The sequence below is a fragment of the Taudactylus pleione genome, unplaced genomic scaffold (assembly GCF_031769625.1).
Source record: "Taudactylus pleione unplaced genomic scaffold, aTauple2 ptg000198l, whole genome shotgun sequence".
NCBI classification, from domain to species: domain Eukaryota; kingdom Metazoa; phylum Chordata; class Amphibia; order Anura; family Myobatrachidae; genus Taudactylus; species Taudactylus pleione.
Genome location: NW_028284600.1, coordinates 7956101 through 8244458, shown reverse-complemented (window position 1 = coordinate 8244458; position 288358 = coordinate 7956101). Strand labels below are relative to the sequence as shown.

The window sequence follows — 288358 nt, the reverse complement described above, 5'->3', positions numbered from 1 at the left end:
GGACCTCTACTGGGGTGGGGGCACAATGGGGGGGTGGCTACTACTGGGGGCACCATTATTAGGAGGACCTCTACTGGGGGGGGCTATTACTGGGGGCACCATTATTGGGAGGACCTCTACTGGGGGGGGCTATTACTGGGGGCACCATTATTAGGAGGAACTCTACTGGGGGGGGGCTATTACTGGGGGCACCATTATTAGGAGGACCTCTACTGGGGGGGGCTATTACTGGGAGCACCATTATTGGGAGGACCTCTACTGGGGGGGGGCTATTACTGGGGGCACCATTATTGGGAGGACCTCTACTGGGGGGGGGCTATTACAGGGGGCACTTAATCGGGAGGGGGAACCTCAACTGGGGACCACTACTTGGGGGGGAACTACTACTGGGGGCATTATAAAAGGGGCCTACTACTAGAGGCACTGCACTGGGGAGACCACAACTGGGGGCAATAACGGGAAGGACCACTACAGGGACCACTGGATAGGGGGGGGTCACTACTGGGAGCCTGCATCAGGGGGACCACTACTGGGGGCACTGCATGGGAGGGGGGGGACTACTGCTGGGGGCACTATATAAGGGGTTTACTGCTAGGGGCACTGCGGGGACCACTACAGGGGGCACTAGATAGGGGGGATCACTACTGGGTGCCTGCATAAGGGGGACCACTACTGGGAAACCTGCATGGGGGGGACTACTGCTGGGGGCACTATATAAAGGGCACTGCATAGGGGGGGGCACTACTACTGGGGGCACTATATAAAGGGCACTGCATAAGGGTATACCACTACTGGGTGCACTGCATTGTGGGGACTGCTACTGGGGGCACTGCATAAGGGGGAACACTATATAGGGCACTGCATTTGGGGGGACCACTACTGGGGGTACTGAGTACGGGGAACTAATTGGGGGCTGTATAAGGGGGACCACTACTGGGGATACTGTATAAGGGGCACTACTGTGGGCCTGCATAAGAGGGACCACAACTGCATACTGGGGGTACTGTATAAGGGGCACTACTGGGGTTAAGGTGCATATGGATAGGAATGTTCAGCGTGAAAACAAAGGGGTGTGTCATGTTGACACGCCCCATTTTTAAGTGACCACGCCCATATCGGGATGTTGGGGGGGGCTCCCTTTTCAAATTTGCCCTGGGCTCCAAATACCCTAGTTACGCCACTGAGTACAGCACAGGGCGCACGGCACATCTGAGCATGGGGGATCTTGCAAATTACTGACTTCTTCTTATGCAGGATATTTCTGAACAACAGATCGGAAACTTCAGAACTTTTATTAGCCGCCACCGGCTCGCTGGCCCGTAATGCCCCAAAAATATGAAAGAAAATGCTAACTGGAAAGGCGCAGCCTCAAAATCGCTCCACGGCACGGAGGGTTAAATAGACATAAGATCCAGTAACATGCTCAAATCAATGGGCCTGCGGGCGTCCATGGGAGACGAGCTCTCCCTGGCCCAACTCTTTAGAGCCTTAGGGGTCTATTTACTAAGCAGTGTTAGGAGACAGAGTGAAAAGTGATAAAAAAGTGATAAGGTGCCAGCCAATCAGCTCCCAACTGTCATTTTTCAAACACTGCCTGTGAGATGACAGTTGGGAGCTTATTGGCTGGCATCTTATCACTTATCACTTTTCACTCTCTCCTAACACTGCTTAGTAAATAGACCCCTTAGAGAGCACAATTGACCTGGTGGGATCATGAACCCGACAAAAGGAATAAAATGCAATACCCGCCAGCGCAGCCTTACATGGCTGCCTTAGATCTACCCCTTGGATAGTTATCCCATACAAAAGCTAACAAGCAATTCTTCAGTGACTTACCCTCATCCCCATATTTAGCCCGGTATGACTCCCAGCCCTGCCATGCAGCTGTATAAGCCTGCAAAGTAGATGGTGCCAAAGATTTATGCGCCAGCTCCGCTATGCCTGCCCAATAATCTGCCAGACATAAGAAGGACACGTTAGGCCGGTGGGGGCAGCCCCAGGCACCAAAGTGCGAAATCTATTAAGGTTGAAACGCAACAAGGCATCTGCTACCTCATTTTCAACCCCTGGCAAATGCTCTGCGCAAAAATGTATATTAAATTGCAAACACCTAAGAACTAAATGCCTCAAAAGCCGCAAAGCCTTGGTGGAAGAGGAACGCTGATTGTTAACACTTTGACAAACTGGTGGACCAAAGCTCCAAAGCCACAATTACTGGAAATAACTCCAGTAACAGCAAGTTGGCCGTGAAACCCCGTGCAAACCAGGACAGTGGCCAAAGAGTAGCGCACCACTCATCCCGAAAAAATGCCCCAAAACATGAAGAGCCGGCCACATCAGTAAATAATTGTAATGTATAATTAGAGACCGCACTTGACAACTGTATCAGCTGCCGATTAAGATTTACCAAAAATTAAAATCACACACGGAGATCATCCTTTATTTCTTGAGAGAGGCGGACAGTATGATGTGGCTTAGCAACACTAGCAGTCGCTTTCTCCAGCTTGCGGCAAAACACTCACCCCATTGGAATGATCCGACATGCAAAGTTAAATGAGCCTAAAAGGGACTGGAAATGACACAATCTGAGCCTGTTAAGCCTCAAACTTTCTTCAATTTGCCCAATAGCCACTGAACCTAATCTGCCTGGTATCGACTTCGATACCCAAATATGACAAAAAGTGGTACCCTCTGTTTTATCCCACGTGACCGGAACCCCCAAAACATGGAACAATGAGCGAGCTGAAAACAAAATTTCCTGGTATATGTTACTATCACCTGGGCCTATGAAGAGGAAATCGTCTAAAAAATAATGGCAACTCCGGCATGGCCTGTGCCCACCACAATACACCGGTGAAGAAAACAGCTGAATTTATCAAAATAGGCACATGAGACAGAACAGCCCATTGGCAAACATTTATCAATGTAAAATTTATTGTCCAGCATAAAACCCATGTAACACTTAGAATCAGGGTGCAATGGCAGGCGATGAAAAAGCTGATTCAATGTCCAATTTCGCCATTAACGCCCCGGGACCAAAGCTTCAGATTAAACTAAGTGCATCATCAAACAGCTGATAATGCACTCAGCAAAGCTCTACAGGAATTGCTTCATTGACAGAGGCCCAACGCGGATGAGACAAATGCTGGATTAAACGGAACCTTCCCAAAACTCTCTTGGGCACCACCCCGTGAAGGGAAATGCACAAGCCAGGAAGAGGCTCCAAATCAAAACCACCGATCATACGTCCTAGTTTTACCTCCGTCTCCACCTTCTGTCTCACCACCTGTGGCAACTCTTTCGCTGACTTGAGATTCCTGTGTGCAACCACTTGGAACGAACTGAAAATGGGCAAACTAAAACCTGAATTATAACCCTCTAACAAAAACATGGTGTCATCCCACTTGGGGTACCGCGCCAGCCACTTTGCGAACTCCGTTACAACAATAGGCATTGGCGCCCTACTTAGTTACCCCAAGGTTATCTCTTCAATCTGACTGGGCACCACCTCCTCTGACCTTGCAGTCCTTGGCTGGATGCCCTGCCCCACAAGTGCAACATGAGTGTCGGAAATGACAACTTGCACCCCTAATGCACTTTGAATCATTGACGGCAAAGCACTTACCTCAGCAGCATAACCAAGGCGGCCCTTCGCCACCGTAGTGGGTTTCCTAAATTGACTCTCCAGGGGAGTTTTACTATGCTGAGTAACCTCCAACCACACCTAAACATCCTTAAAACCCAAAGGCATTATCGAATTCCCATCCTGCTTACGACTAAATATTTTGTCATAATCTCTCCACACTTACCCCCAAGAGATCATGAACATTCCCTGAATCAAATAAATGTATTTGCACATTCAAGTGCTCACCAGGCCTGTTTTCCAAATAACAAGCTGAAAAATATAAAATGCCAATGCTGGTAACTACAGAACATACTTGCCTACCCTCCCGATTTGGTCGGGAGCCTCCCGAAAATCGGGTGCTGCTCCTGGCCTCCCGGGAAGGCAAGCAAGTCTCCCGGCAACTGCCGACCCCTCCTGCCCCCAACCGTATTTACCTGAGAATCCCCGGCAGCAGGACGGCCTGTGATGCGATTCAAGCCGAATCGTGTAATTTTGGCCCCGCCCCCTGCTTCACAATGCTGGGATTACCGGCATTGTGTAGCGGGGGCGGGGCCAAAATGACGCGATCGCGTGGCCACGCCCCCAGCTCCGTCCACAAGCGCCAGCCACGCCCCCGATTTTGCCGATCTGGCTGCCCCCTCCCAGAAAGGGCAGCCAGATTGTCGGCATCTCTGCTACAGAGGGCATTCTTCCCCACACCGCCTTTTTTTTGGCCTTCTCAAAACCCTGCCTCATATCCTCAGTGAGAGTAAACATATCAACATAGTTCCCCTTCTTAATTTTTTCCCTAGTCCTTTTCTCCAGTCCCCTAGTTACAGCCGCATTGGTGCAATGCATCATATTCTGCATACTTTGCTACTGCAACAGGTGCCCCTGGCTTGCCCAAACCCTTACTCTACGCTGTTTTCTTAACAATGTGTTGTGCAATTAATTTCTCCAGTTTCCGCGGGCGTCTGGAGGAACCCGAAGACTCGCTGCTAGCAGGGGAATCAGATGAAGAACTGTCATTTGAACCTTGCGTAACTGTATGCTCACCGGATAGGCCTGAAAGCTCTGAATCGCCAGCTGAAATTCTTCAGTCCTCCAAGTCTCTTGCGTCGGACCACATCCTCTGGAACCATAGGTATAGAAGAACTGCTAGGCAGAACCTCAGCGGTGGAAACAGACACATTTACTTCCATAGGAGACACTGACTCGACAACAGGGAAGGGGGCAGGGGGAGGAGTCAAAGGGATGGGTGCTGCCTGAGGAGTCGAGGCCGCAGGCGACAATGGAGAAGTAGTGCTGAATGGAGTGGCAGAAATGGCTAGCTGGGGAGGAACATTCTGCTGCAGCACACTTGGCGAAGGGTAAGCAGGTACCCAAGCACTGGGTGGCTTGTAAGCAGCCTGACATGGGTAATAAAGGCTGGGCGGCTGCCACGAGTAAGAAAACGTCGGCTGACTATAGGGAAGTTGAATAATCGCCAGGGCAGAGGGGGTATAGGAAGGATAAGACACTACCATTGAGGAAGAAACAAGACTCTGGGCAAAAACATGCATGACACTTATTGACCATGTGGTCTGCGTGGTATGAGGGGAGGAAACCACTGAAGGTAAATGAGAACTGACAGAGGGAGATATCGGATATTGATGAAATGGCTGCCACGCAGTATTGACGGCAGGCACAGCAGGGAAAGAAGGGACATTAATGGGAACACTAGAAAAAGCATAACCAGTCAAAGCCCTGTGCAAATGCAATAATGTGGGCTGATTTGGAAAACTATTAGCTTCCGCCAATGTACTTTCTGTATTAATAACCTGCAAATAGGCTGCAGATGCAGCAGGTGGTGCCCCAGGGGCATGCAAAATAGACCCTGACACTGTAGCTGTAAAGCTCCCCCCTGCTCCCTCTAACATGGCGGCCGCAGTCACAACGGCTGGCGCGGGCCCTAGTAGCTCCGCAGAGAGGCCAGGGGTCCCTGTGTTGGTGGCCGCTTTATTAAGGGGCCTCTACGCGGCCAGCAATTCCCTGTCACCGACTCCATCAGTTCCCCTGCTAGCCCCGGCGTGACTTGCATGAGCTCCGGGGCTGCGCTGCACGCCGGGGCAGGGAGCAGTGATGGTGGAAAGAGCATTGCAGCAAAGCGCCCCGGGACTGGTGGAATGTAAATCAGTTCCGTCCATTATTAACTTACTACAGATCGCAAGCGATATCGCTAGGTTTGATGTGCAACACATCAAACCTAGAGACCGTCGCTAGTGACCGCTGGAGCGCGCAATCACCTGTACAAACTGAGCGAAGTAGGCCATTTGTCTCTGGAACGCGCAATCACTGTACACACTGTGCCTGATTCAGACCCGCTCGCAAGCCGGTCGATGGTGGCCCAGTGTGCACGCGCGAGCCCCGGAGCGAGCGCAACAAGCGCTCGCTCCGGGACTCACTACAAAAGGGGCGGCTGTCGATGTTGATCGACAGCTCGCCCCATTTTGTAGGCCTGGTGGGGGGTGGCTGAGCAAACGGAGGCGTTCCTGTTTGTGGGTGGCCCTACTGACACTAGTGATGTCAGTAGGTGGACTTCCTGCTCTAATAGTGCAGGAAGTCAACTGGAGCTTGCGGCAATGAGACCCTCAGGGCCGGATTAAGTTCTGTGGGGGCCCCTATTAAATGTGACAAACTGGGGGTATGCGAAATGGGGACCTTATGCAGAGCCCCCAGAAGTGTCAGTGCCCACAGTGGTAGTGCCCCGTATGCAGTGTACCCAGTAGTAGTGCCCCTTATGCAGTGCCCCCTATGCAATACTCCCATTAGCAGTGCCCCCTGTAGTAATGCCCTCTGTATAAATGCCCCCAGTAGGGTCCTGTAGTTGTGCCCCAAATAGTAATGCCCCCCAGTAGTAATTGGGCATGTGCCCAATAGTAATGCCCTAGTAGTAATGTCCCCTGTATAAATCCCCCCCGTAGAAATACCCATGCAGTTGTGCCCCCAATAGTAATGCCCCCAGTAGTCATTCCCCCTTTAGTAGAGCCCTCTGTAGAAATGCCCCCAGTAGTAATGCCCCTCTATTAGTGCCCCCAATACTAATGCTCCCTCTCTAGTAGAGCCCCCAATAGAAAAGCCCCCTGATTAATGCCCCCAGCAGTAATGCTTCCCCCCCAAGTAATGTTCCCAGTAGTAATTCCCCCCCTAGTAATGCCCCAGTAGTAATGCTCCCCCTGAATAATGCCCCAAGTAGTAATGCCTCCCCCCTCCCTGAGTAATGCCCCAGTAGTAATGCTCCCCCCTGAATAATGCCCCCCGCCAGTTATGCCCCCAGTAGTAATGCCTCCCCCCTCCCCGAGTAATGCCCCAGTAGTAATGCTCCCCCTGAATAATGCCCCCAGTAGTAATGCCTCCCCCCTCCCCAAGTAATGCCCCAGTAGTAATGCTCCCCCCTGAATAATGCCCCCCGCCAGTAATGCCCCCAGTAGTAATGCCTCCCCCCTCCCCGAGTAATGCCCCAGTAGTAATGCTCCCCCTGAATAATGCCTCCAGTAGTAATGCCTCCCCTCTTCCCGAGTAATGCCCCAGTAGTAATGCTCACCCCTGAATAATGCCCCCCACCAGTAATGCCCCCAGTAGTAATGCCTCCCCACTCCCCGAGTAATGCCCCAGGTGTAATGTGTAATGCTCCCCCCGAGTAATGTCCCCTTTAGTAATGCCCCCCTGCCCAGTAGGCCGCTTGCACTAAAAAAAATAAAAAATAAATAAAGCTCATACTTACCTTAACCTTAGCCCCGCGTCCGCTGCAGTCCACTCGGCTGCTCCTCCACACTATGGCAGAGACGTCATGACGTCTCTGCCATAGTGCTCTGCGTGAGCCGGAAGCTGGAGCTCATGTGAGCTCAGGCCTCCGACTCCGGCTGCCGCTGCCTGGTAATAGGAACCTCCCTGCGGCGCCGGGGTTAGGTTGGCCGGAGGAGGCGGAACTGGTTCAGCCTCCTCCGGTCCACTTTAACCCCGATGGGTGTGGGGCCCTTAACGTGTGGGGGCCCATGGACGATCGCCCCTGTCGCCCCCCCCGTTAATCCGGCCCTGGAGACCCTACAGCAAGGGTCTCGTCGCAAGCCCGATGGTCGCGATGGTCTTGACCATCGCGACCATCATCATGGCAACTCGCATAAGCTGTGGGTGATAACCCACAGCTATGCGAGCAGCCAAGAGGCCGCAACATAAAAAAAAAACACGCCCTGATTCAGACTGAGCGCACGCTTTTTGCGAGCGTCTCTGAATCAGGCCCACTGAGCGAAGTAGGCAATTTATCATTGAGAAACAGCAATTTGGCCTGACATCGCTCCAGGTTGTCTCCAGCTTATCAGTCCCTGAAATACAGTAGTCGAGAACTACAAACATGAATACTTGATAGTAGTTGAAGAGGCAGATGCCTGCTGCTCCCGCAATGAAGGATTACCTGCACAGACATAGCTCCTGGTACTGCAGGAATTAGGCTCTGCTCGGATATTATGATTTTTACAGCCTAATGACATCTTCAGAACCTAATCACAATGATCAAAAAAATTGGCCAGCAGGGTGAATACACTCTCCAATCTAAGCACTATCGCACGCTAGCTCCTGGTTGCTAGGCAGGTACTGATATTCACGGTCATCTGAGGACAATATCATTCAGCAGTGGGCCTCTGTTAGCTTGGACTGGTACCCACAATGACAGAGGGGTCCCACACTGTGCTTTCCCTATTATGGGAATACTGCTCCTGTCTGGTCTAGCCTAACAGCTTTGCATGGAGTCCCCTCACTGCTTGTTCTCTTATGTTAGTGAGGAGTACACCAGGCTGGCCAGGGGATGATTGGGGAATGTGCAGGGAAACACACTTCTGCCCCCTAATTATGCAGCATGTACTGTGGTGCATATGCTGAAACACCTTTTTAAGTGCATTACAGGTGGATTAGTGTGCATTGCTGGGTCCTCAAAACTTCTGGGATCGGTACAATAAAATGTGTCTAATGCCGCGTATCCACTAGACGATATAATGAATGCTAACGATATCGTTATCATTCATTATATCGTGCAGTGGATATGCTGTCAACGACCAGCAATACATGTTCCCGCTGGTTGTTTACGATGTCGCTCATCGCCCAAAACTCAATGTCCACTGCACAATATAATGAACGTAGTTATCGTTCAATCGATTACTATATCGTCTAGTGGATACGCAGCATTAAAAGGAAATAAATCAGATGACATGCTGCTATTTGTCCCTGAAGCCTTAAACTCACCCACAGTTATACTAGATTCTACAGTACTATTAGTCATTTTGGCACTTTTTCAGGATATAGAATCAATAGTCATAACTCACACATAGGTCCTTCCCTTAGCTCGGCCAGATACTGTGCTTAGAGCCTGATTCAGACCCACTTGCGAGCGCTGTGCGCTTGCAAGCGGGTCGATGGTGGGCCAGTGCGCATGCGCACAACGCAGCCAGCTCCGTCGTGCGCATGCGCGAGACCCTGATAGCGACGGGCAAACCGTCGCTCCGGGTCCCGTACCAAAGGTGGCGTGCTGTCAATGTTGAGTGACAGCACGCCCCCTTTGGTGGGCGGGCCGGAGGAGTGGCTGCCCAGACGGAGGCATTCCCATGGGAACGCCTACCATCTGGGGCCGGTCCCACTGATATCACAAGTGATGTCAGTGGGAGTGCTTTCGGCTCTGTTAGAGCCGAAAGCACTCTAGGGCTTGCGGCAACGAGACCCTACCACAAGGGTCTCGTCGCAAGCCCGATGGTCACGATGGTCTTGACCATCACGACCATCTTCCTGGCCGCTCGCTATAGCTGTGGGTGGTCACCCACAGCTATAAGAGCAGCCGGAGGCCGCTCTAATAAAACAGAGGGTCGGCCCTGATTCAGAACGAGCGATCTGTCAGAGCGTCCAGCTCTGAATCAGGCCCTTAGTTCCATCTAAGGGGTATATTTACTAAAGTGCGGGTTTTTAGAAGTGGAGATGTTGCCCATAGCAACCAATCAGATTCTAGCTGTTATCTTGTAGAAGGTGCTAGATACTTGTTAAGTAGAATGTGATTAGTTGCTATGGGCAACATCTCCACTTCTAAAAACCCGCACTTTAGTAAATATACCACTATGGGCCGTATTCAATTTGAGGCGAAAAGCCAGAATTGGCGAAAAAGTTTCGCTGATGACGTCATTTCGCCAGGCGGAAAGTATTGCCGTATTCAATTTGAAAGACTTTCCACCTAGGCGGAAAGTCAATGCAATGTAGTAGGCGGAAAAGTTTTGACTATGAATGGGAGGTGGAAAAAAGTGCAGAATTGGGGTTTTGGGGTGCAACGTTGTGGGAACCCCCATGCAGCCTTCAGACAGTGCCCCAAAGGTAAACTGCGTCAAACAATAAAAAAAAATACTTCAGAACACCCAAAAAAAATCACTTTCAATTTGGAAGCGAAAAAAAAAATGTTGGGGGAAAAAGTTAAAAACTAGAGAACTAGTCTCCAGGGGGGTCCCCAAGTATGCCCCAGGTGTTTTCTCCATTGCAGGTGCATGCGGCTGGTGGATTTTTCACGATTTTTAAAACTTAACTTTACCAACTTTTAAATATGCTGGTCCCCATTTTCAAGTACCCCAAATTTGCTGGGATAAGTTATTTTCTGCCAAAAAACTCCTGAATACTATTCTTCACCACTTATACAAAAACGCTATTTAGCAGCTATTGAGCCCGTTTAAAAACACCAAATATCTTCAGCAAGCCAAACTGGGGGTAACCATAGCTAACCCCCATGTCAGAGCATCTTTTGGGGGGTGTCAGGTTGATTTCCCCAAATCTGACAGGACTTTCCGCTTGTTTAAGTATCGCCGGGTCCCATTTTCGCGTACTTTCAAATTGAATACGGGGATAAAGTACGTGCGCGATACTTTTCCGCCTGCAAAACAGGCGAAGTAGGCGAAAAGTCCGGGAGGCGGAAAAGTATCGCGGGTCCGCTCAAATTGAATGACCCCCTAAGTGTCTCCCACCTTTCGGATAGCCACCAGGGTACTGAAATATTTAAATACCTTCCATACTGGGAAATGTATACTCCAGTAACTACTCCCCTATAATAACCAAAATAATGGCACTACTTCACAACTGGCAAAATGTACCACTCTCTTTAATAGGCTGCATCGCAGTGTTGAACAGGCTTATTACCCCAAAGTTGGCATACTGTATGCTGATGTTACCCATCGCTATTAGCAAAAAAGAAGCTTCAAGCTGTATGTCAGGTTTTACATATTTTATTTGGCAAGGAACAAAACCCTGTAAAGCATCGATCTTGGCTGATCTGAAGTGCCGCTTTGTTTTGGTACCTCTTCGACTGGATTCTAGGGTTGGAGAATTTTACTGACAAACATTTGGAGGAAGCGTAATTCTTCTTTATCCGCCAGCTGCCCTGCTGTATACACCTAAGACGGAATGGGTATGAAATACAGTCGGCCGCATGGCCGGCCGTTCGATTCCCGTCAGCGGCAGCCCGACAAGAGCAGAGTTAGAAGCAGCGGAAGGCCGACAGCACTGGAAATCCCGATCGTGGATAGGTAAGTATGTACTAACCTAACCCCCCTAACCCTAACCCTCCTTAGGGGTGCCTAACCCTAACTTCCCCCCCCAAGTGCCTAACCCTAATCCCCCCTCTAAGTGCCTAACCCTAACCACCCCCTTCCCCGCTGCCTAAACCTAAGTCCCCCGGGAGGGTGCCTAACGCTATGTCCCCCCCGGGAGCCCTAAACCTAACCCTCCCCCCCCCGCGGCTGTCCGCTCGCGGCGCCCGGCATCACTACGATCGGGATGCCGGGCGCCGGTCTCCCGGTGTCGGGGAAATGCGGGCGTCTACATCTAGACGCCCGGCATTTCACCTTGACGGGATATGACAGTCGGGAAGCCGGCTGCCGGTATTTAGGCAGTCGGCTTCCCGATTGCTTCCCCCTAAGAGATGTCTCTCTTCCCTTGTGCCATTTTAAAAAACATTATTCTTATTATTTCCTATGAGGCTCTGGACATATGTAACAGGCACATTTAATACCTCCCACACCGTTCTTAAACATATTCCATTATGGGGCAATACTATGTTCCCACCTTCTCAGGCTGACGTTACTTACATTACTTGGAAAGGCAAGGGCATAGCTTTGATTAAAAATGTTTTTGATCCTGGGGACTCCCTTAGCAGTTCTCAATATCCTAAGGACACATATAATTTACCACACACATAATTTTTCATGCATTTACAAGTAAGTCATTTTGTGCAAAGCGTTCTGCCTCGAGTTTCGAGGTCTTCTGTGGGAGGGCCTACCATTATGGACTCTGAATTATCATTATCTTGTACTGTTAGGTTCCTCTATAAGGATTTAATGCGACCTGCTGGGGATTTGATATGGCCACCACTGTGGTCATCATGGTCCCGTGACTTCCCAGGACTCTGCAGTTATTTTAGGCTCCTTACCCAGTTTTATTTTGACAGGAGAACGGCCCTCCCGTATATCAAAAGAAGGGTGTTATGTTCTTACAAGAAATGTTACCCTAACCTCCCCCCGGTGGTGCATAATCCTAACCTCCCCCCAGTGGTGCCGAAACCTAAAACCTAACCCCCCCTCCCCCCAGCCTAACCATCCCTGTTGGGGGTGCCTAACCCTAAGTCCCCCCGGGGGTGCCTTAACCTAACCCCCCCCCCCGCTACCCCATGGCTAACAGCTAGAAAGCCCTGCTTACCATCGTTCGGGATGCCGGCCAACAGGATTTTGGTGTGGGGCTAAAGATAGGCGTCAGGATTTCAACGCCTATTTTTAGTCCTGGGTCGGGTTTACATTGTCGGCATTCCGTCCGGTGCTAATCTGACTACATCCCTTCTGCAGGGTCCATATTTCTTGAAACCCTATTGTTAAGCAATTTATTTGGAGCTCTTTATTTATTTTAACTAGTAACTTTATTCCTGCAACCTTTATTTATTTTTCACTATCACTATCTTGAGGGTTACACTGCCCAAGGTCGGACTGGCTCCCAGGTGTACGTGGGAAATCCCCGGTGGGCCCCACTGCCTAAGGGCCCCACTCACTCCTCTAGGGGTCAGTAACTTGGTGGAGCAGGATTATGGATGAAATTAGGTGCTTGGTTTGTTTCTATGGAAACTAAACCAAGATTAGCCCGACTGCCAATCAGTGGGTGGTCCTAACACACCCCTGTCCCTGTGAAGGAGTCCTGTTCTTTGTCCTCTCTAATGGTTGTCCAAGTCCCTCTGTGGTGGCTGGCCACACCCCTTCTGGTGACTAGCAACACTCCGAAGTTTGGGTTTCTACCACTGCATTGCCTGGTGGGGACTTCATACCCCTGTCTGACACTGACATAGGGATGGCCATCGGTGGTTTAACCATCGGTGGTCACCATCAATTATACCATTGGTGGTTGACATCAATGGTATGAAATTATCGCCTGTGAACCTTCCGATGGTCATCTCTGCTTTAATTGTTGTTGGACAGCGGGCCAATCAGACAGTGGTGGCGGGGCTTTGTTGGTCATGTTGGGGGACAGAGCTAGGGCCTGATTCAGACCCACTCGCAAGCGGCTGTCCGCTCGCAAGTGGGTCGATGATGTGCACTGCGCATGCGCACGACGGCGGGAGCTCCGTCGTGCGCATGCGCCAGACGCGACGAGCGAAGGACTTTCCTTCGCTCGTTGTGTCTGATCAAAGGGGGCGTGCTGTCGATGTTGATTGACAGCACGCCCCCTTTGGTGCCGGCGGCGTGCCTCCCTGACGGGGGCGTTCCCAAGGGAACGCCTACCGTCAGAAGCCGGCCCACTGACATCACTAGTGATGTTAGTGGGAGTGATTTTGGCTCTGATAGAGCCAAAATCACTCCGGGCCTTGCGGTTGAAAAACTCAACCGCAGGCTCCGGCTCGCAGTGGTCAAGACCATTGCGGCCATCAAACTGCACGCTCGTATAGGCTGTGGGTGGTGACCCACAGCTATACGAGCATCTAGGAGGACGCTCCATAATTATGGAGGACGGCCCTCATTCAGAGCGTGCGCTCTGCTCAGAGCGTACGGCTCTGAATGAGGGCCCTAGGCTCCATGTCCAAGCACATAAGAAAAAAACATTGTGTAACTCCATCCATTGGGTTTCAGCCACCGATGGCGAAACCATCGGTTGTTAACCATTGATGGTTGATGGCCATCCCTACTCTAAGACTGCACGTCAGGTTATATCTTTCCTCCCATTTTTCCCATTAGCTTATATGCCCTACCCATCTCCCTTTTTCTCTTTCATTTCTTTCTTGTTTGTATTCAGTCCTCTTTTTTTCTTTCTACATTCTTCTCTATGTTAAGCAAATATTTTTTTACTTCTCTTTTGACAAATCATTATTGGAGGCTAGGAGTGGTTTCTAGCAAATATTATGTACTTACTATTGTACTTTCTTGCTCTGTATTACCATGATTAATGTTGTTCTGCTGGCTTTAAAACGCTGTTAATGTTTACTTTGCTGTTTATTTTTCTTTCAATAAAAAGTTAAATTAAAAATGTGAAACAAATAATATGTAATAATGTAGAATTTAAATAGATCTTGTGCAAGACAAATTTAAATCGTTATGAAATACATTAACTTATCATGTTTTCTGTTTGATGTTATTTTTTCAGTTTTGAGCTTTAATGTAACACCGTTGTTTTAGTGTTATTTAGGTTGTCATGGTGATGGTGATGTCACTTTACTCCAATAGGAATGGAATCTCCTGTACAGATCTCACTTCCGCACACGTGTGCTGTAGTGGGCGCCGGAAGGGAAGAGAAACTGGCTGACAGTAATCACTAATGGGTGTTCTTATATAAGGTAAGACAAGTTTTCTATTTTGTATGATTAGGTATGATTAAACTGAAATTGTTGAACAGATTTGAGAGGTCGGTGTGACCCTTTATTGCTAAGCCGTGAGTACCGCCATCAGTGGTGATTATATATATATATATATATTAGGGATGTGCAGGCTCGGTTCTACTCGGTTCCGTTCGGTTCTTTTTACCGGATCTTATTGGGTTTCAGCTGTCACAAGTTTTGGATAGCCAATAAGATTCGGTAAAAAGAACCGAACGGAACCGAGTAGAACCGAGCCTGCACATCCCTAATATATATATATATGTATATGTATATATATATATATATTAGAGAGGGAAATAGGAGTGAATCTGAAGTCTGACAGTACTTCAAATATGATAAGTAAAGAACAAGCATCCTTGGATGTAGCCGTACAGTCTGATTACTTGGGAATTATACTGGAGTCTGAAGTTGCCTTCTTCCTATGCTGCCATATACAGTATTTCACCATCATTACCAAAGGCATTGAGATATCACATTTTAACAGAAAGGAGCCAACATCACAGAACAACTTTATATTTGTCTACTTTGCCTTGTTTAATTTCTGTTGTCTTCAAGGGTTCTGAACCTTATCAGATATACCGGGGATTACAGGTAGTTCAATCCTGGAGGAATAGAAAAGACCACTTTGCACGTCAAATGGAGAGGCCAGTACCCAATCAAAGCCACCTTGGCTCCTCCAGCATGGGACAGGTTAATCCTCAGAAATGGTGTTCTAGACTTCAAGGGGCACAGAACTACCCTTTATAATCTCTATAAAAGGGAAAGCAGTGTTTGCTGAAATCAGAGGAACATTTTGTCAGAAACCAGAGGCTAATCCTCTTCCATTTGCTGGTTTGAGTGGAGTGACTCTGAAAGTAAACAGTCACGCAGATTAAACGGGGAAACTTAATTGGGCGTAACCAACACCAACGACAGCATCCTAGTCTAAGCCTCTCAAATAGGCTCCTTCTCATGTCCTAAGCCTTCACCGTAAGGACCATTCACTGTTTTATCACATTTCAAGCTCTGATTGAGGATTCCAATATCAGTCTCAGCCATCAGGACGCTGCTCAGCCACCAAAAATCACCCCACAAGAGTATACACTATTTGCTTCTTCCCAGTTTAAAGGACGTGGTATAAGGAATAAAACAGGAATAACCTTGGCTGCTGATTGACTTCCCAGCCTTAGGGAGATTATTTTCATTTATTGGAAAACCAAATTATTGTTTTTTAATATAGTATACAGTAGGGGTGAGCGGGTTCGGATTTCTGAAATCCGAACCCCCCCGAGCCCCCCCGATCCGAGTCCGATCCGAGTCAGGCTCGACTTTTCCCGCCTGACTCGGATCTGAAATCGAGGCAAAACATCATCATCCCGCCTTCCGAGTCTCGCGGGTTTTGGATCCTATATAAGGTACCCGCGTCGGCGCCATTTTCTCACTCGGCTGTGGACAGTGAAGAGGGAGGGTGGGAGTTAGGGCTGTGTAGTGTAGTGTAGTGTAGTGTAGTGTAGTGCTGCTGTTGTCCACTACTTCAAAGTCCATAGGGGCTGGCTGTGTTGTGCTGTGCTGCTGTTGTTAATAGGGGCTGTGTCCACTACTTCAAAGTCCATAGGGGCTGGCTGGACTGTGTTGTGCAGTCAGTTCTCCATAGGGGCTGTGTCCACTCCAAAGTCCTGTGCAGTGTCCCAGTCCTAAAGGAGTGCTGTAGTGTTGTCCAGGGGGTGCTCTGTCCATCAGGGGTGCTCCCCCCAAGTGCTAAAAAAATAATATATTTTCTGTGTTTGTGAATTGTGTGCGCAGTAGCCGCACGTGCATCAACAAAGTAGTGCCAAGCGTGCGCCTGTGTCATAAGTAAAGGGCCGGCTGGCTTGACCGTTAAAGGGTGCTGTAACCCCCGAAAGTACACTCCAGTCCAAACCAAAAAAAAATTATTTTCTGTGTTTGTGAATTGTGTGCGCAGTAGCCGCACGTGCATCAACAAAGTAGTGCCAAGCGTGCGCCTGTGTCATAAGTAAAGGGCCGGCTGGCTTGACCGTTAAGGGTGCTGTAACCCCCGAAAGTACACTCCAGTCCAAACCAAAAAAAAAATTATTTTCTGTGTTTGTGAATTGTGTGCGCAGTAGCCGCACGTGCATCAACAAAGTAGTGCCAAGCGTGCGCCTGTGTCATAAGTAAAGGGCCGGCTGGCTTGACCGTTAAGGGTGCTGTAACCCCCGAAAGTACACTCCAGTCCAAACCAAAAAAAAAATTATTTTCTGTGTGTGAATTGTGTGCGCAGTAGCCGCACGTGCATCAACAAAGTAGTGGCAAGCGTGCACCTGTGTCATAAGTAAAGGGCCGGCTGGCTTGACCGTTAAGGGTGCTGTAACCCCCAAAAGTACACTCCAGTCCAAAAAAAAAAAAAATTATTTTCTGTGTTTGTGAATTGTGTGCGCAATAGCCGCACGTGCATCAACAAAGTAGTGCCAAGCGTGCGCCTGTGTCATAAGTAAAGGGCCGGCTGGCTTGACCGTTAAAGGGTGCTGTAACCCCCAAAGTACACTCCAGTCCAAACCAAAAAAAAAATTATTTTCTGTGTTTGTGAATTGTGTGCGCAGTAGCCGCACGTGCATCAACAAAGTAGTGCCAAGCGTGCGCCTGTGTCATAAGTAAAGGGCCGGCTGGCTTGACCGTTAAAGGGTGCTGTAACCCCCGAAAGTACACTCCAGTCCAAACCAAAAAAAAATTATTTTCTGTGTTTGTGAATTGTGTGCGCAGTAGCCGCACGTGCATCAACAAAGTAGTGCCAAGCGTGCACCTGTGTCATAAGTAAAGGGCCGGCTGGCTTGACCGTTAAGGGTGCTGTAACCCCCGAAAGTACACTCCAGTCCAAACCAAAAAAATAATTATTTTCTGTGTTTGTGAATTGTGTGCGCAGTAGCCGCACGTGCATCAACAAAGTAGTGCCAAGCGTGCGCCTGTGTCATAAGTAAAGGGCCGGCTGGCTTGACCGTTAAAGGGTGCTGTAACCCCCAAAGTACACTCCAGTCCAAACCAAAAAAAAAATTATTTTCTGTGTTTGTGAATTGTGTGCGCAGTAGCCGCACGTGCATCAACAAAGTAGTGCCAAGCGTGCGCCTGTGTCATAAGTAAAGGGCCGGCTGGCTTGACCATTAAAGGGTGCTGTAACCCCCGAAAGTACACTCCAGTCCAAACCAAAAAAAAATTATTTTCTGTGTTTGTGAATTGTGTGCGCAGTAGCCGCACGTGCATCAACAAAGTAGTGCCAAGCGTGCGCCTGTGTCATAAGTAAAGGGCCGGCTGGCTTGACCGTTAAAGGGTGCTGTAACCCCCGAAAGTACACTCCAGTCCAAACCAAAAAAAAATTATTTTCTGTGTTTGTGAATTGTGTGCGCAGTAGCCGCACGTGCATCAACAAAGTAGTGCCAGGCGTGCGCCTGTGTCATAAGTAAAGGGCCGGCTGGCTTGACCGTTAAAGGGTGCTGTAACCCCCGAAAGTACACTCCAGTCCAAACCAAAAAAAAATTATTTTCTGTGTTTGTGAATTGTGTGCGCAGTAGCCGCACGTGCATCAACAAAGTAGTGCCAAGCGTGCGCCTGTGTCATAAGTAAAGGGCCGGCTGGCTTGACCGTTAAGGGTGCTGTAACCCCCGAAAATACACTCCAGTCCAAACCAAAAAAAAAATTATTTTCTGTGTTTGTGAATTGTGTGCGCAGTAGCCGCACGTGCATCAACAAAGTAGTGCCAAGCGTGCGCCTGTGTCATAAGTAAAGGGCCGGCTGGCTTGACCGTTAAAGGGTGCTGTAACCCCCGAAAGTACACTCCAGTCCAAACCAAAAAAAAAATTATTTTCTGTGTTTGTGAATTGTGTGCGCAGTAGCCGCACGTGCATCAACAAAGTAGTGCCAAGCGTGCACCTGTGTCATAAGTAAAGGGCCGGCTGGCTTGACCGTTAAGGGTGCTGTAACCCCCGAAAGTACACTCCAGTCCAAACCAAAAAAAAAATTATTTTCTGTGTTTGTGAATTGTGTGCGCAGTAGCCGCACGTGCATCAACAAAGTAGTGCCAAGCGTGCGCCTGTGTCATAAGTAAAGGGCCGGCTGGCTTGACCGTTAAAGGGTGCTGTAACCCCCAAAGTACACTCCAGTCCAAACCAAAAAAAAAATTATTTTCTGTGTTTGTGAATTGTGTGCGCAGTAGCCGCACGTGCATCAACAAAGTAGTGCCAAGCGTGCGCCTGTGTCATAAGTAAAGGGCCGGCTGGCTTGACCGTTAAAGGGTGCTGTAACCCCCGAAAGTACACTCCAGTCCAAACCAAAAAAAATTATTTTCTGTGTTTGTGAATTGTGTGCGCAGTAGCCGCACGTGCATCAACAAAGTAGTGCCAAGCGTGCACCTGTGTCATAAGTAAAGGGCCGCTGGCTTGACCGTTAAAGGGTGCTGTAACCCCCGAAAGTACACTCCAGTCCAAACCAAAAAAAAATTATTTTCTGTGTTTGTGAATTGTGTGCGCAGTAGCCGCACGTGCATCAACAAAGTAGTGCCAAGCGTGCGCCTGTGTCATAAGTAAAGGGCCGGCTGGCTTGACCGTTAAAGGGTGCTGTAACCCCCGAAAGTACACTCCAGTCCAAACCAAAAAAAAATTATTTTCTGTGTTTGTGAATTGTGTGCGCAGTAGCCGCACGTGCATCAACAAAGTAGTGCCAAGCGTGCGCCTGTGTCATAAGTAAAGGGCCGGCTGGCTTGACCGTTAAAGGGTGCTGTAACCGACAAAGTACACTCCAGTCCAAACCAAAAAAAAAATTATTTTCTGTGTTTAGCCGCACGTATATATCAAATCGATATAACATAAATGGAGGACCAAACTTTCTCCGATAAAACTAAAATAGAGAAAGATCAAGAACCACTTCCTCCTAGTGCTGAAGCTGCTGCCACTAGTCATGACATAGACGATAACATGCCATCAACGTCGTCTGCCAAGACCGATGCCCAATGTCATAGTAGAGGGCACATACAATCCCAAATGGCAAAGTTCAGGAAAATGACCTTGAAAAAGACATTTAAATCAGCTGAAGAGAAACGTAAACTTGCCAATATGCCATTTACGACACGGAGTGGCAAGGAACGGCTAAGGTCGATCCCTAGTATGTTCATGACTAGTGGTTCAGCTTCACATGACGATGGAAGCCCTCCTCCCACTAAAAAAATCAAAAGAGTTAAGCTGGCAAAAGCACAGCGAAGAACTGTGCTTTCTAAGAAGATATCACAAATCCCCAAGGAGAGTCCAAGTGTGGTGGTGGTTGCGATGCCTGACCTTCCCAGCACTGGACGGGAAGAGGTGGCTCTTTCCACCATTTGCACGCCCCCTGCAAGTGCTGAAAGGAGCACCCACAGTCCACTTGCTGATATGCAAATTGAAGATGTCACTGTTGAAGTACAACAGGATGAGGATACTGGTGTAGCTGGCGCTGAGGAGGAAGTTGGCGAGGAGGATTCTGATGGTGATGTGGTTTGTTTAAATCAGGCTCCGGGGGAGACAGTTGTTGTCCGTGGGATGAAAAAGCCCATCACGGTCATGCCTGGGCAGAAGACCAAACATTCCACCTCTTTGGTCTGGCAATATTTCTATCCAAATCCGGACAACAACTGTCTTGCCATATGTACCATATGTAAAGGTGAAATAAGTAGGGGTAGGGACGTCAACCACCTAGGAACATCCTCCCTTATACGGCACCTGCAGCGCGTTCATAAAAAGTTACTGTCAAGTTCAGAAACTTTGGCTAAGACCGTAAGCAGTCCAGGGACACCTAAATCCCGTTGTCCTGTTGTATCCAAGCGCCTGCAAACCACACCGTCAACTCCCTCCTCGTCAATTTCCTCCTTAGTCAGGATCGGAAGTAGTCCTGCAGGCCATGTCACTGGCATGACTGACTCTCCTATCCGGGATTCCTCTGGAGGATCCTGCATTGCTACGCCTACTGCTGCCGCTGCTGCTGTTGCTGCTGCTGGGAGTCGTTCATCATCCCAGAGAGGAAGTAGGAACACCACTACTTTTACTAAACAATTGACCCTCCAACAGTCCTTAGCGAGGAGGATGAAGTACGACAGCAGTCATCCTGAAGCAAAACGTATAACTGAGGCCTTGACTGCTATGTTGGTGTTAGACGTGCGTCCGGTATCCGCCATTAGTGCAGTGGGATTTAGACAATTGATGGAGGTAGTGTGTCCCCGGTTCCAAATCCCGTCTAGATTCCACTTCACTAGGCAGGCGATACCGAGACTGTACAGAAACGTCAGAAAAAGTGTCCTCAGTGTCCTGAAAAATGCCGTTGTACACAATGTCCACTTAACCACGGACATGTGGACAAGTGGAACAGGGCAGACTAAGGACTATATGACTGTGACAGCCCACTGGGTAGATGTATCACCTTACGCAGCAACAGCAGCAGCGTCACCAGTAGCAGCATCTCAGAAATGCCAGCTCGTTACAAGGCAGGCTACGCTGTGTATCACCGGTTTCAGTAAGAGGCACACCGCCGACAACCTCTTAGAGAAACTGAGGGAAATCATCGCCCAGTGGCTTACCCCACTTAGACTCTCCTGGGGATTTGTGATATCTGACAACGCCACCAATATTGTGCGGGCATTACATCTGGGCAAATTCCAGCACGTCCCATGTTTTGCTCACACAATAAACTTGGTGGTGCAGAATTTTCTGAAAAGCGACAGGGGCGTGCAGGAGACGCTTTGGGTGGCCCGAAAAATTTCTGGCCACTTTCGCCATTCAGCGACTGCGTGCCGAAGACTGGAGCGCCAGCAAACACTCTTGAACCTGCCCCGCCATCACCTGAAGCAAGAGGTTGTGACGCGGTGGAACTCAACCCTCTATATGCTTCAGAGGATGGAGGAGCAGCAAAAGGCCATACAAGCCTATACATCCACCTATGACATAGGCAAAGGAGGGGGTATGCACCTGACTCAAGCGCAGTGGAGAATGATTTCTGTGTTGTGCAAGGTTCTCCAGCCCTTCGAACTTGCCACACGTGAAGTCAGTTCAGACACTGCCAGCTTGAGTCAGGTCATTCCCCTCATCAGGCTTTTGCAGAAGCAGCTGGAGAAAGTGAAGGAGGAGCTAAGACGGAGCGATTCCGCTCGGCATGTGGGACTTGTGGATGAAGCCCTTCATTCGCTTTGCCAGGATTCCAGGGTGGTCAATCTGTTGAAATCAGACCACTACGTTTTGGCCACCGTGCTCGATCCTAGGTTTAAAGCCTATGTGGTGTCTCTCTTTCCGGCCGACACAAGCCTGCAGAGGTGCAAAGACCTGCTGGTGAACACACTGTCAGCTGAAGCGGAACGTGACACGTCAACGGCTCCTTCTTAATTTTCTCCTGCAACTGGGGCTGCCAGGAAAAAACTTAGGTATCCTAAGCAACCCGCTGGCGGTGATGCAGGGCAGGCAGGACCAAGTTTGGACATCTGGTCCGGACTGAAGGACCTGGCAACAATTTCTGACATGTCTACTGTCACTGCATATGATACTGTCACCATTGACAGAATGGTGGAGGATTACATCGGTGACAGCATCCAAGTAGGCATGGCAGACAGTCCATACCTGTACTGGCAGGAAAAAGAGGCAATTTGGAGGCCCCTGTACAAACTGGCTCTATTTTACCTGAGTTGCCCCCCCTCCAGTGTGTACTCCGAAAGAGTGTTTAGTGCAGCCGGGAACCTTGTCAGCGAAAGGCGTAGGAGGTTGCTTCCACAGAATGTGGAGAAGATGATGTTCATCAAAATGAATTATCAGCTCTTCCAGGGAGACCAGCCTCCAGAAGGTACAGAGGGACCTGTGGTGGTGGATTCAAGTGGGGACGAGTTAATACTTTGTGAGGATGAGGATGTACACACTGAAGAGGGTGAGGAATCGGTGGATGAGGAGGATGAGGATGACATCTTGCCTCCATAGAGCCAGTTTGTGCAGGGACACATTAATTGCCAGCTTGTTTTGTGGGGGCCCAAACGAACCAATCATTTCAGCCACAGTTGTGTGGCAGACCCTGGCGCTGAAATGATTGGTTTGTTAAAGTGTGCATGTCCTGTTTATACAACATAAGGGTGGGTGGGAGGGCCCAAGGACAATTCCATCTTGCACCTCTTTTTTTTCTTTGCATTATGTACAGTTTGGGGCCTAGTTTTTCAAACTGCCATCCTGTCTGCCACTGCAGTTTCACGCCTAGATGGGTCACGTGTTTGTGCCGCCCACTCGTGTCGCTTAGCATAGTCATCCAGCTACCTCGGTGCAACGTTTTGGACATAAAAACACTATTGTGAGGTGTGAGGTGTTCAGAATAGACTGGAAATGAGTGGAAATTAAGGTTATTGAGGTTAATAATAGCATAGGAGCAGAAAAACCTACAAATTCTGTGATTTTAGCTGTTTTTATGCTTTTTTAAAAAAAAATACAGATCCAAAACACAAAACCCAGAACCCAAAACACGGAAGGGTGGTTTTGGCAAAACCAATCCAGATCCAAAACACGAAGAAAGATCCAGATCCAAAACCAAAACACAAAACACGAAAAGTGGCCGGTGCACACCCCTAGTATACAGTAGTCATACTTCTAATCAATTCTGCAAAAGTAAGATGTCAGTAAAGGCGTCTCTATCTGCTATGGAACACTTTTATTGTCTATATATAGAATATAGCAGCAAATAGCAACAAAACATACTATATAGAGAGAGAGAGAGAGAGAGAGAGAGAGGTGCATAAATATTGGGACATTGTCAGAATTTTCATATTTTGGCCTCTATTCACCACCACAATGGCTTTGAAATGAAACAAACAAGATGTGCTTTAACTGCAGACTTTCAGATTTAATTTGAGGGTAATTACATTCAAATCAGGTGAACGGTGTAGGAATTACAACGGTTTCTATATGTGTCTCCCACTTTTTAAGGGGCCAAAAGTAATGGGACTATCAACTCAAAAGCTATTTCATGGACAGGCGTGGGCTATTCCCTCATTATTTCATTATCAATTAAGCAGGTAAAAGGTCTGGAGTTGATTCTAGGTGTGACATTTGCATTTGGAATCAGTTGCTGTCGACTCTCAATATGAGATCCAAAGAGCTGTCACTATCAGTGAAGCAAGCCATCATGAGAAATCAAAACAAACCCATCAGAGAGATAGCAAAAACATTAGGTGTGGCCAAATCAACTGTTTGGAACATTCTTAAAAAGAAAGAACACACCGGAGAGCTCAGCAACACCAAAAGACTCGGAAGACCACGGAAAACAACTGTGGTGGATGACAGAAGAATTATTTCCCTGGTGAAGAAAAACCCCTTCACAACAGTTGGCCAACTCTCAATTCTATCAAGTCAGGGTAAGAGCTGATATGTCTGTGAACGACACACCCACCGATGCACTTGCGATCAGCGGCGCAACAAATCGAAGATGTGCCCTGTAACCGCCCGACCTAATGACATCACACGCATGACATCATTACATAGTGTAGAGTGGGTGGGGCTGGCAGCATTGGGGAAGTGCAGCTCTGGACAGAGAGTCCTGAGGACGCTCTATTCGGCTGCACAGACTGCAGGGTGCCTGTCTGGAGCATCTAAAGGATGCTCCGGTGGAGCTACAGTAGTGAGGCATTCCAGGCACCCTGCTAGCCAAAATTAAGGGTCATGGGGTGGCGATAGTGCTGCAGAACCAGTTGCACACTCCTAGTTACAGCCCTGCTTGCAATATATTATTCGTTGATCAAATAAATGATATATCAAAAAATGTGTACCCAGCTTAAATCAGACAAGTGATGACGCTGCCCATAGCAACTAATCAGATTTTGTCTAGCATTTTCAAGATTGCAACGGTAAATGATAGACAGGATCTGATTGGTTGCTATGGGCAACACAACTGCTTGTCTGCTTTAGAAGCTTTCGGAAAACTACCCCTTAGCCTTTGTTTAATACTCAAGCTACCTTATCAACAATGGTGTAACGTGGGGAGGTCAAGCAGGGCACATGCCCTGGGCACCGTCGAACCCGGCCACAGTCCAGGGCACGTGTGCTTTGCGGCACTACACATTAAAACAAACACACCACTGGCGGCAGTGGTGTGTTTGTTTTAGCACTGAAGCCAATAAAAGTCAGACAGACTCTTATTGGCTGCTGCACCCAGGACTTGTGAGCTCAGACGCACTGGGTGAAGGGAGAGACATCATGACGTCTCTCCCACAGTGCCGAGCGGGATGGGAGCAGCGGACAGCGGTGGCAGGAGCAGGGATTCCGGAAAATAAATTATGTGTTGTGTGTGTGTGTCTGTGTGTGTCTTACTGTATGTGTAATAGACACTACTGCTGGGGGCACTGTATTGCATACCTCCCAACATGACCCTCTCCAGGAGGGACACAATGCTCTGGTCCTGGACTTCCCTGGTAAGAGGTGGGACTGCAACTCAGTTCAAAATTCAAATAGGGGAGCCACACCAACTGTCATTTCACACGCTGCCAAACATCACTGGCTGGGACTCATTGGCAGTTGGTGTGACTCCCTTATTTGAATTTTGGACTGTACTGCATCCTAACCTCTGGAGCCGCCACCAATCATAAATTACCAGGGAAGTCCAGGACCAGAGCATTGTGTCCCTCCTGGAGATGGTCATGTTGGGAGGTATGATATTGGGCACTATTGGGTTCACTATATGAGGCACTAATGGGGGCAGTATATATCAGGCACTACTGGGGGTACTATATTGGGGGCACTATATATTGGGTACTACTGGGGGCACTGCATAAGGGGCACTACTGGGGGCACTGTATAAGGGGCACTATATATTGGGCACTACTGGGGACACTGCATAAGGGGCACTACTGAGGGCACTGTATAAGAGGCACTATATATTGGGCACTACTGGGGGCATTGCATAAGGGGTACTACTGGGGACACTGTATAAGGGGCACTATATATTGGGCACTACTGGGGGCACTGCATAAGGGGTACTACTGGGAGCCACTGCATAAGGGGCACTACAGGGAGCACTGTATAAGGGGCACTATATAATGGGCACTGTATAAGGGACACTACTGGGGGCACTGTATAATGGGGAACTACTGGGGAACTATATAAGGAGCACTACTGGGGGCACTATATATTGGGCACTACTGGGGGTACTGCATAAGGGTCACTACTGGGGGCAATGTATAAGGCACACTGTATTTTGGGCACTACTGGGGGCACTGTATATTGGGCACTACTGGGGGCAATATATATGGGTACTACTGGGGGCACTGCATAAGGGGCACTATATATTGGGCATTGCATAAGGGGCATTAATGGGGCATTGCATAAGTAGCACAACAGGGAACATTGCATAAGGGGCACTACTATTGGGGGCATTGCTTAAGGGGCACTGCTACTGGGGACATTGCATAAGAGGCAATACTACAATGGGCTCCATTTCTCATCTTGCCCTGGGCTCCGAATACCCTAATTACGCCACTGCATATCAAATTAAGCGAAACAGACATTGGGCCTGATTCAGCAAGGATCGATTGTTGTGTACTGTGCATGCATATACATCTCAGTGCGCGAGCGCAAACCGGCCACTGCGATCGCAGTGACTAAACAGACCCATTGCAGAGTGACTGACAGGAAGTGCCGTTTGTGGGTGTGACAGGGGGTGGTCAGCGAAATGCAGGCGTGCCAGTGCGCTTGAACGCCGTTGCAGGGGCATGCATAAATTAGCCACTGCAAAGCCCTACGCAGCCTGAGTATACATAGGGCAAAATTTACTAAGCGGTGGTTTGACGGCGGTTTCGATTCTATTCTAAACCCCGACGGTTTGGTGGCGGTTTCTATTCTATTCTAAACCACGGGGGTTTGGTGGCGGTTTTGCAGTGGTTTCTAAATGACAGCCCTGTTCTATACTATTCTAAAATGTGTTCCCTAAACCTACCCCCCCCCCCCCCTCGCTGCTAACAGCTCCCGACACCCGGCTTACCTACATTCGGTATGCTGGGCGTCGGGATTTCATCGTGGGGCTAATGCTAGGTATCGATAATTAAACTTACAGGGAAATCAGGGAAAAGCTGGTAGACCTGAGCACAGGTGGGTTGGAACTGATCTGAACTGTATATCAATTTATATGTAATAATGCTATAGTTTTCCACAACTGCAGAGGAAATTACTATTATGAATAAACAATAGTCACTCATGTGGAGGTGCTCCCCTGAGAGTACATGTGTTAATGTTAAGAAGACAAGAGAAGAAAAGGAACTCTCATCTTTGCTGGGGGCACTCTTTGACAAAATATTAAAATATAACTTTTAAGGATGGACTGGTTGGAGGCGTCTCTGGAGAGGGAGACAATGGAAAGTTTCATTACTACTCTACCCTTGAACACTAGACAATTGATCCATAAGTGTTTCTTTTCCACTTCGTGGTTTGAATTAAGAATGGTGGACGCTGACCCACCAATACTGCTATAGGAGGGGGCAATACTTCCACGTGACGTAGGAGCTTATGTATTGGTACAACTAGAAGGTAACAACAGCTAGCAATGGAGCGCTGTCAGGAATGTTTTCTCAAATAACAATGGAGCAGCTGGAAAAAAAGGGATGGTTAAATCCTCCACAAAATAGAAAAACAATGCAATATACCAGCGCTCAAAATAAGGTAAATGCAATCAACATGTATAATAAGCATAAATTTTAATCATACAGACAAATAAATAGTAAATATTAAAATATGCATATATATGCGCAGTTCTTGGTGGTATCTGAATACACAGTAAATCACAAAAAAATGTCACAATATGATCCACCATGTACTGTTGAAATCGCAGTTCATAGACAAATCTGGAGCAATTGTCCCATGTAATTTCCAAGTACAAAATATCTGCTATGGTGAATAGGGATGTGCACTCCCATTATAGCTATATTTACCAGTTCCAGTGTCCAAATAGAATGCAGGGTCTTAATTAGCAAAGCTTGCAGAGCGGTCGCATGGATAGTAGTCCCTTGGGCACGGTTTGGTCCAATTAGCAGTTTTGTGCAGTAAAAAGTGTCACCAATAAATGGAGTGGCTACTAATAGTTGGTGGTGGTCATATAAAAGCCAGTCCCTGACCGGTTTCGCTGTGTGGAGTCACAGCATTATCAAACTAATTTTGTATAGCAACCAACATAACTATTACATGATACTTTGATACATTAGACCAACCTTTCTGCATCTTTTTCAACACAGGTTGAGTCTCCCATATCTAAATATTACGAAATACGGAATATTACGAAATACGGAATATTTTTAGCATGACTGAGAAAGTGAAACCTTTGCTTTCTGATGGTTCAATGTACACAAACTTTGCTTAAAGCACAAATTATTAAAAATATAGTATAAAATAACCTTCAGGCTGTGTGTATAGGGTGTATATGAAACATAAATTCATTTCATGTATGTACACAAACTTTTTTTGATGCACAAAATTACAAAAAATTTAGTATAAAATGACCTGCAGGCTGTGTGTATAAGGTGTATATAACACATAAAAGCATTCTGTGTTTAGATTTGGGTCCCATTCCCAAGATATTTCATTATTTTATGCAAATATTCCAAAATACGGAATATTCCTATATCCAAAATATCCCTGGTCCCAAACATTTTCGATATGGGAGACTCAACCTGTACCATCTATTGATCCGCTCTTATTAGTATATCGTTTTTGTGGCTATAGGCTGGCATTGTTTGGCAGACATACCAATTACCTGTACTACTAAACCTATGCCACAGTATGTTCAGCGGAACCATTTATTTGTATTGACTTATTGCCGGTATTGATGGGCGGCAATACATATTGTACCGTTGGTGGACGCTATCACTATACTTTGAAAAACTGTATATAAATGTATATGTAGTTATATGTTGGAGATAAGAAGTAGTGAGTGCTAAAGAGACTACATATTGGAAGACTATACTAGGTAACTCTATTTAAGCAATTACAAGGTACTATATATTTCCTTCTACAGATTATATACAGAGAGTTGCCTATTTACTTGAACATGACTGCTGCCTATTCTACTGACTATTAACACTTAGTAATATCATACTATTTATTATTCATATTTTCACTGTATCATCGTTTGATACTTTTTTATGTGTTGTACGTTGTTTGTTTGTTGTTAAGATCATTTTAACTAGGGGTGAGCGGGTTCGGATTTCAGAAATCCGAACCCCCCCCAGCCCCCCCGATCCGAGGCTGATCTCCGAGTCAGGCTCGACTTTTCCCGCCTGACTCGGATCTGAAATCGAGGCAAAACTTCATCATCCCGCCTTCCGGGTCTCGCGGGTTTTGGATCCTATATAAGGTACCCGCGTTGGCGGCGCCATTTTCTCACTCGGCTGTGGACAGTGAAGAGGGAGGGTGGGAGTTAGGGCTGGCTGGGCTGTGTAGTGTAGTGTAGTGCAGAGTGGTGTTGTGCTGTGCTGTGCTGCGCTGCGCTGCTGTTGTCCATAGGGGCTGTGTCCACTACTTCAAAGTCCATAGGGGCTGGCTGTGTTGTGCTGTGCTGCTGTTGTTAATAGGGGCTGTGTCCACTACTTCAAAGTCCATAGGGGCTGGCTGGATTGTGTTGTGCAGTCAGTTGTCCATAGGGGCTGTGTCCACTCCAAAGTCCTGTGCAGTCTCCCAGTCCTAAAGGGGTGCTGTAGTGTTGTCCAGGGGGTGCTCTGTCCGCCAGGGGTGCTCCCCCAAGTGCTAAAAAAATAAATATTTTTTCTGTATTTGTTAATTGTGTGCGCAGTAGCTGCACGTGCATCAACAAAGTAGTGCCAAGCGTGCGCCTGTGTCATAAGTAAAGGGCCGGCTGGCTTGACCGTTAAAGGGTGCTGTAACCCCCAAAGTACACTCCAGTCCAAACCAAATAAAAAAATATTTTCTGTGTTTGTGAATTGTGTGCGCAGTAGCCGCACGTGCATCAACAAAGTAGTGCCAAGCGTGCGCCTGTGTCATAAGTAAAGGGCCAGCTGGCTTGACCGTTAAAGGGTGCTGTAACCCCCAAAGTACACTCCAGTCCAAACCAAATAAAAAAATATTTTCTGTGTTTGTGAATTGTGTGCGCAGTAGCCGCACGTGCATCAACAAAGTAGTGCCAAGCGTGCGCCTGTGTCATAAGTAAAGGGGCGGCTGGCTTGACCGTTAAAGGGTGCTGTAACCCCCAAAGTACACTCCAAACCAAATAAAAAAATATTTTCTGTGTTTGTGAATTGTGTGCGCAGTAGCCGCACGTGCATCAACAAAGTAGTGCCAAGCGTGCGCCTGTGTCATAAGTAAAGGGGCGGCTGGCTTGACCGTTAAAGGGTGCTGTAACCCCCAAAGTACACTCCAAACCAAATAAAAAAATATTTTCTGTGTTTGTGAATTGTGTGCGCAGTAGCCGCACGTGCATCAACAAAGTAGTGCCAAGCGTGCGGCCGTGTCATAAGTAAAGGGCCGGCTGGCTTGACCGTTAAAGGGTGCTGTAACCCCCAAAGTACACTCCAAACAAAATAAAAAAATATTTTCTATGTTTGTGAATTGTGTGCGCAGTAGCCGCACGTGCATCAACAAAGTAGTGCCAAGCGTGCGCCTGTGTCCCATAAATAAAGGACCAGCTGGATTGACCGCTAAAGGGTGCTGTAACCCCCAAAGGGCACTCCAAACAAAATAAAAATATATATTTTTTTGTGTTTGTGAATTGTGTGCGCAGTAGCCGCACGTGCATCAACAAAGTAGTGGCAAGCGTGCGCCTGTGTCCCATAAATAAAGGGCCGGCTGGATTGACCGCTAAAGGGTGCTGTAACCCCCAAAGGGCACTCCAAACAAAATGTAAAAAAATTTCTGTGTTTGTGAATTGTGTGCACTGTGGCTGCACGTGCATCAACAAAGGAGCAGCGCCAAGCGTGCGCCTGTGTCCCATAAGTAAAGGGCCGGCTGGCTTGTCCGTTAAAGGGTGCTGTAACCCCCAAAGTACACTCCAAACAAAATAAAAAAATATTTTCTGTGTTTGTGAATTGTGTGCACTTTGGCTGCACGTGCATCAACAAAGGAGCAGCGCCAAGCGTGCGCCTGTGTCCCATAAGTAAAGAGCCGGCTGGCTCATTTCTTAAAGGGTGGTGTAACCCACAAAGTGCACTACTCTCCAGCAAAAATCAAAAAATATTTTCTGTGTTTGTGTGTGCCTTAGCCGCACGTATATATCAAATCAATATAACATAAATGGAGGACCAAACTTTCTCCGATAAAAATAAAATAGGGAAAGATCAAGAACCACTTCCTCCTAGTGCTGAAGCTGCTGCCACTAGTCATGACATAGACGATAACATGCCATAAACGTCGTCTGCCAAGGCCGATGCCCAATGTCATAGTAGAGGGCACATACAATCCCAAATGACAAAGTTCAGGAAAATGACCTTAAAAAAAACATTTAAATCATCTGAAGAGAAACGTAAACTTGCCAATATGCCATTTATGACACGGAGTGGCAAGGAACGGCTAAGGTCTTTCCCTATGTTCATGACTAGTGGTTCAGCTTCACATGACGATGGAAGCCCTCCTCCCGCTAAAAAAATCAAACAAGTTAAGCTGGCAAAAGCACAGCGAAGAACTGTGAGTTCTAAGAAGATATCACAAATCCCCAAGGAGAGTGTGGTGGCGGTTGCGATGCCTGACCTTCCCAGCACTGGATGGGAAGAGGTGGCTCTTTCCACCATTTGCACGCCCCCTGCAAGTGCTGAAAGGAGCACCCACAGTCCACTTGCTGATATGCAAATTGAAGATGTCACTGTTGAAGTACAACAGGATGAGGATACTGGTGTAGCTGGCGCTGAGGAGGAAGTTGGCGAGGAGGATTCTGATGGTGATGTGGTTTGTTTAAATCAGGCTCCGGGGGAGACAGTTGTTGTCCGTGGGATGAAAAAGCCCATCACGGTCATGCCTGGGCAGAAGACCAAACATTCCACCTCTTTGGTCTGGCAATATTTCTATCCAAATCCGGACAACAACTGTCTTGCCATATGTACCATATGTAAAGGTGAAATAAGTAGGGGTAGGGACGTTAACCACCTAGGAACATCCTCCCTTATACGGCACCTGCAGCTCGTTCAGAAAAAGTTATTGTCAAGTTCAGAAACTTTGGCTAAGACCGTAAGCAGTCCAGGGACACCTAAATCCCTTTTTCCTGTTTTAACCAAGAAATCGGTGGATGAGGAGGATGAGGACGACATCTTGCCTCCGTAGAGCCAGTTTGTGCAGGGACACATTAATTGCCAGCTTGTTTTGTGGGGGCCCAAACGAACCAATCATTTCAGCCACAGTCATGTGGCAGACCCTGGCGCTGAAATGATTGTTTTGTTAAAGTGTGCATGTCCTATTTATACAACCATAAGGGTGGGTGGGAGGGCCCAAGGACAATTCCATCTTGCACCTCTTTTTTTTCTTTGCAGTATGTACTGTTTGGGGCCTAGTTTTTCAAATTGCCATCCTGTCTGCCACTGCAGTGTCACTCCTAGATGGGCCACGTGTTTGTGCCGCCCACTCGTGTCGCTTAGCACAGTCATCCAGCTATCTCGGTGCAACCTTTTGGCCATAAAAACAATATTGTGAGGTGTTAGGTGTTCAGAATAGACTGGAAATGAGTGGAAATGAAGGTTATTGAGGTTAATAATTGAATAGGAGCATAAAAACCCACAAATTCTGTGATTTTAGCTGTTTTTATGCTTTTTTAAAAAAAAATACAGATCCAAAACACAAAACCCAGAACCCAAAACACGGAAGGGTGGTTTTGGCAAAACCAATCCAGATCCAAAACACGAAGAAAGATCCAGATCCAAAACCAAAACACAAAACACGAAAAGTGGCCGGTGCACACCCCTAATTTTAACATACATAATAAAAGTTATATTTAATATTTTGTCAAAGAGTGCCCCCAGCAAAGATGAGAGTTCCTTTTCTTCTTTTGTCTTCTTAACGTTTATTTTGATAATTAGACGCCTATCTTTAGTCCCATGCCGGGATTTCAGTGTTGGGAAGTTTACGGTCGGCATTTCGACCGTCAGTCTCCTGGCTACATCCCTCCTGTGATATAGAAAAATAAAGAATTGTGTTTAAAATTAAAAAAAAAGAGTCCCGCTGTTTGTTTCTTGTGTATTATTTATTTATTTTTTATTTCTTTATATATTCCTTATTGTATGTAAACCATTATTGTGTGTATATTGTTTGACACAAAAAGTGATATTATTTCCACATTTATTATTTTAGTACTTTCAATAGTACCTACCTGAGCGTAACTACCATAGGTGCAACGGAGGCAGCTGCTTTGGGGCCCAGAGCTGAGAGGGACCCATCTTCCTTGTCAAAGTTGCATGTGTTATATAAATTTTTCGCCATTGGGTGGTACATAGGGACCCTTACACACTCTTGCTATGGGGCCTACGCCCCTGAGTACCTATAGTAACTCTCCAGCATACATGTAGGGAGGAAGGAATATTATTATTTTGTAGTTACTTGTTTTGTCATTACCACAATCAATACAGTCTAATACATAAGTAAAGCAGCAGTGAAAATATGCTAATGTTAGCAAAGATCACCCGAGCATAAAGACGCCCACTTCTGTCTTCTTACCTGCGTGCAACGATGCATATCTGCGTAAATATTGGTAACATCGAAGCACATCAGCAGCCATCTTACCCTGCCGCAGCTTTGGGAGTTCTTCTGACACGCAGAGCTGTGTATGCACTCACAGTGGCTAATTTATGCACGCCCATGTAACGGGGTACAAACAGACAGGCACACCTGCATTTTTCTGACCACTCCCCGTTACCACCCCCAAACGCTGACAACCTGTCAGTCACTTATATGCATGCGTGATGACAAATAATCGCTCGATTTGCGTGAAAATTGCATTAGCGACCATCTCTGAATCAGGCCCTAAGGGCCGTATTCAATAAGCTGCAAAAAGTACCATTTGGAGAAAAGTTTTCGCGGATTTGGATTTTTCACGTGTTTTCAAAGCATCTCAGTATTCAATTCCAGGAGTTTTCGCCTATGCGGAGAAAAAGCAGGCAAAAAGTATTCTCTATGTATAGGCAGGCGAATTGGAAGTGCAAATGTTGGGATTTGGTCCAGAACCCTTAGTCATTAGGGGGCCCCCCTAATGACTAATCAGTCCAAAAAATGTAAAAAAAAAATTGAAAAGACCCCAAAAACATAATATAATTTTTTTGGTCGAAAATAAAAAAAGTGTTGGACAATGGGTAAAAAACGGTGGGCCTGGTACTTTGGGGGGCTATATGGATGGCACAGGTCTTTTTGGGATTGCACAAGGCTGAAGGAGGTGTATTTTAATTATTTTTTTTTTAATCTTCACTTTAGAGGCATCAAAATACGCTAGTACCCATTTTCATGTACCCCAAATTTTACCTCGGTACTTATTTTTCCCAAAAGAAATTGCTTTCTAGCATTTTTCAGCACTTATGCATATAAGCATATAACCGCCAATTCTGACACTAAACACTGTCATTGGGGCTATTATTACGCCTCTACTGTATATTGATTTCTAATGCTAGTGCAACTTTTTCTGGGATACAGACTGAATCTTAGGGACTTTTTGCCAGTTTCGCACACACCAAAATTCAAGTTGACACAGACTAAAATAAACCATGATTGCCAAGCAAGTCACCAGGCATGCCATGTATTAGTTAATAGTTATCATGTGTATGTTAAGCCTTGTGGCCAGGGGAGTAGCGAGGGTGGTTCCGGTGGAGCATGAGCTCCGGGCTCCAAAATGGACAGAGGGCGCCATCCAGGTTCATGGGGCACTGCACAGTATGATGGCCGCCTGTTAGTTTAATCTCAGTTTGTTTGCTCTATATCCTAAATAAGTTACGGTTCTGAGATCCGTTTCTACATTTTATGCTCCCTCAAGATGCCCAGATTACCTCCCCTCCGGCCCTCTCTCCTATGTGATCATCACCACCCCTCTCTGATAGATATTTGCCCCTCCCCTCTCCTCTTTGATCCCCTCCCTCCTTCTCTCCTCATTCATTCATAGTGCTTCAATGGATTTAAAAGTGACACATCTGAGGTAAAGTCCTAAACTTCAATTATTAGGTATGAGATTAAACAAAGTCACTGCTTTGCTATTTAAAGTAATAAGGTGCTCCCAATCATGACCACACAGTGTTGCTTGAAAGGTCTTTTAAAAAATATTAGGAGACCTGAAATAATATAAATGGTGGTTAGTTAGAGATGTGCGGGTTCGGTTTTACTCGGTTCTTATCGCCAAATTATCATAAGTTCGGATTAATTCGTTTTTCTCTTATTGGCTATACAAAACACGTGACAGCCGGATAGCCAAGATGATGCCGTTTTTAAGATCCGAACATATCCGAGTAAATCCGAGTAAAACCGAACCGCACATCTCTAATGGTGGTAGACAGACCATGGTTAGTAGTACTCACATTAATATAGGTGCATTGTATATTTGTGATGTAGGAGCATAGCTGGCAAGATAGGTTTTCCCACTCCAGTGATAGCTGCTTGGGGCAGTAATTGCAGTAATAAGCTGTGCACCCTGTGGAATCTCACTCTAGAACATGTATTCTGTCAATTTAAGTTAAATGATCAGAATATATAATACAATCTCCTCTATTGACTAATAACAATGATTCAAAGGAGATAAAAGTCAGATCCTTGGTGCTATACATAAATAAAGCAGTGCCTAAGGAGCTATCCCTTAATGTCAGATAGCGCATCACCGAAGCGTTCTATATAGACTGTAAGCTTGCGATCAGGACCTTCCTACCTATATATCTGTATGTTATTACCCAGTTTTGTTCTGTTTATGTTTCCAATTGTAAAGCGCAACGGAATATGCTGCGCTATATAAGAAACTGTTAATAATAAAATAAAATAGATACAAATAAATTCCCCCAATGAGACCCCTATGCCCCAGCATGATATGGCCACTGTTTGCTGTTTTTCTCTTCACTTCAATATTCCCTCTGCTTGTGGCATAAGTATGCATGTGAAGGCCGGGATGAATAGAGCGTAGGTTCAAGAGCAGAGAGGTTTAAGGGTTGCAAGAGAGAGCTGAAAGAAAGAAGGGAAGGAGAGAGGTCCCAGGAGCTGAGAGAGAGCGGAATAAGAGAGGTTCTAAGAGATAGGTGGAGAGAAAAGTTCAATTGTATCACAGTGTATTTGTCAACTTTGAAGAATAAAAACTTCAAAAAAAGAGTGTAATGCTGAGAGTGTGGGTTCACACTATGAGACACCGACAGGGGCGGATTGGGAGTTTAAAGTGGCCCTTCAAGAAAATGTACAAAGTGGGTGTGGCCTTGTGGCAGGGGTGTGGCCTAATGTGAAAAGTTATGCTCGCAAGCCACTCCCCCCATTTTCATCATGCTGTGGGCGTGCCCACCGCTCCAAGAGCTGATAGCCATGCCCACAGTCTCTCTCTATTGAATAAGCACAGCAAACATGTGACTGAAAAGGAGTATATTCTTACCTATATGATTTATCTGCAACGAGGGAACCTCTGAAGAAATCGATCCTTTATGGAGAGGTAGTGTCTTCAGTACTCTTCATGCAGGAGATCACATGGTCTGGAAGCCACCTGTTTGTGTTGTAATAAAGCCAATGTCATTATCGTTCAAGATAGGTTCAACCAGATAGTAACAGATGTTTTGGGGCAGGACAAATGGGAGTTTCCCATATCAAGCAATTTTATATTAATAAAATATATTTGCTCATTTGCATCAGTAATATGGTTTCATTAGAATTGTTGTCTTACTGAAGACTATTGTCCCCCAGTCTTTTCTTCTAACAGTACCAGTGGTCTTATCGTCCTCTATGTGTGTCTCCAGCACCATCGCCTTGGGTGTCCCCAATGCCATCATCCTGCGTCTTCTCAATGCCATCATCCTGCGTCTCCCTAGCGCCAGATCCTGCATCTCCCCAGTGCCATCCTCCTGCCCTAGCACATAATAGCCCACCTCCTCCACACACAGATCATATTCCCTTAGCACATAATAGCCCACCTCACCCACACACAGATCATATTCCCTTAGCAAATAATAGCCCACCTCCCCCACACACGGATCAAATTCCCTTAGCACAAAATAGCCACCTCCCCACAGACATCATCTCCCCCTAGCACAGAATAGCCCCCCTCAGACAGATCATTTCTCCTTAGCACAGTATAACCCCCCCAGACAGATCATCATCTCCCCTTAGCACAGAATTACCCCTCCCCACAGACAGATCATCATCACGCCTAGTACAGCAGATCCCCCCTCCCCCTCAGACAGATCCTCTCCCCTTTGCAAAATATAGCTCTCTCCCCCACAGACAATTCATCTCCCCTTATTACAGAATAACCCCCCTCTCAGATCATCATTAACCCCCCCACACACACACATCCCCTCCTGATACAAATCTCTTCATGATTCCATCTCCCTATTAGCCACTTTAAAAGAATACAATTTCACCTGTCTCCTGCATGCTGCAGGTGCCGATGGAAGCCTCCCAGGCAGCCAGCCCAGCCCCGTCTGTCTCCATTGCACTGCTGCTCCCCTGGGGTTCTCATGATTTTAAAGTAAACCCAGGTCTGCCTGATTCTCCCAGGCAGCCAGCCCCGATTGTCTCCTCTCCACTCTGCCCCCTTCCCAGTTAAACCTTAACATTGCAATTCACAGCCTGGGGAGGGGACAGAGTGGAGAGGAGACAATCAGGCTGGCTGCTTGGGCAGCCCTGTAACTTACCCCACTTGCCGCTGCTGACCGGGGACCCGCGCATATGAGCATTCTTCCTCCAAGGTGCTGGTGCGGGGGTCGGTGTGGCATCTGACGTAGCTGTTCTTAGAAAGTCTCTTCTCGCGATAGAGGTGGGCCGCAGCAGCCGACTGCTGAAGGTGTGACAGGCCGGGCTGCCTGTCATGCTAAAAAAATGAAGCATGATAGCCGGGTGACGCGATTCGGGGGCGGGGCCAAGGTTGAGAAGCGGCCCCACAGACCAATCGGCCCACCGGGATTTTCCCCTCTAAAGGTAATGGCCAATCCGTCCCTGGACACCAATGTAAGAACTAGAGTGGAGCACTCAGGTGTCCTAGTCAAAAGAGCCACCTGGTGCTGCTATTCCACGTTAAGCCCAAGGAGGAACCATTGCCACCTAGAGGCTCAGAAGAGTAGTCACAGATACAGATAGAAGCCCCACTTTAGGAATGTCTGTGGAAAAGATTGTCTCAGGAGCCACCCACCATCATGATGTTTTCCCCATCAATACTCTATGGGAGGAACAAGAGAAGAGTATTCTGTAGCTCAGGGGTGGGGAACCTTTTTTCTGCAGAGGGCCATTTTGATATATATATAACATTATTCGCAGGCCTGGTGCAGACCACGCCCCCTCTCCATATGATGACACAAGGGACGGGGCAACAATCACTGGTGATTACATCAAAACCCAGTGTATCCTGAGGATGCTCCGGGGAGCTGGAAGGGCAGCGGTGTGACCATCTGAAGCATCCTAAGGACACCCCAGGCAGCACTGCTGTATAGATTCTGGCTGCAGGGTGCCATAAGATCTCCATTGGCTTATTGCTAATTAAATACCTTAACCAACCTTAAGTAACTCATCTAATAAAGAAAGAGACGGACACCATAACAGCTTGGATAAAAGGTCACAGCTTTTATTTCTGAATTAATTAATTAATTAATTCACCTAACCATGGTGGCCAGGAGACGCTGCATACTCAGTTTCAGCTTTCAAACTGACTTAAACGGGGAACGACTAAAATGTTCCCCCTAAAGACGCACTTACGCCATGAAGGTCTCGCTTCCCTCCTGGGCCAGTCTACTCCGAGCACTTCCGTACAAAAGCGCTCGGGTCCCCTCGTACGAGAAGGACAGACTCGTCATGTTACATCGAGGTCCAGCGCCCTCACAACGCTCTCTTGCATCACAATAAAGCCACTGAGATGCAGCGTTCTCCCACTATGCGGCGCCTTCCCTGAATAAGGAAAAAATTAAACACAACAAAATACAAACAGCAAAGTTTTGGGTGGGAGGGTGGGCTCCAGAGATCACCAAAGAGGCAGATCAAATGCCAATCACCTCTTTTATACTGATAGCCACAGGCACACCCACAATTCCAGGCATTGGTCAGCTAACAAACCACCTGACCCCTAACCATTTAATCTGCCTAGTAACAAGGCTGTCAAGACAGCCAATCAGCAAAAACCCCAGGATTCTTATTTCACTCATGTCTAGGCAACCTTTGCTTTCTATAAGATCTCCATTGGCTTATTGCTAATTAAATACCTTAACCAACCTTAATTAACTAAGCACTTAACTTATCTAATAAAGAAAGAGACGGACACCATAACAGCTTGGATAAAAGGTCACAGCTTTTATTTCTGAATTAATTAATTAATTCACCTAACCATGGTGGCCAGGAGACGCTGCATACTCCAGCTTTCAAACTGACTTAAACGGGGAACGACTAAAACGTTCCCCCTAAAGACGCACTTACGCCATGAAGGTCTCGCCTCCCTCCTGGGCCAGTCTACTCCGCGCGCTTCCGTAAAAAAGCGCTCGGGTCCCCTTGTACGAGAAGGATAGACTCGTCATGTTACATCGAGGTCCAGCGCCCTCACAACGCTCTCTTGTGTCACAATAAAGCCACTGAGATGCAGCGTTCTCCCGCCAAAGCCAGTCCCAATGGAGACTGGCCCGCCAGCAAAGGAAAAAACCACTAATCCAAAAAGGCAAGCAACTCCTTAATAAACAACCCTAAACCCAAATTATTAAAATGAACCCCGTCTGGGCGAAAAAATCTAGGTAAATCCGAACCCCAAAAGCTATGCCTGACTACCAAGCCACCAAATGACAGGACATGCTTATTCAAAGCTCTGTTGACCTTACGTCTAGCCCTATCCAAAGCCTTGTGATCCCGCTCACCACGCCAAACTATGTCAGACCATACAATGCGCACATTCGGCCACAACAAGCGAACTGCATCAACCAAGTCTCTCAGCTGAAAAGACAACTCCAAACCTTTCAATTTGCACAGCTCATTTCCCACCAACATGCAGGACCAACCAATCAGGTATAGCATCATTAACCAAATTACCATGGGGGTAGGATAAATGTTGAATAAGCCGAAACTTCCCGGGCGCCTTCTTAGGGACCACCCCCAAAGGCGAGATGCAAAGATTCGGCAAGGGAGGAGAAGGAAAAGGACCCTCCATCCTGCCCAGCAAAATCTCAGAATCCACCTTAGCTCGCAACACCTGAGGGAAATCCCGAGCGGAACGTAAATTGGGGGGTGCATTAATGTGCAGAGGGCCGGAAATGGGTAAACCGAAGCCAAATTTAAAACCATCCCACAGAAAGGCAGCAGCCTCTCTATCAGGATAACGAGCTAACCACTTAGTTCCGGCAAACAAATGGGTGACGTAGCTTTAACTAGGTGTCTTGGAGTTATCGGCCCTATCAGGCCCCGCGGCTCCGGAGCCACGACGGCAATCCCTGGCCGGATGCTCCCCGTTGCAAATGCGACAGGAGTGACGAAAACGACAAGAGGCGCCACGAGAACACCTCGAGTCATTGAAAGCGAAACACTTCCCTCTCGTCACCCCCGACGCACCAGTCCTAATAGAAGCAACCTTGTGGGGGGGGGGGGCCACTGCGTCCGAAGGAGGCCGACGCTGCTGCGAAACTTCGAGCCAAACCTCGACATCTTTCACACCAAAAGGGACTATGCGACTACCCTCATGCTTATGCCTGAACTGGCAATCATAATCCTTCCATGATGTACCCCGTGACCGAGCGAACATATCATGCACCAAGTAAATGTACCTGATAACATTCTGATGTTCCTCCGGTCGCGTTTCTAAATAACACGCTGCAAAATAAGCATGCCTTTTAGCCAGGAATTGTAACCGCAGTAGCTATCCTCACCAATCCCTCCTGGCTTCTTAGCCTGAGTTAGGCCCTTCTTCATCTCGTCCATGAGGGTGAAGAAATCAACAAACTTACCCCTACGGATTCGCTCTCTAACGCTTTTGCGCAACCCCCGGAGAACCGCAGTATTCGCGCAATGTACAGAATCCGCTCCAGGCGGTGGCTCAACATGGACGGAGGCCTCACCAGTCTTATTCTTGCCCGGAGTCTTCTTTGCCAAACGCCATGCCACTAATCTAGCAATCTTGCGCGGGAGCCCCGGGGAACCAGACGAATGAGAGGATGATGCAGAAAAAGAAGAAGACGAGGATGTGTCATACTCACCAGCACCTGGATGCGGCACCGAACTTCCCGAAATTTCACGTGGAGGGTCCACCGAAACTGCCTCTGTGTCCACCTCTACACGCACAGGAACAGGAACTGCGACCGCCCCCACGATATCCTGAATGATCAACGTCGCCGACAGATCTGAAACCGGAACAGCAGCGTGAGGTACCGAAACAGGAACTGGTGGAACAGAGAGCGGGGGGGGGGGAGGGGTGGTGGGGGTGAAAGGGGGGACAACGGAAGAAGTGGGGGGCTGGGAGGAAACAGGGGGGAGAACGGGGGGGTATGAAAAGGGGGGACAGCGGTGGAGGAAGAAGGTATAGAAGGAGCAGAAAAAGAGGGGGCAGTACCAGCAAAGGTGGAAATGGGGGGCATGGGCACCAGAGGTAGGTGAGACAAGTTGCTGGAAACAGGGTGTTGAATGACCAGAGCAGGGGGAGGGAAGGAGTGCAAGGGAGAAGGGGCTATAAATGGGGGGGTTGCCAAAAAGGATAGCCAGGGGGGAAAGAAGGTGAAACATACGGGGGATAAACGGAAAAATGGGGGGCAGAGGAAACAGAAGAGACGACGGGCGGAGCAGGGCCAGCGCTCCAAGAAGGATGAGCCTAGGAAGAAAAGGAAGCAGAGGAGGGGAGACGGGAGCCAACTAAGGAACTGGGCGGATATGAACCTGACAACCAGGGAATTGGCTGAGAAAGAGGGATACTGAAAACAGGGGGGGGGGCAATAACATTAGGCAGGGCACGCAGCCTGCCGCCCTGTGTGGAGGCAAAGCTGGCAGGGGCCTGAACATATGGGCTGGATCCCACCATTTAAGTGGGACCCAAAATGGCCGCTGAAGCTAAAATGGCCGCCGGACCCGCCGTATAAACGGGCCCGGGGGGTCATGGGGATGATGGAATTGGAGAAATCCCCTGCCCGCTGTAACCAGCGGGGGAAGCGAGCGCCAAAGGGGCGGGGCTTGATGGAGCCGCATACGCGGCATGGAATGGAGGTAAGAGCCTAGCGGGGGAGGCAGGCGCCGGAGGAGCGGGAACAAGCGGAGCAGCGGCATGGAAGGGTGAGAGACCAGCGTGGGAGGCAGGTGCCACAGCTGCTGCATGATATGGGGGGTAGCTCACTGCGGGAGAGGGAGACGCCGGAGGAGGGAGGACCGAAGGAGCAGCAGCCGCGGCCCGATCCAGAAGAGGTAACCCAGCGGGGGGGGGGGCCAGCTCAGAAAGAGCTGGGGACGCTGGAGCTGTAGGCGCGACCAGCGGGAGGGGGGGGCTGCTGGCAGGGGAAGCGGGCGCGCTACTGCCCGCTGAACTGAGACCGCCAGGGGAACCAGGAGGCCAGGCAAGGATGCGCTGGGAGGGGGTAACGGGGAGGCCAGATTGGGGGGAGTGTGGGCGCGCAGGAGAGCTGGCAGGGGCAGGCCTGTTTGGGAAGGGGGGCAGACCTCTTGGGACGGGGCATGATGAGCAGGGTTGGTATAAAGGAAGTAAACTGGAATGGATGAATACTAATGACAAGGGATAGAACCAAGAAACACAGGGTGTGACACTTAGCTGTACTCCAGAAATCACCAAAGAGGCAGATCAAATGCCAAACACCCACAATTCCAGGCATTGGTCAGCTAACAAACCACCTGACCCCTAACCATTTAATCTGCCTAGTAACAAGGCTGTCAAGACAGCCAATCAGCAAAAACCCCAGGATTCTTATTTCACTCATGTCTAGGCAACCTTCGTTTTCTATTCTGGGCACCCTGCTAGCCAGATGAGGCTAGCAGAAAAAGCTCAGAGGGCCAGACATAATGACTCCGAAGGCCTTATATGGCCCCCGGGCATGAGGTTCCCCGTCCCTGCTGTAGCTGGATGTTTTACAATCATTTCTATTTAGAAAAGGAAACTAATTTTCCTGTAAATAAATGCCTAATAATCTTTGCATGACAATAAATGACCTGTCACCCATTATATCAACATTAGGGTTTGTGCATTCACCTGCTTTAAGTGTCTCACTTGCTTAATACATGTGGCACCTATGTTTGTGGAGACTGTTGTTTGCCTTCTCTGACCCATGTTACTCTGAGCTGGGAGACAGTGGGCTACAGGTGGTGGTCTTCAACATATAGGTGTCTCATACTTGCCAACTCTCCCTCATTGTCAGGGAGACTCCCTGAAATAGTAGCAATCTCCCTGTCTCCCTGAAGAGTATAGCAATCTCCCTCATTTCATCCTTACCCCCATTATGAAGCTGTTATATTAAAAAACAGAGATATATACATTCAAATGGGATCATTAGTGTCATTTCCTTGCATTGGTTATTATAAGGCACAATGATCCATATGAATTTCTGCAAAGTATTAGTGTGTTTTCATCAACAAACAGATCTTACTAACTGCTTTTGGGCTGGTTTACATTTGGATGTAAGTCAGGTTTAGGACACGCCTCTCAGATTTATCAGTACACGCCCACTGTAACACGCGCTCATAGGTGCTGCTCTCACACTCTCCCTGAAATGGTTTTTTAAAAGTAGGCAAGTATGAGGTGTCTTAGATATACTACCACAGCATATCCATGCAAACAAGGGCTATGTGTATAGTACACATCATGGCAGAGTTCTTTATGGAGTATGGAGTGTGGGCCTGATTCACTACGATTAGCTATTGTGATTGCGGCTGCGATTATGCACATAGGTCTGCTGCGAAATATGCTAATGAATGCAATCGCAAAGCCGACGCAGAGCCGGCATAGAGACGCCCACTACCGCTATCTCACATCCATAATACCTTGCAGTCCTGCGTATACATTAGGAACATCGGGTAACATCGGCCCCTCACACAGAATTACAGCAGGTCTGACCTTACTCAGAAATTGCTAACCTCGTCGCACGCAGTCAGTACACAAGCTGCGTATGCCATCACAGTGGCTAATTTATGCATGCCCCTGCAGCGGCGTTCAAACGGTCAGGCACGCCTACGTTTCTCCTACCACTTCCCCGTCACCACCCCCAAACGCTGATCTCCCATCACTCACTCTACGATGGCTTTCTTTCTGCTTGGGTGATCACAGTGCTAACATGCGCAACGCACACTGCAATGCATACGCATGTGCAGCAAGCACCATCGACCGATCTGCGTACGCGGTTCCAATAGCGATCCGTGATGAATCAGGCCCTCTATCATCAGTAGCCCAACTGCATAATCCCATATTCTCAATGTGAATTTTCCTGGAGGTTATAATTAATATTTATTGGCCTATTTATCATTAAATACTTGCGGGATATTCCCCCGAAAACATCCATTTATGTGGGGTACCTACAAATATTAAGTATCCCCCAGATGGAGAGATTGCTGCAGATATCTGCCGAGGTCCCTCCAGCAAATGCAGACGCCATTAGTTTCTGTGGGGGCTGCTGTACTGCTGGATTTACCAAGTTCGACCCTATAGTAGCCTATGGGTTCTAATTCGCCTATAGGCTACCCCTTTAATGCCCCCCAGTGATGTATGTGCCGTCCGATAACCGCACATGCTATTTGGCTGATAGGGCCCCAAACTAGGAAGCAATGTGACAGTGTTACGCTATGACACAGCTTCCAGCTCTTTGTTAGGATGGGCTCTTAATAAATATGCCCCTTAGAATTATTTGGTAAATGTGGCTTGTTAGCACTCCATGTATCTGTCCTCAAATGTTTTCAAAATAGAACACTTAAGGGTTGGTTACATTAGGATTAACATGTGACAGATGATATTACTGTAGTCTATCTTCACGTCACCCACACAGCTTTGTTTCAGCAGGAAGAAGCAGAGCAACACAAAGACTTTAATATTATGACATCTTTGCTACAACTGCTCAAAATAGATCATTTATTGCTCACGGGGAGCATAGATCTCTCTTCTGGAATCTCCAATAGCAGCACAGTAAAGAAAAGTAGGATGATAATTCTACTTCTACAGTCAGGTTTTACAGTGTCGTACTGTCCCCCACTGGACATTAGCTGTATCAACTCATCACTATTCATTTACTATGTGCCAGCATTAACTATGATTTTTAATAGCAACTTATTCCAATTTAACATAAATATTTTGTGATAATCAGCTCCCTAGTGATACTGGCTGACAGCGGTAAAAGTACTCAGCTCCCTAGTGATACTGGCTGACAGCGGTAAAAGTAATCAGCTCCCTAGTGATACTGGCTGACAGCGGTAAAAGTACTCAGCTCCCTAGTGATACTGGCTGACAGCGGTAAAAGTACTCAGCTCCCTAGTGATACTGGCTGACAGCGGTAAAAGTACTCAGCTCCCTAGTGATACTGGCTGACAGCGGTAAGAGTACTCAGCTCCCTAGTGATACTGGCTGACAGCGGTAAAAGTACTCAGCTCCCTAGTGATACTGGCTGACAGTTGTAAGAGTACTCAGCTCCTTAGTGACACTGGCTGACAGCGGTAAAAGTACTCAGCTCCCTAGTGACACTGGCTGACAGCGGTAAGAGCGCTCAGCTCTCTAGTGACACTGACTGACAGCGGTAAGAGTACTCAGCTCCCTAGTGATACTGGCTGACAGCGGTAAAAGTACTCAGCTCCCTAGTGACACTGGCTGACAGCGGTAAGAGTGATCAGCTCCCTAGTTATACTGGCTGACAGCTGTAAGAGCATACATGCCTACCCTCCCGGTTTTCGCGGGAGGCTCCCGATTTTTTGGGTAACCCCCTGCACCCCCGGAAGGGTAGGCATTTCAACCGCATTCTGCCCACTTCCTAGTGAAGTGGGCAGAATTAGGAGAATACCCGCGGCAATCGCGGGTCTCCGTGAAGGAGGCGGGGCTTAAGCTGTGATTCTGCATGAATCACAGCATTTGGCCCGCCCCCTATGTAAATTGTGTCCAATCGCGGCAATTTTGCAGCGAGAGGGCGGGGCTTAATGACGCGCATCATCAAGCCCCGCCCCCGTCGGCCCCCTGCTGCTTCTCTTACCCGGGCTTCTCCCGGGAAGAGAATATTAAAGGTAGGCAACCCTATGTAAGAGCGCTCAGCTCCCTAGTGACACTGGCTGACAGTGGTAAGAGTATTCAGCTCCCTAGTGACACTGGCTGACAGCGGTAAGAGTGATCAGCTCCCTAGTGACACTGGCTGACAGTGGTAAGAGTACTCAGCTCCCTAGTGACACTGGCTGACAGCGGTAAGAGTACTCAGCTCCCTAGTGACACTGGCTGACAGTGGTAAGAGTACTCAGCTCCCTAGTGACACTGGCTGACAGCGGTAAGAGTGATCAGCTCCCTAGTGACACTGGCTGACAGTGGTAAGAGTACTCAGCTCCCTAGTGACACTGGCTGACAGCGGTAAGAGTACTCAGCTCCCTAGTGACACTGGCTGACAGCGGTGAGAGTACTCAGCTCCTTAGTGACACTGGCTGACAGCGGCAAGAGTGATCAGCTCCCTAGTGATACTGGCTGACAGCGGTAAAAGTACTCAGCTCCCTAGTGATACTGGCTGACAGCGGTAAAAGTACTCAGCTCCCTAGTGACACTGGCTGACAGCGGTAAAAGTACTCAGCTCCCTAGTGACACTGGCTGACAGCGGTAAGAGTGATCAGCTCCCTAGTGATACTGGCTGACAGCGGTAAGAGTGATCAGCTCCCTAGTAATACTGGCTGACAGCGGAAAAAGTACTCAGCTCCCTAGTGATACTGGCTGACAGCGGTAAAAGTACTCAGCTCCCTAGTGACACTGGCTGACAGCGGTAAGAGTACTCAGCTCCCTAGTGACACTGGCTGACAGCGGTAAGAGTGATCAGCTCCCTAGTGATACTGGCTGACAGCGGTAAGAGTGATCAGCTCTCTAGTGACACTGGCTGACAGCGGTAAGAGTGATCAGCTCCCTAGTGACACTGGCTGACAGCGGTAAGAGTGATCAGCTCCCTAGTGATACTGGCTGACAGCGGTAAGAGAGATCAGCTCCCTAGTGATACTGGCTGACAGCTGTAAAAGTACTCAGCTCCCTAGTGATACTGGCTGACAGCGGTAAAAGTACTCAGCTCCCTAGTGACACTGGCTGACAGCGGTAAGAGTATTCAGCTCCCTAGTGACACTGGCTGACAGCGGTAAGAGTGATCAGCTCCCTAGTGATACTGGCTGACAGCGGTAAGAGTGATCAGCTCCCTAGTGATACTGGCTGACAGCGGTAAAAGTTCTCAGCTCCCTAGTGATACTGGCTGACAGCGGTAAGAGTACTCAGCTCCCTAGTGACACTGGCTGACAGCGGTTAGAGTGATCAGCTCACTAGTGATACTGGCTGACAGCAGTAAAAGTACTCAGCTCCCTAGTGATACTGGCTGACAGCGGTAAAAGTACTCAGCTCCCTAGTGATACTGGCTGACAGCGGTAAGAGTACTCAGCTCCCTAGTGATACTGGCTGACAGTGGTAAGAGATCTCAGCTCCCTAGTGACACTGGCTGACAGCGGTAAAAGTACTCAGCTCCCTAGTGATTCTGGCTGACAGCGGTAAGAGCGCTCAGCTCCCTAGTGATACTGGCTGACAGTGGTAAGAGTGCTCAGCTCCCTAGTGACACTGGCTGGCAGCGGTAAGAGTACTCATCTCCCTAGTGATACTGGCTGACAGCGGTAAGAGTGATCAGCTCCCTCGTGATACTGGCTGACAGCGGTAAGAGTACTCAGCTCCCTACTGACACTGGCTGACAGCAGTAAGAGTACTCAGCTCCCTAGTGATACTAGCTGACAGCGGTAAAAGTACTCAGCTCCCTAGTGACACTGGCTGACAGCGGTAAGAGTGATCAGCTCCCTAGTTATACTGGCTGACAGCTGTAAGAGCATACATGCCTACCCTCCCGGTTTTCGCGGGAGGCTCCCGATTTTTCGGGTAATCCCCCGCACCCCCAGAAGGGTAGGCATTTCTCCCGCATTCTGCCCACTTCCTAGTGAAGTGGGCAGAATTAGGAGAATACCCGCGGCAATCGCGGGTCTCCGTGAAGGAGGCGGGGCTTAAGCTGTGATTCTGCATGAATCACAGCATTTGGCCCCGCCCCCTATGTAAATTGTGTCCAATCGTGGCAATTTTACAGCGAGGGGGCGGGGCTTAATGAGGCGCATCGTCAAGCCCCGCCCCCGTCGGCCCCCTGCTGCTTCTCTTACCCAGGCTTCTCCAGGGAAGAGAATATTAAAGTTAGGCAACCCTATGTAAGAGCGCTCAGCTCCCTAGTGACACTGGCTGACAGTGGTAAAAGTATTCAGCTCCCTAGTGACACTGGCTGACAGCGGTAAGAGTGATCAGCTCCCTAGTGACACTGGCTGACAGTGGTAAGAGTACTCAGCTCCCTAGTGACACTGGCTGACAGCGGTAAGAGTACTCAGCTCCCTAGTGACACTGGCTGACAGCGGTAAGAGTACTCAGCTCCCTAGTGACACTGGCTGACAGCGGCAAGAGTGATCAGCTCCCTAGTGACACTGGCTGACAGCGGTAAAAGTACTCAACTCCCTAGTGATACTGGCTGACAGTGGTAAAAGTACTCAGCTCCCTAGTGACACTGGCAGACAGCGGTAAAAGTACTCAGCTCCCTAGTGACACTGGCTGACAGCGGTAAGAGTGATCAGCTCCCTAGTGATACTGGCTGACAGCGGTAAGAGTGATCAGCTCCCTAGTGATACTGGCTGACAGCAGAAAAAGTACTCAGCTCCCTAGTAATACTGGCTGACAGCGGTAAAAGTACTCAGCTCCCTAGTAACACTGGCTGACAGCGGTAAGAGAACTCAGCTCCCTAGTGAAACTGGCTGACAGCGGTAAGAGTGATCAGCTCCCTAGTGATACTGGCTGACAGCGGTAAGAGTGATCAGCTCCCTAGTGACACTGGCTGACAGCGGTAAGAGTGATCAGCTCCCTTGTGACACTGGCTGACAGCGGTAAGAGTGATCAGCTCCCTAGTGATTCTGGCTGACAGCGGTAAGAGTGATCAGCTCCCTAGTGATATGGGCTGACGGCGGTAAAAGTACTCAACTCCCTAGTGATACTGGCTGACAGCGGTAAAAGTACTCAGCTGCCTAGTGACACTGGCTGACAGCGGTAAGAGTGCTCAGCTCCCTAGTGTCACTGGCTGACAGCGGTAAGAGTGATCATCTCCCTAGTGATACTGGCTGACAGCGGTAAGAGTGATCAGCTCCATAGTGATACTGGCTGACAGCGGTAAAAGTACTCAGCTCCCTAGTGATACTGGCTGACAGCGGCAAGAGTACTCAGCTCCCTAGGATACTGGCTGACAGCGGTAAGAGTACTCAGCTCCATAGTGACACTGGCTGACAGCAGTAAAAGTACTCAGCTCCCTAGTGATACTGGCTGACAGCGGTAAGAGTACTCAGCTCCCTAGTGACACTGGCTGGCAGCGGTAAGAGTACTCATCTCCCTAGTGATACTGGCTGACAGCGGTAAGAGTAATCAGCTCCCTCGTGATACTGGCTGACAGAGTTAAGAGTACTCAGCTCACTAGTGAGACTGGCTGACAGTTGTAAGATTACTCAGCTCCCTCATAATACTGGCTGACATCGGTAAGAGTACTCAGCTCCCTAGTGACGATATTAAAATTTAACCTCTATATACCCCTGCCTGTACCTTCTAATATCCTACCTATAAACCTCTAAGGATGACGCCAATTTGCATACGCAGTCATACAGTAAATAGAAGACTCCAGACTTGGAACGTGTGGTTCCGAAGCACAAAGTATTATTCAAGTAAAATGTACAATCAGTTACACGCTATTGATCCATACACAATTAGACGCAAAGGAATTATACAGACCCCAAGTACAGTATACATACGCATGCGCTCTGGACCAGATCCCGGCATTCAGAAAGAAAACCTCCGTCTATCAGCATTCAGCAAGAAGACTAAAGACCCAGTGTTTGAGCACACATGTTTATACCCCCCCAGAATAGACAGGACAATAGAGAAGTTTCTTGCTTATGCCATTGGTTCCCATGGGGGAACCATCTGTTGCAGAGTGTTTAACAGGCTGATTCAAATAGACTCAACCCAGCCTCCAACAACTGGGGGTCTCTTCTCACCCGCCCCCTAACAGTCATCCTAACAGTTGTTCATAAAATATACATTTTGTTGTTTGAAGTCTCTGCGATCCATAACTCGAGAATGCATGATGCGATCTCCCCACCGATATCACCGGAATACTGTGGAAAGAGTACGCATCAGTACGAAACCAAACACGGCTTGTTTAGCATGTATAAAACCTTAGTTACCAAATATCTTTATTTCACAGCGTTTATATTAACCGAACAAACTTAAATCTTATTTCTTAAAGCTAATGGAACCTTGTAAGTGAATATGTAATGTTTGAGTGTACGGGGTTTGATATGAAGACGCTAGTTAACTGGGGACAGATACGTGCGCATTTAGCTACTAAACGGTATTTTCATTCGGGGTCTTAAGCATAATGTGTGTATGTGAAATGGTGAAAGATGCAATCGCATGATGCTAATAATTGTGCATTCGCTACTGGGCGCCATGTTAGCAGCTCAATTGTGCGTAATGTGCGGTGTTTATGCATGAGATTCCATCTATGATGGACTTCATATTTATATATATATATATATATATATATATATACATATACATACATGCACACACATATCATTCCTCACTCACAGTTTCAGACTGCATTGCAAATGTGACCTCCAGCTGTGAAGCTAGGCCATTCTGTCTGGGTGTGAAACTAAAACCTGTTTAGGATTCAGACAAATACAATTGTGTAGATCAATGGCTGGATTATATTACAATTGCCAAAAGGGATTCCCGATTTGTATGTAAAACACTCACAGTTTCGGGTGCATTGTATATTCTATTTTGATTATCAAAAACATTGCCATCTTTTCTTAGCTCGTGAGTTGTAACTTAAAGTGATGCTGGTGGCAAAACGGCGTCTTGCAGATTCTTGTTTCTAAAATGGAGTCTAGCTGCCATTCGCAAGATGGCATCGCGCACGCTTCAATTTTAAACTGCTCTTGTCTCAGCCAATTATCCAGCTTTGACACTAGTGATACTGGCTGACAGCGATAAGAGTACTCGGCTCCTTGACAATACTGGCGGACAGAGGTAAGAGTAACCAGCTCCCTAGTGATACTGACTGACAGCAGTAAGAGTACTCAGCTCCCTGACAATACTGGCTAACAGTGGTAAGAGTAATCAGCTTCCTAGTGACACTGGCTGACAGCAGTAAGAGTACTCAGCTCCCTAGTGATACTGGCTGCCAGCGGTAAGAGTACTCAGCTCCCTAGTGACACTGGCTGACAGTGGAAAGATTACTCAGCTCCATAGTGATACTGGCTGACAGCACCAAGAGTACTCAGCTCCCTAGTGACACTGGATAAAAGTGGAAAGAGTACTCAGCTCCTAGTGACACTGGCTGACAGTGGTAAGAGTACTCAGGTCCCTAGTGATACTGTCTGACTGCGGCAAGAGCACTAGTGACACTGGCTGACTGCGGTAAGAGTTCTCAGCTCCCTAGTGATACTGGCTGACAGCGGTAAGAGTACTCAGCTCCCCAGTGATACTGGCTGACAGTTGTAAGAGTATTTAGCTCCCTAGTGATACTGGCTGACAGCGGTAAGAGTACTCAGCTCACTAGTGACACTGGCTGACAGCGGTAAGAGTACTCAGCTCTGTAGTGATACTGGCTGACAGCGGTAACAGTACTCAGCTCCCGAGAAATACTGGCTGACAGCAGTAAGAGTACTCAGGTCCCTAGTGATACTGGCTGACATCGGTAAGAGTGCTCAGCTCCCTAGTGATACTGGCTGACAGCGATAAGAGTGCTCAGCTCCGTAGTGATACTGGCTGACAGTAGTAAGAGTACTCAGCTCCCTAATGATACTGGCTGACAGCAATAAGAGTACTCAGCTTCCTAGTTATACTGGCTGACAGTGGTAAGAGTACTCAGCTCCCTAGTGATACTGGCTGACAGCGGTAAGAGTACTCTGCTCCCCAGAAATACTGGCTGGCAGAGATAAGAGTACTCGGCTCCCTAGAAATACTGACTGACCGTGGTAAGCGTACTCAGCTCACTAGAAATACTGGCTGACAGCGGTAAGAGTACTCAGCTCACTAGTGACACTGGTTGACAGTTGTAAGAGTACTCAGCTCACTAGTGACACTGTCTGACAGCGGTAAAAGTACTCAGCTCCCTGGCAATACTGGCTGACAGCAATAAGAGTACTCAGCTCCCTAGAAATACTGGCTGACAGCGGTAAGAGTACTCAGCTCCCTAGAAATACTGGCTGACAGCAGTAACAGTACTCAGCTCCCTAGAAATACTGGCTGACAGCGGTAAGAGTACTCATCTCCCTAGTGATACTGGCTGACAGCGGTAAGAGTGATCAGCTCCCTCGTGATACTGGCTGACAGCGGTAAGAGTACTCAGCTCCCTAGTGATACTGGCTGGCAGCGGTAAGAGCGCTCAGCTCTCTAGTGATACTGACTGACAGCGGTAAGAGTACTCAGCTCCCTAGTGATACTGTCTGACAGCGGTAAAAGTACTCAGCTCCCTAGTGACACTGGCTGACAGCGGTAAGAGTGATCAGCTCCCTAGTTATACTGGCTGACAGCTGTAAGAGCATACATGCCTACCCTCCCCGTTTTCGCGGGAGGCTCCCGATTTTTCGGGTAACCCCCCGCACCCCCAGAAGGGTAGGCATTTCTCCCGCATTCTGCCCAATTCCTAGTGAAGTGGGCAGAATTAGGAGAATACCTGCGGCAATCGCGGGTCTCCATGAAAGAGGCGGGGCTTAAGCTGTGATTCTGCATGAATCACAGCATTTGGCCCCGCCCCCTATGTAAATTGTGTCCAATCACGGCAATTTTACAGCGAGGGGGCGGGGCTTAATGAGGCGCATCATCAAGCCGCGCCCCCATCGGCCCCCTGCTGCTTCTCTTACCCGGGCATCTCCAGGGAAGAGAATATTAAAGGTAGGCAACCCTATGTAAGAGCGCTCAGCTCCCTAGTGACACTGGCTGACAGTGGTAAGAGTATTCAGCTCCCTAGTGACACTGGCTGACAGCGGTAAGAGTGATCAGCTCCCTAGTGACACTGGCTGACAGTGGTAAGACTGCTCAGCTCCCTAGTGACACTGGCTGACAGCGGTAAGAGTACTCAGCTCCCTAGTGACACTGGCTGACAGCGGTAAGAGTACTCAGCTCCCTAGTGACACTGGCTGACAGCGGCAAGAGTGATCAGCTCCCTAGTGATACTGGCTGACAGCGGTAAAAGTACTCAGCTCCCTAGTGATACTGGCTGACAGCGGTAAAAGTACTCAGCTCCCTAGTGACACTGGCTGACAGCGGTAAAAGTACTCAGCTCCCTAGTGATACTGGCTGACAGCGGGAAAAGTACTCAGCTCCCTAGTGACACTGGCAGACAGCGGTAAAAGTACTCAGCTCACTAGTGACACTGGTTGACAGTTGTAAGAGTACTCAGCTCACTAGTGACACTGTCTGACAGCGGTAAAAGTACTCAGCTCCCTGGCAATACTGGCTGACAGCAATAAGAGTACTCAGCTCCCTAGAAATACTGGCTGACAGCGGTAAGAGTACTCAGCTCCCTAGAAATACTGGCTGACAGCAGTAACAGTACTCAGCTCCCTAGAAATACTGGCTGACAGCGGTAAGAGTACTCATCTCCCTAGTGATACTGGCTGACAGCGGTAAGAGTGATCAGCTCCCTCGTGATACTGGCTGACAGCGGTAAGAGTACTCAGCTCCCTAGTGATACTGGCTGGCAGCGGTAAGAGCGCTCAGCTCTCTAGTGATACTGACTGACAGCGGTAAGAGTACTCAGCTCCCTAGTGATACTGTCTGACAGCGGTAAAAGTACTCAGCTCCCTAGTGACACTGGCTGACAGCGGTAAGAGTGATCAGCTCCCTAGTTATACTGGCTGACAGCTGTAAGAGCATACATGCCTACCCTCCCCGTTTTCGCGGGAGGCTCCCGATTTTTCGGGTAACCCCCCGCACCCCCAGAAGGGTAGGCATTTCTCCCGCATTCTGCCCAATTCCTAGTGAAGTGGGCAGAATTAGGAGAATACCTGCGGCAATCGCGGGTCTCCATGAAAGAGGCGGGGCTTAAGCTGTGATTCTGCATGAATCACAGCATTTGGCCCCGCCCCCTATGTAAATTGTGTCCAATCACGGCAATTTTACAGCGAGGGGGCGGGGCTTAATGAGGCGCATCATCAAGCCGCGCCCCCATCGGCCCCCTGCTGCTTCTCTTACCCGGGCATCTCCAGGGAAGAGAATATTAAAGGTAGGCAACCCTATGTAAGAGCGCTCAGCTCCCTAGTGACACTGGCTGACAGTGGTAAGAGTATTCAGCTCCCTAGTGACACTGGCTGACAGCGGTAAGAGTGATCAGCTCCCTAGTGACACTGGCTGACAGTGGTAAGACTGCTCAGCTCCCTAGTGACACTGGCTGACAGCGGTAAGAGTACTCAGCTCCCTAGTGACACTGGCTGACAGCGGTAAGAGTACTCAGCTCCCTAGTGACACTGGCTGACAGCGGCAAGAGTGATCAGCTCCCTAGTGATACTGGCTGACAGCGGTAAAAGTACTCAGCTCCCTAGTGATACTGGCTGACAGCGGTAAAAGTACTCAGCTCCCTAGTGACACTGGCTGACAGCGGTAAAAGTACTCAGCTCCCTAGTGATACTGGCTGACAGCGGGAAAAGTACTCAGCTCCCTAGTGACACTGGCAGACAGCGGTAAAAGTACTCAGCTCCCTAGTGACACTGGCTGACAGCGGTAAGAGTGATCAGCTCCCTAGTGATACTGGCTGACAGCGGTAAGAGTGATCAGCTCCCTAGTGATACTGGCTGACAGCGGAAAAAGTACTCAGCTCCCTAGTAATACTGGCTGACAGCGGTAAAAGTACTCAGCTCCCTAGTGACACTGGCTGACAGCGGTAAGAGTACTCAGCTCCCTAGTGACACTGGCTGACAGCGGTAAGAGTACTCAGCTCCCCAGTGATACTGGCTGACAGTTGTAAGAGTACTCAGCTCCCTAGTGATACTGGCTGACAGCGGTAAGAGTGATCAGCTCCCTAGTGACACTGGCTGACAGAGGTAAGAGTACTCAGCTCCGTAGTGATACTGGCTGACAGCGGTAACAGTACACAGCTCCCGAGAAATACTGGCTGACAGCAGAAAGAGTACTCAGGTCCCTAGTGATACTGGCTGACATCGGTAAGAGTGCTCAGCTCCCTAGTGATACTGGCTGACAGCGATAAGAGTGCTCAGCTCCGTAGTGATACTGGCTGACAGTAGTAAGAGTACTCAGCTCCCTAATGATACTGGCTGACAGCAATAAGAGTACTCAGCTCCCTAGTTATACTGGCTGACAGTGTTAAGAGTACTCAGCTCCCTAGTGATACTGGCTGACAGCGGTAAGAGTACTCTGCTCCCCAGAAATACTGGCTGGCAGCGGTAAGCATACTCAGCTCACTAGAAATACTGGCTGACAGCGGTAAGAGTACTCAGCTCACTAGTGACACTGGTTGACAGTTGTAAGAGTACTCAGCTCACTAGTGACACTGTCTGACAACGGTAAAAGTACTCAGCTCCCTGGCAATACTGGCTGACAGCAATAAGAGTGCTCAGCTCCCTAGAAATACTGGCTGACAGCGGTAAGAGTACTCAGCTCCCTAGAAATACTGGCTGACAGCAGTAACAGTACTCAGCTCCCTAGAAATCCTGGCTGACAGCGGTAAGAGTACTCAGCTCCCTAGAAATACTGGCTGACAGCAGTAAGAATACTCAGCTCCCTAGAAATACTGGCTGACAGCAAGAATAGTACTCAGCTCACTAGAAATACTGTCTGACAGCGGTAAGAGTACTCAGCTAACTAGTGACACTGGCTGACAGTGGTAAGAGAACTCAGCTCACTAGTGATACTGTCTGACAGCGGTAAGAGTACTCAGCTCCGGAGAAATACTGGCTGACAGTGGTAAGAGTACTCAGCTCCCTAGTGATACTGGCTGACATCGGTAAGAGTGCTCAGCTCCCTAGTGATACTGGCTGACAGCGATAAGAGTGCTCAGCTCCGTAGTGATACTGGCTGACAGTAGTAAGAGTACTCAGCTCCCTAATGATACTGGCTGACAGTAGTAAGAGTACTCAGATCCCTAGTTATACTGGCTGACAGTGGTAAGAGTACTCAGCTCCCTTGTTATACTGGCTGACAGCGGTAAAAGTACTCAGCTCCCTAGTGATACTGGCTGACAGCGGTAAGAGCGCTCAGCTCCCTAGTGATACTGGCTAACAGCGGCAAGAGCACTCAGCTCCCTAGTGATACTGGCTGACAGCGGCAAGAGCACTCAGCTCCCTAGGATACTGGCTGACAGCGGTAAGAGTACTCAGCTCCATAGTGACACTGGCTGACAGTGGTAAGAGTGCTCAGCTCCCTAGTGACACTGGCTGACAGCAGTAAGAGTACTCAGCTCCCTAGTGACACTGGCTGGCAGCGGTAAGAGTACTCATCTCCCTAGTGATACTGGCTGACAGCGGTAAGAGTAATCAGCTCCCTCGTGATACTGGCTGACAGAGGTAAGAGTACTCAGCTCACTAGTGAGACTGGCTGACAGTGGTAAGATTACTCAGCTCCCTCGTAATACTGGCTGACATCGGTAAGAGTTCTCAGCTCCCTAGTGACGATATTAAAATTGAACCTGTATATACCCCTGCCTGTACCTTCTAATATCCTACCTATAAACCTCTAAGGATGACGCCAATTTGCATACGCAGTCATACAGTAAATAGAAGACTCCAGACTTGGAACGTGTGGTTCCGAAGCACAAAGTATTATTCAAGTAAAACGTACAATCAGTTACACGCTATTGATCCATACACAATTAGACGCAAAGGAATTATACAGACCCCAAGTACAGTATACATACGCATGCGCTCTGGACCAGATCCCGGCATTCAGAAAGAAAACCTCCGTCTATCAGCATTCAGCAAGAAGACTAAAGACCCAGTGTTTGAGCACACATGTTTATACCCCCCCAGAATAGACAGGACAATAGAGAAGTTTCTTGCTTATGCCATTGGTTCCCATGGGGGAACCATCTGTTGCAGAGTGTTTAACAGGCTGATTCAAATAGACTCAACCCAGCCTCCAACAACTGGGGGTCTCTTCTCACCCGCCCCCTAACAGTCATCCTAACAGTTGTTCATAAAATATACATTTTGTTGTTTGAAGTCTCTGCGATCCATAACTCGAGAATGCATGATGCGATCTCCCCACCGATATCACCGGAATACTGTGGAAAGAGTACGCATCAGTACGAAACCAAACACGGCTTGTTTAGCATGTATAAAACCTTAGTTACCAAATATCTTTATTTCACAGCATTTATATTAACCGAACAAACTTAAATCTTATTTCTTAAAGCTAATGGAACCTTGTAAGTGAATATGTAATGTGTGAGTGTACGGGGTTTGATATGAAGACGCTAGTTAACTGGGGACAGATACGTGCGCATTTAGCTACTAAACGGTATTTTCATTCGGGGTCTTAAGCATAATGTGTGTATGTGAAATGGTGAAAGATGCAATCGCATGATGCTAATAATTGTGCATTCGCTACTGGGCGCCATGTTAGCAGCTCAATTGTGCGTAATGTGCGGTGTTTATGCATGAGATTCCATCTATGATGGACTTCATATTTATATATATATATATATATATATACATATACATACATACACACACATATCATTCCTCACTCACAGTTTCAGACTGCAATGCAAATGTGACCTCCAGCTGTGAAGCTAGGCCATTCTGTCTGGGTGTGAAACTAAAACCTGTTTAGGATTCAGACAAATACAATTGTGTAGATCAATGGCTGGATTATATTACAATTGCCAAAAGGGATTCCCGATTTGTATGTAAAACACTCAGAGTTTCTGGTGCATTGTATATTCTATTTAGATTATCAAAAACATTGCCATCTTTTCTTAGCTCGTGAGTTGTAACTTAAAGTGACACTGGTGGCAAAATGGCGTCTTGCAGATTCTTGTTTCTAAAATGGAGTCTAGCTGCCATTCGCAAGATGGCATCGCGCACGCTTCAATTTTAAACTGCTCTTGTCTCAGCCAATTATCCAGCTTTGACACTAGTGATACTGGCTGACAGCGATAAGAGTACTCGGCTCCTTGACAATACTGGCTGACAGAGGTAAGAGTAACCAGCTCCCTAGTGATACTGACTGACAGCAGTAAGAGTACTCAGCTCCCTGACAATACTGGCTGACAGTGGTAAGATTAATCAGCTCCCTAGTGACACTGGCTGACAGCAGTAAGAGTACTCAGCTCCCTAGTGATACTGGCTGCCAGCGGTAAGAGTACTCAGCTCCCTAGTGACACTGGCTGACAGTGGAAAGATTACTCAGCTCCATAGTGATACTGGCTGACAGCAGCAAGAGTACTCAGCTCCCTAGTGACACTGGCTAAAAGTGGAAAGAGTATTCAGCTCCAAGTGACACTGGCTGACAGTGGTAAGAGTACTCGGCTCCCTAGTGATATTGTCTGACTGCGGCAAGAGCACTAGTGACACTGGCTGACTGCGGTAAGAGTTCTCAGCTCCCTAGTGATACTGGCTGACATCGGTAAGAGTGCTCAGCTCCCTAGTGATACTGGCTGACAGCGATAAGAGTGCTCAGCTCCGTAGTGATACTGGCTGACAGTAGTAAGAGTACTCAGCTCCCTAATGATACTGGCTGACAGCAATAAGAGTACTCAGCTCCCTAGTTATACTGGCTGACAGTGGTAAGAGTACTCAGCTCCCTAGTGATACTGGCTGACAGCGGTAAGAGTACTCTGCTCCCCAGAAATACTGGCTGTCAGAGATAAGAGTACTCGGCTCCCTAGAAATACTGACTGACAGCGGTAAGCATACTCAGCTCACTAGAAATACTGACTGACAGCGGTAAGAGTACTCAGCTCACTAGTGACACTGGTTGACAGTTGTAAGAGTACTCAGCTCACTAGTGACACTGTCTGACAGCGGTAAAAGTACTCAGCTCCCTGGCAATACTGGCTGACAGCAATAAGAGTGCTCAGCTCCCTAGAAATACTGGCTGACAGCGGTAAGAGTACTCAGCTCCCTAGAAATACTGGCTGACAGCAGTAACAGAACTCAGCTCCCTAGAAATACTGGCTGACAGCGGTAAGAGTACTCAGCTCCCTAGTGACACTGGCTGACAGTGGAAAGATTACTCAGCTCCATAGTGATACTGGCTGACAGCAGCAAGAGTACTCAGCTCCCTAGAAATACTGGCTGACAGCAGTAAGAATACTCAGCTCCCTAGAAATACTGGCTGACAGCAAGAATAGTACTCAGCTCACTAGAAATACTGTCTGACAGCGGTAAGAGTACTCAGCTAACTAGTGACACTGGCTGACAGTGGTAAGAGAACTCAGCTCACTAGTGACACTGGCTGACAGTGGTAAAAGTACTCAGCTCCCTGGCAATACTGGCTGACAGCAATAAGATTACTCAGCTCACTAGTGATACTGTCTGACAGCGGTAAGAGTACTCAGCTCCGGAGAAATACTGGCTGACAGCGGTAAGAGTACTCAGCTCCCTAGTGATCCTGGCTGACATTGGTAAGAGTGCTCAGCTCCCTAGTGATACTGGCTGACAGCGATAAGAGTGCTCAGCTCCGTAGTGATACTGGCTGACAGTAGTAAGAGTACTCAGCTCCCTAATGATACTGGCTGACAGTAGTAAGAGTACTCAGCTCCCTAGTTATACTGGCTGACAGTGGTAAGAGTACTCAGCTCCCTTGTTATACTGGCTGACAGCGGTAAAAGTACTCAGCTCCCTAGTGATACTGGCTGACAGCGGTAAGAGCGCTCAGCTCCCTAGTGATACTGGCTGACAGCGGCAAGAGCAATCAGCTCCCTAGTGATACTGGCTGACAGCAGTAAGAGCACTCAGCTCACTAGGATACAGGCTGACAGCGGTAAGAGTACTCAGCTCCATAGTGACACTGGCTGACAGTGGTAAGAGTGCTCAGCTCACTAGTGATACTGGCTGACAGTGGCAAGAGCACTCAGCTCCCTAGGATACTGGCTGACAGCGGTAAGAGTACTCAGCTCCATAGTGACACTGGCTGACAGTGGTAAGAGGGCTCAGCTCCCTAGTGATACTGGCTGACAGTGGTAGAAGTGCTCAGCTCCCTAGTGATACTGGCTGACAGCGGTAAGAGTACTCAGCTCCCTAGTGATACTAACTGACAGCAGTAAGAGTACTCTGCTCCCTAGTGATACTGGTTGACAGCGGTAAGAGTACTCAGCTCCCTAGTGACACTGCCTGATAGTGGCAAAAGTACTCAGCTCCCTAGTGATACTGGCTGACTGTGGTAAGAGTACTCAGCTCACTAGTGATACTGGCTGACAGTGGTAAGAGTACTCAGCTCCCCAGAAATACTGGCTGAAAGTTATGAGTACTCGGCTCCCTAGAAATACTGGCTAACAGCGGTAAGAGTACTCAGCTCACTAGTGACACTGCCTGATAGTGGTAAGAGTACTCAGCTCACTAATGATAATGGCTGACAGCGGTAATAGTACTTAGCTCCCTAGTGATACTGGCTGACAGCGGAAAGAGTACTCAGCTCCCTAGAAATACTAGCTGACAGCGGTAAGAGTACTCGGCTCCCTAGAAATTCTGGCTGACAGCAACAAGAGTACTCAGCTCCCTAGAAATACTGGCTGACAGCGGTAAGAGTACTCAGCTCCCTAGAAATACCGGCTGACAGCAGTATGAATTCTCAGCTCCCTAGAAATACTGGCTGACAGCAATAAGAGTACTCAGCTCACTAGAAATACTGGCTGACAGCGGTAAGAGTACTCAGCTCACTAGTGACACTGGCTGACAGTTGTAAGAGTACTCAGCTCACTAGTGACACTGTCTGACAGCGGTAAAAGTACTCAGATCCCTGGCAATACTGGCTGACAGCAATAAGAGTACTCAGCTCCCTAGAAATACTGGCTGACAGCGGTAAGAATACTCAGCTCCCTAGAAATACTGGCTGACATTAGTAAGAGTACTCAGCTCCCTAGAAATACTGGCTGACAGCGGTAAGAGTAGTCAGCTCCCTAGAAATACTGGCTGACAGCAGTAAGAATACTCAGCACCCTAGAAATACTGGCTGACAGCAAGAATAGTACTCAGCTCACTAGAAATACTGTCTGACAGCGGTAAGAGTACTCAGCTCACTAGTGACACTGGCTGACAGTGGTAAGAGTACTCAGCTCCCTAGTGATACTGGCTGACAGCGGTAAGAGTACTCTGCTCACCAGAAATACTGGCTGGCAGAGATAAGAGTACTCGGCTCCCTAGAAATACTGACTGACAGCGGTAAGCATACTCAGCTCACTAGAAATACTGGCTGACAGCGGTAAGAGTACTCAGCTCACTAGTGACACTGGTTGACAGTTGTAAGAGTACTCAGCTCACTAGTGACACTGTCTGACAGCGGTAAAAGTACTCAGCTCCCTGGCAATACTGGCTGACAGCAATAAGAGTGCTCAGCTCCCTAGAAATACTGGCTGACAGCGGTAAGAGTACTCAGCTCCCTAGAAATACTGGCTGACAGCAGTAACAGTACTCAGCTGCCTAGAAATACTGGCTGACAGCGGTAAGAGAACTCAGCTCCCTAGAAATACTGGCTGACAGCAGTAAGAATACTCAGCTCCCTAGAAATACTGGCTGACAGTGGTAAAAGTACTCAGCTCCCTGGCAATACTGGCTGACAGCAATAAGATTACTCAGCTCACTAGTGATACTGTCTGACAGCGGTAAGAGTACTCAGCTCCGGAGAAATACTGGCTGACAGCGGTAAGAGTACTCAGCTCCCTAGTGATACTGGCTGACATTGGTAAGAGTGCTCAGCTCCCTAGGGATACTGGCTGACAGCGATAAGAGTGCTCAGCTCCGTAGTGATACTGGCTGACAGTAGTAAGAGTACTCAGCTCCCTAATGATACTGGCTGACAGTAGTAAGAGTACTCAGCTCCCTAGTTATACTGGCTGACAGTGGTAAGAGTACTCAGCTCCCTTGTTATACTGGCTGACAGCGGTAAAAGTACTCAGCTCCCTAGTGATACTGGCTGACAGCGGTAAGAGCGCTCAGCTCCCTAGTGATACTGGCTGACAGCGGCAAGAGCAATCAGCTCCGTAGTGATACTGGCTGACAGCAGTAAGAGCACTCAGCTCACTAGGATACAGGCTGACAGCGGTAAGAGTACTCAGCTCCATAGTGACACTGGCTGACAGTGGTAAGAGTGCTCAGCTCACTAGTGATACTGGCTGACAGTGGCAAGAGCACTCAGCTCCCTAGGATACTGGCTGACAGCGGTAAGAGTACTCAGCTCCATAGTGACACTGGCTGACAGTGGTAAGAGGGCTCAGCTCCCTAGTGATACTGGCTGACAGTGGTAGAAGTGCTCAGCTCCCTAGTGATACTGGCTGACAGCGGTAAGAGTCCTCAGCTCCCTAGTGATACTAACTGACAGCAGTAAGAGTACTCTGCTCCCTAGTGATACTGGTTGACAGCGGTAAGAGTACTCAGCTCCCTAGTGACACTGCCTGATAGTGGTAAAAGTACTCAGCTCCCTAGTGATACTGGCTGACTGTGGTAAGAGTACTCAGCTCACTAGTGATACTGGCTGACAGCGGTAAGAGTACTCAGCTCCCCAGAAATACTGGCTGAAAGTGATAAGAGTACTCGGCTCCCTAGAAATACTGGCTAACAGCGGTAAGAGTACTCAGCTCACTAGTGACACTGCCTGATAATGGTAAGAGTACTCAGCTCACTAATGATAATGGCTGACAGCGGTAAAAGTACTTAGCTCCCTAGTGATACTGGCTGACAGCGGAAAGAGTACTCAGCTCCCTAGAAATACTAGCTGACAGCGGTAAGAGTACTCGGCTCCATAGAAATTCTGGCTGACAGCAACAAGAGTACTCAGCTCCCTAGAAATACTGGCTGACAGCGGTAAGAGTACTCAGCTCCCTAGAAATACCGGCTGACAGCAGTATGAATTCTCACCTCCCTAGAAATACTGGCTGACAGCAATAAGAGTACTCAGCTCACTAGAAATACTGGCTGACAGTGGTAAGAGTACTCAGCTCACTAGTGACACTGGCTGACAGTTGTAAGAGTACTCAGCTCACTAGTGACACTGTCTGACAGCGGTAAAAGTACTCAGATCCCTGGCAATACTGGCTGACAGCAATAAGAGTACTCAGCTCCGTAGTGATACTGGCTGACAGTAGTAAGAGTACTCAGCTCCCTAATGATACTGGCTGACAGTAGTAAGAGTACTCAGATCCCTAGTTATACTGGCTGACAGTGGTAAGAGTACTCAGCTCCCTTGTTATACTGGCTGACAGCGGTAAAAGTACTCAGCTCCCTAGTGATACTGGCTGACAGCGGTAAGAGCGCTCAGCTCCCTAGTGATACTGGCTAACAGCGGCAAGAGCACTCAGCTCCCTAGTGATACTGGCTGACAGCGGCAAGAGCACTCAGCTCCCTAGGATACTGGCTGACAGCGGTAAGAGTACTCAGCTCCATAGTGACACTGGCTGACAGTGGTAAGAGTGCTCAGCTCCCTAGTGACACTGGCTGACAGCAGTAAGAGTACTCAGCTCCCTAGTGACACTGGCTGGCAGCGGTAAGAGTACTCATCTCCCTAGTGATACTGGCTGACAGCGGTAAGAGTAATCAGCTCCCTCGTGATACTGGCTGACAGAGGTAAGAGTACTCAGCTCACTAGTGAGACTGGCTGACAGTGGTAAGATTACTCAGCTCCCTCGTAATACTGGCTGACATCGGTAAGAGTTCTCAGCTCCCTAGTGACGATATTAAAATTGAACCTGTATATACCCCTGCCTGTACCTTCTAATATCCTACCTATAAACCTCTAAGGATGACGCCAATTTGCATACGCAGTCATACAGTAAATAGAAGACTCCAGACTTGGAACGTGTGGTTCCGAAGCACAAAGTATTATTCAAGTAAAACGTACAATCAGTTACACGCTATTGATCCATACACAATTAGACGCAAAGGAATTATACAGACCCCAAGTACAGTATACATACGCATGCGCTCTGGACCAGATCCCGGCATTCAGAAAGAAAACCTCCGTCTATCAGCATTCAGCAAGAAGACTAAAGACCCAGTGTTTGAGCACACATGTTTATACCCCCCCAGAATAGACAGGACAATAGAGAAGTTTCTTGCTTATGCCATTGGTTCCCATGGGGGAACCATCTGTTGCAGAGTGTTTAACAGGCTGATTCAAATAGACTCAACCCAGCCTCCAACAACTGGGGGTCTCTTCTCACCCGCCCCCTAACAGTCATCCTAACAGTTGTTCATAAAATATACATTTTGTTGTTTGAAGTCTCTGCGATCCATAACTCGAGAATGCATGATGCGATCTCCCCACCGATATCACCGGAATACTGTGGAAAGAGTACGCATCAGTACGAAACCAAACACGGCTTGTTTAGCATGTATAAAACCTTAGTTACCAAATATCTTTATTTCACAGCATTTATATTAACCGAACAAACTTAAATCTTATTTCTTAAAGCTAATGGAACCTTGTAAGTGAATATGTAATGTGTGAGTGTACGGGGTTTGATATGAAGACGCTAGTTAACTGGGGACAGATACGTGCGCATTTAGCTACTAAACGGTATTTTCATTCGGGGTCTTAAGCATAATGTGTGTATGTGAAATGGTGAAAGATGCAATCGCATGATGCTAATAATTGTGCATTCGCTACTGGGCGCCATGTTAGCAGCTCAATTGTGCGTAATGTGCGGTGTTTATGCATGAGATTCCATCTATGATGGACTTCATATTTATATATATATATATATATATATACATATACATACATACACACACATATCATTCCTCACTCACAGTTTCAGACTGCAATGCAAATGTGACCTCCAGCTGTGAAGCTAGGCCATTCTGTCTGGGTGTGAAACTAAAACCTGTTTAGGATTCAGACAAATACAATTGTGTAGATCAATGGCTGGATTATATTACAATTGCCAAAAGGGATTCCCGATTTGTATGTAAAACACTCAGAGTTTCTGGTGCATTGTATATTCTATTTAGATTATCAAAAACATTGCCATCTTTTCTTAGCTCGTGAGTTGTAACTTAAAGTGACACTGGTGGCAAAATGGCGTCTTGCAGATTCTTGTTTCTAAAATGGAGTCTAGCTGCCATTCGCAAGATGGCATCGCGCACGCTTCAATTTTAAACTGCTCTTGTCTCAGCCAATTATCCAGCTTTGACACTAGTGATACTGGCTGACAGCGATAAGAGTACTCGGCTCCTTGACAATACTGGCTGACAGAGGTAAGAGTAACCAGCTCCCTAGTGATACTGACTGACAGCAGTAAGAGTACTCAGCTCCCTGACAATACTGGCTGACAGTGGTAAGATTAATCAGCTCCCTAGTGACACTGGCTGACAGCAGTAAGAGTACTCAGCTCCCTAGTGATACTGGCTGCCAGCGGTAAGAGTACTCAGCTCCCTAGTGACACTGGCTGACAGTGGAAAGATTACTCAGCTCCATAGTGATACTGGCTGACAGCAGCAAGAGTACTCAGCTCCCTAGTGACACTGGCTAAAAGTGGAAAGAGTATTCAGCTCCAAGTGACACTGGCTGACAGTGGTAAGAGTACTCGGCTCCCTAGTGATATTGTCTGACTGCGGCAAGAGCACTAGTGACACTGGCTGACTGCGGTAAGAGTTCTCAGCTCCCTAGTGATACTGGCTGACATCGGTAAGAGTGCTCAGCTCCCTAGTGATACTGGCTGACAGCGATAAGAGTGCTCAGCTCCGTAGTGATACTGGCTGACAGTAGTAAGAGTACTCAGCTCCCTAATGATACTGGCTGACAGCAATAAGAGTACTCAGCTCCCTAGTTATACTGGCTGACAGTGGTAAGAGTACTCAGCTCCCTAGTGATACTGGCTGACAGCGGTAAGAGTACTCTGCTCCCCAGAAATACTGGCTGTCAGAGATAAGAGTACTCGGCTCCCTAGAAATACTGACTGACAGCGGTAAGCATACTCAGCTCACTAGAAATACTGACTGACAGCGGTAAGAGTACTCAGCTCACTAGTGACACTGGTTGACAGTTGTAAGAGTACTCAGCTCACTAGTGACACTGTCTGACAGCGGTAAAAGTACTCAGCTCCCTGGCAATACTGGCTGACAGCAATAAGAGTGCTCAGCTCCCTAGAAATACTGGCTGACAGCGGTAAGAGTACTCAGCTCCCTAGAAATACTGGCTGACAGCAGTAACAGAACTCAGCTCCCTAGAAATACTGGCTGACAGCGGTAAGAGTACTCAGCTCCCTAGTGACACTGGCTGACAGTGGAAAGATTACTCAGCTCCATAGTGATACTGGCTGACAGCAGCAAGAGTACTCAGCTCCCTAGAAATACTGGCTGACAGCAGTAAGAATACTCAGCTCCCTAGAAATACTGGCTGACAGCAAGAATAGTACTCAGCTCACTAGAAATACTGTCTGACAGCGGTAAGAGTACTCAGCTAACTAGTGACACTGGCTGACAGTGGTAAGAGAACTCAGCTCACTAGTGACACTGGCTGACAGTGGTAAAAGTACTCAGCTCCCTGGCAATACTGGCTGACAGCAATAAGATTACTCAGCTCACTAGTGATACTGTCTGACAGCGGTAAGAGTACTCAGCTCCGGAGAAATACTGGCTGACAGCGGTAAGAGTACTCAGCTCCCTAGTGATCCTGGCTGACATTGGTAAGAGTGCTCAGCTCCCTAGTGATACTGGCTGACAGCGATAAGAGTGCTCAGCTCCGTAGTGATACTGGCTGACAGTAGTAAGAGTACTCAGCTCCCTAATGATACTGGCTGACAGTAGTAAGAGTACTCAGCTCCCTAGTTATACTGGCTGACAGTGGTAAGAGTACTCAGCTCCCTTGTTATACTGGCTGACAGCGGTAAAAGTACTCAGCTCCCTAGTGATACTGGCTGACAGCGGTAAGAGCGCTCAGCTCCCTAGTGATACTGGCTGACAGCGGCAAGAGCAATCAGCTCCCTAGTGATACTGGCTGACAGCAGTAAGAGCACTCAGCTCACTAGGATACAGGCTGACAGCGGTAAGAGTACTCAGCTCCATAGTGACACTGGCTGACAGTGGTAAGAGTGCTCAGCTCACTAGTGATACTGGCTGACAGTGGCAAGAGCACTCAGCTCCCTAGGATACTGGCTGACAGCGGTAAGAGTACTCAGCTCCATAGTGACACTGGCTGACAGTGGTAAGAGGGCTCAGCTCCCTAGTGATACTGGCTGACAGTGGTAGAAGTGCTCAGCTCCCTAGTGATACTGGCTGACAGCGGTAAGAGTACTCAGCTCCCTAGTGATACTAACTGACAGCAGTAAGAGTACTCTGCTCCCTAGTGATACTGGTTGACAGCGGTAAGAGTACTCAGCTCCCTAGTGACACTGCCTGATAGTGGCAAAAGTACTCAGCTCCCTAGTGATACTGGCTGACTGTGGTAAGAGTACTCAGCTCACTAGTGATACTGGCTGACAGTGGTAAGAGTACTCAGCTCCCCAGAAATACTGGCTGAAAGTTATGAGTACTCGGCTCCCTAGAAATACTGGCTAACAGCGGTAAGAGTACTCAGCTCACTAGTGACACTGCCTGATAGTGGTAAGAGTACTCAGCTCACTAATGATAATGGCTGACAGCGGTAATAGTACTTAGCTCCCTAGTGATACTGGCTGACAGCGGAAAGAGTACTCAGCTCCCTAGAAATACTAGCTGACAGCGGTAAGAGTACTCGGCTCCCTAGAAATTCTGGCTGACAGCAACAAGAGTACTCAGCTCCCTAGAAATACTGGCTGACAGCGGTAAGAGTACTCAGCTCCCTAGAAATACCGGCTGACAGCAGTATGAATTCTCAGCTCCCTAGAAATACTGGCTGACAGCAATAAGAGTACTCAGCTCACTAGAAATACTGGCTGACAGCGGTAAGAGTACTCAGCTCACTAGTGACACTGGCTGACAGTTGTAAGAGTACTCAGCTCACTAGTGACACTGTCTGACAGCGGTAAAAGTACTCAGATCCCTGGCAATACTGGCTGACAGCAATAAGAGTACTCAGCTCCCTAGAAATACTGGCTGACAGCGGTAAGAATACTCAGCTCCCTAGAAATACTGGCTGACATTAGTAAGAGTACTCAGCTCCCTAGAAATACTGGCTGACAGCGGTAAGAGTAGTCAGCTCCCTAGAAATACTGGCTGACAGCAGTAAGAATACTCAGCACCCTAGAAATACTGGCTGACAGCAAGAATAGTACTCAGCTCACTAGAAATACTGTCTGACAGCGGTAAGAGTACTCAGCTCACTAGTGACACTGGCTGACAGTGGTAAGAGTACTCAGCTCCCTAGTGATACTGGCTGACAGCGGTAAGAGTACTCTGCTCACCAGAAATACTGGCTGGCAGAGATAAGAGTACTCGGCTCCCTAGAAATACTGACTGACAGCGGTAAGCATACTCAGCTCACTAGAAATACTGGCTGACAGCGGTAAGAGTACTCAGCTCACTAGTGACACTGGTTGACAGTTGTAAGAGTACTCAGCTCACTAGTGACACTGTCTGACAGCGGTAAAAGTACTCAGCTCCCTGGCAATACTGGCTGACAGCAATAAGAGTGCTCAGCTCCCTAGAAATACTGGCTGACAGCGGTAAGAGTACTCAGCTCCCTAGAAATACTGGCTGACAGCAGTAACAGTACTCAGCTCCCTAGAAATACTGGCTGACAGCGGTAAGAGAACTCAGCTCCCTAGAAATACTGGCTGACAGCAGTAAGAATACTCAGCTCCCTAGAAATACTGGCTGACAGTGGTAAAAGTACTCAGCTCCCTGGCAATACTGGCTGACAGCAATAAGATTACTCAGCTCACTAGTGATACTGTCTGACAGCGGTAAGAGTACTCAGCTCCGGAGAAATACTGGCTGACAGCGGTAAGAGTACTCAGCTCCCTAGTGATACTGGCTGACATTGGTAAGAGTGCTCAGCTCCCTAGGGATACTGGCTGACAGCGATAAGAGTGCTCAGCTCCGTAGTGATACTGGCTGACAGTAGTAAGAGTACTCAGCTCCCTAATGATACTGGCTGACAGTAGTAAGAGTACTCAGCTCCCTAGTTATACTGGCTGACAGTGGTAAGAGTACTCAGCTCCCTTGTTATACTGGCTGACAGCGGTAAAAGTACTCAGCTCCCTAGTGATACTGGCTGACAGCGGTAAGAGCGCTCAGCTCCCTAGTGATACTGGCTGACAGCGGCAAGAGCAATCAGCTCCGTAGTGATACTGGCTGACAGCAGTAAGAGCACTCAGCTCACTAGGATACAGGCTGACAGCGGTAAGAGTACTCAGCTCCATAGTGACACTGGCTGACAGTGGTAAGAGTGCTCAGCTCACTAGTGATACTGGCTGACAGTGGCAAGAGCACTCAGCTCCCTAGGATACTGGCTGACAGCGGTAAGAGTACTCAGCTCCATAGTGACACTGGCTGACAGTGGTAAGAGGGCTCAGCTCCCTAGTGATACTGGCTGACAGTGGTAGAAGTGCTCAGCTCCCTAGTGATACTGGCTGACAGCGGTAAGAGTCCTCAGCTCCCTAGTGATACTAACTGACAGCAGTAAGAGTACTCTGCTCCCTAGTGATACTGGTTGACAGCGGTAAGAGTACTCAGCTCCCTAGTGACACTGCCTGATAGTGGTAAAAGTACTCAGCTCCCTAGTGATACTGGCTGACTGTGGTAAGAGTACTCAGCTCACTAGTGATACTGGCTGACAGCGGTAAGAGTACTCAGCTCCCCAGAAATACTGGCTGAAAGTGATAAGAGTACTCGGCTCCCTAGAAATACTGGCTAACAGCGGTAAGAGTACTCAGCTCACTAGTGACACTGCCTGATAATGGTAAGAGTACTCAGCTCACTAATGATAATGGCTGACAGCGGTAAAAGTACTTAGCTCCCTAGTGATACTGGCTGACAGCGGAAAGAGTACTCAGCTCCCTAGAAATACTAGCTGACAGCGGTAAGAGTACTCGGCTCCATAGAAATTCTGGCTGACAGCAACAAGAGTACTCAGCTCCCTAGAAATACTGGCTGACAGCGGTAAGAGTACTCAGCTCCCTAGAAATACCGGCTGACAGCAGTATGAATTCTCACCTCCCTAGAAATACTGGCTGACAGCAATAAGAGTACTCAGCTCACTAGAAATACTGGCTGACAGTGGTAAGAGTACTCAGCTCACTAGTGACACTGGCTGACAGTTGTAAGAGTACTCAGCTCACTAGTGACACTGTCTGACAGCGGTAAAAGTACTCAGATCCCTGGCAATACTGGCTGACAGCAATAAGAGTACTCAGCTCCCTAGAAATACTGGCTGACAGCGGTAAGAATACTCAGCTCCCTAGAAATACTGGCTGACATTAGTAAGAGTACTCAGCTCCCTAGAAATACTGGCTGACAGCGGTAAGAGTACTCAGCTCCCTAGAAATACTGGCTGACAGCAGTAAGAATACTCAGCACCCTAGAAATACTGGCTGACAGCAAGAATAGTACTCAGCACCCTAGAAATACTGGCTGACAGCAAGAATAGTACTCAGCTCACTAGAAATACTGTCTGACAGCGGTAAGAGTACTCAGCTCACTAGTGACACTGGCTGACAGTGGTAAGAGTACTCAGCTCCCTAGTGATACTGGCTGACAGCGGTAAGAGTACTCTGCTCACCAGAAATACTGGCTGGCAGAGATAAGAGTACTCGGCTCCCTAGAAATACTGACTGACAGCGGTAAGCATACTCAGCTCACTAGAAATACTGGCTGACAGCGGTAAGAGTACTCAGCTCACTAGTGACACTGGTTGACAGTTGTAAGAGTACTCAGCTCACTAGTGACACTGTCTGACAGCGGTAAAAGTACTCAGCTCCCTGGCAATACTGGCTGACAGCAATAAGAGTGCTCAGCTCCCTAGAAATACTGGCTGACAGCGGTAAGAGTACTCAGCTCCCTAGAAATACTGGCTGACAGCAGTAACAGTACTCAGCTCCCTAGAAATACTGGCTGACAGCGGTAAGAGAACTCAGCTCCCTAGAAATACTGGCTGACAGCAGTAAGAATACTCAGCTCCCTAGAAATACTGGCTGACAGTGGTAAAAGTACTCAGCTCCCTGGCAATACTGGCTGACAGCAATAAGATTACTCAGCTCACTAGTGATACTGTCTGACAGCGGTAAGAGTACTCAGCTCCGGAGAAATACTGGCTGACAGCGGTAAGAGTACTCAGCTCCCTAGTGATACTGGCTGACATTGGTAAGAGTGCTCAGCTCCCTAGGGATACTGGCTGACAGCGATAAGAGTGCTCAGCTCCGTAGTGATACTGGCTGACAGTAGTAAGAGTACTCAGCTCCCTAATGATACTGGCTGACAGTAGTAAGAGTACTCAGCTCCCTAGTTATACTGGCTGACAGTGGTAAGAGTACTCAGCTCCCTTGTTATACTGGCTGACAGCGGTAAAAGTACTCAGCTCCCTAGTGATACTGGCTGACAGCGGTAAGAGCGCTCAGCTCCCTAGTGATACTGGCTGACAGCGGCAAGAGCAATCAGCTCCGTAGTGATACTGGCTGACAGCAGTAAGAGCACTCAGCTCACTAGGATACAGGCTGACAGCGGTAAGAGTACTCAGCTCCATAGTGACACTGGCTGACAGTGGTAAGAGTGCTCAGCTCACTAGTGATACTGGCTGACAGTGGCAAGAGCACTCAGCTCCCTAGGATACTGGCTGACAGCGGTAAGAGTACTCAGCTCCATAGTGACACTGGCTGACAGTGGTAAGAGGGCTCAGCTCCCTAGTGATACTGGCTGACAGTGGTAGAAGTGCTCAGCTCCCTAGTGATACTGGCTGACAGCGGTAAGAGTCCTCAGCTCCCTAGTGATACTAACTGACAGCAGTAAGAGTACTCTGCTCCCTAGTGATACTGGTTGACAGCGGTAAGAGTACTCAGCTCCCTAGTGACACTGCCTGATAGTGGTAAAAGTACTCAGCTCCCTAGTGATACTGGCTGACTGTGGTAAGAGTACTCAGCTCACTAGTGATACTGGCTGACAGCGGTAAGAGTACTCAGCTCCCCAGAAATACTGGCTGAAAGTGATAAGAGTACTCGGCTCCCTAGAAATACTGGCTAACAGCGGTAAGAGTACTCAGCTCACTAGTGACACTGCCTGATAATGGTAAGAGTACTCAGCTCACTAATGATAATGGCTGACAGCGGTAAAAGTACTTAGCTCCCTAGTGATACTGGCTGACAGCGGAAAGAGTACTCAGCTCCCTAGAAATACTAGCTGACAGCGGTAAGAGTACTCGGCTCCATAGAAATTCTGGCTGACAGCAACAAGAGTACTCAGCTCCCTAGAAATACTGGCTGACAGCGGTAAGAGTACTCAGCTCCCTAGAAATACCGGCTGACAGCAGTATGAATTCTCACCTCCCTAGAAATACTGGCTGACAGCAATAAGAGTACTCAGCTCACTAGAAATACTGGCTGACAGCGGTAAGAGTACTCAGCTCACTAGTGACACTGGCTGACAGTTGTAAGAGTACTCAGCTCACTAGTGACACTGTCTGACAGCGGTAAAAGTACTCAGATCCCTGGCAATACTGGCTGACAGCAATAAGAGTACTCAGCTCCCTAGAAATACTGGCTGACAGCGGTAAGAATACTCAGCTCCCTAGAAATACTGGCTGACATTAGTAAGAGTACTCAGCTCCCTAGAAATACTGGCTGACAGCGGTAAGAGTACTCAGCTCCCTAGAAATACTGGCTGACAGCAGTAAGAATACTCAGCACCCTAGAAATACTGGCTGACAGCAAGAATAGTACTCAGCTCACTAGAAATACTGTCTGACAGCGGTAAGAGTACTCAGCTCACTAGTGACACTGGCTGACAGTGGTAAGAGTACTCAGCTCACTAGTGACACTGGCTGACAGCGGTAAAAGTACTCAGCTCCCTGGCAATACTGGCTGACAGCAATAAGAGTACTCAGCTCACTAGTGATACTGTCTGACAGCGGTAAGAGTACTCAGCTCCCGAGAAATACTGGCTGACAGCAGTAAGAGTACTCAGCTCCTTAGTGATACTGGCTGACATCGGTAAGAGTGCTCAGCTCCGTAGTGATACTGGCGGACAGTAGTAAGAGTACTCAGCTCCCTAATGATACTGGCTGACAGTAGTAAGAGTACTCAGCTCCCTAGTTATACTGGCTGACAGTTGTAAGAGTACTCAGCTCCCTAGTTATACTGGCTGACAGCGGTAAAAGTACTCAGCTCCCTAGTGATACTGTCTGACAGCGGTAAGAGCGCTCATCTCCCTAGTGATACTGGCTGACAGCGGCAAGAGCACTCAGCTCCCAAGGATACTGGCTGACAGCGGTAAGAGTACTCAGCTCCATAGTGACACTGGTTGACAGTGGTAAGAGTGCTCAGCTCCCTAGTGATACTGGCTGACAGTGGTAAGAGTACTCTGCTCCCTAGTGATACTGGTTGACAATGGTAAGAGTACTCAGCTTCCTAGTGACACTGGCTGATAGCGGTAAAAGTACTCAGCTCCCTAGTGATACTGGCTGACTGTGCTAAGAGTACTCAGCTCACTAGCGATACTGGCTGACAGCGGTAAGAGTACTCAGCTCCCCAGAAATACTGGCTGACAGTGATAAGAGTACTCGGCTCCCTAGAAATACTGGCTAACAGCGGTAAGAGTACTCAGCTCACTAGTGATACTGGCTGACAGCAATAAGAATACTCAGCTCACTAATGATAATGGCTGACAGCGGTAAAAGTACGCAGCTCCCTAGTGATACTGGCTGACTACGGTAAGAGTACTCAGCTCCCTAGAAATACTGGCTGACAGCGGTAAGAGTACTCGGCTCCCTAGAAATACTGGCTGACAGCAATAAGAGTACTCAGCTCCCTAGAAATTCTGGCTGACAGCGGTAAGAGTACTCAGCTCCCTAGAAATACTGGCTGACAGCAGTATGAATTCTCAGCTCCCTAGAAATACTGGCTGACAGCAATAAGAGTGCTCAGCTCACTAGAAATACTGGCTGACTGCGGTAAGAGTACTCAGCTCACTAGAGACACTGGCTGACAGTTGTAAGAGTACTCAGCTCACTAGTGACACTGTCTGACAGCGGTAAAAGTACTCAGCTCCCTAGCAAAACTGGCTGACAGCAATAAGAGTACTCAGCTCCCTAGAAATACTGGCTGACAGCAGTAACAATACTCAGCTCCCTAGAAATACTGGCTGACAGCAGTAAGAGTACTCAGCTCCCTAGAAATACTGGCTGACAGCGGTAAGAGTACTCAGCTCCCTAGAAATACAGGCTGACAGCAGTAAGAATACTCAGCTCCCTAGAAATACTGGCTGACAGCAAGAATAGTACTCAGCTCACTAGAAAAACTGTCTGACAGCGGTAAGAGTACTCAGCTAACTAGTGACACTGGCTGACAGTGGTAAGAGTACTCAGCTCACTAGTGACACTGGCTGATAGCGGTAAAAGTACTCAGCTCCCTGGCAATACTGGCTGACAGCAATAAGAGTACTCAGCTCACTAGTGATACTGTCTGACAGCGGTAAGAGTACTCAGCTCCAGAGAAATACTGGCTGACAGCGGTAAGAGTACTCAGCTCCCTAGTGATACTGGCTGACATTGGTAAGAGTGCTCAGCTCCCTAGTGATACTGGCTGACAGCGATAAGAGTGCTCAGCTCCGTAGTGATACTGGCTGACAGTAGTAAGAGTACTCAGCTCCCTAATGATACTGGCTGACAGTAGTAAGAGTACTCAGCTCCCTAGTTATACTGGCTGACAGTGGTAAGAGTACTCAGCTCCCTTGTTATACTGGCTGACAGCGGTAAAAGTACTCAGCTCCCTAGTGATACTGGCTGACAGTGGTAAGAGTGCTCAGCTCCCTAGTGATACTGGCTGACAGCGGTAAGAGTACTCAGCTCCCTAGTGACACTAACTGACAGCAGTAAGAGTACTCTGCTCCCTAGTGATACTGGTTGACAGTGGTAAGAGTACTCATCTTCCTAGTGACACTGGCTGATAGCGGTAAAAGTACTCAGCTCCCTAGTGATACTGGCTGACTGTGCTAAGAGTACTCAGCTCACTAGCGATACTGGCTGACAGCGGTAAGAGTACTCAGCTCCCCAGAAATACTGGCTGACAGTAATAAGAGTACTCGGCTCCCTAGAAATACTGGCTAACAGCGGTAAGAGTACTCAGCTCACTAGTGATACTGGCTGACAGCAATAAGAATACTCAGCTCACTAATGATAATGGCTGACAGCGGTAAAAGTACTCAGCTCCCTAGTGATACTGGCTGACTACGCTAAGAGTACTCAGCTCCCTAGAAATACTGGCTGACAGCGGTAAGAGTACTCGGCTCCCTAGAAATACTGGCTGACAGCAATAAGAGTACTCAGCTCCCTAGAAATTCTGTCTGACAGCGGTAAGAGTACTCAGCTCCCTGGCAATACTGGCTGACAGCAATAAGAGTACTCAGCTCACTAGTGATACTGTCTGACAGCGGTAAGAGTACTCAGCTCCCGAGAAATACTGGCTGACAGCAGTAAGAGTACTCAGCTCCTTAGTGATACTGGCTGACATCGGTAAGAGTGCTCAGCTCCGTAGTGATACTGGCGGACAGTAGTAAGAGTACTCAGCTCCCTAATGATACTGGCTGACAGTAGTAAGAGTACTCAGCTCCCTAGTTATACTGGCTGACAGTTGTAAGAGTACTCAGCTCCCTAGTTATACTGGCTGACAGCGGTAAAAGTACTCAGCTCCCTAGTGATACTGTCTGACAGCGGTAAGAGCGCTCAGCTCCCTAGAGATACTGGCTGACAGCGGCAAGAGCACTCAGCTCCCAAGGATACTGGCTGACATCGGTAAGAGTGCTCAGCTCCGTAGTGATACTGGCGGACAGTAGTAAGAGTACTCAGCTCCCTAATGATACTGGCTGACAGTAGTAAGAGTACTCAGCTCCCTAGTTATACTGGCTGACAGTAGTAAGAGTACTCAGCTCCCTAGTTATACTGGCTGACAGTTGTAAGAGTACTCAGCTCCCTAGTTATACTGGCTGACAGCGGTAAAAGTACTCAGCTCCCTAGTGATACTGTCTGACAGCGGTAAGAGCGCTCATCTCCCTAGTGATACTGGCTGACAGCGGCAAGAGCACTCAGCTCCCAAGGATACTGGCTGACAGCGGTAAGAGTACTCAGCTCCATAGTGACACTGGTTGACAGTGGTAAGAGTGCTCAGCTCCCTAGTGATACTGGCTGACAGTGGTAAGAGTACTCTGCTCCCTAGTGATACTGGTTGACAATGGTAAGAGTACTCAGCTTCCTAGTGACACTGGCTGATAGCGGTAAAAGTACTCAGCTCCCTAGTGATACTGGCTGACTGTGCTAAGAGTACTCAGCTCACTAGCGATACTGGCTGACAGCGGTAAGAGTACTCAGCTCCCCAGAAATACTGGCTGACAGTGATAAGAGTACTCGGCTCCCTAGAAATACTGGCTAACAGCGGTAAGAGTACTCAGCTCACTAGTGATACTGGCTGACAGCAATAAGAATACTCAGCTCACTAATGATAATGGCTGACAGCGGTAAAAGTACGCAGCTCCCTAGTGATACTGGCTGACTACGGTAAGAGTACTCAGCTCCCTAGAAATACTGGCTGACAGCGGTAAGAGTACTCGGCTCCCTAGATATACTGGCTGACAGCAATAAGAGTACTCAGCTCCCTAGAAATTCTGGCTGACAGCGGTAAGAGTACTCAGCTCCCTAGAAATACTGGCTGACAGCAGTATGAATTCTCAGCTCCCTAGAAATACTGGCTGACAGCAATAAGAGTGCTCAGCTCACTAGAAATACTGGCTGACTGCGGTAAGAGTACTCAGCTCACTAGAGACACTGGCTGACAGTTGTAAGAGTACTCAGCTCACTAGTGACACTGTCTGACAGCGGTAAAAGTACTCAGCTCCCTAGCAAAACTGGCTGACAGCAATAAGAGTACTCAGCTCCCTAGAAATACTGGCTGACAGCAGTAACAATACTCAGCTCCCTAGAAATACTGGCTGACAGCAGTAAGAGTACTCAGCTCCCTAGAAATACTGGCTGACAGCGGTAAGAGTACTCAGCTCCCTAGAAATACAGGCTGACAGCAGTAAGAATACTCAGCTCCCTAGAAATACTGGCTGACAGCAAGAATAGTACTCAGCTCACTAGAAAAACTGTCTGACAGCGGTAAGAGTACTCAGCTAACTAGTGACACTGGCTGACAGTGGTAAGAGTACTCAGCTCACTAGTGACACTGGCTGATAGCGGTAAAAGTACTCAGCTCCCTGGCAATACTGGCTGACAGCAATAAGAGTACTCAGCTCACTAGTGATACTGTCTGACAGCGGTAAGAGTACTCAGCTCCGGAGAAATACTGGCTGACAGCGGTAAGAGTACTCAGCTCCCTAGTGATACTGGCTGACATTGGTAAGAGTGCTCAGCTCCCTAGTGATACTGGCTGACAGCGATAAGAGTGCTCAGCTCCGTAGTGATACTGGCTGACAGTAGTAAGAGTACTCAGCTCCCTAATGATACTGGCTGACAGTAGTAAGAGTACTCAGCTCCCTAGTTATACTGGCTGACAGTGGTAAGAGTACTCAGCTCCCTTGTTATACTGGCTGACAGCGGTAAAAGTACTCAGCTCCCTAGTGATACTGGCTGACAGTGGTAAGAGTGCTCAGCTCCCTAGTGATACTGGCTGACAGCGGTAAGAGTACTCAGCTCCCTAGTGACACTAACTGACAGCAGTAAGAGTACTCTGCTCCCTAGTGATACTGGTTGACAGTGGTAAGAGTACTCATCTTCCTAGTGACACTGGCTGATAGCGGTAAAAGTACTCAGCTCCCTAGTGATACTGGCTGACTGTGCTAAGAGTACTCAGCTCACTAGCGATACTGGCTGACAGCGGTAAGAGTACTCAGCTCCCCAGAAATACTGGCTGACAGTAATAAGAGTACTCGGCTCCCTAGAAATACTGGCTAACAGCGGTAAGAGTACTCAGCTCACTAGTGATACTGGCTGACAGCAATAAGAATACTCAGCTCACTAATGATAATGGCTGACAGCGGTAAAAGTACTCAGCTCCCTAGTGATACTGGCTGACTACGCTAAGAGTACTCAGCTCCCTAGAAATACTGGCTGACAGCGGTAAGAGTACTCGGCTCCCTAGAAATACTGGCTGACAGCAATAAGAGTACTCAGCTCCCTAGAAATTCTGTCTGACAGCGGTAAGAGTACTCAGCTTCCTAGAAATACTGGCTGACAGCAGTATGAATACTCAGCTCCCTAGAAATACTGGCTGACAGCAATAAGAGTGCTCAGCTCACTAGAAATACTGGCTGACTGCGGTAAGAGTACTCAGCTCACTAGAGACACTGGCTGACAGTTGTAAGAGTACTCAGCTCACTAGTGACACTGTCTGACAGCGGTAAAAGTACTCAGCTCCCTAGCAATACTGGCTGACAGCAATAAGAGTACTCAGCTCCCTAGAAATACTGGCTGACAGCGGTAACAATACTCAGCTCCCTAGAAATACTGGCTGACAGCAGTAAGAGTACTCAGCTCCCTAGAAATACTGGCTGACAGCGGTAAGAGTACTCAGCTCCCTAGAAATACTGTCTGACAGCGGTAAGAGTACTCAGCTAACTAGTGACACTGGCTGACAGTGGTAAGAGTACTCAACTCACTAGTGACACTGGCTGATAGCGGTAAAAGTACTCAGCTCCCTGGCAATACTGGCTGACAGCAATAAGAGTACTCAGCTCACTAGTGATACTGTCTGACAGCGGTAAGAGTACTCAGCTCCGGAGAAATACTGGCTGACAGCGGTAAGAGTACTCAGCTGCCTAGTGATACTGGCTGACATCGGTAAGAGTACTCAGCTCCCTAGTGATACTGGATGACAGCGATAAGAGTGCTCAGCTCCGTAGTGATACTGGCTGACAGTAGTAAGAGTACTCAGCTCCCTAATGATACTGGCTGACAGTAGTAAGAGTACTCAGCTCCCTAGTTTACCTGGCTGACAGTGGTAAGAGTACTCAGCTCCCTTGTTATACTGGCTGACAGCGGTAAAAGTACTCAGCTCCCTAGTGATACTGGCTGACAGCGGTAAGAGTGCTCAGCTCCCTAGTGATACTGGCTGACAGCGGCAAGAGCAATCAGCTCCCTAGTGATACTGGCTGACAGCGGTAAGAGCACTCAGCTCACTAGGATACTGGCTGACAGCGGTAAGAGTACTCAGCTCCATAGTGACACTGGCTGACAGTGTTAAGAGTGCTCAGCTCACTAGTGATACTGGCTGACAGTGGCAAGAGCACTCAGCTCCCTAGGATACTGGCTGACAGCGGTAAGAGTACTCAGCTCCATAGTGACACTGGCTGACAGTGGTAAGAGGGCTCAGCTCCCTAGTGATACTGGCTGACAGTGGTAGAAGTGCTCAGCTCCCTAGTGATACTGGCTGACAGCGGTAAGAGTACTCAGCTCCCTAGTGATACTAACTGACAGCAGTAAGAGTACTCTGCTCCCTAGTGATACTGGTTGACAGCGGTAAGAGTACTCAGCTCCCTAGTGACACTGCCTGATAGTGGTAAAAGTACTCAGCTCCCTAGTGATACTGGCTGACTGTGGTAAGAGTACTCAGCTCACTAGTGATACTGGCTGACAGCGGTAAGAGTACTCAGCTCCCCAGAAATACTGGCTGAAAGTGATAAGAGTACTCGGCTCCCTAGAAATACTGGCTAACAGCGGTAAGAGTACTCAGCTCACTAGGGACACTGCCTGATAGTGGTAAGAGTACTCAGCTCACTAATGATAATGGCTGACAACGGTAAAAGTACTTAGCTCCCTAGTGATACTGGCTGACAGCGGAAAGAGTACTCAGCTCCCTAGAAATACTAGCTGACAGCGGTAAGAGTACTCGGCTCCCTAGAAATACTGGCTGACAGCAACAAGAGTACTCAGCTCCCTAGAAATACTGGCTGACAGCGGTAAGAGTACTCAGCTCCCTAGAAATACTGGCTGACAGCAGTATGAATTCTCAGCTCCCTAGAAATACTGGCTGACAGCAATAAGAGTACTCAGCTCACTAGAAATACTGGCTGACAGCGGTAAGAGTACTCAGCTCACTAGTGACACTGGCTGACAGTTGTAAGAGTACTCAGCTCACTAGTGACACTGTCTGACAGCGGTAAAAGTACTCAGATCCCTGGCAATACTGGCTGACAGCAAGAAGAGCACTCAGCTCCCTAGAAATACTGGCTGACAGCTGTAACAATACTCAGCTCCCTAGAAATACTGGCTGACAGCAGTAAGAGTACTCAGCTCCCTAGAAATACTGGCTGACAGCGGTAAGAGTACTCAGCTCCCTAGAAATACAGGCTGACAGCAGTAAGAATACTCAGCTCCCTAGAAATACTGGCTGACAGCAAGAATAGTACTCAGCTCACTAGAAATACTGTCTGACAGCGGTAAGAGTACTCAGCTCACTAGTGACACTGGCTGACAGTGGTAAGAGTACTCAGCTCACTAGTGACACTGGCTGACAGCGGTAAAAGTACTCAGCTCCCTGGCAATACTGGCTGACAGCAATAAGAGTACTCAGCTCACTAGTGATACTGGCTGACAGCGGTAAGAATACTCAGCTCCCTAGAAATGCTGGCTGACAGCAAGAATAGTACTCAGCTCACTAGAAATACTGTCTGACAGCGGTAAGAGTACTCAGCTCACTAGTGACACTGGCTGACAGTGGTAAGAGAACTCAGCTCACTAGTGACACTGGCTGACAGTGGTAAAAGTACTCAGCTCCCTGGCAATACTGGCTGACAGCAATAAGAGTACTCAGCTCACTAGTGATACTGGCTGACAGCGGTAAGAGTACTCAGCTCCCGAGAAATACTGGCTGACAGCAGTAAGAGTACTCAGCTCTCTAGTGATACTGGCTGACAGCGGTAAGAGTGCTCAGCTCCGTAGTGATACTGGCTGACAGTAGTAAGAGTACTCAGCTCCCTAATGATACTGGCTGACAGTAGTAAGAGTACTCAGCTCCCTAGTTATACTGGCTGACAGTTGTAAGAGTACTCAGCTCCCTAGTTATACTGGCTGACAGCGGTAAAAGTACTCAGCTCCCTAGTGATACTGTCTGACAGTGGTAAGAGCGCTCAGCTCCCTAGTGATATTGGCTGACAGCGGCAAGAGCACTCAGCTCCCTAGTGATACTGGCTGACAGCGGCAAGAGCACTCAGCTCCCTAGGATACTGGCTGACAGCGGTAAGAGTACTCAGCTCCATAGTGACACTGGTTGACAGTGGTAAGAGTGCTCAGCTCCCTAGTGATACTGGCTGACAGTGGTAAGAGTGCTCAGCTCCCTAGTGATACTGGCTAACAGCGGTAAGAGTACTCAGCTCCCTATTGACACTAACTGACAGCAGAAAGAGTACTCTGCTCCCTAGTGATACTGGTTGACAGTGGTAAGAGTACTCAGCTTCCTAGTGACACTGGCTGATAGCGGTAAAAGTACTCAGCTCCCTAGTGATACTGGCTGACTGTGCTAAGAGTACTCAGCTCACTAGCGATACTGGCTGACAGCGGTAAGAGTACTCAGCTCCCCAGAAATACTGGCTGACAGTGATAAGAGTACTCGGCTCCCTAGAAATACTGGCTAACAGCGGTAAGAGTACTCAGCTCACTAGTGTTACTGGCTGACAGCAATAAGAATACTCAGCTCACTAATGATAATGGCTGACAGCGGTAAAAGTACTCAGCTCCCTAGTGATACTGGCTGACTACGGTAAGAGTACTCAGCTCCCTAGAAATACTGGCTGACAGTGGTAAGAGTACTCGGCTCCCTAGAAATACTGGCTGACAGCAATAAGAGTACTCAGCTCCCTAGAAATTCTGGCTGACAGCGGTAAGAGTACTCAGCTCCCTAGAAATACTGGCTGACAGCAGTATGAATTCTCAGCTCCCTAGAAATACTGGCTGACAGCAATAAGAGTGCTCAGCTCACTAGAAATACTGGCTGACTGCGGTAAGAGTACTCAGCTCACTAGAGACACTGGCTGACAGTTGTAAGAGTACTCAGCTCACTAGTGACACTGTCTGACAGCGGTAAAAGTACTCAGCTCCCTAGCAATACTGGCTGACAGCAATAAGAGTACTCAGCTCCCTAGAAATACTGGCTGACAGCGGTAACAATACTCAGCTCCCTAGAAATACTGGCTGACAGCAGTAAGAGTACTCAGCTCCCTAGAAATACTGGCTGACAGCGGTAAGAGTACTCAGCTCCCTAGAAATACAGGCTGACAGCAGTAAGAATACTCAGCTCCCTAGAAATACTGGCTGACAGCAAGAATAGTACTCAGCTCACTAGAAATACTGTCTGACAGCGGTAAGAGTACTCAGCTAACTAGTGACACTGGCTGACAGTGGTAAGAGTACTCAGCTCACTAGTGACACTGGCTGACAGTGGTAAAAGTACTCAGCTCCCTGGCAATACTGGCTGACAGCATTAAGAGTACTCAGCTCACTAGTGATACTGGCTGACAGCGGTAAGAGTACTCAGCTCCCTAGTGATACTGGCTGACAGCGGTAAGAGAACTCTGCTCCCCAGAAATACTGGCTGGCAGTGATAAGAGTACTCGGCTCCCTAGAAATACTGACTGACAGCGATAAGCATACTCAGCTCACTAGTGATACTGGCTGACAGCGGTAAGAATACTCAGCTCACTAATGATAATGGCTGACAGCGGTAAAAGTACTCAGCTTCCTCGTGATACTGGCTGACAACGGTAAGAGTACTCGGCTCCCTAGTGATACTGGCTGACAGTGGTAAGAGCACTCATCTCCCTAGTGATACTGGCTGACAGCGGTAAGAGTGCTCAGCTCCCTATTGATACTGGCTGACAGCGGTAAAAGTACTCAGCTCCTTAGTGATACTGGCTGACAGCGGTAAGAGTGCTCAGCTCTCTATTGATACAGGCTGACAGCAGTAAGAGTGCTCAGCTCCCTATTGATACTGGCTGACAGTGGTAAGAGTACTCAGCTCACTAGTGATACTGGCTGACAGCGGTAAGAGTACTCAGCTCCCTAGTGATACTGGCTGACAGCGGTAAGAGAACTCTGCTCCCCAGAAATACTGGCTGGCAGTGATAAGAGTACTCGGCTCCCTAGAAATACTGACTGACAGCGATAAGCATACTCAGCTCACTAGTGATACTGGCTGACAGCGGTAAGAATACTCAGCTCACTAATGATAATGGCTGACAGCGGTAAAAGTACTCAGCTTCCTCGTGATACTGGCTGACAACGGTAAGAGTACTCGGCTCCCTAGTGATACTGGCTGACAGTGGTAAGAGCACTCATCTCCCTAGTGATACTGGCTGACAGCGGTAAGAGTGCTCAGCTCCCTATTGATACTGGCTGACAGCGGTAAAAGTACTCAGCTCCTTAGTGATACTGGCTGACAGCGGTAAGAGTGCTCAGCTCTCTATTGATACAGGCTGACAGCAGTAAGAGTGCTCAGCTCCCTATTGATACTGGCTGACAGTGGTAAGAGTACTCAGTGATACTGGCTGACAGCGGTAAGAGTACTCAGCTCCCTAGTGATACTGGCTGACAGCGGTAAAAGTACTCAGCTCCTTAGTGATACTGGCTGACAGCGGTAAGAGTGCTCAGCTCCCTATTGATACTGGCTGACAGCGGTAAGAGTACTCAGCTCCCTAGTGATACTGGCTGACAGCGGTAAGAGCACTCAGCTCCCTAGTGACACTGGCTGACAGTGGTAAGAGCGCTCAGCTCCTTAGTGATACTGGCTGACAGCGGTAAGAGTGCTCAGCTCCCTAGTGATACTGACTGACAGTGGTAAGAGCGCTCAGCTCCCTAGTGATACTGGCTGACAGTGGTAAGAGTACTCAGCTCCCTAGTGACACTGGCTGACAGTGGTAAGAGCGCTCAGCTCCCTAGTGATACTGGCTGACAGCGGTAAGAGTGCTCAGCTCCCTAGTGACACTGGCTGACAGTGGTAAGAGCGCTCAGCTCCCTAGTGATACTGGTTGACAGTGGTAAAGAGTGCTCAGCTCCTCAGTGATACTGGCTGGCAGTGGTAAGAGTACTCAGCTCACTAGTGATACTGGCTGACATTGGTAAGAGTACTCAGCTCACTAGTGATACTGGCTGACACCGGTAAGAGTGATCAGCTCACTAGTGATACTGGCTGACAGTAGTAAAGAGTGCTCAGCTCCCTAGTGATACTGGCTGACAGTGGCAAAGAGTGCTCAGCTCCCTAGTGATACTGGCTGACAGCGGTAAGAGCACTCAGCTCCCTAGTGATACTGGCTGACAGTGGTAAGAATACTTAGCTCTCCAGAAATACTGGCTGACAGTGATAAGAGCACTCGGCTCCCGAGAAATACTGGCTGACAGCGGTAAGAGTACTCAGCTCCCCAGAAATACTGGCTGAGAGTGATAAGAGTACTCGGCTCCCCAGAAATACTGGCTGACAGCGGTAAGAGTACTCAGCTCACTAGTGATACTGGCTGACAGCAGTAAGAATACTCAGCTCACTAATGATAATGGCTGACAGCAGTAAAAGTACTCAGCTCCCTAGTGATACTGGCTGACTATGGTAAGAGTACTCAGCTCCCTAGAAATACTGGCTGACAGCGGTAAGAGTACTCGGCTCCCTAGAAATACTGGCTGACAGCAATAAGAGTACTCAGCTCCCTAGAAATACTGGCTGACAGCAGTAAGAGTACTCAGCTTCCTAGAAATACTGGCTGACAGTGGTAAGAGTACTCAGCTCCCTAGAAATACTGGCTGACAGCAGTAAGAATACTCAGCTCCCTAGAAATACTGGCTGACAGCAAGAATAGTACTCAGCTCACTAGAAATACTGTCTGACAGCGGTAAGAGTACTCAGCTACCTGGCAATACTGGCTGACAGCAATAAGAGTACTCAGCTCACTAGTGATACTGGCTGACAGCGGTAAGAGTACTCAGCTCCCTAGTGATACTGGCTGACAGCGGTAAGAGTACTCTGCTCCCCAGAAATACTGTCTGGCAGTGATAAGAGTACTCGGCTCCGTAGAAATACTGGCTGACAGCGGTAAGAGTACTCAGCTCACTAGTGATACTGGCTGACAGCAATAAGAATACTCAGCTCACTAATGATAATGGCTGACAGCGGTAAAAGTACTCAGCTCCCTAGTGATACTGGCTGACAACGGTAAGAGTACTCAGCTCCCTAGAAATACTGGCTGACAGCGGAAAGAGTACTCAGCTCCCTAGAAATATTGGCTGACAGCAATAAGAGTACTCGGCTCCCTAGAAACACTGGCTGACAGCGGTAAGAGTACTCAGTTCCCTAGAAATACTGGCTGACAGCAATAAGAATACTCAGCTCCCTAGAAATACTGGCTGACAGCAATAAGAGTACTCAGCTCACTAGAAATACTGGCTGACAGCGGTAAGAGTACTCAGCTCACTAGTGATACTGGCTGACAGCGGTAAGAGTACTCAGCTCACTAGTGACACTGGCTGACAGTGGTAAGAGTACTCAGCTCACTAGTGACACTGGCTGACAGCTGTAAAAGTACTCAGCTCCCTGGCAATACTGGCTGACAGCAATAAGAGTACTCAGGTCACTAGTGATCCTGGCTGACAGCGGTAAGAGTACTCAGGTCCCTGGCAATACTGGCTTTGCCAGCCAGTACTGGAAGCCATTGCAGATGTATGAGCCAGCTTTGCTGATTCACATTGGAAGCCCAGACTTAAGCTTCTTGTTCCCCATGAACCAAAAATAGAAATACTATAAAAAAAATAAAAAAAAACCCCAAATGTTTAAATAGCAAACAAAATACTTTAATATATATATTTGTCACCATCTTTATTGGTCTGCGTCACTGAATGACTTTCTGCCATTTCATCTAGAATGGCATCTCGCCACCTCAAACTTAATATGTCCAAAACAGAATGAATTATATTTCCACCGGCCAATAGTAGTTACCAACCTCATATCTCTATCACTGTTGACAACTCAACAATCCATCCCACCCCACAAGCCTGCTACCTAGGGGTCATCCTTGACTCGGAACTGTCCTTTGTTCCCCACATTCAATCTGTCTCAGAATCATGTTACATACATCTAAAAAACATCCAAAATACGACACAAGACACTGCAAAACTCTAATCCATGCACTTATTATTTCCCGCTTTGACTATTGCAAAAGTTTCCTTATTGGTCTTCCCAAAATAACAGACTTTTGCTGCTACAATCCATTTTGAATGCAGCTGCGGGGCTGATCTTTCTCGCCAAACGTTCATTGTCTGCTGATCCGCTCTGTCAGTCCCTCCATTGGTTACCGGTTTTCTACTGTATTCAATATAAAATACTTTTACATACACATAAAGCTATTAACCAAACCACACCAACATACATCTCTTCACTTATCTCAGAGTATCTCCCAACCCGACATCTCCGCTCTGCACAAGATCTGCGTACCTCATCCACACGTGTTACTTGCTCCCATTCACGGTTACAGGAATTTTTTCAGGATGCACCCACTCTTTTTTTTTTGCTATCACTTTAGGCATATTTATTGTATTTATTACACTTAATTTATAGCGCTTTCTGGTACCACTCATAATTTAAGACAATTTATTTTGTTTAAGAAAGCTGCTTTGGTTACAAATTAGAAGCGCTTGACCACATTCTACACTCTGTGGAATGCCCTCCCACGCACCATAAGACTTTCCGCTAGTCTACAAACATTCAAGTGTTCCCTGAAAACTCACCTCTACAGACAAGCTTATCAGATTCCAGAACCACCCACATAACTGTCATAGCTTCCCTATCTAACTCCTTTCTTATACATATCATCACATATTATCTTTCTTCACTTTCACATCCCCCTAACCCTAGGCCAACTTTCCTGTGTGACTGGATCATACAGCTCACCAAGAACCTCTGCAATCTGGACGGACTAATTTGCAATATGTATCACCTATCCTTGTGTATCAACACCTATTTCCCTTTAGATTGTAAGCTTGCGAGCAGGGCCCTCTTACCTTTATGTCTGTCTGTTACTACCCAGTTTTGTGCTATTCATTTTGTTTCCAATTATAAAGCGCAAAGGAATATGCTGCGCTGTATAAGAAACTGTTATTATTAATAATAATAATAATAATAATATATAAAAAAAATAGCTTAGAGGGTGAAATTGATAAGTGGAATATGGTGCTACATGTACTTGCCCTAATCCTGCTTAAATAAGCCTAGGAAAGCATTCATCAGAGAGACATTGTGATATCTGTCACTAGTGATACTTACCAAAGGCTATAACTGGTTGTGGGGCTCCAGTAGAACAAATAAATAAGCAGTGCCCTATTCTTCACATAAATGTTACCTTCAGATTCATAAATGCAAGCTGTCCCCATAATTAATAAATTCATTTTTATTCCCTACACACACACACACACACACACACACTATTATCATCTTCTTCCTAAATCTGCTGCAATCCAATGGAAATCTTGTAATCCATAAATTAAAGGAAAAACCCTATGTGATGAGCGGACCGCCTCCAATGAACGTGCAACCCAACCAGGCAGCCAATCAGGAGCAGTGTCTTACACCACTCAGTCAATTACAGATAACCTATCAAAGAAGAGGATTTTAGGTAAGTGGCAGCTGAAGATGGTGTTGACTAACCTTTTCGAAGCATATTAAATTGGCGAAGACTCGGTTTGCAGCGTTAGTTTGCCTAATGCAGAGGATAGTTATGATATGTCATGCGCTATGCATTTATTACATGGCAGGGTTACTTAAAATTGCCTTAACCGTGCAAAAGCTAGAGATGAGCGGTTTGGTTTTTGAGAATACCAAACACACCCGAACTTAGGGGTCCCGAGTCGAACTGAGTCCCAGTTCATAATCACTTTGGGGTTCCGAGCAGAACTGAGTCCTGACTCGGGTCTCATCGCATTTTGGAACTTGGATATAAATACCGGATATCGTGTTGCGGATTGCATTTAAGTCCCTCCCTTGATGTTAATAATACTATAGGAACAAAAACAGGTCCAAGTTACATGATTTTAGCTTTTTTTATAATTTGTTAAAGAAAAACAAAACTGAACCTGAACCACAACACTTGAGAATGGTTTTGGCAAAAATAAAACATGAGGTCTGCGCAAATCTCTAGCAGAAACAGCATAAAGCAATATTCTAGCTGCATTGCTGTACTGTGCCAGAAGGGGGGGCTCTTTGATTAGATGTCTATTTTACATCCCATGCTGAAAACCAATTCGATTTATGGGTCATGGAAAATTCAGAGTTTGACCTGACTTTCTCAAGTTCCTTTACCTGCTGTAACTTTTAAAGAGTGAATATGTTTAGAATGTGTTTACAGTATTTTACATGTTCACTGACATTTTCATCCCCGGTCCGGTGAGGCTGCACTGCTTGTAGGGTGATAAGAAAGTAACGCAAACTACTGACAGCCTACAGCTGCCACTAAGCCCATCTCATGTGATGGGTAAGTGAGTGGACAGCTTTGCTAGAAAGGGGAACGTGTTTGCTTGTCTATGTTCTGCAACACATACTTATGCAAATCTCCCCTCTTTCTGATTTGTAACTAGGTTAACTACATGTAAATTTAATGCATGAATATGTATGAAGCACAGTCTAAAATAATTTCATTTTTTTTAGCTGTCAAGGCCCAATGATCCATATAAGTGAGGACAGCTTTCGGGATGAATTATTGAACAATTAAAAACAATTGAAACTTTCAATTTATAGTATATATTTTACATTCATTTCTATGTATAACAAAGTATATTGTTAGTATAGTATCATATAGTATATTTCAGTGTGTATGTTCTTAAATGTAAATAATAATAATATCAGTATCAACAATGCTATATAGGGTCATCTTTAGGCTAGAGCAGTGGTTCCCAAACTTTCTTTGGCGCATTAGCGCATCAACATTTTTCTAACGGCACCCCCTAGGCCTAGGCCAAAAGTTTCTTATTGGGAAATTCTGCAAAAGTGATAAAATGAAGTAAATTGTGAGTATATGTCATCCTTAGATTCAGTTATATGGTGGTGGACAGGGTTGCGTTTCTGTTCGTCCACATATTTTATAATTAGCAGCCACCAGCACGGGTTTTGCCTATAACATGGTCTTGTACCACCAACCTATGGCATCCCTGGAAGTGCCCTGTGCAGTGGCGGAACTGCCGGAGACAATAGAGTCAGTTGCCGCCGAGCTCCAGGCCTGAAGGGGGCACCTCCTCCATTGTCCCCCGTTCCGTATCTTCCTGTTGCTGTAATAGAGGAGCCACCAAGCTGATTGCCGATCAGCAGCATTAGCGGCACTCCTCCACGCAACCTGGACCCTCTGATCCGGTCGCGGAAATCACATAACATGCGGGTTATGTGAGGAGGGGGCGTGGCCAAATTACGCGATTTGTCCCATTTAGTCCCACCCCTTCCCTACGGACCCGATAACTTCATGTAAAATCTCCCCATCCTGCCCACTTCACTAGGAAGTGGGCGGGATGCGGGAGATATGCCTACTCTTCCGGGATCGCGGGGGGTTACCCAAAAAACCGGGAGCCTCCCACGATTCCCGGGAGAGTAGGCATGTATGGGTCAGACCTGTGTGTGAGGGGTCAATGTTACTCGATGTTCCCGATGTATATGCAGGATTGCACGGTATTACGGATACTATACTAGCTTTGCAGTCATTAGCATATGTTCGCAGAATACTTGCGTCATACTTGCCTACTTTTCAAAGCTAGTTTCAGGGAGATTAGTCCATCGTAGTGTGTGCCGCACTGCTGACGGGTGTGCCATGCTCCGCCCAAAGGAGTGACTAGCTTCATTAAGGTGTGCACCACTGGAGGGGCATGTCCAGCACCGCCTATAGGAGTCTAGTAACACCCATGTAGATATATGTGGCTATCATACCTGGAGGGTACAATTATAATGCAATTACTAACTAGTGGTGGATGGGGAGGTTTTATGCATGTCTATGCTGCTGAAGAGGCGGCCACCACTACACACAACTCCGCTGTGGCCAGCAGACAGTATCCAATGTCGCACGTCATGACGTCCTCTCATCCAGCACTTATCCCATCTGGACTTGCACATTCGCAGACTGGAAACCCTATGGGACAGTGTGGAATCCGGGGTTTTGTTAAACATTTTGTGGTAGCAGATGCAGAAGGGTAGGGGCGGTACCCCCGATTCTGGGAGCACCACCTGTACTAGTGTGCCCTTGAATATGTGTAAATACATATGTTAAAATTTTATAATTACTTTAATGTATAATTACTTTATTATAATTATAGTAAAGTGGTTGTTATGGTACCTTCTTTATATTATAGTCCCCATGCTGTGTCCCCTTCTTGTGTGCATTCAACCCCCCCACCCCTTCCCCCTTCTCCCAAAACTTCTATTGATTTTCCCCAGCCAGCCTGTTTTATGGTATGGGGATCATGGCGGGGACTCTCTCACCGGACTTAAGATGGGGAGCCCTGCCTGCCCGTTAGTGTGGCTGGAGGACAGACCATAAAAGGAGAGGGACAGTGACACAGGAATAAACCTGGCACGCGCCTCGGGCTGAGGAGAAACTGACTGCACTGCAGACTGGGAGTCCTGAGGAAACGTTTGGAGAGGAAAGACTTGCATTGAGGTACTGACCATGGCTGCCATCAGCGCAGTGTTTTCAGAGGCAGCAGCAGAGCAGCGTGAGCCTGAGGGATGGGGACCTCCGGAGTTTGTGATGTGACAGTGGCCGGTGAAGGAGGAGCCGGGGCGGACCAGGAGAAACAGCACCAGCCATTTCTTCAATACTTGTAAGCATTGACTGCAGGCAGTCCGGGGGCGGATCAAAGCGGACCGGAAGGGCCAGTCTGCACTGCCTAACCCTCGGTGCCAGTGGGAGGTCCGGAGGCAGGAGAGGAGGCAGATCAGACTTTTCCTCTGAGGAGGCGGGGTGGCTAGTATTCAGATGTTAGATGTCACGCGTCATGACGTCTCATCCAGTTCCTGTCCCATGCACAGTCTGGATTCCCTACGAGTTAGTATGGAATCCGGGGTTTTGTTAAACATTCCGGGGTAGCGGGAGACTCTGCAGTGAAGCGGGAGTCTCAAGCAAGATGCGGGAGGGTAGGCAACTATGACTTGCGTGCGTAATCGCAGCTGTGATCGCAATAGAGATCCATAGTGAATCAGGCCTATCTATATAACAGAGCATACGTTATACACATTAGGCATCATATTATTAGGGTTCTTCCCCCTTTTTCCCCTCTAGTGTTCCTGATTATAATTTTGTGAGGTGTTGTGATTAATTTAATTGATAGTGAAACTATTAAAATTCATGTTTTAACTTAAGCTTACATATTGTTTAGAGTGTGTCCCTGCAAGAGAGTACTTTCCTTTCTTTCCTCCTTGACAAATGCATATTTATTTGCCCCTAGGTGCACATCACACAGAAGACCTATAGGGGTATATTTACTAAAGTGAGAGTATTTGGAAATGGAGATGTTGCCCATAGCAACTAATCATATTCTAGCTTTTATCTTCTAGAAGGTGCTAGATAGATGATAAGTAGAATCTGATTGGTTTGTATAGGCAACAACTCCACTTCTATACACCTGCACTTTAGTAAATATACCCCATGGAGTCTAAGTGGTATATTTACTAAGATTCGAGCCTGGGAGAGTTAGCATAACTGCAGAGTTTGGCCATTTTTTTCAACTCAGAAATTTACTAATGTCAAACTTGGGAGAGAAATCTCCTTTGCTACAGGAAAAGTCGGGAGAGTTAGCAAACTCTCTTCAATTCACCATTGGTCAAACTCAAGTAACTTTTCACTAGTAAAGATAGGATTTGAGAATTTACCAATAATCGAGTCTCTAAACACTAAAGAGAATGGACAATTCTCGTGTCCAAATTCGGGAAATCAATTCACCTGCCCGTGAGCTGCGGGTTCAGCAGAGACATACACAGATCAGTGTGATCTTTGTATGTTTATTGCCGTAAATAGTTAAAAAAAGTGATAATTTAAAAAAAAAATTATGTAAGGTGCCCTCCAAAGCATAACTAGCTCCTGAGCCAGTCCTGGTTCTACAAATATAAAACTTGTATGGTTCCCCTGTATTTTATGAACCAGCACTGGTTTTAAAAATAGGGGAAAAAATAGCATGGGGTTACCTCTATTTTTAAAACCAGCACCTAGCCAGGGTGTAATGCCACAGCCAGGGGACCCTTTCACCGGGTCTCCCCAGCCAAAGTATTAACACCCCAAGCTAGTCAGTGCCCCCCCCCCAATAAAGGGGCCCTCCCTTTCCCGTGCATCCCAGGCTTAGGCTAAAGCTCGGGGCTCTTCCCTTCACCCCTGGCTGGTGGGTGCAGGGGTAATAGTGTGAAACAATAGATATGTACTATTGTTTTTTTACAGTGGAACTTCAGGTGTCAGCGGGAGGCCGGTACTCGTACCCCCACTGTAAAAAGAATAGTAAAATAATCACACTACTCACATACTGTTGAAAGTAAGATTTTAATACATACAAAACACACAGACATATTTACCTTCTTCCAGATGTTCAGTCCCCTTCTCTAGTAGAAATTCCCCCAGTTTTCCTGAAAAAAAAAATTCCAGTATTCACCTACCTACTGGCATAGCCAGGGCCGTAGAGAGCCTGGCCGGGCCCGGGTAAAGGAGGGAGCGTGGCCCAATTGCAGGAGGCGTGGTAACGCCCCCTTAAAAAAAAGAAAGAAAAAAATACCACTTTTGCAGCACCGCATAGCACTGTAAGCCCCCCAGCCCAGATCTAAGCGGGGGGGGCGTGTTCAGTGTGATCGCTCCCCCCCACGGCCATAGGAGACTGCTCTGGCTGCTGCAGCAGCTGCGAGCAGTCTCACACAGCAGCCCAGCACAATCTGTGTACTGAGCTGCTGTAAGGGAGGGGGGAGGCGATGCCAGACCTCTAGTAAGCCCGGGCCTGGGAAAACTGTACCAACTCCCCACCCCCTCTTGGCGCCCATGGGCACGGCTCTGTCTTCTTCTCCAGTAGACTCCCTGGGACTTTGCAAAAAAAAATAACGAGTTGCGCGGACCCCTCGGCAATGTAGAGGTATATGTGATAACGCATATATCTCTACCCCCGTAAATGACAGAGGGACGCCAGAGGGGCTTCTGGGTCATTGGAGAAAAGTTGCTGGTTGTTCAGTGTGTATGAACAGCCATCATCTGCAGATATATCTGTCAGGTGTGTACCCAGCTATAGAGGTAAGAGGGACCTGCTCGCAGGCTTCCATCTATCTACTGTATACACTGAAATGGAGTGAAAATCAGATACGCTCACCTTTCAAGTAAGAGTTGTCCTTTAATAAGAGATTACTGTGTGGGAGACTCGCTTTATCGGCGATGGTCACGTGCTGAAAACTAGATGGTAAAGGCTGGCCCAGGGGCATATGGGAAATCTGTATATGGGATTTAGGAGAAATTCTGTGCAGTCACAAATGACCATGGGCCTCATTCACAGATAGACGTTTTCATACGCAACACAGCTCTGACAATACGCTAATGTTTGCAAAGATCGCCTGAGCATAAAGACGCCAACTGCTGCCTTCTTATCTGCGTGCGTCGATGCAAACCTGCGTAAACATCGGTAGTATTGACGCACATCGATGGCCATCTTGACCTTGCGACCGGTCTGACCAGCCGCAGACTCAGGACCTCTCCTCTCACATAGAGGGCTCTCATGCTGCGTATGCACTCGCGGTGGCTTTTTGTTCTTTATGCACGGCCAGAGTTTTGGACCTAGCTCCATCAAATTTGGCATGGTGGTGTAGTTTGATCAGGATTAGGTTTTTACCTAGGTTTGAACTTCGTCAGAGCCACACACTGTCACACAGTCGCTAAAAATGGGGACACGCTTAAATTATACAAGTTCCAGGGCTAGCTCCAGTGGAAATAGACAGTCTGCCAAAAACCTGTGAAAACGCTAAAGTACAAAAGTATCCTTTCATGCAAGTTCATATTAAACCCAGAGCCTCTGTGTTTGCAGGCAAGGGTATACAGTAACAAGTTCTTAAAAGGGCCCTCCCAGAGGTAAAAAAAAATAAACCACATGCATTTGCCCCCCACAGAGCCCATTTATGTTATGCCACACAGACCCCATTCAAATTATGCCACACAGAGCCCATTCAGGTTATGCCACACAGTAGTACCCCTTGTACACATTATGCCACACAGTAGTAGTGCCCCTTATACATTACGCCACACAGTAATGCCCCTTACACTACAGTAATGCCCCTTACACATTATACCACATAGTAATGTCCTTTACAGATTATGCCACATAGTAGTAGTGCCAAATATAAAACATTATTCCACACAATAGTAATGCTCCTTACACATTATACCCCCCCCCCAGTAACTCACCACACCATGTCCCTCCAGCAGCCTCTCGCCTCCCTCTGTATGCCATCAGCTGCCAACCGGTCTGGATTTGGGGCTGAGTCGCTAGCTAATTACAGCTGGCACACCGGCAGGCAGAGGCAGACATGGACAGACAGCGTCAGCGCAATTTGTATCTGGTGCCGAAACGCGAGCCAATTGGAGCAACCTCAACACTGCTGACACCCGGGCCCTCCTCGACGGCCCTGACTAGATCGGCCGACCTTGTGTGCGTGACTGGGTGCAGGGGGAATGGCAGGCCACAGAGGCAGCTCGGGCGCCATAGCAGCCGCACACCTTGCACCCATGAAAGTTACGCCACTATTTGCAAGTGGTTAGCAAAGAGTAGGTTCCTCTTCAGGATCAATGGAATGGGGTTATAGGCTACGACAATGCAAACAAATAAAGGCTGCAGGTGTACTTCAGGGTCCAGTCTTCAACCCGGGCAACACCGGTATCCCATCTAGTATATAATATAAGTAATTACATCACTACTCGACCCGACTGTGGGCCTGATTCAGAGCCGGACGCTATTTGCGCTCGCTCGCTCAGAAAAAGGGTCCGGATATTTAAATAGAGCGCTCGCTCTTTGCGGTCTGTTGACGCCTCTATGTCTGAACGAGCGAACGAAACATGCGCTCGCTATTTTTTATAAAACGCCCCCTGGCCGCTCGCATCCTACATCATCTCCGCTATTTATTAGATTAATCGAGTACATCGAAAGGCGCCTGAACTGCTCGCAGTGCTTGTGGTAGCATTTTCCTACCGCAATCATGTGAGTAGTTCAGGCTAAAAGACAACCAAGTGACGTGGTCGATGACGCTGCTTTGTTAATTATGCACACCCTTAAAACGCCCGTTTTGACCGTTTGGCACGCCTGCGTTCGGATCTCCACTTCCCGTTTTCAAGCACCTTCCCCTGTTACCACCCACAAACGCCTCATTCTGTTACTCAAATTAGCAGACATTCGCTATTTTGCGAGCACACAATTTCTGACCGCAATGACTGGTTCGCGCATGCGTATTACAACCCATATGGATGCGCAGTTGTGCGAACATCGCTCGGAGCGAACGAGCGGCTCTGAATCAGGCCCTGTGTAAGAAACTCACATACCACAAGCAGTCTGACTGGTGTCTAGTCTCTTTTAAATGATAAATAATCTTGTTTGAGCACAAGTGTGAAGTGTGAAATTGCTAATGATGGGGGGTTAACAGCCCCTGCACTGGAGGAAAGAGGTAATCAGACTTGTGACTGACTTCTCATTGTAGGAGCTAGAAAGAGTTTTGTCTTATCTTAAACATTCCTTCACCTCTGAGACTTGCTGCTGCTGCTGTTATCAGTGATTTGATAATCACTGTTTGTACATGGCTGAGACTTGTCCATAGCCTCCAGCCCTGGAATTCCTCCTGTTAGGAAATATCACTACTTTCCATGCATATTGGGGTTCGCAGAGAAGACATAGCCATTCCTGCATTGCTAAATACTTTTACTAAAAGTATGTCGGTAGATGGAGTGCGCTCCTGCGCTGTCTCCATGATGCTCCTTTAGTGAAGCAACAGTCCTTTACCAAGGTGACCACTGACAGTGCTACTGTGCGGCGCCCTCTTGTCACTGTGATTGAGTGTCACAGTACTACACAAATGCGTAGTACAGTACATAGCTCCAGGGAAGACTCTGATATATCCTGCATATATTACTATTATACAGTCCCCTGTATGCTACGCTCCATCTACGCTGTCTGCTAGTGATACTGTGAGTACGACTTTACAAAACTGTTCTGCAATACACCCAAAATCCTAAACACCAACACAAGAAGAAGAAAGTATCTGTGTGGGTGCACGTCCAAAATCCTGGTTAAGTATCACTGCCTGGTTTGCCTCAGTATTGATTCTGCTGGTGTTTACTATTGCTCACCTTGTGTGAATGGCTGCACATTACCTCCCACTAGATGATTTCTGATGGCAACCTATGGAGATGGGAGCATATTCAGCCTACCATAACTGGCCAGTATACATGCAAATGAAGGTGCCACCAGTCTGCTTTGAAATAACTTTCTTAACTGATTTAAAAGTATATGAAGATTGAACTTGTGACCCATATAATTCATACAGTTATGTAATCTCAGAGCTAGTTTTAACCAGAGATGTGCGGTTCGGTTTCCGTTAAAACCAAACACACCCTAACTTAGGGGTCCCGAGCTTAACTGAGCCAGGGCTCGGGTCTTCCCACCATCTTCAGATCCCAAAATTAGTCAAAACGTCATCTTGCCAGCATCGGATCTTGCGTGTTTTGGATTGCAAATTAAAGTCCCTCCCTCGTGATCGGGAGCCATTTCACACAGTAGATCGAAGAGAGAGGGTGTGTGACAGAGTTGTATCACTGTGAGGCACTAAAAAATGATTAGGAGCACTGTGTTAAAGGGACACTGTATGTGTAGACGCAATGTGGACTGCGAAAAATGTATATTATAAAACTTGTGGGTTGAAAAATATAACGTCATTATGGTGCCACCATTACTAGGGGCGCTGTGAGGCACTGTTTTGTATTCAGGCACTGCTATTAAAAATTAAAATGATAAAACTTGTGTATTAAAAAAATAACGTCCTTAGAGTGCCACCATTACTAGAAAAACTGTGTTCAGACACTTTTATAAAAAATTTAAATGATAAAACTTGTGTTAAAAAATATAACGTCATTAGGGTGCCACCCACTAGGAGTGCTGTGAGACAATATGTATCAGTCGAGAGCAACCCAGTACTAGTGCTACAGCTGCTGCCAGCAGTCAAGGTAGTACTTCAATATCTACTACAGGTGGTCCAGGGGAAATAAAGTTTAAGAAAGGGCACCTAAAATCTAAACAATATTTCACAATGTTATACAAAACATCAATAAGAAAGAAACGATACAAACATTTACTTACACACACATTCACTTATCTTCTTCCATTGAATGATGCAGACATAGACTCTTTGGTCTTTGGGATGGATCAGTGCAATCTGCATCTGATCGGCTGGTCCCCAGAAAGGGATCAGCCTATCAACAAAGTAACTACCAAGTAAAGACACTCTTTTAAAGTTTTATTGGAGTACAATTATGAGTGTGCTGACCTATGGTATTACTTTGTTTGGCAACTGTACAGCGGTATCCTTGAACATCTGGTTAGGACTCCAGGAAAAAATTATTGGGATGCAGTTGCCTAGAATCCAGGAGCTCAATGGGAAAAGGGTTTAAAAAAGAACTCCGTATTTTACTTGACCCTAGCCATCCTTATCTTGGTTTATTTATTAAATTACCATCAAACAAAAGGTTTAGAACATTGATGACACGCTCAAACCGATTGGATGACACTGTCTTCTCCACTGCTGTTTGTATACTGAATTGTAAATGCTGCACAGATCTAAGGATGTTTATAAGGAGAACAGAAAAACAATGGTTGCTGTGACCACATGCATCTAGATGGTCAAATACTCGCGTAGATGGACTGATACTCGCATTTGCATAACGTCGTAATTCTGGCTGCACACTTGCGGTTGCTTTGCGTCAGGCCCATTATGTGCTTTTATATTTTATATACAGTATATACTGTGTATATGCATTTTCATTAAATGTCTTGGATTTTACCTGACGGTATTATCAAGATATTCATTATTATTTTCCTAGATGTTGTCATCTTTAGTGGAGATTCCACGGTATTGATCTTTTGGAAGAAGAAGCAGGCTTTGCTTATTTGAGAGGTTATTACTTCATCTGTGTGTAGTAAGTGCATTTAGACATATATCCCCCCGTGTACTGTGTTCTCCTATCCGGAAACTGAAGAATCTATTATACACATACTGTATCTTCCTGATTTATCTTAACTAAGTTGGATGTTTTATAATCTGTTAGAATTTATTACACTATATTATTTTTAGTTTTTTATTATTATTTGTTTGTTTTTGTATATATGTTTATTGAAAGGTTCACACAAAATATTACTACAGTAAGTTCTAAGTACGAAACAGTCATAGGATGCAAGAAAATACTAATCTTCATTTTTACCATATATTAGGTAGTAAGAAAGAGATTCTATAAAAACATGGTCACATGTAAATCTGAACTGCAAATAGGTAAATACAGATAATATCATCTTCACCATAACGTAAATGCAATACAAGAGAGAAAATCGTTCCATCTCGACAGGGGCGCCATTACTAATTACCCGGGCTGCCGGAGGGGCCCAGCGGGGGGCCTGGGTCTGGCGTTGCACCCCCTCCCTCTTAAATCACAGCAGCCCAGCACATGCAGCTGTGTGCTGCGCTGCAGTGGAAGACACCTATTCCTGTGTGGGGGGGAGTGATCACACTGTGCCGGGCTGAGGGGCTCACAGCGTCCCCCTCCTCAGCATGCAGCGACACAAAAATCTTTTAAAAAAGTCCTAAGGGGGTGTGGCCATGCCTCCCGCTATTAGGTCAAGCCCTTTTCACCTGGGCCCGCCCAGCCTCTCTGCGCCCCTGCATCTCAGTAACTCATAGCGCCCAGCCTCTCTGCGCCCCTGCATCTCAATAACTCATAGCGCCCAGCCTCTCTGCGCCCCTGCATCTCAATAACTCATAGCGGCCAGCCTCTCTGCGCCACTGCATCTCAATAACTCATAGCGCCCAGCCTCTCTGCGCCCCTGCATCTCAATAACTCATAGCGGCCAGCCTCTCTGTGCCCCTGCATCTCAATAACTCATAGCTTCCAGCCTCTCTGCGCCCCTGCATCTCAATAACTCATAGCGCCCAGCCTCTCTGTGCCCCTGCATCTCAATAACTCATAGCGGCCAGCCTCTCTGCGCCCCTGCATCTCAATAACTCATAGCGGCCAGCCTCTCTGTGCCCCTGCATCTCAATAACTCATAGCGGCCAGCCTCTCTACGCCCCTGCATCTCAATAACTCATAGCGGCCAGCCTCTCTGCGCCCCTGCATCTCAATAACTCATAGCGGCCAGCCTCTCTGCGACCCTGCATCTCAATAACTCATAGCGCCCAGCCTCTCTGCGCCCCTGCATCTCAATAACTCATAGCGGCCAGCCTCTCTGCGCCCCTGCATCTCAATAACTCATAGCGGAGACTGAAAAGGAGGAGACTCTTTAGCCAAAGTTACTAATTTATACTAGGGGTGTGCACCGGACACTTTTCGTGTTTTGTGTTTTGGTTTTGGATCTGGATCTTTCTTCGTGTTTTGGATCTGGATTGGTTTTGCCAAAACCACCCTTCCGTGTTTTGGGTTCTGGGTTTTGTGTTTTGGATCTGGATTTTTTCTTAAAAAATAAAAAAAAAACGCTAAAATCACATAAATGGGCCTTTTTTTGTTCCTACGCTATTAATAACCCCAATAACATTAATTTCCACTCATTTCCACTCTATTCTGAACACCTCACACCTCACAATATTGTTTTTAGGCCAAAAGGTTGTACCGAGGAAGCTGGATGACTATGCTAAGCGACACAAGGGGGCGGCACAAACACGTGGCCCATCTAGGAGTGGCACTGCAGTGGCAGACAGGAAGCCAATCAGCGTTATGGTGCCCATTTGCATGTAGCACGAACCCGGGAGATCCGTGCTACATGCATCTGTGTGATTGGCACAGAGCAATGACAGGTCCGTGAGACCCGTCTGTGCTGCTGTGGTAAAAAAAAAAAAAAAAAACCTGTGTAAAAAAAGAAAAAAATGGCGTGCACCCCCCCAAAAAAGAGCAACCAGCCCCGGGCATTAGTAACCCAGTGCTGGGTGTGCTTAAATACAGGGGACAAACGACGTAGGGGTCCCCTGTACTTAAGCACAACCAGCACCGGGCTAGTCAGAACCAGCGCTGGTTGCCAAAATACGGGGGACAAACGACGTAGGGGTCCCCTGTATTCTGCGCAACCAGCTCTGGGCTCTGATCCGGTCCTGGTTCTGGAAATATAGGGGACAAAAAATGAGTAGGGTTCCCCTGTATGTTCCAGAACCAGCACTGGACTTTTTCTAGCGGGGGGCTGATGCCACAGCCAGGGGAGCCCTTTCACCGGGCCCCCCAGCCGCAGCATCAACCCTGACCGCTAGTCAGCCCAGGCCGGGGATCCCTGGAGAGCTGGGGACCCCCCCAATAAAGGGGTCACCCTCTCCAGGGCACCCCAGGCCCAGGCTGATAGCCCGGGGCTATCCCCGCCACCCCTGGTGGCGGTGGGTGGCGGGTTGATTGTGTGGTGTGGTGTAAATAAAGAATATCAAACATTGTCTTTACAAGTAGAACTGCAAGTCCCAGCTAGCCTGCCCCGCATGCTGGTACTTGGAGAACCACAAGTACCAGCATGCAGGGCATTAAGGGCCCACTAGTACCTGTAGTTCACCTGTAAAAAAAATGTTTAAAAAAACACAGGACACACACACCGTGACAGTATAAGTTTATTAAACATACATACACACACACACACACACATGTACACATACTCACCTATGTAACCTGTAGCATCGGTCCACTTGTCCGGTAAAGTATCCCTAGGGGACCTGTGAAAAAAAACATACTCACCATCTCCTATGCGAGGTTCTGTCCTCTTCGTTCCAAAGTAGGCATCCCCGGACTTGGCAAAAAAAAAAAACGAAAACGCGATCCACGAACTTAGTACCGTTCTATAGAACGGTACTTCCCGAATGAGAGCTTAGCGGCGGGGTATCACCATGGAAACCCCGCTGCTAAGCGTTCATTGGCTGAGAGAGGTCATCTCCCGTCTCTCAGCCAATGAACGGCTCCCTCCATTGTAGTCAATGGTGGGAACCGCAGGGTAAACTTTAATAACCTTGCGGCTCCCAGCATTGACTACAATGGAGGGAGCCGTTCATTGGCTGAGAGAGACGGGAGATGGCCTCTCTCAGCCAATGAACGCTTAGCAGCGGGGTTTCCATGGTGATACCCCGCCGCTAAGCTCTCATTCGGGAAGTACCGTTCTATAGAACGGTACTAAGTTCGTGGATCGCGTTTTCGTTTTTTTTTTTTTGGCCAAGTCCGGGGATGCCTACTTTGGAACGAAGAGGACAGAACCTCGCATAGGAGATGGTGAGTATGTTTTTTTTCACAGGTCCCCTATGGATACTTTACCGGACAAGTGGACCGATGCTACAGGGTTACATAGGTGAGTATGTGTACATGTGTGTGTGTGTGTGTGTGTGTATGTATGTTTAATAAACTTATACTGTCACGGTGTGTGTGTCCTGTGTTTTTTTTAAACATTTTTTTACAGGTGAACTACAGGTACTAGTGGGCCCTTAATGCCCTGCATGCTGGTACTTGTGGTTCTCCAAGTACCAGCATGCGGGGCAGGCTTGCTGGGACTTGCAGTTCTACTTGTAAAGACAATGTTTGATATTCTTTATTTACACCACACCACACAATCAACCCGCCACCCACCGCCACCAGGGGTGGCGGGGATAGCCCCGGGCTATCAGCATGGGCCTGGGGAGCCCTGGAGAGGGTGACCCCTTTATTGGGGGGGTCCCCAGCTCTCCAGGGATCCCCGGCCTGGGCTGACTAGCGGTCAGGGCTGATGCTGCGGCTGGGGGGCCCGGTGAAAGGGCTCCCCTGGCTGTGGCATCAGCCCCCCGCTAGAAAAAGTCCAGTGCTGGTTCTGGAACATACAGGGGAACCCTACTCATTTTTTTCCCCTGTATTTCCAGAACCAGGACCGGATCAGAGCCCAGAGCTGGTTGCGCAGAATACGGGGGACCCCTACGTCGTTTGTCCCCCGTATTTTGGCAACCAGCTCTGGTTCTGACTAGCCCGGTGCTGGTTGTGTTTAAGTACAGGGGACCCCTATGTCGTTTGTCCCCTGTATTTAAGCACACCCAGCACTGGGTCACTAATGCCCGGGGCTGGTTGCTCTTTTTTTGGGGGGGGGGGCACGCCATTTTTTTCTCTTTTTACACAGGTTTTTTTTTTTTTTTTTACCACAGCAGCACAGACGGGTCTCACGGACCCGTTAGTGCTCTGTGTCAATGACACAGATGCAAGTAGCACGGATCTCCTGGTCCGTGCGTGCATCTGTGTCATTGAAATACACAGCAGCACAGACGGGTCTCACTGACCCATCTGTGCTCTGTGTCACTGTCAATCACACAGATGCATGTAGCACGGATCTCACGAGTCCGTGCTACATGCAAATGAGCACCATAATGCTGATTGGCTGAGAGCCGTGACAGACGGCTCTGTCAGCCAATCAGCACTTTGCCCATTAAAGGCAAAGGCATTTTTTTTAAAATGGCCGCTCGAGGCAAAACCTCGAGATCCGACAGCAGATCTCGAGGTTTTGCCTCGGGAGAGGGATCCGGGGCAGACAGGGAGATCCGAGCTTGGGCTCGGATCGCCCCGGATCCCCGAAGTTCGGGTGGGTTCGGTTCTCAGGGAACCGAACCCGCTCATCCCTAATTTATACCAGGATATTAGTTTAACCGCCTGCCTGGTGAACTCTCTAACATGGGATGGTAATGTGACAAAGTAGGGTAGCCAGATACTGAAGAACTTTTCAACTCTGGTTTCTACATCTAATGAGCAGTCAAAACTATTGATACAAAAGTGCCAATCATGGGAAAATTAAAGAAATGGGAAACAATTCCTTAGTGATCCATTGAGACAGTGTTGTCTTTTTAAAAACTGCAGCAACGTGTGCTAAAAGAGAGGCGTTGCCTACTGAGCAACCGTGTGAGGTCGATGATGAACCGAGGTCTCACAGTGCCCAGGCCATAGTAATATAAACGAAATGCCTGAGGGGTCTATTTACTAAGCCTTGGATGGAGATAAAGAGAATGGAGATAAAGCACCAGCCAGTCAGCTCCTAACTGTCATTTTTCAAACACAGACTGTGACATGGCAGTTAGGAGCTGATTGGTTGGGACTTTATATCTGTACACTTTATTTCCATGCAAGGCTTAATACTTAGGGCCATAATTCCCTAACAGTGTATCTCTGTACCGCTGCCCAGAATTCCTGTACCCCGGGGCATGACCACATGCAATGTAGTAAATCCGCATCAGGCTGCAAACGTATAAAGCAGTTGGAGTCTGATGAGGCCCCTATCAGACATCTCAGTTTTGGGGTGAAGTAAGATCTGTGTAATAATTTAAAATGTATCTCTGCCTCGGACGAGGAGACCATTGGCGGTTTATCCTTACACATGAACCTACGATGGTCTGTATGTCTACCTCAGGGAAGTTATCCTTCCAGTTAGCCATTCCAATAACTAACTTATTTATATCTAAACTGCGTCTGGTGTGCATATAAATGAAAGAAGTAGTGTAAGGACCCAATAGTATATGTGATAAAGCCACATCTAGTGGGCAGATCACATCTGCAGGCGATAAACAAGATAGCTTGCTAAAAAATAAGCAGGAACCTAAGATATATTATTTGTAAGTTGAGACTTTCATTTATAATATAAGTAAATTGCACTTTAAATATCTTTTAAAGAGCATATAGAATACTTTAATGAACCGGCCAGGCAGCAGCATTCCATGTCACGCGTTTCGGTGGATTATATCGCCTACTTGCTCAGACACAGGAACACTAGGTTTTGCTATATAATATAACACATTTTGGAGAAAGTACATGAAAGCAAGATCCTTTTTTTTTTATTGTGGAAAGAAAATGTATCACAGTATAATATTTAGTAATGAAAGTGACAATAGAATGATCATTTAAAGTAACTGAAGCCTGATGTACAGTGGAAAAATATAACACTGGCGATATTTAAAACTCCTTCTTTTGAAAATGAAATAGAAGATCTCAGGGGAACACACTCATACCTGCAAATACTCCTAAGCAGCTAAATATAGCAATATTAGCTGCCAATGCTAACAGCTTTAGCTTCAAAGACACCTGCTTTTAAGATGATGCAGGAACCTCATTCCAATGAAAAATGTATTTTAATTGGATATTGCAGCTCATCAGGGCTGTGAGGCCAGTTAGGGAACAGAACGAGTATGCATCATTGCCATTGTATTCCTGGAATATTTTGGACTCAGGTAAGAATAATGTGTGTGTACATTAGGGGTGTGCACCGGCCACTTTTCGTGTTTTGTGTTTTGGTTTTGGATCTGGATCTTTCTTCGTGTTTTGGATCTGGATTGGTTTTGCTAAAACCACCCTTCCGTGTTTTGGGTTCTGGATTTTGTGTTTTGGATCTTTTTGTTGAAAAAAAGCATAAAAACAGCTAAAATCACAGATGTGTGGGTTTTTCTGCTCCTATGCTATTATTAACCTCAATAACCTTAATTTCCACTCATTTCCAGTCTATTCTGAACACCTCACACCTCACAATAGTGTTTTTATGTCCAAAAGGTTGCACCGAGGTAGCTGGATGACTATGCTAAGCGACACTAGTGGGCAGCACAAACACGTGGCCCATCTAGGAGTGACACTGCAGTGGCAGAGAGGATGGCAGTTTGAAAAACTAGGCCCCAAACTGTACATAATGCCAAGAAAAATAAGAGGTGCAAGATGGAATTGTCCTTGGGCCCTCCCACCCACTCTTATGTTGTATAAACAGAACATGCACACTTTAACAAAACAATCATTTCAGCGCCAGGGTCTGCCACACTACTGTGGCTGAAATGATTGGTTCGTTTGGGCCCCCACAAAACAAGCTGGCAATTAAACTGTCCCTGCACAAACTGGCTCTACGGAGGCAAGATGTCATCCTCATCCTCCTCATCCACCGATTCCTCACCCTCTTCAGTGTTGTGTACATCCTCATCCTCACAGAGTATTAATTCGTCCCCGCTGGAATCCACCACCACAGGTCCCTCTGTACGTTCTGGAGACTGGTCTCCATGGAAGAGTTGATAATTCATTTTTATGAACATCTTCTCCACATTTTGTGGAAGCAACCTCCTACGCCTTTCGCTGACAAGGTTCCCGGCTGCACTAAACACTCTTTCGGAGTACATACTGGAGGGTGGGCAACTCAGGTAAAATAGAGCCAGTTTGTACAGGGGCCTCCAAATTGCCTCTTTTTCCTGCCAGTACAGGTACGGACTGTCTGACATGCCTACTTGGATGCTGTCACTGATGTAATTCTCCACCATTCTGTCAATAGTGACAGTATCATATGCAGTGACAGTAGACATGTCAGAAATTGTTGCCAGGTCCTTCAGTCTGGACCAGATGTCCAAACTTGGTCCTGCCTGCCCTGCATCACCGCCAGCGGGTTGCTTAGGATACCTAAGTTTTTTCCTGGCAGCCCCAGTTGCGGGAGAAAATGAAGAAGGAGCTGTTGACATGTCACGTTCTGCTTCAGCTACAGTGTTTTCACCAGCAGGTCTTTGCACCTCTGCAGGCTTGTGTCGGCTGGAAAGAGAGACACCACATAGGCTTTAAACCTAGGATCGAGCATGGTGGCTAAAATGTAGTGGTCTGATTTCAACAGATTGACCACCCTGAAATCCTGGCAAAGCGAATGAAGGGCTTCATCCACAAGTCCCACATGCCAAGCGGAGTCGCTCCATCTTAGCTCCTCCTTCACTTTCTCCAGCTGATTCTGCAAAAGCCTGATGAGGGGAATGACCTGACTCAAGCTGGCAGTGTCTGAACTGACTTCACTTGTGGCAAGTTCGAAGAGCTGGAGAACCTTGCACAACACGGAAATCATTCTCCACTGCGCTTGAGTCAGGTGCATACCCCCTCCTTTGCCTATGTCATAGGTGGATGTACAGGCTTGAATGGCCTTTTGCTGCTCCTCCATCCTCTGAAGCATATAGAGGGTTGAATTCCAACACGTCACAACCTCTTGCTTCAGGTGATGGCGGGGCAGGTTCAAGAGTGTTTGCTGGCACTCCTGTCTTCGGCACGCAGTCGCTGAATGGCGAAAGTGGCCAGAAATTTTTGGGCCACCCAAAGCATCTCCTGCATGCCCCTGTCGCTTTTCAGAAAATTCTGCACCACCAAGTTTATTGTGTGAGCAAAACATGGGATGTGCTGGAATTTGCCCAGATGTAATGCCCGCACAATATTGGTGGCGTTGTCAGATATCACAAATCCCCAGGAGAGTCTAAGTGGGGTAAGCCACTGGGCGATGATTTCCCTCAGTTTCTCTAAGAGGTTGTCGGCGGTGTGTCTCTTACTGAAACCGGTGATACACAGCGTAGCTTGCCTTGGAAAGAGCTGGCGTTTCTGAGATGCTGCTACTGGTGACTCTGCTGTTGTTGCTGCGTAAGGTGATATATCTACCCAGTGGGCTGTCACAGTCATATAGTCCTTAGTCTGCCCTGTTCCACTTGTCCACATGTCTGTGGTTAAGTGGACATTGGGTACAACCGCATTTTTCAGGACACTGAGGACACTTTTTCTGACGTTTCTGTACAGTAGGGGTGTGCACCGGCCACTTTTCGTGTTTTGTGTTTTGGTTTTGGATCTGGATCTTTCTTCATGTTTTGGATCTGGATTGGTTTTGCCAAAACCACCCTTCCGTGTTTTGGGTTCTGGGTTTTGTGTTTTGGATCTGTATTTTTTTGAAAAAAAGCATAAAAACAGCTAAAATCACAGAATTTGTAGGTTTTTCTGCTCCTATGCTATTATTAACCTCAATAACCTTAATTTCCACTCATTTCCAGTCTATTCTGAACACCTCACACCTCACAATAGTGTTTTTATGTCCAAAAGGCTGCACCGAGGTAGCTGGATGACTATGCTAAGCGACACGAGTGGGCGGCACAAACACGTGACCCATCTAGGCGTGATACTGCAGTGGCAGACAGGATGGCAGTTTGAAAAACTAGGCCCCAAACTGTACATAATGCAAAGAAAAAAAAGAGGTGCAAGATGGAATTGTCCTTGGGCCCTCCCACCCACCCTTATGTTGTATAAACATGACATGCACACTTTAACAAACCAATCATTTCAGCGCCAGGGTCTGCCACACAACTGTGGCTGAAATGATTGGTTCGTTTGGGCCCCCACAAAACAAGCTGGCAATTAATGTGTCCCTGCACAAACTGGCTCTACGGAGGCAAGATGTCATCCTCATCCTCCTCATCCACCGATTCCTCACCCTCTTCAGTGTGTACATCCTCATCCTCCCAAAGTATTAATTCGTCCCCACTTGAATCCACCACCACAGGTCCCTCTGTACGTTCTGGAGGCTGGTCTCCCTGGAAGAGCTGATAATACATTTTGATGAACATCATCTTCTCCACATTCTGTGGAAGCAACCTCCTACGCCTTTCGCTGACAAGGTTCCCGGCTGCACTAAACACCCTTTCGGAGTACACACTGGAGGGGGGGCAACTCAGGTAAAATAGAGCCAGTTTGTACAGGGGCCTCCAAATTGCCTCTTTTTCCTGCCAGTACAGGTATGGACTGTCTGACATGCCTACTTGGATGCTGTCACCGATGTAATCCTCCACCATTCTGTCAATGGTGACAGTATCATATGCAGTGACAGTAGACATGTCAGAAATTGTTGCCAGGTCCTTCAGTCCGGACCAGATGTCCAAACTTGGTCCTGCCTGCCCTGCATCACCGCCAGCGGGTTGCTTAGGATACCTAAGTTTTTTCCTGGCAGCCCCAGTTGCGGGAGAAAATGAAGAAGGAGCTGTTGACGTGTCACGTTCCGCTTCAGCTGACAGTGTGTTCACCAGCAGGTCTTTGCACCTCTGCAGGCTTGTGTCGGCCGGAAAGAGAGACACCACATAGGCTTTAAACCTAGGATCGAGCACGGTGGCCAAAATGTAGTGGTCTGATTTCAACAGATTGACCACCCTGGAATCCTGGCAAAGCGAATGAAGGGCTTCATCCACAAGTCCCACATGCCGAGCGGAATCGCTCCGTCTTAGCTCCTCCTTCACTTTCTCCAGCTGCTTCTGCAAAAGCCTGATGAGGGGAATGACCTGACTAAAGCTGGCAGTGTCTGAACTGACTTCACGTGTGGCAAGTTTGAAGGGCTGGAGAACCTTGCACAACACGGAAATCATTCTCCACTGCGCTTGAGTCAGGTGCATACCCCCTCCTTTGCCTACGTCATAGGTGGATGTATAGGCTTGAATGGCCTTTTGCTGCTCCTCCATCCTCTGAAGCATATAGAGGGTTGAATTCCAACGCGTCACAACCTCTTGCTTCAGGTGATGTCGGGGCAGGTTCAAGAGTGTTTGCTGGCACTCCTGTCTTCGGCACGCAGTCGCTGAATGGCGAAAGTGGCCAGAAATTTTTGGGCCACCCAAAGCATCTCCTGCATGCCCCTGTCGCTTTTCAGAAAATTCTGCACCACCAAGTTTATTGTGTGAGCAAAACATGGGATGTGCTGGAATTTGCCCAGATGTAATGCCCGCACAATATTGGTGGCGTTGTCAGATATCACAAATCCCCAGGAGAGTCTAAGTGGGGTAAGCCACTGGGCGATGATTTCCCTCAGTTTCTCTAAGAGGTTGTCGGCGGTGTGTCTCTTACTGAAACCGGTGATACACAGCGTAGCTTGCCTTGGAACGAGCTGGCGTTTCTGAGATGCTGCTACTGGTGACTCTGCTGTTGTTGCTGCGTAAGGTGATATATCTACCCAGTGGGCTGTCACAGTCATATAGTCCTTAGTCTGCCCTGTTCCACTTGTCCACATGTCCGTGGTTAAGTGGACATTGGGTACAACGGCATTTTTCAGGACACTGAGGACACTTTTTCTGACGTTTCTGTACAGTCTCGGTATCGCCTGCCTAGTGAAGTGGAATCTAGATGGGATTTGGAACCGGGGACACACTACCTCCAGCAATTGTCTAAATCCCACTGCACTAATGGCGGATACCGGACGCACGTCTAACACCAACATAGCAGTCAAGGCCTCAGTTATACGTTTTGCTTCAGGATGACTGCTGTCGTACTTCATCCTCCTCGCTAAGGACTGTTGGAGGGTCAATTGTTTAGTAAAAGTAGTGGTGTTCCTACTTCCTCTCTGGGATGATGAACGACTCCCAGCAGCAGCAACAGCAGCAGCGGCAGCAGGAGGCGTAGCAATGCAGGATCCTCCGGAGGAATCCGGGATAGGAGAGTCAGTCATGCCAGTGACATGGCCTGCAGGAATACTTCCTATCCTGACTAAGGAGGAAATTGACGAGGAGGGAGTTGACGGTGTGGTTTGCAGGCGCTTGGATACAACAGGACAAAGGGATTTAGGTGTCCCTGGACTGCTTACGGTCTTAGCCAAAGTTTCTGAACTTGACAGTAACTTTTTATGAACGCGCTGCAGGTGACGTATAAGGGAGGATGTTCCTAGGTGGCTAACGTCCCTACCCCTACTTATTTCACCTTTACTTATGGTACATATGGCAAGACAGTTGTTGTCCGGATTTGGATAGAAATATTGCCAGACCAAAGAGGTGGAATGTTTGGTCTTCTGCCCAGGCATGACCGTGATTGGCTTTTTCATCCCACGGACAACAACTGTCTCCCCCGGAGCCTGATTTAAACAAACCACATCACCATCAGAATCCTCCTCGCCAACTTCCTCCTCAGCGCCAGCTACACCAGTATCCTCATCCTGTTGTACTTCAACAGTGACATCTTCAATTTGCATATCAGCAAGTGGACTGTGGGTGCTCCTTTCAGCACTTGCAGGGGGCGTGCAAATGGTGGAAAGAGCCACAGCTCTAACGACCGCTCCGGTGATGATTGCGACGAGACCCTAGGGTAGGGTCTCCCTTGTCGTAAGCCCCGGAGAGCTTCTGGCTCTGTCAGAGCCGGAAGCTCTCCACTGACATCACTAGTGATGTCAGTGGGGCCGCCCCCAAATGGTAGGCGTTCCCATGGGAACGCCTCCGTTTGGGCTACCACCCCCCCGGCCCGCCTTCCAAACGGGGCGAGCTGTCAATCAACATCGACAGCTCGCCCCCTTTGGATTGAGACCCGCTACGACCATGCTCTGTTGGGGGCCATCGACCCGGTCCGAGCGCATCGGCGCTAACGACCGGGTCTGAATGACCCCCTTGGACTCTCCTTGGGGAATTGTGATATCTTCTTAGAATGCACAGTTCTTCGCTGTGCTTTTGCCAGCTTAACTCATTTGATTTTTTTAGCGGGAGGAGGGCTTCCATCGTCATTTGAGCTGAACCACTAGTCATGAACATAGGGAAAGACCTTAGCCATTCCTTGCCACTCCGTGTCGTAAATGGCATATTGGCAAGTTTACGTTTCTCCTCAGATGATTTAAATGTTTTTTTTAAGGTCATTTTCCTGAACTTTGTCATTTGGGATTGTATGTGCCCTCTACTATGACATTGGGCATCGGCCTTGGCAGACGACGTTGATGGCATGTTATTGTCTATGTCATGACTAGTGGCAGCAGCTTCAGCACTAGGAGAAAGTGGTTCTAGATCTTTCCCTATTTTATTTTTATGAGAGAAAGTTTGGTCCTCCATTTATGTTATATTGATATATACGTGCGGCTAAGGCTCACACAAACACAGAAAATATTTTTTTATTTTTGTTGGAGACTAGTGCACTTTGTGGGTTACACCACCCTTTAAGAAATGAGCCAGCCGGCTCTTTACTTATGGGACACAGGCGCACGCTTGGCGCTGCTCCTTTGCTGATGCACGTGCAGCTATAGTGCACACAAATCACAAAGACAGAAAAAAAGAAGAATTTTTTATTTTTTGTGGAGTGCACTTTGAGGGTTACACCACCCTTTAACAGACAGACGCACGCTTGGCGCTGCTGCTTTGAGGATGCACGTACAGTGCACACAATTCACAAACACAGAAAATTATTTTTTATTTTGTTTGGAGTGCACTTTGGGGGTTACACCACCCTTTAACAGACGAGCCAGCTGGCCCTTCACTTATGACACAGGCGCATGGTTGATGCTACTTTGTTGATGCATGTGCGGCTACTGCGCACACAATTCACAAACACAAAATAAAAAAAATTTTTGGAGTGCACTTTGGGGAAGCACCCCTGATGCACAGATCACCCCCTGGACAACACTACAGCACCCCTCTAGGACTACAGCCTTTATGGGACACTACACAACACAGTCCAGCTAGCCCCTACAGACTTTGGAGTGGACACAGCCCCTATGGACAACTGACTGCACAACACAGCCCAGCCAGCCCCTATGACAGCAGCACAACACAGCCCAGCTAGCCCCTATGAACAACAGCAGCACAACACAGCCCAGCCAGCCCCTATGACAGCAGCACAACACAGCCCAGCTAGCCCCTATGAACAACAGCAGCACAACACAGCCCAGCCTGCCCTAGCTCCCACCCTCCCTCTTCACTGTCCTCAGCCGGAGTGAGAAATGGTGCCAACGCGGGGACCTTTTATAGAATCCAAAACCCTCAAGATCGGGAAGGCGGGATGATGACGTTTTGCCTCGATTTCAGTTCCGAGTCAGGTGGGAAAAGTCGAGCCTGACTCGGATACGACTCGAATCAGGGGGCACTTATCCATTGTGGCAGTGCCATTAGCTATTTCACCCAGTGGTATAACTAGAGGAGGTCGAGCAGGGCTTGTGCCCTGGGCGCCATCAGACCGGTGACATGGGGGGCTCTCCCATAGTGCACATGGGGAGAGCCGGAAGCTGGAGTTCAAAAGAGAACTCCAGCCTTCGGCTAACGCGGCGCGGCAGGGAAGGAGCCGGGCACCCACTGGTAATAACATCTCAGCGGGCATCCGGCTTAGAATCTCCCTGCGGCACAGCCGGGCATGCATATGAATCATTCTTTACTGTAGAATGATTCATATGCCTGCCCGGCTGTCCGTCCATTACCCCCAGGAATTTAATTTAAACCCCATGTGGGGTAATTTACCCCTGTTCCCTGACCACTAACCTAGGAGTTCTGTGACCAAATAAAACATGTCATAACTTACAGTACTGGTTGCATTACTACTGAAGTGATGACCTCAGAACACTTTGTTTCTATAGTTCTACATATTAGTAATACCATATATATTGTTCCCCAACAAACGTCCCGCACCTCTACATGCTCTGTGAAATGCTTATTATCATTAATGCAATATATGACATTTATTTTTATTTTTTTTAATAAACTGTGTCTGATTTTTTATTCAGTTTATTTTCCTCTATTTCCTTTATTTTACCTTCATTGTTGACAACTAAAAAATGTAATTGTCCTATTGTATTGCCTCAAAGTGCCCTGCGAGAAGACTCATGGAATAGTCATTCTATCTGCTGTGTATGACGGTCGACCTGTCCTGATAAACACATACAAATAAGGAAATCTGTGCTCTCATCACCGGGATGATATCATGACATTATACTGCTATATTTACGAAAATAATAAAATTCCAGTGAAGCGTGCAAGACTTTACATTACAGAAGCATTTAGTCACTGCACTGCTGGCCAGAGAATACGTTGGATAATTGGGCCGCTGGGAAAAGATGATAGCATTCTGGTAGGGCCACATGGAGGAAATGATTGGTCTCCCCATTAGTGTGTGTGAGTAGGATGTCCTCACCTCCTGGAGAGAGCGGGGGCCCTGGCACAGTTTCTGAGGAGAGAGCTTTGCTTCTGTTCTTTCCCTGGACGGATTCTGGTTGGTTTCAGCTCTGCTCTCAGCCATCATTATTCTCTCTTCACTGGGTAATTGGGAGATTTCAGGAACTTGGAAACGGCATAGTTCTGACAGGTCTGTAGAAAGCACAGACAGAGCAGAAACTGCTGTAATTAGCTATTGTGCACCCACGCACCCCAACCCCTCCCACTGCGAATCCTTCAGGATACACAACGTCTCAGCCGGAGTGACACCCCCTCCCTCAGCAGTCACTTAGAATCCCTTCCTATAATGCATGACCGCAGGCTTCGCTTTATACGTAAAAGTTAATAGAACATTAAACAAACTGATCAGCCGTCACGGAAATTACAGATGTTATTTAATCACAGCTAAAATGTACCTGAGGGGCAGGCGGATATACCTGAGCAACTCCTTCCCAAGACGCACACAAGGGACTTTCACACAGTGTAATATTTATACATGAATAACAAATATTTAATGCTTCCAGATGATTGGGCTACAGCAAAATTTGCAAGATACCGGGCAGTGAGTGATTTAGGGATCTATTTACTAAGCAGTGTTAGGAGACAGAGTGAAAAGTGATAAGGTGCCAGCCAATCAGCTCCCAACTGTCATCTCACAGGCTGTGTTTGAAAAATGACAGTTGGGAGCTGATTGGGTGGCACCTTATTACAGACTTATCACTTTTCACTCTGTCTCATAACACTGCTGAGTAACTAGACCCCTTAGGCTTTTATTTTAGGTGTTTTGTCTTGGTGATTTAGCAGAGCCCTAAATCTCTGTATTAATACAAACTGAGGGCCTGATTCAGAGCCGGATGCTCTTTCAGAGCGCACGCTCTGAATCAGTGCCCGCCTATTGTATTTTTAGAGCAGCCTCCTGGCCGCTCGCATAGCTGTGGGTGTCCACCCACAGCTAGTGCAAGCGGCCAGGATGATGGTCGCGATGGTCAAGACCATCGCGACCACTGAACTTGCGACGAGACCCTTGTGGTAGGGTCTCGTTGCCGCAAGTCCCAGTGGACTTCTTGCTCTTACAGAGCAAGAAGTCCACCCACTGACATCACTTGTGATGTCAGTGGGGCCGCCCTAGACGGTAGGTGTTCCCATGGGAACGCCTCCGTCTGGGAAGCCACGTCCCCGGCCTGCCCACCAAAGGGGGAGTGCTGTCACTCAACATCGACAGTACGTCCCATTTGTAGCGAGACTCGGAGCGACAGCTTGCCGGATCTCGCGCATGCACACGACGGAGCCACCTCCGTCGTGCGCATGCGCACTGGGCCAACATCGACCCGCTTGCGAGCGCTAAGCGCTTTTGAGCGGGTCTGAATCAGGCCCTAAGAGCCTGATTCAGACCCGGTCGCTCTGACAGAGCGCTCGCTCTGAATCAGGGCCGGGTTTGGTTTTTTTTAGAACGGCCTCCTGGCCGCTCGCATAGCTGTGGGTGACCACACACAGCTACAGCGAGCGGCCATGATGATGGTCTTGACCATCGCGACCGTCGCGCTTGCGACGAGACCCTTGTGGTAGGCTCTCGTGGCCGCAAGCCCCAGAGAGATTTCAGCTCTAACAGAGCCGGAATCTCTCCACTGACATCACTCGTGATGTCAGTGGGGCCGCCCCCAAACGACAGGCGTTCTTATGGAAACGCCTCCGTTTGGACAGCCACCCCCCCGGCCCGCCCACCAAAGGGGGCGAGCTGTCACTCAACATTGACAGCTCGCCCCCTTTGTTGCGAGACCCGGAGCGACGTATTGCCCGTCGCTAGCCCGGTCTCGCGCATGCGCATGACTGAGCCGGCTCCGTCGTGCGCATGCGCTGTGGGCCACCATCGACCCGGTTGCGAGCGCTCAGCGCTTGCGACCGGGTCTGAATCAGGTCCTAAGAACCCAGATCTCTGGCGGCATTTTTTAAATGTAAAATTCAGATCTCTGGGAGTGATCCAATTAAATGACTCACCTCTCATGTGGTCTCTCCCTGTCTCTCGTCATGTTGTACAGGCCATGCAATAGCATCCTACACTCTGATTGGTGGATATTTCCTTTCACCAATCATAAGGAATGGGTCTGATGCAGACTTCGTCTTTATGCCAATGCCGCAGGGGTGGGTATGGGATGCCGCCGCTCTGGATCCTAGCAGTCAGAATCCTGACACCGGGATACAGTCAGGGTTAAGATACTGACAGGTGTCGGTAATTATCTTAACCGTTCCCCTACCACTAAACCTAACCATCCCTCCCTGCACCCTAAACCTAACCTCCATCCCTAGTGCCTAAACCTAACCCTCCCCCTTAATGCCTAACCCTATCCTTCCCCCCTAGTGCCTAACCCTAATCCTCCGCCAAGTGTCTAACCCCTAACCATTACCCTAACCCCACTATTTACCTCTTGGATGCTGGCATCGGGATTCTGATTGGTGTTAGGATGCCGGCGTTGGGATTCCGAGTGCCAAAATCCTGCGAGCCTGGATATAAACTACATCCCCAATGCCGCAGCCTACTCTGATCATACTGAGATGTCCACATGCAGAGATGCTACTCTGTCTCGGTGCTAGCTCCAACATGCAATTTCTCAGTCTGAACGTGGCATCCAATGTCAGTGCTACTGTGTCTTTAGATGCAGACTCTGGGCCTGATTCAGAGCCGCTCGTAAGCGGCCGCTCGTTCGCTCCGAGCGATGTTCGCACATCTGCGCATGCGTGAGGGTCGTAATGCGCATGCGCCAACCAGTCATTGCGGTCGGAAATCGAGCGCTCGCAAAATAGCGAGTGCCTGCTAATTTGAGTGACAGGATGAGGCGTTTGTGGGTGGTAACAGAGGAAGGTGCTTGAAAACGGGGAGTGGTGATCCGAACGCAGGCGTGCCAAACGGTCAAAACGGGCGTTTTAAGGGTGTGCATAATTAACAAAGCAGCGTCATCGACCACGTCACTTGGTTGTTTCTTAGCCGGAACTGTTCGCATGATTGCGGTAGGAAAATGTTACCACAAGCACTGCGAGCAGTTCAGACGCCTTTTGATGTACTCGATTAATCAAATAAATAGCGGAGATGACGTAGGATGCGAGCAGCCAGGGGGCGTCTTTACAAAATAGCGAGCGCATGTTTCGTTAGCTCGCTCAGACATAGAGGTGTCAACAGACCGCAAAGAGCGAGCGCTCAATTTAAATAGCCGGCCCCTTTTTTCTGAACGAGCGAGCGCAAATAGCGTCCGGCTCTAAATCAGGCCCTCTGTCAGCGACACACACTCATCTGGCTAGCCACTCATCTGTTACCTCCCTGAAAATGCCCACTGATAGCCACAGCTCTTGCATCCATATTTGTTAGGCGTTTCCCTGCGGTAACCATCGTAATACATGCACTGTGCCACTTGGACACATGCGTAGTATTTCCAACATCGGCCATCTGAGTGCAAATCGGCATTATGTGGAGTTAGCATGCAGCTCTGAGTCAGGCCCAAACTGTGGACACTTCCCTCTGCATTGACAAGTTAATGGCAAGCACCTCCCGCAAATCAGTCTGTTGCTGGGTTTGATACGGTCATGACCAGTAACTTTGTGGCCATACAGTGTATTATGGATGGTCATTGGTGGGTTAACCATTGATGGTGCCATCAGTTATTAACATTGAAGGCATGAAAGCATCATAGGTGAATCATTGATGGTTTTGCACCCATCGATATCCATCCCTGCTGGAGAGTACGGCAGGTTCTGGGGGTCGAGCTTAGCGCCATAATATGGGGGCGGGGCTTATCGAAAAATCATTGCTGACAGGCAGCCATCGATAGTGGAGGACCATTGGTTCTCTGCTATCAATGGCAAAACTATCGACCATTGGTGGCAAACCTTTGATGGTTGTTAACCATCGATGGTTGATAGCCATCCCTACACTTTATAACTCCACCTGAGAAGCAAGCAGCAGATGCTTCCTAGCCACTCCGCTTGTGTTTAAAAAAAATTCCAGGCACATCTATGTAGTGTGTGGCTGCAGACAGCTGGCTAGCCCAAATGCATTAAGATACCTTTGAAAAAGTTATATGAACCAGGTCCATGACATACGTTAGATGATGTCAAACTCACCCACTCACTGGACATTTACAATCACGGACTAGAACCGAGAATGAGTCTACAGTCGGTCACCTTGTTCGACCTACTCTGTCATTCAAGCGCTGTTCACAACAGGACGTTTCAATGACAGGAACTTTTTGCAAACATCGCTGCTACTTGTGGATTGCCTGCTGATGTGAGGAGATTATACAGAGACTCAGAATCAACACACCTGCATCAGTCCAGGGTGTGGATTAACAGATAGATTGGTAAAAAAGGTAGACAATGTCTAGATAGACACCGGATGTTAGACAGTCAATAGGTCGACTGGGACAAAAGGTTGACAGGGACAAAAGGTCGACACACTAAAGGTTGACACTTAAGAATGTCGACATGTACAAATGGTCGGCAGGGTCAAAAGGTCGACGTGGCAATGGTCATCGCAGAAATGGTCAACACATATTTTTTTTTAGCCTTAATCTTCACCCTAACCCTTCCCTTGGTGCCTAACTCTCCCGCCTGGTGCCTAACCCTAACCGTTGGGGTAGGTGCCTGATCCTAACCATCCCTTCTAGTGCCTAACCCTCCGGTAAGGGCCTAACCCTTCCTTCTGGTGCATAACCCTAACCGTTGGGGTAAGTGCCTGATCCTAACCGTCGGGGTAAGTGTCTAAACCTAACCCTCTGGTAAGTGCCTAACCCTAACCATAAAAAACCCCATGTGTCATCCATCTTCGTGTCGAGCTTTCGACCATGTCAACCATTTGTAACCGTCAACATTCTTACATGTCAACCTTTAGTGTGTCAACCTATTGTCCCTGTTGACCTTTTGTCCCAGTCGACCTACTGACTGTCTATCTGGTGTCTATCTAGAAATTGTTGACCTTTTTACTGTCTCTCTGTAGTCCGGCACTCATCAGTCCAAATGCTGATACATCCCAGCATAGCCAATGACAGACTGTCTCTTAAAGACTCGGGTTCTATCCAGAGATCGTTCTTGGAAAGGTGCAGTACATGTACTGGCCTCAGTGGCGCATCTATAATGGGTGCAGTGTCTGCAGGGCACACGGGCCCCCAGGACTAGGGGGGCCCCGCACTGCACACCCTGCACCCATATTATTTTAAACTTACCTGTCTGTAGTCCCGCGGCAAGTGTCAGCGCTGCTAAGAACACCGGAAATGGCTGCCGCAGCCATTTTTCCTGTGTTCTGTGCATGCGCAGTAGACTTCCCGGCTGCCGGCCACCGGGAAGAGAGAGTTTAGGGAGTGTAGCAGGGTTATGGTTAGGTTTTGGGGGAGGAGGTTAGGGTTAGGCACCCATAGGAAGGAGGGTTAGGGTTAGGCACCAAGTGGGAGAGGGTTAGGGATAGGCACCCCCCCGGAGGGTTAGGTTTAGGGTGCGGTAAGGGAGGGTTAGGGTTAGGCACCCCTGGGGGGAGGTTAGGATTAGGCACTAGAGGGGAGGTTAGGGTTAGGCACCACTAAGGGAGGGTTAGGGGGGGAGTGGTAGGGATAGGGTACTTACCTGCCTTGTCGGAATCTTGTCCCTTAGGGCTGCCAGTGTCGGAATATGAACCGGCTGCTATTCAGCTGCCGGGACTTCATACCCATTCCAGTTTCACATGGTATCTATTTTTTAATTGTATGCAGGTTTCTGAATACAAACACATAAGTAAGCGCTGCTTTCATATATTTCTCTATTGGTATTGTTTTTTATAGGAATTTGACCTACTTCTTAAGCGGCAGTAGAGTACACCGGTGTGTAACTCGATTATACATCCAAATTGACTCATCTATGCCAAAAGAATCTCATAGCATTCATCATTAATATGGAACTATACTGGCATATCTATTATAGATGCAGGGCGTGGAGTACACATGGCCCCTGCTCCCATAATATATACTGACCTTGTGGCTACTGCTGAAGAAGTCACCGGGTAAATGGCACCAGCGCCATTTTCTTGGAGGTATGCATCTACACTGTTCATGCACCACATGAAGACTGCACATAGGCCCTTTTCTCTAATAAAAGACCCTGTTGTACTAGAAATCTCCATTTCGGGGTTCTTGAACAGATGAAAGTTCAAGGCTACGGGATAAATTTACTAAAGTGAGAGTTTTTAGAAGTGGAGATGTTGCCCATAGCAACCAATCAGATTCTACTTAACGTTTAACTAGCACCTTCTATCTAGACGATAATAGCTGAAATCTGATTGGTTGCTTTGGGCAACGTCTCTACTTCTAAAAGATCTCACATTAGTAAATTTAGCCCTACAGGTCAATTTTTTTTTATAAATTGCAGGGAACATTTAGATAACCACTTATATCCTTATAATTTATAAAATTTGTTTTGTTATAGTTGGTTGTCTATGGAATAATAATGGTGCCATTTTAATACAGATAATATCTGACTGACTTTATACATGATTTATTACACTTATGTATTATGAGGCTTTTAACCGAAGGGTGTTAATTTAAGCCTGGGGACATTAAAACATGAGGGTTTTTTTTTTGTCATGTTGCCACTTTAAAATGCGCTGGTTGTTTCCCCTTTAATTGTGGTTCTATTGTTGCAGCCAATGATAGGCAAGTTGGTGTATAGTTTTAAGTTTACAGTTATCATGAGTAACTGCCTCTTTGTTCCAGTTTTCCCGACACACCCTCCATTTGTTAGGTGTTGTTCTTGTTGGTATAAGTGGTGGTAAAGAACGGTTGTTTTAGGATTAGTGGGTGTGCTCTCCTTGTGTGGGGGATATGTTGTGAGCCAATTGTCCTGCATGGGAAATGGTCACACCACCTGAACAGGTGGGTTGTGGTAGTGGAGATTTGACCACCAATGTTTGGATAATGTGTATGCATGTTGGCTGTCATGTCTGTTCTGTAATGCCTCCACCATTTAAACATTCAAAATAAAAAAAATAATTTTCAGATTTATTAATATTTTGTCAAAATTTTTTGACAAAATTGTTTAAACACCAGCACAGTGTTCGTAATTTTTAGTCCTTGAGTTATGTTGGTTGTTATTTAAAGGTTTTCATTTGAAGCGCAACACAAACAAAATACACTGTTAGTGAGTTTATAGACTTTAAGAGAATTGATAGTTATGTAGCAAGTTTAGCTGAGAAAAGCAGTGAGCTAAAAGGCTAGTTGTACAGCAAGCCAAGTGCACTGGTACAGTCCCTGCACACGGTGGGGCTGATTCGGTGTGGGTACTGTGCCAGGCTGCATAGCATAACTTGCAGGAACTCAGACCTACAAAATAAATGCTAGGACCTGTTAGCGGACATGTACAAATACACATTGATGATAGTGATGACTTTGTGTAAACCAGGGGCATTATCTCAGGCCACTGTTTACAGCAGCACATGTCCACGCCTGGCATGCACCCTGTGACCCCAGAGATCCAATCCACCCCTCCCGGCACCCCTGCATATCCTGCCGAGGTGGAGCCAGATATGTCACCTCCAGGCAATGGCCACACTTTAGTAATTACTTGCAGAAAGTGAGTAGGGTACCTGCCAAATGTCCCAGTTGAAGCAGGACAATCTGATTTGTGGGGACTGTCCCATGAATCAGGGTCTTTCTGGTGGTACAGTATGCACACAAATCTTGCCCCCTTAATCAATAAATCCTCCTCAAAAATCATTAACTCCTTTATCATCATTTGAACAGCCCCACTGAACAGTAATCCCTTTATAATCATTACCCCAGGTACGTATCTATAATGGGTGCAGGGTGTGCGGGGAACACGGAGCCCCTGGGTTCAGGGGGGCCCAGCACCGCACACCCTGCACCCATAGAATTACTTACCTCTCCGGTGTCCCACGTTGGTGCAGGGGTCCGGCGCTGTAAAAACGACTGGAAAATGGCCGCTGGGGCCATTTTCCTGTTGTTTGCACAGTACAGGGAAAAAGGCCGCCATGGCCATTTTCCCGGTGACCAGCGCATCCTCTATAGACTCTGGGCACACTCTAGTGCCCAGAGTCTATAACTCCGGCGCTGGCCGCACGCAGCTCAGTGCGCTGCCGGCCGCCGGACAGAGAGGAGGGGGCCCGTATCGGAGACACACACAGGCCCCCTCCTCTCTAGAAACGCCCCTGCTTTACCCCATCATTCTCATCATTAACCCCCACATAATAAATTTATATTCATTAATCCCCTTATTACATCAGTCTTATCAAAAAAGCGCCTTCTTAATTTAAGGCCTGATTCAGAGGTGCATGCAAACCCGATTTTGATTAGCAGTGTGCATTTCACTTATATAAATTAATATATTGCAAGGCAGCAGTAGTACTTTATCCACGTCTCCCTTGCAACTTGTATTACAGTGGCCAACACCTCTATTCCAGCTACAATCACTGTTATAAGTAATCACTTTCTTGATGGAGAGCAGAGGACACATAAATTGACTCTCCATTATTACTGTTGTGTAGTATTAAGAAATCTCTGGCAATGTTGTTGAAAGTGGAGAGCACTACTGCACACACTCCATTTCCTTCCTCCAAGGAGGTTTCCTTCCCTTTTCAAAGATGGCTACCGGACTTAGCTACTGTGCATGCACATAGGCAAACGCAGGGGGGGAGGGGTTTCCATCTGCCTGGAAACCCCCCTCCCCAGCCCACACCATGACCACAATAGAAATAGTAATTTAATGGAATTTTAGTAGCGCTGCATGTTCTTCTCAGTATAATTTTACTAGCACTGCTTGTTCTTCTCAGTAAAATTTTACTAGCGCTGCATGTTCTTCTCAGTATAATTTTACTAGCACTGCATGTTTTTCTCAGTATAATTTTACTAGCGCTGCATGTTCTTCTCAGTATCATAAATTAAATAGCACCACATGTGGATCTTTTAACATGTATCAGCAGTAATAAATAACCTGTGCACCAATTAGGAGATTTGGAAAACATGCACTGTTAGGGATGCACTGCTATAGCGCCCAATATTTACATATATGTCCAGGGAAGTGCTAGGTTCTCCTGCTGCTCCCCCAGACTCCCGGACTTGCTCCCATGCCCTGGAATGGTGCTCACATCTAAAATAAAAACATTCAGCTCAGGCAGGATGGAGCTACTGCCGCATTTAATGGCTTATTGTGATCTCTGGTCATGTACATGCTGGAAGTATGACACACAGTATACTTTGTATGACACATATAATGGCTTACTGTGATCGCTGGTCCTTTACATGCTGGAATTATGATACACAATACACTTTGTATGACGCATATTAAAGCTGGATAAGAGCTAATTATGCCCTCTTCACAGAATGGCCACACTCACTCTAAAATCCAGCATTTGGAAACCCCCCTTTAGAAATCCTGCATTTGCCACTGATGCACGGCACCATCTTGTCACCATTCATTATATAGATAATGCAGGAGATATCACTGATATATCTTGCAGCCCTGATGCTACCCATAATCTCCATACGCTAGTATGAGGACCTTCATTCATCAAACTCTGAAAACTTAACATTTTCCAAAATTGACTGTGTGAACCTATGCCATATTCAGTTGCCACCGGTTCCCAAGCCTCAATCCTTCCTAAGGGAAGGAAACATGCGCATATTAAGGGACTGTCTGCAGTCTCCATCCAGGGCCTCTCCTCTCTAGCTGGCGATACACAGGAGTAGATGATCGCGCTGTGCCAGGTCTCCAGGAAACTTATGTGACAACCATTTTCCCGGCGATTTTTCAACTTCAGTTTCCGATAACTTTAGGAAAATGGCCGCTGGACAATTTTCATGATGAGTTGTGCAGTGCAGCTGATGAAGGACTCCGGAGAGGTAAGTACATGGGTGCAGGCTGTGTGGTATGGGCCCCCCTGGACCCATGGGTCTATGTGCACCGCACCCCCTGCACCCATTATAGATACATCACTGGAAGGAAGTCTGGATTGCATTGCGGGACCATTTCTGATCCCTCCCCCCTCTACACTACGTCCCTTCTAGCAGTGTGCATGGATTATTATTTATTACCAGTTATTTATGTAGCGCACACATATTCCGCAGCGCTTTACAGAGAATATTTGGGGAACTCGGCCCAGACCCAGCAGTGTGAAGTTCCGTTGCTAGTAATTAGAGGCGGAATCAGCAGTGGTAAGTATCCTGGGGAGGGCTGCTATTTTGAGCAGCCATCCCCAACATGGAGCAATACTGATTTGCTTAGGTACTGTACTATGGTATCCAACGTTGCAATTCATAGTGAGTCAGATACCAAAGTATTGGTGGGCATCAGAGGCCTATTGATATATGTGCCACATAATGTTTAAATAATTACATTCAGGTAAAAATGAGTTAAAAAGAGGAATAAGTCAATAAATTGGTTGTATGATAGATTCTCACAGTTGATTGTGTACTTTTCGTATCTTGAGCTCGCTGTTAATGCAAACTGTACCCATTCACCAACCATCCAATTTATGAGTGGAAACCATATATGATACTGTTCAAGGAAGAGGCCTCTTTTGTTCTTCTATGTAGTAGTGTAAATTGAAGAAATACACATGTCTATAGTTGGCCTACTTTTTTTTTTACCAAAAAGGTCCATCAATACCATCAATACTATCAATTCATTAACAAATACAATGATTGTGTGAGAAAATATATCAGGAGACCTTCTCTACCTCCACCTACACCCTGTGCCAGTCACCGCTGTGCTAATGTAATGCCAGCTAGATGAAGATCAGGATATCTGCATCACACTGCACGCTCTCCTGTAATTGCTGAGCAAAGTGACTGGAATGGGTCAGGAGAAGGTCAGGGATTCAGCGGGAGAGGTGAGAACCTTGTCTGTGCCAGCCCTAGATTAGGGCCATCTGAAACAGATTCACATCTCATCGCATAGGACGAACATCTATGGGACTGACCAATGAACAATTGGATCTGTGAAATTTTGAGCATTTCAAATGGGTTTCTTCACTTAAAAATAAACTTACAGTAGGCTACTTAAGTCTACGGCCTGTAATAGGCTATAGAATTAGTTCATCCCCGAACAGGGTGTGGTGGCAGAACTACCTCTGTTGCATGGGTTGCAGTGGATATGGTTCATGGAAGGTGAGGTTGTTGCCTTAGTCAATGCACCTCCTGCAATAGCACTAGTTATTACTATTGTGGGCAGGCACCAGATGTGTGCAGACAGTTCAGCCAAAAAATGCACCCACTATTATCTCAGAACATGTACGGAGAAGCTCCACTCTAGAGTTAGCTATCGACCATCAATGGTTAGGTCCATTGGTCATAACTTTCTCCTTTGTGCATTGGTGACTCTGCGCATGTGCCATCACTGGTTTCCATTGACCATGGATCAGAGCCGTAACTAGACTTTTGGTGCCCTGTGCCAGAAAGAGCATTGGCGCTCCCCTAATTTTTCAAAGGGACATAATGCACCCAAAAAAGGAGAATGGACTCATGGGGAAGGGCCAGGGAAGAGATAGGAGAGGCCAGGAGATGCTGGGGATGAAATAAGATGAAGCTACAAGTGAGAATGATAATAAACAGAAATTTTACAGGCCCAAACAGCGCCCCCTGACCTGTGGTGCCCTGTGCAATGGCAGCAGCCGCAGTACCCTAGCTACGGCCCGGCCATGGATTGAGCCCCCTTTGATGGACAGCTCTACTTCACTGCGTTTGTGTAGGCGCGCACATGCTCAGTAAAGAATATCTAGGGCCACAGGTGGACAGACCGCATCGCCGGGCCCCCACAACAATTTAGCCAATTCAACCATGTAGTGTTTGCCTCTGCCAACGTGTATGGTGAGAGGTGCACTTTGATTCGAAATTACATGTAAACTAAAATCTTGTTATTGTTTGCGCAAAAATATAACCTCAAAGGTATGAACACAGATTGCACCTGTTCACCCCTCCCCCATCTGCACATTATACAGGGCCAGCACCATCTTGCCATGTGCACACTGTAAAAGCAGGTGACCTTATTTACACATTACTCCTTATGGAATTCCCCTCCACCAACACTGACCCAGATCTAGCAGTAGAATCCCTGCTTAGCTTGTTATGCCCAATCATTCCCATATAGGCAATATCGTTTAATCTGCTAATCATCGAAATGGACTTCTCTGTCCCAAGAGCTGCCCTATTAGGGAACTGTCCCATGTAACAATGTCAGAGTATACAGTTTGATTTATCTGGGCTGTCACCAGATGGAAAGACATCATATTTCCAGCCAGCAATTTTTCAGACAAAAAGAGAAGAAATAAAAAGAAGTTTTCATCTCAGTCCTTTAATGAGGTGTTGTCAGACCGTTAGCTGGGAGAGGTCTGTCAGCTCTGCTGTTCGGTATCTCTCATCCATCCCTATACAAATATGAGTGGGAGGCTGAACCTGTATCTGTTTATGTCTATGGGTTTCTGCAGCTATTATGGGTCCATGAATCACAATAAATATCACCTTTTCCTGCAGGGCTCCATGAATACAAACATCATATATCTCACTGCATCATCTCTTCATACAAATATTTCTATATAGGCTAAACAATTATTATTATTATTATTATTATTATTACATTTTATTTATAGGGCACCACAAGTGGTCCCCAGTGCCGTACATGCAGTAAAGGGAGTAAAGGGTACACAGAACATTACATTACAATACAGTAACCAAAATATAAACAGAACACAAGTAACAATTAGCAACACAATTCTCCATACACAATACAGCTGGGAAGGTGAAGGCTGTCATAGAAGTGCTAGAGAAGAAGGCTGTGAGACCGTGGGGAGGAGGACCCTGCTCCTAGGAGCTTACAATCTAGGGGAGACAATTAAACATGTCCCCTTCATTTATAGAATAGAATATAGTATTCGTTTAACATAAGTGACACTTGAGAATATATGGTTAGATATAAAATCCCACTGGAACATCCGTGAGAGAGCGTAACCCAGATGCACAATAGAATAATATATAGAGAAAATATTGCCTATTATAGTATATATATATATATATATATATATATATATATAGTGTATATTATCAGTTATTTATATAGCGCATACATACTATTCAGTACTTTTCAGAAATGTATATATATGTTCCCTCCAATTCAAATGAGCCCCGTCAGGAGGTCCCCGGCATAGTGGGTGGCACAGTGATTAGCATTGCTCCAGCTGTGCATTTGGTTCCGAGCCACGGTGCTGTCTGTTGAGAGTTTGACAAGCGGATAGATAAATTGCTCTGACCAAATTGGACACAGTTAAGCCAAGGAAGGCAAATTAGATGATAAACTATCACAGCTAGCAGGGACTGTTGAGCTTGAATAAAATCTTGTGATTGTACATCACTGTGGAATATGTTGCTGCTGAATAGGTAACAGGCAAATAAAATTTTGCTTAATCCATTTTTGTATAAAACTCTCTAGAAGTCACTAACCTTTAACTGCGTATATTGGAAGCTCACAGCACCCCACGGTCTTAAATTATAGATCATTCTGAAACGTGCTTAGCAACATTACCATCTTGCTGTCTATATTTCAATTAGAGGTTATAGTTTATGTGTTGATATTTTGTTTTTACAGCCTATTTTGCAGTAAGATGTCATACAAACAAGTGTTGATATGTTGAGTGATTTATAATTTAAACATTTTTATTTCTTGGGCTTTTATTTCACAAAACTGATTATTCTATAAAATATGTCTTGTTGGTTAAGGTTGTCTAGTGAATCTATAAATGATGTACAGTTGATCTATTTTCAAAGTGTCACGTGCGACTATTTTTTTTTTTAGGTGGGTTGTTGTGAGCACCTATGTACTTATGTGTTTTATACCTGCCTACCCAGTTAAGGGTTAAATATACAATGACAACCAGCCATACGTTCTTCTCCCTGTGTTGTCAGCCAAGTATGATTTATTACCTTGATAATGCCAATTGCATCGCACACCTCTGGCCAATGAGTGGCATCAACTGCATCTACACATAGTAAGATGTTAGCTACAGTATACTATATATGAGTAGCAATGTACAATGGACCCGATAGTGTGATGAGGGAGCAAAAAAATGACTTTGGCAGTTTCAGAAGGTGTCATTAGGAATCTTCTGAGATGCCATGACTAGTTTCCCGGAATTCAGACTTCTGACAGACTGCGTTATTATAGGTATGGTACAGTGGTTAAAAATGGAATGGTTATGGAATGGGTCCCAGCAGCTGAATAGATGCCGGTTCATATCCCAACGCCAGCAGCCCGGAGAAGATCCCGACAGGGCAGGTAAGTACCCTATCCCTACCCCTCTTCCCCCCTACCCCTAAACCTCTCTTAGTGGTGCCTAACCCTAACGTCCCTTACCACTCCCTAACCACCCCCATAGTGCCTAACCCTAACCTCCTCCTGGGGGTGCCTAACCCTAACCTCCCCCAGTGGTGCCTAACCCTAACCCTCCCCCCTACGGGTGCCTAACCCTAACCTCTGCCCATCCCAAACCTAACCCTAACCCTGCTATACTCCCTAAACCTAACCCTCACCCCTGCGGCTAATGCTAAGGGCACCCCAGACTTATCTCGTTCAGGCTGGTGTCTTTCGGAGTTCCGGTGTCAGGATTAAGATAGGCGTCAGTATTTCAACGCCTATCTTAAGTCCCTTGTAGGGATTCTGATGCCGGTATTGAGACCGTCTCATAGCTACATCCCGTTAAAAATACCTCAGTTATCATAGTTATCTGCTATTATTATCTTGTATACACATGGGCATCACAAGGGTTGTGTAGCGCTGTACAAAGGGATAAAACTGACAAGAAACATAAAGACAGACTAATACAGACAGCATAACATAAGGACAGACTAATACAGACAGCATAACATAAGGACAGACTAATACAGACAGTATATAAAATCACATAGATGCATAATTAAAGAGTGCAGTTAGCATATTCACATAAACCTTGTATTGTCAAGAAGCAAGCTCCTGTACAGACAAGGGCAACAGGCCAGGGGCAAATGTTACACCTGGCAGCTCCTGCCCTAAGACTGACATTTCCGGTCAACCTGAAAAAAATGGCAATACATAGGGGGGGTCTATTTACTAAGCCTTGGATGGAGATAATGTGGACGGAGATGAAGTACCAACCAATCAGCTCCTAACTGTCACTTCACAGGCTGTATTTGAAAAATGACAGGAGCTGGTTGGCTGGTACTTTATCTCCATCCACTTTATCTCCATCCAAGGCTTAGTAAATAGACCCCAGGCTGCAGTGTGCAGTTGTTACTGACCCTTGCTTAGATGCACTCACGTATTAGAAAATAAAAATGGAATGACTTCCTAAGTGTCCATTGTGGTAAAGTTTCAATAAAATTGAGAAAGTTTTTCTTTATGATGAACTACTATATGTTATTACTGCAGGCAGAGACAGACAAGCTTAGTAGTAGTTAGTTTGTTTATAATACAAGCCAACCTGAGCTTTATAAGGATGTGATGCCTGTTAGGCGCTAGCAAAGCACAATGGGGACACACATATCTGTGATATAAGTTACTAGAATGATCAGGAAGGAAGCAGGGGAATTGATTGTTTTTCCAAGTGTGTAAAATGTGCATCTGTACAGTTAAATAATAGCATGGAGATGTGACTTGTGGAACTACAAGTCCCACTATGCTGTGCACACCCCGGATCTGAATGGAAGGACGTGCAGCCCTGCAGTCTCTCAGTGTTACTCTATATGACACTAGTCCTGCTCTCTGTAAATGGTGACATCCTGCATCCAGTGAGCTATGGTGACCTGGTATGGTCCAGGCAGGCACTGTGAGGTGCGAGGTTTCCTCAGTCTCTGATGTTGGATTGATGCTCAGAGGATGAAGCATTTTGCTGTACTTGTCTCCTATAAACCCTCCCCTACCCATTGCCAGCACCGCAAAGCACTGATTCCACAATAGGCTCCATGTGTAGTCCTGCAGGGAGGGAGTCTGTGGAAATGAATATTACACACGCCAGCTCACCTGTGCTGCTGAATGTGCCCCACTCATGAATTAAACACAAGGAGAACTTCTGATCGCCGCGGCAACAGAAGAAGACAGTTCTACCGGGCAGGAGCTCTTGTGCCAGCCTCCAGGATGCCATCAGGCATGGGTGCCAAGGATGCTTAGTCTGGGGGGGCTCCAGCAATGGAGCTGTGGGGGATTGCTGGCTGCTCCCTAATGGTTGTACTAATCCTGGCTGCGCTGCTGTCCAACGGGATGGTGCTGATCTGCTTCCTCAGCTGCTCTGCCCTCCGCGGGCAGGTGCCGGGCTTATTCACCCTCAACCTCACCCTCTGCAACCTGCTGCTCACCGTCATCAACATGCCACTGACACTAGTGGGGGTCATGCGTGGGCACCAGCCCGGGGGAGACGGTCTGTGCAGGGCAGTGGGCTTCTTGGAAACTTTCCTGACCAGTAACTCCATGCTGAGCATGGCAGCCCTGAGCATTGACCGCTGGGTGGCTGTAGTTTTCCCACTGAGTTATCACTCTAAGATGAGGTATCAGGATGCTGCTGTCATTCTCCTGTATTCCTGGATTCACTCCCTGTCCTTCCCCACGGTGGCCCTCTGCCTGTCCTGGGTGGGCTTCCACAAGATCTATGGCTCCTGCACCCTCTACAACAAGGACCCAGAGGAGGGGGCATCCTTCCTGGCATTCATTGTGCTTTTCCACCTGCTTAGCTTCCTCCTATCCTTCCTGGTGCTGTGTGTCACCTACCTGCAGGTGCTGAAGATAGCTCGTTCCCACTGCAGGAGGATAGATGTGATCACAATGCAAACTCTGGTACTACTGGTGGATCTACACCCCAGGTATTATTCACTGGCAGTAAATGTATTAGTATGTATATTGCAAAATATAGGTTTTAAGTAGCTACACAATATTCACAGTCTAGTCTGTCTCATCTACTGTGCCCTGTTTGAACAAGCAGAACATGAATAAATTGCAGTAGACTTTGCAGGAGACTTTGTGACAGCTGACACCCACATGCCTGTGTCACCCATTTAAATCCATAGCTGCAAATATTGCAAGATCCATACCAGAGCTCTCGAAGCTAGGCTCTTTGTGATTCCTGACAGGAAGAGATACAGTAATAATACAGCAGATAGGATGTTGTCTGGGACTATTGTCTAAAAATAATTTGATAAAAGAAACACAGAATATGGTGCTGCCTGGGTAAAGCAACACACAGCATTGATTTGCTGATGCTCTGCATTATGTAAGTGAGGCTGAATTTTTTTTTTTTTTGTAAATGACATCATTTATCACCATAGTGGAAACATGGCTTGTCATTGGCAGATGTGCACCAGCTGTGTGTGTACACAGTAACGCTTGTTTTACTGTAATGGATGACACAACAGAAGTAGTGTGTATTATTTGTATCTTTTTAATTGAATAAGTCACTAAAATAAGTGTAATTGATTATGGATCAGACTTGGAATTTAGCCGGTGCCGACCCAGGATATTCCCGAGTCAGCGCCGTTTACACCGGAGCCGTGTCTGCAGTGACCCGGCTTTTCCGACGTTGAAGTGGACACTTAGAGGTGACGTCATCTCCAAGCACCACTGAAGCTGGCCAATCGGCAGGTTTGCGGCACGATCCAGGTCGTGACCCGGATCGCTCCGTTTAGACTGCAGGGTTTCACAGGTTATTCCCGTGTAAAACCCTGCAAGTTACCTGGGTTGGATTGCTGGGTCACTCTGCCCGGCAATCCAACCCATTCCCCTTTTACACCAAGGAGCTACCAGGGCTAACCCTGCAATCACCCGGGTTGTAGCTCTGGTGTAAAAGGGGTATTACTATGTTGTACCTGGCTTCAGAATTCTAGGTGGTTGCTGGAGCCTGCTTATATAGACTGTAAGCTCCTAGGAGCAGAGTCCTCCTGCCTCTTCTTCTCATAGCCCTTTCTATAGCACTTCAATGACAGCTTTCACCTTCCCAGCTGTATTGTGTACTGAGAATAGTGGTGCTAATTGTTACTTGTGCTCTGTTTATGTTTTGGTTACTGTATTGTTCTGTGCACCCTGTACTGTCCCGTTGTTGATGTATGTACGGAGGTGCGGATCAGCTGTGGCGCCTTATTAGAAAAATGTAATAATAATAACATCAGAAACAGCTAAGCTGTATTTGTATATTTGTTAGTTAAGTGAGTGAGGCTATTATATTAAATTTTACTTGGATATTTGTGTGTGTGAGCATGTGTGTGTGCGCGTGTAAGAGTTTACTACAGTGCTCAAGCTAAATATAATAAATATATATATATATATATATATACTGTGATTGTGAGAGGAAGCGGTGGGGATTTCAAATGTAGAATATATAGGAGAATGGGAGCTATCACAGAGGAAACTGTAGGATCTCCATAAACACCAGTCCTCTGCACATTTTAATATACAGTCAGGTGCATAAATATTGGGACATTGACAGAATTTTCATATTTTGGCCTCTATTCACAACCACAATGGCTTTGAAATGAAACAAACAAGATGTGCTTTAACTGCAGGCTTTCAGATTTAATTGAGGGTAATTACATCCAAATCAGGTGAACGGTGTAGGAATTACAACGGTTTCTATATGTGCCTCCCACTTTTTAAGGGGCCAAAAGTAATGGGACAAACTAAACAATCCTAAATCTAACTTTCACTTTTTAATACTTTGTTGCAAATCCTTTGCAGGCAATTACAGCCTGAAGTCTGGAACGCATAGACATCAACAGACGCTGGGTTTCATCCCTGGTGATGCTCTGCCAGGCCTCTACTGCAAATGTCTTCAGTTCCTGCTTGTTCTTGGGGCATTTTCCCTTCAGTTTTGTCTTCATCAAGTGAAATGCATGCTCAATTGGATTCAGGTCAGGGGATTGACTTGGCCATTGCATAACATTACACTTTTTAGCCTTAATAAACTCTTTGGTTGCTTTTGCAGTATGCTTCGGGTCATTGTCCATCTGCACTGTGAAGCGCTGTCCAATGAGTTCTGAAGCATTTGACTGAATATGAGCATATAACATTGCCCGAAACACTTCTGAATTCATTCTGCTGCTTTTGTCAGCAGTCACATCATCAATAAATACAAGGGAACCAGTTCCATTGGCAGCCATACATGCCCACGCCATGACACTACCACCACCATGCTTCACTGATGAGGTGGTATGTTTTGGATCATGAGCAGTTCCTTTCCTTCTCCATACTCTTCTCTTCCCATCACTCTGGTACAAGTTGATCTTTGTCTCATCTGTCCATAGGATGTTGTTCCAGAACTGTAATGGATTTTATAGATGTTGTTTGGCAAACTCTAATCTGGTCTTCCTGTTTTTGTGGCTCACCAATGGTTTACATCTTGTGGTGAACCCTCTATATTCACTCTTGTGAAGTCTTCTCTTGATTGTTGACTTTGACACATATACACCTACCTCCTGGAGAGTGTTCTTGAAAAAAAGTCTGCAGTTACAGCACATCTTGTTTGTTTCATTTCAAAGCCATTGTGGTGGTGAATAGAGGCCAAAATATGAAAATTCCGTCAATGTCCCAATATTTATGCACCTGACTGTATATGTAGCTTGTACATAATATACTCACAAAGCAAGCTAAATTGGAACAATAAATATCCAGTTTGAATGGGCAGACATTACAATGCACCTGACAGTAAATAGCTCTGTACAGGTGTTTCTTTTTTAATTTTTAACATCATTTGACCAATACTTGGCTTGGGTGGGGAATCGCAGTTCCCCCTAAACATTTGATGTATTATAAATGATGTTGGGACACTGATCATATAAGATATGAAGGCAAACCTAGCACAAGTTCACAAGGGGTTCCCCTGAAAGACTACTGTATCTCTCTGGGTAAATCCATACTTACATAAGATTGTTGTATATATTGTAAAATAAATTCTCCTGCTAGTCCTAGCAGTTTGCTGAGGTTTCTCTCTTCCTTTCCTTAGCGTGAGACAGAAATGTTTGGAAGAACAGAAGAGGAGGAGGCAACGAGCTACCAAAAAAATCATCACATTCATTGGGACATTCCTGCTATGCTTCACTCCATATGTAATCACCAGGTGAGTGCCAGGCTGGCCCTGCTTGAGGCTCAGGGCCTGATTCAGAGCCGGACGCTATTTGCGCTCGCTCGTTCAGAAAAAGGGGCTGGCTATTTAAATTGAGCGCTTGCTCTTTGCGGTCTGTTGACGCCTCTATGTCTGAGCGAGCGAACGAAATATGCACTCGCTATTTTGTAAAGACGCCCCCTGGCCGCTCGCATCCGATGTCATCTCCGCTATTTATTTGATTAATCGAGTACATCGAAAGGCATCTGAACTGCTCGCAGTGCTTGTGGTTGGATTTTCCTACCGCAATAATGCGAACAGTTCAGGCTAAGAAACAACCAAGTGACGTGGTCGATGACGCTGCTTTGTTAATTATGCGCACCCTTAAAACGCCCGTTTTGACCTTTTGGCACGCCTGCGTTCGGATCACCACTCCCCGTTTTCAAGCACCTTCCCCTGTTACCACCCACAAACACCTCATTCTGTCACTCGAATTAGCAGGCATTCGCTATTTTGCGAGGACACAATTTCCGATCGCAAGGAATGGTTCGCGCATGTGTATTACAGCCCATATGCATGCGCAGTTGTGCGAATATCGCTCGGAGCGAACGAGCGGCCGCTTACGAGCGGCTCTGAATCAGGCTCTCAGTTCAATGATCATGTTTGGAAATTGAATTGCAACACTAAACAGAAGAAATTGGTAATATTATTTGAATATTATAAATATAAGTGTTATGCCGAAACATCATTAAAAAAAAAAGTTTATTTCACTTAAAAAAAACAATTTACACTCATATCTAGAACTTAATGGTAAAATATACTATTCTGACTTTTAAAGATTTTCTATTACAACATTGTTACTAAATAAAATTAATGAGTGATAGAATATTACCTCCCCAATCCATCATAAACACCGAAAGACAGCTCTGACAAAGGTTTTAATATAAGACAAAAAGCTGAAATAGGAAAGCATTGCATTGTGGTTTATTAGACTGTCATTATTGCATTCAGACTATTACCCTTTGAGCATGAAACCTATTAACTCAGGAATCTTACAGAAGAACAAAACATATATAGGGCCGGATTCAATTAGACACGACAAATCAATAAATTATCGCCGGCGAATTTATCGCCCTTATCGCCGGTTTTGGTGCGATATTTTCGCCTATTCTGGCAATGTGCGCTCTCCATTTTCACCAAATTCTATTGCAAAACAGGCAAAAACACATATATGCGATAATTTTTCATGGCGAAACCTGCGAAAATTTCTCCACATTTTGGCAAATCAGTCTGTACCCCAAACAAAGCCTAACTGAAATAGGGAATCAATATAGAAGTGTATTAATGGCCATAATAAAAGTTTGTTGGGTTCTTAAATTGTGTCAATTAGCTGTTATATGAGTATTTGCATTAGTGTTGAAAAATGATAAAAAGCAATGTATTTTTGAGAAAATAACTGCTGGACGTAAATTGGGGATGCACTAAATGGGTGCAAGTATATTTTTGTGTCTATAAAGTGCACTTTTAAAAAAATGTAAAAATACACTGCAATATTTAAAACACCTTTCCCATCCATACAGCCCCCCAAAATACCAGGCCCGCTACGGTAAACCCATTTTCCACTACTTTTATTTTTTTTTACCCCAAATTTTTTTGACCAAATTAAGCTAATTTAAAAAACTTTTTGGCTAATTTATCATTAGGGGGCTGTCCAAAGGGTTCTGAAACAAAACGCCCACTTTTTTAGCCAAAAATATGGATTTTGCATTTTTTCTCACCTGATGGTGAAAACTTATAGCTGGCTTCTGCCTATGCATATATCGCACATGCGATAATTGAATTGCGCAATTTAAAAATTATCCGGCCCATAGTTCATTGATATGTCGGGCTTACAAATGGCTCCATCCAATTTGTGTAGACAATCAGTGGAGATTGTTAGCCTAATATTACCTTTGTGCCTCATGTGTCAGTGACTTATTTGGTTCTTAGGGAATTGATAAGCTGCATTGCCAGGAAAACAAGTTAGGTGGGCCCAATATATTATATGCTATTTGTGTGTATACGATGGGTTCACTCTGTTGCTTAGAAACTAGTGATATAGCAAGATGTATCATGCCGGTGATAAAGTAATGCACAGCAAGACAAAATGCAGTGCCCACAGAGACATGATATGCCACAGACAAATCCCAGTATTATGCCAGTGATACTTACCAGTAAGATTATGCCAGTGATTGTCACAGTGGGAGATGTCCCAAGATGTGGGAGTGGACCCACTGTATTTCTATTGGTACTGGCACAGGCTAATAAATGCCTTCCCAAGTTATCTTAGCAAGGAGGTGAGGAACATTATGCTGGGACACCCACAGGTTGAGAACCTAGGTTCACCCCACTAGGCAACACCTGGCATAATACCGAAAAACAAGGGCCAATTCAATAACATTTTTCTACAGCAGGAACATATATTTTCTTATTGAACAGCTGTTAGTATTGCCTAGGGTGGTCTCTAGCTCTACATACCCTCCTAGGCTATGGTATTTTTCGGCTTCAGGGGACATTGTCTGACGGTGTTTTCTTGGTATAATGGAAGTGGATCTGATATTAGAAAGGTCAGTGTGAACATGCCATTTTATTGTCAAGGTACCTGTCAAAGGTCTGGGTCACATGACAAACCAGGTTAAACGAATCAAAGATCAAAACAACTGTACAGACTAGCTCACAATAGGCCAGAATTTCCCAGGTTTGAGAACTAAACAAACCATTGGACCTGGTCTTCAGGCACAAAACGTCTCTCTCTCCTATGGAATATTGTTTTCAGCAGGTGAGAATCTGCACAGGCGTTGTTGCCAGAGTTATTGTGCCGGCATAGAACCAGTCCTGCGTCATTTCAGGCAACATCTATTTGAAGTGAGAAAGTAACTTTTTGGTGGGAGAGGTAATGGCAGCATAGATGGGAACAGACACAATTGTCTATAGTCATTTTATAACCCAGGAAAAGTTGCAGGGCTTTCTAGGAAATTGGCTGTGGCTAATTCAGTACCATGGATACTTCTTTACAGTACAATGAAAGGCTGCATACAGAAACAATGTATCCCAGGTGCACTCCTGGGATGTATAAAAATGTGTGTTTGAACAGCTGCAGGCTGCACTGCCTGCAGCTGTTCAAACACACATTTTTAAACATTTGTCATTCTGTCCGTTACAGGACAGATTACACATGGGAGTGATCTGAGAGAGATTTATCCAACCTTCTAAAGAGGACAAGGGGAAGGTGATTCCCATACTGGAATATGATTGGTTATGCTTGGTTGCTATGGGGAACACCTCAACTTCTCCTCTTTCGAAGATATGATAAATATTAGTCCAAGTCTAAAGAATCAATCAGAATGTTGTTTACATAAAATGCCATTATAGAAATGCTGAAAGACCTCTAAGGCATTGAACCACCTGAAAGTCATGACGTGCTATTAATTGTGGCTATGGTGTGTGTTGAAAGTGGTCTTCCACTAGCACTGGCCCAGAGGTCGACTTTATTCTCATTTACTATTAATTACGAACCACTGAGAAACACAAAAGATGGTTCAATATACGGTATATGTCCAATATTCATAAAGTTGTCATTTATCAACCCTAACCCTACTGCTAACAGTAACCCTAACACTAACCCTAATGCTAACGGCAACACTAACCCTAACGGCAATGCTAACATCAACCCTAATGTCTCCTAAAAATGTTGACATTAAATCATAAATCATTTCCAATATCGACATTCAGTCAGTCAACATATTGCAGGTGACGGCAATAAATTATGTTGACATTTTAACCTGTCGACATGCTGAACGCCGACATCGTGACTGCATACCCTATTCAGCACTAACTAGGATGTGATATGCAAAAAGAGGGGATGAACTTTTGGTTCTCCTATTCCCAACAACGATTATGATAATCTGGACCCTCAGATCTTCAAAGTACTTTTTGACTATACATCTCTCACTATAACGTACTATCTGTAATAGCGCACTTACCTACAGTACTGTACATTTCATTTTATAATAATAAGAACTGTAAAGACAAATTAAAAGACAATAGAATGTACCCTTTAAATGATCGTATATCGATCCGGAAAGATAAATCTACCCACTTAAGCCATGTAATTATCTCCAGGCCCCATAGTACAATAAGCATTTTCTACAGCATCAAATTTCGGAGACATAGGGGGCGATTCAATTCAACGCAATGTTGAATAGCCGCGGGAGGGAGCTTCCGATGCTATTCAATACACCGCGCTGTTTGGGCGTGCTAAGGATTTTTTCTCGCAGCCCCCTGGGGATAAGAGAAGCAATCCAACAAAAGTGCCGGGTGCGCAGCTGTTTTTCTGCTTAGCGCAGCGTTAAGAGCCGCACGCCCGGCACTTTGGTCAGAGAATGCCAGTTAATGCGCCTTAACACCATTGTTAAGACGCAATATCCAGCATTCTCTGACCACACAGCGCACTGAATTGAATAGCTCTGGGAGCTCGCTCCCAGCGCTATTCAATTCACATTGAATTGATTTGCCCCCATAGCAAGCTAAGTGATACCCCTTTTACACTGACCAAATAACCTGGTTTATTGTCGTGTCAACCCGGGTCGTGGTTCAGTGTCCCCCAAAAAAATTACCCGGGTCCTGTGACTTGGCAATCCAACCCGGGTAGCGAGCAGGGTTGGACCCAGCTTATGGGGCAGTGTACACTGGTGACCCGGGTACCGTTTACAGTAAAGGAACACGGGCTCAATGGCGCTTGGAGATGCTGGCAAAACGTAACACTGCATCTGTCTGCAGTGTAAATGACCCGACCCGGGTAATGGGGTCTGTCAGGGTTTGAACCATGTCCCAAATCCCGGGTCAGACCTGGTATTTTAATGTAAAAGGGGTATGAGTGAGGTTATTATATTCATTTATTACTCTTGGTAACCTGTAAATGTGCGTTGTCTTCACTCCAGGCTGGTCGAGATCTCTTCTTCCACTCCTATCAGTTCTCAGTGGGGCATCATCAGCCGGTGTTTGACCTACAGCAAAGCTTTGTCAGACCCATTTGTGTACTGCCTGACACGGAACCAATATAAGAGCTGCTGCCGAGATATGGTGAACAGACTCCTCAAACGCAGTTCAGGAAATTCCTCAGCTCAAAGGGTCAACTCTTATGTTGGGAACTTGGTGCCAACCACTTCTGCTTAAAGAAATCAAACAACTGAACAGGGACGGGCATCCACTGCTCTGCCCATATGATACTTGTTACAAAAGGGAAAACGTCCAACTTTCCTCCTGTTTTTATTTATTGCCTTAACTTATTATCAGGATGTTGTTTAAACCTCAAGGTGGCTGATTGTGATACGCAGGCGCTGTCCGAATCATATAGTCCCAAGCACAAGATTACTGCCCACAATATGAAGACAAACCTGGACATACAGAACACAAAACTAATAACATACGTAAGTGAACAACTGAACCTACTATAAATGAGTTGTTTATTATACCAGACAGTGGAGATGTTTCCTCTGACCTAACCAAGAAGAGAATTGGAGATATGATTCAGTGGATGATGATGATGATGATGATGATGATGATGATGATGATGAAGCTTGTTGATGACAATCATGTGTAAATAGAAGTGACCATATACTCAAGACATGATTCTTGTTGGATTTATTACTTAGAAGCAAGTGGTGCCTATACCTCTGGGAAGGAACTAATGCATACGCAGTTACAATCCTGTACGCAGCGGTTGTGCCAAATTATGCAAAAAGTGCAGCCACCGGGATTTGTATTAAGACGCCAAAAAGTGGTGTCTACAGTCTGGCTGCTTGTGTACACAGAGGCACCATCGGTTGCACTATCGATGTTCTGAGTGACCCTATGATTGCAGAATGTCTGTCGATAGTAACCCACTGACGCCCTAACCACCGCGCACAAATTTGCACTCACAGGCACGGCCTACAAAAACGGTGGCGACATGCCTGCATTTGAGCCGCCACCCTCCCATTAACTCTCTTAAATGCTCTCCGTCTGTTAATCACACTGCGTCCAAGTCCACACTGTGACTGCCATCGGTAATGATTCATACGCATACGCAGTGCGATTCATACGCATACGTAGAAAAAAAATCACTCAACTGTGCAAACATCGCATTGCATCCACTACTGAATCAGCTACATAGTTTGACTTTTTTTAAAAAACAAAACTGAAACACGCTTCATGTTAATACGTTCAGATTTGGCTGCATCTGTGCACCGCCCCTATACAGCCGCTCGTGAATGTGTCCGTCATCGCTGTCCGCGCACATTTGCACCAGCGATATCCTTGGTGCAAGAGACCCATGTGAAATCTGATTGGTCTCTGTGCATGCTAACCTCTGAATAGCCCACAATTCGGTCTACACGCCCATAGCATGCCCACAGATCTGTCCAATTTCTCAGAAGCCCTGTATAAATTCAGTAGGAGCAATATACATCAATGAGGTACTAAGAATGCAGCCTATTGATTCAATGTGAGTGAGAGACATCACTGAGGTACTCAGATTACAGTTTATCAATCCATGAGGTACAAGTGACATTATTGAGAATGCATCCTACAGTATCAATTTACTAGGAAATAATAACATCACTGAAATACTCGAATTGCAGCCTATCCACCCTACACACTCACTGCCTCCTGAAGGGGCATCATGGGCCCAGGAATCTCCATACAGAGACCACCCTCAACCATGGTGGAGTCCCCCCCTTGATAATATGTAATAGAGGTGGTCAAAGTGCACCCCCCATTACTAACAATCTTTAGTCATTTAATCCCTGCCACCAACACCCTACTCCTTAACAAAGCTGCAGGTGAGGTGCGAAGCATGGGGGAGAAGTTTGAGGCCAACACCTCTTACCCCCAGGGACCCTTAGTCGGGTACCTACTCCTGCAGCTGCTCTGACCGCGTCAAAGCAGGAAGATGAGCCCAGCATGGCCTCTGCCAGGGATTCAGCGGCTCAGGGCTGCATCCTCCAGGCTGCGGTGCCCGGGTGACACCCTGTCAGCCCATGTCTTGATCCACCTCTGAGCCTAACAAATAAATAGGAGCAAGTGACTTCTCGGGTAGTACCCCAGACCCCAGTGAATTGGACAGGATGGAGAGAATAATGCAAATAATTCCTGATCCATGGGGAGGGGGAAGGGCCAATATGACTTAATACAAAGAGAATCGCACTATTTTGGAGTCACCCTATCATCATAGACCCATGACTCACAGCACTATGCTGCAATGGGGGTTGGGGATGATGAAACAAAGTGCCTGGCCCCACTCCCTCAGTAGCAAAGTGCAATTCCTCTCCAGGTTTCTCCAGGAGAACAGTTACAAAAAAGTCAGCAAATATGATTAGGAATGAGTGACTTTACTGAGCCACTCACAGTCTGCAGTGTAACCATCATTTTGTGCCATACTTTCCTACATTCCCGGAATTTCCAGGGGACTCCCGAATTTAGGTGGAGTTCTCCCGGTTCTCAGGGGAGTGTGTGACCCTCCTTCAAACCCATCACTTCCTTCCTTCTCAGGTGTACGGGCCACAATGACATAAATAACAGCTCCACTCCCCCACCCGCCCACCTGGAAAGTTGGCAAGTATCTTTGGTGCCTCAGGGATGACAACAGATCCTAATGAAATCGTAGGCTGGAAGCTCGTGCATGTTAACACAGCTCACAAAATGGCTGCCTCCGCTTTTGGCAGGCAGCAGGTGCACTTTACCTCTAACAGAAAACAAACTGTCAGTTCAAAACTTGCAAACCTTTGTGGTCAATGCTGCCTCTGCTAATCTGTACAGTCTCTAAATAAATAGAGAATGAAAGCAGAGATCCAGAATATTTGCCTTGTTTACCCCTATACTATAAAAATTCACTTATTTGCTAATGTGGTACAAAATGGCAACATTCAGAATGTTAATATGGACGGCATGTCGATATAGCGTTTATTGTGCATTTAAGCCCTAACTCCAACCGCAAGCTAACCCTAACATGAGCTGTCAACATTGGTTGCTATGGACAACTTCTCCACTTTACCTCTCTCAGGGGCCCATTTATTAATAATCGTAATTGCAATGCGATATTAGCACCCATGATCGCATTGCAGTTGCGCCGGGATGTAACAAAGAAACCTGCAGGGGCAGGAGCTCCGAAAAGGAACCCGTCCCTGAGATGTGCTGTGAGTGAAGTGACTGCCTCAGCGGTCTCTTCACTCCTGTGCTGGGACTCCTGCGCATGCACGGTCTACAGAATACGCATGCACGGCGGCCATTGCCTGGGAGGGCTTGTCTGGAACCCTCTCCCGGTAATTTTAATAACGTCATTTTAAGAGGAACGTGTTCAATATGATGTGGAGACCAAGGTAAGTCTGACAGCATTACATCCCCTATAGAAAACCTACGGGTGCTGCAGCCGAGATCTCCGATGTCAGCTGTGATCCCCCCATAAGACATCTCTGGGAGACTTAAAATTTGTGGGTATCCCCTGAAAACGGCTGTTTTCGGGAAATATACTGTAAATATTAAAACATAAATGGGTCCCTTAAAGATGTGACATGTCTCCTCTTTAGTAGGAACATAGGAGCTCATTCAGAGCCGGTCGCTAGCAAGCGGCCGATAGTTGCAGACGATGTTCACTAATGGGCACATGTGTGTAGTTCGCAGTGGAATGATTGACAGGAGAGGCCGTGTGTGGGTGGTAACAGGGGCAGGCCAGTAGTAACGGGGGAGTGTAGTTGCGGACGCAGGCGTGCCAGAGTGTTTTCACGCCATTTCTGGGGCGTTCATATTTAACAGGCAGCGTCATAGTGCACGTCACCTGGTTGATTGTTACACTGAACTGCTCGCAGTGCTTGCGGTAGGGTACAGACATCCGCAAGCACTGCGGTCAGATCCGATGGAACCCGATGTACCGATGGTTGTATATACTTCCTGGAGATGACGTACGCAAGTGGGCAGCTAAAGACAGGCTGGCGGGCGCCTATAAACACAAAGTGATTGCTCACCAAGACATAGTGGGCGTGCTTATGCCTTGCCGTGCGAGCGGCTGCCTTGACGTCACTTAGCTGAATTTCCATATGGCTGGGAGCGAGCGGCCGTAACTAGCGAACGTGACTGAATCAGGCCCATAGGGTGATCTTAGAATGTGATTGGTTACTGTCGGGCAACCTCTCCACCTGTCGTCTTTAGAAGATTTGATAGATCTACCCCTGAGTGAGTGATGTTATGTTGTATGACCACTAGTTTCTTTAGTACTTTATTTGGACAATTTTATTTTTGCTACTTAAATCACGTCATAAATAAATTTGACACAGTAGTCCCTGAATAGCCAGGGGACTATATACTGAAGACCAGCAACTTTTTGCACTTTTACCTGTTGGTAGTAAAAGGTATATAGTGCAATTAGGTCAGTATTGGGCTAATTTTCTCCAGAATAGGCCTAGCACCGTTGATGGCCCTAATACGACCATCGTGAATGATCAGACAGGCTGCAGAATCAGTAATGGCTTCAGAATGATGATTTCCTCCAACAGGTAACTTGACAGAAGCCCGAAGTTCAGGATCATTGTGAGGTCTCACAGTGCTGACAATAGATTCTCAAATGTGATCATCTATGTGTGCAAATATTTACATGCTGGTATGTCCTTTTATATTTTGACATAATTTTTTTTAATAGCAGGTACTTACCGCAGAATACAAGTTGCCTAATACAAAATATCTAGTAAAACATATAAATGTGATCTTTGTTGTAAGAGCTGGAGAATTCTTAGATAAGGTTTCTTCATACTTACAAAGTCTCCAGTAGAGTTTAGAAGTTTGGAGGGCTTGCCCGGAATCCCGAGAGAGTCCCCCTCATGCCAGTATCCTGAGTGAAGTGGGCTGCCCGAAAGTCTGATGATGCGATTTGCATTGAATCTTGTCATCATTGAACATACACCCCTGCTGTAAAACGCAGCAAGTCATGGGTATAAACAGTATGGAGCCGGGGCACAATGTCATGATCTAAGCTCCATGCCCCCCGGGCCCTCAGACATAGCTGGTTCTTCAAAAGACGGCATGTCATAATGTCATAATTGCTGGCATTCGTTTGCTCCCCTCTGGGAGAAGCACCTAGAGGAGACACAGCTGATCTCTATGGGAGCGAGGTCAAGTGCTACTTGTCATTAGGCCTTGTAACCTTGAGGCATTATGCTGCGAATCGCGGGTCTGAGAAGAAGGAACGTGTCCGATATGAGGCAATTCTCTAATATTGACCACACACCCTGCTCGTAGACCTACGATTCGTGGTATTATGCTCCCAGTCTTATACATTTCTCTAGAAAGTGGGTTGGATGTGGCAAGGCGACCTACTGTATAATTCCAGGAGTCTTCAGGACTTTTCGGGAGAGTAGGTAAGTATGCGACAAGTGTTGCTAATTTCATGGTGAAGGGATGACCATTCCCTGCAACCAAGAGCGACAATCATATATCTCTTGGGTATGGGAACAATTCTGAATATTTAAATGTCACATAAAATATAAATAAATCCAATATGAAATTGTATGTTTGGTGGCCTTTTAATTAGTGGTCACACCCAGGGGCATATCTAGACTTTTATAGGCTGCATATAAAAATGTAGTAAGAGCCCCATGTCCAGTACATGAAGCAGACAATTTTCACCTCCTCCTACTTACTGGGGCTCCCTCTACTGCATCTGCTGTTACAGGAACCAATAGGAAGCAACTTACACATTTGACAGTCGGTGGCTTTGTTTTAGTTACTGCGACAGCAGCTGAGGGGTTTTATTTACAGTCCCCAAAGATGGTGTTTATTCCAGCAAGCAAACTCTGGAAATGTATATATATACATTTTTGGAGTTTGCTGAATACTAGGCAGCCCGACAATAAACATTTGGAAGCTAGAGTTTTCGCATCTGTAATGGACCCATTAGTGAGGATGAATAAGCCCCTATGTACCACTAAGCAGAAGAATCATGAGGCTTGAAAAAAAAAAGAAAGTACTTACCTTAAAGCAAAACTAAAATGTATCTGTCTCCTACACATAGAGGAAGTCTCCATTTTGTGGGCTGTACAACAATTCATGAATGAGGCCTAACTGTGCACTGGAAACCAGTAACATAACTGACTCTGCCAACATATTACTGGTAACACTGAACTCAGTGGACGTACAGTAAGACTGGATATTTTGGGGCAAGATCCAAAAGCTTTCTTATACTTAACTTGTCCAAGGGGCCTATGCATCAAAGCTTGATGTGAGATAAAATTGTGAAATATATATCACCAACCAATCAGCTCCAAACTATAATTTCTTAAAAACAGCCTGGTTTTGATATTGGGATTGGTTGGTGATATATATCACACAATGTTATCTCACATCAAGCTTTGATACATATGCCCCCAAGACTGAGATAATATTCTTCCCACCCTCCCAATATCCTCACCTTCCACAATTTCTTTATATATTGAAACCACCATGTCCTGTACTGTAAGTCACCCTTGTCCTGTTTTGTTCATACTGTCAGAGGCGTATCTACCCCTTGGCCAGGATGGCACTCGGCAGGGGGGTCGGCCGCAGAGGAGTTGCCGCCCAGCAGTGCCACGTATCCACCGGGAGCATGGGTGAGTTCCCGCTGGACAGGTGCCTGGCCGACTAAGAGGTGGCCCGTTCCCCCTTCTCTCACAGGGCATGGGACTGGAGGGAGGGCTCCTGTACTGCAGTGCTGAGCTGATCGGATCACCACACAAAGTGATCCATGGACCGGCTGCTTGCTACTACAGTGGTCTTGGACATGCTCCCTGGTACCCAGAAAGTGTGACAGACCTCTGGCGATACCCTGGCATCTCTGACTCGACCATTGGGAGATAAATGTAGCCCGCCCTGCTGGCAAGAACAGCGGCATGTGCGGACCAGAATAAAAGCCCAGTCACCGCTCCACACTATAGCCTGCACGTCAGAGAACAGCACAGATACCTGCCTTCATTCAACTGACAGGTAGGCGGTGTGTGTGAACGCACCTCCATCCCTCACTGACTGTTATTTAACCAGTAGCTGCAAAGACAGCACTTTAACCATTTAAACAGGGAGGAGAGCTGTGTGACAACGGGAGCTATGAGGGTAGGGGGGTTGTGTGATGGGAATCAGTATGAAATACCGCATGGTTCAATTCCCGGCCGCACCTGGCTGACCAAAGCAGAGTTCCCGGCAGCGGAAGCCCGACAGTGCTGGAAATCCCGATCGTCGATAGGTAAGTACTGACTACCCTAACCTAACCCCCTAACACTAACCCTCCTTAGGGGTGCCTAACCCTAACCTCCCCCCCAAGTGCCTAACCCTAATCCCCCCTCTAAATGCCTAACCCTAACCCCCCCTTCCCCGCTGTCTAAACCTAAGTCCCCCGGGGGGGTGTCTAACCCTAACCCTCGCTCCCCCTAGCCTAACCCTAACTTAAGTGGCCACAAACAGGTCAGTCCTGTTGTTTGTCCCATGTACTGAGCCTCAGTATGTATTACTACCTAAGATAGGTACTGCCCATAGCAACCAATCAGATTGTAACTATCATTCATATAGTACATTCCATAAAATGATAGCTAGAAGCTGATTGCTTGCTATGGGCACATCCTCTTGACCTCTTTAAAAAGTTTGATAAATCTTCCCCTTAAGTCATGCAGCCGTGGCCAAATTAGACAGATCTGACCATCTGGTACTCCAACAGAGCGGTCATGTCATATCGGGGGCTTCTAGTGCAGCCAGTGGGTGAACGCACGCAGATCAACCGTGGTCACTTGCTGACTGGATTGAATTCAGATCATCCTTGTCCTGTGCAGTCATTGGGTGCTGGGTGCCTTCCGGGCAGCTCTACACACTTCTCCTGTCTGCTGCCCCATTTCCTCACTGCTCCAGCATTGCTCATGGGGATGAGTTCTTTTGCTTTGGACTGTTACGGATAAGTCGCAAGAGTCTATTTAAAAATGATGTGTTTCCCTTGTGATATACATAAACTTTCAGTTCTGCTACTGTAAAACTGGGAAGTGTTGCTTGGCTGATATCTGTTTTACCATATTTTATGTTATAATCCACAAAGGTCTCATCTCTTAATCTAGCCTGAGAATTGTGGTATGGCTGCAGTTACTTCCATTCCTCCTGTTCTGTTTGTGATGCTTTTCTTTGACTGTCTAACCACCAAGAGGTTAACTTAAAACATTAAATGTCTGTTCTCCCTCCAATATAGGAACCGGATTAATTCCACACTAGGGGTGAGCCGTGCCAGCACATCTGCTGAGAGTTATTCCACAGGAGGGGGTGTACATTCCCAGTGAAATACGAGCAGCTGCTGTCTACACGCTGCTAACTCTACCAGCCAGGAGGAACCATTGCATTAATACTACTGGTTCCTTGGGTTTCACTGGTAAAAGTGCATGACAAAATGTTAGAGTGTCTGTCACCATCACTGAAATAGGCAGCACCGGTTATTGGTGATAACAATTTGGCACTCTTTAGCATGGTTTAACAAATTCTGAGTTCATAGTAGGAAAATAGAATATAATTATATATTTAAAATGTATATAAAAAATGGTTAAATAATTGCTTAATTGGATACTGTACTTGTTGTAGGCTCTCTTCCTCTTTGCATTTAATTCCAGTGGCTGTATGCAAACGAGTAGAAGACGACAGATTCAGCAGCATTCTAGTACGGTACAAAAATATATGAAAGACGGCTTCTGACACTTTGCTCTCTAGTGCCCAGTGCAGGCCCCACCCCCCAAATTTGGGATGTCACGGGAGGAGGCGGGCAGCCAGCAGGAGCAGAGCTGCCCGGACACACCCAGCAGTACTGAAGCTGCACTACTAACCGAGTGTTGTTCCAAGCATCCTGCTAGTCAGATAGTCAAATGCAGGGGGCCTTGGGCCAGCAATGGTGTCCCCCCTAGGCCTCGCACCCTGGGTGACGCACCGCTCGCAGACCCCTCCCTACAGCTGTGTCCATTAGGTCTAATACCCCTCAATATCTGAGAATCTTTACCAACGATTTTTTTAACGATTATCGTTAACGATATCATTTATCGTTCAATCGATGAAAAAATCGTTCACTTTCTAAGTTAAAACGACGAACGATTATCGTTCATGCACGTTCATGTTTGTAGTTTGTAGTTCAGTCAGACTGACCAACTCAACGATTTTCATTAAGGGAATATGCACAAATCGTTTGTAGTTCAAAAAAATCATTCATTAAGCTGCATACACACACAATGATTTTGTTACCAACGATTTTATGAACGATTTTCTGTCAGATTATCAGTCAGATTTTTTAAAGTGTAATGAACGATTTTTTTTGAACTACAAACGTTTTTTGAATATTCCCTTAATGAAAATCATTGAGTTGACAAGTCTGACTGAACTACAAACTACAAACATGAACGCGCATGAACGATAATCGTTCATCGTTTGACTCAGAAAGTGAACGATTTTTTCAAACGATTATCATTAAACGATATCATTTAACGATAATCGTTCAAAAAATCGTTGTGTGTGTATGCAGCTAGTAAATGAACGATTTTAGTAAACGATTTTCGTTCATTTTTCCCTTGAAAAAATTAACGAAAATCGTTTAATAAAATCGTTCATTTACTAAATCGTTGTGTGTGTGTGTATGCAGCTAATACTTAATCTAAGACATATTTTGGTATAGAGCAAAATAAACCACCTTAGAATTTCATTAGTGAAATGTTAGGAAGATTTCCAGCATAAAGGGTTTATGGTATCATTTTATAGCATGAAAACTAAACATATTAAATGTCACGTAAATGAAGAATAAGCACGTGGCAGGAACAATTAAAAGCCAACAAAAACATACTAAAACTGAAGTCCAGATATGGCAACCCCAGGATTATAAGTGTTTAATATTAATGCAGAGAGGTGTCTTGTGGTCTTATTTTCCATTCAGCGTTCAGTATTCTTCACTGCTATAAAAGAAGTTTCTGTTTCCTGTTAGAACATTGGGATTTTACATTTTCCTTTTACAAATTCCTAGGATACGGCACGGAACAATATTGTGTAGTGTCTTTAGAAATAACTAAAAGCTTAATCTTTAAGGCTTGTTTGAGAAAAGTCAGTGCACGGTATTGTCACCAGATTTCATTGCCTGTTCATCCAGAGTTTTCCATTCTTGAAGTTGGTGTGGACTGAACCGCCTATACCTAATCAGATCTACAGAATGTGCACAGCAGTACAGATTATTTCAGGAGATACTTGTGGGAGGTGACTTGTGCTAGTTAGTGCTGGGCTACATTTGAGAGGGACAGTGTCACGACATGAGGACTTCATGTAAGGGTTCTATCAATCTGACACAGTGACACTATGGTGTCATAGAAAACTCTATATGAAAGTTCATATACTCAACTTGTACTGAAGTTTTAAGTGCAGGGTCAAATGTGTCTGAAGGTTGCTTTTCCCAAATAGTTAAAGTGGAAGTTTATGGAATGACCAGCTCCAGGTGTGGTGAGGAACAAGCTTAGCGGTTCCCACAGGTATAAATTGCTGTAGTGTTTAAGCTAGCCAAAGGTCGCAAAATGTAAGTGCAAACAGCCGGAATGCAAACGGTTTTAAGAAGCTCCTATCTATACGCAACTTAACTTTGGGTCAAATCTCCAAACTCTTAAGTCCATACAACCAGTAAATTACAAGTGGCTGACGTATCTGCTTCCCACCTTGATGTTGCTTAAGCATCTAAAGCAGGGATGCATTCTAAGTATGACGACCCGGCCTGACTTTGACTCTCCTGCGCCGGAGGGACATGCTCACTGGCTGCTTTCCAAACCTCTCCATGATCTCCTTGATACGTGCCAGGTTGGACTTGGCCAGGACGAAGTCGCAGCGTGTAGCTCTCATTTCGTATCCCACATGACAGTTCTTGGTGGAGAGGGTGAACCCTTCAGCCCGAGCCGTTACTGCATATTCTCCTGGGTTCAGCAGCCGCCAGTAGTCGCCATCACTCGCTAGAATTGAAAAGTACAAATACTTTACAACTTGTGATTCAAATAAATAAGTAAGCTGCTTAATATGAGTTACTACCAGCATTCCAAACATATATGTAAGTTGCTTGAGATAAGTCTTGAGCGGTAGTTGGTAGATCCAGTGGGCCAAAGGACCTCTGATGATGTCACAACCACGTAACCCGGTTAGGATTAGGCTGCAGGGGGGAGGGGGGCGGCAGATGTTCAACTCATGTAACAATCTAATTATTGTAGGAACACCTAAGTATTTTTATTGATAGCTGGCAACTATAGCACATAACATTATAAATGATATGATATGAACTCACTAACATGCCAATAGTGGCTCCAAAGGGGATGCAATCGGGAAGCCGGCTGACATTATACCGACAGCCGGCTTCCCGACAGTCATATCCCGGCGAGGGTGAAATGACCAGCGTCTAGATGTAGACACCGCGCATTTCACCGACGCCGGGAGACCGGCATCCCGATTGAAGGGATGCCAGGCGCCGCGAGCGGACAGCCGCGGGGGGGAGGGTTAGGTTTAGGGCTCCCGCGGGGGACTTAGGGTTAGGCACCCCCCACGGGAGGTTAGGGTTAGGCTAGGGGGAGGGAGGGTTAGGGTTAGGCACCCCTGGGGGAAGGATAGGGTTAGGCAGCGGGGAAGGGGGGGTTAGGTATAGGCACTTAGAGGGGGGATTAGGGTTAGGCACTTGGGGGGGAGGTTAGGGTTAGGCACCCCTAAGGGAGGGTTAGGGTTAGGGGGGTAGGTTAGGTTAGTTCATACTTACCTGGGAACGATCGGGATTTCCAGCACTGTCGGGCTGCCGCTGCCGGGATCTGTTCCTCCGTCGGCCTGATGCTGCCGGGATTCGAATTGCCGGCCATGCGGCCAGCGGTATTACATACCGATTCCCTCCAAAGTTATAGTTAATGTAACACAGCAATGCTTGAAATTAACGAATATAGTAAATCGTTCAACCCATGTGTTTCTATTTCTGAGGAATACAATAGCCCTATATGAAAATCATAATATGAAATAAATCTGCAAGGAGAGACTCAGAAAATTGCACCAACAAATGGCTTTTCACGAGAGTAAACTATGCCACACATGAAAAACTGGCAGATCCTTAGATCACGATGACAGGCAAGACAGAACTATTCATCTCTCAGACTAAGTGCAGCAATAAATAAGAGATAGCTTTGTCACTTTTATTTAAAAAATATAAGCATAAGAGAGAGCGTGGGTGGTTTAAACTAATCCTGGCAGCGGATATACTCAGCATGTGGTAACTGGAACTATTCCCAGTATTACTGTAAGTTTCTAATTACTGAACTGTTAATTACAAAGCGAAATATACACTTAATCCTGTGCTCGCTAAGAGCCTGGTGTTTTAGAACAAAGGGAGAAAGGATAAGATTAATGGGATACAGTTGTATTCCCCTTGAGAAAATGTGCAGCTAAATGATGAAATGCCATGAAAAAATGCCATGGTTATATTAGCATTTTATTTATTTTTGTGTGTAAAGACAAAAAAAAGTAAAATATATATATATATATATATATATATATATACACACAAAATATATATATATATATATATAGATATATATATATATAGATATATATATATACACAGTCAGGTGCATAAATATTGGGACACTGACAGAATTTTCATATTTTGGCCTCTATTCACAACCACAATGGCATTGAAATGAAACAAACAAGATGTGCTTTAACTGCAGACTTTCAGATTTAATTTGAGGGTAATTACATCCAAATCAGGTGAACGGTGTAGGAATTACAATGGTTTCTATATGTCACTCCCACCTTTTAAGGGGCCAAAAGTAATGGGACAAACTAAACAATCCTAAATCTAACTTTCACTTTTTAATACTTTGTTGCAAATCCTTTGCAGGCAATTACAGCCTGAAGTCTGGAACGCATAGACATCACCAGACGCTGGGTTTCATCCCTGGTGATGCTCTGCCAGGCCTCTACTGCAAATGTCTTCAGTTCCTCCTTGTTCTTGGAGAATTTTCCCATCAGTTTTGTCTTCATCAAGTGAAATGCATGCTCAATCGGATTCAAGTCAGGGGATTGACTTGGCCATTGCATAACATTCCACTTTTTAGCCTTAAAAAACTCTTTGGTTGCTTTTGCAGTATGCTTCGGGTCATTGTCCATCTGCACTGTGAAGCGCCGTCCAATGAGTTCTGAAGCATTTGACTGAATATGAGCATATAATATTGCCCAAAACACTTCAGAATTAATTCTGCCGCTCAGCCTACACTTCCCTAACTGACCCCCATCCCCGGGCTTGTGCTGCCGCGATCGGCGCTTCAACTCACCCTTCACTAACTTAAACTTGCCCCTCCCCGCGTCGATCTGCTGCCGCTATCAAGGTCGGCCAGCTGCACAGCTTATGTGCAGTGAAAGTGCACGGCAGACCTTTAAGCTTAATTTTAAAATATGGCAGACGGAGCCTTTGCTCCGCCTCCAGCCCCTCCGTGGCCCGCCTCCAACCTCCCACAGATGTCACATCACACCACACCGTGAGTAGGCAGCAGATGTGATGCAACTTGCGCCTTGCGGCACTGTGCCAGGCTGCTGGCGCCCAGCGAACTGACTGATGGTTGCTGTTATTATTGTGTGCTGCAGCAGCAGGTAGGCAGCAGCTGAATAATAAAGAAAATGAATATATAACATATTAAAGTAAGTTTATATACGTGATTTACACATGATAGATACATATGACCTATATAACATGTATATTATATATACACGGTATATAAATATGTATGTATATATATGTATATATGCAAATGTATATATATATATATATATACACAGTATATATACATATGCATGTATATGTATATATACATACATATTAATATTCTGTATGTATATTATATATGCATATATAGATACATATTAATATACTGTACATATATGTATATTATATATACATATGCATATATACATATATAAATATACATACATATTAATATACTGTATATATATGTATATTATATATACATATGCATATATACATATTAATATACTGATATATATATATATATACACAGTCAGGTCCATAAATATTGGGACATTGACAGAATGTTCATATTTTGGCCTCTATTCACCACCACAATGGCTTTGAAATGAAACAAACAAGATGTGCTTTAACTGCAGACTTTCAGATTTAATTTGAGGGTAATTACATCCAAATCAGGTGAACGGTGTAGGAATTACAATGGTTTCTATATGTCACTCCCACCTTTTAAGGGGCCAAAAGTAATGGGACAAACTAAACAATCCTAAATCTAACTTTCACTTTTTAATACTTTGTTGCAAATCCTCTGCAGGCAATTACAGCCTGAAGTCTGGAACGCATAGACATCACCAGACGCTGGGTTTCATCCCTGGTGATGTTCTGCCAGGCCTCTACTGCAAATGTCTTCAGTTCCTGCTTGTTCTTGGAGCATTTTCCCTTCAGTTTTGTCTTCATCAAGTGAAATGCATGCTCAATCGGATTCAGGTCAGGGGATTGACTTGGCCATTGCATAACATTCCACTATTTAGCCTTAAAAAACTCTTTGGTTGCTTTTGCAGTATGCTTCGGGTCATTGTCCATCTGCACTGTGAAGCGCCGTCCAATGAGTTCTGAAGCATTTGACTGAATATGAGCATATAATATTGCCCAAAACACTTCAGAATTAATTCTGCCGCTCAGCCTACACTTCCCTAACTGACCCCCCTCCCCGGGCTTGTGCTGCCGCGATCGGCGCTTCAACTCACCCTTTACTAACTTAAACTTGCCCCTCCCCGCGTCGATCCGCTGCCGCTATCAAGGTCGGCCAGCTGCACAGCTTATGTGCAGTGAAAGTGCACGGCAGACCTTTAAGCTTAATTTTAAAATATGGCAGACGGAGCCTTTGCTCCGCCTCCAGCCCCTCCACGGCCCGCCTCCAACCTCCCACAGATGTCACATCACACCACACCGTGAGTAGGCAGCAGATGTGATGCAACTTGCGCCTTGCGGCACTGTGCCAGGCTGCTGGCGCCCAGCGAACTGACTGATGGTTGCTGTTATTATTGTGTGCTGCAGCAGCAGGTAGGCAGCAGCTGAATAATAAAGAAAATGAATATATAACATATTAAAGTACGTTTATATACGTGATTTATACATGATAGATACATATGACCTATATAACATGTATATTATATATACACGGTATATAAATATGTATGTATATATATGTATATATGCAAATGTATATATATATATATATATATATATATATACACACACAGTATATATACATATGCATGTATATGTATATATACATACATATTAATATTCTGTATGTATATTATATATGCATATATATATAGATACATATTAATATACTGTACATATATGTATATTATATATACATATGCATATATACATATATATATACACATACATATTAATATACTGTATATATATGTATATTATATATACATATGCATATATACATATTAATATACTGATATATATATATATATATATACATACAGTATATATATATATATATATATATATATATATATATATACAGTCAGGTCCATAAATATTGGGACATTGACAGAATGTTCATATTGTGGCCTCTATTCACCACCACAATGGGTTTGAAATGAAACAAACAAGATGTGCTTTAACTGCAGACTTTCAGATTTAATTTGAGGGTAATTACATCCAAATCAGGTGAACGTGTAGGAATTACAACGGTTTCAATATGTGCCTCCCACTTTTTAAGGGGCCAAAAGTAATGGGACAAACTAAACAATCCTAAATCTAACTTTCACTTTTTAATACTTTGTTGCAAATCCTTTGCAGGCAATTACAGCATAAAGTCTGGAACGCATAGACATCATCAGACGCTGGGTTTCATCCCTGGTGATGCTCTGCCAGGCCTCTACTGCAAATGTCTTCAGTTTCTGCTTGTTCTTAGGGCATTTTCCCTTCAGTTTTGTCTTCATCAAGTGAAATGCATGCTCAATCGGATTCAGGTCAGGGGATTGACTTGGCCATTGCATAACATTCCACTTTTTAGCCTTAAAAAACTCTTTGGTTGCTTTTGCAGTTTGCTTCGGGTCATTGTCCATCTGCACTGTGAAGTGCCGTCCAATGAGTTCTGAAGCATATGACTGAATATGAGCATATAATATTGCCCGAAACACTTCAGAATTCATTCTGCTGCTTTTGTCAGCAGTCACATCATCAATAAGTACAATGGAACCAGTTCCATTGGCAGCCATACATGCCCACGCCATGACACTACCACCACCATGCTTCACTGATGAGGTGGTATGTTTTGGATCATGAGCAGTTCCTTTCCTTCTCTTCTCTTCCCATCACTCTGGTACAAGTTGATCTTTGTCTCATCTGTCCATAGGATGTTGTTCCAAAACTGTAATGGCTTGTTTAGATGTTGTTTGGCAAACTCTAATCTGGTCTTCCTGTTTTTGTGGCTCACCAATGGTTTGCATCTTGTGGTGAACCCTCTATATTCACTCTTGTGAAGTCATCTCTTGATTGTTGACTTTGACACATATACATCTACCTCCTGGAGAGTGTTCTTGATTTGGCCAACTGTTGTGAAGGGGTTTTTCTTCACCAGGGAAATAATTATTTTGTCATCCACCACAGTTGTTTTCCGTGGTCTTCTGGGTCTTTTGGTGTTGCTGAGCTCTCCGGTGCGTTCTTTCTTTTTAAGAATGTTCCAAACAGTTGATTTGGCCACACCTAATGTTTTTGCTATCTCTCTGATGGGTTTGTTTTGATTTTTCAGCCTAATGATGGCCTGCTTCACTGATAGTGACAGCTCTTTGGATCTCATATTGAGAGTTGACAGCAACTAATTCCAAATGCAAATGTCACACCTAGAATCAACTCCAAACCTTTTACCTGCTTAATTGATAATGAAATAACGAGGGAATAGCCCACGCCTCTCCATGAAATAGCTTTTGAAGTGATAGTCCCATTACTTTTGGCCACTTAAAAAGTGGGAGGCACATATTGAAACTGTTGTAATTCCTACACCGTTTACCCGATTTGGATGTAATTACCCTCAAATTAAATCTGAAAGTCTGCAGTTAAAGGACATCTTGTTTGTTTCATTTCAAAGCCATTGTGGTGCTGAATAGAGGCCAAAATATGAAAATTCTGTCAATGTCCCAATATTTATGCACCTGACTGTATATATATATATATATATATATATATATATATATATTTCGGCACTAGAGAATTTTACAATAGTAAAAGAAAGGGGCTATTTAAAGGGGACCTGCAAAATGGATCTGTGGGTTTTTACAAATCTCTATTAAGCGCTGCGGATTATGGGTCTCATTCAGACCCGGTTGCAAGCGCCGATGCGCTCACAACCGGGTCGATGGTCCCCACAGAGCATATCCGAGACCCGCTAGGTAACCCACAGCTTAGCTTGCGACCTGGAGGCAGCACTTCAAAACAAGAAGTGCCTGCCCTCATTCAGAGTGAGCAATCACTTCTTGCGATCGACTCTGAATGAGGGCCTATGTGTGCACTATATAAATAACTGGTAATAAATAATACATAAATAAAAGGAAATAAAGGAATGTATATGAGGTAGTGTCACCGATACACATCTACCTCTGCTACTAGTATAGAACTAGACTAATATGAGACAGATGCTAGCAAATATATAGTCACTTCACTTGTAGTGGGATTTATCAACCAAAAAGTAGTTTTTATTTATTAAGGTATTGCTTAACCACCACTGTTGTAAAAAGGGCCTGGGGGAGACTTATCAAACATTCTAAATAGGACAAGTGGAGAGGATTCCCATAGCAACCAAAGAGATACTAGCTTTCATTCTGAGGAATGTTCTAGATAAAAGCTAGAATGTGATTGGACAACTCATCCACTTGTCCTCTTCAGGAGGTTTGATAAATCTCCAATATAATGGTTATAAAACAAAAACGTTATATCTGTACAACACACAGAAGAGGCCATATGGAGCGGACTCTGCATGTTTCCAGTCGCTAGGAGCAGGGGTGTAACTAGGTATTTGAAGGCCCCATAGTAAAAGTTTGTAAGGGTCCCTATGTACCACCCAAAGGTGAAATGTGTGTATAACCCAGGTAACTTTGACAAGGAATATGGACCCCCTAAGTGCTGAGCCCCATAGCAGCTGCCCCCCTTGCACCTACGGTAGTTACACCCGTGACTAGGAGACACCTGAGCCCCTAACTGAACTTCATATCCAGGTGTTTGATGTCTTAAACAGGGGCGTATCTACCCATTGGCTAGGATGGAAGTCGCCAGGGGCGCCAGGCCAAAGGGGGGGCGCTGTCCGGCAGTGCCACCAGCAGCCAATGGGTGGACTACCCCAGAGGCTTGAGTTAGCCACGCTAGTCCCCCGGGCCCCAAGTGTAGGGCAGACCGCAGTGAGAGCAGTTTGCCCTACACAGTTACAAACACACAGCTGCCAGCGGCAGCTGGCAGCTGTGTGTTTGTTATATCAGCCAGCCAATGAGAGTCAAACAGACTCTCATTGGCTGCTGCGTCGTCCACGGAGGGAGCCGACTGAAGCTCACTCATGAGCTCCGTCTTCCGGCTCCCTCCGCAGCGGGTGATGGGAGAGACGTCATGATGTCTCTCCCATCCCATAGTACAGAGCAAGAGCGGGCCCGGAGGAGTGGACAGCGGCGGTCGTCGGCAGTAGAGGGGATCAGGTAAGTTGATTTTTTTTTGTTTTTTTTCTATGGCACAGCACAGGGGGTGGGGGGGGGGGAGTGTGGAGACTAGGGGGCACTGTATAGGGAGTGGCCGCTACTGGGGGCACGTTATGGGGGGGTGGATGCTACTGGCGGCACTGTATTGTGGGGGCAGCTACTGGGGGCATGTTGGGGGGGATGGCCGCTACTGGGGGCACTGTATTGTGGGGGATGCTACTGGGGGCACATTGGGGGGGATGGCCGCTACTGGGGGAACTGTATTGTGGGGGCCGCTACTGGGGGCACGTTATGGGGGGGATGGCCGCTACTGGGGGCACTGTATAGGGGGGACTAGTAATGGGGGCAATGCATAAGGGGAACTACTACTGGGGGCACTGCATAGAGGGGACTACTACTGGGGTCACTGCATAGGGTGGACTACTACTGGGGGCACTGCACAGGGTGGACTACTACTGGGGGCACTGGATAGAGGGGACTACTACTGGGGGCACTGCACAAGGTGGACTACTATTGGGGGCACTGCATAGAGGGGACTACTACAGGGGGCACTGCATAGGGGGGACTACTACTGGGGGCACTTCCTGAAATTATGGGGGAGGGGGGCGCCAGTCTATTACCTTGCCAAGGGTGCTCGGATCCCTAGATACACCCCTGGTCTTAAAGATTAAAATAATGGGGTTAATGTATTAAGCAGTGAAAAGAATGGAGAAAAAGACCAGTGTAGTAGATTCCCATAGCAACCAATCAGCTTCAAGATAGCATTTATCAAATACATTCTGTAAAATGATAAGTAGAAACTGATGGTTGCTATGGGCAACTTGTTCAATGTTATACTTCTCCACTCTTTTCACTGCTTGATACATGAACCGCTATATGCCATAGTGGTTGATGCAGTTATATTACAAATGCGGAAAAACTACCAATTTTAGAGGATTATTGCAATACCTAGGGCTCGCCTTATGTATTAAAAGAGGGGTTACTGTAGAAATCAGAGATATCCGCTGTGGACAGGCGGCACAGAAGCCCCATAGAATTATATGAGGCTGCGATGTGTCTGCATGCAGCAAGCTCTGGACAGGGTAACTTTTCTGAGCCTCTGTACGATAGGCAGCACCATCTATAGATGACATTGCCTATCTAAGCCTATGGGCTTCTGTTTGCAAAAAACAACGGAGAGGGATCCAAGGGATCCCTCTCCATCAACCTTCGGATTTAGCATGCGGAGGCTGATGGCTGTGCACGCGCAGTTGAACTCCTGGGTTATAAACCAGGAAGTCTTCTCATCGCCAGGACAACGGTTATCGGGAGAGCTGACCTGGAAGGTAAGTGTGCCTGTATGCCAGCGAAAGAGGACGGAATGTATGCAAATTTTCATGGGAAAGTTGATACATCCCGCCCAGAACTGACTAATGTCCAAGAAGTAAAACATTTGAAGGGTGATGACAGGTGAAGGAGCCAGGTCCCAGCAAAGTACTCTATTGGCAAATGAAGCTCTTATTATTGGCACCTTGTGACCCTTAGACAAGACCACTAATCCCTATTTTGTGAAATTTACATTACAGGGATATTTTACTTGTGGGTCAGGGCTGAGTATGTTGTATAGGAAAGTGATCCCATGTAAAATTACACACTACAGTCCGAATTATTTAGGATAGAGAATGAATGTGTTATTTTGCCTATGAAGATTAGAATGATATCTGGCCACAGTAACTAACATTCATGAGTCAAGCGAGTGTCAGCCTTGGCTAGAGCCAGCTTATACTTTAAGCATTCTGACAGCACATGAAATCCTGCAAGACGGCCAAGTAGAGGTGTCAGCTTGTTGTGACTACGATCCTTTAAACCCTGTTTCCAAGGTTTGAAAACTTAGGGATATATTTTAGAAAGGGAGAAAAAATATTTTTGCCTAAAAGGTACATCCAGATGTTTTTTTTTCTTCCTTGAGCGTCTTGACTTTATAGATGTCATTGCCCAAACACCCCTCCATTTATTTGATTAGGATTGTAAAAAATCCCAAAACCTCATAAATGCTATGAGCAGGTTCCAGAACACAGCATGAGGGGAAAAGTGGTTTGCCGTATATAAAAAGATATGAAGAATCTGAAACGGTGCGCAGTTAAAACCACCATACAGCACAAATATTGTAAAAATTAGAGATGAGCGGGTCCGGTTCTAAGGGAACCGGACCCGCTCACCCGAACTTTGGGGATCCGGGGAGATCCGAGGCACCCCTCGGATCTCTCTCCTGCCCCGGATCCCTAATCGAGGCAAAACCTTGCGATCCTCTGTCGGATCTCGAGGTTTTGCCTCGAGCGGCCATTTTTAAAAATCCCTTTGCCTTCAATGGGAAAACCGCTGATTGGCTGACAGAGCCGTCTGTCACAGCTCTCAGCCAATCAGTGTTAAGCCTATTGAAAGCAGGGGAAAAAAGAAGATGGCGCTGGTTCCCGCAGCCGCACCCCCCGCGGCCGGCACCCCCTGCTGCCGACACCTGCTGCCAGCAACCCCCGCTGCCGACACACCAGCTGACGGCTTCCCCACTGCTAACACGGCCGGCAGCCACCCTGCTGACACCACTGGCTCCCCCATGCTGCCGACACCGCCGGCACCCTGCATTGAGAACACCCCTGCACTGCTGACACAGTGAGCAAACCTGCACTGAGGACACCGCTGGCACCCCAGCTCTGCCGACACAGCCGGTACCCTGCACTGAGGACACTGCCAGCACTCCCACACTGCCATTCTATGTACTGAGGATACTGTCAGGAACCCCTGCACTGCTGACACAGCCAGCAAATCTGCACTGAAGACACCACTGGCACCCCCGCTCTGCTGACACCGCCAGTACCCTGCACTGAGGACACTGCCAGCACCGCAGCAATGCCATCCCATGTACTGAGGACACCGTCAGCAACCCCCGCACTGCCAACACAGCCAGCAAACCTGCACTAAAGACACCACTGGCACCCCCGTACTGCCGACATCGCCGGAACCCTGCACTGAGAACACTGCCAGCACTGCAGCACTGCCATTCCATGTACTGAGGACACCGTCCGCAGCCCCGCTCTGCTGACACTGCTGTCACAGTAAGTGCACTATTGGTGTATCCAACCCACACTGTATTACACACTGTATCCGTGTTGGAAATTGGAAGCTGAACTGCCACATGTTAGTGCCGCCCACTGTGTCACTTAGCTTAGTTAGCCAGCTAGCTGGATGCAACCTTTTGGACTTAACTAGATGAAAAAAATAATATTGTGAGGTGGTCAAAATTGACTGGAAATGAGTGGAAATAAATGTTATTGAGGTTATTAATACAGTAGGAACAAAAAAAGGCTCATTTTATGTGATTTTAGCAGTTTTTTTTATTTTTTAAGAAAAAATCCAGATCCAAAACCAAAACACGAAAACAAAACACGGAGGTGAGGTTTTGGCAAAACCAATCCAGATCCAAAACCAGGGGAGATCCAGATCCAAAACCAAAACACGTGGGTCGGCGCACATCTCTAGTAAAAATACGTGTACATCCCCATATACACTAAATTTACATAATAGAAAAAAACTCCACAACAAGAAGGCGCTCAGTGGTTAACACATTATCTAAAATATCACCTCAGTGAAACAATCAGAAGATATATTAACAATATTCACCAATGATTCATGAATTTTTAGTAGGGATGTGCAGGCTCGGATTAGTTCGGATTTTCCCGCCAAATTCTGATTTATTTATTTTTTCCCACCAAAAATCAGGTCTCAAGGAGAGGCAAAATGTTATCTTTCATGGACAAACATCATCATTCCTGCACAAAAGTCCATGAAAGATCATGTTTATCCATGAAAGATGACGTTTTTCCTCTTTCTGAGACCCGATTTTTGGCAGACAATAAAGCTGAATTTGGCGGGAAAATCCAAACTAATCTGAGCCTGCACATCCCTAATTTTTACTACATGCAGATCCCAATTTAAATTATTTCTGTAGATCTGCAAAAACAAATGTCTCCCCTGCCCTTGTAGGACGCGTTTCCGACCTTAATGGGTCCTTCATCAGAAACGTATTGTGCTCACATAGTTCTCCCTTTATAAACCCTAAAGCTCAGCTGCCAACACTTACCGCTAATCGGCATCTTCTATTCAGCATGGCATGTGTAGGAGAATCAGGAACCGGAAGTGAAGCAGCTTTAGGGTTTATAAAGGGAGAACTATGTGAGCACAATACGCTTCTGATGAAGGACCCATTAAGGTCGGAAACGCGTTATGCGTAGCTCACGTTTACCTGACACTCCAGAGAGATTGCGGACACAGAAGGACCCGTGTGGTGATCTTGTATCCGGAGACCAGACCCAGCCTTCCCAGATTCCATACTTGGGACCGCTGTGATTATCCCTTCTGAAGCTGCTTTGCCTTTATGGAGTATTTATATATGCTGATTTATTTTTATCTATTGTAAGTGCGTTGATGTATTAAACCCACCATTTTAAAAAGGATTACTGCACTATATTCTATACTTTGTGTCTTCCCTAACCGAGCCCTATAAGGGCAGGGGAGACATTTGTTTTTGCAGACCTACAGAGAGAATTTAAATTGGGATCTGCATGTACTACAAATTCATGAATCATTGGTGAATATTGTTAATATATCTTTTTATTGTTTCACTGAGGTGATATTTTAGATAATGTGTAACCACTGGGCGCCTTTTTGTTGTATATAAAAAGAGAAATTAAATATTTGTCTAATGGACAATGAAACTGAGGCTTTGAATGAAGCAAGTCACAAAAAAAACTGCTGTGCTGTTTGATTGACTGACTGCTGCTGCTGCAGGGGCGAGGGCAGCGCTCTGATTGACTCTCTGAAGCAGTGAGATACAGTCAGAGATAGCAATATCCCTGTTGCTTAGCAGCAGCCTAGAGAGTGGAGGGAGTCAGGGACTGAGCAGGGTCAATTCTGAGGCAGACAGAGTGAGAGACAGCCTCCAACAAACCCATGAAGATGCCCTGATGCAGACACAGTAGCCAGGATAAAGCCAGGGGAAGCATAGCTATCAGGAATTAAAGAAACAAACAAACAACCATCAGAACACCATAGAATGATTTCCATTCGATGGTGGCAAACATTGGACTACCACCATTGGATTGGTAAAAAACACTACCATCGGAACAAAAACATTGATAATTAGTAACCATCGGATTCCGATATCCATCCCTATGCTGAACCTGCAGGCGGACTCCGGCCACCACTCCTCCAGCGTGAAGTGCTCCCTCTCCAGCATGATGTTTCCACTCAGCCATATGCCCTTGATGAACAGCAGACATCTCCCAGGAAAGTCAGCGCTGTTCTGGGATAGGAGCACAATGGAGAGGACATTGCTCATCACCATGTTCGGTAGCCGAGGAAGGGGTGCGCATGGAGGCTGCAGGAATATGCACGGTGCCCCAGCCCCGGGGACATGCTGCTGCTAATGCTTGCGGCAGCTGCAATACAAATCTCTCATTCGTGAACCTCCTGCCCTTCCCAGCACATCCCAGTGACTGGGCCCCATCCAGCTGCAGGGCAGCAGCAGAGGGGATTGTGCTGACACTGGTGAGAAGCAGAAGGCAGGAGTGAGATGCAGGGGCTTGTGGTGAGATGCAGGGGCCTGTGGTAAGAAGCAGGATGCTGTGGTAAAATGCAGGGGGCAGGAGTAAGAAGCGGGAGGCTGTGGCGAGATTAAATTGCTCCAGTGCTAAGCCAGAGTGGGTCGCTAGTTTTATATAATCTATTATAATAAAATTTCAGCCTGATCTAAATTAGGTCATCACACACGTTTGCATGATTACCTAATTGCTGATGTGGCACGTCACACCGTGTACGGCGCACGCCCCATATCCCACTGCATGCTGTGCACATTAGGCGTGACGTGCACGCTGCGCTGGGAGAGAAGAGGACCAGGAACGAGGGGGGGAGGGATTTAAGTATAATGGGAGGTGGTGGGTAGGAGCGGAGCGACTGCTGGGGAGGAACGGCTGAGGTGACTCTACAGATGCCAGATCCCTTTATTTACTAGTAATATATAATAATATACAATATATAATAATATATTATAATATAATATATAAATATAATCATCAAATTTGAGGATTATAGTAAACGCTCAGTCTGACAGAAGGAACTAAGAAAAGGTTAGGGTGATGATCAGTGAAAGGGCCAGCTTGTATATTAAGCACTCAGATGGTTACAATACTATGGAGGAGATGTATCAAATCATCGAAAGAGGACTAGTGAAGGTGTTAGAAACCAATCAGATTCTAGCTATCATTTATCTAGTACATTCTATAAAATGATAGCTAGTCACACATTTGGGTCTGGGGTTCCTGTTACCGGAAACAGCATTGTCACCTTAATGCCATCTGTGTCCCCGCAGACCGCCTGAGACCTGTGGTCACTCATCTGTAAACATGTTGTAATGCATAATTCGCCGCCATCTTGGACAGTGTCACATGATCTGACAAACCAGTCTCCACCAACTCTGATTACATGATTAAGCCAGCCTATCAGTTCTAAGGGTACCCTATTTAAACCAGCAAGTGCTTACTGCTCATCGCCAGTACAACAGCTCTCTCAGAGGATCAGTACCTTGACTCCTGGTTCTGTTTTGCGTACCTGCATTCTGTTCCAGTTATCTGCTTTAGTATTTGCTTCACAGCATTCAGCACTTGTTCACATTACCTGCTCCAGTATTTGCTTCAGAGCATTCAGCAACTGTTCCAGTTACCTGCTTCAGAAATTGCTTCACAGCATTCAGCACCTCCTTCAGTATTTGCTTCACAGCATTCAGCACCTGTTCCAGTTCGCTGCTCCAGTATTTGCTTCATAACAGTCTATTTCACCCTGTACCCTACCCTCCAACATGACCCATTCCATTAGGTACAAAATACTCTGCTCCTGGACTTACCACCTAATGTATGATTGCAGTCACCTGTGGTGAACTAGGTAATTGATGAGACAGGTGATTCAGCACAGGTGGCTGCAATCATCAATTAAGAGGGAAGTCCAGGAGCAGAGCATTTTGTACCTAATGGAACGGGTCATGTTGGAGGGTCTGCTGTACCAGTATTCTGCTTCAACTAATTCCAGTTTCCTGCTCCAGTTTTCTTCCCAGCATTCAGTCCTGATACACTCCTGCAGCCTGTTTTCATTGTGCAACAGAACCAAGTTCCAGTATCTCTAGCAGCCTGCTTCTATTGTGCTCCTGACACCTAGTTGAAAAGTTCATGCAGCCTGCTTCTATTGTGCTATAACACCCAGTTCATGTATCTCCAAAAACCTACTTCAGTTGTGCTTCCGGCACTCAGCTCTAGTGCATTATTGCAGTCTGTTCCAGATTTACCAATATACTACTACTACTCAGGGTTGCCGACAATCTGATAATAAATGATAATGATCCGCGCTGGGTATCTACGTAGAAATTGTATGATATCTAACATATATAATAGAGCCATATTATGTCACAAATATTTAATATCCCAAATTACTAAACAGTAAAATACACAGTGTTATCCGTAATCTAAAACTTATAGAATAAACATAGTATAAAAGGGAGGAAGGGTAGAAGGAAACCATAAATGATACATATATATGAGCAGTAAAATAAAAAGACTTAGAAGGCCTTCTAATGTAAAATAATTGTAGCAAATTGAAAGCTAAAAAAGAAAAAGAAATCAATCCAAGATGTTGCAATACGTAACAGTCAATTCTAATTGAAAAACCTTTCTGTTTAAAAGTAGCATGTGATCCCCACAATGAAGGATTCACTGTAGGAATATAGCAGTCAGCACATAAAGTCATAGAGTGTACCCCGGGTAATCCTGAAAACATGCAGTGTATGCCAAAAAATGGATTATGCAAGCAGGACTTAATTGAATCATTGTTTAATAGAGAAATTCCCAACAGTCAGTACCAGGGACTTGGATATCCAATATGAGTATGCCAGCATGCATATATATAGTCCCTCTTATGGTAGAAACCGCTTGGTAAATGTGCCTGCTTCTAATGAAAATAAGGCAAGCGTGCACCACCTGGTGTTAGTCATGTGACAACTCACATTACTGCGGTCTTGAAATGTCTGGACCCTCCATTCGAGCGTCCTCGGAATCTGCAATAGAGGTCCTCCTGATGGATGGTTGCTAGTCCCCGGCCGGGTGAAAGCACAATGGGAGAGTTAATGGCGCTTAGTTCTTGCCATGATAAGATGAATTGATGTGGGATCCTTAACACGTTTCGTCACAACCCACGTGACTTTTTGAAAAGGTGTGCCGACATTCTGGCTGCCGCTTCTAGGAGGAGTCAGCAAGATCAGCACAGCAAGAGGAGTAATGCGAATTTGGGGGTAAGACTGGGGGTCATGACTGTGGGATCGCATCATTGCAGCTAGGCCCCCGCTACACAATTACAGGCATTTTGCAGCCAGGGTGGGGCCACGATGACACGATTTAGTGCAAATCGCACAATCGGCTCCCAATTACAAGGGGGGCAAACGGCGCAGGAGAGCAAACCTCCCTTGGTGCCGGCCGGAAGACTTGCCCACTCTTCCGGGGGGCCGGGAGCACCCTATTTTCGGGAGTCTCCTGACCATCCCTGGAGAGTAGGCAAGTATGCAGCTACCACTATTACGGGCTATCTTGATAGCCTGCACCTAGTCTCAGTTTCTGTTCCTTATCTTTAGCATCAGTCTTCTACTGCTTCGAGTAACCTGCAAAAGGAATAGCATTATTAAGCCACCCAGCGCATCAGTCACATTCCAGTCCATACATATAGCCCAAGGGGTCCCAATTCAAATCAGCAAATCCCAAGTGCTGTGACACACTAGAATCTGATTGGTTAATATGAGTAATGCCTTCACATGTCCTGTGTATAAGGATTAATAAAATCCCCCCCAAGTGAGACAGCCTTAATTCCAGAGTTGTCTCATTGTGATATTGTAAATCAATCACTTCCCCAGTGTCCCAGCTTTGTACATTTAGATTATAGGGATCGTTATTTGTAACATAAGAATCATTCTACATAAATGAAGATGTCCCTCTCTGAGAGAGCTGTTCTTTTCACAATTAACTTCTTATTACAAATGATCCATTCCCAACACCTGAACCACCACAAATGACAACCTCCCATGCTCATTCAGGAACAGGCAACACACCAAAGACAGGATTAGAACCAGGTAACACCTGCAGGTTATTTCTTTATTCTAGAGTTGGGGACATTTACCTCTAGGACATCTCTAAACAGGTTTCCACTCTTTAGCGGAACAAAACTAGAATCATTGACCTAGGGTGGTTGAGGGTACAATGTATATTGGCTGACGACAAACCTGTGCTCGTGCGAAAGGTATTGCTGGGTGCTAGGTGGTAAAAGCATTGAACAATTATACATTGTGTCACTGTGAACCCTTTATACCCCATGTCTAGTAATGTAAGCACACCTCATTCCTATTGCTTCTTCAGTATTAACAACCATTATTTGGTTTAATACTGTAAAAGCAGTTTATGAGAAACTTTTAAAAAATATTGTTACTCTATGTTTCAAAGTAATGCACCATATAAATATTCTACTGTATTAATGCATGAGAGGGTGCTACAGGGTAACATATATTATATATCCATTTTTACACTATTTTACACACTCTTTTGCAATATGTGGGAGTTATGTAGTCTGATTTAATACTTCACATCCTCCCTTAAGAAAATGAATGGCATTGAAGTGAACATTGTTGTATAAAACACAAGTGGGCACTATTGGTTCTATAGACAGTAGAAGACAGCATTGTCATGATCAGCACGTTTCATTAGGGTGTGCATCCAGAGAAATCTAGAAAGGGCGCATCTAGCTCCTCCCAGGGGCGTGTCTAGCTCTATCTTTATATCAATCCTCCCTCTTATAATGTCCCCCAATCTCCCCATATTATTCCCCCTTCAAGCTTCCCCATGTCATGTCCCGCCCAATCTCCCCCATATCATACCCCCCCAATCTCCCCCATATCATCATATCCCCCATCAAACCCCCCAAATCCATCTCTTCACTTATCTATGACCACATTTTGCTACACAGTATTGTCCCTTCTTCCCCCATTCACATTATGCTATATAGAGCGAGGACGGTGTATTTAGTATAGCACATGTACAACTTACTGCTCTGCTCCAGGTTCTTGTGGGTGGAGACAATTAGGATGTGAAGTGAAGGGGAGGTGTTGCTGCTTTGCTAAGTCTTGTGAGTTATTGAGTGACTCACTCACTGATACTGACTCACTCACTGATACTGACTCACTCACTGATACTGACTCACTGTGACAATCACATCAGAATGCCAGCGGCACTGGTCATTTTGCTGACAAGCACAGAGACAATGCCCAAGAAAGGGGGCGGGTGCTGGGCAAAGCCTGGACCCTAGGTGTGCACACATGTGGATCACCAATATCAGGGCACATTGCTATTTAGCTGCTTTTCAGACTGGTGGTGATACAGGCTAAAAGCTCCACTTGTATATGTCATGTCATGGAGGGTTCAGGTCTCACTCAGAAGCAGTGGCGTAACTAGGGTATTTGGAGCCCAGGGCAAATTTGAAAAGGGAGCCCCCCCTCATGTGCGCGCCGAAGGCGCGCGTGGCAAAAAAACGGGCGTGGTCACTTAAAAATGGGGCGTGTCAACATGACACACCCCTTTATTTTCAAACTGAACATTCCTATCCATATGCACCTTAACCCCAGTAGTACCCCCAGTATGCAGTTGTGGTCCCTCTCATGCAGGCCCATAGTAGTGCCCCTTTTACAGTATCCCCAGTAGTGGTCCCTCTTATACAGCCCCCAATTAGTTCCCCTTACTCAGTACCCCCAGTAGTGGCCCCCCAAATGCAGTGCCCCACGTAGTGTTCCCCCTTATGCAGTGCCCCCAGTAGCAGTCCCCACAATGCAGTGCGCCTAGTAGCGGTATCCCCGTATGCAGTGCCCTTTTATATAGTGCCCCCAACTGTACTCCCCCCCATGCAGTTTTCCCAGTAGTGGTCCCCTTATGCCGGCACCCTGTAGTGATCCCCCCTATCTAGTGCCCCCTGTAGTGGTCCCCGCAGTGCCCCTAGCAGTAAGCCCCTTATATAGTGCCCTCAGCAGTAGTGTCCCCCCCTCCCATGCAGTGCCCCCAGTAGTGGTCCCCCTGATGCAGGCTCCCAGTAGTGACCCCCCCCATCCAGTGGTCCCTGTAGTGGCCCTTCCTATTATTGCCCCCATTAGTGGTCCCCCGAGTGCAGTGCCCCCTTTAGAATGCCCCCAGTGGTAGTCCCCCCCCACGTAGTAGTCCCCAGTAGAGTAGCCCCCCCCCAGTAGAGGTCCTCCCAATGGCACCCCCAGTAGATGTCCCCCTCAGTAGTAGCCAACCCCTCCCCCGTTGTGCAGATAGGTAAGGTTTAAAAATAAATAAATATATATAAAAATATACTTACCTGATTCCACGCTGCTCCTGTCCGCGATGCCGCTGCCGCTCCCGCCCTCCAGTCCGCCCGGGCTGGTGTGCTCAGCATTATGGGACTGACGTCATGACGTCAGTCCCATTACCCACTGCAGGAGCCGGACGGAAGTCCGGCTCTTGCAGTGGGTGCTGCAGCAGTCAGTGAGAGTCTATCTGACTCTCATTGGCTGCTGTTTAACACACGCATCGCTGCCAGCACTGGCGGCGATGCGTGTGTTATGCACAGCCTGAGCCCGCCTCCTGGCGCTATTGGGCAAGCGCTCAGGGGGAGGGAACAGGCTCAGGCATGCAGCACAGGACCGGCGCTGGAAGCCTAGCGCCGGTCCTGTGCAAATGTGTAGCGCTGACCGCACTCCTTGCGGTCGGCGCTACACTGGCTATCTAGGGCGGGCGGGCCGGTACCGTGGTCGGCGGCGCTCCCCCGCGCCGCCGGTCCAACGGCGCCCAGGGCACGAACCCCGCTCGCTATGCCCTAGTTACGCCACTGCTCAGAAGTGATCACAGCAGTCCACAGCCTTGGTCAATAACATGCACTTATAGGGCAATTCAATTTGGAGCGAAAAGCCAGTTTTTGCGATAATTTTGCACCAATGACGTAATTTTCGCTGGTTTTGGTTTTACACCGTATTCAATTTCAAAGTCTTTTCGCAGGTTCGAAAAGTCTTTGAAAAAAAACGGGGATAACTTTTCACCACTGAATAGGTGGCGAAAAAAAGTGCAGAATTGGGGTTTAGGGGTGCAGGTTTAAAAAAATAGCCTGCATCCCTGGGAATGTCATTTTAAAATAAACTGTGTCAAAAAAAGTATAAAAAAAGAATAGGGACACCCCAAAAAAATTAAGTAATTTTGGGGTGAAAAAAAAAATGGGAAAAAAAGTGTTTAAAAATAGGGAAATAGGTTCAGGGCTATTCTGTAAATATGCGGCAGGTGTATTCTAGAATAGGCTATTAGCGGCAGGTGCATAGTTGCAGAATTTTTAAATAAAGACTTTAGGGACTTAAAAATATGTTAGTACCCATTTTCATGTACCCCAAATTTGATGGGACCACTTAAAAAAACGAGAAAAAAAACCTAAGTGCTCTTCTGCAACACTTCTTCAATGTCGGGAAAAAAACACCTGCTGCGGCTATTTAAAACCCCGACTTTCATTTGCAGGCTAAAACAGGGGTACCCATAGTGATCCCCCATGTTTTTACAGCTTTAGGGGGGTCCTACAATTTATTCCAGGTAAATTTCCTTTTTTTCACCGATCCTACTTCGCCGGGTTCCGTTTTCGTAGCTTTTAAATTGAATACGGGGATAAAGCGGGCGCACGCCCGATACTTTATCCCTGGAAAATCTCCGATGTGAAGCGAAAAGTCCAGCACGGACTTTTCGCTCCCATATTGAATACCCCTTTTAGTGCTGTACTGTAACAGTGATTACAGGACAGCCCTCCACTACTGAGCATGCACACGATGAGCCATCAGCTGTGACCAGTGGCGGACTGGGCCGGGGGGCAGGGTGCCATCTGCCCCCCAGGCCGGTACATTGTTAGTACTTGAAGGCCGCCTGGCTGTGGCAGAGAGTGCTGCTTCAGCTCTGACAGGGGAAGACCAGCTACGCAGCGAGGGATATCTAAGTTAAAGAGACTAATAAAAAATGGCTGCCCCCATGCTAAGCTACAAAGAAATGGCCGCTGTCAACCAATGAGGAGCCAGGTGTTCATTCCCAGGATCCATAGAGGCTGGAAAGTGGGAAAAGGGGGCGGAGCTTATCGGGGAGTCTGACAGAGAAGCTGAGATGAATAAGAAGCGATATGGCACCCAGGGAAGAGAGAGAGACAGTGAGTGCAGAGGTGAGGAGTGCTCCACAGAATGCAGGAGAACATCCTTCTCTACACTTTTAGAAACCAGGTAAGTGGAGGGTGGGGCTTATATACAGTGTGTCTATCTATCTATCTATCTATCTATCTATCTATCTATCTATCTATCTATCTATCTATCTATCTATCTATCTATCATATCTTGTATACAAGTTATATGTGTCAGTGTGGCATAAACTTTGTGGGGGTGTTGTTTTGTACTTTATAATGTCCATGGGCGGAATTCAATTCAGTGCCATGCTGAATAGGACCGGGATGGAGCTCACGGAGCTATTCAGTTCAGCGCGCTGTTACGTCGGAGAATGCTGGTTCTCGCCACCTAACTTATTTAATCGCGAGAACCAGCATTCTGGGACTAAAGTGCCAGCCGGCACTTTTGTAGAATTTCTCCTTGCATCCCCAGGGGGGTGCGAAAAGAAATCCTTTAGCCCGACCAAACATTGCGTTGAATAGCTTCGGGAGCTCCCTCCCAGGGCTATTCTACATCGCTTTGAATTGAATTCCCCTGCATGTGTGTGGACTTAATGTGTCTGTATGTATGTATATTATTAGTGTTCCCACTAGGTACTTTTAGCAGGGCACTATGCCCTGCCTGTTTTGTTAACTGTGAAATGCACCCTGCTCGTTTTGTGATCGATGAATTGCACCCTGCTTTGTCCGGGTCAGACACACACACTCTGTGGGACAGAGGACCTCATTCAGACCTGCTCGCAAGCGGGTCGATGTTTAGGCCCTGCGCATGCGTAGCGGCCACACTGCGCGTGCGCAAGCCCCGGAGCGAGAGAGAAATTCTCTCGCTCCGGAGCTCACTACAAAGGGGCGGCTGTCGATGGTGATCGACAGCTCGCCCCGTTTGTAGGCGTGGCGGGGTGGTGGTTTCATAAACGGTGGCGTTCCTTAAGGAACGCCTGCCACTTTGTGGGCGGCCGCACTGACATCAGCAGTGATGTCAGTGGGGAGCTTCCTGCTCGATCAGAGCAGGAAGCTCCCTGGGGCTCGCGGTTTCCGAAACCCAACCTTAGGGTCTCGTCGCAAGCCCCGAAGGTCGCGATGGTCTTGACCATCGCGACCGTCAACCTGGTCGGTCGCTAAAGCTGTGGGTGGTAACCCACAGCTTAGCTAGCGACCAGGAGGCCGCACTTCAAAATGCAAGCGGCCATCCTCATTTAGAGCGACCGCTCGCATTTTGCGACCACCTCTGAATGAGGGCCAGAGTTTTAGAGGAAGGCGGAACAAAGGGCCGGGCACAGCTGCTCAACCCAGCCCCCAGGAGACGCACACAATAGATGGTATTTATTTATAGCTCTTTGTCATAACAATTTTCCCTCATATGCTTCATTTGATATTTAAACCACATTACGGAAACCATGTCACGCCAAATTTTACATTGCATTTGCTAGTAGAAAAACTGGGCCACTTGCTTGTGTCTGCCCCCCAGGCTGAAAGTTGCCAGCCAGCCCCTGGCTGTGACAGTCTGTTCCCCAGAGCTGTATCTCTAGATTACGTTTTTAAATAAACTCACATGTTTCAACACTCTTTTATGCTTAGTTGTTGGGGTCAAACTAATGCATTTATTACTTTGGATGTTTTATTGGGAGTAGAAGGTCACAGTTAGGCCAATACCAAATCTTATTCTCATGGTAAAGTCTTTGCATTTTTTTTTATTAAAGTAACAAATTTAAACTAGCACCAGCTATGATATGTCTGGCAGGACCTAATGTCACCACGCTTGGCTATGTACAGTATGAGTTAATAGAGATAATGCACTGCAGTGGATAAATCAGGAGGAACCAAGCATCACACAACAGCAAGTCCCGTCATAAATACCATAATTAACTATATAACTGTATTTGTGCAAACTGGGGTTGGGTTTTTGACACCTCACGCCTCCTCTGAGAATCCCTCCTAGCTATATCCCAGACTTCACTAGGTTCTCCTTCCATTCCATACCTGGTATTCCTGGATTTCAACCGAGTGTATTTACTAAAAACTTCTAAAAAGAAAAGTGGAGGCCCTTACACACTAGACGATTTTTGAAACGATTAGCGCATCGGAAAGATAAATCGTTAAAATCGCCCAGTGTGTATGCACTATATTGTGCCGCGCACGGTCCCGTGGGGTCGTCAGTCACATCGTCTGTTCTTCCTTACAATCAGATGATATGGCTGACGACCACATGCAGCTGAATGCGGCAGGGGCAGACATATCGGGTGGTGTGGCACCAGATCGTCCGGTGTGTACATGCTGCCCGATATGTCGGCCCGTCAACGAGGGGGTCATTCATCATTTCGTTGGGTACACACATCATTTAGTGTGTACCCAGCTTAACTGTATTCCAAAGTCAACACTGCATTCTCTATCTTTTCCTTCATTCTACGGTACTCCCTAATACACAAACGCTGTTTTCATTCTGCAGATGGAACGATTACAAACCTTACTAGAAATGTTACAAGACCAGAACCTTTCATTACACTGAAATGATGCTCCCACTCACCTTGAGATGTAGTTAAGATGCTGGCGGTAGTGATGCTAGCAGTCGAAATCCCGGCGCCAGAATCCCGACCCGCGGCCAGAATATCGGCGCCAGAATCCCAACATCACTTGAGATTGTGGCGCCGGAATCCCGACAGCCAGCATCCTGAACGTAAGTATAGCATGGCGGGTTAGGTTCACACCGCACGGGGGGGGGGGGGGTTAGGTTTAGGCACCACCGTCAGGGTTAGGGTTATACTGCGGGGGAGGGTTAGGCTGTGGGCAGGATGGGTTAGGGTTAAGCTCAGTTTGGGGGAGGGTAAGGTTTAGGCACTAATGGGGAGGGTTAGGTTTAGGCTGCGAGAGGGGGGTGGGGGGTTGGGTTAAGATGTAGCAAGGAAGGGCTAGGGTTTTGGGGTGAAGAGGGGAGGGTTAAAATACTTACGGAGCCCCTGTCGTTGTCGGCCATTTGACCACAAGCATCCAGATTGCCGGTCTCACGTATTTATCCCCTCACCTTCAGTGTTACATGTAATAATTGCAGCAGCTATTACCAATAAGTTTAGTCCAAGGGGTAAATTTACTAAAGTGAGAGTTTTTAGAAGTGAGTTTTAAAAGTGATGTTGCCCATAGCAACCAATCAGATTCTACTTAACATTTAACTAGCACCTTCTAGAAGATAATAGCTAGAATCTGATTGGTTGCTAAGGGCAACATCACTTTTAAAACTCACTTCTAAAAATTCTCACTTTAGTAAATTTACCCCCAAGTATTTACCTTACGTTATGGCTTCTTATCCAAAGAGCTTTGTATAAAGGTTATAACAATAAGAAATATCTGGGAAAATACACAGTGTTTGATTGGTCTGCAAATATAATTTCAGGTTCTTATTATTCAGTCATTTTCCAGTCACATGACCAAGATTATACAGTAGGTTTATCTTTAGCATAGAGCAGTCTGGCCCTACTGATGCTGAAGGGGTTATACAAAAGAAGGGGCTAATAAAGAGCTATACAGGAAGACCTCGGTGCCAGAGGTGGGGTACAGTCTGGGAGACTATGAATATAGCTTTCCATAAGGCAAAGACATTAAAAATGTGAGATATTTCCATAGAGACTGTTAAGTTCAGTCTTGAAGTTCAGAAAAATAATAGTCTGTAAGAAACACGTTCAAATGGCACCACTGACAGAACTGGGATTTATCTGTGTATCCTAGCAAATATTAATGGGTGCAGCATGGCAACTGAGGTGCATTGCTAGTGCAAGAGGCACAGGCCAGGAAATTCGGGGATGGGAGAAGGAGCTGGAGGTCAGTCAGCCTGTGACAGGGAAAGGTGCACAGTGGTAAGAAGTACATAAAAGACAGTACTGACATTGCATAGTCTTATGCCGGGGAAGATTGAGAAGGGAAAGTCATTCCTAGAGAGATCTTAGCAGGCTGTGTTTATGTACAATATGTGCTGTATTCATTACAAGATGTCAATGAGCAATTTACCAGTAAGCACATGGGGCATCATACCAATTTTATATCATGTCTTATATTATGTAATATGTGGTCTGGGATGCACACATTGGGGCTGATTCTGAATTGGGAGCAAAGGGGTAAAAAGCAAGTAGCTTTGCACCTGGACCAACCATGCTGCAATATAATATAATATATAATACGTTTATTTTTTTTGCATGCAGGGTAAATACTAGCTGAATTTGCATGTAGTTCACAAATGCTGGACAGCTTAATTTTTTACAACTGAATTTATAATTGTGTTTATATGCAACTCCCATACATCTAAATTACTCTGCAAATGTTACATCTTCCCCACCTGCAGAGCAGCATGGATTTACCAGGGTGCAAAGTTACTTGCTTTCTTTTTGCTTTGCTGCCAACTCAGAATCAGCCCCATTGTGACAGCATACCTTCCACCGTTCTAGAAAGGGAGATTGGTACCTAGGCATGAGCCTGGAAAAAGAGGGCGTGGCCTCAAGACAAGTGACATGGTCTCATTAGAAATGCCGTGCCCGCGAGCCATGTCCCCAGTTTTAGGCATGGCTGGGGCATGTCCAGTACTTCAGGAGCTGCTGTTCATGCCCCCAGCCCCTCTCTCCAGCAAATAGTTATAAATAACTGGTAATAAATAAATAAATAATAAAATGCTTCTAGTCAATCACAAATGGAGCTCTAGTTCAATTGCTTGCAGATACAGTAGGTAGTTTAGTGGTCACTGCAGATGAGATGAATTACTGGCAGGCAGTGGCGGTCTAGTGGCGGGCAAGCAGGGCTACTGCCCGGTACGCTACAGCCTGAGGGCACAGCCACAGTCACCTCGCCAGCGCTGTCTAATTTGACAGTGCCCACCTGCTGCCATTAAAGTTATAAACTGCAGCGGTGCCATATTGCTAAACAATGCAGCTGTTGTTCCCTCCCACTAGGAGTCCCAGAATCGCAGCGTGCGGGGCTGCAAATTAGTATTTTCTTTATATCTTTTTTGGGGGGCCATGCACCCCCTGAGCTCAAGGCGCCAAAGGAAACTTTCACCCTGAGCTCCGCAAAGTCTAGAACTGATCCTGCTGGCAGGAGAAGCAGAGAGATAGTCCCACCATCTGACTGTCTGGGAATCTCTCCAGCTGACCTCTAGTACCTCAGCCAATCCCAGAGCAGATCCACATAACTAATCATGGTCACTACTGTCTAGGAAATTATACTGCCTGCTACTTGAAAATGTTTCTGTCTCCCTTTCCTTACTTCTAGTCCAAAGAGTTAACAGGAAGGGACTTCGGGCTGCAGACAGCATTTTTTTTTAGAACATCACAACAATAGAAAGGTTCTCAAACAAACAAAGACGTAACACTATAGTTACTAGGGGGCTGCAAATACAAAATATACAGCAAAACTGTTCAGGTAATAAAAAATCTTTAATATATATTTTCCCTAATAGTCTCTGCAAATGTAAATCCCTTTTAGTTGTATTAGTATGGTTTCTGCAGTTACTAGCCCAGGGGTGTGACTGATAATTTGTGGAGCTATTGGAGGTTCTAAGTAGTGCCTGTATGATCCCCAAGGGTTCAGGTTCTCCAGAGCATGTGTGAGTGCAGAGCTAGTGTGAATTCAGATCCAAGTTGAAGCCCCTTCTTGGCTGTCACTGTTCTCAGGTGTTGTGTAATAGAGTTCTATTTAGCCTGTAGTAAGGTAAGTGCTGGTTGCATGAAAAGCTGGTCCTAGTTCTGAGAGTGAGGTTCCAGAGCACAGTGAGCAGCAGAATGATACAGAGTGTATAGAGCTAGATATAGGAGACACAGACCAGTGCCATTCCCGAAGTACAAACCCCTCTTCCATAAACAAGCTACTGACCTGTACGTATGTCATGACTGATTCCTTCCACAGAAATAATGGCATTTCCAATCCCTCGTCCATATGTATCTCTCACAATACCCTTAATTCCACGGTGAACCTAGGAATCAAAAATGAACTTTTACTTTCTCTCCAATGGTCAATGCAGTGAAAGGGCACTAGGCTTACAGTACAACATTTATTTGTATGAAAGAACTAGAAGTATATTCATATTTGGTTTAGGTGCTGTATTTGAAAAAGTTTCAGGAACTTATGACATCTGAGTCTTAAATCGGGCACACATTATGCAATTATCAGCCCGATCCGCAGATTATCGGTGGATTGGGCTAATAATCGCATAGTGTGTGGCTGCGACCAATCAGTGATGATCGAACGGTCAGATGTGAGAAATCTTCCAGCATGCCCGACTGATCCCATCATTGGTCAGCTATACCTGCCAACGTATACACTGCCGTGGCTGACCGCCCCACATTCCCCTGTTCCTTCACAGGAGAGGGCCGCAGATAGTGTGGCCATACACTGTGATATATATCTGATGGTTTCAGGCTGTCAAATAAAATGTCCTATGTGACAGTGTATGCTCAGCATTTAACTGTCACATGGAAGCATATAAAATCCTGGGATGCATTAAAAAAGGGATTACATGCACATAATGCACATACAAAGGCAACAACTAGTAGATAGTGAGTCCTGCTGCTCATTGAGAGGAAGGGGGGAGCTGAGATTGGCATATGGAGATGAAAGAAAGGGGAGTGTTAGCTCTTGCAGCCAAAATTGTCTTCATGTTCATCTAATACAAAATTGTGTACAAAAGAGAATGGTCTGGTGCCCACACATTATAAAAACTGTTATTGTGCTAAGCTATCAGGAATCAGAGTAGCATATAGTCTGAGGAGAGGGATTAGAGAATCACAGAGTCTGAGGAGAGGTATTAGAGAAGCATAGAGTCTGAGGAGACGGATTAGAGAAGCATAGAGTCTGAGGAGAGGGATTAGAGAAGCATAGAGTCTGAGGAGAGGGATTAGAGAAGCATAGAGTCTGAGGAGAGGGATTACAGAAGCATAGAGTCTGAGGAGAGGGATTAGAGAAGCATAGAGTCTGAGGTGAGGTATTAGAGAAGCATAGAGTCTGAGGAGAGGGATTAGAGAAGTATAGAGTCTGAGGAGAGGTATTAGAGAAGCATAGAGTCTGAGGAGAGGGATTAGAGAAGCATAGAGTCTGAGGAGAGGGATTAGAGAAGCATAGAGTCAGAGGAGAGGTATTAGAGCAGCACAGAGTCTGTCAGAGAGGGTTCAGTTAGCATATAGTCTGAGGAGAGGGATCAGAGGAGCTGGAGTCTACCAGAGGGGAGTCAGTAGAGTGTGGAGTCTGCCGGAGAGGGCTCAGAGGAGCATGGAACCTGCCAGAGGGGGGTCAGAAGAGTGTGGAGTCTGCCAGAGAGGGATTAGTGGAGCGCTAAGTCTGCCATAGAGGGATCAGTGGAGAGTGGAGCTTGCCAGAGAGGGATCAATGGAGCGTGGAGTCTGCCAGAGAGGGGTCAGTGGAGAGTGGAGCTTGCCAGAGAGGGATCAAGGGAGAGTGTAGTCTGCCAGAGAGGGATTAGTGGAGTGCTGAGTCTGCTAGAGAGGGATCAGATGAGCGTGGAACCTGCCAGAGAGGGATCAGTGGAGCACAGAGTCTGCTCAAGGGAGTGTGGAGCCTACTGAAGAAGGATCAGTGGAGTGTGGAGCCTGCCGGAGAGGGATTAGAGGGACATTAAGTCTGCCGGAGAGGGATCAGAGGAGTGTGGAGCCTACCAGAGAGGGATCAGAGGAGTGTGGAGTCTACCAGAGAGGGATCAGAGGAGTGTGGAGCCTACTAGACAGGGATCAAAGGAGTGTGGAGACTACCAGAGAGGGATCAGAGGAGTGTGGAGCCTACCAGAGAGGGATCAGAGGAGTGTGGAGCCTACCAGAGAGGGATCAGAGGAGTGTGGAGCCTACCAGAGAGGGATCAGAGGAGTGTGGAGTCTACCAGAGAGGGATCAGAGGAGTGTGGAGCCTACTAGACAGGGATCAAAGGAGTGTGGAGACTACCAGAGAGGGATCAGAGGAGTGTGGAGCCTACCAGAGAGGGATCAGAGGAGTGTGGAGCCTACCAGAGAGGGATCAGAGGAGTGTGGAGCCTACCAGAGAGGGATCAGAGGAGTGTGGAGCCTACCAGAGAGGGATCAGAGGAGTGTGGAGCCTACCAGAGAGGGATCAGAGGAGTGTGGAGCCTGCCAGAGAGGGATCAGAGGAGTGTGGAACCTGCCAGTGAGGGGTCAGAGGAACAAGGAGCCTACCGGAGAGGGATAAAGAGGAGCGTGGAGTCTGCTGGAGAGGGATAAGAAGTGCACGGAGCCTGTCGGAGAGGGATAAGAAGAGTGTGGAGCCTGCCAGAAAGGGATAAGAAGAGTGCGGAGCCTGTCCGAGAGGGATAAGAGGCGCTCGGAGCCTGCTGAAGGGGAATCTAAGGAGAGTGGAGACTTGAAGATCCCTCCACAACGATCTCTCCCATAGGGCAGTCATGCTAATGCCATCTGCAGATGGTGTAAGCTAATACAAAAGAAGGTGAACCACCCGCACGGAAGTATTTGGTTAAACCACAGAGCCTTCCCTTTCACACATAATGCACCCTGGAATAAAGCAACAGTATAAACACCAAAAGAAAAAAGATATTCCTTAAAGGGGCACTCACAGATCTGGGCATGCAATCTAACAATAAGTAATATTTAAAGTCGGGGAAATGATATGTAAATTAAAATATAGCGAAATATATATAAAAAAATATATATATTAATAAAATGGTGCAACCACTGTTTATTGTCTATATAAATGCTTCTGTTTGTATCTCAATATCATGTAGCCCAATGGCTTCTAGTTTATTTATCAAACGGGTGTCTGTATACTAAGGGACACAACATAGTAGGTACACTCAACAGTGGTTCAATGTCCAATATAAAAATCCTACCGTTATATATACTGTATATGATAATTGAGTGTAACAGGGACTGCTGGACTAAATAATAGTATCACAGAGAATTACAAGATATACTGGATATCTATCATGATCATAATACTGACTGACAGTTAATAGGGAATTAGTCACCAAACCCCTTCTAGATGATCATATTATGCATCTGATGTCACCACATCTGATAGAAGGCCAAGATCTCTCATGTATACGTGAGAGGGTTAACGTGCAGGCCAAGTAGTACTATTCCCCCTAAGTTCTAAAGTAAGATATGATATTAATCCACCTAATGTTGTATCAGTGAGCTCCTCACAATAAATGATCATGATACTCAGTATCTATTCCCATATCAAGTTAATAATCAGATATAAAAGGGAAGGGCTACATACTTATGTTGCAGCTCAATGTATAGCCAAAACAAAATAACCTGCTCACACGATGCTACTTATATAGATGGGAACAGCATGATTAGGAACAATGGGCCTGATTCAGAGCCGCTCGTAAGCGGCAGCTCGTTCGCTCCGAGCGATGTTTGCCCAACTGCGCATGCGTACGGATTGTTATACGCATGCGCGAACCAGTCAGTGCGGTCGAAATTCATGTGCTCGCAAAATAGCGAATGCCTGCTAATTTGAGTGACAGAATGAGGCGTTTGTGGGTGGTAACAGGGGAAGGTGTTTGAAAACGGGGAGTGGAAATCCGATCGCAGGCGTGCTTAAAGGTCAAAACGGGCGTTTTAAGGGAGTGCATAATTAATCCAGCAGCGTCATTGACTACGTCACTTGGTTTTTTTTAACTCAGAACTGCTCGCAAAATAGTGGTTGAAAAAACCAACCACAAGAATAGCGAGCAGTTCATACGCTGGTCGATGTACTCGATTAATCTAATAAATAGCGGACATGACGTATGGTGCGAGCGGCCAGGGGGCGTATTTTTCAAATTTACGTTCGCATGTGTTGCTCGCTCGTTCAGACTTAGAGGCGTGAACAGACCGCAAAGTGCGAACGGTTCATTTGAATACCCACCCCTTTTTAGAAAACGAACGACCGCAAATAGCGAGCGGCTCTGAATGAGGGCCAAAGCTCTACAATGCGTCCGTAGAGGGGTTAATATATGAGCCAGGTACTGCTGCTTTTCCTGAGCTAATAAATCAAGTATAGTAATGTAACGTTATATCTGTGAACTCCTGTCAGTATAATTTACCATAACACACTATGGGCTCTATTTATTAACATTATTTTTACTAAAATAAAGTGGAAAAAGGTGTTTTCACACCCTTTTCACATTATTTTAGTATCACCTATAGTTATTACAGGGCAATTGGAGTAGAATTCGTAAATTTCTACTCCAACCCTTAAGTATCACTTATTTTTAGTAAAGCAGATCGCATTTCCTATAATTTACATTAGCATTAGCATATGATGCGTCTTCTGCATCATATGCTAATGCCACGGCTGATTCAATCTAAACCGAGATGCCCAATTGCAGCTTCTTGAGATGGTGCTTCACTATCTCGCTTTTAGATGCCGCCATCGGTCGCACCATCGAAACTTGCGTCTGCGATACACCATCATCGACTTAGCTACCCCCCTGTAACCTCCCAGGATCACCCGCTACAATCCACTGACTCCACGTCCATTTCTCTACTGCATCTCTGAGTAGGAACAATCGGGGCGCATGCGCTGTGCGACTCAGACGCATGTGCAGACTTACGACATCGGCTGCTTGCGTGCGACATCGCCACTGCGCCCACCTCTGAATCTGGCCCTGTATCGCGTTAGGCCTCAAAACTGAAATATGACTAAACCATGCAGCAGCGGAGTGGCCCCCTAGTCTTTGTCCAACCTTCACTACACCATAGGACAAGACACTAACCTGCTCCATAAAGACAATTAAGGATTCTCTGTTATTCTCCCACTGTTCCGCCAGTTCCTTCTCATGAGGAAACTTGTCACAGTCCAGATATATGGAGATCTCAAAGCAATTGGTGTGCAAGTAGCTAAAATCATTAATACCTGGAAAACAGTAATAAAAACTAAATATGAGAACAAAAAAGCCAAATAAAAATGATAGTAATAAAATAAAGTTGTAGAGAACACCACAGGTAATAAGTATTTATGTGGCGCTTACCATGTCGTAGAATGCGCCACAGTGGAAACTAACATCTTGGGGTATATTTACTAAAGCGCAGGGTTTTTTAAGTGGAGATGTTGCCCATAGCAACCAATGAGATTCTACTTACCATTTATCTAACACCTTCTAGAAGATAATAGCTAGAATCTGATTGGTTGCTATGGACCAGGGCCAGCTCTAGGGGAGTTCGCGGTCGAACAGGGCGCCACCCATAGAGGGCGCACCCCTCCCCAACATCCCGAGGGCCGAAGTGGGTTGCGGGTGCTCCAACCGTGGGCCGAAGTGGGCTGCGGGTGGTCAAATCGGGAGGTTGGGGACTCCCACCGCCGCAGCTGTGTGGCGGTGCCGGACCCTCGGAGTGTGAAAGGATGCAGCGCACATGCACGCGGCATCAATTCACTGACGAGAAAGGGCTGGGGGAAGCCCAGCCAGTGACGGAGGGCTGAGCTTTACCCTCAGCCTGATGTTATTTGGAGGCGTGCCATGCGGGCACGCCTCCAAACAATGTCATGTAGGGGGCGTGGTCTATGGTAATGAGGCCACGCCCCAAAGCCGCGCGCGATTGCAAGGCGCTGCTTACCGGGCCGGCACAGGGTGCTCAGAACCCTGGAGCCGGCCCTGCTATGGGCACTCCACTTCTAAAAACCCACACTTTAGTAAATATACCCCCTTGTGAGAATGCAGCGTATCAATTCACCGAGAACCAGTGACATCACTCAGAGCGGACTTACGGAAATCTCCGAGGACCTAATTCAGAGATGTACGTAAATCCGATACTTATGTAAATCTCCGATGTTCGCAGATCTGCGCTTGCTTGCAGATCTGTTTCAGCCACGTCAGTCGCAGTGCCACAAAGCCGAAGCATGATTGACATGCTGCTGGCATTTGGAGGCAGCGACAGACAGCGTTACAGAAAACGGGGGTGTGTCAGCCCCGGTTTCTGGGTGTGCTGAAGCCAGTGGCTGCATCCATGGACGCAGCTTTACTGGCCCCATCAGCGTGATTTTGCCTGAACGTTACTCAGATGTCCGATGTTCACGCATTTTATCCTGTGCTGCATCTCCGGACGCAGTAGCAGATGACAGAAGCCGGCAGTGGGCGTCCTTTTACTTCAGACGCCTCCTGCGGCTTTTGCATATTATAGCACAGCCGCTGCATGCAAAGACACATCGGCTGTGAGATAGCGTCCATCACTGATTCAGGCCCTGAGTGCACAACATGGCTACATCCACTATGTGTAGGTATTGGGTACACTGTGCATATTGCAGGACTAAGCACAGTTATGAGGCCTGTCTGGATTGTGGGGGTTATAAGCCACCAGTCCAGGCATTGAGGAAATAAATAAAAAAGCAGTTTGCTAGTTTCTTTCAAAATATAGCAGATATGTTCTAGATGCAAACGTAATACAGATGATGCTAAATTAAATCCAGTCCAGCCATCAGCATTTTCACTGAGACTTTCTGGATTTTATTTGCATATGTTTTTAATAGCAACTATTTATTGTACTATTAAATGTAAATAAAACGGTTTATGGACTAAAATTTCCATTTAGTCTGTTACTGTGCCTGGATTCTAGGAGATTAGTCATTTATACTTCATCTCCTCAGATGGACCCATAAAGTACAGAGTTTCTATGGCTTACTATATTTCTGTTGCTGTTGCCTAACTATTGTAGTTGGAATCAATCAACATGTGTATTGTTGTCCACAAAGCCACCCATGAACTGGAAGATGTCTCAGAAAATGCACTTATAAAGAGACTAAGATGACAAATGAATAACTATTCCCCAGTAAAAGCAGCTATAGATTGTATAACATGTCACATGCCATTTCTTAGAAAACTGAATGTAATGAACGTGACTTCTTGAAAGATAGCAAGATAATAATTAGCAGTTCTATGCTATATGTTTCACAGTGTTAATACATGTCGGTACGTACGTACGTACGTCATTTACTACTTGAAAGGGTATATTTTCTTACCGGCTTTTACACCAGAGCAAAAACCTGGGTTATTGCTGGGTCTACCCAGGTCGCAGCTCAGTGTAAAAGGGTCCCTAAAAAATAACCCGGGTCAAGTGACCCTGCAATCCAGCCCAGGTAGCTACCAGGGTCAGACCCAGGATGGACCTGGGTAATGGTGCAGTGTAAACGGCGGAACCCGGGTGATCCGACCTGTGTCATGCCTAAAATTAGTTGATTGGTGGTTGTGGAGCAGTCACCTCCCACTTTTTATGACCTCACAAGTTTAGCAGGGCAGAAACAGGTTCAGTGTGAACGGGGCTGACCTGAGAATAACCCAGATCGATGGTGCTGTGTGAATGGTGTCTGACCTGGGTTGGAACCGAGGCCCTGATTCAGAGCCGGACGCTCTGACCAGAGCGCTCGCTCTGAATCAGGGCCCACCTCCATAATTATGGAGCGTCCTCCTGGACGCTCGTATAGCTGTGGGTCACCACCCACAGCATATACGAGCGTGCAGGTTGATGGTCGCGATGGTCTTGACCATCGCGACCATCGCCACTGCGAGCCGAAGCCTGCGGTTGACTTCTCAACCGCAAGGCCCAGAGTGATTTTGGCTCTATCAGAGCCAAAATCACTCCCACTGACATCACTAGTGATGTCAGTGGGACCGGCTCCTGACGGTAGGCGTTCCCTTGGGAACGCCTCCGTCTGGGAGGCACGCCCACCAAAGGGGGCGTGCTGTCAATCAACATCGACAGCATGCCCCCTTTGATCAGACACAACGAGCGAAGGAAAGTCCTTCGCTCGTCGCGCCTCGCGCATGCGCACGACGGAGCTCCCTCCGTCGTGCGCTTGCGCAGTGCACACCATCGACCCACTTGCGAGCGGACAGCCGCTCGCGAGTGGGTCTGAATCAGGCCCCATGTCTGAAAACCCAGTTCAGACCCGGATTTTTGGTGGAAAAGAGGTATAAGGGTCGCTTTTAATCAATTTTGAACAATTTAAAATCGATAAAAAAATCGATTAACATTGATGTTGTATTTCTGGGGCTAAATCATACATTTACTAATACTTAAAAAAAACAAATAAAAATTTGTCTGTTAGTAAATGTGTGATTTAACCACAGGAACTCAACATCGATGTTGATCGTTTTTTTTTAATCGATTAAAATCGACCTTTAGTAAATATACCGCGTAAAGTATAACCCAAAATACTGTAAAATAACAAAGATAATGACTGGGTTACTAAGTCTAAAATAAAGTTTGCTTTATTATAAAAAGACCACAGCCAACAGGTAATACAGTTGCCCTAAAGGAGTGTACTTGGTCTGCAACAATGTTTAGCTAGGTGGTATACTGTATGTCAAAGTAACATCCACATGAATGGCATGACGCAGCTGAACATTACCCAGAGCACCACACTGCCTCCACCGGCTTGCCTTTTTCCCATAGTGCATCCTGGTGCCATCTCTTCCCCAGGTAAACGATGCAGATGCCCCCAGACGTCCACATGAGGTAAAACGTTTACCTCATGTGGACGGCCGGGGGTGTGTGCGTTGTTTACCTGGGATAGAGAGCATATTTGCCTACTTTTGAAAAAACATTTCAGGGAGATTGTGAAAGCAAAACCTATGAGCGCAGCGGTAAGGTGGACGTGTACTGCTACATCTGAGAGGCGTTACATAACACTGACTTATATCCAAATGTAAATGAGCCCCAAAACTGTTAGTAAGATCTATTTGTGGATGAAAACACACTGATACTTTTCAGAAAATGCATGTATCCATAGGATAGGGATCATTGTGCCTTATAATGCAGAGAAATTATACTAATGATCCAATTTGAATGTGCATATCTGGGGGTAAGGTGCAATCAGGGAGATTGCTAAACTCTTCATGGAGACTGCTGCTATTTCAGGGAGAGTTGGCAAGTATGGGTAAAAGAAAACTAAATTCCTCAGACAAAGCCACCTTCCCCCATTGCCCAAGACGATCTCTTCCATTGGGCTTGTTGGGTAGTTGCCCAAGGGCCTGAAGCTTGTAGGGGCCCGCTAACCCGCCCCCCTGCACTGCGGCCAGTTGGTAAATTTGTGATATTTTTATAAGCCGGCCGCAGGTGCACTGTATTCTGATCTAACCTCCCCCACCCTATCCCCCCAGGGACGAGCACTCACCTCAGTCCCAGTTTCACTTCAGACCAGTCAGACAGAGTCTCTCTGCATGTGTGGGAGGTCTGATGGACATGCAGGAGGGTTTAATTTTATTGACAATTTAAATCTCTTTCCCGTGAATGGGTGGGTAGGGGCCCCAGTGCATTGCTTTGCCCAGGGCCCACTCTGCTGTTAAGACAACCCTGCCATTGCCCCACATTCCAGTACTGATGCTTGCGTGCCCATTGTAAGTTCTTTCAGCAGTGAACAGGTGTCAACATGGGCACACTGACAGTCTGCAATTACGCAGCCCCATACGCAGCAAGCTCTGATGCACTGTGTGTTCTGACACCTTTCTATCATAGCCAGCATTGACGTCATAGCCAGCAATTTGTGCTATAGTAACTCTTCTGTGGGATAGCCTCCGCTCCCTACACACATCAATGAGCCTTGGGTGCCCACGACCTTCTCACTAGTTTTCCCTCCTTGGACCACTATTGGTAGGTACTAACCACTGCATTCTGGGAAGCCCCCTCAAGACCTGCCGTTTTTGAGATGCTCTGACCCAGCCATCTAGCCAATACAATTTGGACCATGTCAAAGTCACTCAGATCCTTACACTTGGCGACTTTTCCTGCTTCCAACACATCAACTTCAAGAACTGACTGTTCACTTGCTGCCTAATATATCCCACCCTTCGACATTCACTCTACCTGTCAGTGGTTTTAATGTTATGGCAGATGAGTGTATACATTTACATCAAAAGTGGTTTTCTGATGTATAAATTTACATTACAGGCTTTAATGCATCTCCAGTGAAATACAGGAATATGGAGGGATGTTGATGCCATGAGACAGGGTTTGAAACTCAACTTAGGTGGCTCAAATCCAGGAATAGTGGCACAGGAGTAAGACCACAGTGACACTCTTGTAATTGCTATGGGAGGACAGTGGGACCAAAGAAGGTACAGAGGATGGGGAGGAAGTAGCCTCCTGACCCACATTTCCTCCGATCCCAATGTTATCCACATTGCTCCAAGCATAGAAACTGGAGAAGAGTGATCTGTCAACGTGTTAAACACTCCTCCAGTCATTGCAAGATGGAAGCCAACAGACGGGGAGGCAGTGGTATGAAGGGCTGAGGCATAATGGCAACAACCTCAGGTGATGGCACCATGGATCTATCTTAGATATCATTAAATCTGACAATTTTCTGGAATATTCACATATGTCTCTGAATATTTCCTGTGATATTAGCAATTTATTGCAAGGCATGTTGGAATCCCGAGAAGAACTTACTTCCGGCCACTGTATGCCAAGAGGCCCCATTCACGGTGCCCTCCTCCTTGTTAAAGTCCTCAGAGTGGCAGGGTCTCCGGCTAGAATCAATCATGTGCCGATGGGTGGAGGCATACGAATATGCCAGCCAGCGAAATACATGGTCATCGGGCGTTGCTGTGTATTCCTGGGTCTTCCAAAGTGAACGCACCATATCATAAGGATAAGACACCACCAACTCTCCCCCCTGCAGATTTCCTCCCAGGACAAAGGGAATCTTTTCCATCCATGAAATGAGAGCACGAGTTTCTATAGCGACCTGTAGGTGCGAAAAAGAAAACAGATATGTCTGACACAAAATATTCTTACAGTATTCCATACAGGAACAAGTAGTCTCAGTTACATGCATCCAAACTGTCCCAGATTGTACCGGACTGTTCAGGCTGTAATGAACTGTACCTGCCAGTCAGTCCAGATGTTTGGGAGTAATGGCCACCGAGTCCACTCGCCTCTGATGCATGTAGTGATGATGGAGCGTATTTAGGGAAAAAGAGGCAATGAAATATGCTGGTGCCATACAGAATAATTAATGTTACTAATCATACAGTCAGGTCCATAAATATTGGGACATTGACAGAATTTTCAGATTTTGGCCTCTATTCACCACCACAATGGTTTTGAAATGAAACAAACAAGATGTGCTTTAACTGCAGACTTTCAGATTTAATTTGAGGGTAATTACATCAAAATCGGGTGAACGGTGTAGGAATTACAACAGTTTCAATATGTGCCTCCCACTTTTTAAGGGGCCAAAAGTAATGGGACTATCAACTCAAAAGCTATTTCATGGACAGGTGTGGGCTATTCCCTCGTTATTTCATTATCAATTAAGCAGGTAAAAGGTCTGGAGATGATTCTAGGTGTGACATTTGCATTTGGAATCAGTTGCTGTCAACTCTCAATATGAGATCCAAAGAGCTGTCACTATCAGTGAAGCAAGCCATCATTAGGCTGAAAAATCAAAACAAACCCATCAGAGAGATAGTAAAAACATTAGTTGTGGCCAAGTCAACTGTTTGAAATATTCTTAAAAAGAAAGAACGCACCGGAGAGCTCAGCAACACCAAAAGACCCGGAAGACCACGGAAAACAACTGTGGTGGATGACAAAAGAATTATTTCCCTGGTGAAGAAAAACCCCTTCACAACAGTTGGCCAAATCAAGAACACTCTCCAGGAGGTAGATGTATATGTGTCAAAGTCAACAATCAAGAGAAGACTTCACAAGAGTGAATATAGAGGGTTCACCACAAGATGCAAACCATTGGTGAGCCACAAAAACAGGAAGACCAGATTACAGTTTGCCAAACAACATCTAAAAAAGCCATTACAGTTCTGGAACAACATCCTATTGACAGATGAGACAATGATCAACTAGTACCAGAGTGATGGGAAGAGAAGAGAAGGAAAGGAACTGCTCATGATCCAAAACATACCACCTCATCAGTGAAGCATGGTGGTGGTAGTGTCATGGCGTGGGCATGTATGGCTGCCAATGGAACTGGTTCCCTCGTATTTATTGATGATCTGACTGCTGACAAAAGCAGCAGAATGAATTCTGAAGTGTTTCGGGCAATATTATATGCTCATATTCAGTCAAATGCTTCAGAACTCATTGGACGGCGCTTCACAGTGCAGATGGACAATGACCCGAAGCATACTGCAAAAGCATCCAAAGAGTTTTTTAAGGCTAAAAAGTGGAATGTTATGCAATGGCCAAGTCAATCCCCTGACTTGAATCCGATTGAGCATGCATTTCACTTGATGAAGACAAAACTGAAGGGAAAATGCCCCAAGAACAAGCAGGAGCTGAAGACATTTGCAGTAGAGGCCTGGCAGAGCATCACCAGGGATGAAACCCAGCGTCTGGTGATGTCTATGCGTTCCAGACTTCAGGCTGTAATTGCCTGCAAAGGATTTGCAACAAAGTATTAAAAAGTGAAAGTTAGATTTAGGATTGTTTAGTTTGTCCCATTACTTTTGGCCCCTTAAAAAGTGGGAGGCACATATAGAAACCGTTGTAATTCTTACACCGTTCACCTGATTTGGATGTAATTACCCTCAAGTTAAATCTGAAAGCCTGCAGTTAAAGCACATCTTGTTTGTTTCATTTCAAAGCCATTGTGGTGGTGAATAGAGGACAAAATATGAAAATTCTGTCAATGTCCCAATATTTATGGACCTGACTGTATATAGAGGGAGGCTGGGGGCGGCCAAGTGTTTTGGATCTCCCGGATTCCCAAATGCAGAAAATTGGGAGTTGTGTTTCCATCAAGTGACTTGGAAAGGCTTAGAAAAACAAAATGGATGGTGGCTTTTGGCAAAATGGATCTTAAGAGTGAACATAATGTAATATCCCTAAATTAGCAAAAAGCTACAGCCCTTGATGGAACGTTAAGGTCAAAAAGGGCACACAAAAAAAAAATATACAGAAAAGCATAAAAGCATGAAAACAGTACTCTTAGTTGGCCTTGGCTCATACGCAATGGTGGCTTGTGGAGAAAACGCAGAGAAGCTACATAGCAGCTGCTGCTACTGGCTTCTTGCAAACGCTAAATAAAGCACTATAATCCTGATATGTTATGCTACAAAGGGCTATAAAATGAACTATATTCTATGTACTGTATGCAAGCTATTCTGAGCTGTATAGATTTACTATATACTATGTATACAATCTATACTGAACTTCTACGACCCAAACTGTGTGGAGTTTGTATATTCTCCCTGTGCTTGTGTGGGTTTCCTCCGGGTACTCCAGTTTCCTCCCACGCTCCAAAAATATACTGGTAGGTGAATTGGCTCCCTACAAAATTGACCATAGTGTGTATGTTTGTGAGCATGTAATAGGGAATACAGATTGTAAGCTCCACTGGGGCAGGGACAGATGTGAATGGTAAGATATTCTATGTAAAGCGCTGTGAAATATGTGTGCGCTATAAATAACTGGTAATAATAATAATACTAACTGCAGGGAGAGGAGCTACTGAGTTAATAAAACTCCAAAATGCAAGAGCTAGATTCACAGTGCAAAGTCAGTGAGGTCTTTCAGTTGTGCTCTGTCCAATATGTTGTGGTTTTGTGGTTGAAGTTGGTTATAAATGAACATTGGCCAGCATATTAACAAACTGAAAAAAACACTTATTCACACTGAAGCAATTACATTAAAAAAAAAAGAAAAAAATCTAAGCAAATAAAAGCATTAAGGACATTGTTTATTCAACAGTATAATTCAATATAACTCACAGAAACGAGCAGTAAAACAATACTTATGAGAAAAATGTTTAGTCCTGGCAATTTGCATCTGCCCAAGATAGGTCATGAGAGTACTTAGAAATGACTCACTGTGGCATTCTGGAACTGGTACCAGTCAGGCATCGGGATGTGATTATTAGGGACCCTGCGGAGATTACGAGGACGGTCCTCAGACTCCCAGAGCAGAGTGTTTAAGTCTGGAAAGTTGTTATTGATGTCAATGCCATCAGCTGTCCAGCGGCCTAGAGACCAGCCGCCTAATTCAGAGCCCTGCAAAACAAAACATAGCCATTGTATCTATTAGTGTGATACTTACAGAGGGTAACACATCAACAAAAACACATACTGTAACACACAGTCTGCGCCAGCTTCTGCAAACTTTCTCTGTTTAAATATCTACACATTTTTTTTTATTTAAATCTCTATGTTTAAATTCCCATTGCTAACCAATAATTACTGTATTTAGGATAATAAGTTTTAAAGGTACACATAACAATGTATGCATCTAAATGCACCTTATCTTTACGAGATACGGTCAGTATGTCGGCGGTCACAACGTCATCAATGATATTGACATTGTCAAAATTTCGACAGTTAACATGTTGACATCTGCAAAAAGCCAACATTGGATTTAGGCGTAGGGTTAAGGAAAGGATTAGCGTTAAGGATAGGTACTGTGTGACGCAACTGCAGGTTAATGGTGCAAAACTGTGACTAAAGCCGCAACCGCCAGAACTTTAGCCGCAGGGCTAGGGTTAGGCTACTTACCGCCGGTAACAGCCGTACTGCCGATTGTCAACATTGTCATCATGCCGATATCCCTCAATGTCAACATGTTATACATGTGTCGGCATTATCACCTTGTCAACATTCCTATGATGAAATTGACATTCTAACCGTCGACAAAACATGCGGAACCCATCTTTATAGGATGTAGCCACAATAAGTAGGATTATTCAATTTAAATTAGTCCATGTTATGTTTAACTGACCATTTGGAAAATGATAAGGGTAATTTACGAACTGTACAAAGTGTGCCTACGTGTCCGCCTACGGAATTTCAAGGTGCACGGCCACTTCAAAGACTTTGGAAAAATCAACCTGCGCCTAGCTTTGCGAGTTTAGGGATCCACCTGAAAACACGACCAGTGGAAAGAGAGAGACATCACTTTAATGTCCAACCTGCAACAGGTTGAGTCTCCCATATCCAAATATTCCGAAATACGGAATATTCCGAAATACGGAATTATTTTGGCATGAATGAAAAAATGAAACCCTTGATTTTTGATGGTTCAATGTACACAAACCTTGTCTAAGGCACAAATTATTAAAAATAATGTATAAAATGACCTGCAGGCTGTGCGTATAAGGTGTATATGAAACATAAATGAATTTAATTTCTGTACACAAACTTTGCTTGAGCCACAAAATTATTGAAAATATTGTATAAAATGACCTGCAGGCTGTGTGTATATGACACATAAATTCATTCTGTGTGTATATTTGGGCCCCATTCCCAAGAGATTTCATTATGATATGCAATCATTCCAAAATACGGAATATTCCGTTATCCAAAATACCCCTGGTCCCAAGCATTTTGGATATGGGAGACTCAACCTGTAATACATTAGGGACACCCCTTTTATGCTTCTACATTTTTCAAATGTTTAATTAAGATACTGTTTGGCTTATCATAAATAAATCATCAAAATGAGGGTACCTGGAGAATGACTTTATTATTAGTGGTACATTTTCTAAGTGCGGGTTTTATCTTCTAGAAGGTGCTAGATAAATGTTAAGTAGAATCTGATTGGTTGCTATGGGCAACATCTCCACTTCTAAAAACTTTCACTTTAGTAAATATACCCCTAAGTGTTACTCTTGGGTGTTTTAATATTTTTGTTAGAATGGTCAATGCACTAGAAACACACTTCCCAGCAGCAGTGCAACTGGAAGGTGCTAAATTCCTAACATTAATAATATCATAGGATGGCACCCTTTCTGCCCAACCTCAGAGGCTGTGGAAACAGTTGTTAGCAGAGTAGTAATGCCCTGTCCTGCAAACCAAATGCTCATTCACCACTAATTTACCTCATCTAAATAATTTTTTTTTTATTCTGCAAAACAAAATCTACTTTTTGCAAACTGCTGCAATCTACATCCCGCAGGCACCACATTCTTAAACTGCAAATCTTTGTGATCTCCAGTGAAACAGGGCACACAGCAAAAGTACAGGAGGCGTATTATGGGGAGATGTAATGTATCAAGCCTCCTAAACAGTGAAGTGGCACTGGCTATGTGTGACGTTGCCCATACTGTGATAACCAATCAGCTTCTATTTAGCATTTATATAGCACATTGTATAAAATGATTGGGAGAGGACGATTGGTTTGTATAGGAATCTTCCTCACTTATCAATTTTCCACTCTTTAGAACAGGGGTGGGGAACCTTTTCTCGTCCGAGGGTCATTTTAATATATATAACATTATTCGAGGGCCCGGTGCAGGCCACGCCCCCTCCATGTGATGTCACACGGGGGCAGAACCACAATTGCCGGTGATTACAGCAATGCCCGGAGCATCCTGAGGGTAGCTGTAAGGGCAGCAGTGTGACCGTCTGACGCATCCTAAGGACGCTACAGATGGCACTGCCGCATAGATTCTGGCTGCAGGGTGCCAATCTAGGCATCCAGCTAGCCAGATGAGGCTAGCATAAAAAAGCTCAGAGGGCCGCACCAAATGATTCCGGGGGCCTTATACGCCCCCTGGGCCTAAGGTTCCCCACCCCTGCTTTAGAACATTTGCTCTGCAGAAATGCATGTTTGGACTTCTATAAATGAGCTTTAATGAATATCATTAGATACATCATGTAATTAAGCATGTACATTTGGTCAAAACTGTAAATGTAGTCATATAGAACTATGGAAATATTCTATTTGATGCATACAACTTATTTCTCATCTTCAACAAGTCAATGCTCCTCCTCACCAGTTCAGCAGCCTTCTCGTACCCATCTGGGTTGACTGATGGCAGGAAATGAAGACGTGTGCTGGTGATCAGATGTTTAATACGTTTATTGCCTGCCTGGTACTCCTGACACAGGAACTGCATCAATAAGAGAAGAAGCTCCCGTCCCAAGACTTCATTTCCATGTGCTCCAGCCATGTAGCGGAACTCCGGTTCTCCTGAATAAGTGGAAACAGAGACACCACAGGAGCGGTGCAGGATTACACACAGCACAGACACAGAGGCTGCTTGTAGAGGCTAAAGTGTACAGTACCTATGGATTTCGCACAGTGGAGGCTACCATTTTGTGACTGGATCCAATATGCAGGACTTGGACATTAAAACAAGCAAAACAAATTCCTTAGCATCTGGCATTACAACTATATTTGCTATTAATATATCATAAAATGATTTGCATGAGTGTTAAGTCATCTTTGTCGCAACTCTGGTTATTGTTTTGTCTTGGGATCTACAATCAGGATAAAAGAGGACTTGCAGCCACAAATGGTGCCACTGGCCTAATTTACTATATAAACAAAATCCGAGTTCTGTCAGAGCACTAATATATAATAAAAACACACGTCCGCCAGCATCTTTATTTATTTATTACCACTTATTTATATAGCGCACACATATTCCACAGCACTTTAAAGAGAATATTTTGTCCATTCACATCAGTCCCTGCCTCAGTGGAGCTTACAATCTATATTCCCTATCACATGTACATGCACACACATACTTACACACTAGGGTTCATTTTTGTTGGGAACCAATTAACCTGCCAGTATATTTTTGGAGTGTGGGAGGAAACCGGAGCACCCGGAGGAAATCCACACAAGCACAGGGAAAATATACAAACTCCACATGGTTAGGGCTGTAACCATTACACAGTCTTTACAGCATAAATACATCAACACAGGTTCTTTCTAACTTTTTGTGGCATTTGTAGATAGATCTTGCAGGCTATTCCACCATGCTCAATTTCCTTTTGGAAGTGGAAGACCTTGATAAGGCCTCCCTCTGGTCAGGCCAGCTCAGTTACCTGAGAACCAGGTTAGAAGATTGCTAATAGTTTGCTGCAGTCTTAGTAGGAAGGTATCCCAGCCCAGCCTTCACTAGGAATAATGGTCCCATAGCAGCACTCTAACACAGTGGATACGAGAAACACTTTAGCAACACCTTGGGCTTTCGATTCCATTGGGCTAATTGGTATATTCTTGTTACTAAATATCTACCTTCATAGATAGTATCCAAAACTTGGTCACATTTCCTAACACTCCCAGTTGATATCTCTTTCGCGGAGCAAGCATGGGCATCAGGGAATGGATTATAGAGTGTCCATCATAAGATAAGAAGACACCTAGTCACTCTTACTTTTTACTTGATTTGGATACATCCAGGGTAATTCGGCATTGTACTGTAGTTTTCAATCCAAATTGTGGACCTAAGATAAAATACTGAAGAGCCTCTAGTGCCTATTTCTTGGTCTTTTGTGTAATATTTTGGGATTCTTCACCCTGAAAATCCTGGTTGAGCCCTAGTCTACATCAGATGCCATTTGTCTGCATTATATTATAAAATACTTTCAGTAATCAGTGGCCACTAGTGCTGATAGGCACATAGAACTTCTTTATATTTTTAATGTGTTTACTGTTTCAAGAGGCAATATTACCATTATTGTGGCTCAGGGCCTGATCTAGGGTTCCTGACACCCTGTAGAGACCCCTGTAATGCTTCTAAACACAGAGCACAGTGCGTATGCTGGCTCAGCAAAATGCTATTCATACAGCACATGTGCAGGTAGCAAGGTTATTCAACTGACATGTTTGGTCTTGGCATATAATGATGTTTGTGGAGTGAAAAGTTGACTTTGGCTTCTGGGAATGTGAGGTAGACTCTAAAGATAAACGCATACAGTTCTCCAACCGACACAGATGGCGCTGTGGCACAATGTACATAAGGTAAAGGATTTAGCAGTAAGTTACATGGTCACATCGGCACAGCTGACTGGTAGCCACTCTAAGAACTTTCCCCTTGGGAATGGATGGATAAGTAATAAGCTTCTTTAATTGAGTTTGCGACTGCCACCCACAAGGAATGTATTAGGTCTTAACTTTATTCCCCAGCTGCTGGCTGTGTGACCTCACCCACCCCCCCCAAAAAAAAAAAAAGAACTGGCACCTTAGGCTGCAGACTGGTCAGCCTAATAAATGATCAGGCACTGTAATGGCTCCTTCATTTGTGAGGTCTGGTTTCGTGCTTACAATAGTTTCAAAGTTAAGAATAAGTATTCTATAAAAGCTGGTTATCCCAAAAATGTCCTAGGCCAGTGCTTCCCAAACTGTGTGCCGTGGCACTCTGGGGTACCTCAGGACACTTGCAGGGGTGCCTCAGGTTGGTGGTCTAGCACCAAATCAAATTATTTATAGTCTATGTAATGTAAATATGAGGACAAACAGAAGGATAAAACTGTCTACTTCCACATAACTGAACCTAAGGATGACAAGTAAGTAAAATGTACTTAAATTATTTATTTTTTCTGAATTTCTCAATAAGAAACTTTTGGCTTAGGGGTGCCATGAAAACAATTCTGATACTCTAGGGTGCCGTGTTTCAAAAAAGATTGGGAACCACTGTCCTAGGCAGTAAGAGCACTGTAGCAGTTTTGATTATGTTGTAACAAATTCCCCAGCAGATATTTAGCTTGTTCCAGGCACACAGTGCACTTGGGGTGGTTAGAGGGTAACCCTGCAGACTGAATCATGTACTACTTGACACACTGGAAGATGAGAGACCCAGGCTGTACAATGGATGACCACGTTATTTTGGTATTCTACAACAGAACAACCATGGAGTTCCAATATCTGTCCATCACTCTTTGGTATGTATATGGGCCCTGTGTGAGTTAAATGGGATCTCACTTTAGACTGGAACAGGGCCTCTGGTGTTAATAATGACCTATGCTTTTTGCCTCTTCATTGAGGTGTCCATGCTAATAACCTTTTATCGTGGCCAAGTTAGTGAGCTACTAAGCTTTACCTAATTCTTCTATCTGCTCATCAGTCCTAGGCATCAAATAGGTGTCAAATTTGTAAATGGCATTTCATTTATTGCAGTCATTACAATACTGCATTGTGCCATCAGGTTTTGTCACCAGAACAATTAAATAATTTCTATCAGTTTCTCCCCAGGCTTCAGTGTTCCGGTGGGGTTTCAGATGATCCTTTTTCCATTATTCTGTGATGATGACATACTAAGCATATATTATCTTCTGCGGAACTTCATTTGTCTTTACAAAATCCATGAAAAAACCCTGATTTCCGCCTTCGGATGGACAGACAAGGTATTTGCTGTATCAACCACTAGGTCAGCATAAGAAAGCTCTGGAGAGACTAGAACCTCTTTATCTCTCTAGTGTTTAAGTAGACTGATCATATAGAGGTTTTAGATATTTTTCTAAGTGGCTGCCTTACTTTATAATTCAGTCACCTTTGGAACCCATGACCAGTGGCAAAAAATACTTCTATGGCAGGGACCAATATCAGCACCCTTTTCCCATGGCGGAAATGCTTTATAATGGCATTTTCATTGTACCTACTCTTCTGAACTTGGTGTGTTTTCATATTGGCCATGATGCCTGTCATACATTATAGTGGCTGAGGAATTTCAAATATACTACACTAAGGAATAATTTAATGCACACAGGTGACTTACTATATCTAGTAATCCAAATTGACATCATCTATATACTAGTTCAAAAAGTGAAATAAAATCACAGTTTTTGTTTTCTTTGCCATTTACCTTGTGTAGGATGGACTTAAGTGTATTACTAAATTGCTCCATTAGACCTTGTGAGCAGGACCCACAACTTTAAACTTTGTTGTCATGTCTGTATTTATTTTGTCTACCACGTATGCTCTGTTTACGCCACTTTCCGGCACTTTTAACACACTGAAGCATTTATAGAGTGTGATCCCCTCTTGGTCCCTTTGCTGGGCTTGTCATGTATTATCTTGGAGCTAGGAACCAAGTGATTTTAAACTGAAAGCGGTCTTACCAGGTTGAATGCTATTTAGGGCAGTCGGTTTAAGGGGACACTGAAGAAACTCTCCTGTTACCACGTACCACTCCACTTGGTCACCCAAGTCATCAGCAATATGGAATACTGTGATGTGCCCAGTGTTGCAAGGTAAAGGATAGGCCTTGTAGAAATGTGTATGTTCCCAGATATTCCCATATATAGCTGGCCAAATGTACTCATGACCAGTGGCGTCCCTCCCCTGGGTTACACCTGGTGCAGGCAGGAGAGTAATGTGTGCGGTGAAGCCACACAGTGGTAAAAGGGGGTGTGTTCTTGTGGTAGGGGTGTGGCCTTGTGGGTAGAGGACGTGACCACGCGGCCCGAACCCCTTTTTAGTCACTATGGATGTACCGGAGATGCAGACCGCCCCCGGGGACCAATCTATTTGCAGGCCTGGCTCCCTCACTGTGTCAGAAGCCAAGTGCTGCACGTAATACTATAGTGCAGCAACCGGCTCCTGTTGCTGAAAAGGAGTCGGCACTTTGGTGTCACCCCTCATCGGGGGACACCTGGGTGTGGCCCACACGCCCCTTGTGACGTCACTGCTCATGAGTTTAACAACCCCCATGCCAAGTTAATGATGTTAAACCAATGGTTCCCAAACTGGGTGACGTGGCACTCTGGGGTGCCGCAGTGTACTTGCAGGGGTGCCACTGGTTGGTAGTCCAGGACTAAATCTAATTATTTATAGTCCATGTGATAGGAAAAAACAGCGTTGGTGCCTGTCAATCATAAAATATGCTGACAAACATTAGAGAAACACCTAGTGGTGCCATGAAAAAAATGCTGATACAGTAGGGCGCTGAGATTCAAGAAAGTTTGGGAACCACTGGGTTAAACATTTGTAACCTGGCATCTGTATCAGATGAATGTGACCAGGAATGGAACTTTTGGGCATGAATTGCAGGTCTCACTTCAGCTTGAATTAGTCATTATCTTGAGTTGGTTCTTAGTCAAAATAGGTTTCCTGGCAGGGGCATAACTAGGTATTTTAAGACCCCGTAGCAAAAGTTTGTAAGGGCCCTTAGTGAAAAATGTATATTATCTACATATATATAACACATGTAACTTTGAGAAGGAAAATGGGCCCCCCTCAGCTCTGGGCTCCATAGCAGTGGCATCCAGCAACTATGGTAGTTACGCCCATGTTTCCTGATGTTCTCCACTCAGGATTGGCACTGGTAAGCTGGCCCACTCTGATACTGATAATTCCATTTTTTCAGCCATGTGTTCAAATGTCAGCAGGTACACCTTGGTGCCATCAACAAGTTGTCTTCTTTTGAATGTACTGTAGCAGCTGGCGTGGGTCACCTTGGATCATTTGTGTGCACTGTCTTGTCCCCTTGCATTTATTTTTTATAAGGCCTGATCTCTGGGCAATGTTTTGTTTTGGGATCTATAATCAGGCTGCCCTTCTGAATAAAAGATGCCTTTGAGGTCACAAGTGTAACACTGGAAAACATGAAGCACAAAACAACACACAGAACGTCCCAGCTCTGTGACATCACTAATGCAGTGTAAACACATCTAACCAGGCAGCTACTTACCAACATAAATATGTCAACCACAAAAGTTCTTTATGTGGAATTTACGTCAGAGGCCTTCTTGAGTATGCCAACCTGCTCACTAAGGAAATGGGAGGCCCTGAATAATTCTGTCTCTTAGGTTTAAATAGGAGCTTATGTTTCTTTTAATCAGGTTTTTTAATAGAGAATCCCTGCCAAATCAGGCTCTAGGAAATCCTGAACCGGATTCTGGCTTAGTTGCTGCAGGCAGCAGCCTAGTTGGACAGAGTATCAGTCCACTTTACTTTGGCTACTCCACCCAGGGTTCCATATCGGAACTATAACACAGGTAGGTTTAGGCTGTGAGGAGGGAGGGTTAGGTTTAGTGGTAGAATACTTACCGACAGGTGTCGCTATCCTAACCCTATCGTGGTGTCGGCGTCGGGATTCTTACTACCGGGATCCTGAGCGCCGATATCCCGTACCCAACCCGACAAATCAGCTGTTCATTGCATATTCCTGTACATTTGTCTCCATTATTATTGCACAGCAGTGCTGAACACATTGGTGCTACTGTATGAAGAATATTGTTATGAAAATAGATCATACACTCACTGTAAAAGTATTCAAATGTAGAAAAAAAAAGGTTAGCTCGTCTAATAATCAGTAGCAGATTGAGATTGATCTAAATACTGAGAGTGGTTTTAATTTGTTATCTTTGTTGAGGTTCTAAAAATGTTAAGGATTCCTTAAAAAAAAACTAATAAAAGTAGCTTGGAGTGGAGTTCACAAAAAATATAACCGAAAGTAGAAAATTCTACTTACAGTACCTTCTGCCTGGCACTACTCCCATATAACAGGTCCCCCAAAGTCTCCAACGGTCCAGCTCTGCGATCCTGCGATATTAGGAAAGAGGAAAGCAGTGCTGGGCCATCACTGAAAGTAAGCAAAACTTTTTGTTATCTTTTTGTTTTTGTTTTATTCTAGCAAATTCCACCCAAAACTATTTTTTTTATTGTGACATAGAGGTGTTCTACACTATGGACCTAGGTCTCACGCAGGTCTGAATATGGCCGCATTTAGCAAAAGAATCGTCTTGTGTTTTATGTTAACTGTGGGAGTGTTATGGGCCTGTAGAGGGCAGAATTACACCCAGTGGCGGTGTCACCCGGTGCGGGGAGAGCCGATATGCGTGCGTCGCAGCTGCCGAAAATGGGGAGTGGTCATGTGGGAATAAGGCGTAGTCACACTGGAAGGGGGCCTGGCCTCACAGCCAAACCCCTAAGGTCCCGTTGTTACTGGGGGGCAGGGGGGTTGCCAGAGGTGCGGACTGCCCTGTGTCCCTCATAGTTGTCAGGAGCCGAGTGCTGCACTTATTATACAGTGTAGTACCCGGCTTCTGTCACTGAGGGGGAGTCTGCACCTTGGTGTCACCCCTCTGCGGGTGACACCCGGGTGCGGACTGCACCCTCCTTGTTACGCCACTAATTACACCGTATTCTGAGTAGCGCATATACAGACGGATCTCTCGAACCCAGCATTGGATAGGTGCAAGTGCCGATAGCATATCCGCCAACATGTCCTCTTCTACCAGGTACAAAATGCTCTGCTCCTGGGCTTCTCTCTTAATTCATGACTGCAGTCACCTGTGCTGAAACACCCTTCTCATCTGTTAAGTAATTCAACACAGGTGGCTGCAATCATACATTAAGAGGGAAATCCAGGAGCAGAGCATTTTGTAACTGGTGGAAGGGGTCATGTTGGAGGGTCTGCGATAATAGGGATGATGGCCGCCCTTGCAGACAGTGGACTGTGGAGACGGTGCAGGTGTAGCGATCCTTTTTGATGGAATGGATGTTTAGCAGACTCAGAATAAGGACCTGTATGAGTATCATTCCAAAACACATAGCAGAAAGACATGAAACATTCCTACACATGCAGTCAGACATGAATCTACAAATAGACGCAGCAAAGTCAAGAGGCTATAACGGCATAGAGAAGGGAGAGGAGGTGATATAAATAACATGGAATCCCGGGGAGGGCTCGCAGCATCAGGTAAGCAGTAAGCACGAGTAGGTGGGTGACTGTTACAACCCCATTGTCCACAATAGCTGCATATTAATGGAAGAAATATGCAGATGCTGTAAAAAAAAATACAGATATCATTGGCTGAAAAATCTCTCATGATCTGCATATGTATGAGACGAGTATGTGGCAAATTTAGGTGTCGGCCAGCGTAATACATAAACATACACTTATAAAATAAAAAGAAGCATTTCAAAACCTGGAATCTTAAAATCAGCAAACTGTATGTTTATATCAACGGTCATGTTATTTCCCTGTGAGGAAATTTCTGTGTGACTGCACCTGCCAGAACCTCATGGGTGGTACATACTGTGACAGCGCACTGCACGAAGCTATCAAAGACCCACCCATGCGGTATCTCAGTGCTGGCACGCCTTCTCAACAAAAGTTACCTGGAGAACGATTGCCCCTGATGCCAACCCTCCCCTTGTGAAATCAAAAATAGAAGACAAAGCGAAACTAACAGGTAAGAATCAGAGGAGTTACAGTAGAGACAGGCGGGAAGTTGCAGGACATACATAGAGTGTGTTTATTCTCCTAACCAACTTCGTGCTCCCCGGGGTTATCGGACATCTCCATGGCATACATCTTCAGCCCCTCGTGGCTGCGACCAATGTTATACACGCGGGTGATGTTAGGACACATTTCGTTCACCACCTTCATCAACTAAAACAAAAAGATTGAGAAGACTGTGACAAGAGGGAGCTTACCTGAGAGAATGTGACATTGCATGGGTGATCTACTGTGCGTGTACTATTTTGCATGGTGCTGTCTATGACTACATAACATATTGTATGATACCACTTTGCTGGTAATGCCTCAATATAGTTCTATTACATTTGTTTCAAAAAGCGCCTTTATCCTGTGGACCAAGGCCCTGATGACAGAGCGCTCGCTCTGAATCAGGGCTGTCCTTCTCTTTTTTTAGAGCGGCCTCCTGGTCGCTCGCATAGCTGTGGGTGACCACCCACAGCTATAGTGAGCGGCCAGGAAGATGGGCGCGATGGTCAAGACCATCGGGCTTGCGACGAGACCCTTGCGGTAGCGTCTCGTTGCCGCAAGCCCAAGAGTGCTTTGGCTCTGACAGAGCCAAAAGCACTCCCACCGACATCTCTTGTGATGTCAGTGGGGCCGGCCCTAGACGGTAGGCGTTCCCATGGGAATGCCTCCGTCTGCGCAACCACGCCCCCGGCCCGCCCACCAAAGGGGGCGTGCTGTCACTCAACATCGACAGCACGCCCCCTTTGTAGTGAGACCCGGAGCGACGGCTTGCCAGTCACTATCCGGGTCTCGTGCATGCGCATGACGGAGCCGCCTCCGTCGTACGCCTGCGCACTGGGCCAACATCTACCCGCTTGCGAGCGCTCAGCGCTCGCGAGCGGGTCTGAATCAGGCCCCAATTTTCATAAAAAAGTTGTTTGCCGGCACAATGTGGGCCTGATTCAGAGAATAGATAGAGAGATGTTAATGTTACCGCTGCACATTTGGACGCGGCGGCTGTATGAAAATATGCAATTGTTGTAGCTGCTGGGAGTAGTATTGAGATGCCCACCGGCAAGTTTGCAAATTCGTGGCTAGTGTATGGAGATACATCCATTGGATGCTGACTGACCTTACGGTTGCGCAGAATGGCCTCCTGAACTGAGACACTGGAGGCGTTTTTTCTGCATTCGGGATCGCAATTGCAGTCTGCAACACGCTCCCAAAATGGTCAGGACGCACCTCTTACCTCCCCCAAACGCTCCATGACTGTCAATCACACTGCAGGCAAATCCTTCCTGCAACCGCCAATGGTAAGGAAAGTTGACATATGCACCGATAATTGCACAGCTGCGTAACCATGGGCATAACGTTCCTCTATGAATCAGGCCCTATGTAACAATGATAGAATGTGAGCAGCATCTTTTGTGCAGATCTGATGTATGTTCTCATTTGGAAAGGGTCTTAGGATGTATAGTTAGAATATCTTCTGTGTACGTGTACAGTTAGGTTGTTCTGGAGTTCTGAGAGATGGTGGAGTGGTTACTAATTACCCGGGTTTGCCTGGGGTGCCCGGCATGGGCCCCAGCAAATCATGGAGGAAGAGGAGTGCTCCCATCTGGGAGATGCATGCACCAACGCTTAGCATAGTCTTTATAGTAAATCTTTCACAAGTGGATGTGGCCACACCCCCATGTTTGGCCATGATCCCTCTAGCACCTGCGCACGCAGTATATTTCCGCAGCCCTGGCGCTGTTTAACAAGTATAGCAGCCAAGGGCAATATTTATACAAAAACATAGTAAAATTCCTTCTTTTATCGAACTGACAATAACTTGGGCACCACGCAGGAGGTAAAAGATATGATTCTTTATATATTTTTATCAAAGCATTATAAATCGGCAATGACATCAGCAGCTATTGACGCAGCGGCAGCATGCTTGGGCTTCAAAGATGAATGCTGAATCATCTCATTACAGCGGTCGCTTTATATAGCATAGCTCATTATAATATTCATAAGTATTCAGTGTCATCAGGTAATCAATACTCCCGTTCTACATCTCCGAGAATTTAAAGTGACATCCCTTAATTCTCATGGCTCCTATGCAAATATCAGGCTTGCCGACTTTCTGGCTGCCCCTGCCGGGAGGGAGCAGTCAGATCGGCATCACAGGGTGGGCGTGGCCAGCACAAGGAGGCGGGGCTGGCCAGGCGACTTGTATTTGTGGCCGGGGCCGGACCACGCTATTGCATCATTTTGGCCCCGCCCCAGCTACACAATGCTGATATTACAGGCAGTGCGGAGCAGAGGGCGAGGCCAAGATGACGTGATTCAGCGTGAATCGCGCACCGCCCCCCCCCCTCCGCTGCGGGGGTTTAAAAGGTAATTGCGGGGGGGATAGGAGGGGTGGGCGGCAGCCGGGAGGATCGCCTGCCTTCCCGGGAGGTCGGGAGCGGCACCCGATTTTCGGGAGGCTCCCGACCAAATCGGGAGGGTAGGCAAGTATGGCAAATATCCAGGACTGCCACTCAATGTTCATAGGTCAAGAGTCCTCTTGGATTCCGAGAATGTCTCATACATCATACAGGGGCAGTCTTTCAGCTAACCCCGAGCTAACTTCTCCTGTACTCTCTCCATGGTAACAGACCATCACAGATGCTTACCTGATTTCTCAAGCGTGCAATCTAGTATTGCAATGTGGTCAACCTGATTTTGCCTAGTCATTCTAAGTAAGCTCTCAGAGTAGACTGTCAACAATTTATGCAAGCAAAAAAAACATGTTTTGAATATGAAGGGGGCGATTCTTTAGGATTTTCATCCAACTTGGAAATTTAAAAGACATAGGGGCCTATTCATTAAACGTAAAACGTCCCTGGAGATAATTAGCTTTAGAACTCTCATGGAGTTCTAGCTAATTATAGGTGGAATTCATCATTCCACCTCTCCATAAGTATCTATTCCGAAAAGCTGTCATTTTTGCGATGACAGCTTTTCGGGAAATAGATACTTTTCCCTGCATACACTAACTTATCGGATCTGGAAACAGTGCTGCGCATGCGCTGTTACATCTGTAAAACCAGCGCATGTGCAGCACTGCCTACAGATGCGTTAAGTTTCGTACCCCCCTGATCCACCCCACCCCCCTCCGCTCACTTTCCCCCCCCCCCCCCCCCCGACTTACCTGTCCGGGCAGCAGCCTCCGGCTCCGTCCTGCTGGTCTGTCATGTGGTTTCCCAGCAGATCACATGACAGATTAGAAAAAAAAAAAACTTTTTTTTTTTGTCTAAACTTTCTTGTGCTCTGCTGGGGAGCACACATGTCCGACCAGCCTCCGAAGCCTGAGGACGGAGCAGAGCGCCAGAGGGACTCGTCGGGGGACCTGCACACGCGGATACGGGTAAGTTTCACCTGCTATTCGCCACCCCACAGTGGCGAATAGTAACTGCATCAAATTCCGAAAATTGATAATTTTCGGAATTTGATGAATACCATAATTTCCACATCCCCATACTAATCTATGGGGAGTGTGGAAATTAACGCAGGGGAACTTAGCAAGGAGATATCTGTGATATCTCCTGTGCTAAGTGGCTACATGAATACCAAAATAACGTTATTTAAGGAAAATGTTCTTAAAAACGTTATTTTAGTGTTGATGAATAGGCCCCATAGAACTATGTGCATTTTCTATACACAATCTTCTATCAACTTCAAGTTCTAACCACATATTTTTTAATCTAAATATGTATATTCTTATTGCACATTGATATTTCATGAATGCAAGATTATTTCGATTGGCTGAAATTCACTTATGATTATTGCATAATTATAATATTAATTGACCTCATTCAAATGCCTTCCATTGATGTTATTGCAGTGTTATCACTCTACTGTACCTGTCTCATTTCCTTGTAATTGTGATGTCGAAAGTCCAGGTTGTCTGAGGTTGTCATCTCGTTGCGTCTGTAATAATAATTATTGGGGTCTGGGTAAAGGAGATAATATAACATGATATTATTCATGTTATCCATTGAAATATGTTTCTTTATTCACATACCGCTTTATGCTTTCCTTTAACCCCTTTTCCTATTGTGGCTCTTTTTGTGCTGGCCACATTCCAACAGTAATATCATTAGTTATATTTATACATCACCCACACAAATGACACATTGTAATAATAATATTAGTTTGCTTATTTCTCCTCGCAAAGACAATCTACCCAAAAACAAAAAGGCCAAAAAAGTGTGAACTTGTGGTTACTTTATTATTTGTAACTACCACCAAGAAATACTCTTTGGATGTTGACGCAACATTATTCTACCTTAGAAAAGCAGCATCCCTGGATTTTATGATGATGTCTTTGGTACCGGGGTCTATTCTCTGGGTATCACACGTGGTCACACTAGAGAATAACTTCTCCAATCTTTTAAACAAGCGTTCTCCTGAGTCTTAGGATGCCAGAATGGGGGGATATTTAGCACATTTAGGACCTGATTCAGAGGTGGGAACTATTGCAGCCTCGACTGTGTCTTTGAGCGCGACTGTGAATTTGTACTCATGACGCAGCTAATGGGCTTCTTACTGAGACGCGCGCCTCTAATCCACCACTGTGCGTAACAAATCGCACCATGGAACGCACATTGGTTGCACCATCGGACATTAGTAACCTTATGGTTGCTCAGAATGTTTGTCAGAACAGGCCACTGGTGCCATTGTAACTGTGTCTTTCTATGAAGTCACAGGCTGCGACACGCCTGCGTCAGAGTAGCCAACCCCCCTGTTACCTCCCAGGAAAGCCCACTGAAATTGTCTCTCTCTGCATCCAAATTCATTCTGTGATCGCCGATGGTAACCATCAGGAAGCATGTGCAGTGAGACTCAGACACATGCGCAGTACAAAAAAAGACCAGACAACTGTGCAAACATCAAAATGCACGCTCGTATAGGCTGTGGGTGGTGACCCACAGCTATACGAGCGTCCAGGAGGACGCTCCATTTTTATGGAGGGCGGCCCTCATTCAGAGCGTGCGCTCTGCTCAGAGCGTACGGCTCTGAATGAGGGCCTAAGTTGCTTCCATGTTATTGGATGATTACATATTTGGATTAACGAGCAGGCATACAGGTGTACCTAATAAAGTGGCCACTGTGTATATTTCTTACTATGCTTCATATTTGTCAAATACAATATTTAAAAAAACATTGGAATTCCATCAAAAGTTATTTCTTGGTTCTTATTCTTAGCCCGAAATTACAAATATTTTAATGTGCAAATTATTAATTTATTACTAATAGCTTTGTTGTTGTCATGGAGATGTTTTAACATATTTATTCTTCTGTAAGACAACACAGTTGACTTGTACCAAGTGAGTTTGTACAAATACTGATCTATGCTTTCACTCACCCTCTTGTCCTATTCATCTGGCGCTTTGATACATTTTTAGCAGTGACACGTGGCAAAGGTCAATGGCTGGGGAGGCACACATAGAGATGGGTCTGAGGGCCTGATTCAGAGCCGCTCGCTGTTTGCGAGCGCTCGCTCTAAGTCAGGGCAGGGATTTTTTTTTCGGCCTCCAGGCCGCTCGCTAAGCTGTGGGTGACCACCCACAGCTTTTGCGGGGTGCCTGGCGATGGTTGCGATTATCAAGACCATTGGGCTTGCGAGGAGACCCTGTGGTAGGTTCTAATAGAGCAGGAAGTCCACTACTGACATCACGAGTGATGTCAGTAGGGCCGCCCACAAACGCCAGGCGTTCCTAAGGGAACGCCTGCGTATGTGCAGCCACCCCCCCTCCGCGCCTACAAAACAGGCCGAGCTGTCAATCAACATCGACAGCCGCCCTGTCTTGAAGCGAGACCCGTTGCGACGGAGCTGCTGTCGCAGTACGGGTCTCACGCATGCGCACGCTGGAGGAGGTGGTGCATGCGCAGTAGGGGACCATCGACCTGCTTGCGAGCTGTGTGCTTGTGAGCGGGTTTGAATCAGGCCCTGAGTGCTGGGAGCCTGTCTCACCCCCTACTCACTGTAATTCCCCCTCACTACACTAAGCTTCAGAGTCCATTGATTCTCCTACCCAGGGCCGGATTTACCGCTAGGCAACCTAGGCGGCCGCCTGGGTCCCAAGGGACCCGTAGCCGGACCCCCCAGTAATCCGGCCCTGGAGAGAACCTGCAGTGCTGCTCTGAGTTTTGAGCGCACCAGCCAGGGCCCGGGGAGAAAGCAGTCTGATCATGGCCGGATTAAAGGGTGGGGGGGGGGGTCATTGGAGACAAGTCCTCACGGGCCCCCCCGCCGCAGATCAGATCTGATCTCGCGATCCGCAGCCACTCCAGTAGCATTCACACAGTCCCCGCAGAGCAGTGCTGAGTTGCCAGGCCGGTGGTGGACCAATCAGATGCCGAGTAGCAGCCTGTGGCTCCCAGTGACTGGTTGGCACGCAGGCTGCAGGGAAGAGAGGGTGTGACGTGGAAAGGAGGGGCGGGCGCTAAATCCGGCTCTGCTCCTACCTGCATCACTGTGGGCCTGATTCACTACGGATCGCTATTCTGCTTATACGCATGCAACGCAGTTGCTAATATCAGCGAGGATATGTAAATGAATGTGTGCATTCACATTGCATTTGTAAACTAACATTAGGACGCCCACTTCCCCTTACTCACATCCGTATACTTGGGCAACATAGCGAAACAATCAGTAACATCGGACCCATACGCACAGTTGAGGCAGGTCAGACCTCACTCAGGAATTGCTTACTTCAGTGCACGCTATGAGACCTACGTATGGTATCGCAGTGACTAATTTATGCACGCCTCTGCAACGCCGTTGAAATGCACTGGCATGCCTGCGTTCGGCCGACCACCCCCTGTCACCACCCACAAACGCCACTTCCTGTCAATCACTTTGCCATGGCTCTGCGTATCCTCTGCGATCGCTTTCCCGATCGCAGTGACTAGTTTGCGCACTGTGATGCATACGCATGCGCAGTACGCAACAATCGGCCAATTGAGTACGTATAAGCAGCTGCGTTCCTAGCTGAATCAGGCCCTGTGTCTTTTCTTGCTGCTGCTGACTGAGCTCAGATCTCTAAACACATGACACATCCAAGGTGTCCATCAGTGCTCAAGGCACGCCCTCCATACTCAGAGGCATGCCTCTATGAACTCTCTTTCAGTGCAGCTTACTGCCTGTGGTGTGGCCCCAGCTCTGCAAGCAGTGTCTGACTATACAGATGCGAGGCTGAGCTGTTGCGGCCTCATCTCTCGTCTCTGAAATTCCAGGGAGCTCCACAAAGCTGGCGAGTGTTAACTATAAAACTTATTACAATAAACAAAGAAGATGTTTGTAATGCTGGGCATGCACTTTACAATTATTGTGCCGATCCGCCCGATGTCCACGAATCGCACCGATAATTGTAGTGTGTGTGGCCGACCGAGGGTTAAATATCGATCGGTCGGTCATGCCCATGCGATGCGATATCTGCAAGTTAAAATGTTGGCCGCATCGTGCAGTGTATGCCCAGCCGCGGCCGACAGACAGACATTTCCCCTGTTCCTTCCCATGGAAGGGACGTGGAAATGTCTCCACCCCCGGGGGCGGAGCGCAGATATCGGGGCCCATACACTGTGAGACATCTCACAGTGTATGCCCACGATATATGCAGGACGACAGGCTGCCAGGTAAAATGTCTATCGGTCTGACAGGTATTTTTATGACCAGCATAAATTATAAATATTTTCTTTGTATTATTCTAATCAGTTTCATATCTGCCTCTCCTGACTGCACGTCTCTGAGTTTTAGTACTACAAGGTGTTTTCCCTAACATAAAACAGAAGGAGAAAAATAACAATTTGGCTGTGTTCCTCTTTAAGGCCTTGAACACATAAGCATTAGCAAAGTCGGGATGTAAATTATATCCTGGTTGGTCAGGATGCCAGCACTCAGACTCCCAGCGCCGGAATCCCGACGGTAAGTATTAGGGTGGAGGTTAACGGTTAGGCCTGGGGGGGGAGGGAGGGTTAGGCTGCGGGGGGGGAGGGTTAGGCTGCAGGAAAGGTGGGTTAGGGCCCGGGAGAGGGTTAGGCTGTGGGGGGGAAAGTTTAGGGTTAGGCTGCGGGGGGGAGAGGGTTATGCTGCAGGATAGGTGGGTTAGGCGGAAGGTTAGGTTGCGGAGGGAAAGGTTAGGATTAGGCTGCGGGGGGGGAGAGGGTTAGGCTGCGGGGGGGAGAGAGTTAGGCTGCGGGGTGAGGGTTAGGCTGCAGGAAAGGTGGATTAGGGGGGAGGGTTAGGCTGCGAGGGGGAGAGGGTTAGACTGCAGGAAAGGTGGGTTAGGGGGAGGGTTAGGCGATTCTGACTGTCAGGATGCCGCTGTCTGTATTCTGACCACTGGCATGCTGACCGCTGGGATCCCGTACCCTACCTGCAAACCCTCGTAAACACTTTCTGATACCGCGGTCCAAAAATATAATGTAAGTAAATGGATCTGTCCATTGGCCGTGCCTGTATAGCGGCGCAGCCACAGCAGCGCATCGGGCAGTGAGAGGAGACTGCCGCAGCAACAGACTTTGCTCTTAAGCTGCTCGATGTGCCACTGCGGCTGCGTTGCTATACATGGCTGGCCAGTGGTAGTGGGCAGAGCAGTGGGGGCAGTTGCTGCCTCGGGCCTCTCTAACCCACTCACCATGATTCCTGCTGTGGAATGGGGATGTAGTCTGGAAGCAGATGGTCTAAATGCCGACCACCGGCTTCCAGACTCTCTAATCCCGGCGTGGTACCAATGACAGGCGTCGAACCATATGCAGGAAGACCGACGCCCAGCATACCAAATGAAGGTAAGCCAGGTGCCGGGCGCGGACACCCGCAGGGGGGAAGGTTAGGCACCCCCCGGGGGGGGGTTAGGGTTAGGCTAGGGGAAGGGGGGGTTAGGTTTAGGCACCCCTGGGGGGAGGTCAGGGTTAGTTACCCCCCCGGAGGACTTAGGTTTAGGCGGCGGGGAAGGGGGATTAGGGTTAGGCACTTAGGGGGGAGTTTAGGGTTAGGCACCCCTAAGGGAGGGTTAGGGGGTAGAATTAGGTTAGCAATATTTACCTTAGGGACAATCGGGATCTTCACCCTTGCCGGGCAGCCGCTGTCGGGATTTGAACCACCGGCCATACCTACTACACACGTGGAATGGGGGAAAGGCTATGATGACATGTTTCACCGTGAATTGCATCATCAAGCTTAGCCGCCTGACAGTGGCAGTTGGCCTCCAGGAGACTTGCCCACTTTTCCGGTCATCTGGGAGATTCTTGAGTCTCCCGGAGGACCTGGGAGAGTAGGCAAGTATGTTGGAAGGTATCATATATCTAGTACAGAGTTGGACTTGATAGCAAGAATCTAGTTGGCTACTGTGGGAAACACCACTTGTCCTTTTCAGCAGTTTTACTAAACTACTACAAGGTATAAAACACCTCTGGTACGGGATAACTAAGTAAGCTATATGGGGTTGTCATTGTTATCTACTAACCTGGTAAAGGACATCCGAGTATTTCAACCCTCATACATATGTTCCCCTCTTCATACCAAGACCGAGGATTGAGACGAATATAACGTCCCACCAGTGGCTCTAGAAACTCATTCAAGACTGGAATCTCCTTCTCGCTGTTCCCATAGAAAATCTATACAAATTATAAAAGTTCCTGTAAGACAAAGCCTAGGACAGACAAGCTACATTCCCAATTACATGGGTGGCAGACATGTTTATAAATGATTCTGCACATCTCTGTTATCTCTATCAGATCAGACAGGGGGCTGGATTCTAAGTCGCATCCGTGTCTTTTGACGGTCACACTTGCTGATACATAGCCCTTCTCTGGTGTACATCCGTGCGTCCGAATGTGCGACACCTGAGACGTCTACTGTCAGCATCCGGATACGCTAAAAAACATCTTGGCATAGGCAAACGCAGGGGGGGGTTCCAGGTTGCCTGAAAAAACCCTCCCCCAGCCTACACCATGATGACCACAATATAAATAGCATATACTGCAATACTGAAGTTGCATGTTTTTAAGATCCCCTCAGTGTCACAAATGAAATAATTAGCACGACCTGTTCATCTTCTAAAATGTGTGAGTCAGTTAAATAAATACACCTGTGCACAAACTAGTAGATCTGGAAAACATGCACTGTTAGGGGTGCACTGCTATAGATCATCAATAGGCTTAATTATTAATACTGTATAATAATACACTATCCAGTGCATAAGAAGAGCAATGTATGTCTATAATATATATGTATATATATATACATATATGTCCGGGGCAGTGCTAGGTTTTCTCCTGCTGCTAACCCAAGCGGGCAGACATGCTCCAATGCTCTGGAATGGTGCCCACATCTGAAATAGAAACATTCCGTTCAGACAGGATGGCCCTACTTCCATGTACAGCGGCGTATATATAATGGGTGCATGGGGGCCCACACCGCACACCCATATTTTTTATACTTACCTCTGGCGAGTGCTGCTGACGCATAGAAGGTCACTGTGCTGATCACCCAGGGCCACTGCTTCTGGCCTTGAACAGCACCCTGCAGCCAGAATCTCTGCAGCCGTTCTGCCCACAGTGTCCTTAGGATGCTTCAGACGTGCGAAGGCGGCATGTCCCACATCGGGCACCGGGAACCCACAGTTACAGCGCTGCCGGTAGGATTCTATAGATCGTTGCTCCAACAACTATCAAGGCAACAAGCTTCTCTAGTATCCAGTACTATGGTATATTACAAGTAATGTGTCCATAGGAATGTATGAAAAAAATGTCTCGCTCTTATTTCAGAGCACTGTGAATAGGTGACACTCTGTGTGACTGCGCACAGACACACAACACACACACACACACTATCCTCATTTATCTGTAGATTTCTCAGGGAAGCCATTCAAAATAGTAGACGTGAACAATTCATACTTCATGGCAATTAGCTGCCTAATGCCCAGAACCGAGCTTGGATCCTTCACCTGAGACAGTGCAGAGGCGCAGCATATGTGTTTTATATGTGCCTCGTTTCCAATGGCTGACCTGACAAATCTATAAATCTTTCAGGATAAAGGATTTTCCACACTGAACCGCTGCTAGTAAAAGTAAAGTTTTCATAAAATGACGATTTATGAAATAGTCTTTCTTCCAGATGAAGCTTGGCAGGATTGAGACCATTCTGAGCTCTTATTCAAAATTCCATTGAGCGTTTACGATTCAATAACATTAACCACTTCCATAAGGGCTCTGGATAAATGCAGCATAGAATAAACAACAACTATACAGTATATGTAAGTAATAACTGATGGTGGAGATTTATCAAACTTTCTAAAAAGGGCAAGTGGGCCTGTTGCCCATTAGCAACCAATCAGCTTCTAGTGATTATTTTATGGAATGCGCTGAATGCTAGCTAAGACCTGATTGGTTGCTATGGGTATCTCTTGTCCTCTTTAGAAGGTTTCAATAATCTCCCCTTGTAAGCGGCAAGGGAACAATAGCCAAAAATGTCAGGTCTAGGGCAGGTGTCTGCTGAGGAAAAGTAAAAATAGCTGGTCTGTACATGTTATATTCACTTTTATTGTTAACATATTTACCAAGTTGTCAGTAAATACTGGTCTGCGTTAGCTCTGTGTTTATCTTACAGTGGGTGTACCGTGTTCTTATACATTTGCCCCCTGTATAATAAATATTGGGTTTCACACCTGTTGCCTCTGTTGTTTCCTGCAGCCTCTTTGTAACACATAAAGAGTTGGGGGTTTTGAAAGTGTTACAATCTTAAATCATAAGACATTTAATTTCTCCTCTCAGGGAGAAGCCTGAAGAGGAGATACAGCTGACCACTCTGGGGGGCAGGTCTGTGCTCTCACATCATTTTGCCCATTGTGGCATACTGCTCTAAATCAGGGGTTCGTTGGGAGGAGCGGGGCTAATGCATGCAATTCTCGTCATATCGGCCCCCTCCATACAGACCCATGATCAGAGACGTTTTAAGAGAGGATGGGGCAGCGTTTGTTTTGGCCTGCTTCTCTCTGGCATCGGACTGAGTAGTAGTAGGTTCTGGCTTCCGGGTTTCCGGGAAAGTGGCACCAGCACCTTATTCCCGGGGACATCTTTTCTGCGCATGCACGAGTCACTGGGAAAATGGCCGCCACCGACATTTTCCCTGTGATTTTTGCTGCTCCGCAGTGCCGGCCCAGCACTACAGAGCAGCACTCTGAAGACTGCGGAAAGGTAAGTATAAAGTAAACTAAATATGGGTGCAGGGTATGCGGTGTGGGCCCCCCCAGGACTCGGGGGCCAGTGTACATTGCACATCCTGCACCCATTATAAAATGCCCCTACCTACGATTCACTGTATTATCTCCCCACCCTGCCCACATCACTAGTAAGTGGGCTAGTAAGTGGGCTGGATGCAAGAGATCCACCCACTCTTCCAGGGGTCTGTGAGACTACCTCAGATAATTGCAGAGTAGGTATGTCTGAAATGTTGCAGTTACACAAACCACAATCTAATTGAGGTACAATATATAGTTTTATGTATTGTGTATTTATTAACATTTACCATCATATTCTGTTGTGCTTTACAATTGTTTTCAGAATTAATATTTGTTACTAGTTCACTAGTGGTGCCGAGAAGGGGGCGGGTACAAAGTGGCCACTCCCCTTTATACCCGTACCTGGCTGCCCTGGTTATGCATTATGTGCATGCCAATTTAGACCTAATGGTTTATGGTATACGTACAATGAGTTTTCCTTTGCTTATTAGCATGTACAGTATACTCCTTCCTACAACTTTATCTAAGTGTATATTTCATGTGGACACATATATGCTATTTTATTTTCAAGAGTGGTGTCACATAAGTTGTTTTCATTCAGCATAAAACAGCTAGGAGCATTTATTTGCTGGCAAAAATGATAGCTTTATAATATCTAAGCTATTTTGTATTCAGCAGCTGACTAACTGCTCCTGTGACAAGCAGGAGCTGTTTTCCTGCTGGCCCTAAACACTGTTTACAGCTTTCAAATTGAAGTTTGGGCAGAAAAGCTGCTTGTGTGACACCATCAATAATGATTCATTTTAAAAGCACAGCATCTTTATAACAAAAAGGTACTTTTATCTTTAAGGAGAAAGAGCAGCACAACTTGATCAGCAATATACTAAAATATAATAATAATAATAATAACAACAATATATTGGGTGCCAAAAAGCATCCTGGGCAGGATGCACCAAAGCCAGAAATGCGGTCAAACCCCCGAAAATGCCGTTGGGTTTGACCGCATTTCTTATATGCACCAAGATGAGGTGGGCAAAGCCATCTTTGGATGGCATTGCCCAATAAAAAACCTATGGGCTTCTATTTGCAAAGTGATGTGAAAGGGATCCAATCTGATCCCCCCGCGCGGTCTTCTGTGCATGTGCAGAAGGATGCCAGAGTGACTTCTTGGTCATAGTCTAGACCTGGAAGCCCCTCACTCACACGTAGCGATGCCTCATGCATCCCGCCCCCTGTGTTGAATAAATGAATACGGTGACAGTTCTTACCAAATCTCCAGTTTCATTCTTTGCAAAGATCCAGCTGTGACTATCATTACTAACCATCACCCGATAGGAGGTCACCCAGTCACTCCTAGGAGGAAAAAATCGGTCATCAGGACACAGACAAAATGGTTACTATGGCAACATGGCTATAAAGCCACAAATGCATTGATGTGTGTGCGTGCGTACGTGCCTGTGTGTGTGCGTGCGTGTCTGTGTGTGTGTGTGCGTGCGTACGTGCCTGTGTGTGTGTGTGCGTGCATACGTGCCTGTGTGTGTGTGTGCGTGCGTGCCTGTGTGTGTGTGTGCGTGCGTATGTGCGTGCGTGTGTGTCAGAATATCACTGATGGGAACATATATACTCTGATATCACTGATGGGAACATATTTACTCTGATGTCACTGATGGGAACATATATACTCTGATATCACTGATGGGAACATATTTACTCTGATATCACTGATGGGAACATATTTACTCTGATATCACTGATGGGAACATATATACTCTGATATCACTGATGGGAACATATTTACTCTGATATCACTGATGGGAACATATATACTCTGATATCACTGATGGGAACATATTTACTCTGATATCACTGATCGGAACATATATACTCTGATATCACTGATGGGAACATATATACTCTGATATCACTGATGGGAACATATTTACTCTGATATCACTGATGGGAACATATTTACTCTGATATCACTGATGGGAACATATATACTCTGATATCACTGATGGGAACATATTTACTCTGATATCACTGATGGCAACATATTTACTCTGATATCACTGATCGGAACATATATACTCTGATATCACTGATGGGAACATATTTACTCTGATGTCACTGATGGGAACATATTTACTCTGATGTCACTGATGGGAACATATTTACTCTGATGTCACTGATGGGAACATATTTACTCTGATGTCACTGATGGGAACATATTTACTCTGATGTCACTGATGGGAACATATTTACTCTGATATCAATGATGGGAACATATTTAGGGCCCCATTTACAAACGAAATGAAATACCAGCGGGAATTTTCGTTTAGTATCACTGTGATACAAACGAAAATTCCACTGGTATTTAGTAATACTTACCCCTCCGGCGAGGTCCCGCGAAGTCCAGGTCCAAGCTCTGTGGGGCCTATTCATCATCACTTCATTTCTACAAAAACAGGTGAAAATGAACATTTTCACCTGCAATTGTAGAAATTAAGTGTTCGGGCCATTCATCAAGAAGGTATATCAGGGGATATCACCCAGTCACTCCTAGGAGGAAAAAATCGGTCATCAGGACACAGACAAAATGGTTACTATGGCAACATAGCTATAAAGCCACAAATGCATTGATGTGTGTGCGTGCGTACGTGCCTGTGTGTGTGCGTGCGTGCGTGCCTGTGTGTGTGTGTGTGTGCGTGCGTACGTGCCTGTGTGTGTGTGTGCGTGCATACGTGCCTGTGTGTGTGTGTGCGTGCGTGCCTGTGTGTGTGTGTGCGTGCGTACGTGCCTGTGTGTGTGCGTGCGTGCGTGCCTGTGTGTGTGTGTGTGCGTGCGTACGTGCCTGTGTGTGTGTGTGCGTGCATACGTGCCTGTGTGTGTGTGTGCGTGCGTGCCTGTGTGTGTGTGTGCGTGCGTACGTGCGTGCGTGTGTGTCAGAATATCACTGATGGGAACATATATACTCTGATATCACTGATGGGAACATATTTACTCTGATGTCACTGATGGGAACATATATACTCTGATATCACTGATGGGAACATATTTACTCTGATATCACTGATGGGAACATATTTACTCTGATATCACTGATGGGAACATATTTACTCTGATGTCACTGATGGGAACATATATACTCTGATATCACTGATGGGAACATATTTACTCTGATATCACTGATGGGAACATATTTACTCTGATATCACTGATCGGAACATATATACTCTGATATCACTGATGGGAACATATTTACTCTGATATCACTGATGGGAACATATATACTCTGATATCACTGATGGGAACATATTTACTCTGATACCACTGATTGGAACATATATACTCTGATATCACTGATGGGAACATATATACTCTGATATCACTGATGGGAACATATTTACTCTGATATCACTGATGGGAACATATATACTCTGATATCACTGATGGGAACATATTTACTCTGATATCACTGATGGGAACATATTTACTCTGATATCACTGATCGGAACATATATACTCTGATATCACTGATGGGAACATATTTACTCTGATATCACTGATGGGAACATATTTACTCTGATATCACTGATGGGAACATATTTACTCTGATGTCACTGATGGGAACATATTTACTCTGATGTCACTGATGGGAACATATTTACTCTGATGTCACTGATGGGAACATATTTACTCTGATGTCACTGATGGGAACATATTTACTCTGATATCAATGATGGGAACATATTTAGGGCCCCATTTACAAACGAAATGAAATACCAGCGGGAATTTTCGTTTAGTATCACTGTGATACAAACGAAAATTCCACTGGTATTTAGTAATACTTACCCCTCCGGCGAGGTCCCGCGAAGTCCAGGTCCAAGCTCTGTGGGGCCTATTCATTATCACTTCATTTCTACAAAAACAGGTGAAAATGAACATTTTCACCTGCAATTGTAGAAATTAAGTGTTCGGGCCATTCATCAAGAAGGTATATCAGGGGATATCACAGATATCTCCTGCTCACCTTTCTCTCCTGGAATGGTCCACTGTCCCCATATATTAGTATGGGGACAGATTTAATCAAGCTCAGAAAATACAATACTTTCGGAGCTTGACTTTCGTCATCTTTAGATTTCGTTTGCTCCCGCTCATGGCTCGCAACCGCTCCTTCCCTATGGGAAGGAGTCCCGTGTTGCGAAAAGGGATCCTTTCGGATCCCTCCGCTCCTGTCCGCCTCCTTCTGCCGGACATTGGGGCTCTTGTGCACATGTGTGATGCGTATAGGTGCGGGGGAGAGCTGATTTTGGATCAGCTGTCTCCGTGCCGGAGCAATGATGAAATGCTCCGACACGCGCAGCGAGACAAAATGTTAATTATTGGGATCCATCCGGACCCCGATATTTAACATAATGAATACACCCCTCAGTCTTATTAGGAGAAAAAAGCTATATGATTATTATCCATCATTTACTAAAGTATTGCAAATGTATAATTAACCTTCCCACAATTTCATATAACATGGACGATGCCCACCTGCCGTTTCATAGATGCTGCCCCACCTTGCAAACAATGTTCGACAATTTCAGGATAGCACATGCCTGAGGGACTAAAGATGGCGTTGCCTATAGAAACTTTTTTTTCAGAGAAGTCCCTGAAGTGGGATCTCCTTGACGATTGCGCATGTGCAGGCCGACAGCCCCACAATAGGACTCCCTGGTCATACACTCAGAAATGTTCTCTTCGCAAGGGACAGCTCTTATCGGAAGAGCTGTCCCTGGAGGTAAGTATCCCTGTAAACCAGCGATCACAGATGTAGGCAAACAAGGGAGGTGTGTATCGCAATATTCATCCAAAAATTGATACATCCTGCACAGGGACAGAAGCCAGAGAGTACCACTGTATAGGTGCGAGAAAGGTAGGTACTGACTGGTGGAGAGTCTGATTGGGTTTGGTAAGGAATCCCTAGGCTGGAGGCAGGATGGGAGAAGTCTTGTTGAGAGAAGTGAGAGGAAGTTACCAGAGATGAGGTAAAAGTTAGAGGCAGATAGAAGAGGAAATAAGGAAGAGCATTTTGCGATTTATAAAGGGTGGCATTGGTGGGATGTATAGGTGATGTGGAGCAGTGAGAGAGAAAAGTTAGTCTTGTTGCGGCACTGCTGGCAGAAGTAGGAGATGGGTACAGGTATATTTTATTTACTTTAGTAAAGTAAGGAAGATTGTAGGGCAGCACAGACGGTGTAATGGTTAGCATTACTTCCTCACAGCACTGAGGTCGTGGGTTCTATTCCCACTTCAGCCCTCACTGTGTGGAGTTTGTATATTCTCCCTGTGCTTGTATGGGTTTCCTCCAGGTGCTCCGGTTTCCTCCCACTCTCCAAAAATATAATGATATGTTAATTGGCTCCTAACAAAAAATAACCCTAGTGTACATGTGATTGGGAATATAGAGTGTAAGCTCCACTGGGGCAGGGTCTGATGTGAATGGCCAAATATCCTCTGTAAAGTGCTGCGGAATATGTGTGCGCTATATAAATAACTGGTAATAAATAAATAATTGTAGGATGGGAGACAGTAAACAAATCCTGGCACGCAGCAGAACGGTTACATATTTTCATCTTAAATGAGCTTCCCGGTTTTCGATTTTAACATCATGGAAGCTCTGCCCATAATCTCTAAATCTGATACAAGATAAGCCTTTTTAATAAATTGCATTAACGATCTATAATACCCCTAAAGGACGACATGCAGGTAATCACCAGCAATTGCATGTAGAAGTATACACTACAAGTTACAGCAGGTGTGGTATAAAGACATTCAAAATATAGACACTCGTAATATAAACAAAATAATCTCACCATGCCGACACTATGTCCGTCAACATTTTAGTGCTGACCTTATGATTGGCATTGTCTATATTTTGGCTATATCCCGTTACAGTAACGGGTTTTCCCTATTACTGAAAGATGAGCAGGAAACAACTATAGCCTTCAAAATAGTTTAGAGCTACTGTGAATTTAGCTGTTATTACAAGTACAGAAGCAACGTCTGCTGTGTGTTTTCTCATTTGTATGTTACATCTCCATTCTGTTGTACAGCAACAGCCAGTGCCTTGTAAATAGAACAAGTGAGAGAGACTGAGCCTCCTCCGCGACACCTGCTCACATTATAAAAGCATGAGCCACCGCGAGAGACCCAGCAGGAGAAGAGTTAATGCTGGAACACTAATAATCCTTTCCCTTGACTGATAGGATTTGCTTAATTACCAAGTAAATGAGCAGACTGAGTAAGCCATCTTGTAACAATTTATTAGTTCACTGCAAGCCGTGCAGATAGATCACTATAAAATATTCAGCACCCTTTTTTGACAATTGCTGTAAAGAATACAGGCGTGGTTTCCATAGTAGCTGGAGAGTTTTCTTTTTGTTATACATATTTATAACTTAATATTTGCGGCATTATCGAAAACTAGTGTTTTCGGGGGATACCCGCAAATATTAAGGATCCCCCAAATGTATGAAGGAAGGACAGCAGCAGATTTCCATTTCCGACAGCAGACGAAACCTCCATACTATGGGTTTCTATGGGGGCTGCAAAGGTGTAAGATTTACCAAGCTCCGTGATGCAAAGCATTCCAGTGTTTGGCCCTGGCAGCTAATGCCATCTCCAGATGGTGTTGTGCCACTGTAGCCTATGGACTACAAATTGCAGAAAGCATCGGGGTTCCTTTGGAACCCTCCCCAGAAATATCCGCAGTACATGTTCAGTAAGCGGAGCAAGCAGATGGAGAACGGCCCCAGTTCCTGAAGTAGAATTGAAGTGATAACGTTGGCGCTCATTTCATTTCTTTATACATGGCAGGGATGGATTCCTTTCGGAGCCTCAGTCCCTGCATTTGATTTTTAGTACATTCGGGGGAATGTTCATTTCTTATTGCCGCGAACGGCTACGATCAGATATTGTAATTATCGGGTGAAAAACCCATTAATTAGTAAAAATATCCCAGACTGCATTAGTAAATAGCAGAATCTGATTGATTATTGCGGGCAATACCACATTTTGCCTCTTGCGGCAGCTTTCAGAAAAGTTCTCCAGTGTGGGACATGTTACGGTATACTGTATTTTACAGATTAGTTTATGTTAGAAGAAACAACAGGGACTGGCTATTATTGTATCTTTGACAGATTCATTCAGAAACTGGAATATCGGCTCAACATGATCCTACTGTAGACTGGTGATAAGGCGTCCATTCATTTATTGTGAAAAACAATTTAAACTCTTACACTAAGCTTAACTTCTAAAAAGAAATAAACAACACTGATAACAACTGCGTTGGTTCGAATCGGAATTAATTTATTTATTATTTGCAAATGTATTTAATAGTAGAGGGTGGCAAAAGAAGGCGCTACCCCAACCCAGCTCCAGCCAGAAACCTTTTACCACAAAAAATGGGGCACGACTGCAATGACCCCTCCCTTTCAATATGCATAACCTGCGCTGTGCAAGTCTCACCACAACTTACTTTGGTACAGTCCGGACGCTTCCTCGAAGAAAGTGCCAAATTGTCCAACCCGCATAGGTAGGACACACTCACCATCTTTCAAAGGGGCAAGTGTCCCACAACGGCCGCTTATGCCACTTAGCCGCTGGTTAGTAGCGCCTTCCCACCCACTGTTTTAATAATGTTTAGTAAAGACAAACAAAAGACAGACAAACACATGGTTTTGGGTAGGTAGGGAGGGGCTTCCAACTGAAAAAGAGGCTGAACCTATTCAAATTTGGTCTTAAATAGCAAAACCTAAATGCACCTGCCCCCAAAAACCCTAATTGGCTAACCGTAACTGAATGAAAAAAGACCTAATAAAACTAGAAACTGCCTAGCAACAGGTTCCCTAAAACTACCAATCACAAAAGAGGACTCTTATATAGTCTCATGCTTATACAGCCTTCGTCTAGTCTAAGCGTCTGGGTACATACTAGAATATAAATTATATTATGTGACCAGGGGTACAGAGAAGGGGGAGGGGGTTGCACGTTACAAAGTACTGGAGCAACAGCATACATCTTTTTCACAGGGCTTAGCATTCACAATAGGGCACAGCCACAATCCCAAACCTTTGTTCCCATCTCGTCTAGTAGTGGGGTCCTGCCCGATATCTTGTGTGTGACAGGGCAGAAAATAGTACTCGGAGGCAATAAATCACAATGGGCGGGATGTACTAAAGGAAAAATGCATTTTCGTATGTACTAAGCCCTATCGGTGCGGAGGGTAGCGCCAGAAAAACCTGGCATTACCCTATAGAAGCCTTTGGGCTTCTTACCGCATCCCGCACCTGATGCTTTGCCGCCACCTCGCAGACACCCAGCACTGGCCCCCACTCACCTGGTCGCCGGCCCGCACTCCTTCTGGGTCCTCCGCCTCCTTCTCCTCCTAATCTTCTATCAGGTGCAGGGAGGAGGAGGAGGAGCCCGGAACTTCCTGCACAAGTCACCAGCAGGAAGTTTGCAGGGCTCGGAGGGGGTGGAGACCCCCTCACCCGGCGTCGGCTGTTTCGCAAAGGGCAGCTCTTATCGCAAAAACTGTCCTTTGCAATGCTAATCGCATATGTTAGTACATATGTGATTAGTAAGGTTGCGGTGACTGGCGGAATGTACACCGCAACCTTAGTACATCCCGCCCATTGGGACAAAGTAAAGTGCTGAATGGGCTCTAAACACTTTCTTATGGCACACTACATCCGCTAACATTTGTTTCACTCAAGACTGCAACATTTACAACCTGACATCTAGCAAACATGATGTAACTCGGAGTGTGCAAGCAGTACCGATGACAAGTGCCCCGTGGCACCTGTATTTGGCTTGTGTGTGTGTCTGGAGTAGCACCCTGCAGGTCTGCTGGAGAGCCACCCTGCACGTCATTAGGACACATCCGGAGATCAGCTTCCTGGTCCTGGCGGCGGCCAGGGCTCCTCTTCATGACATCGTGATGTTAAATGTGTGGAGAGCAGGGTTGGTTCAGGCCACATTATTGCCCCAGTAGAGCTCTGATCCAGATGGGACTGCTGAGGCTGAATACCCACTAACATTTAAAAGGCGGTTGGATGTGTGTGTATTGGTGCATGTGTGCGTGTGTGTGTATGTGTGCGTGTTTGTGTATGTGTGCGTGTGTGCGCATCCTCAATTGGCTCCTGTGCATTCATCGAAGTGAACACAACTGGTGCAGACAGCCCAGGAGATATGGCAATCTGAGCAGCAGGCAGAAATGGGCATGGGGTTATTTTGTTTAGGTTCCATCCCCTTAGCTCGTTGGAAGCTATTACTGCCATTAAGAATTGCTAGTGAATCAATAAATAAATCAAATTCTTTATTAATGTTGTTGAACACCACTGAGCAAGCTCATTCACCTAGTGGTGCTCTGCATCTATATTATGTAACTATGCATTAATATACACACAGGGCCATATTCATTATGATAATAATGTACCCAGTGATAATTAAGGATTGAACTCGCTGCGAGCTTAATAGACACTGGATGCAATAATACAATGGCCCAGGTAGACCTCCGCTAGATAGAATAAATAACATACATTTGGGTTTAGCACTTTCGCATATGCATAACAATAACAGTGAACCCAATGCAACATACGCAGTTTAGTATTCCTGTAAGGTAAAAGCACTATCCTCCAACAAGGAGGTGAGATAAAGTGGGTGCCAGCAATAAAGTGACATGCATAGTCGGTTTATAGCTAGGTTAAAAGGAACCGAAGCGTGACACGGGTCTGACATGTGTCCGGAGAGCTGGGCAACAGTTGGGAAGAGGGGCCTGTAAATGGGAGAATACCAGGATGAGAGGAAATTAGATGCTGTAAGAACCCAAGGAAATAGGTTTGCACAGTAGGGTGAGATTTAGGGCATTAGATAAACAGGAGACAAGTTTTGCACTGATGCGAGATGGAATGAGGATGGCGAAAACAGAAGTTATGGAAGTGGAGTGAAATGTGTTAAGATCATTGGCAGCAGTTGCAGGCTTCTGTAATGTATTAAGTATAAGCTCTTAAACACAGTGACTTATGTAGCACATTCCAGAGTGACGGTAGGATGAATGACTATGTGCTCTCACGAGCAGGGCCCTCCACCCACTTGGCCCTACATTGTGCGCTACCACTCAGTCAGCGACTCTGATTCTCTCTGTCTGCCCTTCCCAGGGCACTGGATCACTGAATGCTACTGCTAGTCACTGTCACTCTCCTTTTTTGTCTTTCTATCTCACTGTGATTTTTTTCCCCTATCTGTTGTAGACTTGTTATATGCACAGATTGTGTGTATTTCTGTAATTTTCCCTGTACAGGACTAGTTTGGTGGCACCATATAAGTAAATGATAATAATGGTTGTGGGAGTAGAGAGATATAGTCCTGAAGTTGGTTGGAACACATGGGATCTGCAGATTTAAAACAATGGGATTGTCACAATCCGGTGAAAGTGATCCTCTGTGGAGGACGGTGAGCCGGGGGGTTCAGGTGACTATCGGAGTGACTGTGGCTAGGTCTCCTATTTGCGGCCAAACCCAGGTTTGGCTAGACCTGCCCAGAGGCGCGGAGTCTAACTCACTTGGTTGTTTTCTCCAGTGACCCCTCCAATTGGGATTTGGTTTTCCACTGCACCAAGTGAGCAGGTCGCGGCCCTCTGGACAGGTACCTGGAAATGGCAGAAGACCGGAAACTATATTACGTTAAGTTATTGCTAGAACACTGGAGATACACTGGAACACAATTAGAAATCCTGATCACCGGCTTGCATGAGATTACTGAGAATGTACTGAGGATCACTAAGAAATCCAGGAGCTGACTAGCTCAGCAGCTCAGGGAGATGTGGACACAGGCAGGTACTGGAGTTTGCTAAATATGCAGGAAAGCGCAAACATATACTGGGGATTGCACATACAAGAGTAGAGTGGACTCATGGAATATATTGGGAATGCTAGAAATGTGGTACTGGACAAAGGCCAAATACTGGGAGAGCTAGAAATGCTGGTACTGGGCAAAGGCAAAATACTGGGAATAATTACATATGCAGGTGCAGATTGCACAGACAAGACATATAGAGAAGATAGGCATACACTGGGAGAGTGCTAACTGCAAGTGCAGATTTGCACTGACAAGACACAGAGCAGATTGACACAGACATGTGCTGGGGGGGTCCAGCTGTGAGCTAATTAATAAAAGCAGGTAATCTGACACTTCAGTGATACAGGGTAATAGCCACAGGAAAGCTGCAATAGAATTAGCAGCACATATACAAAGACACACAGGGAAGGGACATGAAACACTGAAGTACTGTGAGAAAGCTAAAGTCTCAGAGTACGCTGAAGGATTTAGCAGAGAGCAACAGTGGGAGTAACAGGCACTTGGAATAACAAAGTTGAACAGCAACTTCCTGGAGTTCTGCAGGTGGATTTATACCCAGGGGTAGCAGATTACTGGAGCACAGCATCAGCTGACTGAAATCATGCTACCATAGGTTAGGAGTACTGTCACATGAGAGGAACTGTCATGGCGGTGCCCATGATGGGAACTCCGATCCCCAGCACACACAGCCGACCATGGAAGCTCGCAAAAAGCACCTAAGGCAGAATACTCAGCCCCACATCCATCACTGCACCAGACGTCTGACCGCAAGGAAGTCAGGGGAAGCCGGCAAGGAGGTGAGAGAGGCCGATCCTAGGCTGAACCCTGACAGGGATATGATAATGAGTGTTGTCCTCCACAGTTTGGGTCCCTTGGGAAAGGAGCAAGTTGAATAGATTATAGGCCCCCGCACACGGAGCGATATAGCGGCCGATCTGACGGATTGGAATGATATGCCAGCTATATCGTTCCGTGTGTGAGCACGATATCGATCACTGCACGCTCCCATGGGGTCGTCCGTCGCTCCTTCAGATCTTTCTGCATGCACAAGAGATCTGGAGAAGCGATTTCTGATCCCATGCTGGTCTATGTGGTGGAGGCAGGGGTGCCTGGCATATCTGGCGGTCGGGCACCGGATCGCTCCAAGTGTGGGGACCGCCCGATATGTCAGCCGTCGGATCGTGGATCGCATCGCTGGGTACACATCATACATCGTACACATGGCAGCTGCTCAAATCAATCTGTGCTGAGGAACAATAGGGGGTTAAAATCCCCTCCCTTTTTTCTACTTGGTATGACCCCTCCCTTTCATGCACCTGAAGAGTACCGCCAGATTGATTTGAGCAGCTGCCATTTTCTGTTTGTTGTATGAGATGCATTAATGAGCTAGCATTAGGAGGGTATGCTGGTTCTAGTAGTGCTAGTTGGAGTTCCCAGGGGTGACTCCCAGGTAAGCTGGCTCTCAATTTGGATTCATTTATGTAAGTGCCTTTATCCAGGCTTGCCTACCCTCCCGGCCCCCCGGGAAGGCAGACAAGATTTAATTTGAGGGTAATTACATCCAAATCAGGTGAACGGTGTAGGAATTACAACGGTTTCTATATGTGCCTCCCACTTTTTAAGGGGCCAAAAGTAATGGGACAAACTAAACAATCCTAAATCTAACTTTCACTTTTTAATACTTTGTTGCAAATCCTTTGCAGGCAATTACAACCTGAAGTCTGGAATGCATAGATATCACCAGACGCTGGGTTACATCCCTGGTGATGCTCTGCCAGGTTCACCTGCGGGGTGCAGGGCGCCCCAAAAATCCCTTTTTCAACACTTATTAATTAGTCTTACACATCTATACTTTACACTTCACTTTCACCCTTCTTCCTTTTTTCATGTGATGCCCTGGGGGAGACTCCTGGACTGGACGATTTTTGGGGCGCCCTGCGCCCAGGACGTGAACCTCTTAGTGTTAGGGACTGCTAGTAACAGAGAAGCCGTGACGAGGCCTAGCAGCTTCCCATGGATTTGCAAATGCATGCAACTAATATCTCTGAATTTCTATCACCATATAGTCTGCATGTATTGTTGCAGGTCCAATTCAGTGTGGTGAGGAACAATAGGGGGTTAACCCCCCTCCCCTTTTTTTCTACCCATAAGGAAAGGTAAGGGGGGGAGAGGGTTAGCAATAGGGAAAAAACTTATCTTGTCGGGATCTTCATCTCCTAGCTTCTGTCTTCGGGATTAGGTCTGCCGGGCTCACGTCCGGTGGTATTTAATACCGATTCCGTGTACCCAGCTATGGTCAAGACTTGGGTAGATGGGTAGAACGTGCCAGCAGTAGATAAATTATGTCTGGCAAGCTTTTAATGCCAGCGGGTGGCAACTGGCTTGAAGCTATGAATTTCACATGATGCAATCTTTATGCAAGAATAGGCATGTGCTTGCTTAAAACAGAGGACAGCAATGCTGAGCTAAACTGGTTCCCCCGCCTGCCACCACCTCCAGGCCCTATAGTGGACCCTCTGTACCCCTATAGTGCCAGTATTGCTTACATCCGGAACAGCTGCTATAAGCCTCTTTGGCGCCTGGGCAGTTTCCTCTTAAACCTACCCCTTACCCTGCCAATGTCCTATACACTATTACTTTTTGAAAACAAAAAAATTGCACGTTATCTGCTGCTTTACTATATTATAATCTTCTTGCAGTGAAACTACAGTCTATTCCCAGCTCTAACAGTCAATCTGCTCACTGAGAACTAAATCCAAAGACAAGTATAACGTGTTATCTACTGCAAAAATACCTAGATGTGCGAAGGGAATGACAAAGTGTGAAAGCCTGAGCTCAGGGAACAGATGCGATCTGTTTTTAATAACCAATGTATGCTAATCTATGCCGTTGGTTTCCTTTATCCACATATGTGACGAGCAACACTGTGAAAGATAATGTTGGATAAATAATACGTAATAGTCATAAAAAAAACACAAATATTTTTTCCTATAACTGACCCTCCAAGATTTATGGCATCCAGAACAGAATGCTGCCAAATTATTTCCCGATTGCAATGACCACGGCTAATTAAATAACTGACAGAAGTTTTGTTTCTTTATTTAAACATCAGTTTGATAAAAATAGAATTAATCTCAAATGAAATAACTCTCAACTGTCAGAGTTTTGACATCTTAAATATCTGGGGTTTAGAGCTTGACCCACGTAAACCATACTTGCCTACTTTCTGGAGGGGGCAGCCAGGTCGGCAATGTAGGGGTCACGGCCTGCCAAGTGGGCGGTGCAGGGGCGTGACAGTACAATCAGGTGATCGTGCCCCCCACTATACAATGCCACTATTATGGACTTTGTAAAGCAGGGGGCGGGGCCACAATGACGCAAATCACGTCATCAAGCTGCCCAGACCACCAACTTCACTTAAGTGGGCGGCTGTGGGCAGAAGAAGGCAGCCTCTGGGAGACTTGACTACTCTTTCAGGCATCCGGGAGACCCACCCAAGATACGGGAGCGGACATTCCGGGAGAATAAGCAAGTATGACATAAACTCAATTGGTGCCAGTATAAAAATAGCAAATACTGGCCTACTAGTCATTCCTGAAGTAACCCCAATTGGTTACACTGTGCAGAGGGTTGTGATTACAAGCAATCCTGGGCACAGAAGAAACGCACATGCTGTATGACTGCAATGTTTTTAGGGCCCGATTCAGACCCGCTCGCTAGGGAGTGTTCGCACGCAATCAGTAGAAATTTGCATTGTGCGCATGCATACGCATCGCAATGCGTGGGGGTGAACCAGAGTGAGCGATAGGGAAGCGTACGCTCGCCGCGCATAGACTGCCCTGGGTGGTGACAGGGGCTGGCCACTAGAAATGGGGGAGTGGAGGTGCAAAAGCAGGTGTGCCTGAGCGCCTTAACGCCGTTTCAGAGGCGTGCATAACTAACAGGCAGCGTCATAGTACATGTCACTTGGTTGTATTTCACACCGAAGTGCTTGCAGTAGGGTATGGTCAACCGCAAACGCTGCATTCGCTTCCGATAGTACTCGATGTACTGATGGTTGCATACACATCCTGGAGATGACGTGCGCAAGTGGGTGTCTTAAGACAGGCTGGTGGGCGTCTACATACACAGAGCGATCGCACGCCAAGACATAGTGGGCGTGCTAATGCCTTGCCGTGCGATCGCCTGCCATGCTGGGATTGAGCCGGATTTGTATACGCTGGGTGCGTGCGAACGCATCTAGCGAGCAGGTCTGAATCGAGCCCTTAGTTCACAAGAATGTTAACTGGATAACTGCAGTCTTTACGGTGAACTAATTCCAGTTCAGCTATGCAACGTTTGTGCCTTATGCATACGTGCCTGTTTTATTATCCAGGACCTGATTCAGAGATACAAGCAATGTGCAGAATGGGTCCTGCGTGATTCTACATAGAGCAGCAGCAGACTATCAGTGATTGACAGCCTACTGCCATTTGGGGGCCAGGGGGTGGCGATGGCCTCCATTTCACAAAACGGAGGCGTGTTGCCGCCGTTGGGGAGGAGAGAAGAGGCCTGGATATCCGTCTGCTGATGGTGATTTCCTGGCCTCTTTCCCTCATCTGCGATGGCCGGCCTGCGTGAGACCCATGGTCACTCAGCCGGCAGCGGGGGCAAGCAGATGTTCCAATGCTGCATACACAGATGCAGCTGGGATCATTAATGCATGCAGCAGGCGTGAAGCCTCCTGCCGCATTAATATAATTGCAAGGACGAAATTGCAAAGATGCTTATGTGCAGCTTTGCTATTCCGTCCACTGCTGAATCAGGCCCAAGTGCCATAACAGACAACTCTGAATCAGGTCCTGTAATCAGCTTGATATATTGTCCGGTTGCATGTGTCTGTACCCCTTGTACACGTCGACCATCAACGTTGCAGCCAGCAAGTTTTGTGTTATAGCAATAACGGGGCATAAAGTAACTAGTGCTATACACAGTCAGCAAAGCTACACAAGGTTACAACAACTTGATTCAAGAGAATGGTCACAATATGTGTTTCCTATTATCCACTTTCTTCCCAGGCATTTACTACTCAAAGCTGAAGTTAAATAAACCTTGGGTAAAGGAAACTTTTATTGTACCCAAAACGTTGGCTGTGGAAAGTGGCTGTAAATCACAGTATAGCGGATACTAAAATTACGTGCAATGAAATCCCTACGCCAAATGGAAAAAAACGTCAGGACAGTTAACAATCAATGCAAGGTTGGAGAGGTTATAGAAAGTACTAATGGAGTCCTATTTCACAACTGCTGCTTCATTAGTAGAAAGTCACCTCTAAACAATCTGTTTTTTATATATCCCCAAATGATAACTGATGATTTGCTAATTATTCTCATAAGCATTTCTGCCACCTTCTGGTGGAAAAATAAGCACATACAGTATTAAAGTTTTTTCTAACCTATATACTTGTGAGCTGGATATTTTAGCCATGTTGATTTAAGTACTGTATATATGAAAGACAGCAGTATCCCTTCCTTCCCTATTCACCAAAATGAATCTTAACAGGAAGCCAGGAGAAATGATGGCTGTATTTTAGTTTGCTGCAAAAACAAATGTCACTGTAGTCTTCAAAACAGTTAACATATATGGTCCATATAAACGAGCGCCTTTCCAGCTAGTATGTTAGGGACTGAGGGCCTGATTCATAAGGGATTGCAATTGCAACCGTGTACGCAGATCGGTCCATGGTGCGTACTGCGCATGCATTGCAGTGTGCGTGTCAGCATTGCGATCACCCAAGCAGAAAGAAAGCCATCGCAGAGTGAGTGACGAAAGGTCAGCGTTTGGGGGTGGTGACAGGGGAGTGGGCGGAGAAACGCAGGCGTGCCTGTCCATATGAACGCAGTTACTTGGACGTGCATAAATTAGCCACTGCGACGGTATACGCAGCTTGTGTACTCACTGCGTGCGACGAGGTTAGCAATTCCTGAGTAAGGTCAGACCTGCTGTAATTGTGTGTGAGGGGCCGATGTTACTCGATGTTCCCGATGTATACGCAGGACTACAAGGTATTATGGATGTGAGATAGCGGTAGTGAGCGTCTCTATGCTGGCTGTGCGACGGCTTTGAGATAGCATTCATTAGCATATTTTCACAGCAGATCTGCGTGCATAATCGCAGCTGCGATCGCAATAGCGATTCTTAGTGTACCAGGCCCTGAATGCTAATATAGTGCAGGTCAGTACCATCACAAAGCACTAATGGGGCCGACCCCCCATCCCCTCCTACCCACCCCCAAACATGTGACATCATCATCATGACATTATGAAGAGGCAGTCAGGACCCAGAATCTAGTCAGGTGGCTCTCGGGTGGCTCTCCAGGCTGCAGGGTGGTAAATACAGGTACCTCTGGTTCAGCGACAGTACTGCCCCCTTGGATTTGCACCATGGGCATCGCTCACACTTCCCTAGTCCCCTAGTTAGGGCCTTATAGTTCTGAGCCGTGACATGTGTCACAAATACATCGCTTTAATACATTCATATTATATATATTAGACTTGATCACTGTCCATAAGGATGAACAAATCCATAGCAAGTGATGCTTTTACTGGTAGTTTGCTTGCCTGGTTTTCCATTTGAAATGCAAAAACATTAAGATCTAGAAAAGGGGCGTGGTCGGCTGAAGGCAGGCGTGCCTGTGCGTTCGCATCGCTGTTACAGGGGCGTGCATAAATGAATCTCAGCGGTGCCGCAGGCAGCTGGGAACCTCTCTGCGTGCAAGAATCTCTCAAGTCCTGCGGCAGGGTCAGTTCTACCCTTAGCTTACACGCAGCTTCAATGGCACTCGATGTTCCCGATGTTTACGCTGTCAATCACGGCATAGGTGGGCGGCTTTATGTATTGCTGGGTGTCTGCTTCTCGTGCTCCAGTCTCCGTGCTTATGCATGGATTGGTATATTCTCCCAGCGGCTGGGGGCGTGCATCTGCTAGCCTGCGTTCCTTGCTGAATCAGGCCCACAGTCATTAACTAGTGTACTTGTTGTTTTCTAATCATACAGTAGCATAACAATTATATAGAACTGTTTGCTAACAGTTATAGCACTGGTGCTCTCACTGCTGGAAGAAAGTAAGGGGTCTATTTACTAAGCAGTGTTAGGAGACAGAGTGAAAAGTGATAAGGTGCCAGCCAATCAGCTCCCAACTGTCATCTCACAGGCTGTGTTTGAAAAATGACAGTTAGGAGCTGATTGGCTGGTAACTTATCTCCTTTCACTTTGTCTCCTGACACTGCTTAGTAAATAGACCCCTAAGGCAGTTTACTGGCTACATGTGCTTCTAATAGCACAGTGTTGTAAACAAGATACAAAGCCCTATGGATATCTTTTTTATGCAAATAAAGCATATAGGTATTGTAGGACAAAGTAATTTCCATCCTATAGGAATACATAATCAATGCCAGAAACTATTTTTTACATTTTTTTTAGTAACATTCCCATTCCCCCTTTCTTTCTTTAAAAAAATAAAATTAAATGTGTTTTTCTTTTTTCAAAAAACTTGCTAAAAAAAGTCCTAGGACATCAACTTCTCCAATGGATTCACAATAATAGTACATAGCATGAAGCTTGAATATTTCTGCTATGCTGATAGCCAGGGATAAGGAGCCTGATGTTGCCCCTTTAGGTGACACCTAGGGGCCTGATTCACTACGGATCGCAACACTGCGTACGCACGCAGTTCAACAGTGATAGCAAGCTAATCCACTGCGATTGTAATGCTAACTCAGCACTGCATAAGGACGTCCACTTTACCATATGCACATCTGTAATACTTAGCAGAATAGCAAAACCATCGGTACAATCGAGTAACATCGGAGCCACACTTGTACAAGCCCTGAGCTTACTCAGAAATTGCTAACAGCCACACACGGTATGAGACCTCAGGCTGCGTATGGCTATACAGTGGATAATTTATGCACGCCCCTGAAACGACGTTGCAACGCATTGGCACGCCTGCGTTCACCCCCCCATCACCACAAATGGCAGTTACTATCAATAACTCTGCTATGGGTCTGCGTAGACTCTGTATTCAGTTCGTACAGTGCCGGGCACCCTCCCTCATCCCCGAACATGCAACAACCTGACATTTACGTCAGGTTGGGCTGCATGTTCGGGCGATGAACGACAATGACCAACGACCTGTGTGAGTGCGCATCGTTGGTCGTTTGTCGTTATCGTTCAGCATTTTAGCATACACACTAGCCGATATAGTGAATGACTGAACGATAACGATATCGTTATAGTTCAGTCACTTAAAATATCGGCAAGTGTGTACGCACCTTAACAGCTCAGGTTTTAAGGCTTTCCATGCTTAAGCACAGGTGGCTTAATTAGTGCCTCTGTCATTTTGCTGTAACCACCTGTGCATGGCTCTCCTTATAACCTAGACTGCTAGGGTCCCTTGAGGACTGAGGTTGGGAAAACCTGCCCTGGGATGTGCATATAGCACTAGATTTTTCCCTCCGGTGCTGAGGTAGCTTTTGGCGGCCATGTAAGAAATATGTACATTTACACACATCAGTAGTAGTCTCCATACCCTCCAACATTTTTCAGCAAGAACTCGGTACAGGGGCGTGGCCACAGATTAAAGGGGGCATGGTCACAGATAAAAGGGCGTGTCCACGGGGGTCTTGAGGCAGCTGGCGGTGGCGGGTTTCAATCTTGCAGTATAAGTATACTGCAAGTTCTGTTTACCGACGCAAGCGTCAAGCCAGACTGTGGAGAACCACAGAGGACAGAGAAGAGCCGGCTGTCACTCAGCAGCGCTGCGGGAGTCATGTGTTCAGCAGCGCTGCTTAAGAAATCAGGTGATTGTACCCACCCGGTACAATCGGTCCAGCCCCTGTTTGCCGGTACAGACCATTAAATAACGGTACTGTACTGGCTAAAACGGTAGAGATGGAGGGTATGAGTCTATCACAAATGAGGTGAAGCAGACAGTAAGTGCATTCACAAGATGGCAGATTAGAGATTGTTCTCTACCTATTTACATATGTTGTAGTACAGTTAAGTCAGGAAGGAGATGTATCAAGCCTTGGAGAGAGATAAAGTTGTCCAAATCAACCACTTTGCTTCTGTCATTTTAAAGGCTGTGGGGGAGATGTAACAAACATTGGAGGGGTATATTTACGAAGGGTCGATTTTAATAGATTTGGATCGATTTAAAATCGATTCAAAACCATCAACATCGATGTTGTACTTCAGGGACAAAGGGCTCTATTTACTACAATCCGCATATTGAATGCAGATTGTAGTGTGATATTATCGACTGAATTCGCATTGCGGATTCAGGCAATATCACAGGGATTTACTACAAATCCCTTGCAGGGACAGAGCTTGCGATAAAGCTCTGACCCTGCGAATCCCCTCCGCACACTAGTCACGGTGATTTCGCAAAAAATACCATCACCTGATGGCCGGGCCGCAGTGCACTATGGGAGACCAGCTGACCGGAGGGGAGACAAATTGACAATTTTTTTTTCTTTTTTTTACAGTAATCAGCTTGCGGTCTGTTTAGACCACACAGCTGATTACTGGGACCGACTCCCGGCTCTGCTCTGCCTGTTACAGTAGAGTAGGAGCCTGGTAACCGTGGGAGACCCTGGATAACGCCACCTCCAGGTGGCGTTATTATCACAGGGCTTTCCCAGGTATTGTTTTGCAATTTATTTTGAGTAACTCTGGTCGGATCACATTTCCCATTACAAGTATGGAAATGCGATCTGATTACTAAAAATAAGTGATACTTGGGGGTTGGAGTAGAATTTTACGAATTTTACTCCAATTGCCCTGTAATAACTATAGGTGATACTAAAATAATGTGAAAAGGGTGTGAAAACACCCTTTTTCACTTTATTTTAGTAAAAATAATGTTAATAAATAGAGCCCTAAATCAAACAGTTACTAGGGCTCTATTTACTACAATCCGCATTGGTAATGCAGATTGTAGTGTGATATTACCGAGTGAATTTGCATTGCGAATTCAGGCAATATCACATGGATTTACTACAAATCCCTTGCAGGGACAGAGCTTGCTATAAAGCTCTGTCCCTGCTAATCCCCTTCGGAGCCTTATCACGGTATTTTCGCAAAAAATACCGTGATTAAGTGCCCGCGCATGCACCGACCGTTCGCCGCAGCTACCCCCCCTCCGGCGCTAAGCCCTGCCCACCGGCACTAAGCCCCGCCCCCCACGATCGTGGACCCCTGCGACCCCCCCCTCCCCCCCCCGTGACCCCCCTCCCTTACTTACACTTACCTTCATGCTCCAGGCCTCCGGTGATGTCTTCCATTCCTCCGGTCAAGTGATCTCCCATACTGCACTGGGGCCCGATCACCTGTTGACCAGGCAGCAGTGCACTGTGGGAGACCAGCTGACCAGAGGGGAGTCATCAAAGGAGGCCCGATCAACGGTCCCTGGAGTCAGGTAAGTACATTTTTTTTTCACTATTTTTTTTTCTTTATTTTACAGTAATCAGCTTGCGGTCTGGTTAGACCACACAGCCGATTACTGGGACCGACTCCCGGCTCCGCTCTCCCCGTTAGAGCAGGGCAGGAGTCCGGTAACCGGGGGAGACCCTGGATAACGTCACCTCCAGGTGGCGTTATTATCACAGGGCTTTCCCTGGTATTTTTTCACATTTTATTTTTAGTAAATCTGGTCGGATCACATTTCCCATTACAGTTATCGGAAATGCGATCTGATTACTAAAAATAAGTGATACTTAGGGGTTGGAGTAGAATTTTACGAATTCTACTCCAATTGCCCTGTAATAACTATAGGTGTCACTAAAATAATGTGAAAAGGGTGTGAAAACACCCTTTTTCACATTATTTTAGTAAAAATAATGTTGATAAATAGAGCCCTAATACTTTAAAAACCAAATCAAAAATTGTGTTAGTAAATGTGTGATTTAACCCCAGAAACACAACATTGATGTTAATCGATTTAGATTGATTTTGATTGATTTTAAATTGATCAAATGCATTACAAATTGACCTTAGTAAATATACCCCAGAAAGTGGAGAGAGATAAAGGGGTCCATGTACAGTACTAAGTCTTGGATAGAGATAAAGTGGACAGTGATAAAGTTCCAACCAATCAGCTCCCAACTGTCATTTTTCAAACACAGCCTGTAACATGGCAGTTAGGAGCTGAGTGGCTAGTACTCTATCTCTCGCCATTGTATCTCTCTCCAAGGTTTGATACATCTCCTCCTGTGCTGGATAAATGACAGTTAGAAGCTGATTGATCTGTCTGGGCAACTTCTCCACTTTAGGCCTGATACATCTCTCCCCATAATGACACATCTCCCCCTATAATGATACATCCCCCCCTATAATGATACATCCCCCCCTATAATGATACATCCCCCCTATAATGATACATCTCCCCCATATAATGATACATCACCCCGCTATAATGATACATCTCCCCCCATAATGATACATCTCCCCCTATAATGATACATCACCCCCATATAATGAAACATCTCCCCCTATAATGATACATCACCCCCCTATAATGATACATCACCCCTATAATGATACATCTCCCCCATATAATGATACAACCCCCCCTATAATGATACATCTCCCCCCTATAATGATACAACCCCCCCTATAATGATACATCTCTCCCTATAATGATACATCTCCCCCTATAATGATACATCTCTCCCCATAATGATACATCTCCCCCTATAATGATACATCACCCCGCTATAATGATACATCCCCCCCTATAATGATACATCCCCCCTATAATGATACATCTCCCCCATATAATGATACATCACCCCGCTATAATGATACATCACCCCGCTATAATGATACATCCCCCCCTATAATGATACATCCCCCCTATAATGATACATCTCCCCCATATAATGATACATCACCCCGCTATAGTGATACATCTCCCCCCATAATGATACATCTCCCCCTATAATGATACATCACCCCCATATAATTATACATCTCCCCCTATAATGATACATCACCCCCCTATAATGATACGTCCCCCCTATAATGATACATCTCCCCCATATAATGATACAACCCCCCCTATAATGATACATCTCCCCCCTATAATGATACAACCCCCCCTATAATGATACATCTCTCCCTATAATGATACATCTCCCCCTATAATGATACATCTCTCCCCATAATGATACATCTCCCCCTATAATGATACATCACCCCGCTATAATCATACATCCCCCCCTATAATGATACATCCCCCTATAATGATACATCTCCCCCATATAATGATACATCACCCCGCTATAATGATACATCTCCCCCCATAATGATACATCTCCCCCTATAATGATACATCACCCCCATATAATGATACATCTCTCCCCATAATGATACATCTCCCCCTATAATGATACATCACCCCCCTATAATGATACATCCCCCCTATAATGATACATCTCCCCCCTATAATGATACAACCCCCCTATAATGATACATCTCTCCCTATAATGATACATCTCCCCCTATAATGATACATCTCTCCCCATAATGATACATCTCCCCCTATAATGATGCATCACCCCCCTATAATGATACATCCCCCCCTATAATGATACATCTCCCCCATATAATGATACAACCCCCCCTATAATGATACATCTCCCCCATATAATGATACATCACCCCCCTATAATGATACATCCCCCCTATAATGATACATCCCCCTTATAATGATACATCTCCCCCATATAATGATACATCCCCCTCTATAATGATACACCCCCCCATAATGATACATCTCCCCCTATAATGATTCATCTCCCCCCTATAATGAACAGCAGTCTTAGCTGTAATACAACATATGTAAAAAATATCTCCCACTATATGTGTAATTCTTCTCTTGACACTACGGGGCCTATTCATAATCACTTAATTGTCACAAAAGCAGGTGAAAAAGCACATTTTCACCTGCAATTGTGACAAGTATTCGGGCCATTCATTAAGAAGGTGCAGCAGGAGATATCACTCCTACTTACCTTCCGTTTGCGGAATAGCCTGCTGTCCAGATACACTAGTATGGGGACAGAATTCATCAAGCTCCGAAAATATTAGATTCGCTGGAGGTCTGGCATCAGTAGCTGACATGTAGAGTTTTACCGCACGTGTTTCTTTAACAATCAAAAATAAGCCATAAACCAATGTGTTATTTTTGGTGTCCGTGTACACTAAGCTTGGTGGTGGGATTATCTGCTAGGGGGCACCAACAAAAATCTTGACTAGGGCATAAAATTGCTTAGGGCCGGCTGCGCAGAGAACCTCACTGGAGCACGGATCTCCGGTCCCTGGATGCAGGTAAGTGTTTTATTTTTTGTAACTAATTTTTTATAGTGATCAGCTTGTGCTCTATTTAGACCAAAAAGCTGACCACAGGTGCCAGCTCCCAGCTCTGCTCTGACTGTCAAGAGTCGGGGATCTGGGGGAAAGCCCTAATAATGCTATCTGAAGGTGGCGTTATGATCAAAGGGCTTCCCCCGGTGTTTTATCACAATTTATTTTTAGTAAATCTGGGCAGATCACATTTCCCATTACAAGTATGGGAAATGCGATCTGTTTACTACAAATATGTAAATTGAAGGGATTAGGGTAGTTATTCACGAAGCCTACTCCAATTGCCTTTTAATAAATTTATGTGTTACTGTTTTCACATTATTTTAGTAAAAATAATGTTAATAAATATGCCCCTAAAAGAGGAAGATCTTTAAAAAACCAAGTTAGTTTAGTTATTATATTTTTTTAAATTGGCACTTTAAATTCTGCACCAAAATCGCCAACATCTGTGGCTGTCTGCAACGTCTACTACATATACCCGGTTTCCTATTACATATACCCCAACATTTCCTATTACATATACCCAGGGCCAGATTAACAATGAGGCAGGTGGAGCTGCAGCTCCAGGACCTCCCATGAAAATAGGCCCATATGATCCAGTGCAGTGTAGCGTTGACAAGAAAAAAAAAATTCATATTACCACCCAGCTCTTTCATCCCAAGTCCCGGCTGCTGCAATGAAACATTGCCCTTTCACTCTCTCCAACCGATCGAATGTCTGGAGCCCCACCGGCACTGACCCCCGGCCCCGCCAGAAGCTCTGCCCCCCTGCCTCACATATGGGCCAAAGCTCCGTCTCCGTGCAGCATGAGGCTCCGCCCCCTTTGTCACCCACAGCTGGGTTACCCGGTGATCCGAAGCTCCGCCTCCTGGATCATCATCTGAAGTCCCCCATGTCATCTGAAGCCCCACCCCATGCATTCACCTGACCAATCACCTCACTCGCAGCAACTGAGTTGGCAGACGGCCCGGGCGCTGAAATCAGAGTGCAGAGGCTGAGCTGCCTAGCACAGGATGGAAGGCAGCTGTCACTGGCCGTGAGGAGAAACCAACATGCATAGACAGAGTACCTTCCCACAGGTCAGTGTAATGTCCGGCCCCTGTGTACAGTATGTATGTTTATACAGGGTGCGTGTGTATATACATGTGTATAAGTGTATATATATATATACTACCCCAACATTTGCCCCTGAACTCGAGCTGCTGGACTGCCCCTGTCACTGATTGTCAAGGGTCCACCTCGCTGCAGACCACTGTGACGCGCTCAGCGGCACATCTAATGGCACCGGCAGTAATATTTTAGGGGGTATCGCGTATCGGCTGGTAATTTCTTAATGGTATGCTGTACCGGCCTGTACCACATTCCTTGCACCACTGCAGGCTGTGACAAATATTAGAATTGCACATGGTACATGTGCTGAAGCTTTGGTCGCACAGAATGGATGTGGGAACTGAAAAGCCAGAGCCATTTTTCTTGCGCATGTAATCGCAGGCGCCTAATGTGACACGCCCCCAAAATGGTCACGGATTCCTACGTTCTTTGCCGCTACTCCCTGTTATCTCCCTCAATGCTTCCTGACTGTCAATCACACTGTGAGAAAAAAGTCGCTGTGAGCGACTACAATGTAATGTACAGTGATGCCTGCACAGTGCGACTTAGATGAATGCGTAGTTTACCAATAGTCTCTCACCTGCAAAAATATCGGCACTGCGAACAACTTTGAATCAGGCCCATAGCTACACTATAAGGGTAGGCACTAGTTATGCCCTCTATAGAGCTAGTAGCCACATTCATGGCACAGAACACACCCCCTATGTAGACCACACTGGTCACGCCTCCACATCACTAATCACCCCCTGCAGCGGCACCCAATAGGCCCTTCATGCATTTCAGCTCCAGGTCCATGTGGACCTTAATCTGGCACTGAATATTCCCCAACGTCTTCTATTACATATACCCCAACGTCTCCTATTACACATACCCCAACGTCTTCTATTACATATTCCCCAATGTCTCCTATTACATATACCCCAACATCTCCTATCTCCTTTTACACATACCCCAATATCTCTTATTAAATATACTCCTACATCTCCTATTACATATATCCCAAGGTTTCCTATTACATATACCCCAATATCTCCTTTCACACATACCCCAATATCTCTTATTACATATACCCCTACATCTTCCTATTACACATACACCAATGTTTCCAAATTACATATACTCCAACGTCTCCTATTACATATACTCCAACATCTCCTATTACATTTACCCCAACATCTCCTATTACATATACCCCATCTTCTTCTATCACATATACCCGATTGTCTACTATTACATATACCCCAATGTCTCCTATTACATGTACCCTAACGTCTCCTATTACATATACACCAATGTTTCCTACTACATAGAACCCTACATCTCATATTACATATACCCCAAAATGTCCTATTACATATACCCCAATATCTCCTAGTACATATACCCCAATGTTTCCTATTACATATAACCCATATACTGTACCCCAACATCTCCTATTACATATACCCCAATGTTTCCTATTAGATATACCCCAACATTTCTTATTACATATACCCCAATGTCTCTTATTACATATAACCCTACATCTCCTATTACATACTGTATACCCCAACAACTCCTATTGCATATACCCCAACACCTCCTATTCCATATGCCCCAACGTCTCCTGTTACATACTCAGGGGCGCCGAGAGGGGGGGGAGCGGGTACAAATTACCCAGGCCCGAACTTCCTGAGGGGCCCAGCGGGGGCCCGGGTCCGACGCCACCCCCTCCTCCATCACAGCAGCCCAGCACACAGCGTGTGCTGAGCTGCAGTGGGAGACTGCTTGTGGCTGCTGAGCAGTAGCCACAGCAGTCTCCTATGCCTGTGGGGGGGAGCAATCACCCTGATCGCACCCCCCCTGGCTTTGAAAATATTTTTTTTTAATTTTTTTTTTCTGAAGGGGGGCGTGGCCATGCCTCCCACGTTTAGGCCACGCCCCCTGTTACCCGGGCCCACCGCAGCTCTTGTCGAGCCTGTACATACTGTATACCCCAACAACTCCTATTACATAAACCCCAACATCTCCTATTACATATACCCCAACGTCTCCTATTACATACACCCCAACGTCTCCTATGACATACTGTATACCCCAACAACTCCTATTGCATATACCACAACATTTCCTGTTACATATATACCCCAATGTCTCCTTTTAGATATATCCCAACATCTCCTATTACATATACCTCAACATCTCCTATTACATACTGTATACACCAACAACTCCTATTGCATATACCCCAATGTCTCCTGTTACATATATCCCCAATGTCTTCTATTAGATGTATCCCAACATCTCCTATTACATATACCCCAACATCTCCTATTACATATACCCCAACATCTCCTTCCCCATTTGTTTTGGCATATGTTGGGAGGTATGAAAATGCCTTTTGCAGGCTTATTGTGACAAGTGTTTATTTTATTCCGAGAAACAAGTATCAGGATCCACCCTCATCCCCTCGAGAAATCCTACATTTGCCCCCAAACTTTTTTTTTATATATTCCATTGCTAAGTCATTGCACTTTACAGTTATTTATTTTTCACACTGTATATTTCATTTCACCACATCGCCATGGTAACTTTGCTTGTGCGATCATGCGTTATTGCTCTTTTAATCTCTCAGTCTTGTGTTTCTTTGTTTTATTGTGGCGGGTTTTCATTTGCAAGCCATCAAATTAGATTTAATTGCCTTATTTATAATTTTGATAAACTGTGCTCCTCCTCGTTCTTATTTTTGCTTACCACTTCAAAGCCTATGCTGGTCTGCTCGTATGCTTTGATGTTCTGTGGTAATTCAACCAATCTGGGTAATCTAATTATACTATTTACCAATAGAAGTGATTTGAGGTATTGCAGTGACCTATGTCCACATAGTCTTGTAGGCATCAGCTACAGTACAGCCCATATGCTGAAATCCTGGTGCACACACGTAGTAGCTGAACACAACAGTACAGCCTGAAGTCAGACTGTAACAGGTAACCGTGTTTATTTACAGAATAAGGTGAAGGGATAAACTCATAAAATGGATAATTCTTTCAATTACAAACTCAAAAATTTGCAGCTAAATAATAATTAGCAATGTCATAGCAATTAGTGATATAGGAGGAGCGGATGGACTATAAGACTGGTCCATCATGCATGGTTCTAAGGTAGATGAGGATATAATATAACAATGAGATACTCACAGCCAGAGAGAGTTCCTGCCTTGTGTGACGACTCCTGTGAACTTGGTCAGTCTTCGGGCATCTATCTCCAACCATTGTTGCAGATCACTTCTCCCAGCACACCAAGCCCCATCGTAAAGGTCATTCTCATTTACCCCCGCCTGTAAAGTAACAAATACACCGCAGGGCAATGAATTTTCACAAAAATAAACTGTTCCGTTGCCATGCGAAAGACCAATTAGTACTATATAGAAGGAAATCTTTGCTGGTTCATGTCACTGCACATTTGCTCTTGACTGTAATAAACTATGTTTACACATGTTTACTGTACATACACCAAAATGCTGGCTCCTTCTCAGTGACAGAGAGCCAAGCGCTGCACACCAACATCACAGAGTCACTCTCTGGGGGCATCCCGACATCTCTGGGAGTGCTGGGCACGCCCCCAGAGATTAATCGGGGGTGCCATGAGGCCACGCCCCTTACCCATGAGGCCATACCCTCTTTTCGGCATGCGCAAGGAGTTTATTGGCTGCACTGGGTGTCACCGACCCCAATGCCACCACTGGCTACTGCACATGTGCCACTTCCAACTCAATGCATGTGCACAATTACCACAAGTCTTTTTCCCCTGTCCTCTGGACAGTGAGGACATGCCCCTGAGTGCCTCAGGCAGGAGGAAGACACATAACTGGTGCCACATATAAGTACAGCGGTATAAGTAATGTATATACTGTATTGAAAGGAAACCCATGAGGTTTCCTGCACTTCAGCTGATCTTAGCCATTCTTACTATGACAAAGGCCGCTAATTGGCTAAGAACTGTCGGACTCTTCCTGTATCTAGTCATGATTGGCTAAGAGTCTGGCAGCTCTTAGGCAATTAGCGGACTGGTCCATCCCGATGCTGGTTAAAGGACTATAGGAGGAACTTCAAGTTGTTTTTCCCCCCGATTCTCCTCTACCAGCACGGGCTCATATATCCAGGGCTGGTTATGCTTTGGGGGGGGGGGGGGGGCGACCCACGTAATTTTTAAAAACTTTTAATAACCCTTTCATGACTGTTTTACACTCAGAAGCATGCACAGATCACATTGATCTGTGCATGTTTCTGCTAAACTTGCTTCTCAGGAGGAAGTCTATTTGATACGTCTATTTTGTCCTGAGTTTTCTCCATTTACGATCGTGTTAGCAGACATTATATGATTCTTGGTAAATCTCTGGTTTCTCTTCCTGTCTATGGAAATTACTTGCAAGTTTGGCCAATAGTGTGTTGACTTTAGTAAATCTGTGTGTTTTTAAATCTGAGGAAACTCTCACGGGAATACTAACTCGGCCAGAAACGATTCTTAGTAAATTTACCCCCTAATGTACAAATGCCACTTGAGTTAGCACAGAGTAGCAGAAACTCTGGTCACATTCCTGCTTTCCTGTGCGATAGACTGTTCTTTGAATGACATTCCTCCATTGTGTCTGATCATTATCAGAGACGGTTACTCACCTGGATATTGAGGCGCCCTCGGTGAGCTCCTAGGCCATAACGCTTCACAGTAGAAGCATGGAACTGGAAGTCTGTTACTTTTAAGGTTTCCAAACCAAGTGGAGGACAGCCTATGGGATGAAGACCAAGCAAGTAACCATTAATCAATGGAGATGTGTGAACAAGTAACATGTTCTTCAGATCAGTCCTATATGTCTCCATAGAGCTCTGCCCTGATTCCCAGCACTGCACTGAAATCATGGAACCCGTCCTAGCAAAATATCTCATGTTCATAATTTAGGGATGTGCAGGCTCGGATAGGTTCGAGTTTGCACGTGGAGTTCGGATTTTTCCCTCCAAAAAAACGGAACTCAGAACGAGGCAAAACGTCATCTTACATGGACGAACATCATCATTCCTGGTCTTTTGTCCAGGAATGATGATGTTCGTCCATGTAAGATGACGTTTTGCCTCGTTCTGAGTTCCGTTTTTTTGGAGGGAAAAATCCGAACTCCACGTGCAAACTCGAACCTATCCGAGCCTGCACATCCCTAGTTCATATATATATATATATATATATATATATATATATATGTCTATAAACAGTGCTTAGTGATGTCATTGCATAGGTAGGTATTCTCTAAGAAGATGTATGTAATATAAGTAATAATAAAAGTACATCAGACATGCAATAATGTATCTAATGAAGTTTAAGTTCTGATGATATTAAGACCATGTAATGGCAGAATGCAGCATTCTGTAGACATCACATATACCATATACCATTTTTCACTCAAGTCTCTCAGGAGATCTTTAAGGGGGAGAACTACCCTTATTTCTCTTATGAGCACTTTATTTCATTATAGAGATTATCCTTAGCCTTCTGTTAGTATTACCTTTCTTCATTTCACCTTCACTACTGCACTTTTTGGACCATATCCTCACTCTTTATTTCTTCACTTGTAGTGGATAATGTCATGTTGTTATTGATTGACTTTCAGGACTGTCTGTGTTTTCAACATGAGGTGGTGTGTGATGAGTAGAGCTGGGTACACATTAGATGATATTTCGGGCAATCCGATGGATTGTTCCAATATATTGTCAATATCGTTTAATGTGTACTCACTATGTCGGACCATGCAAACTCCTGTTTGGTTGTCAGTCGCATCATCAGGTCAGCCTACATGCAGCTCAATGTGATGATGCGACTGATGACCCCATGCAGTTTGATGTGGCAGGGGCCGACATATCGGGCGGTCAGGCGCCGGACCGTCTAATGTGTACTGGTCGCCCTATATGTCGTCCCGTAGCCCGTAAAGTCGCTCATTGGATCGCTGGGTACACATAGTTTAATGTGTACCCAGCTTACGTATCTGAAATAACAGATGTGTTTGGAGGCTGTAGATGTGCTTTATGCCAGATCTCTCTGGAAGTGACATCACTAAAACTGGTGGGAGGGGTCAAAATTCGTTCCAACTGTCATTACATGCCAATGTGAGGATATAATTTTTATCACCCTTCAACTATATATATATATACACACATATATATATATATATATATATATATATATATACCGTATATATATATATATATATATATATATATATATATATATTAGAAAATCACTGAGGGGCTGAATGACTGATTAGGCTGAGTGGCAAAATGAAAACTCGGATGTGGTAAAACATTTATGAAATCTGCGTTTCTCGCTGGAGATGGGGTTTCTCCACACCTATTAAAGGGTCACTAACGTTGAAAATATTTGCAGAGTCCCACTGGCTAAAGCTTCCCTATGCAAAGCAAAGGGAGCCTGTTTAACAAGGAGTTCAGCTGTACCAGTGCCACCACAATCCTCATTCTGCTATCGAACACTCAGACTTTTTATTTGTGGAACTGAACCCCTGTATCCCCAAGACTGGCCTGGCAAAGCAGTAAGTATGTTGTTGTATAATGATTTAGTGGTGAGGTTTCCAAACGCGGTCCTCAAGGCACCCCAACGGTGCAGGTTTTAGAGCTATCCATGGTTGAACACAGGTGTTTAAATCAAATTGACTGAGGGGGTTGGGTATGGGATTCCAGCTGTCACAATCCCGGCACTAAGAGGTAAGTTTCCTACACCTTACTCTTACCCCTATCCTAACCCTCCCTCCCCGATGCCTGACACTAACCTCCCACCTAAACCTAACCTCCCCCTCCCCCTCCCTGCACCCTAAACTTAACCCTCTCCCCTTAGTGCCTAACCCTGACTCTCCCCCTAGTGCCTAACCCTGACTCTCCCCTAACCCCCGATATTTACCTTCGGGATGCCGGCAGTCGAGATTCCGGAGCCGGGATCCCGACTCTGTCGGAGTTCCGGTGCCGGTATTTAGACCATCAACATCCCATCTGCTGGGATGCTGACTACATCCTGACTGAGGTACTAATTAACTCAGCTGTGCTAAACCATGGATATCTCTAAAACCTGAAGTGTGGGGGTGCCTTAAGTGAAGTGCATTTGGGAACCTTTGATTTAGCAGATAGAATGGCTGCCACCACTGTGTGTAGGGAAAACGCACGCCTTCCAACTGTACTAATTTTAGATGGACAGTCCCGATATACTTAAAGCAAACTTCAGCATCTAAAGTTAAAAGTAGAGCACTTTCAACGTGTACTTTGAGCAGTAATAGTTTTAAAATGTGGCATTAACATATATTTGCACACAGCTGACTATTCCTGTAGCTTTGCACATGTCCAGACATTATTATAAAGTTGCGTATAGTGAGGATAGAAGAAATAGTATGATAACACAAAGTCCTGCAGGCAATGCTAGTGCAGGAATCTGCTGTCATGTGTATTCAGGTTATAAACGACAACTGGCGTATTTTATGAGACAGTAACATTTTCCATTTACACTTGAGCTGGTCTCAGATTCTACGTAAGGTAAACTGTGGAGAAGATTCTGCAGCCAAAACCAGAAGATATATATTTATACAACAGTCTGTCTGTGGGTTTAATAAGCAAAGAAAGTGTGTGGGAGATTAACGACATGTAAAGGTCATTAATTGCTGCCCCCTTCAAGGCATCTTCTCCCCAGAGCCTGGTAGTGGGTGATTAGTTTTGAACACTGACACTTCAGAAGAACAATGCAGCGTGTTTAATGCCTTCATTTGCCTCCTGTAATGCGCAGGAGCAGGACTAAGCTTAGACCAATCTTCCCAAACTGTGAAGGGATTTCTTCTGCACTTCAGAGGACCCCGGTCTTAGATCTGGAAGGTTGCAGATCTAAAAATTCTCTGGAGGTAATTATCATTATAACTAAAAATTCTCTGGAGGTAATTAGGTTTAGAACTCGCATGGCGATCTACCTAATTACTGGAGGAATTCATCATTCCTCCTCTCCTTAAGTATCTATTCTGAAAAGCTGTAATTTTTGCGATGACAGCTTCTCATGGAATAGATACTTTTCCCTGCCCAGTCCTATGTTATCGCAGCTGTAATCAGTGCTGCGCATGCGCCGTTCCGTTCACAAAATCGGAGCATGCGTAGCACAGATTACACCTGCGATTATTCTGTGTGTCCCCCCCTTCCCTCCCCTTCACTTACCTGGCCGGCTGTAGCCACTGACCCCGATCTCCCGCCCGGCCATGGTCTGCAGCAGACAGCACGGACAGGCAGAGGAAGCTAAAGATTTTTTTTTTAAAACTTTATTTTGTTCTCACAGCCGCAATGCTGTGAGAACACGGAGCAGCAGTCGGAGGCTAGGAAGGGCAAGAGCAATGGAGGGAATGGAGGAGGACCTGCCCAGCTGAAAGCAGTTAAGCATAACCCGCTGTACACCACCTCACAGTGGCGGATAGTAACACCATCAAATTCCAAAAATACATAATTACATAATTTTTATGTTTTTGATGAATAGCATAATTTCCATATCCCCATACTAATGGGGAGTGTGGAAATTAATGCGGACAGACTTAACCAGGAGATATCAGTGATATCTCCTGTGTTAAGTGTGTTCATGAATACTAAAATAACGGTAATTAAGGAAAATGTCCTTAAAACCGTTATTTTAATGTTGATGAATAGGTCCCTGTGAGAGAAAGTACCAACCAATCTGCTTCTAACTCTCACTTTACAGGCTGTGGGCCCAATTTATCAATGATGCATACCCCCTTTAGCGCTCGCTATCCTTTCCTTATTCAACAAGCGGTATACTAAGATTATCGCTGTTTGTCACAACATCGCTCTCACCATCTTCAGATGGTGAGAGCCATTGCCAAGTGTAAATATATATTAATACCGGCAATGGGGACCAAGGGCTGCCTTTACAGCTTCAGCTAAGCCTTCCAGGCACTGCTGGGTCCCCTTGTATTTGCATTTGTGTGCAGACGGACTGTCATGCATGCGCATTACACAGGAGCCTGTCACTCTGAGCGGAGGTCCCCGCCGACGATGAGGACTTTGCTGGACCTCGCCGGAGGGGTAAGTATTGGTAAAGAGGCATTTTCGTTTATATCAAGGTCTTGATAAAGCAGCCAGGCGAAACGTGCGTTGGTGTTTCAATCCACAATACCGCTGGTTACACTCAGTTGTTATAGGGATGGCTTAATATGACGAAACATGTTTTATAACTGCAGCAGCTAGAGAGGATATCAGACCATTAATATAGTATTCCTATTGATAAGAAATATGTTAATATCATTAAAGGGACAACCACTGATAGACTAAGTGGGAATCACATATAGCTAGCTAGCTCAGAATATAGTAATAGGGCTATTGCATTATGAATAAACTGCCATTGAGCAGAGAAATATAAACTGTTACTAATGTAACTACTCTGAACCTGTTTTTCTTAATCTGATACATTGCAATCTAACTGTAACATAATTTGTTACATTACAGCTACTGTAGTCAAACACTCCTCTTTAAATGAATATCACTGACATAAGATAATGGATATAGACTGATACAATATATATGGTAATGTATATATATTGTATCAGTGATATTATGAGGACAATATAAAACATAACATACTGTAAACCCATTCCACAAAGATATAAAGATATATGACCAGCGGTATTACATAAGTTTTAATACACTAAATTTCTTTCTTTCATGAACAGTTTTATGTTATGTTTGAACCTTGATTATATTTTAAATATTTCGCCAGATTGGTAACCCCAAAATGACACAATTTTAATTAGAAACTAATAAAGATTAATATGTTATCAATGTGGGCTGACGTAATAGTGTAGTAAAGACTCTACTTTTTTCTTTGTTTTTTTTTTTTTTTCTTTGTTTCTTCTTTGAATTTTGAAAAAGCATTTCAGGGAGATTGTGAAAGCAGCACCTATGAGGGCGGCGGTAAGTGGGTGTGTACTGCTATATATGAGGGGCGTGTCATAAACCTGATTTACATCCAATTGTAAACGTGCCCCAAAGTAGTTACTAAGGCCCTGATTCAGACCCACTCGCGAGCGGCTGTCCGCTCGCAAGTGGGTCGATGTTCTGCACTGAGCATGCGCACGACAGAGGGAGCTCCATCGTGCGCATGCGCCAGTCGCGACGAGCGAAGGAAAGTCCTTCGCTCGTTGTGTCTGATCAAAGGGGGCGTGCTGTCGATGTTGATTGACAGCACGCCCCCTTTGGTGGGCGTGCCGGGGGCGTGCCTCCCTGACGGGGGCGTTCCCACGGGAACGCCTCCCGTCAGAAGCCGGCCCACTGACATCACTAGTGATGTCAGTGGGAGTGATTTTGGCTCTGATAGAGCCAAAATCACTCCGGAGTTTGCGGTTGAAAACCTCAACCGCAGGCTCCGGCTCGCAGTTTCGATGGTCGCGATGGTCACGACCATCGCGGCCATCAAAATGCACGCTCGTATAGGCTGTGGGTGGTGACCCACAGCTATACGAGCGTCCAGGAGGACGCTCCATTTTTATGGAAGGCGGCCCTCATTCAGAGCGTGCGCTCTGCTCAGAGCGTACGGCTCTGAATGAGGGCCTAAGATCTATTTGTTGATGAAAACACACGAATACAGTTCAGGGTTTGCTCATGGTCCTTTACAAGGGGTTCCATATAAGTGGCCACGAGAAACCTTATATGAAAATGCATGTATCCATAGGGATCATTGTACCTTATAACCAATGCAGGGAATTGGCACTGATTATACCATTTGAATGTATATATCTCTGATTTCTATTTTTGCCAAGTACTTAACAGCAACATTATAGGAGTAAGGTGCAATCAGGGAGATTGCTGGACTCTTTAGGAAGTCAGGGAGATTGCTACTATTTAAGGGAGTCTCCCTGACAATCAGGGAGAGTTGGCAATTATGTGCTTAGTACATCTGAAAATCCCGTGATTCTTTAGTTACTGTATATCATACTTGACTACTCTCCTGGGAATCGCGGGAGGCTCACGATTTTTCGGATAACCCCCTCCCCACACACCCTTGGAAGTGTAGGCAGATCTTCCGCATCCCGCCCACTTCCTAGATAGGGAAATTTTCCAAGAAATTTGTAGGTCCGTAGGGAGGGGGCTGGGAGGGGGGTTTTACTGTAGAGGGGGCGGGGCCTAGTGATGGCTATAGCCTGGTCCCACCCACCGAAGCTTAGGGCAGCAGATCCTCTCCAGCTGCTCCCGGAAAAGACTACTGAAAAGTCGGTACGTATGCTGTATATACCTCAGCTACAGTATGTCTCTCCTGTAATCTTGCTGGTCTCTGTTAGGAATTGACAAGAATCATCCCTTTCAGGGGGTCAGATTCATTGCAATGAAAATAATGATGAAACTCCTACCCGGTGTTCCCCAGAATCTGATTATTAATCTGCATAATCATTAAGCAGAGACAGGACTGTAGAACATTCTCGCTGTCTCTGACCCAGTATTACAGATACAGAAACACATATTACGGACACCAGGCCGTGCTGCGTAATAACACAGGAAAACATTCTCACGAACTTTCTCTGATATCTTCCGTCCTCTTCTCCTCAGTTACGCCAAAAACAAACTTCTCAGATATTTTCTTGTTTTTTTCTGTCTTCTTGCTACTGTTTTTGGCTGAGGAAAATAAAATACAGTTGTGTTATTACAGAGTGAGTCAGAACATTATCTCATTAAACAAAGCTGAGAATAGTCACAAACAAACCCTGCAAATCTGCACAGGCCAGGAAGAAATCAGCGGGATATGCTGGCGTATGGCACTGTCCTCCACTAACAATAAAACACCCTTGAACCTTTTAAACCTTCTTGTATCTTAACGACCTTTCTCAAAGCATGATGTGCTGTACCTTTGTTATGCAGGTATCATGCTGCGTGGGGATGGGAATCATTTGATGTTTCATGGGAAACATCGATCAGATGGTTCTGATGTTCGATGTTCAACCCTGCACTGTTTAGGATCCAATGTTTCATTACCATCGCTAGATTTCTCCCCCGATGTTTTCCCCTGCTTTTCCAATTTTTTGTGTGTGTGTGACACTGTATGGCGCTGTCACTGCCTTGAGCTGCCAGCTGGCTCTTTTCTTGTTTTATAGTCAATCACAACAACTTAATGGTGTGTACACATGGGACGATCGACAACGATCTCGATATCGTTGTACGATATCACCACCAACTCACCAACAACTATAACAACTCGCAATCAATGATCACGGTTTCCTATAGTAACCTGGTCAATATCGACCATGTTGGCCTGCATGCATATCGATATCGTCCATACGTGCCCACGCATCGCATTGAGCACCAAAAAATGCACGATATGAACGATAACTATATGATCGATATATATCGTTTATTTTAATCGTAACGTGTGTACACACCTTAAGAAAAGAGTACGAAACACACTGACTGGGCTACTACTGCTGCGTGCATGCTGCTGCAGCACATAAGACAGGCCCACCCCTGGCTCACTGTCACTGGTGCTGCTCTCAGTGAAAACTGGTTGGCTGCTGGGGTGCCAGGTTGCTGCAGCTATTGGTAACTGAGCAGTCAGTCTCACAGTGTCACTGCCAGGCACTCACTGCATGTGCACCGCATGACAGACCCAGCAGCAGTGCCGACAGCTGGCCACACATCTCTAAAGATTATCTGTCCAGCCAGCCAACTAGTTGATTGGTTGGAATGAAAATCTGGTAAGGTATGAAAGCAAATGACAATCAGCAATTTGCTCCCAAACACCGGAAAATGGACAAAAACTGTTGTTTGAACAAATTGTTTAGATCAAACATTTAACAAACTTGTCTGAACGACCATTTTCATCTGTTTTCTGGCATTTAGGAGCAAATTGCTGATCATCATATACTCCCATACGTTACCAGATTTTCATTCCAACCAATCAGCTAGATGGCTGGTTGGACAGATAATCTTTAGATGTGTGGCCACTGGCCAGCTTAAGTGTCTGGAGTGACATCATTGATGAGGAGCTGAGACAGAGAGAGTGTGTGTGTGAGATGATATAGACCAGTGTTGGCTAACCTTGACACTCCAGCTGTTATGGAACTACATAACCCAGCATGCACTGCTACAGTTTTGCTATTAGGGCATGCTAAAACTGTGGCAGGGCATGCTGGGATATATAGTTCCACAACAGCTGGAGTGTCAAGGTTAGCCAACACTGATATAGACAGAGACTTAAGCTGGGAGTGGAGAAGAGACAGAGAGAAAAAATGTAAAGAGGAGGCTCAGGCTGAAAGAGTCTGGAAGAATGGACAAGAGAAATGAAATTGAGAAAGAGAAGAGATACCTTCCGGGAGGGAGCTGTCGGGCTTCCACACGGGGGAAGTGTCGTGGCAATAAGGGAGCGTGGCCCGGTATATGACACCCTATTGGGGGCGGGCATGGGCATGGCAGCGCGATTGCGTCATCCTGGCCATGCCCCCTCTTCACAATGCTGAGATTAATGGCATTGTGAAACAGAGGGCAAGGCCACGATGACGCGATTCAGCACACACTAACCCTGCCCCTAACCCTCCCTTAGTGGTGCCTAACCCTAACCTTCTGCCCTACTTCCTAACCCTATCCCCCTCCCTAGTGGTGCCTAACCCCCCCTTTCCCTACCCTAACACTCCTGGAGGGTGCCTAACCCTAAGTCCCTCTGGGGGTCCCTAAACCTAACCCTCCCCCCCCCACTGCGCACGGCTGGTGCCTAAGACACCGGCTTACCTCAGGGTTGCCTACCCTCCCGATTTGGGCGGGAGCCTCCCGATAATCGGGTGCAGCTCCCGCCCCCCCGGAAAGGCAGGCAAGCCTCTCGGCAGCCGGCGATCCCCCCGACATCCCCCGCAACTTACTCTTAACCCCCGCTTTGAGGGCAGCCAGTGACGAGATTCATGTCATTTTGACCCCGCCCCCTGCCTCACAATGCCTGTATTATCGGCATTGTGTGGCGGGGGCGGGGCCAAAATGACGCGATCGCGTTACCCCGCCCCCGTGACGCCTACAAACGGCAGGCACCCGTCCGGACACGCCCCCTTTTTCGGCCACGCCCCCCGCTGCCCTGCCGATCTGGCTGCTCCCTCCCGGAAGGAGCAGCCAGAAAGTCGGCAACTATGGCTTACCTTCCTTAGGTATGCTGGGTGTCAGGATTTCGTAGTGAGGCTAATGATAGGCATCAGGAATTCGATGCCTATCTTTAGTCCCATGTCGGGCTTGCAGTGTCGGGATATCGACGGGCGGCATAGCGCACGTTGGTGTCCAGACTGCATCCCTTCAAAAATACATGTTACTTACATACATTAATTTGTAGACATTATACAGGGGTGGAAACACATGTTGCATGGCTGCCAGCACGCCTCTCTTTTCTCACACTAAATTTCCTCCACCGCATTTGTTGGTGCAGTTTTTGTATGTAGCATCTTTGACGAGCCCTTCCTTAAGCTGGGTACAGACCTTTTGGTTAAGCTGCTGATCAGGTTAAACTCTCCCGATCAGCCGTGCAATGTGTCCCCAGCGTAATTCCCCCGTCAGCTGCCTGTGAGCACCGTACACAGGATTAGTCACTGCTGAACGCAGATTCACAATGTTTGGGAATCTGCGCAGGTGCCAGACCCGTTCTGCACATGTGCAGAATGGGTCTGTGAGTTTGCAGATTGACAGTCTTATGCCGTTTGGGGGTAGGGAGGGGGCGGTGTAAGCCCCCGTTACCCGAAATGGAGGCCTGTTGCCGCCGTTGGGGTGAGGTAAGAGGCCAGGATCTCCGTTGGGTGACGGAGATTTCCTGGCCTCTTTCTCTAAACTGGGGTGGCTGGCTGCGGGACCCTACGGGTCACCGCAGCTGGCTGATGGTACGCAGATTAACCAATACTGCATTGAACAACGCAGCTCGGATAAGTAATGCACAGGGGGCGTGATGCCTTCTGTGCATTACCATATCTGCAAAGGATCGCAAATGCAAAGCTGCCTGAGTGCATACATCATACATCTATAGCCTGAGTGCAGCTTTGCAATTGCAATCCTTGCTGAATCAGGCCCACACTGTACAGACAGAACTCAGGACCTCATTCAGAGGAGCTAGCAAAATGCGAGCGCTCGCTCTGAATGAGGGCAGCTCCTGGCCGCTTGCTAGGCACCCACAGCTTTAGCATGCAGCCAGGACGATGGTAGCGATGGTCAAGACCATTGCGACCATCGGGGCTTGCGACGTGACCCTTGTGGGGTAGGGTCTCATCTGCCGCAAGCCCCAGAGAGCTTCCGGCTCTAATATAGCCAGAAGCTCTCCCACTGACATCACTGGTGATGTCAGTGGGGCCGCCCACAAACGGCAGGCATTTACTTAGGAACGCCTCCGTTTGTGAAACCACCCCCCCGTCACTTCCACAAAATGGGGCGAGCTGTCGATCAACATCGACAGCCACCCCTTTTGTGGTGAGCCCCAGAGCGAGAGAATTTCTCTCTCGCTCCGGGGCTTGCGCACGCGCAGTGCGGCCGCTGCACATTTGCAGAGCCAAACATCGACCCGCTTGCGAGCGCTCAAGCGCTTGTGAGTGGGTCTGAATGAGACCCTCAGTGTGTACAGGCTTCTATGGGATTGGGAGGTCGGGACGATAAATATTAAGCAGCACATATGATCGGGCCGAGGATTGTATAGGTGTGTACCCAGCTTAGACAGGTTTTTGTGAAGACTTCGGGAGGTGGCAGCGGGACTGATATGTAGCACATAGTGCCATCATCTGATAGAGCCATGTGCTACTGGGCAGACAAAAATCTTAGCTTTTAGTAAGTATCCATAATGTAACAGAAGGTGCCACTGGAGAAACCCTTCATTTAATATAATCCATGTTGGAGAAGTGGTAATAACCCCTTTTTTCATAAAAAAATTTGGAAAAAATGGGTTATCACAGCTTCATACATCTACCCCTTAGGGCAATATTCAATTTGCCCGCTTTATCCCAGTATTCAATTAGGATCTGGCGAAAACAGGACTCGGTGGAAAGGTATCGAAAAGTCCTGGGAATTTTTGGGAAATCATCCTGGCCCCCCTAAAGATGGTCTGACATAGGGGATCACTATGGGTACCCCCGATTTTGCCTGCTGAAGGTAGTCGGGGTTTTTAAATAGCCGTGGCAGGTGCATAAATGCGACTTTGCTAAAGTGGTGAAGAATAGCACTTAGGACTAGTTTCTCCCCCCCAAAAAAAAAAAAAGCTATCAAATTTGGGGTACATGAAAATGGGTGCAAGCACATTTTTAAGTCCCTAAAGTGATTATTGAAAATTCTTGAAAAATACATCTTCCTCTATCAGCTGCTACCAGCCGCATTCCAAAAAAACACCTGCCGCATGCTTTGGAAGCCCTCCGGGATTGATTTAGCTAGTTTAGAAGTTTGTCCCCCAATATTTTTTTTTCCCAAAAAATTGAAAGTACATTTTTTGGGGTGTCCTAAAGGACTTTTTAAACATTTTTTGACACAGATTACATTAAGGGGACAATACAAAGGCTGCAGGCCTAAACCCCAATTCTGCACTTTTTTCACCATGTATTACATGGTGATAAGTTATCCCCGTTTTTTAACAAGACTTTTCGCAACTGCGAAAAGTTTTTGAAATTGAATATGGGGATAATTGAAACAGGCGAAAATGACGTCATCGGCTTTCGCAGCCTAATTGAATACGCCCCTTAGTGTCTTTTCGTTGGGGGGGGGCGGTGCATTTACATGGAAGCCTTCTTACACAGAGTGGGCCTCATTCTGGGTCAGACGCAAGTGTAATTGTTAATAGGTCTTGTGTATATCTGCATACTGTGCTTGGGTGTTAAAAGAAATCAGCAACTGCGCATGTGCCGGGCAGAGATCTCAAGTGTGGGGCTCATTTAGCCACCTCCCATGTTCTCTGATTCCCATTGCTGGGCACTTACACATTGCCACTTCTCCTGTATACTGGTTCTGTATGTTGGGTGCACCTCTACCACTTCTCATGTTCTATGGTTCTTCTAGATAGGTGCACATGCACAGTACCACTTCTCATGTATCCTGGTCCTGTATGCTGGGTGCGCTGACACAATACAACCTCTCGCTCTGTATGCTGGGTGCGCTGGCACAATACAACCTCTCGCTCTGTATGCTGGGTGTATTGGCAGAACCTAGAACTGTTGATATAGGTGACAGCGGTGTGTAATGGAGGTCAGTCCACATGATGAATAACTTAAACAGGGATTGGTTTATTAACCAGGCAGAATAGGTTGCTGTAAAATGGGGCACACACCGATGTAATACACAACGGTGGCAATGATGTATTTAGTGCAACTAGCAGTGGTGACACAGTGGCACTTGCAGGGTCTCTGGTATTGCTCACCCTCTCAGCACAGGAGAAATACATGGAGGACGGAGCTGAAAGATGTGAGTACAAGCCACACATGCGCAGTATCACATCTAGCTTGGCCGGTGATGTGACTCTGGCAGTACAGGGTCCATGAAGCTCAGAGGAGACAGCTCAGAGTGATCTCCTCGGGTGTGGTATAAGAGATAGACATTAATTAGATAGACAATGTCTAGATAGACAACAGAAGTTAGACAGTCAATAGTTAGAGAGGGACAAAAGTTAGACAACTAAAGTTAGACATGTAAAAATGTCGACAGAGCCACATGGTCGACATGAAAGTGGTCGACACAAAAATGGTCGACAATTTTTTATTTATTTTTTAGCCCTAATCTTCACAATACCCTAACCCTCCCCTTGGTGCCTAACCCTAACCCTCCCTCCTGGTGCCTAACCCTAACCATGGGGGTAAGTGCCTAACCCTAACCCTCCAGTAAGTGCCTAACCTTAACCCTAAAAAAAAAAAGTGTCGACCATTTTTGTGTCGAACTTTTGACCCTGTCGACCTTTTGTACCTGTCGATCTTTTTGTGTCTGACTTATGTCCCTGTCGACCTTTAGTCCCTGTCTAACTACTGGATTGTCTAACATCTGGTGTCTATGTAGAGATTGTCTATCTAATTACTGTCTATCTATAGTCCGGAATCCGCTCTCCTCCAACACCCCCTCACTCAAGGCTGCTGTTGACTGCATAGTAATGCAAAACATTCTACATTTTCGGAAGTCTCACAGCAGAGCAGGATGGGGCACACACTATGCACTAGCATCAGAGTGATATATATACTGTACATATATATCTACCATTACCATATGTACCGTGCACTCCCTCAATGACTCTTTTAATGAGTGCTACTGGGATTTGAACATATATATATATATATATATATATATATATATATATATATATGATAAGACGGATCGCATTGTGGCCCTGATTCAGAGACGGACGCTCTGAAAGAGCGCTCACTCTGAATCTGGGCGTTTTTTGTTTTTTTCTGCCTCCTGGCTGCTCGCATAGCTGTGGGTGACCACCCACAGCTATTGCGAGCGGCCAGGTTGATGGTCGCGATGGTCAAGACCATCGCGACCATCGGGCTTGCGACGAGACCCTTGTGGTAGGGTCTCGTGGCCGCAAGCCCCAGAGAGCTTCTGGCTCTAATAGAGCCAGAAGCTCTCCCACTGACATCACTGGTGATGTCAGTGGGGCCGCCCCCAAATGGCAGGCGTTCCTTCGGGAACGCCTCCATTTGGCCAGCCACCCCCCCTGCCCGCCTACCAAACGGGGCAAGCTGTCAATCACCATCGACAGCTCGCCCCCTTTGGTGCGAGATCCGGAGCGACGGAGCACCCGTCGTGCGCATGCCCAGTGGGCAAACATCGACCCGGTTGCGAGCGCTCAGGGCTGGCGACCAGGTCTGAATCAGGCCCTGTGTGTGCACAGCTTTAGACTAAAAAGAACACATAGGGCGGGATTTACAGATGGACGCTATAGCACAGCGGCTATGTCTTTGTACACAGTATTAACCAGGCAGCCTGGGTTGCAGAATAACACAGGGTTAATGCAGGAGGCATACAATGCATGTAGCAGTTTCAACAGGAAAGTGTGGCGGTTAATACAGGTGGTGTGCTGCATAGTGGGGCACACACTTGTGTTAATAATACACAGTGGTGGCAGTGGAGTAATCAGTACAACTAGCAGTGGTGACACCGTGGCACTTGCAGGGTCTCTGGTATTGCTCACCCTCTCCACACAAAAGAGACAAACAGGGGCACGTCCTTCCACAATGGAGGATGGAGCTGGAAGATGCATGGAAAAACCACCCATGCATAGTAGCACATCTAGCTTGTCCTGGTCGGAGGTCACGTGGTGACGCGACTCCGGCAGTACAGCGGTCCTGGCAGCACAGAGCACTCTCCTCCAACAAGGTACATCTAGTTCTTCTTGCTGGAAACCTGTGCATTACCATTTCTCAATAAGATCTCCATTGGTTTATTGCTAATTAACCTTCTCCACCAACCTTATCTTAGCTTAACACTTGCTTAAACTAATAAATAAAGACACAGACACAATACAGCTTTTATTTATCAATTAAATTAATTCACCTAAACGAGGTGGCCAAGAGACGCTGCAATCTCAGTCCCAGCTTTCTAGATGCGAACAAATCGGGTGAAGACTGAAACGTCCCCCCTATAGATGCTCTTACGTTGAGAAGGACTCGCTTCCCTCCTGTGCACAGACCAAACGCTTCCGTACAAAAAGCGCCCGGGTCCCCCCACACAGAGAAGGACAAACTCGCCATCTACATCGAGGGCCAGTGCCCTCACAATGGTTTCTTGCGCCACATAAAGCCACTGAGATGCAGCGTTCTCCCGCCAATGCTGTGCCTCCCCTAAATGGGAAGAAAAGTTCATGTGACAAAATAACAGTAGCAAAGGCTTTGGGCGGGAGGGTGGGCTCCAGAATGAAAAAGAGGCTTTGTTCAGGAAAAACTCTAACTTATATACAGTTTCTCACAAACACACCTCCAAACAACCCATTGGTCAAACAACATACCAGCTGAAAAAAACCTAAACTAATCTGCCTAGCAACAAGGCTGTCAAGCCAGCCAATCAGCAAAAAACCCAGGATTCTTATCTATTCTCAAGCCTATTAAGCTGTCGTCTGTCATTATCCTGGTTCTGTATGCTGGATGCACCTACACAATACCACTTCCCACATATCCTGATTCTACTTGCACAGTACCACTTCTCATGTATCCTGGTTCTGTATGTTAGGTCCACCTACAGAGTACCACTTCTCATGTATCCTGGTTCTGTATGGTGAGTGCACCTAAACAATTCCACTTCCCATATATTCTGTTTCTACTTGCACAGTACCACTTCTCATGTATCCTGCTTCTGAATGCTGGTTGTGCAAGTTGTCACAGGAAATCATAATGATATGTTGGCAGCTATAAAGCTTTCAGTAAACCGGAAATTCTTTGCTGCAGAATACCCTGAAGATGTTATTTTACATTAGATATATTATTGTGCTGACACACTGATACTAGCTCTGTCAATCAGACCTCTGCTGCATGTAAGAAATATTTTACACGCTTGAAGACCTCTATTCTTTTAATCGCATGCCTTGTCACCCATAATTATTTCTGTTTAAAAGATTTCTAGCTTTGAGTGTATAATAGTAAGATTACTGTTCTCACCTCCATAGCTATGATATATATATATATATATATATATATACACAGATAGATAGATAGATAGATAGATAGATAGATAGATAGATAGATAGATATGTGTTGAAACTTGAAAAACTGTGTGTGTACTATTGGCGGTGTTAACAGCAGAGTAGTTGTACACACCAGCAGATCCCTCTGAGTCACGAGACAGCCCAGTACTTAACCAGTGGGGTAGCTTACACAGCAATAATGTGATTAGCACAGCTGTACTCACAGGTAGGCACATATAGACTCTCAGCATGGGCAGGAGCTTGTGTGGAGTATACAGGTCACCGGCCGGTGACCGTATGTGGGTAGCAGTGATTGAATAAGACATAGCGGAACATGTCTGTGTCCTGCTGCGGAACTCATACACAGTACAAGATGGCGCAGTGCATGCACAGAGGTACAGAAGGTGACCATCTTTGTAAAGATGATTTCTTCATCTTATGGGCAAAGATGGAGACATTGCAGCACTCTCCGTATTCCAACAATATGCCTAATGTTTAGCAGTCCTCCAATCTTTGGTGGTTAAATTATCACAGAATTCCAATACAGTATATGGTGGATAGTTAGTGTATAATAGACCTCCAATCTCTGGTGGCTATAGTATAGCAGGCTTCCAATCCCTGGTGGTTATAGTATGGTAGGCCTCCAATCTCTGGTGGTTATAGTATGGTAGGCCTCCAATCTCTGGTGGTTAAAGTATGGTAGGCCTCCAATCTTTTGTGGTTATACTATGGTAGGCCTCCAATCTCTGGTGGCTATAGTATAGCAGGCCTCCAATCTCTGGTGGCTATAGTGTAGCAATCCTCCAATCTCTGGTGGCTATAGTGTAGCAATCCTCCAATATCTGGTGGCTATAGTATAGCAGGCCTCCAATCTCTAGTGGCTATAGTATAGCAGCCATCCAATCTCTGGTGGCTATAGTGTAGCAGGCCTCCAATCTCTGGTGGTTATAGTATAGCAGGCCTCCAATCTCTGGTGGCTATAGTATAGCAGACCTCCAATCTCTGGTGGCTATAGTATAGCAGACCTCCAAACTCTGGTGGCTATAGTGTAGCAGGCCTCCAATCTCCGGTGGTTATAGTATGGTAGGCATCCAAACTCTGGTGGCTTTAGTATAGCAGGCCTCCAATCTCTGGTAGCTAGCACAAATGGTTCCTAGTAAATTGTTAAGTTGCAAAGTCCATCAGTGATGTCACATGTTCTGTAGCAATTAGTAATTGGTAAACCTCCAATCTCTGGTGGCTAGTGTATAGCAGGCCACAATCTTTGGTGGCTAGTGTATAGGAAGCCTGTAATATCTGGTGGCTAGTGTATAGAAGGCCTGTATTCTCTGGTGGCTAGTGTATAACAGGCCTGTAATCTCTGGTGGCTAGTGTATAGCAGGCCTGTAATCTCTGGTGGCTAGTGTATAGTAGACCTCCCATCTTTACCAAGTAGTGTATAGCAGACATTTCATATCTTGTGTGCAGTATATAGCAGACCTTTTATATCTGGTGATTAGTGTACAGAGGACCTCCAATCCCTGGTGGCTAGTGTAACAGACCTCAAATGACTGGTGTAACACTCCTCCACTCTCATGTGGCTAGTGAAAAGCATTCCTCCAGTCTCCAAATTGTACTGTTTATCAGTCCTTGATCTTGGGTGTCTAGTATATAGCATTCTTCCAATCTCTGGTGGCTAGTGTATAGCAGGCCTCCAATTCCAGTGACTAGTGTATAGCAGACCTGCAAGATCTTTTGACTAGTTTGGCCCAGACCTCCCATCTCTGGTGGCTAGCCTATAGAAGACCTCCATGCTCTGGTGGCTAGTGTATAGCAAACCTCCAATCTGTAATGGCTAAAGTATAGCAGACCTTCAATCTCTGGTGGCTAGTGTATAGCAGTCCTGCAATCTTAGGTGACTTGTGAGTATAGTAGTGCTCCAGTCTCGGGTGGCTAATGTATAACAGTCCTTCATTTTCATGTGACTAGTATATACTACTCCGCCAACCTTTGGTGGCTGGTGTATAGCAGTTCTTCAATCTTGGGTGGCTAGTGTAAAGCATTCCTCTAATCTAGTGTAAAGCATTCCTCCAATCTCAGTGGCTAGTGTATAGCGGTCCTCCAATCTTGGGTTGCAAGTGTACAGCATTCCTCTAGTCTTTGGTGACTAGTATTTAACAATCCTTTAATCTCGGGTGGATAGTTAAAAGCATTCCTCCAGTCCCTGGGGAGTGGGGACTACTCCAGAGGTTCCCAAACTTTTTTGAATCAAAGTGCCCTAGAGTATCAGCATTGCTTTAAGGGAACCCCTAAGGCGAATGTTTGTTATTGAGAAATTCAGAAAAAAATGCTTACCTGTCATCCTTAGGCTCAGTTATGTGGTGGTGGACAGGTTTGAGCTTCTGTTTGTCCACCTATTTACATTACATTGACCATAAATAATTTGATATGGTGCTGGACCACCAACCTGAGGCACCCCTGCAAGTGTCCTGAGGCACCCCAGGGTGCCACGGCGCACAGTTTGGGAACCACTGGACTACTCTATAGCAGTCCTCCAGTCATGGGCTGCTAGTGTATAGCATTTCTCCCAAATCTGGAGGATAGTGGATAGCAAACCACTAATCTATAGAGTATATCAGACCTCAAAGCCCTGATAGCTAGCACCACTGGTTCCTATCGAGTAGATAGGTTATAATGAATGGATAAGTAATGTCAGCGGTTTCTAGGGAATCAATAGGCTTCATCCTCATCAATAGTGCTTCAGCCCATAAAATAATTTCCTGTAAGAGACAGGTACACTGTAAGAGATTGAGGGCCTGATTCAGAGCGCTCGCTCTGAATCAGGGCCCTCCTCCCTCAACTTGGAGCGGCCTCATGGACGCGAGCATCCATGAAGATGGTCGCGATGGTCAAGACCATCGTGACCAGCGGGCTTGCGACAAGACCCTGCGGTAGGGTCTCGGTGACTGCAAGCCCTGGAGTGATTTTGGCTATATCAGAGCCAAAATCACTCCCACTGACATCACTAGTGATGTCAGTGGGGCCGGACTCAGACGGTAGGCGTTCCCATGGGAACGCCTCCGTCTGGCAGCCACGCCCCTGGCACGCCCACCAAAAGGGGCGTGCTGTCACTCACCATCGACAGCACGCCCCCTTTGGTGTGAGACCCATAACGATGGCTTGGCCGTCGTTATTCGGGTCTCACGCATGCGCACGACGGAGCTCCCTCCGTCGTGCGCATGCGCAATTTGGAACCATCGACCCGCTTGCGAGCGTCCTGCGCTCGCGAGCGGGTCTGAATGACCCCCTGTGTCTGATTATAAAAAGCTTTCTTTGCATTCGTGCTCCATTAGCAACAATCAGTAGGTTTTGCAGATAATGTCATTTTGTATCATATGCCTTTAAGAACTGCACATGTAGAATTTGTTCAGTGGGATTGTATATGCATCCTTCTGTATACAATGGGATTGTATATGCAACCTTCTGTATACAATGAGATCTGGGGCACTTTCCTTTATTAAGATGAAAATCCTGCAAGGAAATGTGGGGGCACTTCACTTCCTCCTGTCCACCACGACGGTCTAGCGAGCCTAACATGAACCAGAAATAATCCAGGATAGGGTTGGGAGCAGTGGATTGCACTCATCCTAGCCATAACCTCATTACAAAACACACTGGTTCCACTTCCTATCTAGACTGAATTATCCTCAGACAGTAGTGACTCAAGGGGATTGTTATAGCACTGTACTGTCCGACACACAAGTGATATATTAATATTCAGGCAACGTCAGCTGCTGGAGATGGGATTATGTAAGAAAGGTCTGATCTGCTCGTCTGTATTTCATTAAACAGAAGTCAGGTGGTTTCTGTTAGTGTGAAGTATATCAGATGAAACGTGTGATTGGCTTGGCTACAGCACAGTTCCTGGATAGAATTGCAGGCTGGGATTTGGACAGAGCATTAAATGCCAGGAACAACAGGAAAGACTAGGGAAGCCTAGTCTTGACAGACAATTACCAGCACCCTATTTGTGCCATATTATCGGGAAGCACACAGTTGTTGCATAGTAGCAGTCTCTAAAGCCACTTCCAACAGGATGCTAGAGTGTCTCTATGTGCAGAGAGCTGGTAACCCGACTGTTATAGTAACTACATGGGAACTTCTGTGCTCTTAAACCTGTCACCCCCATATGTAGTTATACTCATCCCTCTAACTTGTATAATAAAGCCAGGAATTTAAGACAAGAAATCATACTTACTCTCCCAGAAAGTGAGACTTACAAATTCTGGGTAGTCCCCCACACCCCTGTAAGAGGCCAGGGCTATAATGTAAGCCCCACGACTGCTTCAGACTAGTGCTGGTTAATGGAAATCAGAGTGACCCCACACCGGGTTTTCCCCCTATTTTCCATGAACAGAAAAGGCTGATTAGGGATTTAAGGGGGACCACTGGTAATAAATAAATAAATGACCACGGCACTCCCAGAAAATGGGGGCAACACGCCCACGTTTTCTGGAATGGAGGCCAGCCCCGCCCACGCCCCACCCCAAACAGCCGCTGCCTGTTAATCAGGCTGCGGCTTGGGGGAACAGCAAGCGATCTCATAGAGGGAGACCTGCACACGTACAGTACAGATCCTGCACATGCATAGGTCTCTCACAATCGCTGTTATATGCAAATCGTCGGGTTTTTGTATAACACTAAATTTCGCCCTGTGTATGTAGAGAAGGGCGTTCCTGGGCGGTGACTGGGAGGTGGTTTCTCAGACTCCCTGAGATGTGGTGTATTATGGGCATGTTATGGGAGTGTCGCAGGCAGTGAGGCTCCAGAGGCGGGGATGCAGCGCAGTCCAAAGTTCAAATAGGGGAGCCACACCAACTGCCAGTGAGTCCCAGCCAGCGATGTTTGACAGCGTTTAGAGTGGCAGTTGGTGTGGTTCCCCTATTTGAATTTTAGACTGCGCTGGAGCCCCGCCCCTGGAGCCGCCACTTGTCACAGGCATGTTACTACAGCACTTGCGAACTCAGACACGTAGGCCTAGATTTATCAATGGATGAAATTCTTGTTATCACTCGTTACTAATATTAAATGATGCTCCAACCAATCAGCTCCTAACAGTCATGTGTTTAAAAATGACAGATAGGAGCTGATTGGTTGGAGCACCATTTAAGATTAGTAACGAGTGATAACAAGAATATCACTCGCTGATAAATCTGGGCCTTAATCTTTCATATTGGAGCCCATACTATGATGGAGAATCTGCACGTACCATGGAGTAGGTGCAAATTTGATGTATCGTCCGATGGTAGCTTCTAAAGACGCACCAAGTGGGATGGTTGAATCTGAAAACACACAAAGGGCCTGATTCAGACCCGCTCACGAGCGCTGTGCGCTCGCAAGCGGGTTGATGTTGCCCAAGTGCGCATGCACACGACGGAGGCGGCTCCGTCGTGCGCACACGCGAGACCCGAATAACGACGGCCAAGCCGTCGTTATGGGTCTCGCACCAAAGGGGGCGTGCTGTCGATGTCTTCACCACTAGTGCACAGACGCTAATTAGAAGAAATTGACACACCTTATGTACCCCAAATAGCTTTATTCGGGCTATTCGAGGGCATGTACATTGATCCCCAATGTTAGTGCATCTATTAGTGGGCGTCAGACTGTTTTCCCCAATGCTGACAGCACTTTTCGCCTGGTTTGCATTCACAAGGTTGCAATTTCGCGTGTTTTGGAATTGAATACAGTGAATAGCGGGAGCGCACACAATAAGTTTTCGCAGCTAAAATACGCAATGTAGGCGAAAAGTCCGGCATGCGAAAAAGTATTGTGCGTGCGAAACTAATTGAATACGGCCCTAAGTGGATGCACACTTGTACACTAGGGGAATAGCTTTTTACTAGCCTTAGCATAAAGTTGCAGATGCGACTACAAAAATAAAGGCGCCAAAGTGGTTGCAGCAGAGCGTGACTAAGAATCAGCCCCCTAGTGACATGACATGAAAGCCTACTGATCCTGCTCAGTCCTATTCTCTGCTGTAGACCTGGGAGCTGCTGGCTTTGTATTTCAGTAGCATCTTTCTAATACCCCTTTCAGACATACAACCCGGGAAATTTCCTGCTCAGACCCGGCAATTTCGTACGCTGCTGAATCAGGCCCTGTGAGCGATCGCAAATGCGATTGGGTTTGCATACAACCATGAATCAGGCTCTGTGTGGACATTTTGCCACAAAAATATTTAATATTAATAGATACTATAAAGATATTTGAGGGGTCTCTATCAATGACGTGCGGTGAGGTCAATGGCTGGGGAGGCACATTTGTATAAAAAAACAGCTTTTATAACAAAACTCTGGAACATGACAGGGAGTATGACGGGAGAGGGAGTATGACGGGAGAGGGAGTATGACGGGAGGGGGAGTATGACGGGAGAGGGAGTATGACGGGAGAGGGAGTATGACGGGAGAGGGAGTATGACGGGAGGGGGAGTATGACGGGAGGGGGAGTATGACGGGAGGGGGAGTATGACGGTAGGGGGAGTATGACGGGAGAGGGAGTATGACGGGAGGGGGAGTATGACGGGAGGGGGTGTAGGACGGGAGAGGGAGTAGGTTGGGAGAGGGAGTATGATGGGAGAGGGAGTATGATGGGAGAGGGAGTAGGTTGGGAGAGGGAGTAGGATGGGAGAGGGAGTATGATGGGAGGGGGAGTATGATGGGAGAGGGAGTAGGACGGGAGAGGGAGTAGAGTAGGACGGGAGAGGGAGTAGGACGGGAGAGGGAGTAGGACTGGACAGGGAGTAGGACGGGAGAGGGAGTAGGACGGGAGAGGGAGTAGGACGGGAGAGGGAGTAGGATGGGAGAGGGAGTAGGATGGGAGAGAGAGTAAGACGTGAGAGGGAGTAAGACGGGAGAGGGAGTAAGACGGGAGAGGGAGTATGATGGGAGAGGGAGTATGATGGGAGGGGGAGTATGATGGGAGAGGGAGTATGATGGGAGAGAGAGTAAGACGGGAGAGGGAGTATGATGGGAAGGGGAGTATGATGGGAGAGGGAGTATGATGGGAGGGGGAGTATGATGGGAGAGGGAGTATGACAGTGTAGGCTCAGTCTCCCCTGCCCACCCTGACTGCATGTCTCTGGTCTTTATTCACAAACAGCTTCCATATGCTTCCAGCACTGCTTAGTGCGTCTGTTATAGACCAGTCAGATCCAAGCCTGCTAAATGGTTGTATGGTTACCATCTGCCTCTTTAGCTGCACTTGGCAGGTTATTAGGTCATCCTAGGCAGCATCTGACAGCATTAATACTTCACAGATTTTAGTGTAACAGATCTGCCAAATTAGAAAAAGTTCCACATATTTCTAGAATATTTTATATTTTACTGAACCACAACATATAAATGGTAAAGGGAGAAGATCAGATTGTTATTTTGGTATGTACAGTAGTCACCATGTTGACATTCAGAATAACATTCAGACACTGTAATGTTGACAGCTTCGGAATTGTCCACATTCATAATGTCAACATGATCGGTCAGCATGACATGCTCAAATCACCTACATTATACATGATGACATTATCAATATATTAAAGAGGGTTAGGCTGCAGTTACGGTTAGACTGGGGTTAGGGTTAGGCTGTGGTTAGGGTAAGCCTGCTGTTAGACTGCGGTTAGTGTTAGGCTGTGATTAGGCTACAGTTAGGGTTAGGCTACAGTTAGGGTAGGCTGCAGTTAGGGTTAGGCTGCGGTTAGGGTTAGGCTGCAGTTTGGGTTAGGGTTAGGCTGTGGTTAGGGTAAGACTGTTAGGCTGCGGTTAGTGTTAGGCTGTTATTAGGCTGCAGTTAGGGTTAGGCTGCAGTTAGGGTTAGGCTGCAGTTAGGGTTAGGCTGCAGTTAGGGTTAGGCTACAGTTAGGGTAGGCTGCAGTTAGGGTTAGGCTGCGGTTAGGGTTAGGCTGCAGTTTGGGTTAGGGTTAGGCTGTGGTTAGGGTAAGACTGTTAGGCTGCGGTTAGTGTTAGGCTGCAGTTAGGGTTAGGCTGTGGATAGGGTTAGGGTTAGGCTGCTGTTAGGGTTAGGCTGCGGTTAGGGTAAGACTGTTGTTAGGCTGTGGGTAGTGTTAGGCTGTGGTTAGGCTGCAGTTAGGGTTAGGCTGTGGTTAGAGTTAGACTGCAGTTAGGGTTAAGTTACTATAGGACTGTGACATTCTCACTGTTTATTAATGTTGAACATGTTGATATTAAGGGCGCACAGGGCTGGCGCCACCATTAGGCAGCTGGAGGGAGTCGCTTGTTGCCTTGTTGTGTTAATGAGGTCAGGGGCGCCGAGAGGGGGGGAGCGGGTACAGATTACCGGGGCCCGGGCTTCCTGAGGGGCCCGGCGGGGGCCCGGGTCCGGTGCCGCTCCCCCTCCCTCACAGCAGCCCAGCACACTGCGTGTGCTGAGCTGCAGTGGAGACTGCTCGTGGCTGCTGAGCAGCAGCCACAGCAGTCTCCAATGCCTGTGGGGGGGAGCGATCACACTGATCACTCCCCCCCTGGCTTTGAGCAGGGCTGAGGGGGCCCAGAGCGCCCCCCTCCCCATCGCGCGGCGCTGCAAATCTTTATTTAATTTTTTTATTCCGGGAAGGGGGCATGGCCACGCCTCCCGCGATTAGGCCACACCTCCTATTACCCGGGCCCGCCGCGGCCCTCAGCGGGCCTGAATGAGGTTTGTACTAACTATAAGGCAGTAACCGGGCTCCTCCGTCCCCAGCAGCGAGCCCATGAGCAGCATATAGACTCAGGTGAGTGTGACAGCGCTGAGGAGCTGGAAAGTGTGTATTGAGGGAGGGGCGGGCAGTAGGCTGAAGTTTTGCTAGGGTGCCAGGAAACATTGCACCTGCCCTGGGGATACATCAAACATTGCAGTTTGGATGTGATGCATTCCGCCAATCACCTGCATTTAGCAACACTGTCTGCATGAATAGTTAAGCTAAGCTCATCTGTCCTTTGTGATGTGGGGACTTCTGTGAGTCCCTCTGCGCATGTGCGGCCGTCGGCCAGCACATGCGGGAGCCCGCGACGGACCCTGGGAGAGATCCTATTGTATCCCTCTCAGGGAAAGGTCTAAAAAGAAGCCCATAGGCTTCTAAAAGGCAATGCCATCTATAAATGGCGTTGCCTATCGGATCCAAGCTTAGTGCGTATGGAAGCCCGGGTAATCACTACCAATCCCACCCCATCTTGACATCCCTGGACTGGGGCAGATGTACTAAACTCTGGAAAGTGATAAATTGGAGTGCTAAACTACCAGCCAATCAGCTCCTGTCATTTTTCAAACACAGCCTGTAACAGTTAGAAGCTAAGTGGTTGGTAGTTTATCACTTTCCAATGTATCACTTTCCAGAGCTTAGTACATCTCCCCCACTGTATGCCCGCAATATCTGTTTGTTTTTAACTTGTCAGATTGGTGTCTGTCTGTCTGTCTGACAGACAATTTATCTGACAGTGTATGCCCAGCATTAGATTTAAATAGATGTTTCTTAAGCTGGGCATGGTGCGATGTAACAATACATTATGCTTGCCGTACACACTGCATGAGCCGGTGTACGACGGCATGATGTGTCGTTACAGAGCGTCGTTCATTGCATCGTTCCATCTGCTGTGCAGAATTGCAGATGGGACGATGCAAGGAACGACCGTCGCAAATGATGGTTTGGGCGTACACCCACTATACATTGTTTATAGTGTATACGAAAGATTGTACAATATATAAAATATGCTTTCCTTTAGTGATCTTGCACACTGCCAGACGCAGAGACCATTAACATGAGAAATATAGTGTGCCTCTAGAAAAGCCATGTATAGTCACATTACAGTAGGCAAAGCAGCATGAAGCAGGTGTAAGAAGCTACAAAAGAGGCAAAATGTATATTTACACCCGGCCCAGTTACGCAGCCCAGTTTTATATGACAACCACTGACTAACCATTAGAGAAGAATTTTCACAACTCTTAAATGAAAATTTGGCATAATGTTATTCAAATGACAAAAGTTTTTCACTGGTGGTATTTGGCCGTAGGTGTTCCCAGTCCCCCAACCACACTACACTGACGAGTGAATTAACAGTTCTATATTTTTCCGGGCAGCACAGACGGTGTAATGGTTAGCGTTACTGCCTCACATCACTGAGGTCATGGGTTCAATTCCCACCACGGCCCTAACCCTGTGGAGTTTGTATATATTGCGTGGGTTTACTCTGGGTACTCCGGTTTCCTCCCACACTCCAAAAATATACAGGTAGGTTAACTGGCTCCCAGCAAAAATTAACCCTAGAGTGTATGTGTGTGAGCATGTAGTAGGGAATATAGATTGAAAGCTCCACTGGGGCAGGGACTGATGTGAATGGCCAAATATTCTCTGTAAACGCTGCGGAATATGTGTGCGCTATATAAATAACTGGTTCTGAGCATCTTGAATTTAATAATATAATGTGCACCCTGTTTTGCTAATGTGTTTAGTGCAATAATGTTTGAAGATCATTTTAGCTCCATTAACTGAGAAAGACCCCAGAATGATCCTCACCCACTAATATATCATAAATACAATTGCTCAGTTATTATATGGTAAACTTGTTTAAACAAGTAATGCTAAACCTTTATCTTCAATCTCACTGTGTCATTTATTTTGTAATGTAAGCTCTCAGCAGCAGGGACCTCTTCCCTCATGTGCTTCTCTTTACATTTTCTTCTACTCCTTACTCCCAATTAGGGCACCTAACACGTGACTGCCAACTCCCAGCTGCTTATTGTGAGTGCTTTAATCACTATTTCAGCAATGTATATAAATCGTGTCCTTGTCCTGCACTGTAATGTACTGTAAGTTACTTGTTTCTTGTTCACCTATTAGTTCTATGTACTATGTAAGGCGCTGCGGAACACTTGTGGCGCCATATAAATAAAGGATAATAATAATAATAATAATGTGATCTGCGGAATGTCCAGGACTACATAGGATTAAATCGGGACTTTATTAATAAGCGATAAATAAAAATAACAACAATATTTTTAGCCAAACAAAATAGTGCACAGGCTCAACAAGCCAATACTTGGAATTATTTACATTAAGAATGAATAACGTTTGTTTGACCTCTGAGTTAAAACCGACACATTAGGTGAATAGCTTCAGGGAGATAGAAGTTTGGTAACTTACTGTATAGACACCCAGTTATTATTAAAGGCAATTACCTTGTTTCTGCAAATGTGACTTTTCTTCCTTTTTGCTGCTCTTCTTAGATTTTATTATATCCTTCTTGGACACTGGATATATCTCTTCCCTAGTGTCCTGGCTTTCATGTATTATTTCCACCATGGGGTCCTCTGGGGGTACCTCCGCCTCTCCCAGGGGTGTCTGTAGATCCTCGTGGTCCGAATAGGAGTAAAAATTATCCCTTGACACAATCTCCTGGTGATAATAGTCCTGCTCATCAGAGGGTCTGGCCAGTGACCTTTGCACAAACAGGACCCCCCAAATCCAGAAACACAAATCCAGTTTCGGGATCATGTCTTGGTCTTGTTAATGGTCTGTAATACAGGGGGGGGGGGGAATGGGAAAATATGTAGCTGCGTAAGACAGGTGGGAGATCAAAGTGTCATGTAGAGTACAGAATAAGACACTGATGTCTGATAATTCTATAGTGTACTGATTGAGAGTGACAGAGATTTAATAAGAGAACTTCAAGAAAGTTAGTACATTTCAGACTCACTGCAGAGTGAGAGACTTGTAAGAAAGCTGTAAATCAATAACAATATATAACTAAAGAAGACCTAGAGATGTGACAGTATGGGATTCCTATGAGAGTCCTTACCCTCAGAGGCTTCTATTCTGCTGTGTCCAGAGAAGTCACTCATGCAGAGGTCTCAGAATAGGTTGGTTGAGGTTCCTATTCAGGAGGCTGAACTCTGGATAAATACAAAGTTTGTCTCTTTTGAGAGACTTCTGCATGTTCCAGTAGACCCCAGTTTAGCTCTCACTTTCTCTCTCTCTCCCCCTGTCTCTCTCTCTCTCTCCCCCTTTCTCTTTCTCTCTCTCTCTCTTACGCAAGAGACTTGTTGAAGCCCCAAGACACTATTTAAACTGTGCAGTGAGTTGAATGTAATGCGGCTGTGTACAGTGAATAATTCCAGTGAGTATATTACAGAAGTGTGATGAGACAGAAGGGGCAGGTATAGAGCCTGCACAGGGGCTGTCCTGTAGCTGCATTGTACTATTTGCAGGCAGCTTTGCCAGTAGGAGACAGTGGGGAAGGCTCGTATATCAGTGCCTGTGCACAAGAGGCTGAAATGATTGACTAGATGCTATTTTTACAGATAAGGAAATGAGGAAAAGTTGAAAGAGAGAGTGAAGACGTTGCACTGTGTACATGTGTGTGGCAATGACAGATGATAGCTGGACATAGGCACGCACATAAGGAAATTGCACTGAATCCTTCTACAACAGACATACTAAATAGAAACATGAAAAACAACATAGAGAAAACAGTAAAAATACTGAAGGAGCGCTAATAATGGGTGTTTTACCATGCTGGCTCTGTGCTGTACATATAATCCTAATGCATACTTATCTGGGTTAATGTCAGTTTACCTCTATAATAATGTACTTTTATCTTAGCTCTTTTTCTAAGTCTTATGTCATCTAGCTCCAAACACTGTCTATTTTATTATTTCATTTATGCTCCCACCAAATCTCCACTTTTATTATACTCAATAATAAGCTTTTGATTTAGAGTCACACTTTTCCCACACTGTACTCTTACTTCCATTTCTGGAAATCTGCTCTCTCTTACATTCTTTCTACATTCCTACTTTCAACTTTTTCTTCAACTATTTACATCATCCTTAGCATTACCATGTTTTCTTCAACTCCTATCTTCACTTAGTGTCTACCTAATCTTTTGTTCTGCCCCTTGCTTCCACCTTTATCTTTTCCCCCTTGTCTCCTCCACTTCCTCTTCGCCTTATCTCCTCTCCTCTGTTTACTTTCCTCCCTAACTTCTTCCATTACTCCACTTTCATTCTCTTATTCTCCACCGGGGTCCTACGACCTCACTGCTAATCCCTCCTCCCACCCCCCTCTCCATGTCACTTCACTCCACATCCATCCAGATATCATTAATTTCCCTCCCTGTCCACCTTCTACTGGCTCCCCTTCTAGCACTGGAGACCACACCATCGCTACACTCTATTCGTCTCGGTCCCCCAAATTAATCTGACCCCCACGCTACAGCAACCCTGATAATCTCATTCAAATCTCTCCAACAAACTCCCTCTATCCTGTGCCCTATGGAATGCCAGGTCAGTCTGTAATAAACTGGTCCCAACCAATGACCTTTTCATCAACTCCCTAAATCTCCTAGCCATTACTGAAACCTGGATTTTACCCTCTGACACCACTTCTCCTGCATCTCTCTCCTCTGGGGGCCTCATCTTTTCCCATACCCCATGACCTGGGGGTCGCCATGGTGGTGGTGTTGGGGTCCTTCTATCCCCTGCTTACTCATACCAACCCATTCCCTCTGAACCATCCCTTACATTCTCTACATTTGAAGTCCATGCTATACGCCTCTTCCACCCAGTACACCTGCGAATAGCTGTCATTTACCATCCCCCTTGCCCTCCCTCCAAGTTCCTTGACAACTTTGCTTCCTGGCTCCCTCACTTTCTCTCCTCAGACCTTCCCTCCATTATCCTAGGTGACTTCAATATTCCAATTGATATCCCCACAGAATCCTCTGCCTCCAAACTCCTCACCCTCACATCTTCACTTTGTCTCTCCCAATGGACCTCCTCACCCTCCCATGTACGTGGCCATATGCTTGATCTGGTCTTCACTCACCGATGTTATATTTCTGATCACTCCAATTCCCCTTTCCCACTTTCTGACCATCACCTTCTCTCTTTTAACCTGTCCCTCTCTCCTTCCCCTCCTCTACCTCCAAAAGCCACCATAACTAAGCGTCACATTGCACTCGCTCCAGCGCTCGCATCCAAAAGGGGCGGCTGTCGATGTTGATCGACAGCTCATCCCATTTGGAAGGCGTGGTGGGGGAGTGGCTGGGCAAATGGAGGCATTCCTGAAGGAACGCCTGCTGTGCGTGGGTGGCCCAACTGACATCACTCGTGATCTCAGTAAGTGGACATCCTGCTCTATTAGAGCAGGAAGTCCACTGGGGCTTGCGGCCACGAGACCCAACTGTAAGGGTCTCGTCGCAAGCCCGATGGTCGTGATGGTCTTGACCATCACGACCATCACCTGGCCGCTGCATAAGCTGTGGGTGGTCACCCACAGCTATGCGAGCGGCCAGGAGGCCGCAAAAAAAAAAAAAGCGCACACCCTGATTCAGAGCGAGCGCTCGCTTACTCATACTCGCAGATCTACTCCCCAACCCTGATACCTGCAAAAGTGTTCACGAACTGCCGAGCGACAGTGGAGAAGATCACTCTCTAAGGCACATTTTCTCCATTTTAAATTTATGCTCTCATTCTATAGTGCTGCTCTCTCCATCTCTAAACAGTCATATTTCAAGATCCTCATCTCCTCTCAGTCCTCTAATCCCCAGCGTCTCTTCACCATTAACCTCCTCCTTCGCCCACCCCTTCCTCATCTCCCCTCCTTGCTCACTGCCCTTGATTTTGTTACCTACTTTACATCTAAAATTGATTCCATACGTCAGGACATCATATCCAACCAGTCCCCCAGCTCTCCACCTCCTCTTTTCCCAGATCACCCCTCTCCATCAACTTTATCAGCTTTAACATCCTTCTCCCCTGTATCTGGAGAGAAAGTCATGGCCCTCATCCGGTCCTCCCCCCCTTCCACCTCCTCTTGATCCTAACCCCTCCCGCCTCCTCCGCTTCCTCTCTCTTTCTGCCTGCTCCCATCTTGCCCACCTCATTAATCTCTCCCTCTCATCAGGCACTGTTCCTTCTGCATTCAAGCATGCCCTTTTCTCCCCCATTCTTAAAAAACCTACCCTTGATCCCAACCTTCTTTCTAACTACCGACCCATCTCTCTCCTCCCTTTTGCCTCCAAACTCCTTGAGCGGATTGTCTACAAACGCCTTACTGCTGTTCTTTCCTCCCACTCCCTCCTTGACCCTTTTCAGTCCGGCTTCCGTTCTCTCCACTCCACTGAAACTGCCCTCATGAAAGTCAGCCATGACCTCCTTGCTGCCAAATCCAAAGGCCACTACTCTTTTCTCATTCTCCTTGCTCTCACTGCTGCTTCTGACACTGTATACCACCCTCTCCTGCTGCATATCCTTCACTCCCTTGGTCTATGTGACACTGCCCTCTGCTGGCTGTTGTCCTACCTCTCTGACCAATCTTTCTCAGTTTCCTCTCATGACTTCTCTTCCCCCCACAGCCTCTTACAGTAGGTGTCCCCCAAGGTTCTGTTCCTGGACCTCTCCTATCCTCCCTCTATACTTCCTCTCTAGGTGAACTCATCAGCTCTTTTGACCTCCATTATCATCTCTATGCTGATGATACTCAAATCTACCTTTCCTCCCCTGATCTCTCCCCCTCTCTTCTGACTTGTATCTCCAACTGTCTCTCTGCTATCTCTTCCTGGATGTCCCAGAGATTCCTTAAACTTAATATGTCTAAGACAGAGCTGATCATCTTCCCACCCTCCCACATAACCTCACTTCCCACTATTTCTTTATTAATTGATGGAATAACTATCTCATCTAGTCCCAAGGTGCGCTGTCTTGGAGTTATCCTGGACTCATCCCTCTCCTTCAAACCACATCTCCAGAACCTCTCACAGTCCCGTCATTTCCATCTCAAAAATATTTCTAAGATCAGACCCTATCTCACCCAGAATGCTACAAAAACCCTCATACACTCACTGGTCATCTCCAGATTGGACTACTGTAACCTCCTCCTATCTGGCCTCCCCAACTCCCATTGGCCTACATTCATAATTTTTTATAATCAATTTCCTAAAGTTATTTTGCCACACCTCTCCAGATAATGACCACACCTACTTAATGGCTCGTCACACTCCTTTAGTGGGCCCCTCTTGTTGCTCTTCACGCCCCAGTCTGACACTATATATATATATATATATATATATATATATATACACACAGTATATATATATTTGTTTACATGTGTGTATGGTGGGGTGCTGGCATCGACAGGTGCATACACATTTGCCCAATCTGGCAGTGGTGGCCATTCGCCAGCATAGCCCTCATTAATGACGCCGCCCGGTGGGCCTGCTTGTAAGTCCTACGTGCAATGTTGCGCGGGAGTGCGCATCGCCAGCGACATAGCAGGTACACACTAGACTATGTGCCCAATATGTAGTCCGATCCAGCCGGATTGAATGTCATATTGTCTAGTGTGAACCCGGCATAAGATTGGTGGTGGGATTATCTGCTAGAGGGCACCAGACAAAATTTTGCCTAGGGCACCAAATTGGCTAGGGCCGGCTCTGGAGATGATCATCTTCCCACCCTCCCACATAACCTCACTTCCCACTATTTCTTTATCAATTGATGGAATAACTATCTCATCTATTCCCAAGGTGCGCTGTCTTGGAGTTACCCTGGACTCATCCCTCTCCTTCAAACCACATATCCAGAACCTCTCACAGTCCTGTCATTTCCATCTCAAAAATATTTCTAAGATCAGACCCTATCTCACCCAGGATGCTACAAAAACCCTCATACACTCACTGGTCATCTCCAGATTGGACTACTGTAACCTCCTCCTATCTGGCCTCCCCAAATCCCATCTCTCTCCTCTCCAGTCTGTCCTTAATGCTGCTGCACGGCTTATCTTCCTCTCCAAATGCTCTACATCTGCTTTGGATTTGTTGTATTGAGCACGGGCCAGATGGATATTGCTGTGTCTCATCCGGATGGATTCCATGTAACATGTGGTTGTACACACGTGTGCCAACCGTATACTTGTGCTGCTGGCCGGATGTGAGGCTGTGTGCCCGGCGTAAGGAGTGGATCATGACTATTGGACTTGGTGCTTTTTAGTGAGTGAAGGGCTTTCTGCCCCTTGTCCATTGTGACATATGATACCATGTGCTGTAGCGCGGTGATGGTTTTTGCCGCCTTTTTGTGGTATTTATAGAGGCCTGGTGGACATGGTTAGTGTGATGCTGGCTTCTGAGTGGGCTATATGCCCGATGCAAATTGCTGTGTGGTTGTGCCTCCTGAGGATGGTCATATATGGACCGAAACGTTGAGATACCTCCTCAAGCCTGATACTTGTGGTATGATTAATATGGAATAAATCCTATCATCACTTCTTTGAAAATAATTTGGTGAGTGCTCCATTTTTTGCTCTATTTGTTTGGACCCCAGTCTGGAAGTCCTGGATGCACCCCAGTGGATGATGACTTTTATTGATGTGAGTGCGACCTAATACTTTGTATATATATAAATATATATATATATATATATATATATGTAAATAATATATAAATACATTAGTGTACACTTCATATATGGATTGGATCCTATTCCTAAAGATGTTTATTACTCACCATCCAGGTGAGATTTTCATGCTCTTCTCAATGGAGTTCCTTAGATTGGGAGGCCAATCAGAAGACAGCTTGGCTGAGGGTGGTGATGGGCTGCAGTGAGCCAATCAATGCTCCAAGCAATGTTTTAGGGTATAGTTAAGCAAACAAGCAGCTAAGAGGATGCTGTGGTTTAAATGGCTACTGAAGGCTTAGTAATAGGGAGATTTAGCACAGCACAGATGGTGTAATGGTAAGCATTACTGCCTCATAGCACTGAGATCATGGGTTCAAATCCCACACTGGCCTAACTATGTGGAGTTTGTATGTTCTCCCCATGCTTGCGGTCATTTTCCAGTTGTTTTTACAGCGCTGGACCACCGTGCCGACGTGGGACTCCGGAGAGGTAAGTATATTATGGGTGCAGGGTCTGCGGTGCGGGGCCCCCCTGAACCCAGGGGCCCGTACACCCTGCACCTATTATAGATACGCACCTGATTCTCCTGTCAAAAATGAACCCTATTGTGTGTGTGTGTGTGCATGTGATAGGGACTATAGATTGTAAGCTCCACTGGGGCAGGAACTAATGTGACTGATATATTCTCTGTAAAGCGCTGCGGAATATGTGTGCGCTATATAAATATCTGGTAATAACAATAATACATTTATTAGTCTTCTCATTGTACGCATCATCTTGCCAGCGGTGCGTATTCTATAGAGAGTAACCAATTTAGCTTCTAATACTCATTCCGTAATGTCCTCGTGGAGAAAGTGAGTCTGGTTTGTACTTTATAGTTTATATCTATAATCTACAACAACTATTTTTATTTGGTGTATGGAAATGTTTCTGCAGAATTATACACAGTTTTCCAACCTCAGCTTACAATCTATTTTTTTTCTTGTGCCTGGGACACGTAAGGACAGGGAGACTGACATTGCGATTTTAACATTAGTCTCTGGCCATGTTATCAAAGTCATTGTTATATAATCAGTGAACTTGACCTCTACACTATAGCTGGCCACACATCTAAAGATTATCTGTCCAACCAGCCAACTTGTTGATTGGTTGGAATGAAAATCTGGTAACGTATGGAAGTAAATGATTATCAGTGATTTGCTCCTAAATGCCAGAAAACAGATGAAAATGGTCGGTCAGACAAGTTTGTTAAATGTTTGATCTAAACAATTTGTTCAAACAACAGTTTTTGTCCATTTTCTGGCGTTTGGGTGCAAATTGCTGATTGTCATTTGCTTTTATTCCTTACCAGATTTTCATTCCAACCAATCAACTAGTTCAGAGGTTCTCAAACTCGGTCCTCAGGACCCCACACAGGTCACGTTTTGCAGGTCTCCTGGCAGGTGCACAGGTGTAATCATTACTCACGGACACATTTTAAAAGATCCACAGATGGAGCTAATTATTTCACCTGTAATTCTGTGAGACCTGGAAAACATGCACCGTGTGGAGTCCTGAGGACCGGGTTTGAGAACCTGTGAACTAGTTAGATCACAGGTTCTCAAACTCGGTCCTCAGGACCCCAAACAGTGCATGTTTTGCAGGTCTCCTCACATAATTACTAGTGAAATAGCTGCACCTGTAGATCTTTTAAAATGTGTCAGTGAGTAATGAATACACCTGTGCACCTACTGGGTGACCTGCAAAAAGTGAACTGTGTGGGGTCCCGAGGACCGAGTTTGAGAACCACTGAGTTAGATGGTTGGATGTAATTGGTCTAGTGTGTGGCCAGCTTAAGGCCTCTCTCTCCTTCTGGATTATATAAACGGGACATAATAAATTACTGTTTTAACACTTGGATATGGAAATAGCAGTGAAAGCATTACACCAAGACTTTTGTGGCTTCATGCACTGTCTGTGTGTTATAATGGCAATGCCTTCCTGGTGATCAGTGCACTGCCACATACCCTAACTCTGGAGATGAGCATGATCCAAAGATATAAACAGTTGCCGCTTAGAAACCACGTGGAGACAGCAGCAACGATCACGCAGCTTCCAGCTGCTGAGCATCAGACTGAGTGGTCTGCTCCAAGACCCTAGAACCTGCCTGAAGCCAAAAAACACATTTCCCGGCCTACAGCCTCCAGCCCCAATAAGCTAGCTGCTTCACATGCCATTAAAAATACAATCACAACAAAATTCCAAAGATTCCCGAAATAAAAACAATATCTCCCCCAAATGAGTTTCCTGCTACTAATCAAGAAAGAAAATATCTCTGGACAGAAACAGGAAGCCTAATGCTGGCAGGTCAGTCACATAAACTAACCACACAGTATGTAGGCTTTATGTTCTGATATAGTAACACACAGAGCAGTGGATTTCAACTCCAGTCCTCAGGTACCCCAATAGGCAAGGGTGCCAAGAGGGGTGGGTACTAATTACCCAGGGCTGTTGGAGGAGCCCAGTGGAGGCCCGGGTCCGACACCGCCCCCTCCCCCTTACCTGTCAGTAGCCCAGCACACGCTGCTGTTTGCAGGGCAGCAACAGTCTCCTCTCTTCTGCCTGTGGGGGGGAAGTGATTACATTGATCATGCCCCCCTTGATTTGCTCTGGGCTGAGGGGCTTACAGCACCCCCCTCCCCAGCGCACAGCTGCAAACAGGAAAAATAAATAAGAAACCTAAGGGGAAGTGGATTAGACCACACCCCTTCCCCAGGGCTGGCTCTCCACAGCCTTGCCAACAGGCCACGTTTAAGGATTTCTGTATGTGGAAACAGGTGGATTAGTTACTGACCCAGTAATATAGATCAACTCACCTGTGCATGAGTAAAGAAATCCAGAAGACATGACTTGTTGAGAGTAATTGAGGATTTGAGCTGAGACTGATTTACAGTAATGCAACGTAAGTGACTAAACTCCCAAAATAGTAATAGTAAAGGTGTCAATTGTGTAATCACCATCTCTGCATGGTGCCACAAATCATGGCATTGTTCCCCCACAGTGGCCAACTCCATCACCCCTAAGGGAAGTCTCCTGTAGGGGAAAGAATGATTTCCAAAATAATAGTCCTATAACTGGTGACTTCTCATCATTTTACCTATAGAACATATAGTACAACAGTTTAGAGTCTACAGGGACCCAGTGGATCCTGAGGACCGGTCACAAAGATGTAATAAAGAAGAATCTTTATGGAGATCTGGTTGTGGAATCATTAGAGATAATCAGGTGAGCTGTATTACTCGGATTTCTCCTCGCATCCGCCGGAGATTGCGTGAAGAAATCCTTTATTCGGACCAAACATCGCGCTGAATTGAATAGCTCCGGGAGCTCCCTTCTAGGGCTATTCCGCATCGCATTGAACTGAATCATGGCCAATGTGTCTTCATTCTAATCTCTATTGTGGAAAATAATAATAATTGATATGTCGACAGGGTACCTCTGTCATCGTCAGTCACAGGGCCGTTGGCTTAACGCGTTTCTCTGCCTTCTAAGCTGGCAGGTTGCTCAGAAGGATGCGTTTTTATATATATTTATCAGCTCTGAGGAGCTTATTATCTTATTATCTCAGCAAATTATAAGATGGATTTTTAACATTGAAGACTACAGTGTATAACATAGTATGTGTATTCAGTCTAATCTCTACTGTGGCAAATAATAATAATTACAACAGCAGCAGATATTTTGCAACATTTTGTCCTGTTTTATTGTATCATGTTCACTTGATTTTAATTATGTATTTTATTACATGAATATTAGTTACTATATTATAAATTGTATTTCAATTCAACTATTTACCTCTCTTGATTATATAAGCATAGGACTTGTAAACCATGTCGACCTATTCACAGTAACAACACCTGAAAAGTTGCTATGTAAAATGCTAACACTCTCAAAATGCCAAGGTATATGGTTAGGTGGTACCTGGAGGGTTAGTGTTAGGCTTTGTGGGGAGGTTAGGGTTAGGCTGCAGGGGGGGGAGTTAGTTTCAGGCATATGGGGGAGGGTTAGGCATTAGGGTTGGGGTTAAGGGTAAAATACTCACAGGAAAGCCGCTCCATCAGACGTCTCTGATGGAGATGCTGGTCACATGGTCGCTGGGACCCAGAAGATGACACTGGAGCTGCCGCTACAGCCGAGATGAGGTAAATGACCACTGGGCCACCTGAGACGTTAGGTCAACATTCAATCACGTCGACTTGTCATCCACGTTGACCTGGTGTGTGTCGACATGAGAACCGTCGATCTAACATACCACAGATGTCTTCCATCATTGGAGGAATGGCCCTTTTTGAGCATGACACCATGACATGAAAAGAATGGAATCCTGCATGCCACAAAAACATACATTTATCATGCACTAATGTGTTTATGATGTGTTAGCAGGACTTAGGGGGAACTGTATCAAACTTTCTAACGAGTGGACACTATGGCCCTCATTCAGAGGCGGTCGGAGGATGCAAGCGGTCGCTCAGAAACTGGGCGGCCAATTGCATCCTGACCGGCCGCCTCTGTTGCGGTAGTTAGGCTGTGGGTTAACACCCACAGCTCTAACGACCGCTCGGGTGATGGTCGCAATGGTCAGAGACCATTGCGACCATCGGGGCTTACGACGAGACCCTAGGGTAGGGTCTCACTTGTCGTAAGCCCCGGAGAGCTTCTGGCTCTGTCAGAGCCGGAAGCTCTCCACTGACATCACTAGTGATGTCAGTGGGGCCTCCCCCAAACGGCAGGCGTTCCCATGGGAACGCCTCCGTTTGGGCTGCCACCCCCACGGCCCGCCTTCCAAACGGGGCGAGCTGTCAATCAACATCGACAGCTCGCCCCCTTTGGAAAGAGACCCGCTACGACCGGCGCTGTCGGTCGTAGCGGGTCTCACGCATGCGCACGACGGAGCCGGCTCCCTCGTGCGCATGCGCACTGGCAAAACATCGAGGCGGCCGTGCGGTCGTAGACCGTACGGCCGCCTCTGAATGAGGTCCTATGTGCTTAAAAAATGCTAGCTAGAAGCTGATTGCTTGCTTTGATCAACTTCTCCACTTGTCGTCTCCTCCACTGTTTAGAAAGTTTGATACATCTCCCCCATAATTAATTTGGGGACATTCATGAAAACTGGTGCACTGTTGTAAAAAGTGCCGTAACACGGAGCAATCAGTTAAATATTCACTTTCCTTGCACTAGAAAAACAGGAGTTAATTTCTGACCACTTATAGCACCTGTTTTACTGTGCGCCAGTTTCTTTTAATGTCCCTCACAGAGCTGAAGGCACCAGACATACCCAGCTCCATCTCTCTTCACTCACCGGGCCCTCCACCACCTTCAAAAACGTATGAACTTTATTGCATACAGCGGCATATGACACATCTGTGTAACTCACAGCTCATGCATACATTCTGTCAGGTTTGTCTGGAAGAAGTTACGAGCCATATTCTCAACGTCCGGGTACAGTTTTGAGTTTAATAAAGTTCACACTTACAAAATGGAAAACTGACATATGGAAAGAAGTATGGAGCAATTCCTGCACTACCGTACTATTCCCTGTGTGAGGAAAGACTTTCAATAGATGGATAATTAGACTAAGTCATGCTCTATTTTTATTAATACTTACTCTAGAAAATCCATACTGGCAAAGCACTGCTTAAATTCCACATCTTGTTTATATCAGGGCCGGCAGCTCAGCCTTCCAGGATTATTTAGTAAAGCTTAGTTTTGGCTCCTTCTCCCAAGCTGCACACAGTAGCACTGAGAAGAGACTGAGGGCCTGATTCAGACCCGGATGCACGCGCTGAGCGCTCTCCACCTGGGTCGATGTTTGGCCACTGGGCATGCGCACGACGGAGCCGGCTCCATCGTGCGCATGCGCGAGACCCGGCGAGCGACGGGTGCTGCGGCGCTCCGGGTCTCGCACCAAAGGGGGCGAGCTGTCGATGGTGAGTGACAGCTCGCCCCGTTTGGTGGGCGGGCCATTTGGGGCGGCCCCACTGACATCACCAGTGATGTCAGTGGGAGAGCTTCCGGCTCTATTAGAGCCGAAAGCTCTCTGGGGCTTGCGGCCATGAGACCCTACCACAAGGGTCTCATCGCAAGCCCGATGGTCGTGATGGTCTTGACCATCGCGACCATCAACCTGGCCGCTTGCTATAGCTGTGGGTGGTCACCCACAGCTATGCGAGCGGCCAGGAGGGCGCTCCAAAAAAAAAAAAAAACGCCCTGATTCAGAGCAAGCGCTCTTTCAGAGTGTCCGGCTCTGAATCAGGGCCTGAATACCTATCCTCCAGGGAGCAATATTCTATATAGCTGGAGAAAACAAATTCCAGTAAGATGACTCCAATTAGACCCACAGGAAAAGGAAACAATACAAAAATAACAAGTTCCAATTTTATCTCAATATACTCTCAATTAGCAATGAGTTCCATCATCATTCATTCAAAAGCAGACATATCTTTAAGTCAAGATCCACAATTTAATTGCGGTTATCCAGTGATGATAATGATTATTATCACATTGCGATAATCTAAGTTATCACGCGGATGTATCAACATCCATCTGGGGGGACATAGACTGCGACAAAGCTATATCAAGGCGAATCCTCACCGCAGGCTTCTCACTGTATTATTCGCAAAAAATACAGTGAGATGTCTCTGCGGATGCGCTCACTGGCAAGCGCCACCCCCACTACGCCCTTGCCCAACAGCCAGCACTTACCTGCCCGTTGATCGCCAGGCTCCTCCTGCAATGCGATCCTGGTCAACTGATGCTGTAAAGTGAGATGACCGGCGTCACAGTGCAGTAAAGGAGCCTGGAGACCAGCTGACCAGAGGAGAGAGCTCACCAATCACTGGACCCCTGGAAGCAAATGTTTGTTTGGTTTTTTTTACTATTTTTATTTACCAGTGATCAGCTTGTTGTCTGTTTAGACCACACAGCTAAGCACAGGTGCAGAGCAGAGCAGGAGTCGGGAAAATTGGGCTAAAGCCATGATAACACCATCAGGCCACAGTCAATTATATTTTAGGATAGTGTTAGCTTTTCCAGTTATTGTGGACAGCAGCACTGAGAGGGGGGTACAGGTACTTTTCAGGCACTGTCCCATCTGCAAGGGAAGGGGGGAATTTGGGGAGCACTTTCTCACTACAGTGGGTGAATAGCGGGTCTATGTACTAAGCCTTGGAGAGAGATAAGGTGGAGAGATAATGTACTACCAACCAATCAGTTCCTAAAGGGGCACATCCACTAGCAGATAGTGGAACGATAGTTCGATTACAACATTGTAATCATACAGTCATTCCTCTTCCCTTGTAGTGCTTACACTGAACGATATGTCATTCAGTGTAGGCACCCTCCCTCATCCCTGAACATGGGCAATCTGTCGTTATCAGCAGATTGACCAGCATGTTCAGGCGATGATTGATGTCGGAATCATGGGAGACCAGTGGGAGTGCGCATCGCTGGTCGTTTCCGACATTATAATGCACGATTAATGCACGATTAATGAGCGATTGAACGATAACGATGTTATCGTTCAAACTAGGGGTGAGCGGGTTCGGTTTTACTCGGATTTACTCGGATCTTTTCATTGGCTATCGCCTATCATGTGTTTTGGATAGCCAATATAATCAATCCGAATTTGCAGTAAAGTGGCGATAAGAAACATGTAAAACCGAGTAAAACCGAGCCTGCACATCCCTAGTTCAAACGCTCATCTATATTTATCGGCAAGTGGATACGCTGCATTAGAGATGCGTCTGAGCTCTATTTATGCTAGTGATCAATAATAACTATTTCAATTAGTTTACCACAATAGGAATGGAGCATGTGTAAAGTGTGGGATAGATAGATAGATAGATAGATAGATAGATAGATAGATAGATAGATAGATAGATAGATAGATAGATATGAGACAGATAGTTAAGAGATAGATAGATAGATAGATAGATAGATAGATAGATAGATAGATAGATAGATAGATAGATAGTTATGAGATAGATAGATAGATAGATAGATAGATAGATAGATAGATAGATATGAGACAGATTAATAGTTATGAGATAGATAGATAGATAGATAGATAGATAGATAGATAGATAGATAGATGGATTTTACTTTCGATTTTCTAATCAAATTCGATCTTGTTTCATGTTAAGATTAAGAAGGGATTTGCTGTTCGAGTTTGAGTTCGTTTTCCATTCAATTTACAAATCAAATATTAGTAAATGAAAGGATCTTATTGTCCTCTATGTGAAAACATCGATGCTTTTCATAAATTCGATTTAATTTCAAATTCATCTTTCTGTTCGATTTGACATTTGATATGGGCTTTAGTAAATCCTTTCATAAAAAAATCGAACTAACATCGAACCGAAATCGAACAGAAAACAAAATCGAACTTTAGTAAATTTACCCCCAGATGTTAGACAGTACATAGGTCGACAGGGACAAAAGGTCGACACACTAAAGGTCGACATGTAAGAAGGTCGACAAGTACAAATGGTTCACAGTGTCAAAAGGTCTACACATTTTTTTTTGTTTTCTAACCCTAATCTTCACCCTAACCCTCCCCTTGGTGCCTAACCCTAACCATCCCTCCTGGTGCGTAACCCTAACCGTCCCTTCTAGTGCCTAACCCTACCTTCTAGTGCCTAACCCTAACCATTGGGGTAAGTGCCTAACCATCCGGTACTTGCCTAAACCTAACTATAGCCATAAAAAACACCAAAAAATGCATGTGTCGACCATTTTTGTGTCGACATTTTTTCATGTCGTCATTTCGACCCTGATGATCATTTGTACCGGTCGACCTTCTTATATGACGACCTTTAGTGTGTCAACCTTTTAACCCTGTCGACCTTTTGTCCCTGTCAACATATTGACTGTCTAACATCTGGTGTCTATCTAGACATTGGCTACCTTTTTACTGTAGATATTTAGACCAGATCCCGATAGATAGATAGATAGATATGAGATAAATAAATAGATAGATGGATGGGTAGATAAATAGATTGATCTATAGATAGATATGAGATAGAAAGATAGATATAAATTAGCTAGATAGATATATATGAGATAGATAGATAGATAGATAGATAGATAGATAGATAGATAGATAGATAGATAGATAGATAGATATGTGGAAAATAAATAAATAGATAGATGGATGGATGGGTAGATAGATAGACAGATCGATAGATAGATATGAGATAGAGAGATAGATAGAAATGAGATAGATATATAGATATATATGAGACAGATAGATAGAAAGATAGATAGATAGATGGATATGAGATAGATGGATGGATAGATAGATGGATATGAGATAGATCAGGGCCGGCTCCAGGTCAACTAGCACCCTGTGCGGGAAATTGTGGAGCGCCCCCCCCCAATCCAAATGTAAATACTGTGCCCCCCACAGTCACAGTTCAGCCCTCCCCTACCCTCAGCAAATGCTCATTGCATAGCAGCCAGTCCCCTCCTCTCACCCTTCAGCAGAGGCCCCCCTCCTCAATCAGCAGTGTCAGCACCTGTAGCTCAAATTAATTAAATACAATAATATTCAGTTTCAAACTCACCCTCAAATTCAATTTCAGCCCCACTCCAGGAGTTCATGCAGCTTTGCCAGTACCACTGGCCCATCTGTGCCTGCGGCAGCACCGCGGTTCACTCCTGTTCCGAGTCTTCCTCTCACCAAAACCCCCGCAGGTACCGGCCGCTGCCTTCCGGACTCTGAGCCACTCACTGCAGTGCACTGTGGCTGTCAATGACAGTCCAGATTTCTCACTGCCGGCTGCCGCTGCTTTATCGTGGTCGGCAAGCAGGGCCAGACTGGGAACAAAAATAGGCCCTGGCATTTGGAGCACACAGGCCTTCCTCACATCAGCATCTGGCTCCTGGCATAGACTCCTCCCCTTACTATTCCTAACTCCTCCTACTTTGTGTATGCTTTTACCTAAGTAATTAATATTAGAACAACATACAAGTATACATCATTCTCTGCATTAAAATACACACAAAAGAGCTCACCCTGTAGGGTATTCATACATGTGCCATAGTCAAACTTCTGATTGGTTTCTGTTAGGTAAAGCTGGCACTTCCCAATTGACCAAGTCCTAGCTTAGCAATTGTAGAGGATTAGATAGTGATCACTGTAGGAACTTTTTAGGACAGGGGTGCTAAACGCAGAGGATGATATATTTTTGCCACCAAAGCAGAACCGTATTTACACAGTTTGGTGCCCTGTGTACATAAAAAGCATTGCTGCCAGCATCCAAAACTGAATGGAGAGAGCGCGCCAAAGGCGCGCGCAGAAAAAACAGGTGCGTTTGTGAGGGGCGGGTGCGGTGCAATGCCTGCTGCCGTGCAGGTGTACGTCTGTTACTTACCTTGCGTCGCACCCTCTCACCTTCAGGCCGTGTGTTGAGCAGACGGTCCTGGAACCTCCGAATAGAACACGGACACGATGACCTAGGGGGAAGGAGACGAGGTGAGTACCGTCCTTCCTCACGTCGACCGACGCGCCCTACCGAACCGGGGGATAAATTCAGGTTTTAAGTGAAGATCATCATTGGCACTTTTGGCCTCAGATCCCGAATTTTCACCTATCGGTACTCACGCACCAGGTGAAGATCCGTCCTTGCACCGGGTTGCAAGGTTCACCGTCCGCCCAGAAGGAAGGAGATAGATAGTGACAAACAGGGAGAGACAGTACACACAGATATTCCTCACCGTGTCCACTCTTGCTCTTCGTCCGCTCACTCGCCTACAGGTCCCTGTAAGGAGATACACAACACAGCCGTGCAGGGCCTAAACCTATGTCAAGCAACTACACATACTAAAACGGCATCACCCTCAACCTACAGTGTGTGTAGTGCGACAGATATAACAAAAACTAAACATTTGCCCTGCACGGAGCACCAAACACAGACTAAATACACAAGAGCAAAACACAGTGCTGTCCCTTTAAATGTCTGCTACCTATCCAGAGCTGGCCAGCTCCTCTTCTCGGTGACTGGGGAAACCACTACCTCATGGGTGGAAGCCGTACAGCTCTCCACCACTGCTCACACCTCTAATCATCTATGCGGGGGCTACCTAATGGGCTCAGGGCCCTGGACCTAATGCCCAGGATCTTACCAGCGGCTCAGGGCTTATGCCTGCCTACTGCGGGGTACTCAAGGGACTTGGGCCTACTGCCCAGAGTCCCGCTCTATTTTGCAGCTCAGGCCTAGTGGCCTGCCTAACGGTGGGCTCTGGTAGTGGCCTGGGCCTAATGTCCAGACCACTTTTATTGGGGCTCAGATATAGGGCCTAGTGCCCTCCTGTATGGGTACAGGCCTACGCCTGATTTATGGCCACGGGCCTAGTGCCCGCCTACTCGATCATTTAGTGGCCTGGGCCTAGTACCCAGGCCACTCACACCTTATTACGGGCCAATCCTTTTATAGGGCCTAATGCCCACTACTGTCCCCCGGGCCTTGTGCCCGACTAATTGCCCACGGGCCTAGTGCCTGACAATACTCCACGGGCCTAGCGCCCGACAATCCT

The 288358-nt window shown here is 46.2% G+C and overlaps 2 protein-coding genes across 2 annotated transcripts; one reads left to right on the top strand and one right to left on the bottom strand.

Annotated features, from left to right (window-relative positions):
- Nucleotides 1-129108: 129108 nt before the first annotated feature.
- GPR26 (G protein-coupled receptor 26) lies at nucleotides 129109-138921 on the top strand. Its single transcript, XM_088476963.1, has 3 exons — nucleotides 129109-129845; nucleotides 132974-133087; nucleotides 138052-138921. Exons 1-3 carry the CDS (start codon nucleotides 129178-129180, stop codon nucleotides 138284-138286), a joined length of 1017 nt encoding a protein of 338 aa, XP_088333089.1. The 5' UTR covers nucleotides 129109-129177; the 3' UTR covers nucleotides 138287-138921.
- An 8934-nt stretch (nucleotides 138922-147855) lies between these two features.
- Nucleotides 147856-271378, bottom strand: CPXM2 (carboxypeptidase X, M14 family member 2). The gene is made up of 15 exons (XM_088476888.1): nucleotides 271189-271378; nucleotides 270569-270904; nucleotides 250291-250389; nucleotides 243370-243479; nucleotides 241891-242030; nucleotides 214559-214643; nucleotides 210516-210666; nucleotides 204909-204997; nucleotides 201078-201201; nucleotides 192847-193043; nucleotides 189950-190129; nucleotides 186570-186867; nucleotides 180905-181044; nucleotides 176036-176135; nucleotides 147856-149097 (listed from the first exon to the last, which is right to left on the bottom strand). The coding sequence occupies exons 2-15, from the start codon at nucleotides 270882-270884 to the stop codon at nucleotides 148847-148849; spliced, it is 2280 nt and encodes a 759-aa protein (XP_088333014.1). The 5' UTR covers nucleotides 270885-270904; nucleotides 271189-271378; the 3' UTR covers nucleotides 147856-148846.
- Nucleotides 271379-288358: the final 16980 nt, after the last annotated feature.

Excerpts from the sequence above, each read along its gene's own strand:
- GPR26 (XM_088476963.1), top strand. The coding sequence starts at position 129,178 with ATGGAGCTGTGGGGGATTGCTGGCTGCTCCCTAATGGTTGTACTAATC. Across the intron at positions 129,846-132,973 it reads CTGGTGGATCTACACCCCAG|CGTGAGACAGAAATGTTTGG; the intron begins GTATTATTCACT and ends TCCTTTCCTTAG. Across the intron at positions 133,088-138,051 it reads ACTCCATATGTAATCACCAG|GCTGGTCGAGATCTCTTCTT; the intron begins GTGAGTGCCAGG and ends TCTTCACTCCAG.
- CPXM2 (XM_088476888.1), bottom strand. The coding sequence starts at position 270,884 with ATGATCCCGAAACTGGATTTGTGTTTCTGGATTTGGGGGGTCCTGTTT. Across the intron at positions 250,390-270,568 it reads GTCACATTTGCAGAAACAAG|CCAAAAACAGTAGCAAGAAG; the intron begins GTAATTGCCTTT and ends TATTTTCCTCAG. Across the intron at positions 242,031-243,369 it reads GAGGGCGCCTCAATATCCAG|GCGGGGGTAAATGAGAATGA; the intron begins GTGAGTAACCGT and ends GTTACTTTACAG.